This window comes from Haliotis rubra, unplaced genomic scaffold (genome assembly GCF_003918875.1).
Source record: "Haliotis rubra isolate DU_JTF1 unplaced genomic scaffold, ASM391887v1 Scf51, whole genome shotgun sequence".
Taxonomy (NCBI): Eukaryota; Metazoa; Mollusca; class Gastropoda; order Lepetellida; family Haliotidae; genus Haliotis; species Haliotis rubra.
Window position 1 is genome coordinate 958,339 of NW_025767202.1, and position 288,358 is coordinate 1,246,696.

At 39.8% G+C, this 288,358-nt stretch overlaps 5 protein-coding genes and 1 non-coding gene across 9 annotated transcripts in view; 2 read left to right on the plus strand and 4 right to left on the minus strand.

The window, feature by feature from the left end:
- LOC124292209 (cytochrome b5-like) overlaps nucleotides 1-8,606 on the minus strand; it is an 11,546-nt gene extending 2,940 nt beyond the window's left edge. The window contains exons 1-4 of one of the 2 annotated variants that reach the window (XM_046729261.1): nucleotides 8,394-8,598; nucleotides 6,015-6,051; nucleotides 4,846-4,937; nucleotides 3,617-3,643 (exon numbers count right to left, since the gene is read on the minus strand). In XM_046729261.1, coding sequence (XP_046585217.1) covers nucleotides 3,617-3,643; nucleotides 4,846-4,937; nucleotides 6,015-6,051; nucleotides 8,394-8,510 — 273 coding nt within the window. In that variant the 5' untranslated portion in view covers nucleotides 8,511-8,598. Of the gene's footprint in view, nucleotides 1-3,616; nucleotides 3,644-4,845; nucleotides 4,938-6,014; nucleotides 6,052-8,393 lie in introns of both variants that reach the window. The other variant, XM_046729262.1, reaches the window with a different exon arrangement.
- Nucleotides 8,607-23,688: 15,082 nt separating this feature from the next.
- On the plus strand, nucleotides 23,689-57,626 carry LOC124292185 (tyrosine aminotransferase-like). The gene is made up of 12 exons (XM_046729237.1): nucleotides 23,689-23,736; nucleotides 26,518-26,632; nucleotides 34,993-35,097; nucleotides 37,127-37,194; nucleotides 39,223-39,381; nucleotides 43,234-43,425; nucleotides 44,447-44,529; nucleotides 45,269-45,335; nucleotides 47,458-47,586; nucleotides 48,228-48,311; nucleotides 48,566-48,664; nucleotides 49,655-57,626. Exons 1-12 carry the CDS (start codon nucleotides 23,689-23,691, stop codon nucleotides 49,793-49,795), a joined length of 1,290 nt encoding a protein of 429 aa, XP_046585193.1. The 3' UTR covers nucleotides 49,796-57,626.
- Nucleotides 57,627-61,185: 3,559 nt separating this feature from the next.
- Nucleotides 61,186-205,669, minus strand: LOC124292176 (glycine receptor subunit alpha-4-like). Of its 3 annotated transcripts, XM_046729227.1 has the most exons (13): nucleotides 204,814-205,669; nucleotides 153,780-153,879; nucleotides 90,242-90,309; nucleotides 89,036-89,103; nucleotides 84,743-84,865; nucleotides 84,240-84,263; nucleotides 82,897-82,953; nucleotides 79,359-79,585; nucleotides 75,230-75,312; nucleotides 74,010-74,159; nucleotides 72,092-72,492; nucleotides 70,751-70,769; nucleotides 61,186-66,391 (listed from the first exon to the last, which is right to left on the minus strand). In XM_046729227.1, exons 1-13 carry the CDS (start codon nucleotides 204,830-204,832, stop codon nucleotides 66,201-66,203), a joined length of 1,530 nt encoding a protein of 509 aa, XP_046585183.1. In that variant the 5' UTR covers nucleotides 204,833-205,669; the 3' UTR covers nucleotides 61,186-66,200. The 3 variants fall into 3 exon arrangements, with proteins under 3 accessions (XP_046585183.1, XP_046585184.1, XP_046585185.1); XM_046729228.1 differs by lacking the exons at nucleotides 84,240-84,263; nucleotides 84,743-84,865; nucleotides 204,814-205,669 and adding an exon at nucleotides 168,822-168,948; XM_046729229.1 differs by lacking the exons at nucleotides 82,897-82,953; nucleotides 84,240-84,263; nucleotides 84,743-84,865; nucleotides 204,814-205,669 and adding an exon at nucleotides 168,822-168,947.
- Nucleotides 205,670-249,037: 43,368 nt separating this feature from the next.
- Nucleotides 249,038-275,504, minus strand: LOC124292186 (ankyrin repeat domain-containing protein SOWAHC-like). Its single transcript, XM_046729238.1, has 18 exons — nucleotides 275,364-275,504; nucleotides 272,304-272,365; nucleotides 270,143-270,415; nucleotides 269,662-269,730; nucleotides 268,926-268,985; nucleotides 268,717-268,818; nucleotides 268,249-268,260; nucleotides 267,852-267,854; nucleotides 267,336-267,338; nucleotides 266,453-266,542; nucleotides 265,214-265,216; nucleotides 264,924-264,926; nucleotides 263,416-263,488; nucleotides 262,985-263,065; nucleotides 254,073-254,108; nucleotides 251,945-252,180; nucleotides 251,694-251,794; nucleotides 249,038-250,313 (listed from the first exon to the last, which is right to left on the minus strand). The coding sequence occupies exons 1-18, from the start codon at nucleotides 275,485-275,487 to the stop codon at nucleotides 250,232-250,234; spliced, it is 1,413 nt and encodes a 470-aa protein (XP_046585194.1). The 5' UTR covers nucleotides 275,488-275,504; the 3' UTR covers nucleotides 249,038-250,231.
- Nucleotides 275,505-280,699: 5,195 nt separating this feature from the next.
- On the minus strand, nucleotides 280,700-284,751 carry LOC124292231 (bifunctional coenzyme A synthase-like). Its single transcript, XM_046729284.1, has 2 exons — nucleotides 284,657-284,751; nucleotides 280,700-284,279 (listed from the first exon to the last, which is right to left on the minus strand). Exon 2 carries the CDS (start codon nucleotides 284,269-284,271, stop codon nucleotides 282,658-282,660), a length of 1,614 nt encoding a protein of 537 aa, XP_046585240.1. The 5' UTR covers nucleotides 284,272-284,279; nucleotides 284,657-284,751; the 3' UTR covers nucleotides 280,700-282,657.
- Nucleotides 284,752-285,264: 513 nt separating this feature from the next.
- Trnal-cag lies at nucleotides 285,265-285,348 on the plus strand. Its single transcript has one exon. It is a non-coding gene; the product is annotated as a tRNA-Leu (tRNA).
- The last annotated feature ends 3,010 nt before the right edge of the window (nucleotides 285,349-288,358 follow it).

Sequence of the window (288,358 nt, forward strand, 5' to 3'; positions counted from 1 at the left end):
TTAGCCCGTCCACAGGGACTCACAAAAAGTCCAAATACTTTTTGTAAAAATTCCAATCAAGTGACAATAAGTTATCACTGAGTTTGCTACTAGCCGGGTTATGGTATTATTTGCTATTTAATTACTGTAACAATGGGATGATCATGATACAAAATACAATAAATAGTATTAATAATAATATTTAACTTAAGTGTCTGGGACCCCCATTTTGTTGTCCATAACCCCTGAAAATTAAGAGTGAGTCCCAGGGACCCTCAAAAACAGAACTCAAGGTAAATCCCTGGTGAAAGTTTGAGAAACGCCTCTACAGGTTGCTTCAAGTGAAGTTTCTATTCAGCAAAAGACATGCCTTCTAAATTCCTGGTACGATAACATAGTATTTAGGCAAGCACATCTGATTTCTGCAACACTGCGGACTAAGCTCTGACAAAACATATGTAAGTCATGCCATTAAATACATGGAAAAACAGTCACACTGACCATCTAGGTCCAAAACAATATTTGCATTGTGTGTGTACTGTAAACGTAGTATATTTCGCGCAGGTTTTATTTTCGCGATTTTCGCGCAAAACATTTTAGCGCGAAAATTTATACACCGCGAATAAACCATAACACATGAAGACAGAAATCTACGGGAATCTTAAAATGACGACTGATAGTAGCATAAACAATCATACTTACTAGTAACTGTCGCTGTAATGGATTTCCCAAAACATAATTAAATAATGAGCCAAATCCCATCCCCGAATTAGCGAAAACAGCAATGTGTGTTGTGGCCGCCATGGAAATTGGTCACATGACAGATGGTTTGATACAAAACAGATTACCATGAAACGTCTCGGAAAGAAATAATACAGCAGTATTTTATTTATTCATTTAGATACAAACGTATCATCATGAAGCGAATAGTCACTTAACACTCAATCATCTCATTCACAACAACCCGGCTTGTTTGAAATCACAAAAAGCTTCATATACAGTATAAGTTAATTCGTCAGATCGTCAGAATTCGGAACATAAGACTGATGTGTTTTTCATCTCTTCCGGGAGTAAACGGGTTACTGTGTACTAGTATATCGCACAGATAGGGATTTCCTGTGAGTAAGCAATAAACACCGCCTGACAGGTTAAGCCACTCTGTTTGTTTTCACTGCTATTAGTGGCGGCCAAAGAGACAACTGGCAGTTCCGGCAATTACTGATTGCGCGAATAATTGACCGCGCGAAGTAGTCTAAACTGTCAATTCCGCGAAAATTGCACCACGCGAAAATAAGTACGTTTACAGTATTTAAATTAGTACAAATCAAACTCTCCGCATGAAGTGAAAAACCCCAAAACTCTGACTGGTTCGAGAACCTACACATGTTCCTTCTGGAAAGGTTGGTTTAAGCAACTTGGAGTGACCTGTGGAGGTGTCCTCCAGATGTATGGCATCAGAATAGAAGAACTGATGTTAATTAGACAGGTTATGCGTATCAGCTCTAGTGAGCAAATGGAAAACATGTGATATTTTGGTAAAGATGGAAAGATGAGCAAATCATGCCAGTAGTAAACAGGGAGTCTGACGGATATAATCCTTGGTTACCGTGGTAACATGAAAGTTTGTTGTTCCTCGTGGTCCTCCATCTAATTCTTTAACACAGAAACTAGCATTGGGAATTGGTTAAAATCTCATAATCAATGATTGGTCCATTACAACCAATCAATCATCAAAATTAATTGGTAAGCATCATTTATCAAATGTTCCTGTTATCTTTGATAATGCACACACACAAATAACGAAAAAACATGTAGTTCTTTGGGGTTGTATTTTGCAAATTGCACATATTAAAGGATGACTAGTATGTTAGGAACATAAATTTCCTGAGTCTTTAAGATAAATTCAATCATGACTTGGAATGAGTGAGTTTAGTTTTTCGCTGGACTCAGCAATATTCCAGCTATATGGCGACGGTCTGTTAATAATCGAGTCTGGACCAGACAATCCAGTGCTCAACAGCATGAGCATCGATCTGCACAATTGGGAACCGATGACATGTGTCAACCAAGTCAGCGAGCCTGATCACCCGATCCCGTGAGTCGAAAAGTTAGTAAAAAATATTGTTCATGCAAACAAGTGTTCCAAAATTGTTTGTGTTCGAATATTAGAAAACATGTTCGATTGGTCGTCTAGTCACTGCGATCAATCTCTGATTATTTGAATAAATCGGACCACCACTAACCAAAACCATCGGCAGAACATTTTTAATCTAATGTCAGTGGAATAAGAGGCACATTAACAGAAAGGAAAAAAAAAATACATACTTGTAAAGGTTGAACAATGTGTGCAGGTGGTTAAGGTACATGAATCTACAGTGTCTCAGCATCCCATCAGAGTACCATGCTAAAGTAATCAGCCCAGTATCAGAGCAATCAATTCAACCTTGTTGTACTGCCTGTACATGTAAAGTAGCCTCTACTCAATGCTCTGTGAACACACACTTCACTCAGTACATTCAGAGACAGTATCTACGACATTTGGCCGAAAAATACTCTGAGGCTGTTATAGATATGCCAAATTAGATATGAAATTACCAAGATGACACAAGCACTATAGGACCTTGAGGCTTTGGGTTGTGTCTTGAACTTGTTAAATGATTATATATAGTGATGAATTTTTAAAATGATATCAATATAATAATTATTGAATTGATATTAATGTTCCAAACACATCATCTAAGTCGATCCACTCTGTACTTGCTTGCGCGCCCATTTCCAACTATTATATCAGTCGATGCGTATTCACATCTGGTAAATCCTGACACATAACGCTGTCAGCCTAAGCTACCAGCCCACATCATCCAACAAATATCACTCATTCACAGGCAAAGCAATGAGTCATTCTGATGAGGTGCAAATAGTGTTTGAAGAAGTGTTAAACATCGGACAAGAACAAATCGTGCCAATGTCTAGCAGAGAATTAGTACTCATTTCATAACTGTTGACTACGTGCTAACACTGAAACAATCATAGCATAACATTTATGTTAGCATGCTGCAAGACTATGGCATGATGCACAAGAAATATGACTGATTTCACAAGAACACTCTGAAGGTCTAACAGTCACTTGATTCCCTTGCAGGGATTACATAGGATATACTTTAGAAGGGGCCCTCAGTGGGTTCCTCTGCCTTTGACTTCTAACCGGATCCCCACAAGGAGTCTGCCTAACAACGAAGTTGCTGGTGGGAAGAGTATGGGAGGGTGTGCCCTGCCATTGGTGGGGGTTTCCCCCATGAAAGTTTTGCAGTTTTGTGTGCAATTTGGTGGCATTTGAGTTCCTTCCAACCTGATTTGACAGGATATTTCATGTGCTGCTTGTCACATTATTTAGTGCAGCTTTTAGAAGGCAAAGGAAAGTGCCAGTGAAACCAATGAAAGTGAAGTCTTCCTGAATGCAATAGTCAGGAACTCACTGTACCAGACAACAGAACAGATAACTGAAACTCCTTCCAATGTTAACAAACAAACATGGCTGATGAATGAGAGACATAGACACTTATGAAACCAGGAATACAACAGAAAATAACTTCCCACTTGGGAAACAATAGAAACCCTACACTCATTTGTCACTCACCTTAATATTTCTGTCACTCTTATCATCCTGCAAAGCAGAAGAAATATGCTATCATGAAATGAAATTTGTTAAGGGTATTTTCTTTATAGTCTTCAGTTCAGAGCAATTGGTGGTAATTTGAATTGAATATGTTTCCTGTAAAACAAGTGTTCAAACCATGCTTGCATCATTTGTCTCTCTCATCACTGACCATAGGAACTTGTTAGAAACTTCAGAAATATTAATTCAGAGTGAACATGTGTTATATGAAGGAAAGTGAAGGAGTGTTGGTGTGACCCATGTTTTAATAGTAAGTTAAGCAGTAAGTATATAGTAGTAAGCAGGTAAGTATATGCTCCAGTACCCCATGTCCTCATTGTTATGGTGGTGGAATTGGGTTTAACGTCGTGCTTGAGAATATTTCGCTCATATGATGACGTGCATTCGTGTGTATGTGCGGCTGCTTGTACTAGCCCAGACTTAAACTGGTTTTATAGTGCTAGCCCACTGAGATACCATGCCGTAGTGAAGCATGAATACCCCACTCAGACACATTATACTGACTCCGAGCCGACCAGTCCTTGTTGTACCCATTAATGCCGAGCGCCAGGCAGGGACCAACAAGTACCATATTTTAAGGTCTTTTGGTATGACGCGGTCGGGGATCGAACCCGCAACCTTCCGCACTCCGGGCGGACGCTCTAACCACTACACCACGGAGGCGGTATCATTGTTAATATGTTATGGACTGCCAGAAGGGGTCAATGTGTGGATTTCTAGATTCTAGCTCTGATATTGCTGGAATATTGCATAAAGCAGCGTAAACCCATGCTGACTAAATTCTGAACAGTGAAAATGCCTATAATGCAAGAAGGAAATTCAACAATGTCTTTTTCAAAGTAAAAAAACATTATTTTATACTTCTCCTGACCCACACTAATTACTTTCATGGATAAGAAAGCACAAGGAAAAATATCTTTCTGATGAAATTGATACAAAGGAGACTGCAACTACATTTCTTACAACATTTGAATACAAAATCGGTGGCCATAACCAAATGCTACTGCTAGAATGAAAAAAAAATGTTTATGCTGCAAATCCCAATGTTTGATAATATCAGCAGCATCCATTGTATCATTTGAGATTCCTAATTGCTTGAAAGCAAGTCTTAAAATCCATCAAGATAAAGCAGATAGGTGTTAGCTTTGCTTTAGATATAGTTATAAATTTCCATCTTATACACTACCCACCTCATGCAGGTTCCCAATCAAATAATCCTTCATCAACTCTCGGGCATCTGTAGAATGTCCTACATCTTCAAATGATTCGGTGGCATCATCACCTGTAGGAAAACAAGGATGCTATCAAAATACAAACAGGCTGATACTACATTTCTCGGTAACGTTAAGGTGGAAAGTGTGTCAAAATGTGAAAATACAAATTCATCTCATGAAAACAAAATTCAAAATAAATTCCACATTCAAATCATATTTCCGGACAATTTCAACAATGATTAAGTAGGTAACAAATTCAGGAACATGAGGAAGAGGCTGGAGTCAATCAAGTCAAGTATTTGAGCATGTGGATTGATAAACCTTACAACTTTATTTATGTTCCACAATCATGTGCAACAGTTAATTTTGATCACAGTCGATTGTGATGTCATGTTCATAATTCTGAAAGTATTTCTAGATTTTTTAATGAGAGGTATATCATAAATAATCGCAACAAATAATTATCATTGATAATTCTTGAATCCAAAAGCTTTGACAGGTTGCTTGGAGTTGGGCTACCTTGTAAAGCTACAGTTTCCACTCCCTTGCCATGTCATCAACAAATGTCACATACATACAGCCAGCTGTTTACTTCTTTCATATTGTGAAATGAACATCTGTAAGATTAATTGAATTTACCCCCACTTGTTGAGAATTGACACTTGATTAGAATCACACTTTGTAACATTCAGGGTGGTGGGTAGCCTAATGGGTAAAGAGTTCGCCCGTCACGCCGAAGACCTGGGTTCGATTCCCCCCATGGGTACAATGTTTGAAGCCCATTTCCATTGTACCCTGCCGTGATATTGCTGCGATATTGCTAAAAGGGGCGTAAAACTAAACTCACTCACACTGTAACATTCAGTGAAATTAATTAAATCTCAGAATGATATTTAAACTGCTCATTTTGTTATTGTATTAATAACAATGAAGAATGACAATTAAGATTTTTTATTGACTTCACAATTGTCACCCATAAGTGACCTGAATAATTTAGAGTTTGGTAAAAGTAGCACAACTCCTGTGTGTGACATGTGGCAACGGAGCCAGCATGTTAATGAACATTATGAGTTTATTATTATGCATGACAGGTCTGCTACAGATAGAGTTAGTAGAGTAAAACAGCACAATGCTGTGTGGACTACCTGCTTGCTCCAACAAAACCTCCTCTCCTCCAGGGTGCTGAAACATAACATATCGTCTTCTTAAATATGCAGTCTCGTTTAAATATGCAGTCCTTTCATCTGATCAAATTAGGAAAGTGACAGAATGAGTTTTCTAATTACTCAAACTCAAAAAGGGTTAACACCGGGTATACCAAATGAGTAACTAAATCTGACAAATCTTAGTACATCTGATGAAATCTTTGTACATCTGATGAAATGGGATACACATTTAAGGGGAAGACACTTGGTAGGGAAGTTCTGTTATACAATCTAGGCTATCTATTAGCAATTCTAGAACATTCTTTGGTTCATTTCTCAAATATTAAAGTAAGAGCTTTGCCTAAATATTTTTCAAAGTCTGGAATGGAACGCCAGTTTGAAACTAGTGCAGAGGTACAGATAAGCTGCGTATCTGCGTAAATTACGCAAACATTTATGTGAAAACTCAATTCCTTTCAAGTCTATTGCGTATAAGTCAGTGTTCACGAATAGCGTCTGACCCTCTGACAAAAGATTTGCCAACGGTCCGATAGAAGTCTACAACCCACCAGCCCCAGTGTCTGACTGTATATTTCACAATGACTTTGACTGAAGTTGTTATATGGGACATGTGACACTTGTTGGCTATTTATAAATCTTATGTTTCTTAATAATTTCAATGCCAATTATAAGAAATGTTAAATCTGAAATGTGTGTTAATTTTATTCTAAGGGTCCTGTGAATTTTCAGTGGGTCAGACAGACATCTGAAACTTACAGGACCCAATGTCCTGTTACTTTGAAACACCCTTCGTGAACACTGATAAGTACGCTTGAATTTTTGTAAATACTCAATAAATTTGATCTAACATGAGTACACACAAAGATGTCAACTCTTAGCTTGCGTACTGTAACATTCAGCAAACCTAGTAGAATTTGAAGTAAGTAAGCAGACCCATGCGCTACATATGGAGGTTACTGAGGAAAGATACAATAACTGACTCAGAGGTATATTGAGAGGTTCTATTTCAGCACATGAACTTGGCAACTTGCAGTCTTTCTTATCTTTTCTCGTATTACAGATCAAATATAAATAGCACACACGTTAACCAACATTTAAACTATATTCTATTTTCACAAATAATGGAAAATGGTAAAATACCCAATTGAGTTTGAGTGAGGTGAGTACAATTCATTTGGTTACTCAAATGAAAATTAGCATACCCAATTGAGATGAACACAAGCGAGTACATAACTCAATGACCAAAATGACCCATCTGTAGCTCTGCTAGTGCCACAGTGCTCTAAAAAGCTGCTTTCGTAGTGGCTGATGGACACATTTTGTTTGTCATCTTATTGGTGGGTCAAAGTTTATGAGAAGGCATTCTGATATGACTGGTGATGGGATCTTTGTTTTATAGTAGTGACAATTGAGATCTTTCGATAAGACTGTCAAACATTGTGAAAGTGTTCACTCAACTTCATACTTCACTGAGTGTGCTTTGTACTCCAGAAACAGTCTGCTCTAAAAACGTAAACTTACCTATACAAAATGTGTCCGAAAATTTGATAAAATAACCTTAGTATATTGCCACAATATGCTATACTAGTACTACACTCATTCACTGTGGAGAGATACCATGTTTATCAAATTCACAATGTAAAGGGTGTTATCACATGGTCGTTTAAAAATTTTTGGGATATGGGCGGAAGTGTTACCCAAACGGATTTGTTGGGACATATAAACAAGACAAATGAACTGGTGAATGTGTAGAACTGGTGAATGTGTAGAACAGGTGACTCGCAAATGTCAAACACAAACATTTCTCATACAATTTCATTTACTTTCTTGTGACATTTACCTGTCACCAATGTCACTAATTCTACTGATAGCAGTGCTGTGTTTTTGATGTTTCAAGCCTTTGGCAGAAAAGGACTTGAAAAGTCAGCTTAAGACAGCTACTGTACCATTGTGTACGATCAATTCAATGCTGAAATTCTCCCTATTGACACAGTACATTCACAGATCCCCTTAGTTTATCCTGTACAGAAGTTAGTTATTTGAGTCACGTATACCTGTTTATCTTGACATGCTTCAAGTCACGTGCCCAGGTGGACTGCACACAAGCTATAGCCCTACCACCTTCGCTACGATCATTTAGTTGAAAATACCAAGATAGCAATGCATCAATTATCGGCATACCAGAAAATACAATATTTCGTTTCTAACATTACACATGACAAGAGTACTACACATTTCGAAAAGAAACAACCAGTATGAAACTAGTCAACGACTGAATGCCATGAGATGACTCTGCATTTCAGGATTTGTCAAACCAAACTTGTTCCAAGAGCCGGTTGCATGCAATCTGTATCTTACCTCTTCCAAAAATTTGGTCACATCATACACTTGATTGTGAATAATAAGCCACGACGACTTTGAATCTTTGTGCTGTTTTACTTCGGACAGACGGTAAGTTTTGAGTTTCTCCGTCATGATTCTTGACCTAGTGCAACCGGAGGAAGTTGGATCCACAAAATGGCGGTAGTGGTGGTTTCTGGGAAGACGGAGTTGAAAGCTTCAGTTTCCTTCTCCTTGTGAAAATTTATACGTAGTATACGTTACAATTAGTTTTAACATGAATGACGCTATACAATAAATTTTGCATTGCTTGTATGCGACGTATAATTATCCAATCCAATCACATACGCGTATGCGCACCTGCCCACAAATACAACCAATCAAATTACTGCTGCCTTATAGCGGTCAAGGTGACCTATTGCACGCTGTAAACACGCAGCCACCATCTACTTGGGGAAACTTTCAAGTGAATTGTATCAACAGGTAAGACGTGTTCCTCAGTTTCGGGTGATCGTAGATGGTGTTTGCTGCCCTGTCTGTTTCAAATGGATAGGAACGAAATGAAACCTTGTCAATCCAGCTTTGTTATGCTTTATGTAAAAACAATTCATGTTCACCTAAGCACGAACTGCATAAGTACTGTCAGAGATACGATCAATACAATATTCAGAAATTCAGATAAAGTCAACAATTTCACGTGGCTCTGTCTTCTGAAGTTTTATGTTTACATAATGTTGATTGTTTTGTTATAAGAGTTAATCAGGTGTCACAAGCGTAGGTGTGCTTCAGACAGCAGGCATGAGCAGTGTCAGTTGTACCATTGAAAGAGCACTCGTATGTCAATGATTTTCGGTTGCCAAATATAAACAGTATTAGGCCCAGTGATGCAAAACCAGCAGGTCTGTAAAATCACGGACTACTTAGTAATTACACGTTTGGTTACATATGGTTGTGCATTGAAGAACAGTTTGAAAGGCCCCAGTCTTATAGTAATCTGGTGTGGTATTTAAGTCCATTGAGAGGTGGAGGTGAAATGAAATTAATTTGATTTAACATGGAATTCGTTTCTTTCAAATGCTTAGCTTAGTTGCTCTCCTTCTGAGACCTTTATGCAGAGGGCCTTGAGTGGATGGCACTACGTTGTATGCATAGTCTTTGTAAAACTATGTATAGTTTTAGGACATTCTGTTTTAAGGGACCGTTCATAATTCATGGCTAGGGGGTGGTGATGATGTTAATGGGGAGTCACCCATTTTGTTCTGGGGAGGTAGGGGGGTCAGAAATGTTGTACACATGTACTTGTACTTGGTGGTGGTGGTGTGTGTGTAGGGGGGAGGGGGTGGTGGTGTCAGCAATTGTGTACATATAAACATTAAAAACTTATGCTTAAAAATTACGGGGGAGTAATAGACCGATCCAGTCCCCGTTGATAAGCCCCGCCCACTTCGTTTTTTACGTTAGGGGGGACAACCACTGAGTAATCACAATGGCGTCACCGCCGGCGAAATGTACGTGATTGCGAATGTTGTTGATGAATTCTGCTTGTTGTACTTTGGTATCCGTCGTTTGTGAATGATATTTAAAAAGGAAAGTTATACATATTTTATTTTCAATATATTTTAGTTGACAGGATGTATAATTGGCGAGTGAAAATGAGTTAAATCTACATGCCCGATGAAAAATCGTCTCAGCCAGCTGCTGAGATTGGGAAGCGTAATTTCTACCAAATAATCTATCCGGCAATTCAGGTTCGTCTAAGATATTAGTAGGGGAAAGGTAACTGAATTATGTTGTTTGTTGTTTTTTCTCAAAAATTCCCATCGTAATATTATAAAAACCGTGAACACAACCACATGATCAAGTTGTAGATCGTTTGGGTATCTATAAATAGATTGTCAAAACTGCGCGCGCCGCATTTATTTATTTATCCGTTTGTGAAAACATTGGTTTCTACCTTTTAAGGAACAAAGCAGGAAAACAGTATACCATCTACTACTTCATGGAAAACGTTACTGGACTTGTTAACAGTATGTTTCCATGGATGTATCTGGACATACCCAGAAGCAAATATTCAGCTGCTAATCTGCAGCTATTCTCAGTAAAATTTCTCTCTTCAAAGTCTATACACCATCCTAAAATGACACTGAATATAAGAAAATCCATTTTTTTTATAATCCTTTCCAATTTATTTTTCTATGTGTACTTTGTTGTGGAATCCTCATCTACAAGCTTCCACTAAACTGGACTTGGAAAAAAACGCATTGCTAATTTCTTCTCTAATCTCTCCTCAGTAAATCCTTCTTTTACGTTTCCCATCTCCCTCCCACTGCGTCTGTAGTTAGGCCGAAGTTAGTTTAACAGATATTTCACACTTTCACATATTAACTACCTAAATTGTAGGTATAAATGTGAAAAAACATTTTTTTTCTATTTCTGACAGTACTTTAGGATTGAAATAGAATGTTACACAACATACAAATATACTGCTTTTTCTTCAGATATATTTAACTGCTAACTACTAATGTAAATAAGAGGCAAAGAATGTATTCAACGTTTAAAGCATTTTGTCACTAAAATTACATATTGACATTTTTTCTTCTTAAACAATGATAATCTTTGTTTCATTAGATCTGATACCATCTGATCTTAGATCTGAGTCGGTCGCCTTTCCAACAGTATCTTTTTTCACAAAAACTAAAAATAGCACTACATCTAGCCTGCCATCAACATTCTACATTTGTTACTAAAATTCCTACATAAATCTGATATGTCCCTCCTCTTCCACCTTCACTTTGATATCGTTACCATATCAAATACAGTCATCCCTCACAATGTAAACTGCGGAGTTAAACCGCGGGGTAAAATTCCATAAAAGGTTGCCTAGGATCGAAAATAGCAATCAACAAATCCGGCTGTTGAGCTCTGGTTAATCATGTTGTAAATCCAGTGAAATTTTTTGCAGATGTTTATCATACTTATCCATGTTTTTTTCAGATGTTTCAAACATTCAGGGTTTTCTCAATAATAATCAGACGAACAGCGAAACATCGTAATGAGTTATAAAAGACAACATCAGCCGAATACTTACAATGTTTGCTGTGATGCAACACACCGCGTTATTGCGCGGGTAAACACTGCCATCCGAGAACGTATAATGTCAGAAAACACATTTTATTTGATTAAATTCAATCCCATTTTCATTGATTAAAACTGTTAACAGTAACAACGGAGAAACCGCGAGTGAAATGGCATTGCCTCGTTCCATACAACTTCCGATTACCACATTCGTGAGGGTCAGCTTTTCGCGCCTACCGCGATAGTACCAATTTCACATTTTTCTCAGCAATCATGAACAGATTACAGCCTCGTCATCCATGGAACCCAAGACCCGCGTTATTGACTCATTGAAGTCATATTTGACAATTAATTGCCAACATTTTGGGTTTACAATCAAAGTGGCACGTATAGGTCTGTCTCCTATTCTCGCGATAAACATGTTTTCTGCCGAAATCCCCGATGCGCGACACTTACCGGTTGTTTACATCACTGACTGGTAACTAGGAAATGGCCCAAGTCTGTGAGTGATCAAAATCTTGCAGTGTCACGAATATTGGGGAGTTTATACCAACTTGGACATATCATTACTTTTTCCCGCCCTTTCTGGCAGGATTGCTCTTACATACACTCAATAACGTTAATTCCTGGTTATAAAACATGAAGCAAAATCAATTTTGTAGTTACAAGAATTGTCCGTGTTTATAACACTTGCAAAATCCTAAACTGCTATTTGTTGTCATCTATTGGTAATGATTTTGCACATGTGGGAAAGTGTGTAAGTTCATGCAAATTCTCACTAGGGATTAGGGTCATTCACGTTGTACATGCTTCTGCATAAAAATCATCATCCCCCTTGCCGTAAAAAAAGGACAGTCCCTAATGAGGACCTATATATGCTGCATATACGACAACAGTGTGGGGGCGGTGGGGTAGCCTAATGGTTAAAGCGTTGGCTCGTCACGCCGAAGACCCGGGTTCGGATCCCCACATGGGCACAATGTGTGTGAAGCCCATTTCTGGTGTCCCCCGCCGTGATGTTGCTGGAATATTGCTGAAAGCGGCGTAAAACCATACTCAGTCAGTCAGTCACAACAGTGTGTTAAACTGAGAGTCTCTGAGATTCATCTGGGTTTGGATATTTTCAAGGATATTATGTGTGTGAGGCGAGATGAAATTGGCTTGAATTGGCGTTTAGGATTATTGCACTTATAAAGTGGCTTTCTTGCAGTGTCTTGTGGGAAACTGCTTAGGTGGACCCAGACTAATACCAGGGTATGAAACTCCCATAGCTGTCAGCCAGACCTTAGGGCTGGTTAGATGTAAACCTTGCCAGCCCTGACCAAAACTTACCTGCCCACGAAATATCTTCATATGTCTATATTTTAACCCGACCTTCAGGCAGGTGAATTTAAGAATCTAGCAGTCCGTGTTGAAAATAACCCGTCCCGGGCGGTTGGGCAGGCAGGTGTATCGAACGCTGATAATACCCATTTTATTGTTCAAGCCCATACCATTTTGCATCTTAACATGAAAACCCCACTCAAACACATTTGTTTAGTCTGAGAGGACAAGTTCATGTTTTATCCCCTATATTCTGAGCAACAGGCAGGGTTAGAAGAAGTACCATATTCTAATGTCTATCACTAACAGCATCGGATGGTCAGGTTCACTGACTTGGTTGACACATGTCATCATATCCCAATTGCATAGATAGATGCTCATCCTGTTGATCACTGGATTGTCTGGTCCAGACTCCATTATTCATTAGACTAGGGGTCTCTCAGCAGTCAGTCAGGGGCGTAGCTACCATTATAAAAAAAAAAAGCCCGGGCTTACACATGATTGTTGCTAAGAAGGTTGGGCAAGCCCTCAATACTATCTAAATATACAGCTTTGCAACTTATCGGGCTTACGCGAAAAATTTGGCTTGCTACGCGCCTGTTAGTGCCAGGAACATTTAAGTCTACCAGGTAATCTGGAGTGAGTGAGGGGGAGAGTGGGTTTATGCTGCTTTAATCTATATTCCAGCAATGTCGCAGTGGGGGATGCCAGAAATGTTCTTCACACATGGTACCCATGTGGGGAATTGAACCCAGGCTTCAGTGTAGTGATGGGACTCTTTTCCCACTATTCTACCCCACCACCCTTCCAGCTAATCAGAGGCTATATCTTTGCATGCATTAGTTTTAGTCTAGTGAGTGAGTGAGAGTGGTTTTATGTTGCTTTCAGCAATATTCCAGCAATATCACGACGGGGAACACCAGAAATGGGCTTCACCCATGGGCAGAATCAAACCCAGGTCTTTGGCGTGACGAGTGAACGCTTTATCCACTAGGCTACCCCTCTGCCCCTGTAGTCTAATGTCATGTTGTAGATGTGTTTGAACCAAGTCCACTCTGCATGTGGAGATGAGTGAGTGTGGTTTTGAGCCTCTACTAGGTACATTCTAACAAGAATGGGTTCCACACAGTCTAGATCCCTGTTGGAAACAAAACCTGCGTTTCGAGGGCAACGAGGGAATAATTTAACCCATAGGCTAAACTATGACCACTTTCCAGTGAAACAAGTTTAATGAGATCCATCCTTCGGACTGGTGACTAGTGTCACAGACTGTTTCTGTTGTAAATGTTTGGGTCCAGGATTGAACATAGTGCCTCCATGTTGGCAATATGTCATGCATCCCGAGGACTGCACGATATTACCGGTGTGCCGGTATATCGCAATATTTTTTCTGAGAACTGGCATATTGGGTAAGGAATATATAGGAATTTTTTTTGATTATCTTTATGGTTTAAATTAAAACATACATGTACACAGACTTTCATTCACAACAAATGTTTTCCTTCATTATTCAAGGACGAAATGGTATACTGTCATACTATAAATTGTATACAAAAGAAAATAGAATCCCTGACTAAGCACTCTAATTTTGAGATTGTTGTTATAAGAACCATAACATATATATTTAGGGACTTAAAATATAGAAAAAAGGATCAACATGTACAATTAGTGTCACCTGTTGTCAAACACTTATGTTTCCAATGCATCACAATACGTATTGCAACATGGGTACCTGAATCGCAATATGTTGCAATACAATTTATCTGCCAATACGCAGCCATAAATGCGTCCCTTGATCTCCCAGAACTTGACTGATGTAATATCACATGTTGATTTGAAGCCACAATATTAAGTATCAAAAATGTATGGTTACATTTTCGTTAAAAGTATTAATGTATTTATCATTAAGATCATTAAACATACAAGTAACTTCAAATGGGACCCCACATGGGCACAATGTGTTAAGCCCATTTCTGGTGTCCCCCGCCGTGATATTGCTGGAATATTGCTAAAAGCGGCGTAAAACTAAACTCAGTCAGTCAGTCAAATGGGATTAAGAACCTTCAGTAACCCATGCTTGTCATAAGGGGTAACTAACGGGATCGGGTGGTCAGACTTGCTGACTTGGTTGACACATGTCATCACATCCCAACTGCGTAGATTGATGCTCATGCTGATTCCCTTCATCACTGGATTGTCTGGTCCAGACACGATTATTTACAGACCGCCGCCATTTAGCTGGAATATTGCTGAGTGCGGCGTAAGAATAAACTCACTCACTCTGACAACAAAGCGATTCTGAAACTAATTAACGGGAAGCATGAAGTGACTTTCACCACTCCAAACAGAGCATATAATCAACATCTATGTTACATTGTACAAATCATTCATTGTCCGTCACCAGCTGCAGTGTTTTGAACATATGCAGTGATTATACAAGTGTCTCATTTTCACTACAGTTCAAACAGAACCTTATGAACCTTCATTTGTATGGTACCCAACATAATGTCAGTTATAATTTGACGATGTTGTGTTGTCAAATTTGACCTTAATAATATGCGTGTGCCTCAGGGAGCTGAGAGTGGAAAATGAATGCATCCTGATCGACTGACCGAGGGAACAATATCAATAATGGAAAAGCGCATGTCAGTGCACTTTCTTGGAAATTACATGAAAGTACGGATTTTCAACTGTACAGTGGAAACGACCTGGAACAGTGTTTTCAGCCTCTCCGAACAAGTCACCCAAACGCACCACTGTTCCCGTTACTGATATAGGACATCTCTGGAGGCTCATGCAGAACATGAGCAGGAATCCATTGTGTGAGATAGGATAAGAATTATAAATGTACAATTTAGAGTTCGACTTTTCAAATTTTTAAACTAATCTATCTCACGTACAGCATCCTTGGTTCCATTGTGGGCCACAGATTATCCTTGACTGTAGGGAGACGAAAACTCTGAGATGATAAGTTCAAGAGAAGGCTAGCCTAGACCTATCATCCTCTGAACACTGGTCAAAGGTGCACTTGTGATGGGTTGCTTCATCAAACCTTTAGCGTTACACAGCACAAACTCCTGGCTGTGGGCGGACCTCTGAGTTATGTGATTCATCCATCAAAGGATAAATGAGTGGGCTAAGATACAGGAGCCCTGCTTCTGCCCGACAGGCCCTAGAATCCAAACACCTCTTGGTCTTCACTTCCAGATGGCAAGTGTTTTTAAGACTGTCCCCCATGATCACATTATTCAGATGAAAGGTGGAACAGCTTGGTAAGCATTGCATTTAATGTTCCGTCCCAAGCCAATGCAGTTGATCCTTGCTCATCCTTCCTAAGTTTAGTCAATGATAGACTACGAACATGGGAGACGAACGCTTCCATCTCAGCTGAGAATTTGGAATTCATACTCCACAGCCATGATTACTCAATAGAGGAAGTGACAACCAAAGGTCTTTGGATTCAAGGGCCCGTTGAGGTGAACCAGGACTACTGTCTCTTAGTTAGCTCTATCACTGGTCGTTTGATGAATGATACGGCAAGACATCACATGACTCCGTAATGAGAAGTCTATATGTCAGCCTCTCCTTGAGAAGTTCTCATAGTTGTCGTCTCCCTATGGTCAAGTGTAATCTGCTGCCCAGCACCCACCTGTGGGATAAGTGCCCTACTTGAGATAGGATAAATTTAAATATTTGAAAATTTCAACTCTAAATGTTATATTTGTAACACGTATACTATCTGACTTGATGGATTTGCATCCAACCAACCAACCAGATTACCCAGGTTTTGGGTAGTTCTGGCTTCAAGACAAGAGAATGACTACAGCGGACTATCACATGATCAACCAGGAACAGGTCCTATGTTCTGCCTGAGCTTCCAGAAATGTCCTAAACCAGTAACTGGAGCAGGGGTGTGTTTGGGTGAGCTGTTCAGAGACTGAAATGTTTGTTCCAGTCCTTTTCCACTCCACAGGCGAAAGAACAAGAGAAAGTCCTATAAGTATTTTTGATACCCTGATTACAATTCGTAGTTGAAATTTACGAATTGCAATGATACCGCCAATCATTGAGTTACGTTTACTGTTTACCAACCCAGCCGCATGCTCATTCACTCATTCATTGTTTGAGCATACTTTTGGGAGGGGCGGTATTCCATCTGGAGGTTGTTGCTGACTGTAGAAGTGAACTTAGAGAAGTTGTAGCTGATAACTCGATAATGATGGATGATCATCTGATGCTGATTTTCTTCTTGTTACAAATGTAATACCAGTGCACTTTCATCATTGCACTGACCCGTACATTCTCTTCCCTCAGAGGTTACTTGTCATTTCTTCCTATGAACCTCTGTTCTAATACGGTCATATTTCCCGTTTCTCGTAAAATCCCCTAGCAGCAAAAAATCGCAACACAAATTATCTCCCTTCTTTCTGTCCAGTCAGAACACGTGTTACATCAACTTGACTAATACACGCAAATGTTGGGTCACAAATATCCCTCCTCTGCCAGGAACTTGTGTTGATGTGACACACAAGACATTTAATGGCTAGCTTGTCCGTTGTCAACGAGGGCGATGGAGACACCATTGATCCGCCATTACATGACTGAGTTCTGTCTAGAAGAAACGTTTTCGCAATGCGCAAGGAAAGAGGTTCTACTTTTCCCGAAGCATATGGAAATAACCGAGGCCTTGCAAATGATCACTTTTGAAACAACATCGCTGATTGCACTACTAACTCTGATTGCAACCAATCACGAATCCTGAGCACTCGCACCATGAAAGGGCCGTATTAGAACAGAGGTTCGTAGAGTAACCTCTGTGGGAAGAGAATGTCACCCGTGAAGATCCGGGTTACAACTGGTCTTCAGCAACCAATACTTGTCATACACGACTACTAACGGGATCGGGGGGGTCCAGCTCTCTGACTTGGTTGACACATGTCATCATATCCCAGTTGCGTAGACTGATGGCCATGCTGTTGATCACTGGATTGTCTAGTCCAGACTCCATTATTTACAGACTCCCTCCATATATCTAGCATGTTGCTGAGTGCGGCAGTAAGCAACAGACTAATCATCATATCTTGTTTATGGCTTAGTATTAACTTGCTGATTCATCAGTCTTCACATATCTCTGTGACTGCAGTTCGAGTTCTAGTTTCTGGCCGCTTATCTTGAACCATGGTAACAGGTTTCAACAGGTGGGTAAAGGGATTGTTTTGAATAAACAGTGTGATGTTTTCATCTTTTCATTAAAAATATCAATCGTTCAATGTGATGAAGCACCTGTCACCCACTGACAAAGGCCTTGTTTGCATGAATCTTTAATATGAATTTAAATTGACATGAAGATTGAAGTGATGTATTTCAGTGTTGAACTAGATGCATTTATGATGAGAAAATATGTACAGCAGATGTCAGTTCCATAGATATTGACAATTACTTTTCACAGTGAAAGCCACAGTTGGTATTCTGTGTGTTCAATCAACAGAAACATGTCAGTCATGATAAAACTCGTGTATACGCACCTGAGCAGTATATATGGCTTCTGGAGATCTGTCTTGATCTGAACACGGACCATCAAGCTGACAACTCGTCAAGTCGTAAGTGAAGGAGATTGTATTTATATAACCTTGGCAGACTGAGGACATGGAGTATGTATATTTTTCCAATCACTGACTCAAATTCATTTCGTTATTTTAGTGGGCATGTTTTAGCTAAATCACTGGTGAGCGTTGAGCTCAGGTCACAATCAGTTGAAGTTAAGCAACGTTGAGCGTGGAAAGTCCTTGGATGGGTGACCTTATTTGGCAGCTTGACTCCTGAGAGTGTCTTGGACTTTAGTCCTATCCCACAACGAAGCACACGTGATACATGTGGTCTCACCTTAGGCAAGTGAGTTTGTTCAACATTGCCTCTGTTCACCCAGCAGAAAATGGGTACCCGGTGGGGTAGGCCATGTGTCTGTTAACCTTCTAGCTCCTCACAGGCAACTTGGGTTATCCAGGGTAGTAATTGTGATTTCAAAACTGGTGCTTTGAGCAACCGCAACAGATGGAAACCACGTAACAATTATTGTTATTAAACATGTGCACAGCTGATTGCTATTTCCGGCTCTGTGTATGAGACAAATATACATAGTAATCTTAATCCCTGCATAAAAGACAATGCCTAGTAGAAACAAATTAAAACTGAAAGGTATGTATAATCTTGTCAAGTGATGTTTAATTGCAAATCTGAGATCAAATTTGAGTCATTTACTCCTACCGTTCACGCAAAGCGATACAATGTCGTTTTCTTACTGCCAGAAAGACATTTGACAAAAGTGTAACCTGCATATAAACCAACACTTTCAAAAGACTGATTGGTTTGGTCCTCCAAATTTGGCTTATCTACATAAGTTACTTCATGTGCAATACATGGTATATGGACTTGTTGTTTGTCAACAATAAATCAACACTATCAATATGATCAACATTCAGTTGACATATATATTGTAGGAAATGGGCTTGACCTGCATAGGTGGACAATGGTTCCATGTCTCAGATATCAAGATAAATTAAAACAATGGAATTGACATTTCGAAATTCTGGCTACTGTGGTTATTTTCATTAATGCCAATGTAACGTTACAGCTCTGTGGAGTACACATGTATAAGTCAGCAAATTCGGTTATTTACAATTTCCCAAAAATATTTAAAGGTCACATAAACCCTAGGGGGTAAAAATACATAAATCACTAACTGGCATCGTTATAAATGCAACCCCGTCATTAAAACTACTCATTTCGACCTTTAATTGACTTAAATTGACCTTTTTGACAACAGTGCACAATTCTCACCCGCGAACGAAATTTCAACCAATCAGAGCGGCGCGACTCTGTGACGTCATATGAGGAATAGCTTTGAGGGCCGATGCAGAATTCATCTACATTTTAGGGGGTAAATTATCTTGTTTACAGGCTTGTATAAACCTGAAATCGTGACAATTGTTGTGGAAAATGAAAGCTATATGTTCTCACAATCTACTGGCATTTAATTTTGTCTCCTGCTTTGCCTAGTTTCGAGTTACAACTTGTTTTCATAGGCGCTTCTGTCACAATTGATTGGTGTCGTTAGGCCCTATTTGTATAATGACTGATCCAAATTGATCCCATTTCTGTGTTTTTACCTCGATATTTAATCATGTCATGTAAAAATCTGTTTGTATTCTCAAAACAGTGTCGGCCCATAAGTTTTCACATGCAATACAGCAATTAATACTCCCTTGTTGTAACCCGTGTTAGGTGGTATAAACCTACACATGTTATTTGTCATCATTCACTTGATGGTCAGTTAATGAATTTATAACAGGTATAATTAGTGGTAACACACTTAGATTACCGACAAAGGTTCCCATTTGGCATTTCTTGTGTCTGGAGTAAATATTCAACATTATGAACATCGATCAAAGGATTAACCGATAACTGCGCTGATTGATTAATTACTTTTATCTTACACAGCGGAATTGTCAAAGGTAGTGTTTATGTATGTAGATTTACTAATCTATACTGAATACACTCTGCCGTGTCGGTGTGTCTGCGTAAAAACAGCGTCCTTCTTTCAAAGGATTAACCCGGCAATACATTGATTGATTGCCCATTATTGGCTAACTAAATTACTGTTTTTAATGAAAGGCGGACATTATGCAATTAGTTGCCAGGTGTGCTATCTTGGGTGACCAATGAGACTATACACCAATACCTGAAAAGATTTATCACTTTTAGGTATATTAAACTGTTAAAAGACACATCATTTGGAACAGTTTTGTGGATATTGATGGATACATTCCTCAAACAAGGTAATGGCCTGATATTGTTCCTATAACTTTAATCTGTTTTAATTTTAATATTTGCATTTTGTTTTTAATCATTTTGTCGTAGCATTCAACAGAATCATTGTTTTAGCCCGTGAAGTGTAATGAGACAGACAACATACACTAGGGGGTGTGTGTGCGAATTATGATTCACATTGGCAAACTATAAAATGTCTAGATATTACAGTTCTGTTATAAATTCACTATAAGTATCAGCAGATCGTCAGCTTTTATTTAGTTTCAAAATGCATAAAAGTATGATAATAAACTAATTAGGATTATAAGACCAAATATAAAGGCGCACATTGACTAGTATCTACATACTGGTGAGTGGACATTAACCATGTGAATGTAGCAAGAAATTTATCGGCGCAGTATTGTGACTTGACCCCCACCTCGGCTTCCGTGGAAGAAATCGTTATGTTATAAGTTGTGTCATGCAAAATCCTTTTGGTTATGATTCCAATACATATTTAACTTCTGAGTAGAAAGTAGTTTTGATTTTCTAACAGTGAAAACAAACTATAATCTCATTAATTCTAACAGACTTTCACGATTTTTCAAAATGGTAGCCCTGTCGGGAACATCCGCCAGTCTGTGGATAAATGCTATTTAGGTTTGTTTTCACCGAGGTTACAAAATCAAAACTACTTTCTACTGGTAGTAAAATATGTATTTTATTGATGGCCAATAGGATTTTGCATGACATAGCATATAACATAACAATTTCTCTCCTGGCAGCGCGAGGTGGGTGTCAATATAATACTACTTACAATATTATTGTTGCCGACCACAACCTCACTTCCGAGGAAGAAATCGTTATGTTACAAGTTGTGTTATGGAAAATCTTTATGGTCATCAATCATATACATATTTTACTATAACTAGTAAGTAGTTTTGATTCTTTAACTTCCGTGAAGCGATCTGAACACAAGTAAGATATCGTTTCAGGCTTCCTGGCGCTAAAGCCGCACTCACAAACATAACCCATTTAGCACGAACTGCGGGATCCTGTGGAAATCTGTGCATGGTGACACCATCACCCGACCCCTAGGAGCAATTGGCGACAAAGCAGCGATTAGGCGGCATGTCGTCGTTCATGTCGAGAAATCATCAAAATGATGAGCGTGCTACACACTTTCTATACAACTAACTGAAAATCGTTCCTCATATGGCGTCACTGCAGTGCTCTGGCGACAGAGTTACGTAACCTGTCTGTGGTTTTAAGTTGGTGAGAGGAAGCAGGCGACTTTTTGGCCACTTTTAATCGCTCGGTATTAATTAACCACAAGTTTTAAAGAATAAATTTGGTGTTCCGCATAAGACTAACCACAAATCTTTCATATGTAATGGTTAAAGAGTAACAAAAACAGAGTTTAGTGGTTCTTTAAAAAGAATAGAAGCCAGACTTTAATGTGTTAGTTAGTTTACTCTGTTATGTTTGTACTGCAGTTTAAGTGAGTGAGTGAGTGAGTGAGTTTGATTTTACGCCGCTTTTAGCAATATTCCAGCAATATCACGGCGGGGGACACCAGAAATGGGCTTCACACATTGTACCCATGTGGGGAATCGAACCCGGGCCTTCGGGGTGATGAGCGAACGCTTTACCCACTAGGCTACCCCACCGCCCCTACTGCAGTTTAAGACCCCCATAATTCCACTGTGTATATGTTTTACTTGGGAAGATACAAGAAAATGAAGTATTATACAGTATTTTTAGGCAAATTGATTTTGTTTAATTATCTTGCCTGAACTTTCATCTCCAGACCAGTAAAAGACAAATTCATCTGAACAACTGATTCTTCTGGCACTTTTTTCTTCAAACGTTAAATATATATCAAATTAATAAATAAAGCTTAATTTGTTATAGCTTTTTGCATTTCCAATTTCGGCTCATGATATTCAACTCTCAGAACAATAAATCAAACTAAATTCTTTCGGAATGTACTCAGTCTTCAAACCAATGTCACACATTGGTAAAAGGGATCTTCACTCAGCAACAGCATCATTTCATCTTTTGGAAATATATTTCATTATTAACTAAGCAGATAGTGCCAACAGCTATGGTAGTTTTCACACCTGTGAATGTGGTAAGAGAGTATGACATTGTGTAGGATCATAAATTTCTGATGTCAACAACCTGGGTGACCTTGAACTTATTATCTAAAGGTCACCATGACATAGCTGGAATTGTGCTGACTTCGGTGGAAAACATGTTAGTTCACTCATTACATGTTATGAACAGATATTCAGTCCATACACAGGATAGGACTGGTCATCAACAATCAGTTGAGCACAGCTCCTAACTGCCTCTCCTTCGTCTGACACCCAAACATCTCATATCTGACTAATCCTCTAGAACATGTGAGAATTTATCAGCTGGGAACAATTTTCTCTTGAAAGTACCTGGTTGAGACTACCTAGTTGAGAAATCTTCAGCACCCAGTGCTACAGTTGAGCAGGATCAGGTAATTTGACTGAACATGTAACCATGGTAACTAATTGTTGGCCAGGTGCTAAGGAATGTTCACCCCTTTTTCACTTTTGGTATAATATGACAGGCAATATAATGTATAACAACCTGTTTATTATACATGTACAATGTTTCAGAAGGTGTTAATCATATATTCAACTTACTATTATCTGTAAGTACTGTCTTTCCACACTGTTCTATGCAGTATCATTATTATATAGAAGTTCTTCCTGATGGACAGAATGATCAGGGAGCTCACTTGTGTCTTTAACAGTGCAGGAATGTCCCCCATCCAGTAGCAGAGTTGCTGAAGGTCTCCATGTCCTTAGTTAGTTGTTGTCAAAGCATTGCCCGTTGTATTTTATTTTGTTATTGAGCAATAGTTTTCTTTTTTCAATTTTTTTAAACAAATAATCCAGTGGTCAAGATCATGAGCATTGATCTGTGCAACTGGGATGCAATGACATATGTCAACCAATCAGCAGGTGTGATGACCAATCTTGTGAGTCACCTCTTATGACAAGCATGGGCTGCTGAAACCCAATTTCGACCCGGATATTCGCAGAACAAAACGGATATATTCCAAGTTACTATGTCGCCCAAAGTGAATGCCTTTGCTATAATTGTTAAACCTGTTCAAGTCAGAATATGGCTGAAAAACTGCTGATGAGACTTAAAAGTTTCACTCACTGACTTGAGGTAATCCAGTGTGGTTTCAGGGTCTTGGTCTTTGTCAAGGATGATAAAATCTAGTCGTTTGTGTTCATTTTTTAGGTGATCCAGGATGGTTCTCAGGATCTCGCTAATATTACACGGGTGATGGATGGCAAAGTGCTAAGGCTCTGCGTTTCTATTAATTTGACGTGTAATACTGTCCTGTAAAACTGTCCTGTAATACTGTGCTGTAATACTGGCCTGTAATACTGTCCTGTAATACTGGCCTGTAATACTGGCCTGTAAAACGGTCCTGTAATACTGTCCTGTAATACTGTCCTGTAATAATGTCCTGTAATGCTGTCCTGTAAAACTGTCCTGTAATACTGTCCTGTAATACTGGCCTGTAATACTGGCCTGTAAAACGGTCCTGTAATACTGTCCTGTAATACTGTCCTGTAATAATGTCCTGTAATGCTGTCCTGTAAAGCTGTCCTGTAATACTGTCCTGTAAAACTGTCTGGAAGTGGAGTCAGTAGTCCTCCAGCACCTTAGCCAAACTTGGACCGATCCACCAGGTAAAGCTGTCCCAGTCTGTGTAGATTAAGCTGAAGGTTGGCGTGAAGGTTGTCCTGGCTGTCTAGGTAGTTATTCAAGGCCAAATGGCGAGTCAGAAACAGGTCCTCAAGCTCTCCTGAAACAAATCCATAAATATTTTGTGGGTCTGTCTGACTACTACAAATGTCACACTGTAAATAACCTATCAGATCAGTTTGCGTTTTTGTCATAACAAGTACCTGAGCGTATAGAAATCTGACACGCGACTTACAAAAACCTGACTGAGTTGAGCTTAGTTAGAGTTGTTCAAACAGGAGAGATTGAAGGCAGTCAGACACTATCATCATAATCACATTTCCAGTCTGTATTAGATCAGTCAGTAGTATAACCTTCTGTGCTACTAGGGGTGGGTATTGCAGAGAATTTTCATATTGCGATATATTGCGATGCGGAAGAATATATTGCGATATGTATTGCAATATATTGCAAGAATTATTTTTTTAGCAAAAACTATTTATAATCGAGTTAAAGCTTGATTATAAAGCAAAAACACAACAAAATCACTATGATTGATTAACCTTTAATAAAAACTTTTAATCATGACAAAATAAAAATGTAAGTAACATTTGGCACTAATGAAACAGGGAAAAGAACAATTAAAAAAACTGATATATCCGAAGATTTCCGAGTGTTATGAAGTTTTCCGAATGCATGTCAAAATACCGGTTTTCGATCAGCGTATCGCAATACATATCGTTTTCATGTCTTAACCGGTAAATACCGGTAAACCGGTTATATTGAGCAGCCCTATGTGCTACAGTGTTTAATCCTTCTAGATCACTATGTGAAACCCTTCTCCACTTCAGTTTTCCCATTTCAGATAGCTATTTGAAATCCACCTCAACTTCAGTTTTCCCCTTCTAGACCACTGTGTGAAACCCTTCTCCACTTCAATTCCCCCTTCTAGATCGCTATGTGAAATCCTTCTCTTCTTCAGTTTTCCTCTTTTAAACTGCTTCGTGAAATCCTTTTCCAGTTCACTTTTCCCCTTCTAGGCTGTGACGTGTAAACCTTCTCCACTTAAGTTTTCCCTTTGTAGACTGATATATTTCCATTCAACTTAAAGGTCACATGCAACCAAAATCAAACATAATTAAAACACAATTATCACTTCTTCATGACATATAATATGCATTGCTGATTGATTGCTGTATGAAAAAACAAATAAACAAAATTATAAGCGTATAATCGCAAATCAAAAGTGCAATATTTTGTACTTAGGTTTACCTCCCTCGAAGCGAAGCAGCGGGATACCGAACCCAGTCAGAGCGGGTGGGTGTGCACTCAAGTGTAACGGCTGGTTCATTAGCAGATGCCGCCTTCGACGGCTCATTGTGTGTGTATATATAGAGATGTTGGGTTTTGTAAATACATGCTCATTTTTTGTGTATAACATTTTGCAATCAACAGACATCATAACATGTCATGTGTTCAAGTATCACACCTGCCTGTCTGTGTAATTACATAATGTGACAGAGACCGAACTTCGGGCCATAAATCAATGAGTTTTGTTTATGGTGTATAGCCTGATTGGTGTTAAGTTCAAATTGCATGTGGTCAGTGATCGCGGTTGTGTATTGAATATTGTCATTAGCAGACAGGCAGGCAGACACATAGGTGTCAATAAAACAAGACATTGAGTTTTGTCTGTGACAACGACATATCTATATCACAGTTAGAAATTGTGTCAGCTAAATAATGACATTGCTTTTAAGTATCGAACTGAGAAAGTGACTTGGTAAGAAGAAGCGTGTGGTGAAATAGACAAATGAAATTATATAAACAGTTTATTTACTGTCATAACATATAAAAGCTTCGCCTGTGAGATATCAACAAAACATTATGAAAATAGCTCACACCAAAGCCTTCACCGAGTATTCACCAGACAGCCAGCTTCCAAGTTCGCGAACCTATTTCACTGCGCCGCGTGCTATGGCGCAGCCCAGCTGTTGAAACCCGTATTCCCCAAGAAAAGTCTGGGGAAAATTAGTGAAAGCGTTTGAACTCTCGATTTACGCGCGTTTTTTTCATCGCGTTATTTTCAACTTTATAAGTTGAATTTGCATTTTGACGATTTGTTTCGGTAAGTCCATACCGAAAGGTATCAGAATCTACAAAGTTGTGTTTTACGTTGCATGTGACCTTTAAGTTGAACATCCCCACCTCCACGATTGCAGAGAAAACCTTCAACCCCATCAGAAACATCGTGGACAGCATGAAGCTGACACCCAACCCAGAGAAGGAGATGATAGCCCTGTCAATTGGTAGGACAGTAGAAAAGTGAAAACAATTAGGAGATAAACATCATGTGTTGGCCAATTTCCGGGTGTTATTGAGTATTTGAAGCACGGGAATATTTCATTTGAAACCTCCGGCTATATCATTTGAAACCTCCGGCTGATGCCGTCGGTTGCAAATGAATTCCTGTGCTTCAAATACTCTATAACACCCGGAAATTGGCCAACACATGATGTTTATCGACATTGTAAACACAAAAGTAAACCAAAAGTTCCACACACATTTTAGTGTCAGCACTCATTGACATCAAGAACAGCAGTGAAATCTCATAAGCCGGCCGTTTCAGCTGTCTCCCATGGTAGCATCTGGAACTGCTCACTTGTGATGTCTTTCGGACTGCTGCTGACGACGTAACAATACAATGGTGTGTGCAGTGTTTGTACGCATTAATACGCAGCGAATGGTTTTGCAATTTCTGGGAATCGAATACCATTCGATCATGTTTTTGAACTGATGAGATTAAAGACTTTTGGTTTACAATTGGTAACAACATCAGTAGGCCATCATTGAGACACTGCTACAACTTGTGTCCTAAATAGCCCTGCATCTAAAATTGTCCTTAGCAAATGTAGAGTTCTAGAAAATGAATTGCCATTTGTAAAAGGACAACAGATATATATTGGAATTATTAGTTAAAAGTTAACATTGCCGCTCAGGCCCATTGTAACCTATATTTAAGAAATACAGTTCACTCTCGAGTGCTTTAACGTTATAATAGTTCAGGGCGAAAGTGTGCTTTATTACACTATACATGGTGGTAGAGTGAACTGTATTTCTTTTCTAAGATGCCAAATTTAATACTTTCTAAGGATAATTATGATTAATTTAAGGCAGAAAACAAACGACAGTGTCGGTGACCTAAATTAAGAATCCTCACACAGGGCTAACTGGCGCGCTGTTCTATTGATGTGTCTTCCCCCTACGTTAAAACGAACGTTACCAGAAAAAACCCAAATAATAACAGTTTGTTGACGGTTTACGTTCGGATTAAATATCTTCTCTGAATTATTTTAATTACATCTGTCATTAGCGTAAACCATATGGGGCAATATGAACGTCGCATTTCTACTACCAACGTAAGTTTCGATCAGTACATCCAGATGAAGCTGAGTAGTCAAGCGACATTCCACGATTGCATTGTGGGAATGTAAACATTGCGAACGTGACCGTGTCGCTGAAAACTTGTGAGTCGAATTGACACATTTTAATTGTCGTAAAACATAAACGTAATGTTACCACCAGTGATGATAGCTGCGTGAAGCAACTGCAAACCAAGAAACGGGATGCAACGGAGTAGTTTACTGTAGGAGGCTGTACGAGGCAATGACAACTGACATGCATCATGACGTCGCTTACATTGTGACGTAATGTAAAATAGTTTGATTATGAAGGGGCACACTAGAATGGATAACGTCATTCAATTGTTACGTCATCAAAAAACTATACCTTTATTGTTTGATAATGTATTTTTTTTTTATTGTTCTAACCTCTAGGCATCTTAGAAATCATAATAAGCATTTCAGTTCACAGATGTAAAGTGCTCCTAATGTCTCTTATTTTTATCATCTGCCTTGACATGCTTGCAAATTACAACAAATACAATATTTTTCATAGCATTCAACATGTTTGAAATAGCAGTAGTAAATGAGGCACATAACATCAGAATCATAATTCATATGAGTTTATGGGACATGGTGCCATTGCATGAAGGAAACATGAGCTGCTGGGTTTAGAGCAACATGGAATATCAATAATGAAACTGGAGCCAATGTTTATAAACATGTTGGCAATCATCGACATGATCATAACCAAACTTCCAATCTGCTCAAGCTGTTTCAGCGTTCCAATCTAGCACATGGGAGACAGCTAGCTATATTTTGCATTCTACCATGGCTACGTGAAATGCTCGATTTTGACTGGTCAATCAATAAAATTAGACGCTATCAATTTTGGGTTGAAAATTCATCTGATTTCATGACCGCTTCACTGCGCACATATACAACACTGCCGCATCAGCTTGACCACCAACATGGCTAATATCAACACGACAGATGTGATGGAAATGCTGATAAAACATTTATTAAAACTCGAAAAATAAATTATTATATGATTTTTCCTCCACAATTATTAGGGAACCTCACTATCATATAACCTTCAATAATAAAAATATTCAATTACAATACACAGCCCCAAACATAAACAAACAATCTCTAACATATAAATCAGAAAGCCTTGTAAATTTCATCCCTATCTATACAAAATGTGCAGCAAATCCTTACTAAACATTTACCTACCTGGTAAATGGTATATTTGTTTCCGTTTAGAATCATAAGAATGGGAAATTTGCAAGATAACGGTCAGGCGAAACACAAAATTTATGCCACTCAAATTCCATCATGTCCCGTTGCATCGTTAAAAAAATTCATGTCAAAAATTGAACCACTAGAATTCTGCTCTCCCCACAAGGCTGTCACTGGTGGTGATCTATGTTCGTACACTTTGAAAAAAGGTTTGGCCACAATCCAGTCCCAAATGATGAAAACAATGTTCCAAGGAATCCCAAGTTAGTCGCATGTAAACAAAGCAGCACTGTCACTCTTTTCGTCGCATGCCAGAGTGGAGGCACCTACTGCCTTAGATGTAAATGAAATCATGATCCACACTCGCTGGTCATACAAATCTTTGAATAGTTACAGGTCGTAGGTCGATCAGAAAAGGATCTATTCTTTGATTCTGCAGGGTTCAGATTCGACAGTCAGTCAAGTATTTTCCACTTTCACTCAAGATGTAAACACTGGCTGTCCGACATTTCAAACTGTTGCATAACTGTCAACAACTACAGACTGCACTTCCAAGAAAAATAAGTAGGTCAGACGATTCCATTATGGTGTGGCCAGGGGGTTAGAGTAACACGGCACGCAAAACAATAGGCTGGTTTCGGTCGTGTGGAGTTGGTATTATATAAACCAAGCTTTTGGGTATTACATTATTGCATTTAATAAACAGTAGTTAGTTTTCTTTGGACAGAATATGATATATGTTGCAATGTTTAAAAAAATACGAATGGCACCTTCCACTCCCTTCACAGACGAGTTCAATTCGCCTCTCGCACCATGCCCGGATTTCGCAGTGTCTTCCGTGGAAGGAAAGAGTTTGATTTTAAATTGGTTATGGTAGAATAGAGATAAACGTATTGTGTTGGAAAATTAGATGAATGTTAGGCAGAATGTCAGGCAGAATTTCATTTGGAACCGAACGCATAGTGTGAGGTTTCAAAGGATTAATTTAGAGACTATCAATTCTGCCTAACACTCATCTAATTTTCCAACACAATATGTTTATCTCCTAAGTCAGCAGACCAACATTCGCACAAAGCTAGATATTATAAAGAATAGCTTCGTAGCAAAACAAATTCTGTTTTTCGTCTCGAACCAAGTCAGCAGACCAACAATCGCTCAAAGCTAGATATTATGATGATTAACTTCGTAGCAAAACAAATTCTGTTTTTCCTCTCTAACCTATTCTATTTAATTACCTCTTTCAAGCATATGAAAATCTGAACAGGATTACTATTGGTTGACCATGATAATTTAGAATGCTACTATAGATTTACAATGTAGAACACTAGAAGTTGGTGCAGGGTTAGACTTGCTCCAAGGCTGTACTAAATGCTGGGTTCGTGGATGTATACTAATTCTATTCTTTAGAGAGGCAAGTCTAGATAAGTGGACAGTACATCTAAGGACCCCAGTCTGTTGTTTATTACTTTTTAGAAATTATCATTTAAACTATTAATGTTAATCTTCGAGACTTGTGCAAGTCTAGTGCAGGGTTAGAGTTACATATGGTATGGCACACATCGGCAGAGTGTTTTAGGTTCCTGGACAACAGTCGTCTGACATGGCCTACTTAATAAACTGAATAAACAAGCAGCATGCTGGAGGACCGGTTCATCTTTCACCCCTGCCATAGTTGGTGTATATGTCATCAGGCTTAATATAAGAAGACAAACCAACAAGCACTAAGCAATCTGTGTGAGAAATAGTGCCTGCAGCATGAGCAAGGATAGCAGTTTCAAGGCTGTTTTAATTACCTGTTGTACATCAAACTAGGCAGGGCTAAACATACAACAGAAGCAGAGGTACAGAAGCTCACCTTTAACACATATAAAATTGAGTTGTTCATGTCTGTCAAATGTGTCTATCAGATATCTGTAAGTGACTCTTTGACTGATAGTGTCTAATGTTGCATGAGACCCACCTGTGTTTGTTTGACTGTCAGTGTGTGTTTGCAGGAGGAGCCCGTGTTTTTTGTGTGACTCCTAGTGTCTGATGTTGCAGGAGACCTCTGTGTGACTCCTAGTGTCTGATGTTGCAGGGAGACCCACCTGTGTTTGTTTGACTGTCAGTGTGTGATTTGCAGGATGATCCTGTGTTGTTTTGTGTGACTCCTAGTGTCTGATGTTGCAGGAGACCCCTCTGTCTGTGTGACTCCTAGTGTCTAATGTTGCAGGAGACCCACCTGTGTTTGTTTGACCAGTGTGTGTTTGCAGGATGAGCCTGTGTTTTTGTGTGACTCCTAGTGTCTGATGTTGCATGAGACCCACCTGTGTGTTTGTTTGACTGTCAGTGTGTGTTTGCAGGAGGAGCCTGTGTTTTTGTGTGACTCCCTAGTGTCTGATGTTGCATGAGACCCCTCTGTGTGACTCCTAGTGTCTAATGTTGCATGAGACCCACCTGTGTTTGTTTGACTGTCAGTGTGTGATTTGCAGGATGAGCCTGTGTTTTTTGTGTGACTCCTAGTGTCTGATGTTGCATGAGACCCCGTGTGTTTGTGTGACTCCTAGTGTCTAATGTTGCAGGAGACCCACCTGTGTTTGTTTGACTGTCAGTGTCTGATGTTGCAGGATGAGCCTGTGTTTTGTGTGACTCCTAGTGTCTGATGTTGCAGGAGACCCCTGTGTTTGTGTGACTCCTAGTGTCTGATGTTGCAGGAGACCTCTGTGTGACTCCTAGTGTCTGATGTTGCAGGAGACCCTCTGTTTGTGTGACTCCTAGTGTCTGATGTTGCAGGAGACCTCTGTGTGACTCCTAGTGTCTGATGTTGCAGGAGACCTCTGTGTGTTTTTTGTGACTCCTAGTGTCTGATGTTGTAGGGAGACACCTCTGTTTGTGTGACTCCTAGTGTCTGATGTTGCATGAGACCCCTCTGTTTGTGTGACTCCTAGTGTCTGATATGTTGCATGAGACTCACCTGTGTTTGTGTGACTCCTAGTGTCTGATGTTACGCAGGAGATCCCTGTGTTTGTGTGACTCCTAGTGTCTAATGTTGCATGAGACCCTCTGTGTGACTCCCTAGTGTCTAATGTTGCATGAGACCCACCTGTGTTTGTTTGACTGTCAGTGTGTGTTTGCAGGATGAGCCTGTGTTTTTGTGTGACTCCTAGTGTCTGATGTTGCAGGAGACCCCTCTGTTTGTGTGACTCTAGTGTCTGATGTTACGGGAGATCCCTGTGTTTGTGTGACTCCTAGTGTCTAATGTTGCATGAGACCCCTCTGTGTGACTCCTAGTGTCTAATGTTGCATGAGACCCACCTGTGTTTGTTTGACTGTCAGTGTGTGTTTGCAGGATGAGCCTGTGTTTTTGTGTGACTCCTAGTGTCTGATGTTGCAGGAGACCCCTCTGTTTGTGTGACTCCTAGTGTCTAATGTTGCAGGAGACCCCTCTGTTTGTGTGACTCCTAGTGTCTAATGTTGCATGAGACTCACCTGTGTTTGTGTGACTCCTAGTGTCTGATGTTACGGGGAGATCCCTGTGTTTGTGTGACTCCTAGTGTCTGATGTTGCAGGAGATCCCTGTGTTTGTGTGACTCCTAGTGTCTGATGTTGCAGGAGACCTCTGTATATTTTGTGACTCCTAGTGTCTGATGTTGCAGGAGACCTCTGTATTTTGTTTACTCCTAGTGTCTGATGTTGCAGGAGACCTCTGTGTGACTCCTAGTGTCTAATGTTGCATATGAGACCCACCTGTGTTTGTTTGACTGTCAGTGTGTGTTTGCAGGATGAGCCTGTGTTGTTTTTGTGTGACTCCTAGTGTCTGATGTTGCAGCAGAGACCCCTCTGTTTTGTGTGACTCCTAGTGTCTAATGTTGCATGAGAGACCCACCTGTGTTTGTTTGACTGTCAGTGTGTGTTTGCAGGGGATGAGCCTGTGTTTTTGTGTCCACTCCTAGTGTCTGATGTTGCATAGGAGACCCTCTGTTTGTGTGACTCCTAGTGTCTGATGTTGCAGGAGACCTCTGTGTGACTCCTAGTGTCTGATGTTGCAGGAGACCCTCTGTTTTGTGTGACTCCTAGTGTCTGATGTTGCAGGAGACCTCTGTGTGACTCCTAGTGTCTGATGTTGCAGGAGACCTCTGTGTTTTTGTGACTCCTAGTGTCTGATGTTGTAGGAGACACCTCTGTTTGTGTGACTCCTAGTGTCTGATGTTGCAGGAGACCCCTCTGTTTGTGTGACTCCTAGTGTCTAATGTTGCATGAGACCCCTCTGTTTGTGTGACTCCTAGTGTCTGATGTTACGGGAGATCCCTGTGTTTGTGTGACTCCTAGTGTCTAATGTTGCATGAGACCCCTCTGTGTGACTCCTAGTGTCTAATGTTGCATGAGACCCACCTGTGTTTGTTTGACTGCAATTATGGTGTGTGTGTTTTGCAGGAGGAGCCTGTGTTTTTGTGTGACTCCTGAGTGTCTGATGTTGCAGGAGACTCCCTCTGTTTGTGTGACTCCTAGTGTCTAATGTTGCATGAGACCCACCTGTGTTTGTTTGACTGTCAGTGTGTGTTTGCAGGGAGGAGCCTGTGTTTTTGTGTGACTCCTAGTGTCTGATGTTGCAGGAGACCCCTCTGTTTGTGTGACTCCTAGTGTCTAATGTTGCATGAGACTCACTGTGTTTGTGTGACTCCTAGTGTCTGATGTTGGGAGATCCCTGTGTTTGTGTGACTCCTAGTGTCTGATGTTGCAGGAGACCCCTGTGTTTGTGTGACTCCTAGTGTCTGATGTTGCAGGAGATCCCTGTGTTTGTGTGACTCCTAGTGTCTGATGTTGCAGGAGACCTCTGTGTGACTCCTAGTGTCTGATGTTGCAGGAGACCTCTGTATATTTGTGACTCCTAGTGTCTAATGTTGCATGAGACTCACCTGTGTTTGTGTGACTCCTAGTGTCTGATGTTACAGGGGAGACCCCTGTGTTTGTGTGACTCCTAGTGTCTGATGTTGCAGGAGACCCCTGTGTTTGTGTGACTCCTAGTGTCTGATGTTGCAGGAGACCTCTGTGTGACTCCTAGTGTCTGATGTTGCAGGAGACCCCTGTGTTTGTGTGACTCCTAGTGTCTGATGTTGCAGGAGACCTCTGTGTGACTCCTAGTGTCTGATGTTGCAGGAGACCTCTGTGTTTTGTGACTCCTAGTGTCTGATGTTGTAGGAGACACCTCTGTTTCAATGTGACTCCCTAGTGTCTGATGTTGCAGGAGACCCTCTGTTTGTGTGACTCCTAGTGTCTAATGTTGCATGAGACCCCTCTGTTTGTGTGACTCCTAGTGTCTGATGTTAGGAGATCCCTGTGTTTGTGTGACTCCTAGTGTCTAATGTTGCATAGAGACCCCTCTGTGTGACTCATAGTGTCTAATGTTGCATGAGACCCACCTGTGTTTGTTTGACTGTCAGTGTGTGTTTGCAGGAGGAGCCCGTGTTTTTTGTGTGACTCCTAGTGTCTGATGTTGCAGGAGACCTCTGTGTGACTCCTAGTGTCTGATGTTGCAGGAGACCCCTGTGTTTGTGTGACTCCTAGTGTCTGATGTTAAGGGGAGATCCCTGTGTTTGTGTGACTCCTAGTGTCTGATGTTGCAGGAGACCCCTGTGTTTGTGTGACTCCTAGTGTCTGATGTTGCAGGAGACCCCTGTGTTTCTGTGTGACTCCTAGTGTCTGATGTTGCAGGAGACCCCTGTGTTTGTGTGACTCCTAGTGTCTGATGTTGCAGGAGACCCCTGTGTTTGTGTGACTCCTAGTGTCTGATGTTGCAGGAGACCTCTGTGTGACTCCTAGTGTCTGATGTTGCAGGAGACCTCTGTATATTTTGTGACTCCTAGTGTCTGATGTTGCAGGAGACCTCTGTATTTTGTTTACTCCTAGTGTCTGATGTTGCAGGAGACCTCTGTGTGACTCCTAGTGTCTGATGTTGCAGGAGACACCTCTGTTTGTGTGACTCCTAGTGTCTGATGTTGTAGGAGACACCTCTGTGTTTGTGTGACTCCTAGTGTCTGATGTTGCAGGAGACCCAACTGTGTTCGGCAACCTCCCAGACCCTGAGGTGGCAGAGGAAGCTGTGATTCAGGCAGTAAAGGGACGGAAGTCGAATGGTTATGGTCCATCTGTAGGTGAGACAAAACTCATGTTTCTTTCAGGCACAGAAGAGATGTTCCTCCCTTACAGACATTTTGCCGTATATTTATGTATGGTGTATAGGTTCTCAGATCCCATTTTGGAATACATACATTCATTAAGAATTACCAAGCTGTGTGTCCATGACTTACATCATTACCTTATAGTACAGATGATACCTCTCTGTACAAAATCATCAATGTACTATTACTATGATCAGATGTGTGTCCTCTTGTCTTCGGGGAGGTCGGGTAGCCTAGTTTTTAAAGCATTTGCTTGTCACGCTGAACACCCGGGTTTGATTCCCCACATGGGCACAGTGTGTGAAGCCCATTTCAGGTGTCCCCCACCATGATATTGCTGGAATATTGCCAAAAAACGTTGTAAAACTAAACTCACTCACTCGTCTATCGCGATATTATTACACCTCCATTCCAGTTGTGTCAGGTGAACCATTAGCTAAATCCATCTCAAGACAGCATGACTGGACTTTGACCACCCAGTCTGAATTGGGCCAATCAGGGGTCATGTTTCTGAAACTATTTGACTTCTTTTCCTTAGTTCACAAATTTTGATCTCAGGAAAAGAAGTCTGTCACAGTAATCTGCTGTGCCCTAAATAATACACTTGTATAGGTAAAGTTGCCATGGCAGTCAGGTTCAACACAATGTGTAACATATCTACAACAAATATCTAGTAATGTCATGTTTGTGTATTCAGAGCTTCTTGATTATTGCATCTTGACGTGATGCACCTAAAATGTTTTCCTGTCAGATGCAGTGTGCGAAATAGTTTCCAAACGTTGCTAGCCAGTGAAAATTTACTGGCCAGGCGGGCCAGTGACTGTGGAGAGTTGCTGGCCCGACTGAAATTTTTACTAGCCATGGGTGAGCGGGCCAGTCCCTATTTTGCACACTGGTTGGACATCTTTTGAAGTGTCCTTAAATCTGCATGCAGAGGGGCATCATCAGGGAAATAGGTCCAAGTTTTGTGGGATTACATGTCTGTCTTGCTTTAATTCTTTTTTCAACATGGTCTGCAAAGGATAAAAATTAACTAACCATGATTTGTTACAGGGGAGTTTAATTAAATGACAATTTTAGGCCTGATCACGACATGTTACACCACACTTTAGCTTGATACAATGAACCTTTCAACCTTTCAACATGAAAAAGCAAATGAATTGCTGCCCCAGTTTATTTCAACCCCCCACTACTCACACTTACTGTCACCCCTCATCCCTACACCCGCACCCCTGACACCTCTCACACCCTACACTGTCACCCCTACACTGTCACCCTGCACCCGCACCCCTGTCACCGGCTCATCCCTACACACCCTCACCCCTGTCAATCCTCACCCCTTCATCCCTCCTCCCTACACCCTCACCCTATCCCTCACCCCTTCACCCCTCATTTCTACATCCTCACCCCTGTCAATCCTCACCCCTGTCAACCCTCCTCCTCACCTACACCCTCACCCCCTCACCCTCACCCCTTCACCCCATCTTCCCTACACCCTCACCCCTGTCACCCCTCATTTCTACATCCTCACCCCTGTCAACCCTCACCCCTGTCACACCTCACCCCTGTCAACCCTCGTCCCTACACCCTCAGCCCTTCATGCCTCCTCCCTACACCCTCACTCCTGTCTCCCCTCATTTCTACATCCTCACCCCTCACCCCTGTCAACCCTCCTCCCTACACCCCTCACCCCTACATCCTCACCCCACCACACCCCTCCTCCCTACACCCCTCCTCACTGCACCCTCTCCCAACTACACCCTCAGCCTTCATCCCTTCACCCTTACCCCACCTCCTCCTACACCCTTACCCCTTCACCCTCCTCCCTACACCCTCACCCCTTCACCCCTCCTCCCTACACCCCTCACCCCTTCATCCCTACACCCCTCACCCCTACACCCCTCACCCCTGTCACCCCTCATCCTACTCCCTCACACACACACACATACACACACACACACACACCTCATCCCTGAAATAGTAATGAGATTTTGTGTTGCAGGTTGCAAGATGGCGAGGGAAGCTGTAGCTAAACACATCTCCACTCCATCGTCCCCAGTAACAGCACAGGTGAGCGATATCTCTTTCACACATCTACTGGAATGTATATTCCCATTACTGTACTAGAACTGAATTAAAAATGGGATTTATTTTGACAGAGACATTTTGTTTTTGATCAGATGCAATATGTGTCACGTTTCCATGTTTCCTATATAAACATTATTTTTTTGTGCAAATAGAAACCATTATATTTGTAATATACTTGGTTTATACACAAGAAAATGAAACATGATATATTTTTATAATCAAAAATTTAATATATTTTCAGCATATTGTCTTTTGGCCTAATTAAAAGTAGCCAGTGTGTCACCTTTGGTGTGATAAGTAGCCAGTAATTTAACTTAACAGTGATAAGCAGCCAGTAATATAACTTACTAGTGATAAGTAGCCAGTAATATAACTTACTAGTGATAAGTAGCCAGTAATATAACTTACTAGTGATAAGTAGCCAGTAATATAACTTACCAGTGATAATTAGCCAGTAATATAACTTACTAGTGATAAGCAGCCAGTAATATAACTTACCAGTGATAAGTAGCCAGTATTATAACTTACCAGTGATAAGTAGCCAGTAATATAACTTACTAGTGATAAGCAGCCAGTAATATAACTTACCAGTGATAAGTAGCCAGTATTATAACTTACCAGTGATAGAAGTAGCCAGTAATATAACTTACTAGTGATGATAAGTAGCCAGTAATATAACTTACTGGTGATAAGTAAGCCAGTAATATAACTTACCAGTGATAAGTAGCCAGTAATATAACTTACTAGTGATAAGTAGCCAGTAATATAACTTACTAGTGATAAGTAGCCAGTAATATAACTTACTAGTGATAAGTAGCCAGTAATATAACTTACTAGTGATAAGTAGCCAGTAATATAACTTACTAGTGATAAGGCAGCCAGTAATATAACTACTAGTGATAAGTAGCCAGTAACATAACTTACCAGTGATAAGTAGCCAGTAATATAACTTACTAGTGATAAGTAGCCAGTAATATAACTTACTAGTGATAAGTAGCCAGTAATATAACTTACTAGTGATAAGTAGCCAGTAATATAACTTACTGAGTGATAAGAACTGGTAATGTAATATAACTTACTAGTGATAAGCAGCCAGTAATATAACTACTAGTGATAGAAGTAGCCAGTAATATAACTTACCAGTGATAAGTAGCTAGTAATATAACTTACTAGTGATGGCAGCCAGTAATATAACTTACCAGTGATAAGTAGCCAGTAATATAACTTACTAGTGATAAGTAGCCAGTAATATAACTTTACTAGTGATAAGTAGCCAGTAACATAACTTACCAGTGATAAGTTGCCAGTAATATTACTTGCTAATGATAAGTAGCCAGTATGCCAAAGTTTGAAGAGGAGCAGCCACCAGTGGTACCTTAGGGTTGCCTCTAATGTGAGCCTGTAAGCCAATTTAGGAGTGCCTCTAATTTGAGTAGTGCCTTGTAAGTCAATTTAAGAGTGCCTCTAATTTGAGGAGTGGCCTGTAAGTCAACTTAGGAGTGCCTCTAATGATGAGGAGTAGATTGTAAGTCTAATTTAGGAGTGCCTCTAATTTGAGGAGAGGTCTGTAAGTGAATTTAGGAGTGCCTCTAATGTGAGGAGTGTCTTGTAAGCCAACTTAGGAGTGCCTCTAATTTGAGGAGAGGCCTGTAAGTCAATTTAGGAGGGCCTCTAATGTGAGGAGCGGCCTGTAAGTCCATTTAGGAGTGAAAAGTAACCCTCTGTAACAAGTGAATAATAATGCAGTTACGAATAAGTTAGCAATGAACAGTTGACATTAAGGTAACTTACGATTAAGGTAACGTATGATTATGGCAACTTACGAATATTTTATTTTTGGAGGGACTGAAGCCAAAAGGCTCTCTTGCAGGTGAAAAGTTGCAAGTGTTTTGAACAGCGTATAAGTGCTGTGTTGTGCCTAAGATGTTTTGCCTCTGCTGATATCACATGAATTGTTTCATGGAGACATGGGACCAGTTCAAGGTTGTTTATATTTGGATGTTGTTCCAGGATATCATTCTGTGCAGCGGCTGCTCCAGTGCCCTTGACCTTTGCATCACAGGTTTGGCCAACCCTGGTCAGAACATCCTCATCCCAAGGCCAGGATTCTCCATCTACAAGACGCTGGCCGAGTCCCTTGGGATCACCATCCACATGTACGACCTGATTGTGAGTACTTCAATATCTCAACATGAAAGAGTTGCCGGCTTTCCTAATAAATTGTCAGAGTTACTTGATCAAGCTCATAAGTTATGTCCCTTAGTAGTGTCGGGATCTGGTTCCTATTTTACAAAGATTCAAAGTACTGAATATTTGTAGTGTTATGTTTGCCATGTGAAACAGGCCCATAACTGATTATGATTTGATCAATCCCCTTATAACCCCTATATACTACTGTATTACATTGAAATACATATCGGTGTGGTTGTCTTGTTTATCCCTCAAAGGTTAACGTAAATATGTGAATCTCTCCATCTAAGGTTCAGAGACTTCTTAGTTATTTGTCTTACTCATGTTCATAGTAGTCATATACAAGTAGTCATATCAAGTGTTTCCTTCTTCCTCTGATCCTGGGATGATCTTCCTCTGATCCTGGGATGTTCTGTCTCTGGTCCTTGGGTGTTCTGTCACTGATCCTGGGATGCTCTGTCACTCATCCTGGGATGTTCTGTCACTGATACCTGGGATGTTCTGTCTTTGATACCTGGGATGTTCCTGGGATGTTCTGTCACTGATACCTGGGATGTTCCCGGGATGTTCCTGGGATGTTCTGTCTCTGATACCTGGGATGTTCCTGGTATGTTCTGTCACTGCTTTAAACCTGGGATGTTCTGTCACTGCTACCTGGGATGTTCTGTCACTGATACCTGGGATGTTCCTGGGATGTTCTGTCACTGATCCTGGGATGGTGTTTCTCTGGTCCTGGGATGTTCCTGGTATGTTCTGTCTCTGATACCTGGGATGTTCCTGGTATGTTCTGTCACTGATACCTGGGATGTTCTGTCACTGATACCTGGGATGTTCTGTCTCTGATACCTGGGATGTTCCTGGTATGTTCTGTCACTGATACCTGGGATGTTCTGTCTCTGATACCTGGGATGTTCCTGGGATGTTCTGTCACTGATCCTGGGATGTTCTGTCTCTGATCCTGGAATGGTGTTTCTCTGATCCTGGGATGTTCCTGGTATGTTCTGTCACTGATACCTGGGATGTTCTGTCTCTGATACCTGGGATGTTCCTGGTATGTTCTGTCACTGATACCTGGGATGTTCTGTCACTGATACCTGGGATGTTCTGTCTCTGATACCTGGGATGTTCCTGGTATGTTCTGTCACTGATACCTGGGATGTTCTGTCACTGATACCTGGGATGTTCTGTCTCTGATCCTGGGATGTTCTGTCTCTGATCCTGGGATGTCCTTTTCTCTGATACCTGGGATGGTCTTTCTCTGATTGTTGGATGTTTAGTCTCTGATCCTGGGATGTTCTGTCTCTGATACCTGGGATGGCCTTTCTCTGATACCTGGGATGTTCTGTCGCTGATACCTGGGATGTTCTGTCTCTGATCCTGGGATGTTCTGTCTCTGATCCTGATCCTGGGATGTCTCTGACCTGGGATGTCTCTGATACCTGGGATGGCCTTTCTCTGATTGTTGGATGTTTAGTCTCTGATCCTGGGATGTTCTGTCTCTGATACCTGGGATGGCCTTTCTCTGATTGTTGATAGTCCTGATCCTGGATGTTCTGTCTCTGATACTGGGATGGCCTTACCTGATACCTGGGATGTTCTGTCTCTGATCCTGGGATGTTCTGTCTCTGATCCTGGGATGGCCTTTCTCTGATTGTTGGATGTTTAGTCTCTGACCCTGGGATGGCCTTTCTCTGATACCTGGGATGGTCTTTCTCTGATTGTTGGATGTTTAGTCTCTGATCCTGGGATGGCCTTTCTCTGATACCTGGGATGGTCTTTCTCTGATTGTTGGATGTTTAGTCTCTGATCCTGGGATGTTCTGTCTCTGATACCTGGGATGGTCTTTCTCTGATTGTTGGATGTTTAGTCTCTGATCCTGGGATGGTCTTTCTCTGATACCTGGAATGGTCTTTTTCTGATTGTTGGATGTTTAGTCTCTGACCCTGGGATGGCCTTTCTCTGATACCTGGGATAGTCTTTCTCTGATTGTTGGATGTTTAGTCTCTGATCCTGGTATGGCCTTTCTCTGATACCTGGGATGGTCTTTCTCTGATTGTTGGATGTTTAGTCTCTGATCCTGGGATGTTCTGTCTCTGATCCTGGAATGGTCTTTCTCTGATTGTTGGATGTTTAGTCTCTGATCCTGGGATGGCCTTTCTCTGATACCTGGGATGTTCTGTCACTGATACCTGGGGTGTTCTGTCTCTGATCCTGGGATGTTCTGTCTCTGATCCTGGAATGGCCTTTCTCTGATTGTTGGATGTTTAGTCTCTGACCCTGGGATGGCCTTTCTCTGATACCTGGGATGGTCTTTCTCTGATTGTTGGATGTTTAGTCTCTGATCCTGGGATGTTCTGTCTCTGATCCTGGGATGGCCTTTCTCTGATACCTGGGATGGTCTTTCTCTGATTGTTGGATGTTTAGTCTCTGACCCTGGGATGGCCTTTCTCTGATACCTGGGATGGTCTTTCTCTGATTGTTGGATGTTTAGTCTCTGATCCTGGGATGTTCTGTCTCTGATACCTGGGATGGCCTTTCTCTGATACCTGGGATGTTCTGTCGCTGATACCTGGGATGTTCTGTCTCTGATCCTGGGATGTTCTGTCTCTGATCCTGGGATGGCCTTTCTCTGATTGTTGGATGTTTAGTCTCTGACCCTGGGATGGCCTTTCTCTGATACCTGGGATGGTCTTTCTCTGATTGTTGGATGTTTAGTCTCTGATCCTGGGATGGCCTTTCTCTGATACCTGGGATGGTCTTTCTCTGATTGTTGGATGTTTAGTCTCTGATCCTGGGATGTTCTTTCTCTGATACCTGGGATGGTCTTTCTCTGATTGTTGGATGTTTAGTCTCTGATCCTGGGATGGTCTTTCTCTGATACCTGGGATGGTCTTTTTCTGATTGTTGGATGTTTAGTCTCTGACCCTGGGATGGCCTTTCTCTGATACCTGGGATAGTCTTTCTCTGATTGTTGGATGTTTAGTCTCTGATCCTGGGATGGCCTTTCTCTGATACCTGGGATGGTCTTTCTCTGATTGTTGGATGTTTAGTCTCTGATCCTGGGATGTTCTGTCTCTGATCCTGGAATGGTCTTTCTCTGATTGTTGGATGTTTAGTCTCTGATCCTGGGATGGTCTTTCTCTGATACCTGGGATGTTCTGTCACTGATACCATCTTCTTGTCTCTGATCCTGGTTCTCTGATCCTGGAATGGCCTTTCTCTTGATTGTCCTTATCTTCCTGGGATGGCCCTCTCTAATACCTGCCATATTTCCGGTTGTTGGAAATCCCTAGCGGCAAAAGATCGCTAACCTGCAATTATCTCCCTTCTTTCTATCAATCAGAACCGTGTTACATCGACTTAGATTCAATTTGACTAACATTGTTGGAAGCAAATGCGGGGCCACAAATGGCCCCCATCTGATATTGTGTTGATGGTCTTACACACAAGGCGTTTAATGGCTAGCTTGTCCGTTGTCAGCTTGATGGAGGCGCCATTGTCGCCATTACATGACTGAGTTCTGTCTAGAAGAAGCGTTTAGCATGATACCTGGGAAGGTTCTAGTTTTCCGAATTGTTCACGGAAATTAGTCGAGGATCCTGGGATGATCACTTTTTGAAATACCTGGGCTGGATTGCACAACTAAATCGATGCTTGTCTCCAATCCACGGGATGGCCTTGAACGCTCTGACACCAAGGGTGTTCTATTAGAACAGAGGTTATGTAGGAAGATATGATCTTCTTAACCTGGGACATTTCTTTCCAATATTGACTGGGTCTAAGCATGGACATTACATGATAATTATCTGTGAGGTATCTGTCTCTTCACAGCCAGAGAAGTCCTGGGAGGCTGACTTGGACCACTTGGAGCAGCTGATTGACGTCAACACCGCCGCCATCATCGTCACCAACCCCTCCAACCCCTGCGGCTCTGTGTACAGTCAGTGCCACCTGGAGGACATCCTAGCTCTGGCTGACAAGTACAAGCTGCCAATCATCGCAGATGAAATATATGAGCATTTTGTGAGTAAAGGTCTGAAAGGTTCAAGATCAAATTTCTTTGTTGGTGCTGTATGTTTAAGGATAATTATAAAGCATGTGTTCTTAGATGCTAAATACACACAATCTCATTCACTGACAGGCATTGTTTAGGACAGATGCTCAAATAGATTCCCGTCAAACCAAAGACCTACAGCTCTGCACAGATATGTGCTGCACTCTTAAATGACTTGACTTCCAGAGCCACTGGATATATAAAATATTGCAACACACAAGTAGAAGATAGATGACTGGTACAAGCTCACTTTGACCTCCTGTTCAAGTGTACAAAATTACACACATAATAATGGAACCCAATATTATCAGAGAACACACAGAAATTTTGTGAAATTGACATCCCCGAAAATCATTTTTTAACTCTTATTCAACATCACTGTTATCAGGCTGAAGGAGAAAGATTAGTGCAGAAAAAGCATTTGGTGAAAAATTACCTGTGGGATAAATAATAATTCTGAAATGATTTTTCCCTCATTTCAGAGCTGTAAACTTCATACAGATATTAAATTATGGATATTATAAAAAAACAATCTTAGTCTCTGTAAACTGGTTCAGCACCAAACCACAGTCAATAGGATTGATAAGATAAGGTTACACACCAAGTCAGGCTCAGCTACAAAGGTGACACTGTTCCCACAACTACATGTTCTGATAACACTTGGGGCGGTGGGGTAGCCTAATGGTTAAAGCGTTGGCTCGTCACGCCGAAGACCCGGGTTCGATTCCCCACATGGGTACAATGTGTGAAGCCCATTTCTGGTGTCCCCCGCCGTGATGTTGCTGGAATATTGCTAAAAGCGGCGTAAAACCAAACTCAGTCAGTCAGTCAGTCTGATAACACTTAAACAACAACAAAATACTCATTTGAAATGTCCGAAAATTCAGTTATCTGCACTATTTTCTGTTTCCTATGGACCAGGAATTTTTCATGCAAACATGAAACTAAGAATTACACTAGGCTGTGTTCAAATATTTCCTGTGTTCACAGGTGTTCCCGGGCCTGAAGTATCACCCTATTGCCTCCCTCACAAAGGACGTCCCTGTCCTCTCCTGTGGAGGATTGACTAAGAGGTGAGGATTATCAGTGTACTGCTGCTTCCCTTATGGGAAACATAAGGCTCCCTATTCATGGGCTTAGTCAGATGTGTTCAGAGTTGTCCCCCTTGCCCCAGTTGGATAACGTGAACTGTAGAAATCTAGACTTGCCACATTTTCTAGGAAAGATATCCGCCCGTAACCCCGTGTTTTTTTAAATCATTATATGACTAAGAATATATTCGCTTATGTTTTTTTTATAAACAGCCTATACCTAACCCTAAACCCTAACCCTAACCCTAAACCCTTGAAATAATCCTAAGGAATAGAATACATTTCAAGCGGGGGTTACGGGCGGAACTCTTACCATTTTATAGACTTGCATAGGCTTTCATGGATATATTTGCTTCAGGGTCTATGCTAGACTTGCATAGGCTTTCATTGATATATTTGCTTCAGGGTCTATGCTAGACTTGCATAGGCTTTCATGGATATATTTGTTCAGGGTCTATGCTAGACTTGCATGGGCTTTCATGGATATATTTGCTTCAGGGTCTGTATGACAAACTATGACATCAGTTAGGTAATACGTAACATCTGTTAACATTTTTGTATATGAGTCACTTGGGACTCAAACCACTGAAGCTTCCATCCCCCATGGAGCTCTGTCTCTTCATTCAGGGTACAGGGAGGATGTTGACCTAAGGCAAGGGGCCTGTGCCTGAGGGTTTGGGACCAGTTGACAGCAGTGTTACATGACTGTGTATACTTACAGGTATCTGGTGCCAGGCTGGAGACTGGGATGGATTGTCATCAACGACAGACACGATGCACTCACTCAAGTAAGTTGGTACCAATCTCCTGACTGAGGTTTTTAGAATGTTTTATTTCATTCTATAACAGGGGCACTGGGGTAGCCTAATGGTTAAAGCGTTGGCTCGTAACGCCGAAGACCCGGGTTCGAATCCCCACATGGGTACAATGTGTGAAGCCAATTTCTGGTGTCCCCCGCCGTGATGTTGCTGGAATATTGCTAAAAGAGGCGTAAAACCAAACTCAGTCAGTCATTCTATAACAGAAGATCCAGATTAGAATTGGTCTTCAACAACCCATATTGGTCACAAGAGGCAGCTAACATTATCAGGGTTCAGACTCGTTGCCATATAGCTGGAATATTGCTGAGTGCGGCATTAAACAACAAACAAACAAAAATTGAAACAGTTATTTCCCTACTATTGCTACTTGTAATGGGATGTTTGTCGATAGGGTGTGTCAGTACAGAGTTATCTCCCTTCCACTGCTTCTGATGGTAGTTTGCTAGTTAAAGATCACATATACTCTAGGGGGGTACAAATACATAAATCACTAATTGGCATCGTTATAAATGAAACCCCGTCATTAAAACTACTCATTTTGATCTTAAATTAACTTAAATCGACCCTTTTGACAACAGTGCACAATTCTCACCCACGAATGAAATTTCAACCAATCAGAGCGGCGTGTCTCTGTGATGTCATATGAGGAATAGATATGAGGGCCGATGCAGAATTCATGTACATTTCAGGGGGTAAATTATCTTGTTTACAGGTTTGTATAAACCTGAAATCGTGACAACTGTTGTGAAAAATGAAAGCTATATGTTCTCACAATCTACTGTCATTTAATTTTGTCTCCTGCTTTGCCTAGTTTCCGAGTTACAACTTATTTTCATAGACGATTCTGTCAAAAACGCTTGGTGTCGCTTGGCCTTATTTGTTCGAGCCAGACGCTAGTGATAGTGAAAACGATGATCAGCCTCGCTCATCACGGTTACGGTTAATTTCTTGAACCTAAACAGTGCGACATTAAGAAGGGTGGATGCCCATCAGATGCAGTTATTTGAAAAGTAGTTCTTGTCTGATTGTAATAAAGTATCAAAGCAGTGTGGGCTTTTTCAGGTTTTCTAATGCCTGGATGGTATAATGACTGATCCAAATTGATCCAATTTCTGTGTTTTTATTTTATCTCGATATTTAATCATGTCATGTAAAAATATGACGTCTATTAGGTATGATATTAAAAAGTGACATTTGATTTATTTGAATATGTAAACTAAACAACCCTACTTTGCCACTGCTAGAAAAATCTGAAAATGTACTTAGGTAAATAGGTACATACAGTTTTAGCACACAGCAAATGCTTATGTGTATGTCTTATGCAACAATGAAGTTCTGTTTGTATTCTCGAAACAGTGTCGGCCCATAAGTTTTCACATGCAATTAGAGTTGCAGCAATTAATACTCCCTTGTTGTAACCCATGTGTAACCCACAGATGAATTGCAAATTTTATCATTGTACAAAATTGCCACATAAATATAAATAGTACACAGGTTTATCATTTACTAATACCCAACAGCTTTCTTATATTTGAAAATTTTCCGGACTCCACCAAATAAGTTGTTTAAGAAACTATCATGATTGAAAACGCAAAAGTTGTTATCTGTCGCTGCGGGGTGAAACCGCAGAAACGGAACAGCCAGTCATGTCATCAAAATCTATTCCGGGAGACCTGTCGGTTCCTCGTCTGTCGTAATGTCATAGTCACGACTTAAAGGGATGACAAGTGGTGCCACAGTTGCCTGTTGTAAGCCATTCCGAGACCAGTAACCTTGTTCAATGACGTTAGCTACCTTGTTGACACAGTTTTGCCACATTTAGTCGTGATTTTGTTAGGGATTCCTTGTGGTTGGTGAGGTCTGGGTTGATGCTGGTGGTGTTTCTTGTGGTAGGTGAGGTCTGGGTTGACGCTGGTGTTGTTCCTTGTGGTAGGAGAGGTTTGTGTTGATGCTGGTGTTGTTTGTGGTAGGTGAGGTCTCTGTTGAGCCGGTGTTGTTTCTTGTGGTAGGTGAGGTCTCTGTTGATGCATATATTGTTTCTTGTGGTAGGTGATGTCTGCGTTGATGCTGATGTTGTTGTTTGTGGTAGGTGAGGTCTGGGTTGGTCCGCCTGTCCCAAAGGATCCTTGGACCAAACTCTCTCATCCAGGCAGCTGTCCCAGACATACTGGAAAAGACACCTGCTTCATTTTATCTGGAAACCCTCAACTACATTAAGGTAAGATTACAGTAGTTGCAGAAAGAAAGATTGTTAAAGATTAAACCTATTTTCTGCCACAATTCTTTAGTGTTTTACAGAAATCTTTTCATTCACACATTTATATATTACCATCAAATATAGGTTTGTCATGAGGAGAGGAAAGTAATAGCTCCCTCATAGTGAGTTGTCTTGAGTATGACTACTTATACAAACTGTATTTATACAATTGATGATATGATGTTGGTCCTTATTCAATAAAGCATAGCAATATTGGAATCCTGATTTTACCCTGAAATGTTGCCATCTTTGGGCATTCAAGAGAAGAATACCTTTAGTATATGATACCTGTCCTGAGAGTGTAAGATGAAGGAGAGCCCAGTTGTCTGTGGTGCTGCAGATCACACACACACACACTCATTCACCCACACATGCATGCTTACTCACGCACACAGGCACACACACAGGCACACACACACACACACACACACACACACACACACACACACACACACACACACACACTCAGTCACCCACCCACACATGCATGCTTACTCATGCATGTGTGCGTGCGCAGGCATGAATGCACACAGGCAGACACACACACAGGCAGACACACACACAGGCATGCTCACTCACTCACTCATTCTATGTCTGTACAGAGGAACGCAGAGCTGTTCTATGAGCGTCTGTCTGCCGTCCCCGGACTGGTTCCAGTCATGCCGCAGGGTGCAATGTATATGATGGTAATGTATTAACCACTCACTGCAGACAGTCCTGCCTTGATGACATTCAGATGGTGATACAGTACAAATACATCCTTGTAAATATTACCATAGATATTACCTTAACTTTAAAGTCAATAGCTAAAAATGTCAGCTGTTTGTTTAAATAGAACCCTCAGTTTTTTCACGGAATTACTGCATGACGTCGGTATTGGTTTACCTTGGCAGTTGGTTGATGTGGAGCGCATGACAATGATTTTCTGCCTCCATTACAGGTCGGGTACGACAAGGACTTGTTCCCCGAGTTCAAGACAGATATTGACTTTACACAGAGTCTGGTGACGGAGCAGAGTGTGTTCTGTTTGCCTTCTACTGTAAGTGACGTACAAAGGAAATTATTGTCTTTGTATTAATCCATTTAAGAAATATTTGATTTGATGGCAAAGATGTGATTCACTCCCTCTGAAATGATGCCTAAAAATAGTTTTGATATCCTTGACAAAAGTGTATTGATGTGGAGTGAGTGAGTAAATGAGTATGGTTTTACGCTGCTTTAAGCAATATTCCAGCAATATCATGGCGGTCGAACCAAGGTGTTTGGCATGATGAGCGGACATTTAAACCACTAGGCTACCCCTTCACCCCATGTTGAGGAGGAAGGGATTATGATGAAAACTAATAATGTTAAGGTGTACACTCCGTTTGGCTCAAAAGCGGACCGATGAATTGCAATCTAACTCGAAAACTAATAAACATAACATACTCAATAAAACGCTGATGATAATCAAAACATCATACCAACTCTGTGAGGTTTTTGCAGAATTTTTGTCCTAAAAATTAAAAAGTTGTTTAACAATCTATCATTAAAATATTGACACAGTTCACTGTTTGTTACGAGGGAGGAGTGCAGAGAAAGGGACAGCCAGGTGTTCGAGAAGCACGTTCACAGACAAAGTTATTTATTCATTAACATGTGCTGTGCCGTCTCGATCCGTTCTCGAACACCTGGCTGCCCCTTTCTCTGCACTCCCCCCTCGTAACAAATAGTGAACTGTGTCAATATTTTAATGATAGATTGTTAAACAACTTTTTTAATTTTAGGACAAAAATTCTGCAAAAACCTCACAGAGTTGGTATGATGTTTTGATTATGATCAGCGTTCCATTGAGTATTTTCTGTTTATTAGTTTTCGAGTTAGATTGCAATTCATCGGTCCGCTTTTGAGCCAAACAGACTATAAGTCAAAACCCCTTGTTCTTCAGTGCAATACAACGTAGAATGTAGACCTGAATATAGTATGTTGACTTAAATGGCTGTTAGGTTGATAGTGGAAGCATGAAGCTTTGTATCCTTTCTCCTTACAGTGTTTCCAGTACGCAAACTTCTTCCGCATTGTGTTGACCGTGCCAACCGAGAAGGTGACCGAGGCTTGTGACCGGATCCAAGAGTTCTGCAACAACCACTACACCGCTGTTGCCAACGGCGTCAACGGCCACCAGCATTGATCATGTGCCTTTCAAGCATAGATCAGCAGTGTTCAAGTATAGATCAGCACTGTTCAAACAAAGATCAACAATGTTCAAGCATGGATCAGGATTGTTTAAGGCATGATCAAACATATTAGAGAATGATCAACCACTGTTGAAGCATTATTTACAGGGGTGAGAATTTTCCGCAGAATTGCACGAATTTGATAGCGCTGGGGTCATTCTTGTGAATCGTCTAAATCCGAAAGGAAAGGCTCCCCGGCTCATTTTCCTCTTTTTTCACTCATAAACATGCTCATCCCTGTATTCAAGAATTAAGCATGAATCCAGCAGAGCTTGATGATAGATTTAGCTGTGTTTGTGTTGGATCATACACTAAGCTTTTTGATCATACACTAAGCTGTGTTGGATCATACACTAAGCTGTGTTGGATCATACACTAAGCTGTGTTGGATCATACACTAAGCTGTTTGATCATACATTAAGGTGTTTGATCATACACTAAGCTGTGTTGGATCATACACTAAGCTGTGTTGGATCATACACTAAGCTGTGTTTGATCATACACTAAGCTGTGTTGGATCATACACTAAGCTGTGTTGGATCATACATTAAGCTGTGTTGGATCATACACTAAGCTGTGTTGGATCATACACTAAGCTGTGTTGGATCATACACTAAGCTGTTTGATCATACATTAAGCTGTGTTTGATCATACATTAAGCTGTGTTTGATCATACATTAGGCTGTTTTGGATCATACACTAAGCTGTGTTTGATCATACGTTAAGCTGTGTTTGATTATAGAATATACAGCAGTTGAGTATGGGTTTGGCTGTGTTGGTGCATAAGTTAAGAAATGTATGTGCACAGACTGAACTGTTTGTTCATGGAACAGGCCATGTTTGAGCATTGATGAAGCAACATTTGACTCTTGACCAAACCAGATACAGTTCAGCCAATAGAAAGTAGTGGGGATGCTTGTAGACAAGGTTGTAGATAAATTAATACAGGACATTTATGAGTGGAATCTCTGTGTCTTGGGACTGCACAGTTGATCAGAGTTTTTGCTGACGACAATCCTTTCATTGGACTTTCTTATTAATCAATACAATTTATGTTAACATTCTTCAGTATGTCTTGGAAAACATTCTGTATTTTGCAAAAACATGAGACCAATTAAAAACCCTGAAATGCACTTATTTGTAAACAAAATGTATATGTCATAATCATGATTTCTCTTAACTTACTTTAGAAACAAATAGATGCATATTTTTTAGAAAATGGAACATTTCCAAACAGTCATTTTCTCACAGAAGTTTTTTTGGCTGTAGATTATTTGAATTATCACTGTGGACATGTACGTCAACAGACTGGTTCAGATGTGGTCTTATATTTTTTATAATCCTTACTGGAATTTATAAAAGTATCACCATTTCAGGAGTTTTGACTACAGCAAATCTGGAAAACATATATACATTACTGATATCAAAATTATTTTGTGCATGATATATATTTTTTATATTCCTGTTTGTTTACTTTGCCTATATTCAAGTGCCTTTGATATTTTGATATATATAAGTATCTACTATTGTGTGATCTTAACTGATAATACAGGAGCCTTAATGATGATGCAGCCATCCTAAGAATGCAGCTGTGGACGATGCAGCTGTGGTCGATGTATAAATATATGAGAAATATAAAACAAAACATGTACTTTTTTCTTTCCGAATTTACTCATCAACATGGCTGACGCATGTCATCATATCCCTAGTCCTTAGATGAAATCACTGGATTGTCTGGTCCAGATTAGATTATTTCCAGCGCTGAAAGTTAGCTGGAATGTTGCTTTATTCAGCAATAAACAAACTGAGGTAATCCCTGTAGTATTATGATGAGTTTGCTGATATATTTTAAGTGATATTTAAGTTTTTGTTGATCCGTATTGTTTTGTATCTATAGTGTGAAATAGATGGGCGAATTATGCAGATTTATGCGCACAAGAAATTGCATTTTCTTGCCTGGCACAAAGTGAGGTTGAATTCTCAGTGTGACACCAATATGATTATTTTCAAAATGTCATGGTTTTAGACCTGTACATTTGAGTTGTTGTTTTTGTTAATAGGGCCAGCCCAATTTTATTTTTCGTTTTACAGATTTTTGTCCTCAGAAAACCTAAAGGCAGGAGGGAAAAAAATAAAATCACCAGTCAAAGCAAAAAACCCACATGAGTTTTTCAAAGGCATCGTTTTTCAACTTCACACTCGCTGAGGTGCTTGAAGTACTGATTTCTAACACAAATATTGTTAAATTATTCAGTTTAAAGTCTCTGAGAACAGATACCGGTGTTTTAGTTTCCAACAAACTGCCTTGCGTTGGCGAAGTATCGCTCCCCCGAAAACCTTAACATTAGGATTTTATTTTTCGAGTGGGGGAAATATATTTATATATGTTTTCTTATTCTTGAACAAATACGACCGGCGGATCCATAAAACAAGAAATAATATTGGTCTGGCCTAATGATATTTTATTGAAGCGTTAAGTTTGCCTGTTTCAGAATTCTTGCACAAAAATTTTGTTGTTTTAAAATGTATTGTTTTAACATAAAATGGAGTATTATTTGAACCTTTTATGATCGTTCATCAGAGACTGTGACAATGTCTGCAGGAGGCAAGACATGTCAAACAATTGTTTTCAGACGATCAGCAGTTTTGTCAAACAATCAGTATTTTTGTCACGCAATTAGTTGTTAAGACAAACTGTGTTACAGCTGCAAGTCAACCATGTGGTGTGATGTTTCACATGACTGCCTGATATTTCACATGACTGCCTGATATGTACATTTTGCTCTGAAGGAGTAATGCTTCTTAGAAAAAAACAGTTCACATTGTGATGGAATTAACTTGTTATTTTTTGGATCACAAATCCACAGTCTATATTCAACATTTATGTAACATTCAATTCAAATTAATACTTATCCGTTTTGCTGACTTCACTTAAAGATTTTAGTATATTATTATCAGGTTTAGGAAAAATCAACACTAGTATTGTTGTTGACGTCTTGTATGTTATCTCATTGATAGTAATTAGTGATTCAAGATAATATTACAATGAATCCTTGGGATTCAGATCCATGATAACAATGATCTTATTATGAGTTCCAATTGACTATAGAGTGTATCAGTATTAGATCAGGTGTTGGTATATTCTGCTGGGATTAACTGGGTAGTCCGAAACAATGTTTTGGAGTTTGTTTTACTGCATATGATGGTTTTGCTCTTAGAGATTAAAATTTGGATCTTTGAAATATAACTTTGTAATTGTGCTGTGCTTGTACATATAAAATCTTGTTCCCATCGCTATATGGCGGAAATAATGTTGATGCAATGTTAGACATTGATTCAGTCATTAGTTGTAAACGATTGTGATATGTGTATCTTCTCAGACAGTGTATGAAAATACAGGGTTACAATCAGCAGCAGCATGTTTTACGTGATATCTTAACTTGGTAAGATTCCATGTAACCTCTGAACTGTGTAAGATATTTCCCAATGTCTAGACCTTTGAAGATAGTATGTAATGTCTGGACTTTGTAAAATCTGAAATTTGAAGTATCATAAGTAATGTGTGAGCTTTATGAGATTTTACATAATATCTGAACTTTATGATAATGCGTAATGTCTAAACTTTATATGAATTTAGTATATTTTCTGTTCTCTGTTCAGCTGGCAAGAATATGGCCTCATTCTATTGATATTGAATAACCCAAGAGATTGTTGTCATGTTAGTACCAATACACCTCAGTTAAACTAGACAGACCTTGATGAATCCTTTTGTAAAATGGTTTATGTACCAGTAACATATTTCTGCATTTACTGAACTATTTTTGATACGTTTATGTAAAATACCAAACAAAATATTTGAATAATTGTTAATTATCTTGTAATATTGTACATCCATTTCAAAGATTCTTGCGACAACCCTTCGAAGCATGTTATTTGTAGATATTATATGACATTGTTTGACCAGCTTGGTATGTAACTGTAAACTCTATATGATGATGATGATGATGATGATGATGATGATGATGATGTTGTTATATAGATAGAGATGCATTCCAAGTCAACATATCAGAACTATTTAGACCGTTCCAGTCTATTTTGTTAAACATGATGCTGCAATGATATTGTGATAGAATCTGGAGGCATTGCAATTAAATATTTTATTTTTTAGTTCTAAAGCTGACGATGTGATTTTGAATAAATGGCCTAAGAACGTGATAACAAATGAATGTTTATATTTTAACCAAAGTGACAATCCAATTTAACTCTTATCAATGATCAGATTAATTTTCTTGTACAATTATGATGTGATTGTGTTCTGTTTGTGTAGATACTGTGTAGAGCTGACCATTGTTAGGTTTTGTTTTGATCGGAGGCACAGGTGGCCTAATTGTCTAACATGCCACGTATTGTCCCCCTTTACAGTGTCAGGATCTGCTGATGATAATGGGTTTGAATCCTAGCATCATGCTAGTGCTAGTATCTGCATCAAGTCTGTACAGTGCGATCTGTACATAAGGTGTCAGGATGTATACTCCCCAGGGTGTTGAGAACATAAATCAGTGATCCATAAACCGAGGTAATTATGTTGTGGTTTAGGGTATGGATTTAGCACATTATACCTATGTACATTATAATCCACATTATTATCAGTGTGATAGTGGTAATGTCACTTTATTATGGTGGAGGTGAGCTCAGTTGGTTTACATGCTGCTTATGCAGGGTAACATTGTATACCGGTATTGTTGTTGAATCCTTTCCTTTTCAAAAGTCCATGAATAAAATATGTCATGCAGAAAAAAATAATAAAACCAGAAGAATACAGTTAATGTAAATATGAACATATGCTGAACTCATTGATGGGCACGTAGAAGTAGAAAAACAGTCGAACTTTGTACAGTAAAATTGTGATACAAAATGTAAATAAGTCTTTTAGAATGTGGAAGGCCATGAAAGCAAAATATTTTTTTTGACTTGCAATAAGACAATCAAGATTTAGATTTGTTTTTTTCGCAAAAAAAACCCCCAGCTTTTATGCATGTTTATATATTTACGATGAGTCTCAACGTGTAGATAGATGGTTACTGCGCACATACCGGTGACATGACATATATATATATATATCTGTTGACACGTTTTACCATTTCAACTTGTTATTTATCAGTAGTAAGTGTTTTACTATCAGTAGTAAATAGCGTGTGTTGACCAAGTCGTATTGTTGTGCAATGAATCAACTGGTCCCGGTGCGTGAAGTGTTATGTATGATCTGCCTGTTGTATTGACATACAATGTGATGGTAAGGAAAGACAATCTCTGAAACATGACTTGGTCTTGCAAGTTGAAAGAAATTGATATAGAATATCATTTAGATATTTAAATGGTAAAGGCTCATGACAATCTCTGACAACATGACTTGGTCTTGCAAGTTGAAAGAAATTGATATAGAATATCATTTAGATATTTAAATGGTAAAGGCTCATGACAATATGTGACAACATGACTTGGTCTTGCAAGTTGAAAGAAATTGAAAGAAATTGATATAGAATATCATTTAGATATTTAAATGGTAAAGGCTCATGACAATCTCTGACAACATGACTTGGTCTTGCAAGTTGAAAGAAATTGATATAGAATATCATTTAGATATTTAAATGGTAAAGGCTCATGACAGTCTCTGACAACATGACTTGGTGTTCTATTAGAAAGAGAAAAACATATCATTGTAATGTCATGGTTGAAGACAATCTCTGAAAACATGTCTTACTTTCTAAAAACATGACTTTGTATTACAGGATGAAAATAGGAAAACGTATTATTGTAATGATAATGGTTGATAGCAATCTCTCATAACAATACCAGACAGATGTGGGTATTTTTATCCTTTTGAATGTCAGTAAGAGTCATCTTTTCGCTCATACAGTTGTAAAGTATAAGGGTATGTGTGTGTATATATGTATCTCTCAACACAAGTGTCTTAAGGTCGTTCTTATCAAGCAAGGCAGCTGATGTGAGTGTGCAGATATATTGTGATATCCCAGATTGTAACAACTATGTAAATAGATCGTCCAATGAATACTGGTGAAACATTGTCACATTGTTTTCTCTGTATATCCTGACTTTTGCTTCTAAAATATATTGAGAAATATCAATGATAAACACACTTTTATTATTGAAGGACAAACAGTGATATTAAACACTGGTAAAGTATTTTTTATAGATCTGTGGTATCTTATAGATTTCAAATATTGCATGTTACACTATATTTGTTAAGGATGCTGTAATGTTAAAACCTTTGTGCCTTACAACTGATAAATTACAAACACAGGCTTGTATACATCGCTACTCAACTTTTGCTTGCTGTTTCATTCTATTTACATGTACACATTGTCAGTGAATAGTCTGGTGAATCCTGAAAATATGGGGAACAGGTATTAAACGTTGGATGGTATATATTAGAAAGGTGATAAAACTGTTTTCCTTTTTAATTTTTTAATTTTAAGTTTTAACTATCTGTTGATAGAAACCATGGCTTATTATGACCATTGTGGTGCTCAGCATCTTGGTGATGCTTGTTCCTGTAGAGATACATCTATATTAAAGTATAGTCCGTGGCCAATTGAACAGCGATGCGTTCAAATGAATATTTGGCCTTAAAATGTGCCTTAATCATTCCACCATAGTTCCTGAGTGTTGGTTACCTTGGTATTAATCAAAATGGCTTTGGAAGCATATACTGTATTCAAGAAAACTGCTTTTACTGACAATAGTATTAATTTGCAAATGTGATGATGCTAACCAAACTGCAAACGTATGATATATCCAAGAAATCTCCCATGTACATTTATTTTTGCTGTTTAAATAGCATTGGTTATTCTATGAAGATATGTTTTTGTGTGTGCGTGTCCAATCTAACCTATATATATGTATGTTGTGCTGGGTGAAAATACTTGACATTTGAAACTGTTTTATGTATTGAGGTTCTGGGAAGCTCTTGTGTTGTTGGTTACATATCTAGTTATGTAGTGTAGATCAGCGTGTTAACATTGGGATGGACTGTTTTGACCTATGTTTTATACAGATATACATATATATATTTTATGTAAATGTGAAGTTTGTCAAAATAAGATATGATTGCTGTGCGGTTGATGCTTAAGACCTCGTAATACTTACATGTGCATTGTGACGATGTCTCTACCATGGAATCTATGAGTGCTTACTTTCTGTTCATGAATCAGTCGTTTAAGAGAAAAAATAATGGTAATTTACAGAATTCAAAACAGGGATGTTAGTTTGTTATTTACAGACTGCAGCCATACAGCTGGAGTATTGGGGCGTTAAACAACAGACAGAGAGCGCATGAAACAATATGATGAGGATAAACAAGGGAAGGGGTTGTCATCCAATGGCGGTAACAAGCCAGCTCGCGTGTCTTGTGTTATTCTTTGGACTCATACAGCACAGGTCTCTTTGCCGTCTTATAAACTTTCTCACTCACCTGATATAACTGAAATACTGTTAGGTGTAGAACTCACTCACTCACTCACTCTACCCAGAGTCCTCTATGTCAGGGATGTCAAGCAGGGACCCACAAGGACCATATGGCAGCTATTCCACAGAAGTGCTCATTTCAGTATTGTTCAATATTATTTTGACAAACTTCATTTTGTTTGCTTTAAATCAGTGACGATAGCACAAATATATACATTCATAATGACTGTCAATCTGTGTTTGTGTAGACAACCTTTTGTTGTTGTGTGATTTATTTTTAATAAACTTATTTTAACAACATGCCCTGTTTTATGTTATGTGTAAATCAACCATGAAATGAAAACACTCAATCGTGACAACTCAGGCAATTAAATAACAGAAAAATCTTCATATTTGGGTTTGTAGATATATATCAGAAACATTCAGGCAAAATATGTTAAGTCCAACAATGAACAGAGGCGTCATCACATGTATTCCAAAAGCTAAGAAAAATAGACAGTTGTTAAAAAACTGGCGCCCAGTTTCCCTACTGAATTCTATGTATAAAATACTCAGCGCATGTATAAAATACTCAGCACATGTATAAAATACCCAGCACATGTATAGCCAATAGAATTAAAACAACATTGAATACTCTTATTCATGAAACTCAGACAGGTTTTATACCTGGAAGGTGTATCAGTGAGAACATTAGATTATTATACGACATTATGTTTGAAGCTAAATTACAAGGTAAGAAAGGGCTCTTGTTACTTATTGACTTTGAAAAAAGCTTTTGACACTGTGGCTAAAGAATTTATAATTTTAACAATTGGAAAGTTTGGCTTTGGACCCAATATGGAAAAATGGATCAAAATATTAATCAATAATGCTACATCATGTTTGACAATGAAAGGGGCTGTAGACAAGGGGACCCAGTCTCTCCCTATATATTCCTCTTAGTGGCTGAAATTTTAGGAATAATGATCCGTAACAACACTGCAATAAAAGGAATTACATTGAATAACACTGAACATAAAATTGGACAGTATGCAGATGATACTGAATTATTTCTTGATGGGCATGAAGAAAGTTTAAGGGCAGCAATTGACACTCTCAATCGTTCTACAAAATGTCTGGTTTGAGAATAAATATACATAAAACTAAAGCAGTGTGGATAGGTTCAATGGCAGGTAATAGCATGATTTTATGCGAGGATCTTAAGCTTGATTGGCATAATGGGGATTTTGATATTCTAGGAATAAGGCTTAATCCTAATTTAAATAACCTTTGGGTAATTAATACAAGAAAAAGACTAGAAATTATTAATAGAACTCTGGGGAATTGGAGGAAAAGAAGTTGACATTAATAGGGGAAATATCTGTTATTAAAACTTTAGCGCGCTTTCATCATTGGTGCATATATTCACTTCACTCCCAAATCCTCCAAAGGAATTCATTGACAAATTAAACAATATATACTGTAAGCCATTAAAAACGCAATTGGTATTTGTTGTCCTGAAACTTACAAAAGTTCTATTGAAGATATTTTCCTGCGATACAGTGGCTGTAGGGATAAAGGGTTTTATTCTGGCCCATTTCGAGTTCGAGTCCCGGAGCATTCCCCTCACATGAACTTTGATACTTAAAACTGAACCTTTGATATTTCTCGTAAACACAACCACATTCATTAAACACGTTGTGCACATGCATTACCTGCACCCAGGCCCTGTAAAAGCACAAGGAATTGTGGAACTCAATCACTTTGAGAAAATGCCACACTTGACACAAGACGAAAGGAATCAGGTTATCGGTATGGTCAGCCAAGGTGTTTCAGATGTGATGATTGCCAGGCACTTTAATGTGCATCCATCCACTGTAAGTCGACTCAGACAACGTTTTCGGGCTACCGGAAGTGTTGCTGATCATCCGCGACCTGGTGCACCACCTGTGATAACAGCTCGACAAAACCGCAATATCCGAGTTTCACACTTGCGAAATCGGTTCAAAACAGCTGATGATTAGGCAAGGAGGACAATTGGGGCAAGTCAACGTCATTTCAGCGCCCAAAAGGTGCAAGGACGCCGTGCTGCCTTCAACATCCGGTGTCGTCACCCGTACCGTGGTCCAACCTTATTGCATCGCCACAGACTTGCCAGACAGCGATGGGCAGCAAATGGGGCCAATCTTGGCAACAGGACATGGCCAGATGTCATTTTTTCAGATGAATCCAGGTTTAAATTCTCCTTTGCAGATGGACGTCAACAGATTTATCCACGTAAAGGAGAAAGACTTGCGCCAAACTGTGTCCTTGAACATGATCGTTTTGGAGGGGGTAGTGTCATGATCAGACCACAGACCATCAGAGGCTGCAGACCATCCAACAGCTGTTCCTGAGAAATGTGTGTCTTTCAATGCACCAAAGACTGCGAGCGTAAAAATATTGAGTGATATTTTCAAGACAGAAAAGTTTATTGCCAGTAAGAATCAAAACATATTACAATTTGACAGAAAATGGTCATCTCTACTGCACACATTCCCGCTTAATGAAGATTCCAATATGTGTTACGCCAACCCATATGAATTTCTGTTTTATTGTGTACAAGTGCTGTTGCATCATGTACTTTGGATATTTGTATCTACTGATTTTGAATGAATAAAAAAAAATTAAAAAATTAAAATTAAAATTAAATAACAACCTCTGATTCTGACAGTTCATCTGATCACAGGATCGTGCTGCCATCACCTCCAGAAACAAGATGTCCATTTGGAACATCCAGGTGACGTACATCTACATTAATTCATGTGGTTAAAGTTTTCGCTCGTCTTGCTGAAGACCAGGGTTCAATTCCCCACATGGGTACAATGTGTGAAGCCTATTTCTTGTGTCCCCCGCTGTGATATTGCTGGAATATTGCTAAAGACTGCTTGTTTCAAGAGGAGCAGACTCGCGATGGTTGGCGATTAACATGGTCAGGTCACAATGTTGGGAGACTTGGTTGATTGGTGTCGTTTAACCCGGGATGCATGGGTTATTGATGATAATATAATTCACCTGGTTGTCTTGTCCAGATTCATTTATTTCCAGGCCTCCGTCGTATAGCTGCATTATTCCTTATTAACAGACCCCTGAAGATCCGGGTTAGAATCGATCTTCATTAACCCATGCTTGTCGCAAGGGGCAACTAACGGGATCGGGTGGTCCGTCACACTGACTAAGTTGACACATGTCTTCGGTTCCCAATTGCGTATGTCGATGCTCATGCTGTTGATCATTGGATTGTCTGATCCAGACTCGATTACATGTATTTACAGACCGCCGATATGTATAGCTGGAATATTGCCGAGTGCGGCGTAAAACTAAACTCACTCACTCCTATTAACAACAAAGCTGTTGTTGTGTTTTGCTTATTACTCCCACTTATCACCTGATGGTTCCAATGTAACCTTTGTTTGTTGTTTAACGCCGAACTCAGCAATATTCCAGCTATTTGACGGCGGTCTGAAAATACTCGAGTCTGGACCAGACAATCCAGTGATGGACATCATGAGCATCGATCTACGCGTTTGGGATACGATGACATACATCAATCAAGTCAGCGAGCCTGACCACCCGATCCCTTTAGTCGACTCTTACGGCAAGCGTGGGTTCCTGAAGACCAGTTCTAACCCGGATCTTCACAGGGGGAGACAAGCGTAGGTTCCTGAAGATCAGTTCTAACCCGGATCTTCACAGGGGGAGACAAGCGTGGGTTCCTGAAGACCAATTCTAACCCGGATCTTCACAGGGGGAGACAAGCATAGGTTCCTGAAGATCAGTTCTAACCCGGATCTTCACGGGTATCCAATGTGACGGCCTAGCCAAATAATAACAGCGAGGCTTTAAGGATGCAGGTTTTTTTAATCAGTTAAAAGCACAATTCACTTGCAAAACATACAAAAATAAAACATATTTTCACTCAGACAGGAGACTTCGGCTCCAGTCCGGACTGGAATGGTGAGTTTACTGTACAGCAGGATTAAGTGACACGTGCTGATTGCAGTACACGGAAAAAGCGGCGTAGTGGTGATGGTTGGACACACGACTTCAGCTAAACTGGTTTTTATTTAGCATAAATTGAAAATTAAACCATGCAGAGAAATTGTCAAGTTCCATTTAGCGACAAACAATTTGGTCAAGATTTTGACAGGACGTTTTTGAGTATATTCATATTCGTGCGGCGATGTCACGCAAAGCAAGTTAAAGAAAACGTGATGTTTTTCATATGGTTATATTAATTTTGTTATAATATGACAGATGAACTTTGTAATCTGAAAAAAAACGGGTGTTCGTAGATTTACATTATAAGTTACATTATTTTCCCTTCGTGGTGAAAAAATTCCATCTCGTATGTCCGGTCATTGATATTGAAGCATTCTATATAGGCGCGGAAGACAATGCATTCATTAACCAGAGACATATTCAGAAACAAATTATCAAAAACAGATTTTATTAATTTTGGTTAAGTGTTATGACGTTTTTCCGTTTCTTACTCCAAAGGCCGGCCATTTTACAAGTGACTCGGGAATAATAAACTATATGATAGATTTCTTGCTGACATGACAATATTGCATTATTAACCAATTAGGTGTTGGTACCAGAGTGTCTTTCGTGTCATTGCCAATTATGCTTTATTATCAATTAATTACAGATAATAGAAAGCAACAATGTAAACACCTCTTATGATTGTAGACGGGAGCTTGAGGGGATGCGTTCTAGTCGATATTTGATTTGATGACCGGTCGGATGACGAGAGTACAATCTTACCCACCACTTAACAGGTTGGTCAGGGGAGAAAGAACGTTCACACATAGGCGTTTGTTTAACACCGAACTCTTGGCTCATGTTCTGTGTGTCTTGTTGGGTCAGATAGAGGGTTGTAATCTATACAAAGAGTTGTCACGTCACCGTCATGGACAAGTTGGCCATCTGTTACCCTGGGCAACGCAAATATGATGTCGAAAGACTAAAAAGCAGCCTGCCTGTGTTTGGAATTTCACAAAGGCCACAGAAAATATAATACTATGTTAAGACCAATTATGATAAAAATTTCATTACAAAAGAGTTTATAAATTGATGAAATATGTCTTAATAAATATCTTTTAAAATGTTAACAAATTTGTGTTAAAATCATCAACCCGAGGTACATTAATGAACTATGAACTTTAAACGTATTACAAGTATAAATGTACAACGACAAGGTGTGGACATTCTTCAAATCGTAAAACACCGGAACAAGAAAAGTCAAAGATAACATTACCATAAAATTACAGAAATTCAAATAACAGACAATATTTTATGTTCAACTTGAAATTTAGACTAGAATGAACCCTATAATGATCCCGAAACAGACATATAATTGACTTATAGACATGTGAGGCCTCTTTGCTGTGCTATGTTTAACGGGTAACAAAACGCACTGGTCGAGGTTTGGGGTAAGGTGTGGGAATTTGTGAGTGTCACAACACTTAATTATGCATACTTCAGCAATGTCACGGAGAGAACACCATGACCTTGTGTGAGTGAGTGTCACACTTCAGCAATGTCATGGCCGGGTACACCTTGTGTGAGTGAGTGTCACATCACTTCAGCAATGTTTCAGCAATGTCACAGTGGAGAACACCGTGTGTGAGTGTCACACTTCAGCAATGTCACAGCGGAATACACCATGTGTAAGTGTCACAATACTTCAGCAAAGCTTCAGCAATGTCATGGTAGAGTACACCGTGTGTGAGAGCACTTTGTTCAATATCACACAGTGACAGGGTAGTGTTAAAGGGAAATTGATGTTTGCTAAAAACCACGATAATGATTTCTGGCTAACAGACCTAACATGATAATCGCGGTGACGCTGGGCTACAAACACATTATCAGCTGATCCTGTCAAAGCAAAGGGAAGCCACTATTCGTGACTTTCTATTAGGGCGCCTTAAACGACTGCAAAGTACACAGCAACGGTGAAGCATATCTATGTTGTTGTTCAACTTTTCGGCAGTAAAAATCAAAATGCATAGAAGCATTTTCACACAAACTTTACACATAGATATACAATATTCAGTTAAAATCACATTTATAGAATCTGTACGTAGGCACTTTGAAATATATACAATATTAAAATCACAAGATAACAACGCATTTCATACTTCAGAAAACATCCATCAGAAACAACAATCATGACTGGACATCGTTGTTGAGAAGTTACAAAGAAGTTTCGTCAGGAACATGGAATGTGTATATAATTATCAAGACCCGCGCGGGCTTCACGAGGGAAATATACCTGTAACATACTCGCTCTACTACACGGGAACGTTAAGTTATCTTATCAACCGTGAACGGCAAACTTCGCGCAATACGACGGAGTCTGTAATCGAGCCTGGACCAGACAATCCAGTGATTAACAACGTGCGCATCGACCTACGTAAGTAGGATGCGATGGCGAACCTCCCCGTTCTCACAGAAGTGTTCAGTGAGTCTTCGTATGCATGTTTATCACCTCCTGCCATCATCTTCCAGAGACTTTCATCTCCCGTGTATTCTTATACTTGTTCTTGTATGATGATGCAAACAGTCAACCTTCACATGTCTCCCATATACACCAAGTGGATTCCGGGTAGGTAGCGGCGTGGTAGAGTGCATGCCATCGTAGCCCCTGGAGATGGGGTGGTTCCCACATCGATCACTGGATTGTCTCACCCAGACTCGTGTATTGACAGGCCGGTGTCGGTGAGATGTGTTTGGCGTTACACTCCAACCAAACAAGCACTGTCAGGCAACAGAGGTTATCACAATACGCGGTGTACTGGCTCCACTGGCCACATCGCCATCGCTGGACATCTCTGAAGTCTCATAAAACGTCTGTAACTGCAGACTCCGGGCGTCTAGCAGACAACCTAACACCGATGGAGTACCGCTCCATCTCACGGGCCATTGCTAGAGCCACTCACCTCTTTGATGTTTCATTTTCTGCAACGGTTGAACTCAGAGGTATTAGGTCTGTCATTGTTATCAGCGTTCAAAACAATCTTCTTTACAGTTCAGAAGCATCAATTGCCCTATTCAGCGTCGTGTTACCGACAGTAAAGGGGATGTTGACAGGACCGTGGAAGGTAGCATGTTATCAATGCTGTATGAAAACTGAGAAACGATACTTGTGCAGGTACCGTATAAACCGATAATTTAGACTGTGTCTGCTACATATACCTTTGGGAAATCAAGAAAGGACATACAATACTATACAGGGCTTTGTGAGCATGGTGTGGTGAAACAATGCTCATACTGTGTCTTCCCCCCAACTACGCAGTAACCTGGAGGAAATCTCGACGTCGCCGACCTAGGTGTGACCAAGAAGTAATTAACCTGTTAGTAACCAGGCAGTAACCCAGCAGTGATCGGGCTGTAACCAGGCAGTAACTAGGCATTAACAGTGAAGCTACGCACACAGTCCTGATACGTAAAGAGGGGCTCTGCTCCAATGCCTGGTACCCATCTTCAGTCTGAATGTGAATGAGTGCTTAAAGCAGAGCTGGGAAATTGTCTCTGTCTCTGGGTAACATTGTCAAATATTATACAATTGACAGCCAAGTGAAGCCTGAACGGCTTGAATTAAACTTGCTAGGGCTGCCAGTTGTCAGTGTCTTGTTCCCCTTAAGACCTCACGATCCGTCATTGAGCGTTGTCGATAACAACCTGTTAAAACCTCAAATACCGTCTACACGTGAGGAATATATATGGTTCTCCACAGCTTAAACAAGTAAAAGTAATAGATTAATTGATTAATCGAGTTTATAATGAAGGAAGCTATTGAAAGGCAGCCAAAGACTGGAAGACGTAAAACAACACGTGACCTCAATACGTCACAACGGACATCCCTTTCTGTAAACGACGCCAGCGTCATCACAACCACAACGTATACAACCTCATGACGCTAAATATAGCAAGACAATGCACGCCTCGTCTGGGAATTAATAAACGTAAGTAATTATCGCTCAGTGACTACAATAAAGTAATTATCGCTCAGTGACTACAATAAAGTAATTATCGCTCAGTGACGACATTAAAGCGCAACGATGTCTCCCTTGCTTCATGCTACTTCACCATACTATTTACAGGGACTCAAGGAGTCCACGAATCAAGACAGTCATTAAGACACAGTAGTGTTATGATGATAGTACGACAGTCAAACGTTATAAAAACCGTTCACATTGTTCACAAGCATCCTCGCAATGGCAGCCATGAGCTACATTACACACAGCGGAACAGATGGGTGTGGTTGTGTCCTTGACAGCATCTTGTGTTCCTTGTACCTTCCCGACCAAGCCCCATGAACTTCCCTTCCTAACACCTTCATCTTCAATGGTTGACAGTGTACTCCTACAACATGTAGCCAGTTCACATGGGGCCCAGTAGAACATGCCACACTGCACGGATTCGGGTATTATATACACGGTTCGAATTCCTTGTTCACTGTCAACTGGGGCGTTATGCCGGGGTCTCTGCTATCAGCCCTTAGCCATGCAACTTTTGGCTTGATCGTGGAAGCACAGAATACTCCGTTGTCTCCTGATCGCCGTGTGAGGCAAAAATACTGCTTCGTAAAATCTCAGTTTAAATCCAACACTCACAGATTTCCGACACTTGTCAAATAAGGCTACGGGAGTACCAACAGGTTTTTGTCTGTCACAGATAACTGATCCCGTATCACTTTGTGTTTGATTGGGACGCTGGAAAACACCCGTGGAAATATAAGACCACTCGTACAACTCAAAACTAATCACATGGCGTGGTTCGGGTTCACGGAAACAGGCGAAGTCTAGTCCCGTGGTCACGGTCTGTCGACGTCGCTACGTTACAACTCCCCTACGTCGCAACGTGACAACTCGCCTGCGTCGCCATCGGAATCACAGGCAGTATACACACCAGTAGACAACATTGAAGATTAAAAACATTATCGGGAACATTACTCTCGAGATCTTGTCCGCCATTCGTGCACGTTGACGCTTTAACCTGTCTTGTAAGTACACGATCCGCCTGTTTGAGCTGAAGGATATCTGGAAAGAGAATATGCAGTGTTATAGACGTCATCTACGACGTTATAAACGTCATTTACAGCTACATTTAGATATTAAGCGTTATTTACAGTGTTAAACGTCATTATAATAAAAACGCCATTAACAGTTATAAACGCCATTTACAGTGTTATATAAGTGTTATAAACCTTATTCACAGTGTTGTGCGGTTATAAACCTCATTCAGTGTTAAAAGTGCTATAAATGCGATTTACATTGTTATTAGTGTCTATTACGTCATTTACATCTACATTTAGATTTTAAACGTCATATTCTATGTTAAACGTCATTTTCAATTAAAACCGCCGTTTACAGTGTTCTTAGTAAATATTGTCGACGTTATTTACAGCTGAAAAATGTCATTTACAGCCTAATCTGCATCGCTTACTGTTACAAACGTCATTTGCATTGATCATAGCATCATTTGCATGTATAACGATCATTTGAAGAGGAACACTTTCTTATGGATAGACAACTTACTTATTGCAACAGATGCGACGTTACGGTGTAGACCCTAACACTGTTATCACGCAAATGACCATTTCATAGCCTAAAAAAGTGTTCTTCATCATCATATCAGCTGTTAAATGCCATTGAAATAAGTAATCATCATTTGCAATTATTAACGTCATTTACAGTTATAACCGTCATTTATACCCTCTTTCGATTTAATGCAAAATGTGATGATGGTGATGATGATGATTGATGATGATGATGATGATGATGATGATGATGATGATGATTGTGATGATGGTGATTTGGAGAATTAATTGCGCTTTCCGACATAATGAGAATTTCACACGCGGGTAATGAAAGAGATTTTTATGCTCTGTTATAACATAGAGTTTTTTTACGACTGCTCAAACTTCACATCGAATTACTCGTGAATGGAAGTTACTTTGTTAGGTTGATAATTCTTTCAATATAGCAATTTGAAGCTGCTTTCATGTTTTTACTGTAGGATACAAAAGCGTTGGAAACAATTGTAACAGGCCAAATGAGGGGGCACGTCATGTTGTGGTGTAATTAATGTTGCGGAAACCTCGAGCAAAAATAATATCACTTTCTCACATTGACAAACAGCAATATCCGTTTGATCTTCAGTGACTATAGTTGTTCAGAGCAAATCCATTGTTCTCGTTTAGAAACCGCAATACAATGTGACAGCATTGTGACAGGAACGCCAAAGGACAGTTATACAATCAGCTGATAGCATTAACTGTAGAAACAAGGACACCCGATACACACATTTTCTGTGTTCTTCCCCAGAGCAGTGGCCACGTGACCTTCGTCAAGGTCGAACAATGAAACACTGTATTGACAACACGAAATACTTAAAGGTCCTGGATTTAATTAATTTTCCAAAAGAGCTTTCTGCTACAAACATGCGCATGTCCTTTTAGGTACAGGGGAAGTTGATGAGTAAAGAATGTTTTCAAATAGTTGTAGTACCAACCACACCGTCGAGACCAAATATAAATGTTAACTTGAAAATAATAGCATCAACACATGTTTACTCCCCATTTTGAATCATTAGGTATTGTACTATCTAACCAACAGAATTGTAGGTTTGAGTACAGCTCCTGGCACATACAGGAGCCACACAGGCGAGTGCCGTATTATTAAGTTTCTGCATTAGAGAGGTAATGTCCAGTAGTTGATCCCCGGAAGGCCGCGTGTTCGTATTAACAGGGTTTATTAGTACGTGATGGCACAATGTGGGTAAGAGAATCTGCATTGTGAGGTCAGTTCTCTGAAACAAACATACGAGTTGTAGTTTTCAGGATCTGGAGAAACTGTGACTGGGCACAGTCTATCGATCAGACCCTTACAGAAGCATAGAAGCATTCATTATAAAGGTTCCAATATTACATTGTACTACAGACATTCAGCCTATGAGGCAGTAAGCACGAATTTTCGAACACGAAAGTTAGTCAGTTTTCTATACCTCCTGAAGCCGCTACTGTTGTATAGGTATACAATCCAAACTAATGTTAAAGCCTGATATGGCATGTCAGTGAAGTAAATCTCGTTTTCATGATCATCTGTCTGAATGTTAGGGCCGATCATTTCAGACTACTGTGTCCGTTCCTAATCTCTTCGACAAAAGACATTCGTGTAGCCACTCGGTACTTGTTATATAGTGATCGGTTTAACTGCATGTGTATCAATATGTTTATATGATATCTGCTTTGGTGGGGTGTTGTGTGCTTATATTTTTAAGGTTAACTTTTTTCAGAAACGTTCAGAAGATGAAAGGATCGGACCAGAACACTACAGACACGAGAGCTAAACGGGACTCGATCAGTGCAATACCAAGTCACATTTCTGCATTCCAAATTACACCACTACAAAACAACGCCACACAACGACCGTTACGGCCAATGCACCAACACGACACACAACGTGCTCATCTACAGTCAGGTTTAACGTTACAACTACAGCAACAGAAAACATCAACAGGACAACCACCACCTCATTCCAGAACGGGAACACATCGGACTGAATGCCGTCTACATTCCATCGCGTGCATCTGCCAGAGTGACAATGACGTTAAGATTCCACCAATTACCACCAATTGCACTGATCTGGAAAAGGTGCTTCTTTCATAATCTTATGGCTTTTTCTATCAACAATCTGTTTTAAAGTGGTGATTTGGCCCCAATGTTACATAACACTAGACCTAATTCATCACCCTTGTACCTTGGAACATGATGTTCCGGACATTTACCTAACACAACACACGTGCTTCACGACATCCCGCGTAGCAGGATATGAGACAGGTATTTGTGTTATGTTAACACAAGCTGACAGTCCGGAATGTGATGTGTCATCAGCCAAAAGCAGCATATCTTTGGTGCACCACACTGTACTTCCGTCTTAACCTTCAGTACGCGAGACCCACGTTTAGGGTTGGCTCCCTTAGATGCCCGGATCAGGCCGAAGTTTGAATTCCATAGACTTGGGTTTCACCAACGTTGTAAACATCACTTTGGGCTTTCTTCCCAAATGAAGCTGACACGTTTATTGTACCAAACACTGCTCAAAGCGGCGTTAAATACCACTATATAGATATTATTGGATGCTCCGAGGGCATGAGTGTTTGTAGTTCCAGTCATATTATTTCGGTTGTTGGTTTCACTCTGAGCGACAATGTAACGGTATGTTTGATATGTACATAACGTAAACAATAGACGATGTTTCCCTCAGAATCTATGCTGGAGTCTACCATGATTGAGTATTGACACATCCATCCCTTTTGAACCTAAACTGGAAACTCTTTATCAACTTGTTTTGACACATTGTTTTCTGTTGTATTGACAACACCATGTAAACATCTGATATTCTAAGATGACATAAATGCCAAAAAGCAGATTATTTCTACACATGTTTTGGAAAGTAAGCATAAGTAATAAACAGAGTCATTTACAAACTCTTGTATCCATGGCGACAGTAGGAGAACGAGTCAGACCTGATTCCACTTGGAATGCTAATTCAACAGTATGTTCGTAAGAGGTATAATATGACCTATTACCGTTATATGGAAGGACACACAACTTGCTGACGGTATTGGACTTTTTCACTTGAATAACGGAGTTATAAGGAATATTGACGCTGCTTTGTACGGTATACCATTAAAACCACGGCGTGTCAACCTGGTGTGTAAGTAAAACCCAAAGTGATGGAGGATCAAAACGTTTACCATTTTGATGAAGTCCAAAAGCACGGAAATGGTGCGGACAAACCTAATAACATGATCGGGGCAAACCGGGATTAAAACTCACCATCATAGGATTCTGGCGCACCCAAGGGAGGTAATTACGTCGCCACCCGTGCCTCGTTTACCACTTAAATTCGTGGGCACGGGCATGTTGCTGAGGATCAAAGAACCCTATCTGGATTCGAACATCAACCATCGGATCCTGACGCAGCTAAGGCACGTAACTCGCTGTTCAACCTGAGACTAAGAGTCACCGATGTCTCCATCCCATGATGAGAAAGGTCCGGATGTGCGAATAGTGTTATTATCAAAGTGTGTTAACATTATAGCATCACGGGTCATGCATTTTATTTCCGGGTTCAGTATAATTCAGTCTCTAAGTCACACGGGTTATCATTCTGAATTCGGGATGCTATTCGTGCAATTGATCAACATATCTGATGAAACATGTAACTAGTAACACAATACAGTGGGTGTCTGCACAGTGGGTGCGGTACGCACACATACACAAGACGGAAGACTGGTGCGTCTTTCTGGCGGAAGGACGAGGACAATATGTAAAGCAGTGTACCTTGTTTTTGCAGCTTCGTAGCTGCAATAAAACGAAATATATACCTTACCAAACTCCTCGGTAGGGAACTTTAAAGTGAAGAAATTAAATTATGAACTTTGAAATGTCATGCCGCATTGCACAACAATCAGACACAGCTGCGTCAAACTGACGCAAATTTGAAAATATATAACGCTATGGTACGAAAGCCTTTGTGCAACATTATGCATTTAAATCGAACTTTTGCGTATTTTTCTCTATATTTCAATAATTTACATTTTCTCGAAATTTCAATTATTTTATCATTATTTAAGTGATTCCATAGTTATTTCAAGAAACGATTGGAAATTTGATATACCGAGAAAAAATCCGACATTGCGAGAAAAGAATGAAAACTTCGGTATATATTTTTGAATATTTAGAATAACAGTGAAAAATCTGAATAATGAGAACATAGGACAAAAAACTTGAAACTTCGGTATATTAGTTTTTAAATATTCGAAATAACACGAAAAAGCAGGAAATTTTGAAACAATTGAAATTATAAGAATTCATTTGTACATTTCAATCTTTTTTTCAAATGTTCTAACTAATGGGAAAATACTCGAAAGCATACTGCCAAAAATATACCTTGCACTATAAGGCTGTCGTACAATGGCATTAAGACATATATTCCCACTGAAAACAGAAACAGTCGATACCTGTTGATGGGAGGAATGGCATGGCTGCAAGGGTTTCATCACTTCCCTGAGATATCTCCAGATTATGATACGTATTTGTAGCCTCAATTCATTTGGATAATATACTTTATAATTACACTATTTACGTACCGTCGTTATCATACTGGAATGTATAATTTTGCCCCGCTCACCCACTTCCACGAAAACATTATAAATAGAAAAAACACACGCATGAAACAACAAATCAGATACGAGTAAAAAAGTCTGTATATACACTGATGTCAAAGGTGAAGCGTAACGAGACAGGGTCAGAGGTCGTGCAGATGCGCAGAGTTCATGTACACTATTGCATTCAGAACCGACTCCACACATTCCGAAACATGCCGATAGATTTCGGAAAGATGCGAGAATTGACGAATGTCATAATATAGTAGCATCAAAGAAAATACAATGTAGACGACAGACTACACGTCTGGTCAACGGCATGCCCCAAATCTATAGACAACATGACGTCTAATTTAGGAACTACGGTAGTTTAGTATGTTAAACAGGTGCGTTACGAGTAACGGGGAGCTACGTTTGCTTCGTCGAAGGCGTCGAGGGTTTTTCTTGAGCACGTTTCAAAGTTGACGTAGAATGGAACAGTCCATTTTTAGTCTCACTGAACGTAAAGCCGGCTTTTGTCAGCCAAATGTTAAGATCGCAGGCGGTAAAATGTTGTTCGTACTTACCTCTTTATTTTTGAATTTCGGATCTTCTTTGACGTTGCCGTTACTCTCGTTCCCCTCCATCACCGACATACGACGCCGTCGCTCCACCCGGTTTTGAACGTTGACGTAGGCGAACTCCAGCAGCGCAGCAAACACGAAGCCGAGACACATGGCCATCCAGACGTCGATGGCCTTTACGTAGGATACCCGGGGCAGGGAGTTGCGGGCGCCAGTGCTTTGTGTCGTCATGGTCAACACCGTCAGTAGGCCCAGGGACACACGCGCGGGGATAGCGTCGATGTCGATCCAGAACGACACCCACGACAACATGACGATGAGGACTGACGGCAGGTACACCTGTGCTATGTAATACCCAAACAGCCGCGTCAGATGGAATTCCGCCGTGATGCACGAGAAGTTACCTGCATGGAGACAATACGACTTTTGTGAAAGACGGTCACATGTCTAGCCGATCTGATTGTGTTTGTTTACTACGCCCGTAGTAATGTAGTATCAGACACTTATCCCTTTGGTAAAACTCACGGGTCTCGTACTGACAATCTTACAAACATATTCATGGAAATTCGGTTTCGAACCCACGATCATGGTTTGATCAAAACAAAAGGAGGCGACTCTGGCGAACCAACTACGACTCTTTGAACTCCCGTACTTTAAGCATGAGCTGGATGTGACTTACCACTAATCATGCTGGATGTGACTTACCACTAATCATGCTGGATGTGACTTACCACTAATCATGCTGGATGTGACTTACCACTAATCATGCTGGTTGTGACTTACCACTAATCATGCTGGATGTGACTTACCACTAATCATGCTGGATGTGACTTACCACTAATCATGCTGGATGTGACTTACCACTAATCATGCTGGATGTGACTTACCACTAATCATGCTGGATGTGACTTACCACTAATCATGCTGGTTGTGACTTACCACTAATCATGCTGGATGTGACTTACCACTAATCATGCTGGATGTGACTTACCACTAATCATGCTGGATGTGACTTACCACTAATCATGCTGGATGTGACTTACCACTAATCATGCTGGTTGTGACTTACCACTTATCATGCTGGATGTGACTTACCACTAATCATGCTGGATGTGACTTACCACTAATCATGCTGGATGTGACTTACCACTAATCATGCTGGATGTGACTTACCACTAATCAGGTTGGATGTGACTTACCACTAATCATGCTGGATGTGACTTACCACTAATCATGCTGGATGTGACTTACCACTAATCATGCTGGATGTGACTAACCACTAATCATGCTGGTTGTGACTTACCACTAATCATTCTGTATGTGACTTACCACTAATCATGCTGGATGTGACTTACCACTAATCATGCTCGATGTGACTTACCACTAATCATGCTGGATGTGACTTACCACTAATCATGCTGAATGCACTTACCACTAATCATGCTGGATGTGACTTACCACTAATCATGCTGGTTGTGACTTACCACTAATCATGCTGGATGTGACTTACCACTAACCATGCTGGATGTGACTTACCACTAATCATGCTGTATGTGACTTACCACTAATCATGATGTGACTTACCACTAATCATGCTGGATGTGACTTACCACTAATCATGCTGGATGTGACTTACCACTAATCATGCTGTATGTGACTTACCACTAATCATGCTGGATGTGACTTACCACTAATCATGCTGAATGTGACTTACCACTAATCATGCTGGATGTGACTTACCACTAATCATGCTGGTTGTGACTTACCACTAATCATGCTGGTTGTGACTTACCACTAATCATGCTGGATGTGACTTACCACTAATCATGCTGGATGTGACTTACCACTAATCATGCTGGATGCACTTACCACTAATCATGCTGGATGTGACTTACCACTAATCATGCTGGATGTGACTTACCACTAATCATGCTGGTTGCCACAGTCTTGAACTCGCATTCGCCAGCTTTTTTTCTGTACTCGACCTCAAACCTGGGCAGCGTCATCCCCTCCCGCATGATCACCGGCGTGGAGTGCCACTTGAACACCACGTTGTCGGCCGTGTAGCTGTCTGCAACACCACACACGTTATCTCTAGGTAAACGGTTGCGTGAAGACTTTCTTAAGTATATGTTCAATGACAACCTAATGCTATTCTTAACTCATTCGAGACATCTTTGAGCAAGAACTGCTCAAAAACACTTGTGACTAGTGACCAACCCAGCCATCGCGGCTTCATAGCTTTCAGTTTTCGGGAGCCGTGCCAGTTTACTCTCATCAGAGGAGTATGCAAAGTCCGTGGTCTGGACTACCAGTTGTCCGACATCCATTTTTTGTTGAAGTCGCGGTGGCTGAGTTGGATAGGAGGCTGACTTTGTGTGCTGGCGATGAGGTGCCTGACTCTGAAGATGTGGGTTCCAATCCCGGAACAAAAACTACTAGAATCTGTACTTTACTGAGAAAGTGTAATCCCAAATATAACATTTGATACATTTGACCTTACATTTTAACATTTTTAAATTTACGTTTTGATGACATATGTATTCTTTCTGTCGTCCAATTTCTAGCATAAGTGTACGCTTTCTTGCCCGGCATTTATTATTGTGTATGCAGCATTCCAAACTCTGCCTCGGAAATATTGTAAGATAGGTGTTTTCAAGCAATATACATGGACGTTAAAGAATTGAAACACACTGACAGATGACCAAAGTGGTACGTCAAACCCTGGTATTGGTGGTTTGCATGGCAACTACAGGCAGGGACTGAAAACCCACCATTATCCTCGACACAACCCAGCCTGCCTCTAATACCTCCCTGACTGACATGTGTACTCCCCAACACTCGCACAGTAACAGAGTAATGGCCAGGATGATTGGGGACGTCTGGATGTGAAGAGTGTACTTACTGCCACAGTATACTTACAGTGAGTGAGTTTAGTTTTACGCCGCACTCAGCAATATTCTAGCTATATGACGGCGGTCTGTAAATAATCGAGTCTGGACAAGACAATCCAGTGATCAACAGCATCAATCTACGCAACTGGGATACAATGACATGTGTCAACCAAGTCAGTCGCCTCTTACAAGCATGGGTTACTGAAGATCAGTTCTAACCCGGGTCTTCTCGAATCAGTGTACTTACAACTGCTGATGTTGACGGAACACTCCTGCTCGTCGTGTGGGTATTTGTGGAGATACATATCACAGCTCAGGGTCATGGAGATCCTGAAACAAGCACCACGGTGGCGTTACAGTAAACTACGGCTATAACGAACTCAGCGGGACACTACATTTAGTTCGTTATAACGGTAGTTCGTTATACGCATTTCGACTAAAACATACAGCAAGTGGTAGTGAGTCAGAAAACCCAGTTCGATATATCCGTCAGTTCGTTATAACGGTAGTTCGTTATACGCATTTCGACTAAAACATACAGCAAGTGGTAGTGAGTCAGAAAACCCAGTTCGATATATCCGTCAGTTCGTTATAACGGTAGTTCGTTATACGCATTTCGACTAAAACATACAGCAAGTGGTAATGAGTCAGGAAACCCAGTTCGATATATCCGTCAGTTCGTTATAAGCGTGTTCATTATAAAGATAGTTTACTGTGTCATCCTTGAAATGGAAATACAGCACCGCCGGGTGGGTTTTAGCTGGGTTTCAGCTCAATTTTAGTTGGGTTGCGGTTGGGTGTTAGTAGCGGTGAGGCTGGGTTTAGCTTTAGCTGGGTTGAAGCTGGGTAAACTAAAGCGCCATAAAGAGCCGTAATCGCGGTTTCCAATTCTTGGTTCGACTGAGTAATGATCATTGTTTTGTCTGCACAAAATGACAGACGACGTATCGCGCGTCTCGCGGCGGCGCACCCAAACTGGTCTGCAAAACAGCTTGCTGTGAAGGCGTCAAGTCAAGGAAACCCTAAGTATCAGAATGGACAATCAGAAGATCTTTAAAGCAAACTGGATATGTCAAGCGAGTGCCGAAGAAAGTTCCATTGATGACAACAGCACATATGGAGAAAAGGCTCGAGTGGTGCAGGGAAATGCAGGATACAGACTTTTCAAATGTGATTTTTTACGGAAGAATCAAAGTTTCAGTTTTATAGGATCACAAGAAAGAGGTGGTCAAGAGGTGGACGTAGCTGCAAAATGGTTCCGAAGTTCTCACCCAGTGTCATGGTTTGGGGTGGTATAGGCAAACTCGGGGTAACGCCGCTGCTAACTATTACAGGAAGGATGGATTCACGCAAGTACTGTCAACTTATACAAGAAGGCATAGTGGAATCCCATATAGGACAGAGTGGAATACCTTTCAAACTTTTACAGGACAATGCACCTGTACACAAGTCAAGACACACCTGTAACTGGTTTGAAACGAGTCACGTGACCTTACAGAAATTTCCAACGGCATCACCAGACCTGAACCCAATTGAAAATGTGTGGCAGATTATGAAGGTCAAATTAGAAAAGTTGGAACCGAAGAGTGTCGTTGAGTGGTCTAATCTCAGTCAAATATGGGTGGGCCTACCCCAGGACTACAGAGACAAATTGATTGACATCATGGGACGCCGTATTAAGCAGTGCATCGAGAGAAACGGTGGACTAACAGACTATTGACTTGCATAAATGTAAACTTCAGTATCCAGAGTGGATGTATGAAAAATATAACTGAATTTATTAGTAAATAAATTTTGAAACTACGTCTGTGAAAAGTCGCATTTTTTCTGCTCGTTACTGTATATACTTCATGGCCATACTGGGTGGTTATACGTCAGTGGCCATAGGAGTTCGCTCGTCACGCCGGTGGGGTATCCACGGGTGGTTAAGGAGTTCGCCGAAGGCCGTGATATTGGAATATTGCTACAAGCGGCGAAACCACCCACTCACATGGTACACTACATTCATATGGTCATAAGCCCATTTCTGATGTCCCCACGCATAGATGAGTATTGCTGAATATTGTCAGTATAACGCGGTCGTAGTTCATGGTCATACTCACTCGGACCTCTTGGCCACACTACATTTATATGGTCATGAGCATGCAGGTGGATGGGATGGACTGTCATATCAATTATACGTCATAGATGTAGATCATATTTTGATAACATAGATCAGATCATACCACGTGGTCATACATAACGTGGTCATAGTTCATAACATCATACTACATGGTCGGACCTCGTGGTCATATATATACTAACATGGTAACATAACATAACATTACATAACACATTACGTGAGCATGCATGTAGATAAGGATGGACTGTAGCACTATATTACTATCCATAATATAATATAATATAATATAATATACTGACTGTAATAAATAATATAATATAATGTAATATAATATAATATAATAATATAATATAATATAATATAATATAATATAATATAATATAATATAATATAATATAATATAATATAATATAATCATACTAGGTGGTCATACTTCATGGTCAATCTACGTAGTCATACTTTGTCGTCATACTTTATGGTCACTTAACGTAGTCATACTCCGAAAACAAAAAACATTCTAGTAAACGGACATAATGCGTGCTATAATGCGGCAGTGGACTGGGTAACATTTCCGACATGACATGAAACTGTCAAACTGACAACAACATATACTGTAGAAGTGAGCACTACCGGAATAGCACATAGCCAACGCTATAACAATACAAGACTACCAGACAATGAAGACCTGAAGACTATGAAGTCTGTACAAGCACGAAGCCCGACCAATGCCGTTTTAGACAAGCTCCAGGGATAAAGCTGTGCACAAAATACATTATTCTCTCTCAGTTCTATCACTCATGACAGATATATGTTCCCGGGAACATGAGTGTCAACACCCGGAAGTGCATCATATGTTCCAGAAGCTGATTTATGCATCCTCAGCCGGGAACACATCAACTAGCAGGCGGGCAGTTCACACATTAACACAATAGAAACTTGAAATATCTGCCCGCTAATCCGAAATGACAATATACTGCAAACAACCCATTTGTCATGAAGGTAACGGGATTAGTTTCTTGCATTTCACATTGTAGTCTCTGAAGCGATATCGAGTAATGCGTTATCACGTCTCTTATGACCGAGTGTTGTGTCGGGAATAAATATATTATGGTGAATGGTGACATGATAGACAGCAAATATGAATCTAATCTTTATCTTTCAAGACGGAACACACACGCCAGATGATAAATAGGTATATTCATTATACATGTATACAGATACCATCACGGCAAATATATATGACTGACAGTTTTAGAGGTTAAAGCGCTAGCTCGTCGGGTCGAGTGCATAAGTTCGACTCTCTGATTGAGAAATTGTAAGGCCCAATTCTGGCAACACGTTAAATAACAGTAAAACAGCGCAAACCCATTCTCAGTATCTCATTCACTACTTGTCGATCTGTCGGATACGATCAATAATGCCAGAATCTGTTCTTATGTATGTCATCATAACGTCAGCGATATCATTCTTCATGATCTGGTGTTTGATAACTGCATCCATTCTCATAATCATGGCATGAACAGCTGTCGCTGGCCTTTCCACAGATTTTCTACAGATATTACCAAACATTTTAGAGACTTTCTACAAACATTTTGAAGTACATACGTTATTCCCAATCAGCATATGACTAATTCTTACAACAGATTATAATTTCCCAGTCCTATAATTCAGACATTTCTAATTGATTTCCATTTGTGTTTGCAAACTGTACATTTATTTTGTAAACAGTTGAAGAGTCTGAGACAATAAGAGTAGGATCACACCAGCTCCCACGTTTCACAGAGTTTATATCAGACACACGCTCGTGTCATTCTCTCTATCCGTTGTTCAATGTACGTGACATTTAATCCGAAAATGGAAAACTCTGTCATCAAAGACTGCCTTCCACAAGAGAAATTGCTTGGTTGAGATAAACTGAAAATAGAGTGACTTATACAGTAAGCTCTCCGGTGTTTTCAGGTGAACAATTTCCTTGCCTTTGCATGTATTTGTGACGTGTGACAAAGGTACCGAAAGATTCCCTCACTTTTTCTCAAATACTTGGCATCATACTATTTGGTAGTAATTCGTGAAGAAATGTTCGTGATACAGTGGGAAATAGTTCGCGAAACAGGTAATCCTGCCCTGTGGAGAAAGGGTTCGCGAAACGTGAGCTTATCCAGCATTACCACTGGCACCTATCACAAACACATGCATGGGCAAGTCAATCCTGCATGAGGTACAAGTCAGCTAGACGACCAACAACACATCCTACCTGATACTTGACTGCACAGTTCCGTTGGGATACAAATGTAGCAGTTTGTTGGACACTGTGACGTCATGCATGATGGCCTGCTTCTCGTTGACGAAGTACAGGTCGGGCGTCCACACTCTCTCCATCAGCTTGGTGTCCACTTCTATCCGCGACAGGTTTGCGTTGTCCGACCACATCAGTCTGTGGTCGTTCCACTTCTGGCGTAAGTAAATGCTCATGGAATACTCCTGGAATTCAAAACAGGGTTTAGACCAGTGAAGCCGGGTTGCATTTGGGGCAGACTCTCCCCAAGGAGTAGATAATTCAATCCTTCGTTGACTGGCTGTTAATCCCCGTTTTGTGCAAGTAGATCTAGTTAAATTTGCATGATATATTATGAGTGTTTTGATGATTATGATTAATATGTTTATTACTGGTGCGAATTGATAGTTGATGTGTTCAGAGTGATGTGGTAGTAGAGTCATCTGTTGGCGTTATAATGAGGTGAGTTTTTCAATTTATTGTCAATTAACCCCTTAACAATATGTAGGCAATGTACTCAGATCTGTACAGTACAAACCGTCACAGCACAGCGTTTAGTTTTCAGGGAATGGTGCAGGTCGGACATGTCAAGTTACCGTTGCCACCCACAAGCAAGGATGTCGACCACAGCAGATGAAAATCGCCACGAATCTTGGATTCGAACCCCACAACCTCCGCATGCTGGAATTGTATTTGAGTTCACTAACGGTGTCCGACTTATTCTTACTACAGAGTCGCTACGTCAGTAGGACACAGTCCTTGTCATAGTCGCCTTAGACGCGTCAGAGTTTCATCCCTGTCGTGTCATGATGTGGACACCAACTTCACCCCTTCTAAAAGGGGTGAAAATATACATACAACATACTACCTTTTGAACACTATTTTAAGATACAGGGAGACAGCTGGTTTCGAACTGCCTTTGGGGTACACAAACCTGTACAAGCCGCCAGTACATGCTGTATAGTGGAGCCACCACTCAAAGCCTTCAGCAACACAAACACTCGGTAATTGTGTAGGACAACGTTAATGAAGAAACAGGCTGAACACTTGCTACCAGAATAATCGATGGAAATGATGTAAGTGTTGGCAGTAAAGTTTATATTTTCTATTTGTTGATAAACGCCGCAGGACTATTGACGGTCTTATGACGATGGACGGTATGACGATCGAGTCCGGACCAGACAACCAATCAGGGGACTGACTTAATGAGCATCGATCTATGTATCGATAACATGCATCCAAGTCACTGAACGTTACCACCGGATCCCGTTAGTCGCCTCTTCCGACAAGCATGGATTGCTGATAGCCAGTTACATCCTGGGTCATCACGGAGCGTTATCAGTAATCACTGTTTGTTGTACATAAACATATACCGGGGGCATTTTGCTGATGTATTTCTTTGTTGCTTGACGTCGTTTTTGATGGTATTCGACGTACAGTAAGCTACGTTTACAATGAATTCAAGGGACCACTAGTTTTAGTAGGTAACCATAGTTCTTCATATGCATTTCGACCAAACTTTACAGCAAGTGGTATAAAACAGTTCGTTATATCCATCTGTTCCTTACACGCGTATTCGTTACAAACGTAGTTTACTCAGTTTCAGACAATACAGTGATAGCTGCTATGATGAGTGAGTGAGTGACCTTTTAGTTTTACACCGCTTTTAGCAATATTCCAGGAACATCATGGCAGGGGACACCAGACATGGGCGTCACACATTGTGGGGAATCGAACCCGAGTCTTCGGCGTGACGAGCGAACGCTATAACTACAAGACTACCCCACTGCCCCTACTATGATGAACTCTAAGGATACCATAAGCCGTGATCAGCAAGGTCCCTTGGTCTGACCACCCGATCCGTTAAGTCCACTGTTACGACCCAGATAGGTTGTTGGGGACCAATTCCAATCCGTACTCCGCCTGGAATGTCGTAATATAAAGTTACTTACGTTCTAATGAGAGGAAAGACTATCTCAGTCAGTGTCATGGGAGAAGTTTACCAGGATTTAGTTCTGTAGGTCAACAACCATATACAACACGTCCTAACACACGGTGTCCTGCCTGATGTGTGTCTCCCCAAGGGATACAGATCACAGAATCTTTAGACATATCATATCTGATTTAATGATAGATTTTACCATCAATAAACGATACTATCACACTGATATGATATTGCTCTGTTGTATGTGTTCGGTGAACCAATGTGTCTGCGTCCTTTGAGGGGAGATGAATGTTCTGCATCTTCTAGATAAATAATTGATGACCCTATTGATCGCACTACCTGTGGATGAAAGGGACTTTGCATTGTGATACGGATATCCACAGGTAGATACATACATTCAGGTCTGGGAGATGAAACAGTAATACTTCGTGTGGGCTTCCTAAAGATAATCGGTTGACAGTAACCTAACAGGTCAATGTGGATCGGATGGCCAGGATGGTAGACTTACTTGACTGCGTGACAGCGTCGCAAGACGATGCAGACCGGTGCTCATATCAACAACCGGCATTTCTGGTCAAGACACCATATTGGTAATTTTATTGTTAATACACTGGGAATTTTACTGACTATGCATTTAACAGCTAATACTCACTCACTTAGTACAACATCTTCATTGTTTAAATAAACTAGTAGTTTGAAGTCATTGTGCCGAGGCCAGTGTAGAAGATGGGCCCTTTTGAATACAATGTATCAGAGGTATAGATTGTAGATGAGGTAGCTGACGTAATTTATTTAAAGTAATGTACGTGTAATACCTAGATGGAATATCGGCAAGATGAATATTTACCATGGAAAGTTAAATGTTCATAAGATCAAATGTTTGCCATGTGTGTGTGTGTGTGTTTTGTGCGTGCGTGTGTGTCTGCGTGTGCACGTGTCAGATCTACGATGCTCTCCTCTGCAAGTTGTTGTTTTTGTTATGGTCAGAGCAAAATATGACGCAAACGGATGTTTATGAGGGTCCCTAACGCTTGACCGTTCAGAACACGTGCAGATCCTTCGCACAAGTTTCTGTCATCGAACTTTTGACAAGTTTATTTTCATTTTCCCATGATACACAAACCGTATTCCTATAATACGAGAATGGCATGTAAGATTATCCTTACCAAATGTGGAGTAGTATAAGCATGTCGATGAACACGTATCGTAGTCGTTGCACCCTTATTTCCAAATTGGGCCATTTAAACAACAGAAGCTTTTTTAGACTTTGATATACTCCAACATACATATTGCATGAAATAAACTTAAATTTATCACTCACAGTTGTTTTTGTTTACGTTTTAAATCATTTTTTTAATAAAGCAGAAAACATGCACGTTAGTTCTAGAAATACCCATATTCATTTTGGGATATGATCGAGCCGTCAGACAAATCTCATGAACATTTTACAAATTTGTATGAATTGATAATGAAACACAGGAACTGTCACACACTGATCAACTGAAACAGGAGGAAACAAAAGAAACGAAACACATCTTTGGGTTCAGTGAAGCTTACAAAAATGTATCATACCATAGTTGATGGAGCAAAGCCGTATTTTGACCTGCGTTTAGCTATCGCCGCAGTGTCCTTGAAATAAACGGAGAATCCAACATGAAGAACAAGCACATGCTGAAAGTAGGGTCGTCATGGCAACATGAGCACTCTTAGCATGACGTTGGAGAAGAAATAGTTCTAATTTATAGACAAATCTCACCTACTAACATTACAAGCCGTTTAAATAACAATAAAGGTTCTTTTGCGCCACTACAATATATATTAAAATTATCGTATTTTAAAACATTCTATAGGAGTTTTACGTACATTAAATAATTAACTGTAATTGTGATGTAAAGTTTGTTCGGATACAGAATCCGTGACTCTCTTAACACGAACCACCTTTGTACGACATATTGAGCAGACAACAGTAGAGAAGATGTGTCCGGCGAGCATCAACAAGAGTTTGCTATAGTAAGTGTTAGACAAATAGAGGTTAGAGAAACAGCTACGTGCATGCATACACATGCAGAAGGACACCGTGCTGCTAGAAGCCAGTAGAAAGACGGGGAGGCAGGCATACCTTATGTATCATTCGAGGACACGGAAGTAGATTACTTTGGCAAGATACTAATCATTAACACTGTCTTCAAAAAACACCTGCGTTGTTGTGGTAATTAATGAATGGATGTCATAAGTTATGCATTATGTAAGTATGGCACAGTCCTCTGGGTTTTATACCTGGGGAACATGTAAATATGTGAAAAGTAGCATGAACTATTTATTTATCTTACATATGAATTTTATATAGTTTTCAGTCCAATTAATTCTAATCGTGACGTGAGATACAGAATAATCTGTGTGTCCAACCCATGACGTAAAGGAAACTGATAACAATATATCGGTGAGTTCACGTGTATATTTAATTTATACATCTTTTTTCACGAATATAATGTAGTCCCGTATTTTGGAAAAGTCGTAGGGACGCCCTGACTCGGCATCGGGCACTCTGCTTGATAAATTCTTTGAATTTCTTACAATAGCATGTTAGCTTTTATTCGAAGGCATGGGGTTCCTGTAACACGTTATATTTGGGATTTCACTTTCTCAGCAGGATTCCTGTAACACGTTATATTTGGGATTTCACTTTCTCAATAGGATTCCTCTCCTTTATTTGGATGTAAAGAATGAAAAGACGAAAATCGGCAAGTTTTATAGGATAAACAGAACAGAACATACCTTCCTCAAAAACAGAGGGATGGTACTATTAAATTAAATATAAGCAAAATATATCTCTGCACAAGAACAATAATTAATCAATCCATCCAATCAGGATAGCTTTAGCACAGTAGGTACAGCGACTAGCTAGGGAGCCTCACCTGTTCCCGCTCACCAGGCAAAATCTGTTTGTGTCAAGTTTAGGATGAGACAGATGAAGTACATTGAATACGTTACTGAATTAATTAATTAAATATATTAAATTATTATAATAATATAATTAAACTACACCGTATTTCGGGAGGTCTATGACAGTAATTTCTTCATTGATACGTCGTTTAAGTACTTGAGAGTTTACTAATTACGGTTTCAGAACAATATCCGGTTAGAACCTAATCGATCGCTCAGGTTTAGCATCTTAGGATCCAATATGAAGGATATATTTCGAACGTCATGTGTATACGTTTAAGAATATTCCAACAAAGGTATTCACATTTCATATTCTACTAAAAATATGATTATCATTAACATGACGCCGATATTTTGTTTCATTTTATGGACGTTATCTGCCAAATAATGTCCAAAATAAAAATAGATAAAAGCTACAAAGCGGGTTCCAGATAGGAGTTACAGTTACGTTTACCACACATGTCAATATACTTACCATTGTTTTATATTTGCTAACTCTACTTTTAGGAGAAGATCGGGCTCGATATGAGCCAACCCATTCTTTCTGGCCTGCCGTAACTGCTTGTTGCGTGCGCTTACACGGCTTCCCATCCCTTCCCTGCGGCAAACAAGATGTTGGGAAGCTGTACTACACAGGGAGGTTCCGCTACAGGTTGTGTCGGGTTCAAAGGGGTTAATCTCTATGCGTTTTTTTATTGATGTTATTAAGCATAGTAAGGCATATGGCAAGCATAGATACACATTAATAGGTTTGCAAGAAAATTAGACAAAAGTTAATTGACACAGTAGTAAGCGTGATGTTACTGAAACATCTACATTGTACACGACAGCGACATCACAACACGTCACGAAACGGCACACACATTTGGATTGTTACTCCTGTGGTACTACACAAAACATCTAAACTAAAAGCCATAATACCCAATTTTTTTATACATGTTCTCCTGTTGCTTTCTATCTGGGTATATTATGAGAAAAGATATTCATATTGTTAAGTTATTGCGTCACAACCATTTTAAAATGGAAACATATTTTCAGCAGACACTGGCGAGTGTTGATGCCAATATTGTATTAAAGAGCCAAGATCAAACGAGTGTTCCCAGCTGTGCTTCCTGGAATATGGTTTCTAAAACGTGTATACAATGCCCCTCCCCTTTCCCCTCTCACTGTTTTTTCAATAAAATATACCTCCCTACTTTTGAGACATATGTACCAGAGAAGCATTGTCTTCAGTGTTTTCTTTATAGTACTAAATATGTATGCATTCCGTATGTTTGTGGTGTCAATTAAACGTCAGGTATTGACCCCTTCATTTTACGAAAGACCCACATTTTCCTCACCGAGTCGATAACGTTGAATATAAAATGCGTGTTTGGTCAGATTAAAGAAGGTGTCTAATTCACTTTATTCTAAGCCTGCCAGTCATTGGTTGTACACGTTAGTCGATCTCAATCATTCTCACAGCAAGCATTTAAAACAGGCCTGATGGTGTTGCGGTTTTTGTCTTGGTTAATGTAACATCAGTAGGACGTGGGAGATAGTTGACAGTTATCTGTATATGACTCACACACTATGGTGAACCCCTCCACAGACATATACTCAGACGAATAAGTACAAAAACACCTATATATAACATGGCCGGATCCAGGAATTTTTGGGGGTTCAGGGGTTTCGAGCTCCCCCCCCCCCCCTATTGGCTCCACCAACGCAAAAAACATTCTTGAATTTGGTCTTAAGTCATTTTCAAAAGGGGATTCGAACCCTCTGACCACACTCCTCCTCTGGATCCGCCAATGTACAACATATAGGGTACTACTTAAGATCAACCGTCAACTCATTCTCCAGAAGACCTATTTTGTGTCATACTTTGTTGGCATGCTGTCTAACGCGGCACTCAGCAACATTCCAGCTTAACCGCCGGCAAACGAACCTATATATCCTTGTCTGAAGGCGGCTAAAACTGGTCACTAGAATTTGGTATCATGTCGGGTATCATAGCCATGTAAGTTACGTTTACTACCTTCAGTTTAGTACCGCTTTGATAAACGTTTGTAATTTTCAAGTTTATAGTTTCCTCTGTATGGCATTCTATACGACTACAAAACTGAGTCTAGACAGGACCAGACAATCCAGTGACTGGCTTCATAAGCATTGATCTACGCATTATGGTATATGATATCGACCAAGTCAGCGAGCAGTGTGTTAGTCGCCTCTTACGACAAGCCGGAGTTGTTGACCCTGATAACTGAATGTTTCTGGTGTATTGTGGATGTACTTTCATGTCACGTGACACATGTACCTTGTACATTATTGACATATACACTAAGACACAGTTTGAGAAGAACGATGACACGGTGTATATAAAACAATACACATTATTTCTTAAGCTTTCCTAAGCTGACGAGCAAAAGAAAGTACACAGGTGTAATTGTTGTTGCAATCCAAAATATACGTTCTAATTTATAAAATTATTGAAAAACATTGATTGTATAGAACGCAACCATCATGTTTCATTTGCCAAAATGCAACCAAAAACATTTGTACGTGTTTTGCACGAATCTTTGCAAAATTGTGATTATTGTCCCATGCACCAGCACTTTTCTGACAGAGAGTATAAAACCTGTTTGTCGTGAAGACTGAACAATCACTTGACAGAAATCTCACGAGGAAATTCCAAGATTGACGTCGGCGCAACGAGAACGGGCCAAATGAATGACACAAATAGGTGCCTTCAACAGCGATATTGCAAGGACATTGGGTTGCACAATACAAACCATAATTCGGCTTTTTAGCCGTTTCAGTACGACAGGCCAGACATGTGATCGACCCAGAAGTGGACGTTCCAGAGTCACAACACCCACAAAGGATCGCTATCTGTGGGTTATTCACCTACGCAACTGGATGTTGAAGTCGACGTCATCAGCAGCCACATCATTGGGTCATCGCGTAAGCCGATTCACAGTGACAAGACGACTTCGTCCTGCTGGCATGTATGGGCCTACCGACCACTGCGTGGAATGGCCTTGACCTTCCAGCATCGTAGGAACCGTCTGCAGTGGTCATCACTACATCGCTGTTTATTGTTACAATGTCATTTTGCTGATAAAACACGTGTATTGCAGTGTGCTTCAACATACATTTTCCATTTCATCAAAAGGTTTTGTTATTTTTATCTTATTGGAAGAAACACAACCTGTGTACTTTCTTTTGCACATCAGTTTATTTAAATATCTCCGCAATGTGTTTTACACTATTGTGATGGACATGTACACCATTAACGCTTTAAGTTAAACAACAACGGAACACTTGAGGATATGGTCAGCAGATGTGATGTGAGAACGTGTCAAGATTTAACGCAAATTAACAACTATGCGAAACAATACTGTAACTAACATCGTGATTTTATCTACAAACTTAATTCAGAATTAAAGTAGAAGATGTCATACGTACATGGTGTTGCTTCTATGGGCTGTGGCTGCTCCTAGCTCTAGTAGCGCAAAGGTGAATAATGTAGCACTATACGTGTCTAAAGGTACAAGCTTCTTGCTATTCAAGGCATTTGGCACTATGTGTAGAGTAGCTCTCATGCGTCTAATACATGCAACTTTGAGTGACAGATATTCTACAATAAACACTAGGTAAGATAACAAGACATGCACTGTTACTGCCTTTAGTTCCAGTAATTCCAAGACTGGGAAACATTGGAACAATACGAGACGCTTACATTGTAGAACCCGAGTACAAAAATCGAAATGCATAATGCACAAAACTCATCACTGATGACTTTGACACCATGATAGCTACTACCTGAACACCCCGCCACCAGGTGTCGTACGCCCTGGGATGAGATACTTTTCATCGCCAAAACAATGGTTTCACTTTTGGCACTGACATCACTTCACCTGACCACACGACAGGAGCTTTGAGATTGAGAGCTGGCATTGTCTCCCAGATGCTCAATATGCTACAATCTCTTACTACCATACAAGATACACATTAAAGTGAATAATGGCGCTAAGTGATCTTCACATCCGTACTACTGTCAAACTGTGGACGAAGGAAGTCTTAACGAACAAGATGCAGAGCCAAACATGCATACATCGATCACGTCAACATGCCCTGTTAAACCGCTGCTATGACAACTCTATCTTGGTTATATCAAGCCAGCAAACATAGGTCTTCATCCATCTTTAATGACATCTAAACACGGGCTTCTTATAACTTACATGCATTAAACAATGACCATTGACCAAACTAAATTCACACTAGTATCTCTTCTATATGACAACTACATGTGAGCAACAAAAAGGAACCAACATATTTATACATACATACACGACGCAAAGGCAGGACCCTTGATTCCACTTAAGATAGATAGAACCAGAGACGCAGTCCAACTGTAAGCAATAAAGACTTGTCTTGTCTGCCTGCTGCCTGAAGCCGCACTTGCCATTCCAACGATCCAGGTTAGACTTTCCAAGTCCGACGTGTGGTCTAATATCCATGACTGCTCTTGTCACTGACAATTTGTAATTGAATAGTTTACCTTATCAAACAATCAGATCTAGTTCTAGAGTCAAGTGTAAAGTGGATAGATACCCTTCTCTTCCAGCGACCCTTTCTGTTTCCATGTTGACAATGAAGTTGGCACACTGTTTCAAAAGTTCACCACATCACCATGACAACACAATCTAGCTACGTCACCAACCTGCACCATCACCATGGCAACATAAGCACAATAAGCACATATATCACACATTTCACTCACCATTGCTGATTCGTCCACGGAATCTATACTGAGCACAAACAGTTGAACCATCACCTTTGTCGGGAAGTCTGTAACAAATGAACTAATGTTGAAGCATCACTTGTGAAATCTGGAATACGTATTAATAAATTCCCAAATCATTCTCTATCTAATCTTAAGTCAGCCTACTCTGATTAAAACGAAAGCCTAATGGCTTGTAGCATAAATGCATTTTTAAACCACAAAGTCTCAATATATTCTAATCTTTCCACATTTACCATATATATTTTATGGTTTGAACTTGATGAATCAACCCATAACCAAGTATATATACTGGTATATATATATACACACTGTATGCAGATACTCAGCATTCACCTGACGAAGGAGCAAAAGGTAGCTCCGAAACGTCGTGACATAGAATATGAGAGGTTGCTTTCCATAAAAGTGTCATGAATCAAAAATGTCTCGACGTTTTAAACATTATTTTGTATTTTTTCGAAATTTCGAGTCTTTCTTATTGTTTCGATTATATTTTTTTGTAATTAGGAATGCCTTCTAGTTATTTCAAACGTCTTTAAATAAACTCGAAATATAAGTTGTTCTCTCGTTGTTCCGATTATTCTAGCGATGTTTCAAACACTTTCTCAAGTTTATTTCAAATACTTGCAAAAACGATTATTTCTCGTTTCTTCGATTGTTTATCTTAAATTTCACGTTTCTTTCCAAGACGTCCAGTTTCAAGAAAAGGATGTAACGAGAAAAACCTTTGACTGAAGTTTGGAGGAAATAATTGCAACATCAAGAAAATAATCACAGAAACGAAAGCAAATCGACATTAGAATTTAAGAAATAAACGTCAAATTACGAGAAAATAATCGAGATTACGAAAATATAATCGAAGTACCAAGAACACTATTAAGAAAAAAAGGTCCCAAAATGTATACGATCAAGTTTATTTCGACTTAAAAAATAGAATGTATACTACCAAAATGGCACCTTTAGACTTTCGCAAGATGTTGCCTTTTTTCTTCTCATTTCAAATCAGCTTTCAAAAAAGCATGTTTTAATCAACAAAACGTTGGTGCTATTGTTGTGATCTGCTTTCCTCGAACGTCTGGATACAAAGGACTCTTGAAAGGAGCTGTTTTATGTTCTGTTTGTGGTTGTCTCGACAAGGTTGGAATACGTGTACATTTCATGGGTTTTGAATATCCAAATACTCACTGTCATTGAAGTTGGGTGCAATTTTTGGATCATAGGTATCATTCAGGATATCCTTGAGTACCGCCTGCCTGAAAAACAATGCAACACAATTTGAAAAAAGAACACACGTGTAACGTCATTAACATTACAGCCATGGCCGCAATAGCCTTGACCTTGCGTGAAATGTCAAATCTGCTGCAACCTTGAAGGTAATGTCATTGCAACCTTGTGGGGAAGCTACGATTGCAACATTGAGGGAAACAAATCAAATCTAGTGTAACACTGTGGGAAAGGTTGACTCTGCAGCAGAAAATGATCGAAATTACTCCCTGATTGGTCTGCCAAACATCGTAACAAGAGAAAACATCTCAATTTTAAAATGACATTTGAAGATACAATACATCACTGGATCAGCTACAGCTACTGTCAGTTCCTGTATTACAACACATTGCCAGGGCTATTTGATGAGACATTATCAGAAGCTGGTATATATAGCCTCCACTTTCCCTGTCAACATGTCCGGAAAACGCGACTGCGGGTGTTACAGTGTGCAGACGTGTTTCTATCTGTCTGGCAGATTCGTACAATGTTTCACTTAAACACCAGCAAAGATTAATTAGAAACATGATACATATACATGTCCATAGCTTGACATATCCAGGATATTGCCGCTCCTCTAAGACACTCAATCATACCCAAGGCATTAAGGGTAGTCATCAGCACTGGAGATCAAATTCATACATAAGATCATCGTACATTCTGTACAACTAAATTGAAACGTAAGACATTCATCACCAAACATATAATATAGCATATAATATAACATGAAATTTAATGTTAGGGTATACTTGTTTAATACGATACAGGATACCGCTTACAATGGCAGTCCACATCTGACGAGAATCTGACGCTGTGGTTATTGTGACATACATGAAGTCAATGTCATATGAAAAGACGCCTTAGAATCAGCATCTCTACATACAGGGAACGGAAGATACGTTTTAATGGCATGATGTTGTTGCTGATGGCGGGGCTTAGCTGATTCCGTGCACTGCGATATATGCGTTGTGGTATATTAGATAACAAATTGATATATAATGTACGTGAGTCAACGTGTAGGTAATTCACCATATATACACGACAGCGTAACAATAATTGTCTCTTGGATTGGCAAACTAGTGGCTGATGGCAAGAGAAACAATCTACCAAATGTCACACGCTCTATTTATCGGTCGTTAATGTATCATATATAATTATTAATTTAAACTAATCAAATATGCTTACAGCATGATAGATCTACATGTTAAACCCGGCCAAAGGATCGGTGGGCGCCCGTTTTCCTTTCTCAACTCCTTGGGGAGTATACAACTCAAGCAGCCTGTAAAGCTCCAGAGGATAACTGCTAGTTACATAGACGCATTTTTCGAAAACGGATGCCTGTTTAAGGACCCCACATGTGCTACATTTGTTTGAATATGGAGAAAGATATCACACCTGTCCACTTCATCTTCCGGAAACAACATGCGTTATCCCTACACGATTATTAGATATTCAGACACCGATGTTGCTTAAACTTCGAAGGCTTGATGCATATTTGACAGTTTTAGATCTTAGACTTGTCATTAACGCGTTAAACCGTGAGAGCATGGGGATTAATGGTTGTCAAAACAAAGGATCCGGAAGGGTCATTAAGAAATAATGGCGATTTTGTCATTCAGACAGATCATGTCTTCTTGGAATTACTTCCTGAAATTAGTTATTATTTCTCCTTTCAGTCTTGCAATGACATTTCCTTTCAACAGAGCCCGACATCATCATCCATCAGTTGAACCGTTAGATGGAAGAAGATTCCGATCGATGAAATGAACTGAAACCTATCGTGGTACTGACGCTTTTCCTATAAAACCAAAATATTATCCCATAAAGACAGATGCAATTTGGAAAGCGAGCGCATCAAATCTATTTCTAACAGATGTTTCCACTTTACGGTAGTTGGTAGAGTGTGTTCAAAGCAAAGGAAATCCTGTCGTATGTGGGTCCCACTTACGAGTTCGATGAAACTGACCAATGAGGTGAAATGAACCTCACGTGAGTTTATGTAGAACAGAATCTATGCACACATTGATTTTGTCCTGAATGTACGGATATATGTCACAGCAAGCATCTGTCATTAATGGAATCCTATTATAAAGCGAACACCCTCGACGACAGTTTCAAAGAGGAATCTTGCTCAAACGTTGCTGTCAGGGTTCACACATTCAAGACCTTAGTAGAGCGTCCCACGTTGTATGGACGTCATGGTGAAGACAGTTCAGTTTATAGCATCACTGACCAAAATAATGTCCATGCCCCTTCGTAACTTTTGACTTGTACAACGTTTTCCTGTGTTTTGTCGGTGAACTGCCTTACCTCTGCATGTGTTTTTGATGGGATAGACCTGGTATCATCACAATTTCATAGTGATTCATAAACATGTGATATGCGTTTATCGTGAAATGGGCTTTGCATTTAGCGCAGATTTCCTCTGATCTTTGGAAGGGTCTTCTAGATCTTATTTGAACTTATCATCAGTTACATATTTCGAGTAACCGATCTCTGTGCTTTGTTCCTATACCTGATTAATACATGCCATTAATACACACTGAAATGCCACCTATGTTCGAATGAATATCAACTTTCTCCTATGCTCTTACAGTAATGAGTAATATGATGCTTCGCTTAAGGTCAGGCATCTGAGATGTCGGAGATAGCGGTGGTTGTGGCCTGTGTCTATAGGGTGACACTGGTGATCCTGTAGTCGAAGGGCATACCTGTGCAGGGTTGCCTCCCTTGGGCCGATCAGGAACCTAATAGTATGATTGATTGTGGGTTCGAATCCAACAGAACGATACCGAAGTCATGGGTTTCACCAAAGTGGTTATTGTCTGAGACTGTAATACTTCTCTCCGCAACTCGCTGACTCGCTAAGAAGACAGGATTAGACAAACATGCTTCATGTCAACCGGCCATCTGCAGGTTAGCACGATGTAAATACCATCGGTGTGGCCTTTCGCATGCCGAAACGTGCATCTCATGTTCAATTTCATAAATGTCATACCGGGGAACAAAAGGATACCTGACACGGCAACATTTAGCTGCAGCTCGTTAAACATTCGCCAAGAACCTATGTGGACACTGTGGAACAATGATGAATGGCGTCCTGGAATGATGTGGGTGAAACTGGATGCCATTTTGTATAGTTAATTTTGCCGAAGTCCACGGAATGGATACACTTCTTACACCAGTGGAAGGGGAATGTGCAGAAACACATATCTCAGTGTAACGTTGTTTAAGTGTTTTGAGCCGTGGTCCTCGACTTCCGTAATCTGATAACAACATCTAGTAGAGCACAGATGAAGTTTAGGCATAGTTTGTTGTCTAATTATGTATCAAAACAGAACTAACAACACGTCTGGAGACTTTAATAATAATCTTCCATCATCAAGCAGAGAAAGGTTTCAACCTGGACTCAACGTTGATATCAATACTTGAATCAACCTGAAAGGGTTTTTGTACCATTTGTCGCTGTTGTACATCTATTCCTACAGCAGTGACTTCATGCTGGATGCTCTCAGACCAAGAGGTTGTATCATGTTTTTCTAGACGCCTTCAGAAATACAACTCGGCTCTGATTGCACCTGGCACACATATTTCCAATCTTTCTGCAAGAAACTGATAAGGCCAAAGTCCTGTAGTACACAGTCAATGGTGTGTTAGACTTCAAACACTTTCTAATGTTCATAGTTTCTGTACCTGCCATTTGTTTACAGAATTAACTGACTTTGGATTGTTGTAGAAACCGTTATTTTCCCCTTAAACATTGTACACAGTACAGACACATTAAGCGTGATATACATCTTCCTTATAACCAGTTGTACAAATTCTACAAAGTCTATGTCCCCTATACCTGTTGGCCGTCTCTGGGACGTGACTACTGTTTGTTTGATATCGGGTTTCACAGTGTTATACATATCTATGCAAAGACTCTTCTGTGGGAGGAAGCTGTGCCCAGATCCCCGAGTGTATAATGACCTAGATCTCCTACAACATTACACTTCAATAGAAGTGACGGATCTGTGTAACTTATGTACAACGTGCGTGTGTATATGACATATCTAAACATCATACTCTATGACATTACACCCCAATACAAGTGACGGATCTGTGCAACTAATGTCCAACGTGGGTGTGTATATGACATATCTAAACATCATGCACAGTATACAGACACCTCACTGACAGGTGACTTGGTGAAATCTCAATGTTAGTGGCTGGCTGGTCATGGGAGTTTCAGCGGAGGTGTCAGTGTTTTATCAAAACTTTAATATACAGTCTAACACCGTTATGTTGACGTTAAATGAACCTGAATGAATGAAGTAATTTTTCGAGTTTCGGAAAACTTGAGGTTCGAAACCACCTGAAAAAATACATAAAGAAGAAATACGCACCCAGCCGGCATTGCAAGGCTCTCCTTCAAGTATTGGTGTGTGCTTTGTCATCTCGCGTTCCTTGCTTTAAGGGACAAAATCTGTGGCAAAATGGTGTTCTGTTGCTACAAATGAGTTTCTCGTAAATCGACTGTTACATCATGTGTTTAACATCGTTATTGTATTGCAACCTCAGTGTAACCAGACACATGCAATCGTGTTTCCAGAATACAGATTGATACGATGTCCTGAAGTTAAGTGGTAACGGAATATTCGTGTACTATTGACAGCCATCAAACCGAGCCACTGGACTGCCCCGTGAACTCATGTCTGTTTACATGACGAACAGTGGTGTATAGATTCATTCTTTGAAATTACATCATGAAACTACAACTACTTGCTGCTGCTACTACTACTACTACTACTACTACTACTACTACTACTACTACTACTACTACTATTACTACTACTACTACTACTATTACTACTACTACTACTACTATTACTACTACTACTACTATTACTACTACTACTACTATTACTACTACTACTTCTACTATTACTACTACTACTACTACTACTAAATGTGCTTTATTCTTTCTTCTGGTGTTGTATCATGCCAGGCAAAAGATGCCATCACTCTTCCCTAAATTATTTATATTTGTGAATTATAATTTCATAAAAGTGGGGGCTCTTCATGGCAGAATTCCATTGTGCACTTGTTCTTTGGACTTGTTATTTGTCAGATGTTCCTTAAGGCTCGTCATGAAAACAAGGCATTCCGAAGTTGCACTACATGAGCCATGGATGTTGGACACAATCTAAATGTTAATATTGATTTTGTTGATGGTTCAGCTTTGCTGGAAATGAGTGTCAACTAAGCGAAATGCCACATCAAATCAACGCCACTCTGGTTTGTCAAGGGAAGGATCCCTGAACGACCACTGCACCAAGTTTATGTGCAGTGCGTTGACACGAACAGCAACGCAACAGTTTGTGTTGCCTGGAGCACAGCCCTCGTGACACTCTGGGTAATGCAGAAGGCTGTAGTGATGGGGAGGCTTCACATTCGCGGTCTGTACTGCGTGTTGAGATGGAGATTGCCCTAAGCTCTTACCCTTTTGCTGTTTTTTTTCAATATTTTAATCTTCATAGTAGTAAAGATATTATATATAAGCCTACATAAATTCAAAGGTTAACATTTGTCCAAAACATAATGTGTACGTTCGGTGTGTACTGATATCACACCATCCTGTCGCGAGTAGTATGTTTTATAACCCCCCATGTGGGAGGTAATAGCTTAAAGCAATTGCTTTCAGTATGTTTTAACTGGAGAATCTCGCTTCGTAAGCCCATGGCAGGATTATGAGCACTTGACCATCCCCGGAAAACAAGAAACCTCTTGAAAAACCAGAACGGTCACAACCTGCGCATGTGTGAGACTGTTGAACAATTAGTGTCAGTCTCACGAGAGTTTAAACATAGAGACGATCACGAGCTGAAAAATGAGTTACGTCAAATTGCCCTATTAGCGATTGCGTAAAATGTCACTTTTGAAATGTCATTGGGCGAAATTCCGTCCATGTTTCTTGACTGCCAAGTCTCATAGTTTTCTTGTGTTAGCTGAACTGGCGGGCGAAAGAAAGTATACTTCATGCGTGATGGTGGTTCACAATAGACAAACTGGAAGTGGTTATCCGGCCATGATGTATTTCATACGGGTATCACACACACATCAAATCGGATGACAACAGGTCATTCTACTAAAGTTTGATGACGTTTGTCATTTGTTCATCAAATACAGTTTTACGTGTGTATTTACGTTTGTCCAGCGGTGGAGTAGAAGATGAGGAGGACGATGCTGTTTTGTCGACATATTCAGACCGAACTGTACATGGCTATACCACTGACGTAAGGATAATGCTCAATCATAGGATCGTACAGGCTGTTTCTTGTCTCTGTCCAACTTCCTTTCCTGGCACTTGTACACGTTGCATAATGATAAAATACTTTTATAAAACATTTTGGAGGTATTTGGCACTGAAGACTAAACACACAATCTAACAGAAATTTCACCAAAATATAGCATGATTCCTAAACATTCTACACAGACTAAATCATTATGTACAGGATCAGTTTGTACAAGAGTTAGTCATGACCACAGGATGTCATCTTATGAAGCATATCAGTATTACAAATGTCGTATATGCCATGTCATGTCAATATAGCTTATAAGGCGTCATGACACGCAACCATGCTACATACCATGTCATGTCACCAATTCATCTAGAGATGGTTTCCTCACAACTGTTTTTTACAGGGACCTCACACGACGTCTGTCTCTAGTTATACTGTTGCTACGTCAGTGTCAGCTGCACAGATGTCTCATTCCTTCGAGACAGCGTCTCCTCGTGTGTTCCCAGCAATATCGCTTCACAATATATATTTTCTAATCTGTTATCTTCACAACAATCTACCAATACTATCTGTCAAAGTTTCAACTGAAATTTCGTACTATGACGTAATGTATGTGACCAACTGAATGTATATTCGTTACTCGTGAGTTAGCGAAAATCGTTTAAAGTCGTTATCAACAATATTCCTGATGTAAATATCGAGTCTGGAGCTGTCAAACATCAAGAAGCATGAGCTAAATGCACGCGATCGACATTAATACACATGTCTCTCAGTCTGGCCACTTTGGATTGCTTCTACACCTTCCAACTTGGAATCAGATGTACCCGAACAGCTTGTTCTCAAGCAATGAGGTCAGAGGAGGTCAAATTTGTAACTGCTATACTGGCACTGCTTCATGCGTGTAAATACAAGCCGCTTCATTGATGATTTTTCAAAAGAAAGCTAAAGGTTGTCTGTACGATTCCGACTAGATAATATGCATGTGTGTATAAATCACTATCAAGCAGTGTCGACACCGGGTGTTCATGTATTAACTGGTATTATCGGATGATATTCTACTACCTACAGATGTGATGTGTATCTGTAATGAATTGCAGTGTTGCTATGTTTCCTCTGAATGTAGGGGTCCACAAGAGCTACTTGTACCCACTTCATGATTAGCTTAATTGGTACCGAAACCTAATTTTCTTCAAAGTAGCATTCAGCTTCGGTTTTCATCTCAACATGTGTGAAGATAATTCTTTGAAATGACGTCACTCATCTTTGTTATATCAACAATCCAGTCCTGATTCGTTTTCAAGTTTGTTGTATTTTACTCATATAGCAAAACAATTAGACATAGTTTATTAAAAATACAAGATCTTTGTTAATGGCGAGTTTGAGTTATCCACTAATATTTTGCTTATTATGCCCAATCGGTGCAAACGTTCGCGTATCCTGTCCCGCCAGGTTCATTCGTAATAAACATATGGCTCACACGGGTAAATATGGGTTACATCAATATACAACGGGTTTCATTTTTGTCACTGATGGACATGTCCACTATATCGCGCTAGGATTGGTTTTGGTTGGTTTTTGTTTTACGCCGCACTCATCAATATTCCAGCTATATGGAAGCGGTCTGTAAATAATCGAGTCTGGACCAGACAATCCAGTGATCAACAGCATGAGCATGGATCTACGCAATTGGGATACGATGACATGTGTTGCCCAAGTCACCGAGCCTGACCGCCCGATCCCATTAGTCGCCTCTCACGACAAGCGTGGGTTACTGAAGATCAATTCTAACCCGGATTTTCACGGGTCGCGTTTGGAAGATGTAGATACCTCGGTAGACCTTTCCACTACTCAGAAATATGAGTGTCACGTTCTTTGTAGTTTGGTCTACTGAAAATACTTTTTAATGTCATTCTGATCACCAAAGATCAAACAGAAGTCTTCAGGTGATCTGCGGTTCCATTGATTTCATCTGTGTAGATCAATACAGCCTGCACCAGTAATAGACATAAAACATGAAAGGGACACATTGAAAGATTACCCAGTGTCTAAAGTATGTTTTCTGTCATGGTTGATTGTGAAAATGGCACATCGTCTGGGTCACATTATTTCAACAATGGTTGATTGTAGACGGGCTAACGAATTGACCAACACGTCGACTTGTGAGGAGCGGTTCTCACGATGCAGTCTCTCCAGTAAACTATGTGTTACAAAGGGAAATAAATGGGACTGAAGTGTCGCATGCTAGACGGATACTTCACGTTAGGTAAGGACATTAGACACGGGCAGTGATGACGGTGTGGAGACTACAGAGTTGAGCCTACAGCCATTGTTACTTAACGTAATGATTCACCGTCTAGGGAAATGTCCTCCGCATCTGGCCCCGTTAACCTATTAGTTAATGTTTTGTTAAAAACCGACACTTCCGACACTTCCCTCGAGTGCCCCATTTTCCTCTTAACTGATACCGATGAAGCATGGGAGCAGTTTCACCACTTCGTTCACCCGGACAACTACATCAGAAAACACAAGTACTCAAGCAGTCGACTCAAGGGCATTTAGCAACGCTTTTTGTGCGAGCAAATGAAAGACCAGGGAGCTGTGACCGACACGGGGAAGCAGAAGCATCATTTGGGAACCTATTCTCATCCCCACGTCAGGGGGACGACGAACGCTATACAGTCTTTTGTTCCTAATCAGCATGATTGGATTCTATAATCGCTTTTGGGGAAAAAACGCACATCCTTTTATTGTTGTCATTTTAACCAATTTTCAAAATCACTATGGACTATTAAGTAATAGTACTACATGCATTGATGAATTATATAAATACGCTATAAATCTAATAAATTGTATATATGTAATAACCGATAATGGCATGACGTTACAGATGATCCGCACAGACACAGACACAGACACATACATGTCAGTCTTTCTCTATATTGGTAGTAGCCCGGTGATGCTTTCGGTAGCCTTGAAGTTAAAACATTCGTCCGTTGTGCAGAAGGTCCAGGTACGATGACACACACGGGTACAATGTGTAAAGACCATGATGTTGCCCGCCATGAAGTTACTATAGAGTATTGCTGAATCCCAACTCACTCGCTTGTAATCTAGATCATACCTTTTGTTGCTACAACAGAAACTTGTCGACTGAAACCGTTTAAGTTTTGTGCATAATTACAATTCGATAATGAAAAGTAATGACTAATTATTACTATCCATGTTATTCTGGATTTGTGGAGGATAGGAACCAGTTTATAGAACAAGACAGTCTGTCAAGTCCATGGGCTGGGTGAGCGAATATTGTTGTATGCCGTTTTGGTACATGCCTTTTTGTAAAGCTGCAGTACGCTTCCTGCCCAATTGGATGTTTGTAACCGGCCGATGTGACCAATGAGGCAAGAACGTACATAACATCAAATATAAGTCACAGAAACTGTTCCTTCACCACTCGAATTCTGTGCTACAATGCAGTCCAGTTTCTATCTTGTGACTGTATCATAGGTATGGACGTTTATCAGTCCTATTGGTTTGAGACACACACCTGTGAGGCAATGGAAGGTTGTTGCAGTGCGAATAGAACGATGATGGTGGATACAAAAATATCATCTTGTTTTGATGGATCGGCACAGATGGTTTGAATATAACAGATCATAGACAGGTAATTGCATGTCTTCTGTTTCAATGCTGTAGCGTAACCTGTCACGCACACGACCACAGAAAGGATACACAAAAACAGATCAGAGAACGCTGAAAACCTTAATCTGTCTTCCAGATAAAAATGCCAGTCATCAAAGCTTTATATGTGTGCGTTTTAGACATGTTTCGTAATTTGGAAAATACGGCAACATTTAATGCACTTTCAAAGCAAATGCTTCCAACTATATCCCCCTAGCCTGATATCTTGATAGCTCCCCTTTACTGTTGAATGTTTGATCTGTGATGGGAGCACGCTACCTTGTTATCGCCCAGCATCCTCTGTCGTGACTTCAGTGTCTCCAGCAACAATATCTTGGAGTCAGAAGCGTGTGTGCGATTTATGAGTTATTGCCACTAAAGAAATATGTCTCCAGGGCGGAGAACACAATGAAAGATACTTGACCAACAGCGGGAACCGAGTTCAGGGGACACAGATTGTGGGACTTTCGTGCACGCAACATTTAGCGGTTTTCCAAGAGAAGAAGGTTTATCAAAACGTGTTGCGTTACATGGCTTTATTGAACAGCTGAAATGCAAAGTCAATGTCCACATGTGTTGGACGCATTACACGTATTTAAGTTTGTAACAAAGGGATTGGACAGATAGACGACCAAAGTCGACATTGACCATCACAGACACCGACATACAGACATACTCCGACATGAACCCACTAAGCAGTGTAGACTTGTGATAACTAGCTGGACCAATATGGGCAACGGGGAGAAGAGCAGATAACTCCAAGGATCTCCAAAAACCAGAATAGACCAGTAAATGTCAACACGTGTCAACACAAACTGACACAGACCAGTTCAGACTAACGGTTTCAGTAACAAAACAAATCATAATATGATTTTCTCAGTGTAGGATATTTCACTTTTAAAACAGGAATTTGCGAAGAAATATCATAGTTATTTAACGCGAACTTGCACATACCACTTCAAACTGGTAGAGACAATCACAGACAAGCATGGGCGAAGACCTTTTGTTGGTTGATGACAACAAAACCCAGCAGGTCCAGAGATCAAATGATCATAGTGATATACAAATCTAATCTGGGTTTTTAGACATATACCCTGGTTGGCCACAAAACGTTGGTGCAGACTCCCCAGAGAACAGCGCCTATGCAACATGCCCAATGAAATACTGTAAAACCTGGTACCAATATCGTCACTTGACAGCGATAGCAGAATAACAAATTTATATTGACTGTCATTTATTCATATGTGTTAGTGACTGTAAATTGAACTTTTTTCGTTGTCCGTTAAATGTACTACATATTTGTAAATTTTGACACGGAAACTCCAATCAATTTTGTCTGGTATTTCTCAAGTACAGAATTGAACTATCGAGCAAAATATAGTACAACTAATATCGCAACTATTCCATAATGGTTCATAAAAGAATGCCTGTGATATAGTAGAAATCGTATCATGGACGGCTTTGTTATGATTATGAAAAGGTTCTGTCGCTTCTTTATAGCCCATCTCTGAAATTATATTGTTTCATAAAAATACGTATAAAGAGAGATATTCCGCTGTGTCCAGCAAATGTACCACCGAAGATTAACTATAATCCTTAATACTATCGAGGAAAGACTTTCTCGATATTCATAAGTATTTGAAACAAGCGGAATTAATGCCATGTTGAATCTCAAAAACTCAAAGGATTTGCTTACATTTTTACAATCTCAGAAACAAACCGAGTTCGGTCTGTCAAAACGTTTGATTTTTCAACGTTGTATACCACTATCCCACATGACAACTTAAGAGGAAAAAAAATTCATTGCTTGGTCCATGGGACATTTCTAAATATTCGTGGTAAACACAGATATACTTACATATCTATCTTCCAAAGGTTCAGGACATATTTTCAAAAATGAATGCAAATCTCATGTGAAATATTGGACTTTCTGATTGATAACATCTTTGTGAAATTTGGGGTAAAACATTTCTCCAAGAAGTAGGCATCCCTATGGGAACCAATCGTGCTCCCCTCCTTCCTTCTTTATGCATATGAATCAGACTTTTAAGTTGAGTTGGCAAAATCAAAACTCATTTCAAGGTAATTTTGGCCAAGTATAGTCAAAATTGTACAATCTAATCTGCATTTAGCAGAGATTTCTTATGGATGTGGAAAGGGTTTTGTCGCTTCTATTTAAAAAGTCCTAACAAATGAAAAACGTCGTCAAAGATTTCCATCGCCTTTCTAATGCAATGCAACCTCTTGCATCGGTCGGTTGATAGTTATGATCAATATAGGGTCACGGTTTGATCGTGCAGCAGGCAAATACATGCCAGGCCGGGCAACTACCTCAACATACCATTCTATAAAAACAAACAAAAATGTATGGAGTTAGGTCTCAAAGTGTGGGATTTTTCCTATCGGGTAATTAGCACGGCACGTATTGATGACGTGTGTCATAGAAGAGGGAAGGTTGCCTTCAGTCGCATCCACAATATCGTAATATAGACAAACAAACAATAGAATAGAATAGAAGTGACGACGAAGATCACAAAAAACAGTTTTTATAAGAGTACACAGTAAAAACCTAACTTGGAATCTGCATCTTATCATACAGTTTATCACAGAACACATGTACAATCTTGTACCTATAACATATAACGACCGACAATGTGTATTGAGTTTTCTCTAACGCCAGGCATATGTTATGTATCATATTGGTCTTAGTAATTTTATTTTATGTACATGTTTTCTTTCTTGCCTTCATACAACACGTGTCATATTCTCTTGTATTGTAAAAAGATAATCGAGAATAAATTCGGCTATTCCTGCCGTTTAATATCCTGTGCACTCAACACTCTAAGCATCGCCTTATCTGAGGTCTGGCATAAAAGCAATTATAAAGAATAAAAACAGAGTACTCCAACATCGACCATGCAACATCGTATGGATCATAGTTCATTTGACACTTTTAGGGACACAAGTCCTTTTGAAAACTCGCAATGTGGCAAGAATATTAACATTACACTTGGCGACAGTGAGCTTCATGGATTACACGATAACGTTGAGGGTTATATTTTTTCAACCAAACCTTTCAAAACTTCAGTTCCGCAGCCTTTCAGATAACTAGATGCAATTCTTGTTGCAAATCCTGTTTCGCTTTTTGGTATTTAATGCTGACCCTTTTTTCGATACGTTTATGTCCTAAGTGATTATAGCTGAAGCGACATGGTGGCTTGGAGTAATGTTCTGGAAAACTGAACAGGTACAGGATAATATCATGGGGACGGAGCCATTTAATGCTGAGCCATGACAGTGAGACTGTGATCTGAGAATGCACTATATGTATATTTGTCTGCCTGTTCCGGCGTCAAACTGCTGACAAGGTGGTTGGTTTATTCCAATAGATATACACAAATTGTATATGCGCTTAAACGGCCTTGGTGAGACCTTGCCATGTTTTGACTTAAAGAGTGCGATAGAGATCGATGTATTCAGTTAATGTGTGCTTGCTGCCTTGTGAATACCAACTTGTAAGGCAAATATGGTGATAGTATGTTGGCATTTAACACAACATTCGTTTTGAAAAGTCCTGTATCAATTCTTCTCAACCTGCATATAACGTGTTCAGAAACACACAGATGAATATTGTGTTTTCACAAACCTCTGATTCCTGTAATGAACTTTATTTCCACAAGGAAAATGAAGTAAAAGCGACAAAAAGCATCATATAATTTATTGTGTAAAAACAAATAGCGTAGGCGATGAAACTAATAAACAGGGAAGATTAAGTAGTAAAAACAAGCTCTTCAGGTGCTTTGAAAGAGTGTATAGCTTGTTTAATTCTTCATAGGCCAATGGTATGTAGTATCGGATCAATATCAAAGTTATTTCTCAAAACCCACCCACGGTGGTACAAGAGAATAAAAGTATACATATATTGCATAAACAGGGAAGATTAAGTAGTAAAAACAAGATCTCATAGTGCTTTGATAGAGTCTATAGTTTAATTTATTCTTCATAATCAAAGAGTAAGTAGTATCCAATCAGTCAATCAATCAATCAAAGTTATTTCTGACATATTCTGTCCTTACGGGATAGACCACGCCATCTTCAGTTTTCTACTGGAAAATTGTGATTACTTGTTCAAAAGCGGGAGAAATAATGATTTTGGGAGAAGTAAGTATTGTTCGAAAGACGGGTTTCTTTAATTAGATTAAAGTTAATTCCTTTAGAGCTATTGATAACCGAACTTCGCCAGGATTGATAGAAATGATCTCTTAATGTGATTTCTACTTGTGATGGAACCCATTTAAGGGAATAACTATATGGATTTCTGAACACATCACTCAGTCCGCATCCGTTGAGTATATCCTCCACATTTTTAAGCCAAACATTTTCTTTACCATTTTTTATTTTATCATACATTAAGTAATCTAGGATTGTTTTCCATATCTTACTTTCGTTAGTCATTAATGTATTATGTCAGAACATGATTGTTCTCTTCCCTATTAATGCTCATTGATCCTCTCCCTAGCTCGACATATATAATGAGATTTGTGCTGTAGAGTTCCTGAAACCAGTTGATAGTTATGGAAATTTAAGATGGATGTTTTCAATATTTCGATATTTTCATAGCCCCAGATTTCACATCCATACAATAAAAGGGGGTCAATCATGACATCACATGCTTTTAAAAGGGTGTCTAAGGGTAAATGATTATTGTTTGCACTACGAAGAAGACAAAACATAGCTTTAGATGCATTATGAATTTCTATTTCTATGAACGGATATGTCAAGGTATGTATGGAAATCTTGAAAAGAAATTTCTTGATCACCTAATACAAAACATGTTTTATACTTATTAACGGGTCCTCCTCCGAATATCACAACCTTGGTTTTTGAAATATTAACCTCAAGCTTCCAAAGCTTACAGTATTCGTTATATGCATCTGAGGATTTTTGCACAAAGCGGGGGTCATAACCAAATAGAACAGTGTCGTCTGCATACATCAAAACTAGGACCTGTTTTATTAAAAACATTTCATCATAAATATACTCAATTTGAGCTCCCAGTTGAGACTCAAGGTCATTCATCAATAATCGGATAGGAGAGGTGATAGGTTTTCACCTTGTCGTACGCCCGAGTAACAAGGGACATATTCTGATTGTGTATTGTTGACAGTGATGCGGGATTTAATGTTTTTTATACATGTTTTCGATAACATTAAGACATTTACCCTTAATGCCATAACCTTGTAATTAATGTCACATTCCAATTCGCCAAACATTATCAAAGTAATCTCTGTTGATCAAAGGTTTCTGGCGGCGTTTGTTGTCCTTAGTCCCTATTGGCCTCTTCCAATTATGTGCCACTTGTTATTCAATTACATGCTGTTGTTAATGTTAATCTGCAGTTCATCATAACATACCATGTTAATCTGCTGTTCGTCAAAACATGCCATGCATATATACTTCTCGCCATTTGATTATAGTCACTTTCAGCTTGATGCCCGTTGTAAAAATCTACATCAAAATGTCGCTCTATACAATATACAAGAATTTGTCATCAATAAAATTGTATGCTTCATTTGTGACTCACCAACTTCAAAAATGCCGATCAAATAATTTGTGCCGACGTTACGATCCCGATCTTACCATTAGCATAGCTTTTAGAATCACGATCGAATTTGAATGTGTCCTCCACAAAATGTCCCTCTGACGCCTTCAATGTAACTTTGATGGAAGTAACAATTTTTAAGCAAGGATGGTATAATATTGTTTGAAATCGTCTTAGAAAGGACAAGCTCGGTTTGATCTAAAAGTCATGGCATATTGTTCAACATAGAGACGACGTTGTGTTTAGAATGCTGCAGCCATCTGTGGTTCTACAGTATTTGAATCTTTCCGTGTAGATATAATAATGAAAACACGGAGGTGGGTTCACTGTAAATCTCTGCTATAAGCAGAGTCGATTGTACGATTCCCATTATATGATGACCATGAAATACAATAAAGTAAAGGTGAGCGAAAACTTCCGATCGGGTGGCTCTCGCCTCTAAACCACCAATGGACAATAATCAGTTGTTCACCTGAAATGGCGCTAGAACAAATGGCTCAAGCCATGCGTCGGGCATCAAGTTGGTTAGTGATGAAAAGATAATGAAAATGTTCTTAATATGTCTACCATAAAATGGTTTTATCGGCATAACGTGGGGTTAAGTTTTTATCGCTTCTTCTCTACCCATGGCATCCCCAACACAAAATATATCGATAAATATCCATGACTGAACCTTGGGTTGCTTTGGTCGAAGTATCATCCATGTAGATCAATGCAGTCTGCACCAGTTTAGAGATATTTCACTTAAAGGACTGACTCCATTTGCAACAGAACAAAAAAGGATCGTATTGTAAGATTAGAAAGTGTCCAAGGAATGTTGGTCAGTCATGGATTAATTATAGAAATGGCACATCGTCTGGGTCAACGACGGTTGATAATAGGGAGTTCAACGAGTTGAGCAACACATCGTCTTGTGAGGAGCAGTTCTCACGATGCACTTTCTCAAGTAAACTATGTGTTACTGAGAGGTATGAATAGGACTGAAGTGTCGCATGCTAGACAAGCTCTTCACTTCATTTAACGACATTCGGCAAAGACAGTGATGACGTTGTTGTTACTAAAGTGGCAAGACTGATTCAAATATAAGCTCTTTTTCCATGATCGTAAGTATTTTGCGCTTAAGGTGTCCATTTTCTATCTGGTGACTATACCATATGTATTGCCGTTCATTGATCCTGTTGGTTTGGAATATATACCTGTACCACAAAGAAGGTTGCCAAAGTGTGAACAGAAGGATGGTAGATGGTATAATGTTGAGGTTGCGAGGTGGATTGAAAATAGTGTCTCCCATGGATGCATCGGCACAGATGGTTTGAAGTTAACAGATCATAGACAGTTCATTGCAGGTCCTCTGTTTCAATGTATTGTAGTTGAATGTAACTGTCACACATGCCCACAGACAGGATACAAGAAAATAGACCACAGAACGTTGAAAACCTGTCATAAGTCTCATCAAAGCTTTATATGAATGTTTTTAATGTGATATGGGGGTTTTTATATCACGCGGGGTAATTTAGAAAATACTGCAACATTAAATGTACTTTCAAAGCAAATGCCCCAAGCCGTATTCCCACAGGATGATATATATAGATGGCTGTCCTTTAATGTTGGATGTTTCATCTGTGATGGGAGCACGCTACCTTGTTATCGCCCAGCATCCTCTGTCGTGACTTCAGTGTCTCCAGCAACAATATCTTGGAGTCAGAAGCGTGTGTGCGATTTATGAGTTATTGCCACTAAATAAATATGTCTCCAGGGTGGAGAACACAATGAAAGATACTTGACCAACAGTGGGAATCCAGTTCATGCAGATTTTGGGACTTTCGTGCACGTAACTTTTAGCTGCGTCTCAAGAGAAGGTTTATCCAAAACATCGCTTCATAGCTTAACTGTGCTTAAATACCACATATTTTGCATGTCAGTGTCCCCATGTGGAGCACGAATTGATAATTAGTTTGGTTGGTTACAGAGGTGTTGGGCAAAGAGACATGTGCATCATGGAATATCACAGACAAAACACATAAACACACCAGCTGACACCATTGAAGGCCAGCAATAGTCTAAGTAAATCAGAACACGAAAACATAGTCCAATACAGACCAACAGCACATATCAGCAGTGACCGGAACAGACCATCTCAGACCAAAACAAACCAGCTCACACCAATACAGACCAACATAGGTCAGCACACACCAGCAGTGACCGGAACAGACCGGTTTAGACCAATACAGACCAGCTCAGACTGACATTTACAAGGTAGACCAACACAGACAATGAATTTCTCACCGTGGGAATTTTCACACTTTACACAATTATCTGAAGAAAGAATATTATAATAGTTACGCAACGCAGACTAGCACAGACAGGAATAAACCACGATACGGAAAGGCTATTAGTTGGTTGATGAACACAAGACATAGCTGGTCCAGTGATCAAATAATTTCAGGCTGGTATACAAACCTAATCTTGGACAGACCTACGCCCATCCTCTGGTGGGCGGCTACATAATGATGCAGTCTCCCCAAAGAACCGCGCCTGTGCAACGTGCATAATGCAATACTCCAAAGGTTAATACCAATATCATCTCGCGATAGACACAGAGCTCAAAATTCATATTGATTGCTTTCTGCTATGTCAGATTCTTTTCTGAAATCCCAATCCATTTATCGCGTTCCATTGTTTTGCTTTTGGATTATTTATCTGTAGTGTCCTGACTCAAGATTGAATGCAATATCCTCTTCTACATACTTAACGAACAACATTTTCACAGTTAAACTTGAGTTACCCGTGTGTGGTTATACTTCAGAAAGGATATCGTGCAGTTGAAAATTGGATTTGACAAACTTCATAAAAAACCCTACAAAGTTGCTAAGAGCTGGCGAAATACTGCGAAGATAAGGCCTAAACAGCAATGATACCTGAATGATATTAATCAAGCAACAATTTTTTGTTTGTTTTACTTTGTACCCATGACGCATGGATGGATACTTTCTTTGGACATAGTGGCATACTCCAAACATATGTGACACATTCTGAATCCATGCACATGAACATGAGTGGACAGTATCACGAAATGATGTCATTCATTATATTACTTCCATTTTTGCACTATTAGAAATAAGGACAATTTATAATGCAATTAGGAATAACCGTCCGGGCCTTATAATTACAAGTGGCGAACCTCGGCTACATTAGTTTTAGTAAATGGAGTTTTATTCGGGCAGTCGTCTGTATCTGACGTTCATCATCTAATCAGACTGGACATCTCTTGTTTCTCACGTTTGTCAAACAAGACGTGCGTGTTGTCACGTGAACACCTTGTGTCATCAGTATTTGATAACGATTCATAAACACATGCTTATAGCATAGTCTCCTATTTTGGTCAGATTGCTGAGGCTTATTAAAAAGGGTTTTCCGTTTTTATGTATAAGGTCTTGGAACAATAAATGGTTTGTTTAGAAAAAACAACAAAAATGTTTCAAAATGTGTCCAAAGACGTTCCCTTAACTTACTGATGCAACACAATCTCTTGCCACACAAGTCGGTCTGTTCATAATTATGTTCCAAACTCCTGGCCATGAACATGCTTCTTCACTTGGTGGAGCAAGCCACACACATACACATTACAAAATAAATGCCAGGCCAGACAAGAATCTCAAGATACCAAAACTATAAAACAAACGAAGGGTAGAGAATTCGGTCTCAAGGTATGTGGTGTTTACCTTCCAGGAAACTTACCGGTATGAATGCCTCAACATATGATAGAAGGGCATGTGTTTTTAGAAGTGTTTAATTGCATTGCATTCATGTACCTATAGAACACATAAATCGACAAAAACACTTGCCACAATAACATAAACTCTTGATGTGTACTATTCCCAAAAGGTCATAAGCACGTGTTTACGAATCCCTATCAAATGCCGATGACACCCGGTGTTGGCAAAAAGGTGAGTGCATCCAGCCCGACCAATCTAGTCTCTAGAATTAACTAAGAGGGACATGGCCATTTACATAATCTTGTGACACCACTGTGAAACGCATAGTCCATTGTACAAATCCGAATACTTCATGAGCAATTGTCTATATATAATCAAATAGTCATGACACAAGGTGTTAGGGAAAAGGTCAGCGTATCATGCGTCACAGACACATTCACGGGCACCTCAAGTGGTAAAGTGTTACCTGAACTTGTCTTTTAATTCAATTACCATAAAGACATTTTCTTTAAAAAACGTTTACTAAACTAACTTCAGTAACATCACGTTAACCGCATGTCTGTATGCATCGCGATGCATTCTGGGTGTCAATACCTGTCTATATTAACTATATCGTCATCCACACCATAGTCTCCACCCACTGCAGACAATGTGTATTGATATTTCATTTACAATAAGATTTCGCAATGTCTCCCTCAGCGCTTAATAATTTGTTTATGTGCATGTAGTTAATGAGTGCCGTCATACAACAGGTGTCGTATTCACTTGTATTTGACAAAACAATCGAATATAACCCGTTGTTTTATATAATGTGCAATCAATAATCTGAACATCCCTTGTGTTTAATGTGTAATGTAACACATGGCTACCAAAGGGCCACTCTGAATGAAAGCAAACTTTTCCCTGCAGCAGTATATGGATCATAGCTAGGCAAATTCATTTGACACTTTTAGGGAACCAAGTCCTTTTTTCAAAAACCCGCATGTGGTCAAAATTTCAATATTAAGCTTTTAAAATGGCAACAGCGAGCTTCGTGGATTACAAAAAAACGTTGTCGAGATTAGGTTTTCAATGCAACCTTTTAAAAATTCAGTCCCGCAAACTCTCGGATAACTAGATGCAAATCTTGTTTCCAATCCTGTTTGGCTTGTTGTTATAAAGCTGCTTCCTAATCAGATACCTTACGTCCTCAGTAACTATAGCTGAAGCGACACGATAGCTTTGTGTAAAGTCGTGGAAGACTGAACCAGCAGAGGAGAATGTCACAGAAACGAAGGCATTTTCTGCTGCAGAGGTATTCGTGATGTGAGTGCGTAGAGCCATGGCAGTGCCACTTTTGGGCAACAGCTTTTCTCTTGGATGTACCGGAGTGTAGCCAACGTATCACTATGAATTGATATACTTGTCAGCAGCCATGAACTGGGACACACTGGGACACATTGATGCACATATCTGTCTGTTAACACGAAATGTGTCTGACTTAGTCAAAACATTTTACAATTATATTTGCGGTTACCCGGTAATAATGAGACCTTACAATGCTTTGACGTGTAAAAGTGCCCACAATCGATTTTATTCCATTTAATTTTGTTTGCTGTCATTTGAATGCATTTCCTACTACAAGTTGTTATTAAAAATATAAATATGCATACCATTTACGTGTTAAGAACCACACAGGCGAATTTAGTGTTTCACAAAGTTCGGGTTCTTGCATGGAAAGGCGAAGGGAAACGAGAGACAAAAAGCATCAACATATTCATAAGAAATCTCTACTAATCCCGACTGTATCATCAGAATAACCCTCACTATCCTTCGTACTAGAAAATTCGAACCTTTAATGAGACCTTGCATGTTGTAACCATGATAGTTAATTTGAGGATCTTCGTGGAAGCAACATGCTCGAAATACGAAAGGCTGGAGCTGCTGGATGTATTGTTTTGACATTAAGAGAAGGTTGTGTTTTGGAAAGATGAAGACATTTCAGTTGCAATGCAGCCTCTAAAAAAGGATAACGGTGAAACGTTTTCTTTGGTCTTTTTAGCTCTTAACGTCCGTTGAGTAAACCAGTAAGGGAATAGCCTATTTGACCATTATAGATCGATATCAGAAGATCCATATACCTGGAGCTCAAGTCAACCATACGGCCACATTCCATTGTTAGAAATTTGCCAACACAAGCGATTCGCTTGCATAGGAACAGATGAGGAACAATGGGGGAACAATTGGTGCCCATGGGTATACCTACGTCTTGCCCAAATGCCATCCTACCAAATTTGGCACAGATGATATCAATAAGGAAGTTCAGAATTTCACATATTGGTTTCTATCATGCATTCCTCAGAGTTACGGGAAGGTTAGTCCACATGTTACTGACATATTACCGATACTGCAGGATCCGCTCATCTTCTCGCAAACAACTGATATCGTCATTATTTAACAAGCTTTTGCTACTCCATTAACATGAGATTTCATTAACTTCTGTCTGTCGCAACATCCTGTTTGTTACCATGACTTTAAAACCTTATTCACAATGAACCCAATGTGGCCATGATAAGATTGAAGATTTCAATTCATAATCGTTACATCGTAGACGGAGAATACGCCCACTTACTGACTAAACTGTACGCAAAAGTACTTATTACAAGTGACATGAGTTGAGTGTTTACTCGTTTCCAAAGCCATGTAGAGCAGTGCTGGGATTAACCTTTCCATAATGGTACACGAAAAACAAGTAGGGGTAAGATTACTGTCGACATATTGTCTGTGTTATTTGTAAGTGTCACCCCTACTAAAGACGAACGAGAACTTAATCGATATTCCAGCTATAAACAAGGTTTCAGGTCTGATATCAAGTGACAAGAGGCTCCAGTACAACCAGTCGTATCCGAATCTGTAATGGGTGTGTACTATGCGAGTATCTATAATGATTGCGGTTAATGTCAGTGAAGGTTTAATAAATACTGTACACCTGGCACATGGACATAAAGACATTATGAAGTCTGGCACTGGTATTTGTTGGCAGGAAACATATAACATCATTATGTAAGTATTTACAATGTTAACCTTTGTCTCAATACCTTGTTCCTTTCCTTGTGAAACCGATATCAGAAATAACACTGAATGTCCTTTTTCATAATAGTTTTAATTTAATTAGTTTAATTTCTATTTCCATATTTCTGTTAAATTTCGACACGGATTACATAAATAATATCGATGAATTAAACAATGAATTATTTTTGTTCATAAATCCTATTATTATTAGGATTATTTCAACTTTGATTTTGTCGTCAACGTTGATAAATGACACATGGCAATGAAAGTTGACTGACGTCACTGAATCACTCAATAACATCTGTGGTGATCTGTAATGCAGATAAATGCATTAACATGGATACTTTAAGAGATGCAGATAATGAAATGCATCATAGTAGTCAATCCATATAGAGACGTAACATCCAATCTGATGTCTTAGCCCCTGGTGTCATCACCGATCTTCAGTCATCCATTCATATCATTATCACCGCCATTTTAACTTTTACACCTAAAGAAATTGGTTTCGACGAATAATCGAGAATTAGGTTACTCCTGGATTTGACATGTTATATTTTCAGAAACCAGAAACCCATGATAAACAGGTCACATAGCTCAGGTTGGTAATAAGGATAATATCGCTATCTCGAGGTCTCGTTATATGTGAAAAAATTCGTATTATACCAATCACTTCAACAGACGACCGCCCATTCAATTTGCATCGTTGCATGAAGACTTTCGGTAATCGTTAATCAGTGAGACTAATAATATCTTCTACATGATCGAACACATGTATTATGGCCAGCGTACCGGATACGCTGGCTTCACCCAATCATTTCGGTCAGTGAGCAAGGTAGTGCAAGGTCTTGGACACTATTTATTTAAATAACATTAGCTTTATCATTATGTCCGCATTTTCAAAACGAGCTGGGTCAACATGAAATACCAACTGTTGTGCTCGAAGTTGTATATCGTGGACATGAAATTCTCGATCGGTGAGTGCACGGATGTAGCCAGGCAACCTGGTGTCCTACAGTGTTACTTTATAGCGTTTACAGCGTAATGGTGTCGAGCTTTATGCTGTTTCATGGGAGTCTGAAACAGGCTTGTGTCAACACTTCACGAGGACGTCATAATGAACATGGCTACAAATCCCCATGGGTCAAAGTGTTATTACAATACACACTTGACCAGAGCAATATCCGTTGTTTCATTAACATAAAATCAATTGCATTAGATCGTGAAGTGGTCATATCTGTTGGTGGATATTCATGAATGTCACCATATTTCGTCATGTATTGCTTTCTCATGGAACAAAGGGGCGGATCTGGGGAAACCTCTTCATGAAGTACATTGACTAAATATCGATTCTTTCAACACGAAACAACTCGTGTTACACGTTGACTGTAAGCAATAAAAAACAAACAGAACACGATAGACATGTGTATGAATACATGACATGTCAGCAGTTATTTGTAAACAGCCGGGCAAAACAAGTATACACCGTTGACTTGAAAATGGGATTTGGGCAAATAATTACAAATATTTCAGGGACGATAGGATATATCAATCTTTGAAACATTGCAAACGTAAGTTCTTAAACTCAGCTACGATACCTGTATAAACTCTACTACCATCGTTTTGTTTGTTTGTTTGTTGTGTAACGCCGCACTCTGTATTCCAGCTAAACTGACGAGCAAAAGAAAGTACACAGGTGTAATTGTTGTTGCAATCCCAAATATGCGTTCTAATTTATAAATCTATTGAAAAACATTGATTGTATAGAATGCAACCATCATGTTTCATTTGCCAAAATGCAACCAAAAACATTTGTACGTGTTTTGCACGAATTTTTGCAAAATTGTGATTATTGTCCCATGCACCAGCACTTTTCTGACAGAGAGTATAAAACCTGTTTGTCGTGAAGATTGAATAATCACTTGACAGAAATCTCACGACGAAATGCCAAGATTGACGTCGGCGCAACGAGAATGACGGCGAATGACACAAATGGGTGCTTTCAACAGCGATATTACAAGGACATTGGGTTGCACAAGACAAACCATAATTCGGCTGTTTAACCGTTTCAGTACGACAGGCCAGACATGTGATCGACCCAGAAGTGGACGTTCCAGAGTCACAACACCCCAAGAGGATCGCTATCTGTGGGTAATTCACCTACGCAACTGGATGTTGACGGTGACGTCATCAGCAGCCACATCATTGGGTCATCGCGTAAGCCGATTCACAGTGACAAAACGACTAAAGAAATATGTCTCCAGGGTAGAGAACACAATGAAAGATACTTGACCAACAGTGGGAATCCAGTTCATGCATATAGTGGGATTTTCGTGCACGTAACTTTTAGCTGCGTCTCAAGAGAAGGTTTATCCAAAACATCGCTTCATAGCTTAACTCTGCTTAAATGCCACAGATTTTGCATGTCAGTGTCCCCATGTGTAAGACGAATTGATAATTACTTGAGTTTGTTACAGAGGTGTTGGGCAAAGAGACATATGCATCATGGAACATCACAGACAAAACACATAAACACACACCAGCTGACACCATTGAAGGCCAGCAATAGTCCAAGTAGATCAGAACACGAAAACATAGTCCAATACAGACCAACAGCACATATCAGCAGTGACCGGAACAGACCACCTCAGACCAAAACAAACCAGCTCACACCAATACAGACCAACATAGGTCAGCACACACCAGCAGTGACCGGAACAGACCAGTTCAGACCAATACAGACCAGCTCAGACTGACATTTACAAGGTAGACCTCACAGACAATGAATTTCTCAAACCTGGGGATTTTCACGCTTTATACAATTATCTGAAGAAAGAATATTATAATAGTTACGCAACGCAGACTAGCACAGACAGGAATAAACCACGATACGGAAAGGCTATTAGTTGGTTGATGAACACAAGACATAGCTGGTTCAGTGATCAAATAATTTCAGGATGGTATACAAATCTAAACTTGGACAGACCTACGCCTATCCTGTGGTGGGCGGCTACATAATGATGCAGTCTGCCCCAAGAACCGCGCCTGTGCAATGTGCATAATGCAATACTCCAAAGGTTAATAGCAATATCACCTTGCGATATAGAGACAGAACTCAAAATTCATATCGATTGCTTTCTGCTATGTCAGATTCTTTTCTGAAATCCCAAGCCATTTATCGCGTTCCATTGTTTTGCTTTTGGATTATATATCTGTAGTGTCCTGACTCAAAATTGAATGCAATATCCCCTTCTACATAACTAACGAACAACATTTTGACAGTTAAACTTGAGTTACCCGTGCGTGTTTATACTTCAGAAAGGATATCGTGCAGTTGAAAATTGGATTTGACAAACTTAATAACAAACAACTACAAAGTTGCTAAGAGATGGCGAAATACTGCGAACATAAGGTCTAAACCAGCAACGATACTCGAATGGTATTAATCAAGCAGCCACTTATTGTTTGCTTTATCTTGTGCCTATGATGCATGGATGCATGCTTTCTTTGGACATGGAGTCATACTCCAAACATATGAGACCTATTTCGACGGGAAGATCAGCACATTCTGAATACATGCACATGAACATGCATTAGTTTTCTCTGACTGGACAACATTACAAAATGAAGTCATTCATTATTTATTTCCATTATTGCGGTATCAGAAACAAACATTTTATAATGCAATTAGGAATAACCGTCCAGTCCTTACAAGTGGCGAACCTCGGCTACATTAGTTTTAGTAAATGGAGTTTTAATCGGGCAGTCGTCTGTATCTGACTTTCATCATCTAATGAGACTGGACATCTCTTGTTTCTCACGTTTGTCAAACAAGACGTGCGTGTTGTCACGTGAACACCTGGTGTCATCAGTATTTGATAACGTTTCATAAACACATGCTTATAGCATAGTCGGTATCCTATTGTGGTCAGATTGGTGAGGCTTATTGAAAAGGGTTTTTCGTTTTTATGTATAAGATCTTGGAACAAAAAATGGTTTGTTTAGAAAAAACAACAAAAATGTTTCAAAATGTGTCCAAAGATGTTCCTTAACTTACTGATGCAACACAATCTCTTGCCACACACGTCGGTCTGTTCATGATTATGCTCCAAACGCCTGACCATGAACATGCTTCTTCACTTGGTGGAGCAAGCCACACACATACACATTACAAAATAAATGCCAGGCCAGACAAGAATCTCAAGATTCCAAAACTATAAAAACAAACGAAGGGTAGAGAATTCGTTCTCAAAGTATGTGGTGTTTACCTTCCAGGAAACCTACCGGTATGAATGCCTCAACATATGATAGAAGGGCATGTGTTTTTAGAAGTGTTTAATTGCATTGCATTCATGTACCTATAAAACACATAAATCGACAAAAACACTTGCCACAATAACATAAACTCTTGATGTGTACTATTCCCAAAAGGTCATAAGCACGTGTTTACGAATCCCTATCAAATGCCGATGACACCCGGTGTTGGCAAAAAGGTGAGTGCATCCAGCCCGACCAATCTAGTCTCTAGAATTAACTAAAAGGGACATGGCCATTTACATACTCTTATGACACCACTGTGAAACGCATAGTCCATTGTACAAATCCGAATACTTCATGCATTCTGGGTGTCAATACGTGTCTATATTAACTATATCGTCATCAACATCACAGTCTCCACCCACTGCAGACAATATGTATTGATATTTCATTTACAATAAGATTTTGCAATGTCTCCCTCAGCGCTTAATAATTTGTTTATGTGCATGTAGTTAATGAGTGCCGTCATACAACAGGTGTCGTATTCACTTGTATTTGACAAAACAATCGAATATAACCCGTTGTTTTATATCATGTGCAATCAATAGTCTGAACATCCCTTTGTGGTTGGTGTGTAATGTAACACATGGCTACCAAAGGGCCACTCTGAATAAAAGCAAACGATTCCCTGCAGCAGTATATGGATCAGAGCTAGGCAAATTCATTTGACACTTTTGGGGAACCAAGTCCTTTTTTCAAAAACCCGCATGTTGTCAAACTTTCAATATTAAGCTTTTAAAATCTTCGTGGATTACAAAAAAACGATGTCGAGTTTAGGTTTTCAATGCAACCTTTTAAAAATTCAGTCCCGCAAACTCTCGGATAACTAGATGCAAATCTTGTTGCCAATCCTGTTTGGCTTGTTATAAAGCTGCTTCCTAATCAGATACCTTTACGTCCTAAGTAAAGCGAGAGCTTTGTGTAATGTCGTGGGAGACTGAACCAACAGGGGAGAATATCACGGAAATGAAGGCATTTTCTGCTGCAGAGGTATTCGTGATGTGAGTGCGTAGAGCCATGGCAGTGCCACTGTGGTCAGAGGCATGCGATATAACAGCTTTTCTCTTGGATGTACCGGAGTGTAGCCAACGTATCACTATGAATTGATATACTTGTCAGCAGCCATGCACTAGAACACATTGATACACATATCTGTCTGTTACAATGAAATGTGGCTGACTTATTCAAAAGATCTATACGATTTTATTTGCGGTTACCCGGTAATAATGAGATCATACCGTGTTTTGACTTGTAAAAGTGCCAAGAAAATCGATTTTATTCCATTTAAGTTGGTTTGCTGTCATTTGAAAGCATTTCCTACTACAGGTTGTTACTATAAATATAGATATGCATGCCATTTATGTGTTAAGAACCACACAGGCGAATTTAGTGTTTCACAAAGTTCGGGTTTTTGCATGGAAAGACATAGGGAAACGAGCCACAAAAAGCATCAACATATTCATGAGAAATCTCTACTGATCCCAACCATATCATCAGAATAACCCTCACTATCCAGTGTGGAAATATTCTTCGTACCAGAAATTCGAACCTTACTGAGACCTTGAATGGTGTCACCATGATAGTTAATTTGAGAACCGGGAAATCTTCGTGGAAGTAACATGTTCGAAATACGAAAGGCTGGAGCTGCTCGACGTATTGTTTTGACATTAAGAGAAGGTTGTGTTTTGAAAAGATGAAGACATTTCAGTTGCAATGCAGCCTCTGAAAAATGATAACGGTGAAACGTTTTCTTTGGTCTCTTTAGCTCTTAACGTCCGTTGAGTAAACCAGTAAGGGAATAGCCTATTTGACCATTATAGATCGATATCAGAAGGTCCATATACCTGGAGCTCAAGTCAACCATACGGCCACATTCCATTGTTAGAAATTTGCCAACACAAGCGATTTGCTTGCATGGGAACAGATGAGGAACAACGGGAGAACAATTGGTGCCCATGGGTATACCTACGTCTTGCCCAAATGCCATCCTACCAAATTTGGCACAGATGATATCAATAAGGAAGTTCAGCATTTCACATATTGGTTTCTATCATGCATTCCTCAGAGTTACGGGAAGGTTAGTCCACATGTTACTGACATATTACCGATACTGCAGGATCCGCTCATCTTCTCGCAAACAACTGATATCGTCATTATTTAACAAGCTTTTGCTACTCCATTAACATGAGATTTCATTAACTTCTGTCTGTCGCAACATCCTGTTTGTTACCATGACTTTAAAACCTTATTCACAATGAACCCAATGTGGCCATGATAAGATTGAAGATTTCAATTCATAATCGTTACATCGTAGATGGAGAATACGCCCATTTACTGACTAAACTGTACGCAAAAGTACTTATTACAAGTGACATGAGTTGAGTGTTTACTCGTTTCCAAAGCCATGTAGAGCAGTGCTGGGATTAACCTTTCCACAATGGTACACGAAAAACAAGAACGGGTAAGATTACTGTCGACATATTGTCTGTGTTATTTGTAAGTGTCACCCTACTAAAGACGAACGAGAACTTAATTGAATTTCCAGCTATAAACAAGGTTTCTGGGCTGATATCAAGTGACAAGAGGCTCCAGTACAACCACTCGTATCCGAATCTGTAATGGGTATGTAAAATGCAGTATCTTTAATGATTGCGGTTAATGTCAGTGAAGGTTTAATAAATACTGTACACCTGACACATGGACATAACGACATTATGAAGTCTGGCACTGGTATTTGTTGGCAGGAAACATATAACATCATTATGTAAGTATTTACAATGTTAACCTTTGTCTCCATACCTTGTTCCTTTCCTTGTGAAACCGATATCAGCAATAACACTGAATGTCCTTTTGCATAATAGTTATAATTTAATTAGTTTAATTTCTATTTCCATATTTCTGTTAAATTTCGACACGGATTACATAAATAATAACGATGAATTAAACAATAAATTATTTTTGTTCATAAATCCTATATTATTAGGATTTTGATTTTGTCGTAAACGTCGATAAATGATACATGGCAATTAAATTTGACTTAAGTCACAGAATCACTCAATAACATCTGTGGTGATCTGTCATGCAGATAAATGCATTAACATGGAGACTTTAAGAGATGCAGATAATGAAATGCATCATAGTAGTCAATCCATTTAGAGACCTAACATCGAATCTGATGTCTTAGCCCCTGGTGTCATCACCGATCTTCAGTCATCCATTCATATCATTATCACCGCCATTTTAACTTTTACACCTAAAGAATCGAGAATTAGGTTACTCCTGGATTTGACATGTTATATTTTCAGAAACCAGAAACCCATGATAAACAGGTCACATAGCTCAGGTTGGTAATAAGGATAATATCGCTATCTCGAGGTCTCGTTATATGTGAAGAAATTCGTATTATACCAATCACTTCAACAGACGACAGCCCATTCAATTTGCATCGTTGCATGAAGACTTTCGGTAATCGTTAATCAGTGAGACTAATAATGTTTTCTACATGATCGAACACATGTATTATGGCCAGCGTACCGGATACGCTGGCTTCACCCAATCATTTCGATCAGTGAGCAAGGTAGTGCAAGGCCTTGGACACTATTTATTTAAATAACATTAGCTTTACCATTATGTCCGTATTTTCAAAACGAGCTGGGTCAACATGAAACACCAACTGTTGTGCTCGAAGTTGTATATCGTGGACATGAAATTCTCTATCGGTGAGTGCACAGATGTAGCCAGGCACCTTGGTGTCCAACAGTGTTACTTTATAGCGTTTACAGCGTAATGGTGTCGAGCTTTATGCTGTTTCATGGGAGTCTGAAACAGGCTTGTGTCAACACTTCACGAGGACGTCATAATGAACATGGCTACAAATCCCCATGGGTCAAAGTGTTATTACAATACACACTTGACCAGAGCAATATCCGTTGTTTTATTAACATAAAATCAATTGCATTAGATCGTGAAGTGGTCATATCTGTTGGTGGATATTCATGAATGTCACCATATTTCGTCATGTATTGCTTTTCGTGGGACAAAGGGGCGGATCTGGGGAAACCTCTTCATGAAGTACATGGACAAAATATCGATTCCTTCAACACAAAACAACTCGTGTTACACGTTGACTGTAAACAATCAAAACAAACAGAACACGATAGACATGTGTATGAATACGTGACATGTCAGCAGTTATTTGTAAACAGCCGGGCAAAACAAGTATACACCGTTGACTTGAAAATGGGATTTGGTCAAATAATTACAAATATTTCAGGGACGATAGGTTATATCAATCTTTGAAACATTGCAAACGTAAGTTCTTAAACACAGCTACGATACCTGTATAAACTCTTCTACCATCGTTTTCTTGGTTTGTTTGTTTGTTGTTTAACGCCGCACTCTGTTCCAGTTATAATAATCAAGCCTGGGCCAGACAATCCAGTGATCAACAGCATGAGCATCGGTGAACGCAATTGGGATACAATGACATGTGTCAACCAAATGTCAGCGAGCCTGACAACCCGATCCCGTTAGTCGCCTCTTACGACAGGCATGGGTTGCTGAAGATCAGTTCTAACCCGGATCTTCACTGCTTCCCATTACGATTACTTGTGCATTTCATTTTAGTTACCATCCTGACTATATATTAGCAGCATCTTAGTCGGAATACGATGACAAGCAATCAACCAAGTGACCGAGCTTGACCACTCCATCCTACTTCGCTGCCCCTTAGGACAAGCAATCGGAACATATTCTCTCCTGGTCACCCCTGGGATCATCAGTGACTATCAATCCTGTATCTATAGAAGAGGAAGCGCAACATGGATTTATCGGAGGTCGTGCCTTCACGCTCCGACGCAAGGCTATGGAGTTTTAATGAATGTCCTTCACACCTGTTTGCCAGGTAGATGTTTGCAGGGATAAATGTCAAGCACTCGAAGCATAACGACAGTATCTTACGGTCGAGGTTAAAATATTCGCTTCAAACAATGGACCAAATGTGATTATGTTTCCTGTACCAAGCGACAGGTTGTGAAACTACAGCGGACCCTACTCTACTCTGCAGACTGCGTCAGATTGTGGGGAGACAAAACGGTCCTCATTAGTCTTGATCATCGAGTTATCTCGATATTTAGTGTTTTGGGGTCTTTTGCAGTGCGAGGTCAGAGTGTGTTGATATGTAGTCATTTACATTCATAATTCAACGTGCAATGCGTTAAAACCAATGCATTTCATTTGTGACATAAAGTTGTAGCATCCAACTTTGAATACATCCATACAGATATATAATTAACTCCCTGTTCCTCCATACAGATATAAATATCTTTGGATATGGTAAGTATTATACATCAAAACCTAAACTATGACAGGAAATGCATTCCCGCAGAATAAGTAACGGCAATCAACATCGAGATAAAATGTCAAGTAAAACCTTTGTCCTTGATTCAGCACAGCTTCCAACATTAATGTATTTCATATAACTTACTTCAATACACCTCTCTAACGAACACACTTAACGATCTGGGGCTACTAAAGGTAACTTATCTGCTAAGAATGATCGATGTTTAAGAAACCAGAGACATATGTCTAGCAAGCTTCGTGGTCTGACATTGATCAGCTGTTTGGATAATCCCCTCCAACATTGGTCAAGTTCCAAAGGGACATACACACAACACTGTCAGTCATGAAATACTGTTATATGAGGCTTGTATTGAACTGCATATCGTGGTTCTGAATACATGTAACTGACTCTTGGAGAAAATGGTTCATTGATTTAAAGATGTATTTTCCATTATGGGGTATCACAAACCTGAATATTAGGTTTAATATATTCATGTGACCGAATTAAATATAATGTTTCAAACTGTTATTTTTAATGCGACATGATTACTGTACTGAACCGTTTTCGTGGTCTGGTGGATTCAGCGTTTGGCCGGGGAACGGAATATCGGTTCGATCCCTGGCCGCGACAAATGGAAAGATGTTCAATGGTTGTACATCTGACTCTCTCTGGCGCTCGACACTGGGAGGATAAAACAAGGCCTGTAGGGGTCGTGATTAGTATATCTGGCGTCCGAGGGAGGAATTCAAGATAACCTGCGGCAGGGTACATATAAGTTTCTATAATCTTGAACCCGACGGTAACCCTATTTCATTACCTATCCAAGATTTATGCACTAATTTGGCAATGCTTTCTTATATACTCATGCCAATAATGGTTGTCGCCCCCTCCCCACCCCAACCCCACACACCCACCACCTCACACCCCACCCCACACCCCTCTCCAATTGAAAAATTGAAGGGGGTGACAACCATTATTGGCAAGAGTACATTTTGGAAAGGGCTTTGTCACATCGATTTGCAAGATGTGTGATCTACCAGCACATCTTCTGTACAGGAACATCTTAGTCTCCACTGGCACTTCAACTGAGCTTCACTTAAAGACACACATTGACAACAATTCTATATGATGGACATATGATATCACTTGACCTTTATGCTGCTGTGATGATGTATCAGTAAAGGTAGAGCACTGAGTTTTAGGTCTGTTTGCATGGAACAGAACAAGCATTAATGCTGTTAAAACACGTGTATATAGGAAACATGTCAAAAGATAACATCTGCTGCACGATACACCCTGGTTCCTGGGTGTATCAACACTGAGCTGTTTGGTATGCTGATGTAACACACGGCAATACAGACTCTGCTATATCAAGCTGTAAATATGTGACCTAGTCTGGTGATTGTGTCAGTTGTAGAGTGTTACCAGGTGCATATTTGATACGATTAGTCTCGGGAGGATTTACTAATTAACTTCCTGTTCTGACGTTTAGACAACTTAAAATGCTGCAAGGATACAGTGCCACTCTATCTACGCTCAACCACCACACAGACCTACACCCAACTCCCGCCCAGCTGTGTTGTATACATATTTCGCCACTCGGAAAGAAGAGTTTTTCCCCGCGATATTTAGGAAGTTTAAAAGGCATATTGCATCTCACAATCTACCAACACAAAACAAATCACACCTACTGTCTGGGTAGATCTAATCCGTCTTCATTGTCTCTATTGCTTTGCATATTCTACAGAGGTTAGTTTTTTTCAGTCATCCATTCCACACTCCTCAGTGCTGATGGTGTGATGGTGTGATAATATTTCCAGAACTCATTCCTCTTGGGATGGAATGATTAATTCTACAGTCTAACGTAGTGTTCAGACGATGTACGAACACTTTTAGAACAAATCTACAATGCATGCATGCATGTATCTAAAACTGAATGGCGTTCTGGATCCGCTGCAGCAGCACCTGTGAATACTGGTCTTCCGGGCAAAGATGGAGAGAATGACAAAACACTCCCTTGCAGTGACATATGACGGTGGAGAAGATGATTGCAGCAACTGTGTCGAAGATGTTTTGCTGTGCCAAATATCTCCCTGACTTACCCACCTCTACATGTGTTACAAATGTGTTACAGAGATTTACAGTATAGTCTTTCCGTGAAGTTACTATGGAGTGTCGGGTATTCTCGATGAACCCTGATATTTTCGTGTTTTGTATGAAAGAATACAATTGAATACTGCCGAGTAGGCACTTGAGAACACTGTTGTACAGTGTAGGTATTGAAACCCAATGTTAATCATGTGTAGGCACTGGTGAACACTGTTGTACAGTGTAGGTATTGAAACCCAATGTTGCTCATGTGTAGGCACTGGAGAACACTGTTGTACAGTGTAGGCATTGAAACCCAATGTTAATCATGTGTAGGCACTGGTGAACACTGTTGTACAGTGTAGGCATTGAAACCCAATGTTAGTCATGTGTAGGCACTGGTGAACACTGCTGTACAGTGTAGGCATTGAAACCCAATGTTGGTCATGTGTCGGCACCGGTGAACACTGTTGTACAGTGTAGGCATTGAAACCCAATGTTGGTCATGTGTAGGCACTGGAGAACACTGTTGTACAATGAAGGCATTGAAACCCAATGTTGGTCATGTGTAGGCACTGGTGAACACTGTTGTACAGTGTAGGCATTGAAACCCAATGTTGGTCATGTGTAGGCACTGGTGAACACTGTTGTACAGTGTAGGCATTGAAACCCAATGTTGGTCATGTGTAGGCACTGGAGAACACTGTTGTACAGTGTAGGCATTGAAACCCAATGTAAATCATGTGTAGGCACTGGAGAACCCTGTTTTTCTCGTGTGTCTATTGGGAACACCGTTGTTCTTGTGTAGGCATGGACGAGCACTGCTGTTCATCAGTAGGCAATTACAACTACTATTGTGCATGGGTAGGCATTGAGATCCACTGTTGTTCTGGTGCAGACACGGAAGGTCACTGTAGTTTTGGTGTAGGCATGGGCGTATGACAGAACACTGTTTTTCACGTACATGCATGGGAGAGCAGTTGTTCGTGTGTAGGTATGAATGAATATTGTTATTCCTGGGTAAGAACAGATAAGCTATGACGGGTTACTTAGTGTGTTCCAACTCTCCACATTCCATGTTCATGCTGTCACAGTTCTGTTGCACTTTGAGTAAACCAAAACAGAGGGACAATGTCATTACTGAGGAGCTCCTGACAAGAACTGGAAACATGGTAACATTTCAGCAGTTATACAGTGAATCCTGGAGCAGTGGTAACCAAGTCTGGAAGTACCACAGAACTGTGCAGACCTGCTTCCTGAAAGGGAGATCTCATAATCGTGTGTTCGAGACACAAATTTACCCTGCTTTTGGTTTACAATGTGTAAGCACTATTCCCGTGCCCATGTACTTGTGGTTTGACCTGCATGTTATTTGGAATTTCTCTAAGCTGTTACTAAATAGAATATCACATTACAGACAATGCACATTCATCACTGAAAGCAGCGATCCCTGAAGTTGATCATACATATATACATTCAGGGAATTCCTGGTTCGATAGCCCAGCATCACGACTCTTTCTCTTTGAAAACCTTGCCCTGGTACGTACATTCAAACTTAAGTGTGTACGAAAACTTGCATGTACACAAGGATGCAGTTAGCCTCTGATGTTTCACATGGAACGTGTTTTCACTGTATATTAATCTGACACATCTTGCGTGTTAAATAATCTGTTCACTTAGCTTTCCGCACAACATGACGCAATGCTGTAAACCTATATATTTGTCTTCTGTGAAATACACACCTAAAGCTTTTAAGGTGTCATTCCATAATGAAAGGCAATAACCCGCAGCATGAACACACCATGTTGCCTTTCTAAAATCTCCTCAAACGTCAAAAGAGCTTTCAGGAAAATAATGTTGTAATGCTATTTAGAAGTGTGGAATTCAGCTGCGGTAATGTTCATGACAGGTAGAAGGATATAAAACCGGCTATATTTTCACTCTGAATAACATTCACTGTTGACAAAGAGAGAACTAATTGATATTTATTGCCAGTGTGTTTTAATTCGGAGTCACTCTCAACAGTTTCTCGAACAGCTGGTGTCTCATCTTGAGAGGAGGTCTCTGTGGATTTGTTGGGTTTTTAATATTGCTGGGTTTGTTATTCAAGGACAATGGCTTCTACGGCTACAACATGTTTTGTTCATGTTTGATCGATATCTTGAATTTAAAATGTATTTTTTTGTGGTTGGAATTCTTTAATATGAAACCTTGACTGTGTTGAATATTCCATCACAAGGGATAACTATTTCAAATCACAAACTTTGAAGGATCTTTTTAATAATATTAATATTTATTAAAGTTCTCATTTAATTATTGCATTTTTAAAGGAATTAGATTTGTTAACTGATTTGTAAATAGATAAATATTTTATGATTGGAAGTTTAAATAAATAACTCAGATTGTTAGTGGCTGTACCCTCAAGGGGGGTTAAAGTATTGTAAAATTATTGTCCTCCTGAGAGGGTACGTAAGTCCCAAAACTCTCAAAGTAAATTTCAAACTAACCAGGATTTAAAGCGTAAAATGTTTGTGATTTTAATTATAGCTAAATTTGACTACAATCGCCGGCTGCTGAAGGGATGATGTAAATCCAACTAGGGTCCATGTAGGTAGCAAAGGTACTGTAAGTCCCCATGGTCCCTAGTATGGTGATCTAACTTCAGTTGTTGGCGATCTATAGCCTGTTTTTTATATTGTATTGTCCAAATACTGCTATTAGTTTTAACTTTCCACGCTAGTTTTAATTCTAATTGTGATATTCTAGTTGTTTTACTGTCCTTCGTCGACATGTTTTTATGACATAAATGTTCCTTTTTAAATGTCAATTATGTTCTCGTCACGATATGGCTGCAATATTGCCGATGTGACGTTAAATAATAACTCACTCACTCATTTAATATGAAACAAAAGTGCTAAGGAATACCCAGTCTCGTCTATCCTTAGAGGGATTCCATTTTGTATTTTTCGAAAAAAAGCTGTGAAATGTTTATGAGTGGGTCCGTGAAAACCAGTGATAAGATCAGGTGTTCACGAAACGGGTAAACATGTCCTGAAGATAAGCATGCACACTTGTATTTAGAGAAAGTACATCTTCGGCTGAACATAAACAAGACTATAATCCATGGGGATGATTCTTTCAGATAACAGTTCAGCTAAAATCATTATACGAAATCTTCAGAGGATGTTCTCTCGGTAGTACAACTTATCTGAAGTGATAACTGGACAAAGGTAGGTTGGAGGATCTTCTGGAGTCGTATATCCTCGGTATATAAAGGGAGTGCAAGCTTGCATCTCACCCCACATTACATCAAGTTATAACAAGAAGACAAAGTCATCAATATCCCCCCGCAATGGCAAAATACTCTTCATGATTATGTCTACGAGTTATGATTATGTCAAATATTTAGGTGTGTATATAGAAAAGTGGAAGGAGAGTATTGAAAGATTTTTAAAGTTCTGCTCCGGAAAAGAGCACTACCACTAATTTCATTCTAAGTCGAACTTGTTGCCATGGAAACGCCAAAAATGTTTTATTCAGAATTCCAAAACTACCAAATGGCACCAGTACTCCACCAGAACTATCTATGTGCCAAGTTTGGTGAAGAAATATTGAACGGTTTTAGAGTTCTGCTCCGGAAAAGACAAATGTGCACGGAAGGACGGACGGACGGACGCACGCACGGACGGAGTCCATTTTAATACCCCCGCAATACGCGTTGCGGGGGGATAATTAGACCAGCAGTTGTGTGGAGATCATTCGTGCCCTGGATACTCAGCCAATTTTGGAAACTTGACCAATGTTGTGGTGGGGTGAATATTACGTGATCACTGTCCCGATTGCTAAAATCACTACCTTTTGAGTAGAGAGAGACAGACAGACAGACAGAGGGAAGGAGGGAGAGGGAGGGTGTAATGGGAACTTATATGGTTGCATAAATTAAACATCCATCACCAGCAATATCCCACACCGATAATACAGGCAATTTTCAGTCCATGCACATCACGCCATCATGTGCTATCTCACCATTGAGTTAATGAATCTATCACTGGCAGAGGCAGACAGGGCCGGCACATTGGACATGGTCAAGTCAATTGATTGTAGATCTATCTAAAGACGAAATTGGAATTACTACGATTGTACTTGGACATGAACGCGCACTATGAACGCGCCTGCCATCGACATATCGTGATGGCAAATGAATGGTCTCTCTGTGTATGTCTGGGTCAGTTTGTCTGACTTCATTTGTCTGTGTTTATGTATGACCATCTGGTTCTGTGTTTGTGTGTCCGTCTTTCTGTCAGTGTGTGTTTGTGTGTCCGTCTGTTTTCGCACCTGTATGTCTGTCTGATCAGCGGAAACAGTCGATCAGTGCTACAGGTATCATAAAGCATCAGAAAAAAAATACTGACAAAGGTCCGTGATTAATATGAAGCTATATGGCACTGACGTTTCAATTTTATGAGTCTCAAGGACTCTTTACCACAGTTTCCTACTTCAAGGTAGTTTAGTTACAGGGCACACAAGAAGCATTGCTTGGGGCTTGTGTGTGTTCAAGATACTCGACATGTGCAACAGACTTTATTGCATCCCACAGTCGTGCTGTGGACCTTATGTCAACACTTCATCGTCACGCAAATACCAATGAATCCCCCAGATCAATCAGCCTCCCACTGAACTCCATATCAAATAGTAAAGAAGGTTTGTTAATGGTCGATTTGTAGCATTGAGTGACCTTAGGCTTGTAAGCTAGCCCTTAATATCATGTCGATACAGGACACCGACATAGGCATGCAGATGAAATATATTTGTATTATGTCCCTTGTTTCCAATGGCCCACGACTGTTACGAAAATTGAAAACATTCGACTGAGATAATTGAACTGCAGAACATTTTGCTACACGTATTGTGTGTGTGTTGGGAGCTACAGACACAGCATTCCAAGCTTAACATTTCGCGAACACCTGGTGTCATCACGGATTTTCACTGACCCATTCATATGTTGTTCACTGTTTTGAGTTTTACGCATAACGGGATCTGTCTTGGCATATAGTCGTGACTGGTTAATATCTGGCTTTGACGTTTTGTATTATATTTGACATTAGATAATTACGTGACGTAAATACTCACGTATAAACATAATATCTTAAGAGAAGTACGTTTTTTCGTGCCTGGTGATGATTTATTGGAACAACTAGCTGACATGAATCATTTGACGTATGTTCCAATATACAGTAAACACAGACCGACGTGACACGCTGATGATAACATACAAGAGTGGAGTATAATATATCAATTTACATCGTATCTGTATAAAAGGTAAATCCAACGCAGAATCACCATATTTTGTCTCAATGTGTCTGCCAGACAATGGAAACAACTTTAACGTATTAAAACTGGAATAATTCACCATCCATTCATTTGAAGAACATTCAGTTTTGACATGACCAACAAAGGTATAAAACAGTCGTTATATACTTCAGGTTTAAACCATATATATGTATATATCCCACATTAAACGCTTCAATCGCGATTCGAAACAACATATCAAGTTTAGATCGCTGACTTTGTGTGCTGGGGATTCGGCGCCTCAGTCTAAGAGTGCGGTTAGGATTTTGGAGTCAACATCTCCAAACTACACGAATCTGCAATGTATAAAAGTGTAATTCCCAATACAACATACGTTACGCTTGAGGTGCAGAAAACACATTGTGGTTACCTTTCATAGCCTTTCACCAGCAATTGAGTATAATGTAACAAGAAGACACAAGCACCCCTTACATATCTTCAAAATTAGTGCCACCGATCCTTTGAAAGATTAAACTTTAAAACGTCCACGTACTGATGATGAAATGGGGGATCTCAGGAGTTTCCCGGACAACTATACCAACTTGGTTAACAGAATGAATAGAAGATCAACCAGATTTTTCAGATATTCATTATTTAAATGCTACTAGTACCATGATACAAGGATGGATGAGATATTCAGGTGGTCAGGACAAAATGCCACTTTTGAAAAGTTTTAGGACCGAATATTTGTCAAGTAAGGAATTTATGAATAATGAAATGACAAAAAATCAGTCTATGGCACGTTCCCATCCAAGAACGTCTGAAGCAAGACTTGAACATTGTCAGATAATGGCCCATGATAGACATATATATACGTTACTACCTATGGCTAACGTCTGTACACACAATGTATTACTTTGGAGACAAATTTCCAAATTTGACGCATCTGTGACAAAATTTCGTTTCGTCTATTAGTGTAATCCGCCACATTCCTATTTGCTGAACCTTGAACACACATTGTGGACACAGGAACCACTCGGCAAGCTGGATGTTCACTACGTCCGCTACAATAGCAAAACCTGCCTTTTATACAAATCTCTTTGATTTTTCTGCATTAGGTAATTATGCAGAAGGGATTAGCATTTAAACACACAGTACGTGGTATTTCAATATACTTTGGCTGGTAATGTATTATATTATGGGAGTCAAAATACAAGGAAGTAATTTCGGCCAGTAAATAACATGGAGAATGTGGAGTTTCATTTAGTAGCATGTGTATATGATTCAACAATGGACACGATGAGCGTCCGACGTTCACTCAGTACTGCCCAGTATCAAATGTCAAAATTTCCATGCAATACATATTCCATACATTTCAATAGCTCATTAAACTCAATCAGTTTTGGAGAATACTTGTGTTGCACAATAAGCCATGTTTCAATGTGGTTCAGAGGCGGCTGGGTAGCCTAATGGTTAAAGTGTTCGCTCGTCACGCCGAAGACCCGAGTTCGATTCCCCACATGGATACAATGTGTGAAGCCTATTTCTGGTGTCCCCCGCTGTGATATTGCTGGAATATTGCTAAAAGCGGCGTAAAACCATACTCACTCACTCAATGTGGTTTATCTGCTGTGGCTCATTGTTCCTTTCACGGGAGGTAATATTCCTCTCCGTGTTTGGTATAGACATAAACTATCTTGCATGTCACTGTACCCCGCCGACTGCGTGGATCTTAACCCACAGTGTTGATTTCTGGATTAGTTGATTCACATTCGAGCGGCGTAAAACAACAAACAAACACAGAACTGAATTTCAGAATGACTCTTGTATCTGGACCAGCACTGGCAGACCGCTGACGTAGAAGCACACACTGTCTGTAACCTGGTGTCTTTAAGACAGGTAATTGATAAATTCGTAAAAATGCATTCAATTCTCCTTGCTACTCTTGGACAGTGTCTACCAATTCAGGGGACGATGTGCTGGCGGTGGCGCCACCTACAACAAGGAGTGGTTACGGAAGGCGCCATCTGGTGGGAGATTTGGCGTCCCCCTGTTCCTGTAAATTCCTCTATTTCATCTGAACCCAAATTGACTTAATGCCAATGCCGTGATCGCGATGCAGTGCTGCGTACCACAGTTCGCCAGGGGGTTGTTAATGCGTCATGGAAACGGATATGGAATAACAGTTTGACTTTGAGTTGATTAAGTGATATAAATGTTTTCTTTGGGATTGATGAAGTATTTTTTTCTGTTGAAATCGTGCCAAAACATAAACACTTCCTGGAACGGCCTGGAGAACGTATATCCACAGAATTATAAACTGTTTCTTTCACAATTCTAAAATCCCAGTATTTTTTATATGTTTATTTAAAGATCAAATGTTTCTGCTGGAGTCAAATAATATAGGAGCGAATTTCTAGGGCCATCCTACTTCCCAGCAAAAAGCCTTGGTTAAACGCTATAATTGTTCCCAAATTCCTACGATTTATTTGTTGTAAATAATTGTTTGCAATGACTACATCGTCAATCAAAGATTAAATGTCAGTACGTAAGCATGAATAATATTCATCTACATACCCGAAACAATCAGTTTGGATTAAATATATAATGTCACAATTTGCAAATACTATTTCTTCATTTGTGTGTTTCGTTATGGCCAGGGATACCTGTTCAAGTCGTCCGAGGCGCACTATTCACTAAGGAAACTTCTGTGCATTCTCCCAGCTGTTCTGTCTGGGTTCGTCAGCGCCATGATCCCTGCTGGTGGGTAAACAAACACCTAACACAGACATTACTTCACCTCCCTCAGTAATCTCACACGCCCTGGTAAAACTAAAATACTGTTCAAAACCGTGTTAAACCCAAGTTTATTGATTCTCGAACATTACCCATGCCGCTTGCTTGGCTGTATCAAACGCCAAAAAAAAACGCGCAGTCTGTGAATTACATAGTATATTTAACTACTAGAGTGACCCAACACAGACGGTCATATAGATGTACTATATGCGCATATCTGTGCGTCTATATCACAGAATCCTCAGCAACAGATTGCCACCGGTAGTGTGCGCTGTCGGGCATCGTGACTGTGAACAAATCACATGCAAATGAAATCAAAATAATAGAAGAAGTTGAAATCGGTGTGCCAAATTCCCATTTTTAATAATTGTAAAAACGTAGTCAACTTTCCGTTAATGTCGAGTATTTGTCCTTCAGCTCCAGTTTAGGCTTCTAGCAGGCTATTTTTTGCTGCTCAAGAGGGAAAGACATCGTGTGCTTAAATTGAACACAAAATAGTGTGGAAAATGTTTTCTTAGATATAAAGCATTCAAAACGTAATATGGTAGACAGTTCCAAATTCGACGCATCAGTAATATAAATGGTGTCAGAGTTAATTCCCTTTTTTGACTGTACCATATGTTTCTGTTTCCGTTTTTAGAAAAAGAACCACTTGTCTTGCCTTTGCATGTGTTTGTGACTGGGCGCCATCAGATGAGCAGGATACGTTCACCGTTCGCGAACACCTGGTATCAAGACTACTTGACAGTGATTCATTACACATGTTTATGATCGTCTCTACATATAGCAGATGATCCTACAGATTAGGGCTTTGTCGACTTAAATTATGCTTAAAAACCCAAGTTATGAGCATCTGTTTCCCGATGAATACTGGCATCTCTCTACAGAGCTGTAAGTTCCGTACAACACTGCACTGCATATATACATGCACATATGTCAGCTCACTGCACACATACAAGCAGCTGCATGAATGCATTGCATCGTTCAGTGCAACCCACACAAACATTGATGCGAGTTGAAGATATTTTTGTGTTTACTCCCTAAATATTTAGACATTGACGGATTCAGAATATATGGTGAATATTGATTACCGATGCAGACATTCTCCACTGAAGGCACAGTAGGCCATTATATACTGCTTATCGCGACTGGGTATACGTTAATATTAAATAATGTAAATAATGTCTAAACCATATGTTCATTGTCAGGGATTTTCAAAGTCGTTTTATCTCTTCCATCTGTTTTCATGGAACACCCGGTGGTATTGTGATAACAGCGACTCTTTCTAGATAGCATTTGCACTGTCAGTTCCTTGATTGTCCATCCCGCTTTGAGGTCTCATTGGCATCGCCTTTAAATATACAAGACTCTTGGTAATACAATCACAAAGCACCATCAATGCTTGTATTTATCCAAACTGGATCACATCAGCCCAATGATGTATGGCCTTGTCCAATAATGACACACTTTGGGATGTTGTTTACTGATTTAATAGCAGTGGTGATGTCTGTCACATTGAATTCCAGGCACATCGGTCTTGATTAGCGACACTGATGCATCTCAGTGGCAGTCGAGGTGGTAATAATGGACTTCCACGACAGGTTGTGATTAAATGTTCCTCGAAGACGAATGGTAGTTGATACAATACTATATTAAGGCAACAGACAAAACTGGAATGTTGTCTTACTGTCGCGTTAAATGTACCTTAACATAATTAACGCAACATAGGAACCATAGGGAAATCGTTATACAAACAATGCAATTTGTTGTTGCAAAGAAAGCTTTCCAAATGCTAAAAGGTTCTGTTAACCCTTCAGAAGGTGGTGTAAACATTCTGGCTAGCACTCCCACATATAAACACAAACACTCACTGATGCACATTGTGGGGCCAGTACGACCGATAGGACAAGTTTATCACCTTAACGAACACTGTGACATGACATTTTATCAGTGATCCATTCAAGCTATTTTTGTTTCATTACGACCAATAGAGACTGTTGTTGATATTCGAGACTGGTTAATCTCTGGCGTTGACGTTTATGGTTTTATTTCGGGCCAGGCAAAACATGTCGATAGAGACATGTAAGGAAGATGAATACCAAGGTGTTGAAAATCCATAATATAGTCTGTTATTTCCACATGCCTCGTATCCATTGTGGGATTTCGGCACAAGTACCGTTCATCGGGCTGAAATGGGATCGGATGACCACGCCCCCTGTTTTGATTGTCTGCAATGCCTTTCCATGACATTATTTGAGTATATCAAATAAGCTATACGTTCACACCGACTGACCGATGTTAATTGAATTAACCTGTATGTGCTGGCAGGATGAACACTTTTCATCACAACAAATATAATCATATATACTGTGTGGAATTCATTCTAACCGTATATTGATTGCACCTTCGACTACCGACAACAGAATGCAATCAACCAGTCATGCCCAGGTCATTGTAGACCGTTATTAAGGGCACAGGACAGTTAATTGTACATTGTTGCTGCTGCAGCTTACGTCACACAAACAGAGCTTCTTGATCAGCTGACAGTAGAAACATCTTTCTGTTGGGTACAAATAGAATAAATATTCTAACTGTTAGGGATATTTTATTTCTTTTAAATATGTTTGCGCTTTCTCAACATCTACTCTCTGGATATAGTTATCAGTGACCTATCGTTCCCGTCTTTATGGAAGTTTTTTGTCTAGTTTAAATATATTTAATTACGATCACATTACAATCACATTAATGTAACAAATTCCTATAATGTCCCTGTTCTTAACTGATATCAGGCAACAGACAGTAGAACACTGTCGACTTTAAGAGCGCAACGTATACAGTCTACGCAGAACTCATACATATACGTTGTATTTCAAAAACTATACAATACTGATACAATACTGATACATCACGACACGGAGTCAATGAAATCTCGTATAAATGTTTTAACTGATGTCAAGCTAAACTAATCAAATGTTCAGAAGGTTCCTACTGTCACATCAGAAACTTAATTTAACTCAAATAAGTATGTAAATGAAACACAACCTTCAATCAACACAACAACACAATCGATATTTATTCAAGTTTCTAAAAGCGGAATCGATTGTAAGATTCCGACTGTCAGATAGTGATGAAACCAGGTCTTCGCAAACGTGAGCGTCATAAAGTGAGATACGTCATAAAGTGGCACACGTCATAAAGTGGCACACGTCATAAAATGGCATACGTCATAAAGTGGCATACGTCATAAAGTGACATACGTCATAAACACACACAAAGGTAAATAATAACCCGGAAATATATGATATGAAGTCAGAATAGTGAATTGCATGTGTCAACTCTTCTGTCACCGAAAAGACAACTTTGGATATGACCTCCACATGTGTACCAGAAAATGTTTGTTGACAAGTACCAAGTCCATTTACATTTGAAACACATGACCCAAGTGACGAGATTCACGACGAAACATGCAATATACTCTCAATAAATCCTTAGAAGGAAATTCTAGAATATAGTTTTCTCATTACTGAGGAACACCTGACAAGAACTGGAAACATGGTAACATTTCAGCAGTTATACAGTGAATCCTGGAGCAGTGGTTGCCCAGCCTGGAAGTGACACAGAACTGTGCAGACCTGCTTCCTGGAAGGGAGATCTCATAATCGTGTGTTCGAGACACAAATTTACCCTGCTTTTGATTTACAATTTGTAAGCACTATTCCCGTGACCATGTTCTTGTGGTTTGACCTGCATGTTATTTGGAATTCCTCTAAGCTGTTACTAAATAGAATATCACATTACAGACAATGCACATTCATCACTGAAAACAGCGATCCCTGAAGTTGATCATACATATGTACATTCAGGGACCCCCTGGTTCGATAGCCCAGCATCACGACTCTTTCTCTTTGAAAACCTTGCCCTGGCACGTACATTCAAACTTAAGTGTGTACGACAACTCGCATGTACACAAGGATGCAGTTAGCCTCTGATGTTTCACATGGAACGTGTTTTCACTGTATATTAATCTGACACATCTTGCGTGTTAAATAATCTGTTCACTTATCTTTCCGCACAACATGACGCAATGCTGTAAACCTATATATTTGTCTCCTGTGAAATACACACCTAAAGCTTTTAAGGTGTCATTCCATAATGAAAGGCAATAACCCGCAGCATGAACTCACCATGTTGCCCTTCTAAACTCTCATCAAACGTCAAAAGAGCTTTCAGGAAAATAATGATGTAATGCTATTTAGAAGTGTGGCATTCAGCTGCGGTAATGTTCATGACAGGTAGAAGGATATAAAACCGGCTATATTTTCACTCTGAATAACATTCACTGTTGACAAAGAGAGAACTAATTGATATTTATTGCCAGTGTGTTTTAATTCGGAGTCACTCTCAACAGTTTCTCGAACAGCTGGTGTCTCATCTTGAGAGGAGGTCTCTGTGGATTTGTTGGGTTTTTAATATTGCGGGGTTTGTTATTCAAGGACAATGGCTTCTACGGCTACAACATGTTTTGTTCATGTTTGATCGATATCTTGAATTTAAAATGTATTTTTTTGTGGTTTGAATTCTTTAATATGAAACCTTGACTGTGTTGAATATTACATCACAAGGGATAACTATTTCAAATCACGAACTTTGAAGGATCTTTTTAATAATATTAATATTTATTAAAGTTCTCATTTAATTATTGCATTTTTAAAGGAATTAGATTTGTAAACTGATTTGTAAATAGATAAATATTTTATGATTGGAAGTTTAAATAAATAACTCAGATTGTTAGAGGCTGTACCCTCAAGGGGGGTTAAAGTATTGTAAAAATATTGTCCTCCTGAGAGGGTACGTAAGTCCCAAAACTCTCAAAGTAAATTTCAAACTTACCAGGATTTTAAGCGTAGAATGTTTGTGATTTTAATTATAGCTAGATTTGACTACAATCGCCGGCTGTTGAAGGGATGATGTAAATCCAACTAGGGTCCATGCAGGTAGCAAAGGTACTGTAAGTCCCCATGGTCCCTAGTATGGTGATCTGTCTTCTGTTGTTGGCGATCTATAGCCTGTTTTTATATTGTATTGTCCAAATAGTGCTATTAGTTTTAACTTTCCACGCTAGTTTTAATTCTAATTGTGAGATTTAGTTGTTTTACTGTCCTTCGTCGACATGTTTTTATGATACAAATGTTACTTTTTAAATGTCAATTATGTTCTCGTCATGATATGGCTGCAATATTGCCGATGTGACTTTAAATAATAACTCACTCACTCATTTAATATGAAACGAAAGTGCTAAGGAATGCCCAGTCTCGTATATCCTTAGAGAGATTCCATTAGAGCAACGTTGGTCGCGGACAGTCCTCGGATGGGTGACCGTGTTTGGCAGCTTGACTCCTGAAAGTTTCTAGGACTTCAGTCCTGCCCCACAACGAAGCGCATGTGACGCATGTGGTCTCACCTTAGGCAAGTGAGTTTGTTCAAAATTGTCTCTGTCTACCCAGCAGTAAAATTGGGTACCTGGTATGATTCGATGGTAGTCTGAATTTGAACCTTGAGCGCCTGACAGGCGACCGGTTGTATTCTCCACATGGAGTGTTCTGTACTCGTTGACCAGGGGTAATATGTCAGCGCTTTGAGCATGCAATGTGCATGGATAAACGCTCAATATAAATGGACTTTTATTATTATTATTATTTTGTATTTTTCGAAAAATAGCTGTGAAATGTTTATGAGTGGGTCCGTGAAAAACCAGTGATAAGATCAGGTGTTCACGAAAAGGGTAAACATGTCATGAAGATAAGCATGCACACTTGTATTTAGAGAAAGGACATCTTCGGCTGAGCATAAACAAAACTATAATCCATGGGATGATTCTTTCAGATAACAGTTCAGCTAAAATCATTTTACGAAATCTTCAGAGGATGTTTTCTCGGTAGTACAACTTATCTGAAGTGATAACTGGACAAAGGTAGGTTGGGGGATCTTCTGGAGTCGTACTTTCTCGGTATACAAAGGGAGTGGAAGCTTGCATCTCATCCCTCATTACATCAAGTTATCATTAGACCAGCAGTTGTGTGGAGATCATTCCTACCCTGGATACTCAGCCTATTTTGGAAACTTGACCATTGTAGTGGTGGGGTGAATAATACCTGATCACTGTCCCGATTGCTAAAATCACTACCTTTTGAGTAGAGAGAGACAGACAGACAGACAGAGGGAAGGAGGGAGAGGGGAGGGTGTAATGGGAAGTTATATGGTTGCATATATTTAACATCCATCACCAGCAATATCCCACACCTATAATACAGGCAATTTTCAGTCCATGCACATCACGCCATCATGTGCTATGTCACCATTGAGTTAATGAATCTATCACTGGCAGAGGCAGACAGGGCCGGCACATTGGACATGGTCAAGTCAATTGATTGTAGATCTATCTAAAGACGAAATTGGAATTACTACGATTGCACTTGGACATGAACGCGCACTATGAACGCGCCTGCCATCGACATATCGTGATGGCAAATGAATGGTCTCTCTGTGTGTGTCTGGGTCTGTCTGTCTGACTGCATTTGTCTGTTGTGTGTGTTTTGTCTGTGTTTATGTATGACCATCTGGTTCTGTGTTTGTGTGTCCGTCTTTCTGTCAGTATGTGTTTGTGTGTCCGTCTGTTTTCGCACCTGTATGTCTGTCTGATCAGCGGACACAGTCGATCAGTGCTACAGGTATCATAAAGCATCAGAAGAAACAACTGACAAAGGTCCGTGATTAATATGAAGCTATATGGCACTGACGTTTCACTTTTATGAGTCTCAAGGACACTTAACAACAGTTGCCTACTTCAAGGTAGTTTAGTTACAGGGCACACAAGAAGCATTGCTTGGGACTTGTGTGTGTTCAAGATAGTCGACATGTGCAACAGACTTTATTGCATCCCACAGTCGTGCTGTGGACCTTATGTCAACACTTCATCGTCACGCAAATACCAATGAATCCCCCAGATCAATCAGCCTCCCACTGAACTCCATATCAAACAGTAAAGATGGTTTGTTAATGGTCGATTTATAGCATTGGGTGACCTTAGGCTTGTAAGTTAGCCCTTAATATCATGTCGATACAGGACACCGACAGTCATGCAGATGAACTATATTTGTGTTATATCCCTTGTTTCCAATGGCCCACGACTGTTAAGAAAATTGAAAACATTCGACAGAGATAACTGAATTGCAGAACATTTTGCTACACGTATTGTGTGTGTGTTGGGAGCTACAGACACAGCATGCCAAGCTTAATATTTCGCGAACACCTGGTGTAGTCACGGATTTTCACTGACCCATTCATATGTAGTTCACTGTTTTGAGTTTTACGCATAACGGGAGCTGTCTTGGCATATAGTCGTGACTGGTTAATATCTGGCTTTGACGTTTTGTATTATATTTGACATTAGATAATTACGTGACGTAAATACTCACGTATAAACATAATATCTTGAGAGAAGTACGTTTTTTCGTGTCTGATGATGATTTATTGGGACAACTAGCTGACATGAATCATTTGACGTATGTTCCAATATACAGTAAACACAGACCGACGTGACACGCTGATGATAACATACAAGAGTGGAGTATAATATATCAATTTACATCGTATCTGTATATAAGGTAAATTCAACGCAGAATCACCATATTTTGTCTCAATGTGTCCGCCAGACAATGGATACAACTTTAACGTATTACCACTGGAATAATTCACCATCCATTCATTTGAAGAACATTCAGTTTTGACATGACCAACAAAGGTGTAAAACAGTCGTTATATACTTCAGGTTAAAACCATACAAATGTATCCCACATTAAACGCTTCAATCGCGATTCGAAACAACATATCAAATTTAGATCGCTGACTTTGTATGCTGAGGGTTCGGCGCCTCAGTCTAAGAGTGCAGGTTCGGATCTCGGAGTCAACATCACCAAACTACACGAATCTGCAATGTATAAAAGTGTAATTCCCAATACAACATACGCTACGCTTGAGGTGCAGAAAACACATTGTGGTTACCTTTCATAGCCTTTCACCAGCAATTGAGTATAATGTAACAAGAAGACAGAAGCACCCCTTACATATCTTCAAAATTAGTGCCACCTATCCTTTGAAAGATAAAACTTTAAACCGTTCACGTACTGATGATGAAATAGGGGATCTCAGGAGTTTCCCGGACTAATAGAATAGAATAGATCAACCAGATTGTTCAGATATTCATTATTTAAATGATACTAGTACAATGATCCAAGGATGGATGGGATATTCAAGTGGTCAGGACAAAATGCCATTTTTGAAAAGTTTTAGGACCGAATATTTGTAAGTAAGGAATTTATGAATAATGAAATTACAAAAGATCAGTCTATGGCACGTTCCCATCCAAGAACGTCCTGAAGCAAGACTTGAACAATGTCAGATAATGGCCCATGACAGACATATATACGTTACTACCCTTGACTAACGTCTGGACACACAGTGTATTACTTTGGAGATAAATTTCCAAATCTGACACATCTGTGACAAAATTTCGTTTCGTCTATTAGTGTAATCCGCCATATTCCTATTTGCTGAACCTTGAACACTCTGACACATTGTGGACACAGGAACCACTCGGCAAACTGGATGTTCACTACGTCCGCTACAATAGCAAAACCTGCCTTTTATACAAATCTCTTCGATTTTACTGCATTAGGTATGCAGAAGGGATTAGCATTTAAGCACACAGTACGTGGTATTTCAATATACTTTGGCTGGTAAAGTATTACATTATTGGCGTCAAAATACAAGGAAGTAATTTTAGCCAGTAAATAACATGGAGAATGTGGAGTTTCATTTAGTAGCATGTGTATATGATTAAACAATGGACACTATGAGCGTCCGACGTTCACTCAGTACTGCCCAGTATCAAATGTCACAATTTCCATGCAATACATATTCCATACATTACAATAGCTCTTTAAACTCAATCAGTTTTGGAGAATACTTGTGTTGCACAATAAGCCATGTTTCAATGTGGTTCAGGGGCGGCTGGGTAGCCTAATGGTTAAAGTGTTCGCTCGTCACGCCGAAGACCCGAGTTCGATTCCCCACATGGGTACAATATGTGAACCCTATTTCTGGTGTTCCCCGCTGTGATATTGCTGGAATATTGCTAAAAGCGGCGTAAAACCATACTCACTCACCCAATGTGGTTTATCTGCTGTGGCTCATTGTTCCTTTCACGGGAGGTAATATTCCTCTCCGTGTTTGGTATAGACATAAACTATCTTGCATGTCACTGTACCCCGCCGACTGCGTGGATCTTAACCCACAGTGTTATTTTCTTGATTCGTTGATTCACATTCGAGCGGCGTAAAACAACAAACAAACACAGAATTGGACACCTGAATTTCAGAATGACTCTTGTATCTGGACCAGCACTGGCAGACCGCTGACGTAGAAGCACACACTGTCTGTAACCTGGTGTCATTAAGACAGGTAATTGATAAATTCGTAAAAATACATTCAATTCTCCTTGCTACTCTTGGACAGTGTCTACCAACTCAGGGGACAATGTGCTGGCGGTGGCGCCACCTACAACAAGGAGTGGTTACGGAAGGCGCCATCTTGTGGGGGATTTGGCGTCCCCCTGTTCCTGTAAATTCCTCTATTTCATCTGAACCCAAATTGACTTAATGCCAATGCCGTGATCGCGATGCAGTGCTGCGTACCACAGTTCGCCAGGGGGTTGTTAATGCGTCATGGAAACGGATATGGAATAACAGTTTGACTTTGAGTTGATTAAGTGATATAAATGTTTTCTTTGGGATTGATGAAGTATTTTTTTCTGTTGAAATCGTGCCAAAACATAAACACTTCCTGGAACGGCCTGGAGAACGTATATTCACAGAATTATAAACTGTTTCTTTCACAATTCTAAAATCCAATTATCTTATATATATATATGTAAATTTAAAGATCAAATGTTTCCGTTTGAGTCAAATAATAAAGGAATCGAATTTCTAGGGCCATCCTACTTCCCAGCAAAAAGTCTTGGCAAAAAGCTATAATTGTTCCCAAATTCCTACTTCCTACGATTTATTTGTTGTAAATAATTGTTTGCAATGACTGCTTCGTCAATCAAAGATTAAATGGCATTACGTAAGCATGAATAATATTCATTTACATAAAAGAAAACAATCAGTTTGGATTAAAAATATAATGTCACAATTTTTCTAATAATATTTCTTCATTTGTGTGTTTTGATTCGTTATGACAAGGGATATCTGTTCAAATCGTCCGAGGCGCACTATTCACTAAGGAAACTTCTGTGCATTCTCCCAGCTGTTCTGTCTGGGTTCGTCAGCACCATATCCCTGCTGGTGGGTAAACAAACACCTAACACTGACGTAACTTCACCTCCCTCAGTAATTTCACACGCCCTGGTAAAACTAAAATACTGTTCAAAACAGTGTTAAACCCAAGTTTATTGATTCTCGAACATTACCCATGTCGTATTCCTTGGCTGTATCAAACGCCACAAAACGCGCAGTCTGTGAATTACATAGTATATTTAACTACAAGAGTGACCTAACACAGACGGTCATGTAGATGTATAATATATGCGCATATCTGTGCTTCTATATCACAGATTCCTCAGCAACAGATTGCCACCGGTATGTGCGATGTAGGGCATCGTGACTGTGAACAAATCACATGCAAATGAAATCAAAATAATAGAAGAAGTTGAAATCGGTGTGCTAAATTCCCTTTTTTAATAATTGTATAAACGTAGTCAACTTTCCGTTAATGTCGAGTATTTGTCCTTCAGCTCCAGTTTAGGCTTCTAGCAGGCTATGTTTGCTGCCCAAGAGGGAAAGACATCGTGTGCTTAAATTGAACACAAAATAGTGTGGAAAATGTTTTCTTAGATATAAAGCATTCAAACCGTAATATGGTAAACAATTCCAAATTCGACGCATCTGTAATATAAATGGTGTCAGAGTCAATTTCGATTTTTGACGGTACCATATGTTTCTGTTTCCGTTTTTAGAAAAAGAACCACTTGTCTTGCCTTTGCATGTGTTTGTGAATGGGCGCCATCAGGTGAGCAGGATACGTTCACCGTTCGCGAACACCTGGTATCAAGACTACTTGACAGTGATTCATTACACATGTTTATGATCGTCTCTGCATATAGCAGATGTTCCTACAGATTATAGCTTTGTCGACTTAAATTATGCTTAAAAACCCAAGTTATGAGCATCTGTTTCCCGATGAATACTGGCATCTCTCTACAGAGCTGTAAGTTCCGTACAACACTGCACTGCATATATACATGCACATATGTCAGCTCACTGCACACATACAAGCAGCTGCATGAATGCATTGCATCGTTCAGTGCAACCCACACAAACATTGATGCGAGTTGAAGATATTTTTGTGTTTACTCTCTAAATAATTAGACATTGGCGGATTCAGAATAAATTGTGAATATTGATTACCGATGCAGACATTCTCCACTGAAGGCACAGTAGGCCATTATATACTGCTTATCGCGACTGGGTATACGTTAATATTAAATAATGTAAATAATGTCTAAACCATATGTTCATTGTCAGGGATTTTCAAAGTCGTTTTATCTCTTCCATCTGTTTTCATGGAACACCCGGTGGTATTGTGATAACAGCGACTCTTTCTAGATAGCATTTGCACTGTCAGTTCCTTGATTGTCCATCCCGCTTTGAGGTCTCATTGGCATCGCCTTTAAATATACAAGACTCTTGGTAATACAATCACAAAGCACCATCAACGCTTGTATTTATCCAAACTGGATCACATCAGCCCAATGATGTATGGCCTTGTCCAATAATGACACACTTTGGGATGTTGTTTACTGATTTAATAGCAGTGGTGATGTCTGTCACATTGAATTCCAGGCACATCGGTCTTGATTAGCGACACTGATGCATCTCAGTGGCAGTCGAGGTGGTAATAATGGACTTCCACGACAGGTTGTGATTAAATGTTCCTCGAAGACGAATGGTAGTTGATACAATACTATATTAAGGCAACAGACAAAACTGGAATGTTGTCTTACTGTCGCGTTAAATGTACCCTAACATAATTAACGCAACATAGGGACCATAGGGAAATCGTTATACAAACAATGCAATTTGTTGTTGCAAAGAAAGCTTTCCAAATGCTAAAAGGTTCTGTTAACCCTTCAGAAGGTGGTGTAAACATTCTGGCTAGCACTCCCACATATAAACCACAAACACTTACTGATGCACATTGTGGGGCCAGTACGACCGATAGGACAGGTTTACCACCTTAACGAACACTGTGACATGACATTTTATCAGTGATCCATTCAAGCTATTTTTGTTTCATTACGACCAATAGAGACTGTTGTTGATATTCGAGACTGGTTAATCTCTGGCGTTGACGTTTATGGTTTTATTTCGGGCCAGGCAAAACATGTCGATAGAGACATGTAAGGAAGATGAATACCAAGGTGTTGAAAATCCATAATATAGTCTGTTATTTCCACATGCCTCGTATCCATTGTGGGATTTCGGCACAAGTACCGTTCATCGGGCTGAAATGGGATCGGATGACCACGCCCCCTGTTTTGATTGTCTGCAATGACTTTCCATGACATTATTTGAGTATATCAAATAAGCTATACGTTCACACCGACTGACTGATGTTAATTGAATTAACATGTATGTGCTGGCAGGATGAACACTTTTCATTACAACAAATATAACCATATATACTGTGTGGGAATTCATTCTAACCGTATATTGATTGCACCTTCGACTAACGACAACAGAATGCAATCAACCAGTCATGCCCAGGTCATTGTAGACCGTTATTAAGTGCACATGACAGTTAAGTGTACATTGTTGCTGCTGCAGCTGACGTCACACAAACAGAGCTTCTTGATCAGCTGACAGTAGAAACATCTTTCTGTTGGGTACAAATAGAATAAATATTCTAACTGTTGGAGTTACTTTATTTCTGTTAAATATGTTTGCGCTTTCTCAACATCTACTCTGTGGATATAGTTATCAGTGTCTTATCGTTCCCGTCTTCATGGAAGTTTTTTGTCTAGTTTAAATATATTTAATTACGATCACATTACAATCGCATTAATGTAACAAATTCCTATAATGTCCCTGTTCTCAACTGATATCAGGCAACAGACAGTAGAACAATGTCGACTTTAAGAGCGCAACTTATACAGTCTACGCAGGACTCATACATATACGTTGTATTTCAGACACTATACAATACTGATACAATACTGATACATCACGACACGGAGTCAATGAAATCACCTATAAATGTTTTAACTGATGTCAAACTAAAATATTAAAATGTTCAGAAGGTTCCTACTGCAACATCAGAAACTTAATTTAAATCAAATAAGTATGTAAATGAAACACAACCTTCAATCAACACAACAACACAATCGATATTTATTCAAATTTCTAAAAGCGGAGTCGATTGTACGATTCCGACTCTCAGATAGTGATGAAACCAGGCCCCGATTTCTCGAAACAAACTTAAGTTTTTTACTCAAATTTCAAACTGAGTTTGACTATTTGAAACAGCTGAATTTTAACTCAGCTGCATTTTTAAAATACAAAAAGCCCAAAAGACTTCAGTATTCTATTCACCTAACTTAAATTATCTACTATGTTTGAATTAAATATCGATTTCAGCTCATTCTGGGGAATGCGTTTTCTCAAATTTGAGTAAAAACTGTAACTTAAGTCAAAACTCAGACTGAAGTTTGTTTCGAGAAATCGGGGCCTGGTCTTCGCGAACGTGAGCGTCATACGTCATAAAGTGGCACGCGTCATAAAATGGCATACGTCATAAAGTGGCACGCGTCATAAAGTGACATACGTCATAAACACACACAAAGGCAAATAATAAACCCGGAAATATATGATATGAAGTCAGAATAGTGAATTGCATGCGTCAACTCTTCTGTCACCGAAAAGACAACTTTGGGGATATGTCCTCCACATGTGTACCAGAAAATGTTTGTTGACAAGTACCAAGTCCATTTGCATTTGAAACCACATGACCCAAGCGATGAGATTCACGACGAAACATGCAACACACTCTCAATAAATCCTTAGAAGGAAATTCTAGAATATAGTTTTCAACACGCATTTTTACCTTTTAAACCACAATGCAAGTTTCCAAATGTTTGTTGAAAGCTGTGTTGAGGTGTTGAAAGTACCCTAAAACAACTACACTAATCATACTTTAAAATGCGCTTACGAAAAAACCAGGCCTACTAAGAAACCCAAAGAAACCCCTGTGCGTTTTTCATACAGGCGGTATGTGTCCAATTACAACATTGCGGCTTGAGGTAATACGGCAACATGTTCGCGTTGCATGGAGAGATCGCTTTGTTGATCTGAGTTATACACACATATCTTTTAGATACAGAGACAGTTGACTAGCAATGTATTCCTGATTTTGAACGTTAGCTACCTCAAACGGCATCCCAGCAAGCTAAATATTACGTTCCACGACGCAACTGGCAGTTAAACCAAATTGATCTGCAATCTGCCTGCCGTAGGCGCTTGAAGAAAAATACATGAGAGTGTTTTCCTTTTTGGATTCTGGGTTGTTCGTAAGAGGGGAACTAAACTTTATCTGGAGGTGAGCTCGGTGATTTGTATTATAGCACGTCTTCGTAACCCGACGGTGTGGGCTATTGCTCATATCAATCACTGGTTTGTTTGATCCAAGCTGTGGCTGAGTGTGGCGTTTAACAGCAAAAAACAAACCTATGTGTGGTATTTACTGACAACTCACAGCTTAATGAAGTACATGTGATATGGTGGACCCATTGATAATAACTACAGATACCCTGCCAAGATAGAGATTGCAAAGATATGTAACGTATGTAATTACATAATTATGTCTTGATGAAGTGCCAGACCTTTAACTCTGTGGGGGTATGACATTTATCCTCACTGTTACACTTGACACAGTCACGTCGTTCATCATCATTAGATCCAGCGTTATTGACACTCCTAGTTGAGATATTAATTAAGCCTCCATTCAACGCCGCCACATGCTTGTGTGAATGGAACACTGCTACAGCCTTTAAGTGGTTCTGTGTCATGGGTGCGCTGAAAGTCATTAGCGTGTTATATCTATCACAGCAAGGCTTACCCAACCCTGGCGGTAAGCAGTACATGCTACTTGACACTGGAGGTATGTCTTGTGTTTTTTTGTACCATTACTCGGTAAGAAGAAACACTATTTTTACAGGTTTGAGGAACATCTACTGCGCTGGATACTGTTGCACTGAATTATGGGGAATGTTATATTTTGTTCTTTAGTCAGCTTCCAGCCTCACAACTGAGATGTTCCAAATTTCATCCCACACTATAAACATGTGTTTAGAATGTAAATATACACAAAGCATGTTTTGATCTAAACATGTTTGGGAATGTGTTTAGATGCTAGAAGGAATAAACATATGGTGTGATATATCTAAACGCGTTTAGAGTCTATAACATCAAATATACACACCTCGCAGCTTAAACATTCCTTAAACACACCATACCCATAATTTAAATATGACTGAGTACTAAAACATGATGATAGTTTCAGATTTTAACAGATTTAAATATTTACGAATCTAAACTTGTTTAGAGCTTCAACATGATTAGACTTAATGTTAAGATTTTGTGTGTGGATTCCTCGGAATATGTTTAGGACAAATTGATCTCATTGTTTATTATCTCTATACCCTGAAAATAACGTGCATATAAACATATACAGTCTTTAAGTCACAAAAGGATAACATAATTATGTTGCAGTAATATGTTCACATCAAGACCCAAGGCCAAGACCACAAGGACTTACAACGAACTTTTGACAATATTGACACCACCAAAGGTATAAAGAACCCAAACAAGTGAAAAAAGGAAAGGTGACATCTGTAACGACATCAGTCTCCGTAGTCCAGATGGTGGCGTGGAGGAACTTCACATCAAAGGATTGCTTTTTCGAATCGTCTTTCCGTTGGGTTGTGTTTAAAGATGTCTTGCTGCTATATGACCAACAGTATGTCCACCACAGAGGGAACGGTAGCCGACATTGAAGTATGCCAAAGTATTGCAACTGACCCACGTACCCATACCCTTATTGCCTGCCACAACACACGATGAAAGTTCCCGTTTTAAAATAATAATTGCAAATGGTTTTCAAAGTCGGGGGTGGAAATTGGTATTCCAATATATGTTTAGATCGTGAAGCGTAAAAAGTCTGGGACAGAGTTTGTGTTGTGCATCTAAACAAATGTTTACAGTTCACTTCTACCCCAACGTGGGTTTTAAAAGGTTTGGTTGGCTCTGGCGCCATTTTAACAAAGGCTTCATGATTAACACCTTGCTTGGAGACAATGCTTGAACTTGTGTAGACGTGAAGATCCATGTTGGTCGGTATTGAATGTACTTGTGACGGTGCCTCGTTCTACACAGCGATCGTAATGCTAAGACGATCGCCAAGCCTCTACTACAGCACAGACTTCCGACCACCATGTAACACAGTAAATGTTATTAATGGAAGCCCTCGTAGCTGGGATAATCCCAGGACAGAATAATGGAAGAGCGTGACACACAAAAACCGATTGTACGTATAATGAAAGATATACTAGCTGTTAATGTGCGCCGTAGATTGAAGCATCAGATCCTGAACTGTCTTATGTAGTAGAGGACGACCACTCTCGCTTAATCCATAATTACTGCATACAAACAATGGCGCAATCACTGGAGGAGAAGTCATGTGACAGATCGTCCTATAGTCATTTATTCAACTAACATAAATCAATTACGAGGATCCTTTGTTTGATCGGCATTCAAGACGTTGGTGAGACTTGTAGCTTGAACAAGATGTTAGACTCTACACCGAAACATCGCTCTATGCAATAAATAAGACGTTGTTATCTATAACGTTGTATGTTTTATAACGAAGATCCTTCATGGGGAATATCTAATAAACATGTTATTAATTATATTTAATTGTTTTGCTTTTATTTATGTTAGTGGAATCCAAGCGTCGCTCAAATACACTGGGTTTATGTCTTCCCAGTCACAACCTTCTTGAGTGACACATGTACATCCACAGCGTAACAATGGTATTTGAGTCCTAGGAGATGACAAGAGTACCTCGATGGAATCTTTCCCCCACTAAACAATTGATGTTGTTCACATGAGCGGGTTTCATATGACACTGAGGTAGTGGAGCACGTGACTGATGATCTCAAGTAACGGGGCTTGTGGACAGTTAATTTGATTGGTCAGAATGACTCGGGCCCTAAGGGAGCTGTCTGTAGTGATGCTGAGCAAATTAGGAAGATAGGGACAGTCCAGGGAGAAATCATTATCACTGATAACAGCTTTCCTCGGGGAGGTAATATATTGCCTTTCTGAAGAGACAAAACGATTCTCTCTGCTTACATGAGCTGATGCTACGTGTTGAATCTGTATGGAGAATAACGTGTATGCACATTTTATTGGAATAGATCTAATCTGATACGGGGTGATATAATATATTGTTTAAAAGTGGTTTTACTAGTTGTATATGTAAAGGAACTGTCGGTACGTCAGAAAGAAACAAGAAGTTGTTAGATGGTGATGTATTTGATACTGGTAGAAAATATTACAGAACAGATACACAGCCGGATTCAATACAATATATGGTATACTTAAACTACCGGGGGCGGCGGGGTAGCCTGGTGGTTAAAGCGTTCGCTCGTCACGCTGAAGACCCGGGTTCGATTCCCACATGGGTACAATGTGCGAACCCCATTTCTGGTGTCCCTCGCCGTGATATTGCTTGAATATTGCTCAAAGCGGCGTAAAACTAAATTCACTCACTCTCCTAAACAACGGTAAAGTGATATTGTAAGAATTAAGCACCGTTCCTATGTGTTATGGTGCATATATTATAATTGCATTCTATTTCAACAAACAGTTCCAGACAATAAATAGATACCTAATATAATCGACCTTTAGACAATCACTACTTACAAAGAACCATATTGGCAAAGTTGGACATTTATTGAAGTAAACGGTCACAAAGAAAGTACCTCATAACTGATCAATTCTCATAATTTCTAAAGCGTTTTAATAATAGATCACTGCGCCACACCGACAACGTATTGGAGGAGGAGGATTAACGGTATTTTGTAGAAGCTATCATAAGCCAACCTCTAAAAGGTTTGACATTCAGATACGCTGTTCCTCTGGGTTTAACTTAAGTGGCCTCATGGTCACGTAAATACTGAAAGCCAATAAACACAAATTCAGTCACGGCCGTTCGACAACTGCAAGACCGTATCAATATTTGATATCAGTCAAACACGAAATCAAACGATTGTGGTTGAATGACATCTGAGCACATCTTGATGAGATTTGGATGCAAGATGTTTCATCACGTAGTGGAAGTATGTCACCACGTACATACACGACGTTAAATGTTGTAACAGCGGTGTGTAAACCGTCCACGGAATCCCCCATCGTTGTAATGGTATTCACATTTGTGATGAAGTGTTGACAGGGGAGATCAAAGATGGTTCAAAAACTGGTAATCATACCGACGTTTTACTCGTCGGGTAAATTCAACAATATAACCAACAGTATGGTGTACTGGTCACTGTCACACGTCCGCTGATTGGATGAAGTACGTGCGTTCACATCCCTAAATGAGATAAATATAACTGATGATTAGTACAATGTAATTAGTCTCCCTGATCGAAGACAACACTTGGACGTAAACTAACAGTCAAGTCCCTTCGCGATCGGTTTAACACCAACAGTGAATATGATCAAGGGAACTGTCTGAAATGCAATGTAAATATCAGGTTGTGGATTATATATTGATTATATGGTTATTTCACGTGATACTGGTACTTAGCTGAGGAAGACATTTAGTGTAGAATCTAAAATGTAAAACCATTATTGTCTGTCAACCTACACCAACATTCTATTATAGGAAGGAAGACAGGGAATTCTAACGTTATGAATTAGATTTGCAGTTTTATCACAAGAATGAAGACGCCACAAGCATTTCCACGATATTCAGACGTCTTCCTAAGAGCCTTTCAATGGAACATTACGAAACCGTAAATAAGGGCGCAAAAACATTTCCATAATAATATGAAACCTCTGCTCAAACCCAGTACACTGTACAATCCCGACTATGGCATGTGTGAATGAATTACTATCATGTCGCGATAGTGCCACAGACACACGCACAGGCAAGTCAATTGTTCACCTTTGAAGACAGGGTAACGCATGGTACAAGTCACACTAACGGATTGTATCGGACAGTTTTTGTCATTAATGCGTGAAATGTGAAATCATCCACACAAAGTCTACTATAAAACTGTTAACGTTCCTTGTTTGTTGTGTCAACAGACAACTAAAGATACAATATTTAAACCAGTCACAATACAATAAATCGTATGTTGATATTGTGGACGGGACTAAACTACCACTGCTTCTGATGTATTGTGTCCTCTGTCAACAACAGCACGGTCTGGACATGTGTATGCACTATAGAACCCTTCCCAGGGTGCATCGTTATTGGTCGTTGTCAAATCATGCAGGCAGTTAGGATAATGGATGGCTTAAGTCTGGCAATAATCCCTGTCTCTAAAGACTTATCTGTGACAACAAAGTTGAGATCTCATCGAAATGTGGACATTGTACTCTGTTAATTGTAACGTGTAGCAATGTTTGGACACCTGATCCCCTATCATTGAGGATGCGTGCATGTTTGAATACATATTTATATAAAGCAAATCATGTATTATAAATATTGATTCTACGAGGTAATGTGTATGTGTTGATATTATATTGATGTTGACGTGACATTTCCTCATATCAATATTGATTACACGCTTTGAATGCAGTAATGTATTCCATTATTATCCTAAAGAGACTCGGGAAACAGATTTATAGAGTGTGAAATACACAAATCAACTTGTAAACATGGAAATATAAAGGTAGAAATCCTCTTTACATCCACTGCCCTTCACCTTTAAGCCCTCAAAATGAGAGACCAGAACCATTTCATTTACAACAGCTTCTCTTCTCCTTGACCTTAACCTTGAATGTATGTTAATGTTGTTAATTAAACGTTTTTATCATGTTGGGTCAGTTGTCTGACCTCGGGTGGCCTTGGCCTTTCTAACATAATCAGTCAACAACTAGGGCTGGCAATATATCTCTATCTGCTAGCGAGTTATCTTCACTTTCAGCGCAATAGAGTGAGGGAGGGAGTTTGACTTTACTCCGCTTTTAGCAATATTCCAGCAAGTGGGCCTCACATATCTTATCCATGTTGGGATTCGAACCCGGGTCTTCGGCGTGACGGGCGAACGCTTTAACCACCAGGCTACCCCACCGCCCCTCAGGGTAATAGAAGGTATGTAAGGCATGATAAGGCGTCAAGCGATCATCCCCAATTCTTGTTGCGTGGTTATACGAGCATACATGTTAAGGAGAATGGTATTACACTGTTAATGTTAATGCGATTTTCACAGGCATGGAGACACACACGAGCTCATGTTGTCTATATCACGAGCTGATGGCGAAACACCGATCTGTGAAATACAGAAGATCTATATCCATCTATACAATACATCTAATTATACCACAACGTACATGATATGAACTGTGGATATATTTTTTTTCAAACTCCAGCTAGTTCTTTTTCAACCAGGTTTCAGTAAAACAGATTAGAATCAGTCTCAGGTTTTGTAACATAAGCTGTTTAGGGAACCTGATACATCATCCCGGAAGGCAGACAGTTGATGAAGATGAGATGAAGATGAAACCTTCCATGTAACTGAGTACTTTGACATTTTGAAGGCTAGCCTGTTTCATGCCCGTGCATACACAGTCTTATAGAGGCCCTCAGGATCAACAGCAACACCAACACCACACCGTAAATATCATCGACGATACACTTCTCAGCGGCGTAGTTGAAGGACATGGAACTAGTTTCCCTTTAACGTTATCACAGTTTTATATTTCTACGTGGAAGTGTATAAACTTAATAATTTTTCAGAGTGTATACAGAAGACGCGTCCATATGGGCGGATGCACGTTTCAATGTTACGATAATTATCTGAGTTTCTTTGCTGATAGAACGATACAGTGAGTCATTGGATCCTGGGCTGTAAAACAAACCATGTTATGACATTTATAAAAGATGTTGTTCCTACCTGGCTTGACCAAAGGACATCCGGGGAATTGAGGAGAAGAGGGTCAAGTTGACCAACACTGGCATGATGGGGCCCGCCATGAATCCACGCCCCGATGTCACTGAAATACACAGACAGGGACTAAATATATCATAGTAAGAACACTTCCTGGTGTCCCTGGAACACACAGACAAGGACAATAGATACCATTGTAAAGACACTTCCTGGTGTCCCTGGAACACACAGACAAGGACTATAGATACCATTGTAAAGACACTTCCTGGTGTCCATGGAACACACAGACAAGGACTATAGATAGCATTGTAAAGACACTTCCTGGTGTCCGTGGAACACACAGACAAGGACTATAGATACCATTGTAAAGACACTTCCTGGTGTCCCTGGAACACACAGACAAGGACTATAGATACCATTGTAAAGACACTTCCTGGTGTCCCTGGAACACACAGACAAGGACTATAGATACCATTGTAAAGACACTTCCTGGTGTCCCTGGAACACACAGACAAGGACTATAGATATCATAGTAAAGGCACTTCCTGGTGTCCCTGGAACACACAGACAAGGACTATAGATACCATTGTAAAGACACTTCCTGGTGTCCCTGGAACACACAGACAAGGACTATAGATACCATTGTAAAGACACTTCCTGGTGTCCCTGGATCTCACAGACAAGGACAATAGATACCATTGTAAAGACACTTCCTGGTGTCCCTGGAACACACAGACAAGGACTATAGATACCATTGTAAAGACACGTCAAGGTGTCCCTGGAACACACAGACAAGGACTATAGATACCATTGTAAAGACACTTCCTGGTGTCCCTGGAACACACAAACAAGGACTATAGATACCACTGTAAAGGCACTTCCTGGTGTCCCTGGAACACACAAACAAGGACTATAGATGCCATTGTAAAGACACTTCCGGGTGTCCCTGGAACACACAAACAAGGACTATAGATACCATTGTAAAGACACTTCCTGGTGTCCCTGGAACACACAGACAAGGACTATAGATATCATTGTAAAGACACTTCCTGGTGTCCCTGGAACACACAGACAAGGACTATAGATACCATTGTAAAGACACTTCCTGGTGTCCCTGGAACACACAAACAAGGACTATAGATACCACTGTAAAGGCACTTCCTGGTGTCCCTGGAACACACAAACAAGGACTATAGATGCCATTGTAAAGACACTTCCGGGTGTCCCTGGAACACACAAACAAGGACTATAGATACCATTGTAAAGACACTTCCTGGTGTCCCTGGAACACACAGACAAGGACTATAGATATCATTGTAAAGACACTTCCGGATGTCCCTGGAACACACGAACAAGGACTATAGATACCATTGTAAAGACACTTCCTGGTGTCCCTGGAACACACAGACAAGGACTATAGATACCATTGTAAAGACACTTCCTGGTGTCCCTGGAACACACAAACAAGGACTATAGATACCATTGTAAAGACACTTCCTGGTGTCCCTGGAACACACAGACAAGGACTATAGATACCATTGTAAAGACACTTCCTGGTGTCCCTGGAACACACAGACAAGGACTATAGATACCATTGTAAAGACACTTCCTGGTGTCCCTGGAACACACAGACAAGGACTATAGATATCATTGTAAAGACACTTCCGGATGTCCCTGGAACACACGAACAAGGACTATAGATACCATTGTAAAGACACTTCCTGTTTCCCTGGAACACACAGACAAGAACCATAGATACCATTGTAAAGCCACTTCCTGGTTTTACTGTGGCATTAGTGATGAAGATACCATTGGACAATCCAAATGCCACATACATACAGACAGTAACGTCCGCCTGGGAATACATTGTTGGTTGCATGGAGCGGCAAAATGCATAACGTGATTGGGGAGACTATGTAAATAACGGGGCATCGTAACCAGGTGCCATGCTTCGGACTATCAATCACTGGATTTCTGGTCAAGACTCGGGTTTTTTAGACCAGCGTCATATAGTTGGAGTACTGTGTTACAACACTTACGTACACCTACGTAAAGACCCATCATGGAGACACTTCCGGGTACGTTCTACATATTCACATTTAAATGTCTCTCAAACACATAGCTTTCTCGTCGATCAACGACGTCCATGTTGCACACTCAAAATATGCTAAACCCGTTATGGTCACAATTCGAAATTACGTCCTATTTCTGAACTAAACAACACGTTAATATTCAATCAAAAACACTCATCTTGGTATGAATATCATTTATATGCAAAAAGAAATATTTGAAAAAGACATGTGTGAGAAAAAGATTGTTCTTTTGTGTCTATCAGCTTTATGCATATAGTCTGTTCGAATGTTCCCAGATAATGGCATATGGTGCTGTTCTTGCCGCAGTGTGGTTTTGTGCGGTATATAACCAGAGGATGGGGAAGGGGGAGTTGGAAACGGCAAGTTGGGGTCAGGATTATGCCTTCTAGGCACCGTTCTCCTTTTAGATGGCGGTGGGGGTAGCCTAATGGTTAAAACTTCAGTTCGTCATGCTGAAAACACGGGTTCGATTCCCTAGATGGGTTCAAATTGTGAAGCCTGTTTCTGGTGTCCTCCGCCGTGATACTGCTAAAAGGGGCGTAAAACCATACTCACTCACTCACTCACTCACTCTCCTCTGAGCTGCAATATGTCCCCTGATACGTGTGTAGTTCTACTGGACAAAGGGAAAGTGACAACCAAGAAAATGATTGACAGACCGAGAAGCATATGACATTTCAACAATGAAATTTGTCAAATGTGGAATTTGACAATCCATGAGGCAAATGTGACAAAACACATTCACAGCATAGATGCTATAGACGAGCCTCTGAGCATGAAACAAACAGATGTGGCTGTATGTTTTGGTGGCGGTATGCATTACCAGAATCGCAAAGCTGGGAAACAAAACAATCAAGAGTGTTCTAAATACCACACATTTGCCTCTAGGAAAAAACAGTATTAGACATTCTTAACAACTTTTGCATCAGTGAGTGGGTGTGATGTTGCTCAGAGCACTTACACTTTACGATGTATGTGTTGAAAAACATCTACAATAACAAATTGCTAAATAGAAATTAAAGAACACCCAATTTTATAAAAAAATATATTGTCATGACAGATTGGTTATAAAATATGAAAGAAGGATCATGACAGTTATAACTGCTGTCACACGAAAGAATTGGCTCACGACAGACACATTAGCTTATCATGAAGAATGGAGTGTTCCTGAATTTCCTATAAATAGTATAGCATGTATACAACCACTATATACAACCACTATATACAACCACTATATACAACAATTCTGCAATGTGTTGTCGACAGCAAAGTGAGCCGGATCGAAATGTTCTCTTTCTAGATAGACCAGGAAAATAAACAGTTCTTGTTTTCACGATACGCCGTGAAAATATTTTCGTGTTTTTTCCACAATGTTTCCGCCATGTTAGATTGTGAGAATACAAGCAAACGCTGTGGGGCACACGTGATCACGTGAAAACCATCTGGCTCAGTTGATAGCTCTTTACAATTCGAGATCGCCAAGCCGCGAAATCCAATGTCATCCCTACAAGTGGGTCATTATATACGCCGAATGTATAGAAATCGATAAAAAGTAATTTCAGATGTCTTATTGACAAGCATCAGATCCACTCGCCATCTGAAATTCCATATGTACATAATCTTATATGATGCAAATTTAATTTGATGATAACATGGATTTTCTCGCCATGCCAGGAAATGCATAGTTCTCGGTTAGTAAGACTTTGGATTCTGTTGGGTTGGAATAAACTATCGAGTATAATGAAGCCTCCCGATTGAACCAGACTGATAGGTCGATTTATTTGACACCAAAATCAATATTGAAAATCGGTGCACCCATTCCGGGGTTTTATACGAACACTCAACGTTGGTTTAAAAACATCTGCTATCAATGGATATATATTTATATTGATCATTTGATACTAAGACTTCAATTCTTATTGGTAAATATATTGATACTCATATTGATATTTCACAAAAAAGTAAAATTTTCTTTTGCATAATAGTTTGGTATTTTTAAATTCTTTTTTATTGTTCCCATCAATGCAAATTTCGAATTTATATGCGAGTATACATTGCTTATACATCAAATATATGTATATATTGCACATCATTTTGTATAATAGTTGGTCGCAATGACACATACCCCTTCTAGTGGCATATGCAAGTTTACTCAAAGTTACGGTAACATGGATGTCACGTGTGAATGGTAACGGCTGCGGCGACGGCTGCGGTAACGTTGCGGTAACTCTACAGTTCGTCAGACTTGTAACGGCGGTAAGAACTGACATATTACCGTGCAGCGTTCCTGTTGTGAAACAGGAGTATATATACAACTGCTATCGCGTACACACGTACAGCTGCACTGACATCACTTAAAGTATCTTCCTGCATCCCGTCGACAGGCACACATGGTACAGAGACGTTTGACATTTGAAGAAATTTGTAGTTGTTGGTTACATATTTCATATATACTTATATGCATACATATATATAGGTGGCAGAGGTTCAATGGAATTAAACAGTTAAAATGTTTGCGTACATATGTTTTAAACCATTTGAGAGAGATGTCATTTAACTATTCGAAAGTGTCAACACAGTTCCATCAATGACTACCAGACGTATTTGTGACATCATTCCCCCTATCTACACATTGTCCATTTGTTCATCAGTATCAACCGTGTACATGTCCCACCACTTCAACCTGCATCAGTATCATCAGAATCTACATGCAACATGTTACCGGACCCAGCTTACCTGTCGTACTTGACAAATATCACCTGGCACACCTGTCTTGGTGGTTGAGTATAAACAACAATATTCCAAAACAGATTATGGAGAACAACGACCACGGACTGCTAAAACAGCAATGTTTTGTTCAGTAAAACAATAAACTCGCAACCAGACTCCAGCTGTTTAGTGTTTTGCATCAACTGGTCGATTTTCCGATGAATTGAACACAAATGGAGCGCCTTTATTCCGAGGATGTGAGAATCATTTGCAGTAGTTGTGTTTATAATCCTTCAATTGAGTTAACCGGTAATAAAAACGTGAAATGAATAAACCACTGTTTTCTCGGGCTGGTTCCACGTCATCAACAGACACAACTGGTTATGCCACCGCCTCAACAGAACAGACACTGAGTTATCCACTGCATGCACAGGCCGCTGTTACAAGTGGGATATTCTCAGAATCGTCTGTCAACAGTCAAGTCTTACACCACGTTATCTAACAGACCCAAGTGAATTAATATCACTGCATCAACGGACACAAGTCTTACACCACGTTCTCTACAGACACATGTGAATCAATATCGCTGCATCCACGGACACAAGTCTTACACCACGTCTTGAACAGGGAAATATGATATCAAGTCTTCAGCAGACACACGTGAGATCTACCTCTGCATCCACTGATACTAGAGTGACCAGAGTACTCGGTTTCCACAGAGTTCGGAGCCAAGTGCAGACAGACAACAGATCGTTTCACACTGGCGCGGCGTGTGAACCACGAGAACTATATACACACGTGGTTGCAGAAGAAAGTGTCAACAATTCACACGTAATAGCCCCAGAAGCGGCTGAATCTGCACCAGCAAGCCAGCTGATTGGCAGTGAGATGAAAATGCCGGTATTCCCATTCTCGACAGTCCGAGGAATTGGAACGTTAGGCGCAGGGTAACCACAGCTGACAGCCAGCGCTCACAGAACGCAGTAAACCTGGCGTGAAGTTGTCAGTGCCGTTCTGTCTTCCGATCTCATAACGGTATTCCAGTAATACACCCCAGAGACCATACACTGTATATGATACACAGTCTCTGTGCTAACACTGCAGGAGCAGTGAGGTAGCCTAGTGGTTTAAGCGTTCGCTCGTCACGCTGAGGATGAAGGTTCGATTCCCCACTTGGGTACCATGTGTGAAGCCCATTTTTGGTGTCCCCAGCCGTGATATTGCTGGAATATTGCTAAAAGCGGCGTAAAACCACTCACTTACTCACTTGCTAACGTTGCACATGCCTTCGGAGAGGTGTACATTTGTTGGTTTTAATACAATATCAATTAATCAATAACATTTGCAAGCAGATTGTTAACAAATTCACAATGTTCGATCTAAAGTTTGGTTGTCGATTCTGTCAAATAATAAATTGGCGCCTTAGATTGGGATGCAGTGACTTAAACAGTGATAAGTATAATCGCTTCATTTCTGATAATGCTTCTAGTTCCTGCTCACAGGATTGTGAGGATGTATTCCACTATATTTTCATGTGTCCTAAATATAATACCATTCGATACGAATCTTATTTCTATGTAAAAGGTTTCTCCCTGCGGGATGTGCTAAATGGTAATAACTCAGTATCACATCAGACGAATATGGATATTCTACGGTCAGTCCATCAATTCATTAGTACATCAAAACGATTTGATTCATAAAAGATTTTGTAGTTTTTATTATTTTCCTATTTGTATCAACTGGCCACGAAATAAAACCAAGATAAATTGTTGATATCCAAGATTGTTATTATTCAGAGTTAACTTGTTATAACTATTATAAACATGTACAACATTACACATAAATGTAAACCTTCACATGTATTATGGAGCGGCATTAATATAAGCCAATTAGGCTTATTTGCCAATACTTTTCTTTCTTCTTGAATGGAATAAAATATGTTTAAACCACAAATTAACATGGATAAGAATCGGGAACATCTACAAAAAATATTAAAACCAACTCTCTGACTACTACCTGTCATGGTATCCAGCGTCCAGACAAATGCCAAGTGTAGCTGATGGACGTTCTAGCTCCAAGATAAGGTACGTATCACGTCTTGTCAGACTCATAAACATAGACTTAAACGGCGCTCGCAATCACCGCATCCTCCAACCGTCGGCGATGTTGTCTGACCACAGTCATCTCGTAGTCGCTGTCGTATGTTTAACACAACAGCTTACCTATCACTGTTGATTACACGACACCAAACACATCCTCAACGGCCTCTGTATCCCTCGATAAGCGGCTTAAATGTGGGATAATGTATTCAAATAGCTCCACAAATATGTTGTATATACAGGCACGCATCTCGGTAAAAACCTTATAGGGGTTTATCTCATATATGTGGTTTGATCTGTTATTTTCAGTTAAATGTTTTTGCGTGCCTTGGACCAGTGAGATTAAAGTCAGTTGGAGATCTGTTCCATTTAACACAGACGTTTATATTAATTTTATTCCACAACGCTTACATCAGACACACGACATCATTATTGAGTCGTTCATCTCACGCTGAGTTGATGGTGCTGTTTCACGGAATGCATCAATTAGACGGGTGATTGCCCTTCGCGGCATGTTGCAAACATGGCGGACAGGGTAGTGGGATCCTTTCCCTCGCATTTCCATAATTATTTTCTTCTACTTAACAGATAATTTGTGAATAGCTGACCCGGGTCATGCTTTTAAAAGCTTTATTATTTTCTCTGTTATGTGTAAATATTGACTTAATCCAGCGCTGCGGAGCATGTACAGCGGGTATGGTAAACCGTTTTGTCATGACGACCGCGAATGTGCTCAGTTTGAACCATGCCATCAAGAAGGATATATATTGATTACTGCTTAAACCTGCGTCAAACTGCAATCATAGACGTTAGTCAGTAATCAGCTAAACTGATTACTCGCTGACATTATCGTTATAACGCGTCTGAAAAACCACAGGAATACAATTGATTTCAATATCTCATTTTCGCCACATCATGTCATAGCGTTTGGTTGAGAAGAGAAATCATAGAAAATACCGGGTCCACTGACAGCTTTACGGCAAAACAATCAAATACGTGAACAATTAATTTCTATAAATTGTAATTACTCGCTGAAGTATTGTTGAAGTGCGTGTGGAAGTGACACGTGTGCTGTTGATGAACTAGTTTCGCCTGTAAAGATTTTTCCCTTCTTGTGCGAGATGACAGGATAACGGCACAAAACGTGTCAACGCGTGTGCCATGAAGGCGACTTAATGTGGCGAGAGTTCAAGGAGAATGGCGTACTTCTTGTCACCGTGTTGTGTTCAACGCTACCTCAGCCCTGACCTTGACCTCATTGAACCAGTTTGGATTTCCAAAACACTTTGTTTTATTTTCCCCTGGGGATATTAGTAAATGATTCATAGTGAAAATAATCTGAAGCTCCTCACTTTCTGTATTCGTTTTTCATGAGAAGATCTTTATTGATTTGTGTAGCGTAAGCCTGCTAACTGAGATTTGGGCCATATTTGGAACCATAATGATCTGGGATCTTTTTACACTGATACCGGTTTTGAAATTCAAATATGTTATTATCTCTAAGGTCACGTTCCTGACCCATGCTTATTAAAGTTTGCATCGGTTATTAATAGGCGTCATCTACGTGAGATAGGTTTATTCATTGTTTACACAAACATTTCATGATCATATTTCTATTTCGTCAATCTTTTTTCGGAATAATTTTTAATAAGTTTTCACGTTATTGTTGAAGGGTATCATACCCGTGTTCATGTTGTTAGATAAGGAAAAACGCCTATCTTTGTATTTTTCTTTCGAACTGTGTTTCAAGCAGTTGTCAGTGGGCCCATAGATGGTGCGTTCGCTTGTAATGACTCAAGTGCGGGTTCTATTCCAAGTATAAGGAATTCTGCAATGTCTGTTCTTGGGTTTTCAATTGATTTAATGATTCCAAGGGAGAAGTACAGTTTAGTAACCAAATTAAGTTGAGTTGAGTTGGGCTTTACGTCACATCGGCATTTTCCCAGCCATATAGTGACGAGATCAAGTCTGCATTCATGAACATTTCAAGTACAAAGTCCAAATGAGTTTTATTTAAAAAAAAAAGCACAAAGACGTTCCATTATTACATATATATGTCACCTTCCATGTTGAGGCGACTCAGTACAACAGTTACAAGATGCAGCTGTTGCTCGTATTTATATCCATATAAATAAACAAGTGACCAAGACTGGACAAGATGAAGAACGAAAGTTAAAAAAGTTTATATTTTGAAGTAATGCCGCTATATCAGAAATGTTAAACGTTTCTGGAAATGTTTCTTATCGCTTCTCTGTTTTACATTAAAATTTCCATTATTTCATGTTTCTGTAACTGAACTAATCTGAAACACGCGCCGCCCAAATCACTGCATCAAGGCCACCAAACCGTCGTAGTATACGACTCTACTGACGACAAGTTACAAAGACTCTAAATGAGCTGTCCGTCTCTTCCCCTAAAACATATTAACTTATTATTTTCAACGCCATCCAGGGTTTGCCAAGACCCTCGGGATCACAGTATACAAGTAACTTGAGCAAAAAAAACCACCGCCTTCATTACTCCACCAGCAGGGTGCACGTGGCCGAGGCTTTGCCAATTACAAAATGCTAACTGCCTGTGTCACAGAGTGGAAATTATATAAAAAATCTCTGCGATTTTCTCAGCATGACGAAACGCTTTATCTAGTTCAGAAACTAGATTACATATGGAACCACGAGACAAACACAGTTTATGAGTTGGAGTGAAAGTGGGAAACAAAATGAATATAAGATTATTGTGGTAACGTTTCGCACATCTGAAGCTGCATTATCATCATAGGCGGAGTTAGATTGAATATGAATAACAAAATATACTCATGCCAATAATGGTTGTCACCCCTCCCCACCCCAACCCCACACACACCTCACACCCCACACCCTCCCCACCCCAACCCCACACCCCACACCCCACCTCACACCCACACCCCACACCTCACACCCCCACCCCACACCCCACACCCACACACCCACACACACACCCACACCCCCACACCTCACACCCCACCCCACACCCCACTCCAATTAAAACCCTCTGAAAAAATGGGGGTGACAACCATTATTGGCATGAGTGTATGTATGTGAAGGAACACTTAACCTACCTTTCACTGATCACAGAGTGCTCAGTCAGCTTAGCCGAAAGCGCTCGTAAAATCTTCAACTTCTCTCATTTTGTTCTTTCAGTCTCTCTGTCACAAACAAACACACACACACCAGGGGCGGATACAGCTTTTTAAGAAAAAAGGGTGTGGGGGGTGCACAAATTTGAGAAAGAGGGGGTGCACACTTCATATTCACGAGAGTTTCTATGGTCATTTAATAAACCTTCAGGACAAAAGTGGGGGTGCGCACCCCTGTACCCCCCTCTGGATCCGCCTATGCACACACACACACACACACACACACGTAGATCAATGCTCATGATGTTGATCACTGGATTGTCTGGTTCAGACTTAATTATTTACATACCGTTAAAACAACAAACAAACGAAAGCATGAACATTCGTAAACAATTTCCAAACGACCAATTCAATCTATGGGACAGCAGTTTCGAACCAAAAACCCTTGACCATAATGTACGTGTTGCCATGTCAGATCCTCACATGGTCATTTCTGGATATGACGCGGTGACCTGACCCATGATTACGTAACTATGCGCCGGGGACACACGTCTCCGTCTCCACTCCCGTGTCGTCGTACCTCACCCTCCCACTTCAATAACTCATGGTGAGTGTCTACAGAGTGGGCTGGGGGACGCCTCCCATGGGGACAGCTGGTGCTTCAGGCCAAACCTGTCGGCTTCACACTGAATATTCATGACGGCAGCACACCCACTTGGCGCAAACAGTACACATTGCTTATACTGAAACTGACAATACAGTTCTGTGTTTATACTTATCAGATACCGAGTAAAGAAATAATACTGAATGTTCATAAGTGACTCGTGCATTATGGAGTCGTCTATCGTATCATAACAAAACTCACTTGGGGTGCATTTATCCCATTCAGGCGAATTGACGCATTGTAAACACGAAACGATAGGTTGAAGGCTTACGCTATGCTCTTGCTCCGCTCTGAGAGATATAGTGATGTTTTAACACAATAGTAATATTTAAAAATGTCAAAAAAGAAAATGGAACTTGCAAACTATGTGATCTTAACCAAATAGAAGATGAATATCATTTTCTTTTAATTTGCCCTGCTTATAATTCCATCAGAAAGTTGTATATTAAGAAATATTATTGTGCCCATCCAAACCTTCATAAATTCTCAGCATTGTTGAATAACAAAACCCATACTATACTTCAAAACTTGTCCATGTTTGTTTACTATGCCATGTTGTTTAGGACAGAATATATCTCAGAACACAATGTAACCTAAAGTTGATTATTTTCCCTTCTTCATGTATATTATCCGTGCGTGTAAATATTGATTTATAAATGCATTGTACTACAGGCCTGTGGCCTTTCAGTACCGGAAATAAATATATATATAATAGTAATATTTAATCTGTATCCCGGCGGTCGAGTCTGGACCAGGCAAACCATTATTGATCATGGCTTGGGAACACGCAGTTGACACAATCAGTCAGTTCACCGAACCTGATCCCCGTGCCGACTCTGGCGACTGGCAGGGCAAAAGGTAAGTTGGATTGCTTGTCACGCCTGGAGGTCCAGGTTCTATCCCCTATGTATGTATAAGACGTGTGAAGCCAGCCCCTATCGTGATATTCCTGAAAGCCGCGTAAAACTGATATTGACTCCCATCATCCCCATATGATCCTGCTTTAAATTTGAACACATCAACCAACGCCAGAGGGTGTAAAAGTCAAATAGCGAAAGTTTAATAAATCAATCACTTGAAATCAGATTGCCTGGTTTGTTGTTTTACGCCGCACTCAGCAATTTTCTAGCTGTAAATAATCGAGTCTGGACCAGACAAGCCAGTGACCAACAACATGAGCATCGTTCTACGCAATTGGGATACGATGACATGTGTCAACCAAGTCAGCGAGCCTCACCACCCGATCCCGTTAGTCGTCTCTTACGACAAGCACGGGTTACTGAAGATCAGTTCTAACCCGGATCTTCACGGGAGTCATGACCAGCTCTATCTTTAAAACCCGACACTCACCCACGGTTTATTAGGAACGTAAGCGGCAGGGATTGTTGGGATGTAGCACCTCTGCGAGCCTTCAAGCGACTAATTCTTGCGTTTATTTGTAAACTCCCTGGGGAGTTGAGAATGAAATATCATGCACTAACTGAACCATTTATGTCAATAGTGAAATGCCATGCCCTCATACAATTCAGCAGCATGGAAATAGAGCCGTGTTCATGGGCAATCATCACCATTATCCTCAGATGTAGTAAATTGTTTCATAATCAGTAGTAGAAGGCAAGGAATGATTACTCACAGTTGCAGTGGTAGTAGTAATTGTAGCAGCAGTAGTAGTAGTAGCGTTAGTAGTAGTAGTAGTAGTAGTAGTGGCAGTAGTAGTGGTAGTAGTATTAGTATAAAGTCGTTGTTGTAGTAGTAGTAGTAGTAGTAGTAGAAGTAGTAGTAGTAGTAATGGCAGAAGAAATACTAGTAGTAGTCGTAGAAGTAGTAACAGCAGCAGCAGCAGTAGAAGTAGTGGTGGAGATAGTAGCAATATTGAAGCAATATTGATCGCTTCACAATTGTTCGAATCGTTCATAAAATCCCGTATTGCCGTTCTATCCTCAAACCAAGTATACCAGCGAGAAGTCCCTCGGCGAATATCGATTTAGGATGTGACTGTGTGACTTGTGTGAGCAGTTTGACCTACCGATGTCTTGTACTTGTATCCAGATATAGTACTGATTTGATTCTGTAGACCATCGAACTAACTTACACATTTCATGGGGAAAACACCAAAGTTATCAAATTACTAATTTTCCATATCCGACATTCTGAATCAATCATAGAATGTAAACTTGTTTATGATCAGTCAAACGATTTCATTCATATCTGTCTAAATCGATCTTTCGCTAGAACATTTATCCCTGAGGGTGAGCGTTATGTAATGTAAGTAAATGTAAACTTGAGCTAACACATCAAGCGGAGATTGTAGTCCTTGACTCTAAATTAACGACTTTCATAAACAAACCTAATTTAAAGATTGTAGATGATATTGACAAGCTGAAATTGTATATGATATTACTATAATCATTCTGCAGTCTCGCGTCAGTAGTGACGAGATATACGTGGCCATAGTTGTAGTTGCAGTAGTGAAGTGAGTGAGTTTGGTTTAACGCCGCTTTTAGCAATATTTCAGCAATATCACGACAGGGGGCACCAGAAATGTGCTCCACACATTGTACCCATGTGGGGAATCGAACCCGGGTCTTTGGCGTGACGAACGAACGCTTTAACCACTGGGCTACCCCACCTCCCCGAGGTCAAATTAGTAGTAGTAGTAGTAGTAGTAGTAGTAGTAGTAGTAGTAGTAATAGTAGAAGACGAAGAAGTACTAGTAGTAGCAGTAGTAGTAGCAGCAGCTGTAGTTATATCTAGTGTTGGCAGTAGTAGCAGTAGTTGTAGCAGCAGCGGTGATGGCGGCAGTCTCAGTAGTGTTGTTTCTAATGGAGCTTGCGGTGGCGGCATTGATACGGAAGAATCATATCGACTGTAACAGTAAACTGGGAGTATATATGTTTACAGTACCACCGTGCTTCCATATACATATTGTATTTCTAATCTTTCCCCTTCCTTCAGATACACCTCTCCTATTCCATCCACCTCATTGTTAATAAAGATATAACATGACATGACAGCGGGTATTCAAATGCTGGGGCAGTTTATAACACAACTATCTGTCACTGACTCTTATTGAGTCGTCATTCCGCGGCTCTGTTATTGAGCTCTAGTGATACACTACCCCAGTTGGCTAAATGTTAGTGTGACAAGCCCTTCGTGGTACATCCATTTAGCGTGACATTTGTCTGGAGGAAGAGGGGATGAAATTGACAGATCGGCAAAATATGTAAAGTGAGTGAGTGAAATATGTTTTACTCCGCTTTTCACAGCAAGTAGTGACAACGACATTAGAATCTAGGACGAAAAGTCGCGCTTCACAGAATAAAGAAGTTGTATATCCATAAAAATATTATCATCATTCTTCATCACCTCAACTTCTTAAATGCCCATCAAAGAAGTCAGGTGGTGTTCGCTTATGGCAGGAGAAAAGTCTCAAATGACGAGACTTACAAACATGTATCACTTTATCTGGTGAAAGGTCCGGGCAAATGTGTTACTCCTGTTGCTTCAACGAGATGAAATTAGGATTTTACTCCATGACAATGAAACCCTGTCTGGTTAACATCCGTAATCTGCAAGCTTTCAGTTGATGTATTTCGTCACAGTTGTCACATAAATGGTGCTTCTGAACTTTCTGACGAAACGAACTGATTTGAATATTGTTCTCCAGCTGTCAGTATAGTCACCCTCGCACCACATGTTGTCCAGTGATCAATAAAACTACACAGCTGAATACATACATACAACTTGTCCCAAGTACCATAATCTAAGGTATCTAATGTAACAGATATGATCTCAGGCCGGTAGTACATAGTGTCAGCTTACTGGGATACCATGCTTCAGTTTAACAGGATTATATCAACTATACTGACTCTCGTCCGACCAGTCGTTCATGACGCGCGCCAGGCAGGTTAACACCAAGTACCATCCTTTAACGTCTTTTGGTATGACGTAACCTGGGATCGAACCACGACCTTCCGCTGACCGGGCAGATACTTCATTGACTACAAGGGGGAGGTAGTCTATGACGTTGAAGACGTGCGAGACTTTAGTCACATTTTGTAACAAATACTGACGGTTTGTGGTACTTTGTACACGAAATATGACGGTAGAACAGCTCGCTGAAAAGTGCTAAGTTGTGACAACCTTCCTGCACAAGATCGCAACAGGTAACTACAAGAAGAGTGTAACACCACAAACCAGAGAATACCAAGTGGGAAGAATAATGTCAATAGCAAATAAGACCTTTTTCACGGAAAGATCAATATCACCGTATCAGCATCAAAAAAAGCATATACAGTTGCTGTAAATTTCGTATTTTCAACGAAAGTGTGATATATTTCTAGAACATAGAAGTCACATAATACTCACTGTTCGTGTAGCTGAAGCCCATGACAACACAGTTTAAACATCCGTTGCCATACAGCGAATGGTTCGTGTCAGAAACAAAAGCGCTATAACAGCTTCCCCGGCACTCCAATAGGACGTTGTTGGTGTCGTGCGTCGCAGGTGTTGGCTGCTGATGTTGCGCCGGTGATGCAACAAATCAAGGTGATCAATGTCGGCGACCATCAGGGTGGTGATCAATAGTCAGTGACAACAGCTTATTCAACTATTCATTTTAGTATTGCGTTTGATTTATTTATTGCCCCATTGAATACCCTGATAGTCATTGAATATGGTTTTACGCCGCTGTTAGCTATGTTCCTGCAACTGAACACGTAGTCGAATAAATCGGGTCAAGGGACAATAACATCAAATCGAGTTCTATATTTCACTATGAGTATGCTACCCTGTCAACTAATTTGAATTTGTTTTACGAATCAGTACAGGAATGATTTAAAGAAAAGTCACAAAACCACGCATACAACCATAACAAGTATCTGCCGAAAGCAAAGCCCACTGTTTAACCCCGACTGTCTCATGCATATATGTTTATGAATTCTTTCACATGCTGAAGATATGATGTGTTAACGAACAGATGGGCGTGTTTTGCCGGACCGGTGGCAACCGTCACAAACACGCGCAAAGGCAAGTAAATTATTCACCCGAAGAAAGTGCGGAACATGTGGTTCAATAGTCTAGACGCTGAAACAAATATATCCACGAAAGCCCATGCAAGTCTAGAATATGTGGCAAGTCTAGATTTGAATAGTCTGAAAATGAAGAAAGTCTCTGGGCTCCTTATCATTATATTTTGTGATTATTTTTTATGAACAGTATTTTTCTGTACTAGATGTTAGTCTAATGGTGTACGTACAACCAGGTAACGGCATCAAACATTGTTTTTGTAACTGATGTGTCAAAGTTGGAAATGTCCTTCACAAGTTTATCGTAAAAGTTTTTGAAGTTTTACTGATTCCCTTTTGCATGAAAATAAAAAATATGTGTGCGAAAATATAAATATAGCGTGCGTTGTTAATACTGTCGGCACACTATACGACATCAACGGACTGACGTGTTGTTAAATGCAGGTAATACGGTATTGGACTCTCAATATACTCTCACTGTTGTTGTCACGAGGGTTGGTCTTAGGTTATCAATCGTCAATCACTCCAAGCAGACTGATGAGGTGATGCTTGGCATTGGAGACACCGTCATCACTTGATGATAGGGACAGGGCAAGAACTGGCTGAGACAGAAACTAGAGTCTAGATGTCAGGAAATCGGTTTGGGAATGTTTTCGATCTCACAACCAATACGGTAATAGGGGCAATTTTGCAGGAACATTCACACATTACGACTGACGCGACGTAACCATGGCAATACAAATTAAAACGAGTGCGCATGTTTGATTTGAAACGAAGATCTATAAGATTCGATAATGGTCCCCAACCTGATCCTCTCCGACCTCCGAGTGTGGGAAGCTGCGTCACTATCCCACCATAAACACGGCATCATGGATTCATCTCAATATTGACTCTCACACGTTTAACATTGCCCTCGGCTTTAAGTATAACACGCCAACGACAGGCAATAATCAGAAACGATTATCCACGACAGATTCCATTGGGATTCATCTCAATATTGAAACGTTTAAGGGAAAAAGCGCAAAAAAAGGAAAAACATGATAAAAATATTTCGATGGATGATGGAAAATTAGTGATGACACCAGATGTTTGCGTAAAGGGTGAGTGAGTTTCGTTTTACGCCACACTCAGCAATATTCCAGCTATATGGGGGCGGTCTGTAAATAATCGAGTCCGGACCAGACAATCAAATGATCAACAGCATGAGCATCGATCTGCGCAATTGGGATACGATGACATGTGTCAACCAAGTCAGCGAGCCTGACCACCCGATCCTGTTAGCCGCCTCTTACGACAAACCTGGGTTACTGAAGATCAGTTCTAACACGGATCTTCACGGGTATGAATATAGGGTAAACATGTCCTGCTCAATCAGCAGCATCTGCTGCCCGCAGAATTGATATTTTATTAAGTCTGTCAAAAAACATGTGAACATCTGGTGACCGCATCAATCTTAATTTTTGTCCCGGTCAAACTCGTTTTTATGTTATAGTACATCCCCCCGTGATGGTGCACACAGAAGATAAGTCGAGTTTGACAACGTAGTTCGGATGTCGCCGTTGCTGCAACAATTAGCGCGTGGGATTCCGGTCGTTACATTAATTAAAGTCAGCTCAAAGGCACAGGACTCCAAGCGACAAAAAATTGTCCATAATCGTGAAGAATTTCCACTGAAACAATGCTGCACAGCTCAAAGAAAACACTCGTAGAGTTCGATCTTCAAACAGTTGTCTTGGGGAGAATTACAAACACCTCCTTACATTCACTTTGTATGTTCACACATCACAGTTAATTCTCCACACAGACACTTTGGCGGAAAAGGAGCTCTGTAGCTAACCTTGTAAATCTGTAATATTCTCAAAATATTATTGTTTCAAAGAAATGAGAGTTTGATATTTACGCCGCTTTTAGCAATATTTCAGCAATATAACGGCGGGGAACATCAGAAATGGGCTTAACGTATTGTACCCATGTGGGGAATCGAAGCCGGGTATTCGCATGACGAGCGAACAGTTAACCATTAGGCTACTCCTTCCAGGAAATGTCGTACAAACGTTAAAATGTGTAGGAAGACCGTGTAACATGTTGTTTTGGCACAAAATCGCATTAGGACCACATACACTTAATTACACATTAGTTTTAGTCATGAAAGAATAATTGGCTGAGGACAGGACCAAAATATTGTTATTTTTCTCGGTTGCCCCAGTCCAGGTGTGATTATTAAAACTAATAGTTCCAAGCTATAAGTACGCACATAAAATAAACTTTGCGTGGTAGACATGGTGTTAATTTGTTAGGTCTTTATTACACATGGTCATATAAAACTGGACATATATTTTCAATATGGCTGCCTGAAGACGGCCATGTTTAAAATCCATTGATCGAGAAGCAGTTGGATGAGTAAATAATTAACGAACATTTATTACCCGTGGATTAAAGTGTGAATCGTATAGTAGTGAAATATGTCTTGAAGTTTACCAAGAGAGAACCATAAACTCTAACCATTATGATTACCGTCAAAACTCTTTGTTATTGATCCGTGTAGCGCATGAGGTATTAACCAGCCAAAGTATGACAGCCTAAATCTACCACTTTCTGATGAACATTCATCTCCCGATTACCGATTGTCGATTTAAAAGCCCAGCTGTTCCATTCCGGCGACTATTTCACGCCAAGATAATGTAGGTTACACATGGCTTCAACGTGATTTGATGGTGTCACTAGATGTCGCTTGTGGTCGTATCGGTAAATCAGATACATGGTACAATGTGAAGCCTTACATCTGGCTATTCACGACCATAATCCGAGGTGAAAGTGGCGGAAATAGATAAATTGATGTATATTCCGTATAAGTTCATTGTAAACGAAATTGTTTCCCTGTGAAGTTAAGCATTGTTTCTTACAACAACAGATTACATGGCGCGTTAAATTGACGTAAATGGACATTCGTGTACCAGACATGCCAAATGTCCATTAGTTTGATTACCGGTAACAAAGACATCATGATGGCGTTTGTCATCGTGTCAAGAAGCCATCATATACGAGTCAGCCAGAAAGCACCATCTGGTACAGTTCCCCCGACCCTCAGTCACAGTTATTCATGCACCAGTCCATAAAGACCTTTATATATTCTTACACGCACGGGGACATAGCGGCACTTGGGTGGCCCTGTGGGGAAAGTGTTCGCTCGTCGCGCCGAACGTCCGTGTTCAGTCTCCCGTACACATTGCATGAAACCCATTTTGGGGTGTCACCGGTGTGATACTACTGGAATATTATAGCAAAAAGCATACAACACATTTCATTCACTACTGTCCAATATGCTGACCCGTGAAGGTCCGGGTTAGAATGAATCTTCAGTAGCCCATGCTTGTCGTAAGAGGTGACTAACGGGATCGAGTGGTCAGGCTCGCTGACTTGGTTGACCCATGTCATCGGTTCCCAATTGCGCAGATCGATGCTCATGTTGTTGATTACTGGATTGTCTGGTCCAGACTCGATTATTTACAGACCGCCGCCATATAGCTCACTCACTCACTCACTGTCCAATATACTGATTGACTTAAACGATTTCTATCCCTCTATTATCATTAAGAAGCTTTACTACTCTTCAGTGCAGCACCCTTGCATGTATTGTTTCTGGTGGAATTGTGGATTAATATTTAAAGTAATAACGAACAAGAGGTGCCGAGTTGATGTATACGAGGGGTCACAGATAAGTTCGGAGTCTCTAATTAAACGACATTAACACTTATACACTTTTGCCGAATATTTTGGAGTGAATTTATTCCAGTTTTGCAGATGTTCTTCTCTTAGTGTTTTCATTTTCTATCGCTCCATCGTTTGTGACGGATTTGGGGATTCGAGTGTTTCATACATGGTCGAACACAGCAAGATTTTCCCGAGATATGTTGTGAACGGTGGATTATGTTTCAGATGTCAGACTCTTTGGAACGGAGGCATCTGATACTTTCTTCAGTGCCAAAGTATATTGTAGGGAAATGCCGCATATTTGATATTCGGTGTTCAGGCGATGATTGTGACGTCCAAAGACGAAACACAGACTGGTTTGCTGAGTTGTCAACACGTAGCGATGGGACATCTCTTCGCATACAAATCGAAATAGCTCAGTGTTTGAAAATTCACCAACTTCATGATGTTACTGGTAGAAAATTGCTTAAAGGTCACAAAAATACATGATGAAATACATTTCACAAGCCTCACACATAAGCAAATCACACAGGACCATTGTGTCAGGTATGGAATACTGTAGCGCCGGATTTGACAAAAAATTTGCAATCTCGCTCTTTTGGCATATTGTCTCGCTTCCAAAAGTCGATATCACCAGAATGTCCCTAACAGTTTTCCATAGTCAGCTCCAGAAGTGCCACAGTTCTCTTGCTGGCTTCAAAAGCCATGAAATCTTGAAACTGACAGGCCATCGAAGTGACGAGTCCCGTGGGCCATCAAATACTGGCTTTTCTGTAGCCAAAAAAACCGTCTGTCATAGTCTTCAGTGGTTGACATTGAGGCTCTTCGGCATCATCCCCAGGAAATCTACAGGTTCTTGCTGAACCGCACCATAGATCGGGGATGTCATCTAGCGTCCGGTAGCCTGTCAGAAGCACGGTCAAGTACAACATTGACAGCCACGGACCACAGGGGTCAAGGTCAAGTCAAATTAGCTCAGAAGTCTTTGACATGGACATAATTCTATAACTTCCTGCGAGGTGCACAACAATTTTTTTAACAGTTAAGCAAAGGCTTCTATGCGGGGTTAATAATTCACCAATCAACCCTTGTTTATAGACAATCCTATCAATAAACATGGGCTGGGGGGGATTCAAGATTGAAGTGTCTGACTACGGAAGTTTAAGTGAATATTAAGCGCCTGCGGTAAACTGCGACAACGTTGAGAGGAAATGGAACGCAATATTTGTAATGATTATTCCGCAATTATTAATCCATCAAACATTGTAATCGATCGCCACACAATATATACATATACTTGATGATAAAATTGTACCTGCTTTCATGGCATAGGATTGGCCAATCAACTCTGTTTCGTTTATGGTCCAATACAGCGCACAAATAGACCACGCCCACTACCGGAATATCATTCCTGATTGGCTGATAATAGATTGGGTGGGCTTGTGTTGCATTTCGAGTGTTAATGATCAGTCTTCAACTGCAGGCCCACGATAGTGAAGTCAATCCTCAAATTCAATTTATTTTACCCATCAGATGTAATTATCAAGTGGTGACTGTAACTTTTACAAAGAGTTCATCGTCCAAAATAAGATACATCCCTTAAACAAAACCCATCATAGACCCAAAACACACTCAAGTAACACTACACACACACACACACACACACACACACACACACACACACACACACACACACACACACACACACACACACGCACACACACACGCACACACACACGCACACACACACACACGCACATATACACACAAATAATCAACAACAAAACAAACTATATATCTCTCTCTTCATAATATGACTGCCACACTATCGGTAGGTACTTTGACCTGTGTTTTTGTACATCACTGTATTATAATCCAGAGTCCGTGCCAGATCTCCGAACAGTTGCTACAGGAATATCTACACATGTCAAGTGCCCTACAACCGAGAAGGAAAACACCTACCTCTGAAAAACATGCTGATTGTTCGGGATGACAATGGCCGCGGTCCCAGTTGTCACATCAAATCAATATTTCCTGAGACGCCTTCTACAGATGCGTTTTTCTTGACAGTGTGTTGTTCCTGACGGTCATTTAGCACAACTCCCTGTCTGCTCCGAACCTTCACTTCACAACAGTTTGTCGTCGCGTGTTGTGTACATCCACAAAGCTGTTACTGTTTATATGTGTGCAGTCATCCCGACGTGCTCATGCTGTCTGTTGCACGAGATGTCCTCTAGCAGATGCTGCAAGGTGTGAACGCCAACATAGTGTATCACGTTCAGCAAGTACATTTTAAACATGACCTCAATCCAGGGAAAGTCTATATAGATGCATATTTAGTAATGGTATGTACGACAAGTTTTCAATGAGGTCATGTCAGTACTTGAAGTATCACAGTGTCTGACATATACCTAAAGTATATGCCGAATAGTAGGCCGACACGATGATAAACCATAGTTATGAATTGACAATAGTCCGATTAATCTCGAATACGAGTTGTATCAAAGTTCATGGTTACTCCTATTAAACTTTCTACCACGAAATATGTTTAATCCGAAGTCTTAATTATAGATGTTCACTTGTTCACAATAAATCTTCAACAACCGTTATCTCGAAGAATCACTTGTGTCGAGATCCATTAACAGCTATGCGCTTCAAACAGGACGCTGGGCAGCTGACGCTTGTAAAACAAACATAATTTTAGCATCCTCCGTTGTCAATACGATTTGCCATGGCTCTCTGACTTGTTCTTACAGCATTGAAAGTATAAGACTTTCAAAGATCATACGGTGCCCCTGTATATCATGACCAGTTCCAGCAGCTGATAATTGGGTCAGCCAGTTCCAGGAACCACATGAACCACACCCTTCTCGTCTAAATACCTTGAGGCGTTCAAGACATTCAACTCGACCCCGATCAAAAGAAGATCTCGGGACTGTAGAATCTCTGCCCTGTATATAATATTATCACTGCATTATCACGTGGCCCTCGCCATAACTCGCCGTGACGTGCACTTCCAGCACCTTACGTACCAGCCTCCAAGAACATAATCTCTCAAAAACAAGGAAGAAACGTTATCCCCACAGCCTCGAATTTCAGGTGACGTGCCACAAGCGTCAGTGCTGGTATCAGTACCCCATTACCATCTCCGTTTGAAGTACACACACTTATTACATATAATGACAGATAGGCTGTAGGGACCGATAGTTATCTATCGGAAATAGCATATTCGTGTCATATTGTTCAGATTGAGGAGATGTACAAGTGGGCACTTTCAAATTTATAAAACACTATCGTCAAATTACAGGAACTATTCACTTTATACTTGACGAATTATTGATTCAGAGAACACGATGTGGTCGGTAGCTGGTGAAGCGTGGCTTGTGCTGTGAGAAGGTGTGAATGAATGAACATGGTTCCTGGAGGTCAGCTTGACCTGGCAAACATTGGCAGGGTTTTCGGTGTATTTTATGTGAAATATAAGACGACGTTATCATGCTGCGTATCCAGGCATGTTTCAGTAGAATGTTGAGGTTATAGGTTTTCATGTTGTCACAGTTTTATTTAATATTAAAATGTTGTAAGTATAATTTATTCCAACACCAATGTTGTTATCCCGATTCACATGTAACACAGGAGTGAGTGAGTGAGTTTAGTTTTACGTCGCACTCAGCAATATTCCAGTTATTTGGCGGCGGTCTGGAACAGATCAGTAATCAACATCATGAGCATCGATCTACGCAATTGGGAACCGATGACATATGTCAACCAAGTCAGCGAGCCCGACCACCCGATCCCGTTAGTAGCCTCTTACGACAACCATGGGCTACTGAAGACCAATTCTAACCCGGATCAGCACGGGTGTGTAACACAGTAAATCGATTACATCTGGATTATGTCATAACACAGTTCTGTATTAATTCAGTTTTGATAGAAAACGCATCTTATGTCATTCGAGATTTGATTATAATCGCATGTGGTTTAAAAACCGGGACAATAGTGACGAGAGCGTTCCGAACTCCCTTTGAAGATTTTTTTCTTGTTTATATATAATTGAAATGGCTAAAGGTGCAAGAATCAATCACCAGAAGGAGAGTTAATTATATCCGACAAAAATGGTCATTTTCAGATAACCATATCTTTGTACGACCACGTGTTGTCGCTCATTGAAGGTATCAATTTATGCAATTTTCAACTCGTTTTTACATTTTACGTCCGCAGGAGTTATTATCTTTGTTGGATGATAATGGAGAATGATTATGATCTAGCGTTGACGTCTGATATTCCAGTAAAAAAGTGCTTTGGTGAATGCTTAACATCGGAACTGACAATTTTGCCAGAAGAATATTGACTACAGAAGGCTGACATCAAACAATATCTTCAGTGCTTCAACGCGGCCTAAGCTAAGTGCTGTTATTAAACATTTGGCAGCGAACATATTCAGGAACGAATATTCTTGTTTGTTTGAGTTGCGTAAAGACGCACTCAGCAATATTCCAGCTATATGGCGGCGGTCGGTAAATTATCGAGTCTGGACCTGACAATCCAGTGATCAACAGTATGAGCATCGATCTACGCAAATGGGATACAATATCATGTCTCAACCACGTCAGCGAGCCTGACCATCCGATCCCGTTAGTCACCTCTTACGACAAGCATGAGTTGCTGAAAACCAATTCTAAGCCGGATCCTCACGGGTCACAGATTGTAGGTACATGGAAGTCGTTGGTGTCTCTGTCTCAGTGGTAGAAGCTGTGGCGATATACACGAAGTGTATGTCACAGTTGTATGGCGTGTCCCTCGTCTTATTGAAAGCGTTCAGTTAATAAAATATAATACTGAACGTCTCTCCGACACAAAATTAGCCCTGATGTGTGCTCTGCTCATCCTCATGTCGTCGAACAGCTGATGTACATTAAGCCAGATGTCTGATCCTGTCACAACAAGACGAGTGACTCTGACACCTATACATAGTGTGACATGGAGTGACAGGGTGTGACAGGACTCAGTACATATCACCCGGAAGTTTGAATCGAAACAAACAAATCTAGTGAGTGAGTGAGTGAGTTAAAATTTAACGTCACATCGGCAATATTTCAGCCATATCGTGACGAGAGCAAATCTAGATCAAGACATACGATCATACTTCCGAAACATAAAGACAGGAAATCCCAGTAGTACTCCGTGCTTGGACTGGAGTGATGTTTTCTGTCCAGAAGCCAAATGAGGATCACTTGATACAATTTCTACAGGTGACATCGGCACCTTATCTTGTCGCGATCGTTGTCTGGTGCAAGAATAATTGCAATTGTCAAAACAACATAATCACATACACGTAACACGTCAGAGATTTAGAGACTAGGTCAAACAGAATCATGCTTCTGTTATTGGGGTCTATATCTGTAATGTCTTTATTGGGATGCCGCTTAAAAGAGGTATTTCACAAATATTCATGTATAACCATTGGCAGACGCTTTCGAATGGAATAATTTGTAACATAATCATGATAATATATATTGAGGATTATTCAGGTTTCATGAATGTACAGCCTTCATGTTCCGACAGTACAAGACATGCTGTAATGGCGCGTGGTGCTATAGCCAGGACAAGTAATGGGATCCATTCAAAGCCATGATTGGTTTCCAGACAAACACAACAACTACATCATCAACTGTAATGAAATCGTGGGTGTATTGTGTAGCGGCAATACAAACAGCTTTCATTCATAAAACACCAGAATGAATGTTCGGGGTCAGGCTTCAATAGGCGAGACACGTGAGACTGTGCTTGTATACGTTAAGGAACTTCCGAAAGCAGTGTTTGTCATTACACCTATTTTTATCATTAACCGTAATTATGGAATCCTAGAAAGGACATTGTCGCGTCGTCGCCTTCACAAAAACAAGCAAAAACTGACAAAATAAACCGAAGTGCGACCATCCGTCAGTGCGACAACGCGACATTCTGGCCAGTTGTCGTATTGTCACTATGTCGCACTGTAGCGCATTGAATAACATTTATTTAGTCATCCAAAGAGTGACATAGCTACAATTTTCAAGGCCAAAATATGTGGCATTGTCGCCCGGTCTAAGATGAGTAAAACAAACCATTAAAATGGGCAAGAATGCGACAAATGGCCAAAATGCCGTGTCGTGGCTTTGTCACACTTTGGTCAATTTCGCCAGTTTTTCCTTGCTTTTGAGGGCGACAACGCGACAATGTCCCTTCTAGGATTCCATACGTTAAGGAAAGTGCAGACAATGATTCTGCTTATGGAAAAGTTTTGTAGCTTATTTTTCCATATGATGAATGCATAACTGAAACTGTAAAACTTCATCTTTTACCTGATAGACTCAACCAAACCAGCGGAATATGTGGTGTGCGGTCCGTGTTTGTAAACAGGCTTCACATCAACGACCATAAATATTGAACCACTGCCTTCTACTGAGACAAGGGGGCCGTAGCATATTAAAGAGACAGGCACGCAATACATATATTGTTTAGAGTTGATCTTTTCGAATAACCACGCAAAACATACATTGGTAACAGTTTATCTGCTCTGGTGGTCACTCAAACATAGGCCATCCACACCTACATAGATTGTGTCCATTCGGTTTTCAGATAGCAGTTCCATGCGTATTATCATCTCTCAGAATCATGTTTTCAGTAGACATTACCGCTACGTTCCACTATATTGTTTCAGTAATCCATAAACGGTCCACGATAACATCCATGTAGCCAACATATCCTGCTGTGGTCGACATACTAATTCATTTGTATAGCAATTGACAAACAACAAATTAAGTCAATACCACGTCCTTACTTAAACAGAAAGCTGAAAGTCCCAACATGCAACCGGCTGGAATGATGAAAAGATGGAGATGTAATGAAGTTATTTGAGAATTACATAATCTATTGTCTATTTTGAGGTCGATATTGTACTCTCTTGATAATCTCGCCTGTTGGTATGCATTGTCAGGTTTATCGTGCATAGGCGTTTATCTCTTGAAAGCAAATATATACGTTGGGGAATTTAACATCGTAACTATTTAGAAAATACTCCCATTATAATGCCAGTATTTGCTCAGCTCATTTGCTCTGTTCAATGAGCACCCTACTCATAAGCGTGGGTAGAGCTACAGGACATGGCTAGCTCCTTCGTGTAGAGTTGTGCCGTAATCGCTGTACATTCTACGTCATACACTATTACATAGCACGTCAATTCAATTGCATTCTAAAGGTATGGCTGGGCTATCCTGTTTCGAATCCCCAAATGCTATAAAGAGCAAAACGGCTTATATTTTATAGCTAGACTATGTCAACATAATACATTGGGACACTTTCCGATGGATGGTACACAAATCTCAAATCCGCTTTTAACAAACTGTGAAATTCCATCCTTGTAATAAAAACAGTATTAAACCTATAAAAGCGCAAATTGCCGAACATAATCTGTCTGTGAATATGCAACAGCATTTATTGGTAAACACATTCCAATGAATATTTAATCGCCGTATAATAATGGTTATCCAATTCAGTACCAGTTGGAATCTAGTATTTGAAATGGTTCTGGCTCTGGATGCCTGGGAGATAGAAACAGTAGTTGTTCTCTGGGGAGCAGTATGTCACTGTCAATGGTTTTACCAGGAATGTTAGCATCTATTGATGACGGTAGGAATGAGACACAAGAATATCTCTAGCAGTGTGGATTGCTTCGGATAAACACCACTCCCTACTTTGGGGATAATGGTTATATCAATGTTTTCGTGTCGTTTAATTCAATTTGACACCCATTCTAGGAACATGTTTCCATGGGCAAAACCATACCTGTCAATAAACTGTAAACGAATCCTTTTATGTGGAATATGATAGCTACGTCAGATGATTAAACAGGTCTTTGTGTAATCATTTGATTAAAACATATCATAGCAGCGTGCACGTCTCAATTACCACAGCCAAGCAATCGGGAGCGCGCTCAGTGGCTCGTGGGATGATCATTGTAATGCGTGTAGGCACAGACTTAATTTCAGTTTGGAAAAACAAATGACAAAATACATATTCCGCCAGGTTCTGTAGGTATATAATGCCTGGTCAGTTATTTGACATGTTACTTTGCTCAAATTGTTAATTTTGTTGCTTCGTTATTGTGTATAATTCTAATTGAAATAAATTTTGACTGCATTTGAGGTCGGTTTCGCCAGATGTGCAACACGATTTTTCTGGATGTGTACAAATAAACGTTCAGGACACCTTCGCTAATAACAGTTAATCATTGTTTCAGTTCATACGTTTTGTTGGACATTGGGTTCTAATGCTTGATGTAATTAAGGAGCTGTTCCAAACATTGTTTTCAATATATTTTACAAACATTTAATGAGGAGCTATTTCTGTTCGCGTCAAGTGTGTTCGCTTGATGTATATTCACTTGAAACATTTTGGCTTCTGTGTGTTCAGTGTTTGTCAAGTGACATTGGGATGACGTGTCGACAAAGTGTGGGCAACCTTCAAGAGTTCAGAATCACCGACAGGCGGACGACACCATGACAATTGTCGAATTAAACCTTGAGATTGACCCTTTTTCAGAATTTCATCATCCGCTGACAATAGTTATAAAGCCCATAACTCATGCGACCACATGTATGCTTCGATATAGGGCAGGACTGATGTCCTAGAAACCCTCAGAAGTCAAGCTGCCAAACACGGTCACCCATCCAAGGACTCTCCGTGATCAACGTTGCTTAACTTCACCTGATCTGTGACCTGGACTCCATGCACAGGGCCACACGCCGCCACACGCCACCACACGCCACCACAAATGTTGTATACACAATCAACAGGGTGTCGTTGTACAAAGCGCTCTTAGCGCTAAGGTGACCGTAACTCCCATACCTCAACACAGACTTTAGGTAGTCCCAGCGCTAAGGTTGTTTTGTACAACGGGACCCTGGACGCACGTTCTCATGCGACGTTGGTGACGGGTACGACGGACAACGTCACCTCCCCGCAAGCACCAGGTGATGTGGTGACAAGAGCAATTGTTCCACGAGAGAACATGAACCCGTTAAATGTCTATCGGAGTGGCTTGGTCAATGCAAACTGAAAAGATGAAACAGAATGGGATTAAACTCATTCTGTCCAGCAAGCTTTCATCCAAAGTCTGGCTGCCCTATATACAACGTCTGTAGATGTTCCTACACACAAGCCTTCAGATACCATTACCATTTACGTGAAGAGACGCTACAAAACCAATCACTACATTAAGTGTTTGATCAAAGAACGTGGTAGGTGAAATATCTAATAATGACATATATGTAAAGCCGATATGTTCACTGAGTATTATATGAGGGTTTACAAACCATGTGTTTCGTCAGCTGGTATTTCCGACATCTTTTTATGTTTTTAATCAGCGTGGTCAAGTAATTTGATTCACTTCGCGCGGTAAGACCCTTTTTGGAACAATATTGATCTTGATTATCGATCAGACGTTCTTGACTGGGCTCCTTTCTTTTTCAAAGCAAGTGATATGAGAGGTGGGATCAATAGGAGAGAGAGACTTGGTGACAATAACCACTGGTAGCGCTCAGATAGATCCGCACAATTAACAATTTCGCAAGAGTTGAAACTGGACTTGAATGTTAACCCACTTGCCTCGTGAAGATTTGTGTACGTAACTGAAAATTACAACAACAAAAATATTGTTAGATTGCATTATGTGTGTGTAGTCAGACATCACCCTTTTCTGGACAACTTGAAAATAGTAATCTGTGGATAGATAGGGAGTGTAAAATACAATGAATCAAAGCAAACTCGGGTAAAGAATTACAACCTAACCACATCATGTGAATTGTGCCGTTAAATGCAAATACTGATATTCAAAGATAGGTAGTTGTGTGTAATACAAATTTAATGTACCTTTCTTCATTTTTAAAAGTTTAAATCTAATGTTATGAACCAAAACTATAATCAAGAATAAGCACCCTTTGACTTACCAAGCGTGGACATTGTTTGAATATAGTATTACTAACGTACGTTAATTAATCTAGTAACCCACAATCGAGGCACGGAGGAACCGCCCTATCCGTCTTATAGTTGATTCTCGGCATAAAGTTTTTCAGAGTTACAAAACCATATCGAAACAACTGTATAACAAGGTAGATCACTTCATCTTCCTATAAGTCCTCTTAACACATATTTTCACATTCTTAAAAAATTATATGGACTAACGCAATCTCCTTAATGACTATGTTATTCTTTGTTGCCCAGCAACCAGCAACACTCCTGACTTATGATAACAGCTTGTAAATAATCTAGTCTGGACCAGACAATCCAGTGATCTGTAATGCAAGCGATGATCTCCCGTCGTCGAGGTAAGGCTACGGGTAGATATAATGTATTTCTTTATGGCTAACTAGGATGGTACACTGATATTGCAGGATAGTTCTTTCCAGCAATATTAATCGAAATTGTGACTTTATGTACATTGGTCGTTAGCACAAATACATAAAACCTTGAATGAGTGAGTGAGTGAGTGAGTGAGTACACCTTTACACATTAATAGGATACTTTCCGGTATTATAATCTTTCTACGTACATCTTGTTAGCCTCGATATTACACGGTCATAGAAAGTGTTAATTCATAAAATATTTCCTCAGATCACAGTTTCCATGGATACCATATCATCAAAACTCAAATCGGGAGAGACTAATGCGAAATATAGTCAATTTATTCCCTAGAAAATAATTAGATTGGTTTTTCAAAGCCATTTTTTTTTTAAGTGTAATTTTAGTTTGACAGGTATTTATTACACAGTGTTTTGCGCTCTCAATCATGGCTGTAGCTCATGTCATTTAAGCGGGGTTGAAAAAAAACCGCCATTTCTTTTAGCGTCTTATTTGAATTTGTAAATTCGATCACTCTCGATCTCGTTGAGGGCGATGTGACTGTTTCTAGTTTAGTGCTCCGGCAAAAACCGTGCTGAATGAACGCGGGAATATGTCACAAACACAGCACATCTAGTTATACATACATCAGATTAGTGATGAATTGCTTCTGATAAGCATGTATCATAATCACAATCAACCAGTCTTGTGGAGTTCTAGTATAAACGCAATTACATTATGGGTCATATGCTAATATAAGGATACAAATGTTGATAAATTACGTATTTGAAATTTTCTTACAGTTTTCAGAATATTCATCACTGAAAGTATGGAAGCGTATCAGTGCCACATTACGAGATATTCAGCATCTGCGTAGATTATACTCACATGTATAAAGAAGACATGCTCACTTACTTTTATCTACATAGAAGATACTTCTGTCTACGAACAAGATACATTTATCTTCATACACGATTCTTTCAACTTTACGTTACGTGAGACAATATGGTTACATTATCAGTCGATAATAATTATTCAATAGTACATAATACGTAGCTGAAAGCTTTCTGTACGAAGATAATATTTAAATTTATGTGCATGAAAGTATCATATACGTTATACGTAGAAGTAAAATACGTAGTTGATAAAAACGTTTTAGACTGTGGCACTCATGATCTTCCATTGGCATGAAAATTACATCCCATTTTGCTGCGTTTGGGTTGGTTAACTGCATATGAAGCCACAGGTCTAATATTACATCTTAAGTTACCAATGATCCCACTGGCCAGTGGTCAGCTGCGTCAACGTCATTAACAACACTTATTCAGCAACGTTACAGAAGACGCCAGTGACGACCGGAACTACGTTCTGCATACACGAGCCTGAGGCCAAGTACAGAACAATACCTGAGTGGTCAAAGTTGTACATCACCATTGTCGCATGTTACAGGCATATGCAGCATGTTACTGGCATATGCAGCACGAGCCTGAGCATATACAGCATGTTACTGGCATATACAGCAATATACAGCATGTTACTGGCATATACAGCATGTTACTGGCAAAGCATGTTTGGCATATCATGTTACTGGCATATGCAGCATGTTACTGGCATATGCAGCATGTTACAGGCATATGCAGCATGTTACAGGCATATGCAGCATGTAACAGACATATGCAGCATGTTACAGGCATATGCAGCATGTTACTGGCATATGCAGCATGTTACTGGCATATGCAGCATGTTACAGGCATATGAGGGCATGTTACTGGCATATACAGCATGTTACAGGCATATACAGCATGTTACTGGCATATACAGCATGTTACTGGCATATGCAGCATGTTACAGGCATATGAGGGCATGTTACTGGCATATACAGCATGTTACTGGCATATACAGCATGTTACTGGCATATGAGGCATGTTACTGGCATATGCAGCATGTTACAGGCATATGCAGCATGTTACTGGCATATGCGGCATGTTACTGGCATATGGGCATGTTACTGGCATATACAGCATGTTACTGGCATATACAGCATGTTACTGGCATATACAGCATGTTACTGGCATATACAGCATGTTACTGGCATATACAGCATGTTACTGGCATATACAGCATGTTACAGGCATATACAACATGTTACTGGCATATACAGCATGTTACAGGCATATGCAGCATGTTACAGGCATATGAGGCATGTTACTGGCATATACAGCATGTTACTGGCATATGCAGCATGTTACTGGCATATGCAGCATGTTACTGGCATATGCAGCATGTTACTGGCATATGCAGCATGTTACTGGCATATACAGCATGTTACTGGCATATGCAGCATGTTACTGGCATATGCAGCATGTTACAGGCATGTTACAGGCATATGCAGCATGTTACTGGCATATACAGCATGTTACAGGCATACCATTGGTATCTGTGATAATGTCATTACATGCATGCATTATGGGCAACTGCCGTAACTATAATAATGAGCAATGCGCCTGATCAGCATCATCAAATGACCTGATTCAGGTCTACTGTGTAGAGAACAATATCGTATCGCTTATTGTGCACTAATAGACCTGACACTGATTCAAATCATACTAGAATATTTACGACGAGAAAATTCGACACCTTCTATACCTCCATGGAGATTACATGTTGTTTATAACTGCAAAAGGATCCATTCAGATGAGGCATGGAAGTTTACACAACAATAACAATCGTTATAGCCGATTCCAAAGCGAAAACTTTCATAAAACGTATAGAAAGTGTAATACCACATTTATGAGTTTGTTTTGACACTGCAATGAAAAACGAAATGCATTGTTAAAAACATCTGAATTGATATTTTATGAACATGCAATAACAAAGGACCAATTCCATACCAACACCACTCAGGTTCCTGGAGCGAGACCTGAAAAGAACAAACAACACGGTCTCCCTTGGGAACAGTTAATATGTTTTTTCATGTTTTATATGATATCGTTTAGAGGCCTTTTTCACATTCAGTTTCAACCTGTGATTGAAATTAATCATTTTATTGTGTAATATGATAGCTACAGGTGTATAACTTCCTGCAGTGTGATGGAGCACAGAGCGTGAGGCACCTATGTGCACTCTTTAATGGTCTGACATCATGTGCGTGTTAGTTTGACTGAGTCAGTTTACCGCACTGCCATATCTGAACATATACTTGCCTATGGTGTACTGCAGGATGCTTAACAACCAATGGTAGCACATGGGTACATGTAAAAATGACACGCTGTCAAATATGAGCAGGATACGCTCGCCGTTTCTGAGAAACCTGGTATAAAATCCTTTATATAACATATCTGTGAGTATATAACGGGTTTTGTTAGCCCATTTATTCCTAACAATGAAGAACGGGCATTTTAGACGACTTGCAGACGTGTAGATCGATATAGACAGAGAGAAACTTCATATATGCCTAAATCGAACGTGTGATCATAGATTTTTTATGTAAAAAGCGCAATGAAGCGTAAAAAACATTACGTAAACATAAATGATCTCTTGTAGATAACTAAACAGTTTGAGTCACTGTCGTCAACGACTTATATAGATATATCAATCTGGATGCCGACTTCATTTCCGGTAATACAGTTCGACAGCTGCATGGTAAGGCCAGGTTTTACCTCCAGTCTCCTTGTCTCCACGAATACATGGCAGTCAGGTTCCACCATACACATCAAAGCGCTCTCACTTTTCTCCCCAGGGTTCGATATCTGTGTCAATGTTGGCTCTGTTAGATGTGCAGCTCTTTGAGACAGAGGCTGTATTGCAAATAAATCGCTCATTCTTGTGATGTGACTCTCATGAAATCAATCACAGAAGTCCTTAAGCACTCGGAAATAATCTGGGATTGATTTCTGCCGTCTTGTTCAAAGTAACCTTGGATTTTCAAAATATTCGTCATTTGTTTGGGATTATTTCTACGTCTTTTAGAATTTTATTAATCACATCTGGTAGAAAAGTCGTTTTCTTACATGCAACCTTTGCTTTAATCTTTTTACATATTTTTTATTTATATTTTTTTATGTAATATGTGTTTTCCGACGAAACAAAACAGGAAGTTTATTCAAACGTTTGTGATATATTGTGATCAGTCGAGAGGGAAACAGGATGATACTATACTTGAGCAATAACGTACCCAATAAACGTCAGATTTCTTATATAATTATAATATAATCGGAACTACACAATGGATTTCAGTAGAAATTTCAAAACAATAGTCTTGTTACTTTTATTTGCATAAAATGCCGGTTGAGATCGATGCCGGTTGTATGGGTAAGATGTTTACTGGTTGCATTCAATGTAATATATTTTTTCTAGCAATTGCAACCTTTCTTACTGTTCCTGTCATACAATCGTGCTTATGCTTGTCATGAGATAACCGTTGCTGTGCATTTCCTTAATATCGTCGTACGAGGCAAGGACATAATTACAGGGAGAGTTGCTAGAGACACAGCTATATCTGAGATGATGTCGACTCATCTACGTTGGGAAACATTCCCAACCTGACCACACTTCACCAATCTCAAGTGATGTCTTGAGAAATATAAAATATTGCCAGATAAATGGCCTATGTTTGAGAATGCTGTAATTGATTACAGTTAAATGTTTCTTGTCAGATTACCACTGCCACAACAATTGCTGGAATACGAATTGCCGTGTATCAAAGGATTTGTGATCAAACGCGAACACACGTGTCGATTCTAGAATATAAAAACTGTTCGCTTTGATGTGTTAGCTGTGGAAGCGAACTAATGCCTGCTTGTGGAAGTGTAGATACATAAGATGGCGTTTCCTTACTTTATAGAAACATTATATCGATGATTACTTAAAGATGTATTACCAGTGAGTTTCATCCTATAATAATGACTGACGCATCTAACGGATCCACGCATGGACCGAAGTTTCCAAGATGTGTTTTCAGATATAAAAGATATCATATGTTTTGTTATGGATACAACAAACTGGAGAACAGCATGAGACAAGGAACACCTCTGTGCCTTGCTCCCTCCTAATTGCCAGTATCTGTCACAAGGGACCTTATATATATAACTGAGGCATCCGTTACAATTAATGATCGACATTTTACTTCCTCATTTGAATATGAGCAAACAGAGTCAATTTGATTTCCTTACCTAAACAGAAAGCAGGACATCCCCACAGAACCACCATTCTGCTGCTGGAGTGACACGCTCTGTCCATAAATCTGATGATATTTACATGGTAGATTCTCTATACATGATATTGACACGGTACGTTGTCGAGCAACATCTCTCAAGTTGGTATACATTGTCATATAAATGTTGCATGAGTTTCATCTTTTGAATACATATAGATACTTCAGAGAATTAAACAACGCAAAACCGTGAGTAGGATATCTGTAGGGACAGCCCAAACAGGCAGTTTTTCTATCTTATGCTATATCATGCGTACCGTATGTCCTCTAATAAATTCCTGGGTTAAAGCCTCAGTTTAAGACATAAGCGCCGGGCCTCTAATAAGTGTCAGGTCTCTAATAAGCGCCAGGTACGTTTGTTTTTTTTCATAAACTGCATTCTTCCTTGATCCACAAATAGATTTATTAATGAATGGTCCCTTTAGTCACTAACTTTGACGTAACTCTCACTAACAACTAACTACACCCAGTAAGCGCCATGAGCGCTGGGCCTCTATTAAGTCCGTTAAGCCCGGGTGCTTATTAAAAGAAATACGGTATATCATGTTTGACCTAGAGCTTGGACAGGTTAGGACCGGATAGGACCGGATTAGTCCGGTATACGGTATTGTAATTTGTCATTTAGCTTGTACAGGCTGCAGCGCACTATGGGATGTATCCTCGGATACCTAAAAGGCCAAATGTGTAAAAGTAATCAATTCAGATAATTTAACTACAATTACATGTGAATGTGAAAATGTAAAACATTAGCTTTCTAACTGTAAACGCCACAAGAGTCCTGTAAAATTGTAACTGAATCAGTTTAATGGCATGTCACAGCCATGTAATCATAGCAAGTTTATGATGGATGACACAACTAAAACTATTTTTCGTTCCGCAATCACAATAATTTCATGAAATGAAACAACCTGAAACCCACAAAACCGTAAATTACAAAAATGCGTCTGTTATGATAGAACAACAGTCGTAAAAGTTCTCTGGGCAGTAATGGTTGACCAACTCCATACTGGAATTGTTCTGTCAATGAATGTCTGGATAGAACAAACGGTACGAGATCCCTTGGGAGCGGTTATCTCAATCAGGTTCCTTAATGACCTTTGACATTGGCATCTACTGATATCTTCTTGTCTTTGACAAGGAAGTGGTTCAGAAAACACCATTCCTTACTTTGGTGACAACCGGTGAATTTGTTCCCATTTTGTTTACACAATGTAAACTCTTTACGGGCTCGGGGCGGTGGAGTAGCCTAGTGGGTCAAGCATTCGCTCCTCACACCGAGGGCCCGGGTTTGATTCAGCACATGAATACAATGTGTTATTAAGCCCATTTCTTGTGTCCCCGGCCGTGATATTGTTTGAATATTGCTAAAAGCGGTGTAAAGCCACACTTAGTCAGGCAGTCCTTTCTAGTCTCTGTTCATTTTGAAACCCTATATGTCGTACAATTGAATTAATAGAGGTGCTCCTGTCATGTCCATATCATATGTTTTGTTATGGATACAACAAACTATAGTAAAATGTTCCGACTATTCACAAAGTCCTCCAGTTGTATGGGAAACCCTGTGTATAACTCTGTATAACCAGAAGATCAGTACATATCACCCCAAACCTGAAACATCTCCACTGGCTCAAAGTTGAGGACAGAATCCAGTTGAAAGTGCTGACTCTGACATTCCGTGCTATCCACCGCGATGCTCCTCCGTACATCTCTGAACTCATCCAAGAGTACAAACCTGAGAGAACTCTACGTTCCTGTAACCAGTGTCTTTTGAAGCTTCCGTCAGCTCGTACATCATTTGGCGAGAGCAGTTTCGAAATCTCAGCCCCCCAGATATGGAACTCCATCCCACTTGACATAAGAAGTACCCCTGAGTTTGAATCATTCAAATCACTACTGAAAACACATTTGTTTAAAGTCTGCTGCTGTTAGACTGTGTATTCCAAGGACAGTTCATTGCTCACAAGCGCTTTTGGGCAGTTGATTATACTGGAAACAAGCGCTATACAAGTGTATATTTATTATTATTATTATTATTATTATAGTGAATTTACTGATATAAAGGACTGATTTTGGATCCACGTGGACACAAATTCAGTAAATAATGACGTGTAGATCAAACTAGAAAACCACAAAGTGTCACTGTTCTCGGGGCAATTAGCAGTGCTCGTCTCAATTTGCAGGAAATCAACATAATCAGCGACATTAGTGACAAAACATGCTGGTCAACATTGTGATGACTGTCGGAGATGCTTATTGAACCAGTAGACTTACTTATCCATTCTGTTGTATAGACGTGAAGAAAGATTTAATATTTGCAGAGATGGTTTTGTTATATTTACGGTCAATGTCGTATCATTCTAATTTCAATTCAGTAAGGTAGACATATTGTCTAGTCATATTTAGGTATGGATATAACAGATTCATTTTCCTGGTTCAATTGTAGATAATTATATCCAAAGGTTACAGACCCCAGCATATTTTGTTTAATTGTCATTGACAAAAACCCAGAGTATAACGTACTCAAGATTTATGACACCATATAACAAACGATTTTACTGTTACACATTTTCTTCTGGCTCAGAACTTACCAAGTTACCCTTGGATCGTAGAATGTTAGCGTCGTGATTCTTTGTTCACTGATTCTAAATTTGATCACAATAATTAAATATAGGTAAGATGAAAAGAAAATATTCGAAGATTATCACTTTACAAGCGATACTTTAAACGTCTGAAACCATTGTGCTAAGTTAAGAGACAATGGCGTTGATAGAGGCTTGGTACTGACAACGATTCTGAAGAGTTATGCCAAGATCATGTGAACAAACTGGTGCTACATGTATTTCACTTTTTTTCACAGCGCGTTTTTTTTCGTATGTAGAAAATGCGAAAAATATTACTGAGGCACGCGAAATGATAACGTTTGGGTATACTTCGTACGAAGTTTTCCTTCAGTTTACCATGCAGGATAGTGCTGATGAAGGGGAAAATTGAAATAGTTTGACATAATTGATTTTCGTTCCTTTTTAAGATTGCAAACGTTCGAGCAAGTCCCCTATGGGAGTCTTCAAGGTGTCAGTTCCACTTCGTGTTAGATCGTGATCAAAGATGAACAAAGAAATGCTCTGACATAATTGAACATGGTTCCGTTCCGAGATTGCAATCGTTTTTTGAGAATCTCACTGATTAATACATGCACGTTTCTCACGTATTCCGCAGATCCCTGATAATTTGCTGACTTTTCCAGCGATGTACAAACATCGCCACAACGCAATTACGTCTGTGTGAGTCTCAAAGCGTATCAATCACCATCGTAGAACAAAACGATATGAAAAGGAAAAGATAGAGCATAAGACCACAGTAAGCAGGCTTTGAGGTGAGGCGAAATTGGGTTTTACGTCGTGCTTGAGAATATTTCGCTCATATGACGACGTGCAAGCGTGTGTATGTGTATGTGCGGCTGCTTGTACTAGCCCAGACTTAAGCTGGTTTTATAGTGCTAGCCAACTGAGATACCATGCCGCAGTGAAGCATGAACACCCCACTCAGACTCATTATACTGACTCCGAGCCGACCAGTCCTTTTGTTGCACCCATTAATGCCGAGCGCCAGGCAGGGACCAACAAGTACCATATTTTAACGTCTTTTGGTATGACGCGGTCGGGGATGGAACCCGCGACCTTCCGCTCTCTGGGCGGACGCTCTAACCACTACACCACGGAGGCGGTCAAGCAGGCTTTGAAGGCAGAATGCACAATAGTATAGAACCAGTAATGAAGAGTGACAACATATGACAGTATGATGGGACGGAACACTGATCGATGGTGAGTTAAGCGTTGTTTTATGATGATTACAGTCATATAAGGACATATCAGCACAGTGTGAAATAAATACATCTTTGAAGTTTCCAACTTCGGTAAAACCCATGAGCAGGTCTATGAATCGAATCTTTTTTTATGACCATTAAACCTAATACAAAAGTCAAGACAAATGGTCCTGCCCAGAATGATCACAATGGTGATTCTGGGATTCGAACCCATGATCACCCAACCACAAAGGTTTGCACGGCGTATTGCACTGCTGATATCATACGGACTACCCGTGTCCCAACTACAGAATAGACAGACAACATGTTAGCAGCATAAACCATCTCGGATAGCAGAGGGACAGCTTGATAATATTGAAAAAGCTTTGTAGTAACATAGAACATGAAGATAGCATCGAACACAGGAGCTTCGTAAAGCAAATGTAGATAGAGGAGTATGTGAGTGTACTGTAACGCATAGAACATATTGACACGGCACACAAGAGGGGGCTGACAGAGAAATGACCTTGTTGTATATATAAAGAGGCCAAACTTGATCGTTGTAGAAGTTTCTATATCGAACAGTTTGTAGAAACCCGGTAGGACCTATACAAGAGCGATAAGATGGCAATTTAAAGCATTTTCCACCTAGCCGGACTGGATGCTAATATTTCAACACCAGTCTGGATTCAGAAACTGTGAAAGGCTCCTTTCAAATCAATCAGTAACAATCAAAGTGACAGTATTCTAAACATTTTTGCGTTCACAAATTTCATGACTCATTGTATTGCGTTCTTGATTTTATATCTAAAACTCTGCATTTTAAATATTATGTAGTGAATCTTAACTGATTTCGCGTGTTATATACTGAGATTACCGATATACCGGTCCCTGGGTTAACCTCAGTGTATCTGTTTAAGAATCATCTCGTGGAACTGGAGAACAGCATGAGACAAGGAACACCTCTGTGCCTTGCTCCCTCCTAATTGCCAGTATCTGTCACAAGGGACCTTATATATATAACTGAGGCATCCGTTACAATTAATGATCGACATTTTACTTCCTCATTTGAATATGAGCAAACAGAGTCAATTTGATTTCCTTACCTAAACAGAAAGCAGGACATCCCCACAGAACCACCATTCTGCTGCTGGAGTGACACGCTCTGTCCATAAATCTGATGATATTTACATGGTAGATTCTCTATACATGATATTGACACGGTACGTTGTCGAGCAACATCTCTCAAGTTGGTATACATTGTCATATAAATGTTGCATGAGTTTCATCTTTTGAATACATATAGATACTTCAGAGAATTAAACAACGCAAAACCGTGAGTAGGATATCTGTAGGGACAGCCCAAACAGGCAGTTTTTCTATCTTATGCTATATCATGCGTACCGTATGTCCTCTAATAAATTCCTGGGTTAAAGCCTCAGTTTAAGACATAAGCGCCGGGCCTCTAATAAGTGTCAGGTCTCTAATAAGCGCCAGGTACGTTTGTTTTTTTTCATAAACTGCATTCTTCCTTGATCCACAAATAGATTTATTAATGAATGGTCCCTTTAGTCACTAACTTTGACGTAACTCTCACTAACAACTAACTACACCCAGTAAGCGCCATGAGCGCTGGGCCTCTATTAAGTCCGTTAAGCCCGGGTGCTAAATTAAAAGAAATACGGTATATCATGTTTGACCTAGAGCTTGGACAGGTTAGGACCGGATAGGACCGGATTAGTCCGGTATACGGTATTGTAATTTGTCATTTAGCTTGTACAGGCTGCAGCGCACTATGGGATGTAACCTCGGATACCTAAAAGGCCAAATGTGTAAAAGTAATCAATTCAGATAATTTAACTACAATTACATGTGAATGTGAAAATGTAAAACATTAGCTTTCTAACTGTAAACGCCACAAGAGCCCTGTAAAATTGTAACTGAATCAGTTTAATGGCATGTCACAGCCATGTAATCAAAGCAAGTTTATGATGGATGACAAAACTAAAACTATTTTTCGTTCCGCAATCACAATAATTTCATGAAATAAAACAACCTGAAACCCACAAAACCGTAAATTACAAAAATGCGTCTGTTATGATAGAACAACAGTCGTAAAGTTCTCTGTGCAGTAATGGTTGACCAACTCCATACTGGAATTGTTCTGTCAATGAATGTCTGGATAGAACAAACGGTACGAGATCCCTTGGGAGCGGTTATCTCAATCAGGTTCCTTAATGACCTTTGACATTGGCATCTACTGATATCTTCTTGTCTTTGACAAGGAAGTGGTTCAGAAAACACCATTCCTTACTTTGGTGACAACCGGTGAATTTGTTCCCATTTTGTTTACACAATGTAAACTCTTTACGGGCTCGGGGCGGTGGAGTAGCCTAGTGGGTCAAGCATTCGCTCCTCACACCGAGGGCCCGGGTTTGATTCAGCACATGAATACAATGTGTGAAGACCATTTCTTGAGTCCCCCCGGCCGTGGTATTGTTGGAATATTGCTAAAAGCGGTGTAAAACCATACTTAGTCAGGCAGTCCTTTCTAGTCTCTGTTCCTTGTGAAACCCTATATGTCGTACAATTGAATTAATAGAGGTGCTCCCTGTCATAATTATGATAATATTTCTAATTATACTTATGTTTATCGACCCTTAGCATTACATAGGCTGCATGTCTCCCAGACACGTGCCAGCTCTAGTTCCTGATTTTCCACGAATAACCTCAATACACACTACACAGCTTCTACGTTTTAGACAACATTTGTTAACTGGTATCTGGTTCCTGTGTTTCTCTGTGACGGTTTCTGTTATGTTCTTTCCAAATGTTCTAGAAAACCTTGAACACTGGTATGTTAACTGTATGCCACAATTCTTCCTGGGGCAGTGGTTAGGGTAGCCCTAGTGGTTAAACATTTCACTCATAGGGACAATGTGTTAAACCCATTTCTTGTATCACCCACCCTGATATTGCTGGAATATTATATCAGAGACAAGAGTCTCATAACGGTCCCAATATTAGGGAACATGAATTAGCGACATGACTCACCTCGACCCATTCGTTCAGGCTTGTGGGGAGACATAACCCTGGCTAAAGATACAAACTGACCACTGGTAGCCTCCCCAAACATGGAATTAGGGAAGCCGGATAAGGGCCAGGAAGGTCAGTTATGTTAATTAATAGAATTATAAAGACTTTGAACCGGCAGTGCTGGGCACTTCGGTCTGAAGCTGAGAGTAGAGAGCCACCACCAGAATAAATCGTTGTGGACCCACAGACAGACTTAAACGTTACGTAAATATGTACATGTTGGCATCCTCGAAGGAGCATACTGAGCGCAAAACCAGATCTACGTCCATTCATCACAAGTAGGTGACCTCCTGGCACTGACTCCTTACAAGGGCATTGACCATGGAACAATACAAAACAGTCGTTTAATATTACAGCATTTCATTTTTCAAACTACTTTTCCATTATTTGTTTAAAAAAAATACACATCTTCGTGACCTTACATAGCACACTCCGACATCACTCTCAGCTCGTGTCTGGTAAAGTGGGTTTGATGAAGACCCAATTTTCTTAAGGGATCTTTTTTCCAATTTCGTAAATGATATCCCACTCGATCTGGTCGTAAAGGATCAATAACGCGTCAGTTTCTGGTGTAATACAATCCCCCAACGGAAACAATAGTGAATTTGGGCGCCTTGGAGACGGAAATTATTCGATTTATGTCAACTCAAATACGACGACATTCTGGAGCTTCACTGCAAACAGTCACGACTTTTTTAATTCCACAATTTGCAGGAATCTCTAGAACTGTTTACACATATTACATGTCGCATAATGAACAACCGATTGTTTCAGACAGGTCAATGCCATGATTACAACCATAGATCTAAATAAAGAATGTTTGTAGTCTAAAAGGTCGTTCCTATAGTGAGATATATGCAAATATTCCAGTTGGTACAGTCAACTCAAAGTGCCTCATTGCAATTGTCTCGTAGTTTCCAAGGTTTCAGCAGCGAACAAAGCAAACATTGTGACCACCAGGTATACATTGTCAACAACCGTTAGGAACTAAGGATGTAGTCTACCTGTAGTCTACCTGTGTTAAACGCTGTTATCTCATTAACTGACGGGAGGCGGTGTCCTTGATCCACCCAGTTCCAAGACGAGTAGACCTTGCTCGCTCTCTCCGTCCCCCATCTGTCTGACATTTGGATCACAAAGGTCAATCAGCGTACATGAAACACACGTACGAAGACCTTGCCCCCTTCGTCCCCCCCCCTATTAGTTGGACATTTGGATCGCAAAGGTCACTTAACGTCGCCTGACATGACTGACGGCTTGAACAATAATCATGGATACTTATATTCCAGATGAAATAAAATCAAACCTGCTTTATAATTAAAATAAAATCTGAAAACATACGCCTGCTTATTTTATTTTTCTGTATCGGGACAGGTAATCAGTGTGTAATTCATGTTATGGGTACAATGCATAAAGGTCATTCATCGTGTTCCCCGTCGTGACATTTCTATTTCTGTAATGTTCACTCGCTAACTCTACTGCTATGTAGACACGTTGCTTTATGTGTAGTGTCAGTCGTCATGTCACGCTGTCTTAAAATTTTTTTCTCAGATTCTTCACCTTTATCATGGACGCTAGTCTGTCATACAGACCTGGAAACAAATATACCCAGTAAAGTCCATGCAAGTCTATAATATGTTGCAAGTCTAGATTTAAATAGTTTCAGGAAAATGAACCTGAAGAAACACTATGGGCTCCTTTTTATTCATTTTTTTTAAATATAATTTAGGAACTGTTTCCTTTATCAAGTATGTTTCGGAGACAAGATGTTGGTCTTCATGGAAACCAATAAACAATATCGCATGATCTACTGGGCTACTGGCTATCGATTACTTCAATGTATTCAATTTTACCAACAAAGTGTCTCCACATGACAATTTTCAACATATTCAAATATAAGACATCAATTTCACGCAAATGGATTTCACTGTTTGTTACAGAAACGCGAGTGTGAATTAACATACGCAACTGCATCAATTTCACGCCCATCAACAACACTGGGGATCCCGTTATGTCGCATCTGGCAGATACATTAACAGTTTTCAGTTGGGATCAGATGTGCCCATTCCATATCGATTTTAGCTCATCAAAATAGTATTACAATGAATTAACATAATACGAATGAGTTGTGATTTTATTGCCACGCTCTTTGATCAAAGCATGTCACAGTCGTCATCCATAAACAGCTAATTGAACAATTGCTAGTTCATGTATGTGTCGTATATTTCAAATGTCGACTGTGATATACGTGTCACCTCGATGCCATGGTAATGTCACAGGACAATGTGAGCAATTTAACTTGAACGTATGCCACAGATGTGTCCTAGAAACTGCAATACATGTGTTTATTTGTTAATCGTTCCGTCTTTTGTTGCTTCTGCTCATTATCCAACTGTATTTATAAAGCGAAGAAATGATGTCTAACTTTGAGCTACATTGTCATTTCAGTACATAAATTCATATACAGAACAAAAAGGGTCACATACAACTTTGGCGATATCTTTTGTATTGAAGGCCGAGCAAATAATCATATATTCCTAAATATATCCCAGTTCCCTATGTTTTTATTTAGCATACTTGTTTATTGGAGATGTATATATACTATTTTGGCCGGATACCATTTAGTCGAATTTCTAATTTCAGAGTTGTAAAATGCTGTCCACGAATGAGTATTGTGATCTTAGCTATTAACGCAAGGGGGTGTTGTGACTCTCTTTATTTACATTTTACTATTATAATTCACCATGATTTTATTATTCTAAGGCTGTAGGTGAGTGAGTTAGGTTCAGCGCCGTATTGCAGTTATATCCCGACGTGTCAGTTTAATGAAGGAGGAAAGGCCAATGTGACACAGGTGTCAAACGTTTACAGCTACAGTTTAATATTCTAGTTACATAGTTATCGTGTTTTAGTGAGTGAGTTTGGTTTTACGCCGCTTTTAGCAATATTCCAGCAATATCAGGGCGGGGAACACCAGAAATGGGCTTCACACATTGTGCCCATGTCCGGGGAATCGAACCCGGGCCTTCGGTGTGACGAGCGAACGCTTCAACCACTAGACTACTCGTATTGTGTTTTACATTTCATTGGAATTTCTGGTGTCAGTGAGTGACGAAACGTTTCTAAAGCCACCGATCACTTGTATACCAGCTATTCAAACACGGACCAGATAAGCCCTAGGTTGATATTACGAGCAATTCCCTAAGCCTCCTGGTACGCTGATCAACATTCAACCACCGAGCTGTCAGTCCTAACTACGTCAGTTGTCGCAAAGGAAAAGCCCCACCGTGCAGGCTCATTACTTTCATTCGGGATGATGATGGAGGTTTGGAGGGTGAGTTCAGTAAGTACAACACCACTACGAACATTATTTCATTCATATGAAGGGTGTCAGTGTAATATGTGAGGAAAAAACCCGGAAGTGATGCTGTACGTTTACCACTTTGCTGAAACCAAAGAGCGCGGGTATTGTAAGACCTGACAGAATAATCGGGGAGAAACGGGATTCGAACCCACATTTACAAGTTACCTACTCGGATATTGGACAGACGCACAATGGAATATATTCATGGAGGATTAGGAATTCGAATAATCTATTATTTAAACAATACCGACACCACTGAATAAGTGACCACTGTGTAATGAAAAAACATTCAGCTGAATATATTCTATATTATTCCCAACTAGTGGGATTGGGCGGTCGGGCTTGTTAGCGTGGTGGATGTATGTCGAATCCCAGGTGATCGATGTTCGTGTCAATCACTGGACTGTTTGGTCCAGACTCGAATATAGACACACCGCTCCACATAGCTTCAATATTGCTGAGGTGTGTGTGTGTGTGTGCCTAACTACATCTGCTACTACTACTACTACTAGACTACTACTACTACTACTACTACTACTACTACTAATTTGAGAGAGAGAGAGAGAGAGCCTAATGGTTTAAGTGTGTTCGCTCGTCACGCCAAAGACCTGGGTTCGATTCCCACATGGATAAAATGTGTGAAGCCCATTTCTGGCGCCCCCGCCGTGAAATTGCTGGACTATTGCTAAAAAAGGCGTAAAATCAAACTCACTCACTCATTCAATATAGCTGAGTGCAGCGTTCCACAGCAAACAGTACCGTTATCATTATTCCTGACATTTGAAGAGTGTTTCAAGGAACACGAGGTTCGTACCAGAAGTGTGTCGGAATCCTCGGCCGACACTTTAATAACATCTCGGATAGTGGAATGCTAATGATTCAGACTGCTCCTCTGGGAGGACAAACTCTGATACTTGACAAATCACATCATGTTAATAACGCTAGCGCCGAGGCAAAAAGATTGCTGATCGACATTCCCAATAGGCGTGGACATGATTTACCGTCATCGTCGTGGACGGATCGTGTTCAGTGTTTCATAATGAACAGCGTTCGTGTGTGTCTCATACAGCAGCCATACATGCGGCCAGAGAACACTTCCCTGACTTCCTCCATGCTGCCGCTTGATAAGGCACACAATATAATCTGCCACACAAATTGAGATAAATTTAACTATCGGAATGAAAATAATATCGTCGAATGTATTAATGCCTCCACACGTATGATAATCTAGAGGGCAATATATTCTGAAAGAAAGATTTTATACTGTGCACTTTCAGTATTCAGTGTTGAGCCAACATATTGCCCAATATAATTGTCACTGTTATAATTCTCCAACCTTTTCTTTTGAGGTTTCGAACCTGAGATATAACTGTTGGTCGTATTTTCAAAACTTTCATGGCACAGATCATTTAGAAAGCCTTCTGAATTTCGGCAGTGATATGGGGTATGGCCACCTTAGAGTTTGTATATTGAAACATTGTTAGTAATCGCAATATGAAAAAGGATCAATACATTATTATAAAATCAATAAAAATATCACTTCACACGTAAATAAGAGCGACAGTAGCCTTGCTATAATTATATGAAATGTCTGATCTGTTTCGTAAAGACTTATGGAGATATGTTTCGTGATACATTGGAGAGTCGGTGTATAACCAAAGGTCAAGGTTAACCGTGCCGGTATAAGTGTCCATATCCACATAGGTAACGTCACGTTCTATGCAGGTACCGTTCATTAAACATGAGAGCAAAATAGTTTACAGTAATCAGTCACTTTGAGGACAATTATTGTGGAAGCCTTACTCCAGGGAAGGAGGCATTGTACAGGCAGATGGGTGTCATTCCGGTTATTAGATCCGGATAATTAACGAGCCCAGATAGGCCGGTAGTGCATGTCTTCATGGACACGAGTAGGATCATGATTTTTGTAATATGTCAATTTATTTACATCTTAGGCAAGGTGAAAAGAAATGATTCTACCAGTCTGGTAACTGATGCCGGTTTCCTAATGCTAGAACACTGAGATACCAGTTTATCTTGGACAGCCAACTCAGTGACATTATACTGACACCGAGCCGGTCATTCGTTGTTTAATGGCGACCGCTATGCAGGAAACCTACAATTAACTCTTTTAACGTGATGTGGTATGACTTGGCCCGTCATTGAACCACCAACCCTACACTCTCAGAACAGAGGCTCTGTCCACGGATGCGTGATCGATGGTGGGTTGAGGGACATATGTGACACCCATTGTTAAAACTAATGTTATGTTATCCTTAAATTTCATAAGGTTAAGGAACCAACAGATTCCCATCATAGTTTCTTGGCATTGCAGTAATCTTGTGTGCATTAGTCACACTTGCTACATATACATCATAGCCTTGGAAATATTTGTTTTAGGCTCAGACTATGTGGAGCTGTAAAACATGGCGAATAAGTTTGCAACTCGGATCGAAAAAGAATGATCTTCCAATAACAGACAGTCACCTCATCCCACCACGAACACTACACAGATAACTGTGACCTAACACCTATGTTGTTAAGGAATCCAAGAATACCCACATTTTGGTAACGTCTGTAACGGGACATCGACGATTAACCGTTATAGCTTAAAGTGGTATTCCACTTCCCGTTGGCATGTGCTCGCAGTACTAGGGGAATGGATTCAGCAGGCGAGGATCCCTTTAATGTCAAATGGATATGTTATCCAAACAAGCTAAATATGACCGGCATGCATCAGCTGTCTTGAATTCAACCTAACGGTACCACGGGTTGGTCAATATTTGTACAGTGCGCTTCCAGGAATGTAAACGATTCCATATATACCAGAAGTCTTTCACTAGAATCGCCCTACTGTGACCAGTATTCAGATAGTATTTCAGTGATGAGGACGGTAAAGTTTCAGTAAAGTCCTATCTTGTTGATTTATGAAAGCCTTGTCGGACCATAAATCACGCTAGCTGGGGTTTCATTAGTCTGTCTCGCAGACCCTGAACTATGTGATTTCCCTTCCACCTAGCCCTTTCGCCAATGTTTAAGCCCTAAATGAAGCAAGTCTAAATTTCCTCAGATTCACTAGGGTTCCCTTCCAATTAAAAGGAATTATTTGTTTCTACCAATATTATATATATTCAGAGCCTAAGCGTTAGTCTAAGCCCTCATCGATAGGAGATGCATATAGTTACGGAAATGGCGTCATCACTTAGTGGTTGCAGTTTTGGTCGCGCTGGAGATTCTATCAAATTAAATTCTTCCTTAAAATTAAATTGCAGTCTTTCTGAAACCAAACGTGCTTGATTGTTCGCAATGGGAACTGTTTTAGCGTGGGAAACATCAGTGATAATTATTGCTAATTGCGATTAATTGGCTTCGTGTTGAACGGGGGGCAACCACCACGAGGGTTCTATCCTGAAATTAACCTTTCTCAGCTAACAGTGCACAGATTGGGTTTTCCGTGTCTCCAATAGACTTGAGTTACTGAGTGGGAAGAAAGGGGTTTTCCTACAACACTAATGCTTTATCATGTAGGCATGGATGTAGAAGGAAGTCCTAGAATAGCTGAAGACATACTTGGGTTCTCGGGATCGCGAATAGTGTGAAGGAGAGCAACATCTCCACACCCAGGTGGGCTGGGATGTAAAGAGCAGCTGGGCTCAATATACCATCTGTAAGCATCCTTGTGGAAGCTTAACACAGCATCAAACACTGCCGTGTGTTAATACAGCGTATGCTTATTAATTATGGTGATTCATATAATGTCTTGTTTCAGGATGTGTCTGTGTGCGGTAGACAAATGTCATAGAACATAGGATGGAGTAGTAAAACAGCAACAAGTCATCACATGTAGTTTACAAGGCCACGGCAACTTAACAAACTGCCTGATAAAAGAAAGTGCATGTACACGTGTATTCGATGGTGGCAGAAATGAGATGAACAAGAAACGAATACTCCATAGTCATATATTTCATACAGGTAACATTGCCATGAGCTGGCAGTGTTTCTCCGACTGTTTTTAACCTAGTAACACTTTGTAAACTTTGTATCTGATTGGTTACATCAAGTTTTCCAAAGAGTAATTTCATTCTGCCTATTAATGGTTCTTGGTGAGGGATTTATGTTGATAAGGATCTCATGGCATCCCCGTGTCATATGTAGACGTGAGTTGCCTCTTCCTTCAACCAACTGGAACCTATCAAACATTGTTTCCTCGATCTATGAATGTGCCGATTATGGTTTATATCTACCATACATAAAAAAGCAGGCATGACAACAGACATATTTCAAGCCTATGACCTTTAGGCGAGGACTTTTACTATTTTGACTTGCAAATAACGTCATCCAATCTCGTTGTCATTTAACTTGGCTTATAAATATTATTATTTCACATATTCAGTGGCTGACCAACACAGCCAGCATATCTGTGCATGTGCAGCATTAAACTGGGTTGGTGCAACGTACTTCATGTAGCATTAACATGGAACATGGAGTGTGATTGTGACGTGCTTAGAAGAAACGTATGCGTCATTTAGATCATCGTCATCGTCGTCGTTGTTGATGTAGCCATCATCACATCAATTCCTTCTTCACATCAACATTGTTATTATAATCATCCTCACATCATCATCATCACAACATGGTCGTTCACGTCGTCATCAGCACAGGGGCGTGTTACGCTTCAAAACAGCGTTAGCAAGACATATGGGTATATTGACTATATGAAAGGATATAGTACTAGGGTAGGATCTATATACCTCTATGTCTTTCTCACGCTGTTTCTAAGCGTGACACGCCCCTTTGGTCATCAGCATCAATTCCTGCTTCACATTAGCGTCATAACTGTCATTACATTCTCATCATCATCACCATCATCATCTTCATCATCATCATTAAAATCACGCGTGTTATTGCTATGTTTTGTGCCTTTGTCACTAATGTGTCATTCAACTACAAACATACAGAACTCCAGTGTATTACAAATCATTAGGACACCGCCTGAAGGCAAGGTTACACAACAGCTGTTGAATGGCCCTAATCGATAATCAATCACTCAATATTTCCCCAGTAATGAACACTTGTCAATTTCACCTGGTCCAGGAAACATCAACCTAGCACAGCTGTCTCAGTACCTAACACCTGGCCAACCGTGGTTCCGTCAACACAGAATACATGTTGTACATTTAACTACTGTCTCATGTTGTTGATTGTAAGTATTGTGTCAATGAGTCAATGTAAGTCATTATCCTGAAAATGTATCTGCACAAGTACGTGCACGTGTTCTCTATCCGCACGCACGAGAATGGCAGTGAGTTTTGATCGAGACAGATGTAATGATATAGATACAACGGCTAACACCTCTGATATTTCACCCACAGTTTGAAAATCTCAGCCCACACCGCGGTCAACGACTATTTGTAGCAACACTTTGACATTAAAAGACAGAAGAATGTCTTCCAGTGAAACTCAACCACAAAACCTAACATTGTTGGTAGTTCGTTTCGTAACTCACTGATTGGAAAACACAGCTGTTCATATAAAACTATAAGCTTTGCCTTTATACGATATAAACAAACATCTATAGTACTGGTACACCAACTGATATACACACAGCATTGTGACCGCCACTTAGTCATCCGTGTCGATGGCGTTGGCACATCGCTTCAACAGCTGATGTAACAGACAAGTGTCACTCTGTGTACAGTTTAAGTATCACAAAGTAAGGCATCCCAGCAAACACACCACGTTTAGATGTTATGATGGGAAGTACTTACCTTTCTTGAACAGCCACATGGTTTATGGGCGTATGTCCACTTTGATTACGTTTCCTGGGATATGGAGGGTTGGGTTCCGTGATGCAGTCACGGTCGCTCCATCACTGTACGTGGTAACCAACTGGTGTGTACAGTACTAGGCGCTGTAGCTCTACCGTAGTCTCTCTACAGGGAGTGGAGACGTTATGTCGTTGCACTTGGTTACCGACCGCTGTTTGTTGTGTGGGGCGGTGAAGCACTACCGTAGTCTCTCTCCATAGAGAGAACCAACTTAATATTGCTGCACGTGATCTCAGACGACTGTTAATTGCATGAGGCGGTATGGCAATTCGTAGTCCATTTGCAGAGTGTGGCATAGACTAAGGCTTTGTCTCTGAATATATATAATTTGATAGTAACAAATAAGCCCATTTAAATTGAAATGGAACCCCGGTGTGATTGGAAATTAAGAAGAATTCTAGACTTTCTTCGTTTAGGACTTAAGCATTGCAAGGTGAGCTGGACAGTAGGGACAATAATGTGGTTCAAGGACTGAGAGACAGACTAAGAGTGTCAATGGTGCAGCGGAGCACGTGGTTGCGTACTGCTTTTGACTGTATGATGTAATGGAGTACTAACGCAGTCTCTCCATAAAGAGTGGCACTGTTTCAGATCCCCGTGTATATAGTAGAAGATCTAAATGTCATTAATTAGAATAATGAGAGTGCTGCACTGTCCATAATTTATAGCCCGATTCGGAGTGAGGTAAAGGTTAATAGATGTCCTTGTTGAACCTAAGATGAGAGTCACAGCACCACCTGTATCTGTACAACACAGGGTCTCGAAGAGACACTATAGAGCGTTGTATGTAATTATGTCTTCAAAGATGTTTGTTTGTTTGTGTTTTCTGTTGTTGTTTAAAATTCAATATTCCAGTTATATGGCGGTGGTCAGTAAATAATCGAGCCTGGACAAGACAACCAAGTGATCAACAGCATGAGCATCGATCTACGCAAATGGGATATGATGACGTTGTCAACCAAGTCAGCGAGGTTCGCCACCCGATCCCGTTAGTCGCCTCTTACGACAAGCAAGGATTCTGAAGAACGATTCTAACCCGGATTTTCTCGGGTAGCCACACAGATAAAAATGGCATTAGACCACAAATAACGTTATATTGTCTAACAAAACTATATTCACAACCATTGTTTGATTTGGATATAAGAATTAATGGTATTTTGTTCATAGTTTATGCACCAATATCAATTTGGAATAAATATATTTCTCGTGGCGGCTATTTAAGTTTGTTCAAGTTTGAGTATTTATGTTTTAGTACAAGCTCCTTTATCTCTTATCGATTTCGTTTGGTAACATTAATTTGGAAGTAACAAACCTTATGAATATACTCATAATTATATTTCCGTATAACTAAAATATTTCACATTTTATCGATCTACAAAACAGTTTTGCTCTAAAACACCTCTTGTCCAAACGTTAAAAGGTTTATAGCTGAACAAAATGTGATATTGATCAGTCAATTCGATACGTTTAGCGTTTGCCATTCGCAGTGGCCTGGGGCTACCGTTGCCCAGCCAGTGTGACCTACGACGGTCATAGGGAACAGTTACATCATACAGGAAGTGACAGGTAGTGCTTCAGCAAGATTGGCTGCAGTGTTCGGGTAAAAACCTTACGAGCAAATTTAACGCTTTCTCCCTAACTTCGCTATACAGTTTCATTTGATTAAGCCAGCTGATGGAAGGGATCGGCCGTGATGAGATTCCCAAACAGAAACCACTTCAAGTTAATTCGACAAGGAAGTGATTTTTTGTCTTGTAACTGATGAGAAATTTCTAAATATATCTTTATGGACGAAATGGGTTATTTTGTAAAAGCCTGGTAAGTTAAGAGGTTGCTATGATCAATGACAAACTGTTGCACCTCCTCCCACGCTTGATAACGCTCTGGCGCAAGGATAGACTGGCTTCACTTTAATGAAAAGTAATGGATTTTTTTTACTATTTGTTGAAATAATTGGATGCCGATGCTGGGAATTTTATTAATGGCTGCTTGTATGATATTTATTTGTTCAACATGTCGGTGCAAGAAGATCAACTTCTGGGTTATGTACTGTTACATCTATATACTGGATCCACGTCATGCACTGTGATTATGATCAAGTAAATACGGTATCTGGTCTGGCACCTGTTTCATCCATGAAGCATTTCAGATGCATCCATAGCTTTAGAGCTTTTGAATCTGATAAAAAGTAATTAAACAGTCCCTTTTTGTCGCTGTGTAATGTTCATAGATTCCTTTTATCTATTTTTTGGGTGGGAAATACAATAGTGTTGTCAGCGTTATCAATTTTCAAGTGAAATATATTGACATGTTGCTTGTCGTGAAAACATCTAAATTAAAGAAAAAAATACATATTACTTTTCATAATAAAATACATCTATCTCATTTGACCTGCATGTCATGATGACGTCACAGTGCTTCGCTTGGCGTCATAGGATCTTGTTCACATTTCGAGTCACCATGCCAAACCCACTGACAGTGGTAAGACAGGTCTGATGTTGGCGCACATCCATAGTTCAATGAAATTGTCTGTATTTGTGAGGTTAACGCGTTCCATGGACCCTGTACAGACAGAGATTAATACATGAGAATAGGTGTCTTATTGTTTAATCGAGACGAGAGTCAGAACAAATATATTCTATCGAACGCATGTCCGAATGATTCTTAGTTTCAAGCGTAGTTCGTTCTGGCATATCGTGTATCACATTGGCTAATATAGATACATGTAGTTGAATGTAATCAAGGTCATTACAGTGTACACAGAAGAAGTAATTACATGGTAGTATATACTTAAATGCCTTTTACTGTTGATAGTGTTAGCTGTGAATGATTGAATGTCAAGTAATTCCATGAGAGGGCCAATCAGCACTTAACAGCCTTTAATGACACATGGATGAAGACAGCCTTTAATAACACATGGATGAAGACAGCCTTCAGCTGTTTGTTTGCTGTTTAACGCCGCCTTCAGCAATATGGCGGCAGTCAGTTAATAATCGAATCTGTACCAGACAATATGGTGATCAACAGCATAAGCATCGATCTACGGATTAGGATTCGATGAGCTGATGAAGTAGCAATCACTCACTCCTAATCCACGGCAACTAGCAGGGTAATACGTGTGAACAGAAACAATATTTCTTCAACTTGTTGAGAGCATTTCATATTATTTGTTCGAACAATCGATAACACGATGTTGATGCTAAACTGTATGGAAAATATACGCATGAAGACTGCATTTGACGAAGACACTACATACTCCTTATACCCCGTACAAACACTGTATACATTTTACTCAACAACAAACAACGCTGATGCCTGTATCAATGACATCACCAATGAATAACATCTCGTGTTTGTTTCTACTTTACCCACGAGGGCTGTAACGATACATCGAACTATCGATAGGTTGCAATTATTGAGTCTCCGATGGCAATTAATCGATGGTAGAAACGAAAAACTATGGATGCATCGATAGAATGTGTGAGTATCGATAGTTTAGTAATTGACTTCCGTTGATAAATGCGCAGCGCAAATACAGGATGTTTGGGTGCACACTTGCAGCTTCATTTTAACTGTTTACTTGATCTGGGTTTCAAGTTTCTTGGCACTTATTCAAAGAGACTGAAACTACTTCAACTTGTTTCTTTTTCATATAAACTATACATTTATAGTATCGCAATAGTTGTTTCCCCCTCAATAGTCACCCCTATTACCCACCATCAAACATTGGTGTATACCCACTTTTGTCCGTCAGTATACTTCGAATTATCTTGTCAGCCATTGGACAAATCCATGCAGCGATAGCATTGCGAATCGGGCAAATAATAGTATATAAGCAACCATCATGTCTTGGTGTTGATCTATACAAGGCGATACAGCCTGATGATAAGTATTTATATGATCAACAATAATTTATCTGTGACTGATGAAATTCAGGTGAATTTAAATATTTACGACTATCCAATATTCATACATAACGAGTAGGCGAGCTATAGAACATGCTGATCCATACAGACATTATTCATGAAGCTCACGTCATCAGGAAGCTGGGAAACTTCTCTTTAGACATTTCGTTTCTCATTCAGATTTATCCAATAGGTCTGACATTGTGACACATAGAATATTACTGGAATGTAAATAGAATTTCTCAATGAGCAACAGTGGTCGCGCTTCCTGTTCACGCCGGATTGAAAAATATTCCATCAGCCGTAGGTTTACAAATAAAGTCCATTGATAATTCTTTAGAATCTATCAGAATCAATATTTTTGCAGTTCATTTGTATTTGTGTTGGCATAAACACAACCCACGAATCGCCATTTAATGTTTACCTGTATATCCGGGGGTTGACTTATTACATTGACCGATGTTGTATGGCGGTTGTATTTCCAGTCAACTGATTAGGGTGTGATAAAAAACAGAGACTTGGCAACAGTCTACAACACCAGCCAATACACGGTTATCTCATGGATGAAGTCATCTGTAACAACAACTACCTTTATCTATAATAATTATCAATATTTAATATTTAATCTTTATCAATGATGTAGCTGAACGTAACTTAACTCTGCTTAACTCTGCAACACGTGTTGTGGTGATTGTCAAGGGACATATCATATTGTGAGGTATAGACATCTACGACATATCATATAGGGAGGTATAGGCCTTCATGACATATCGATATAGGGAGGTATAGGCATTTACGACATATAGGAAGGTATAGGCATTTACGACATATAGGAAGGTAAAGGCATTTACGACATATCGAAATAAGAAGGTATTGGCATTTATGACACATTGATATAGGGAGGTATAGGCATTTATGACACATTGATATAGAAAGGTATAGGCATTTATGACACATTGATATAGAAAGGTATAGGCATTTACGACATATCGATATAGACAGGCACTGGCATTTATGACACATTGATATAGGGAGGTATATACATTTATGACACATTGATATAGAAAGGTATATGCATGTATGACACATTGATATAGGGAGGCATAGGCATTTACGACACATAGTTAAAGGGAGGTATATATAGGTTATTACGCGAGTGTGTTTTGGAATGGTTAATATCCTGCATTAGGAATACACATTGTATTTAGCGAGCCTTGGCGAGCTTAATAGTGTTTATTCCTAATACTGGATATTTACCATCCCAAAACGGTGTGATATACAATGTCATTCCCCCCTTATAATTAAAAAAATGCGATTTCAAATGCCACAAATCATGAAACTGTCTATGACGTCACAAATATGTGCGTAGTAATTAATACGTTACGTCACAAGACTTGTGACACAATTTTCTACTGATCACTCAACTGACTCCGTTAGGTCATCTAGTTCCCAGTAAGGTGTTATGTTGAAGCACGTATTGTTGTCAGCAAATCTGAGCTTACGTTTGAAAAATAACAACAAACTCGTGTGGAACTTCAGAAACCTTAAATTAACCTTTTGAACAACAAATACACTTTAATGTTCGCGTGACATTCTGCACCTGGATTCCTGCGCCGTCCTCTCGCTAACACTGACAGTCGGTCGGGGAACTGGTGTTGGTATCTTTGTAAGCCTATGAATTTCTGTCTTCGCTTCGAAGTCCACTCCTTGTATTATAGCCAGGCATGCGTTTTCTTGGATCAAAGCACTGACAGTACCGTAACCACGGCCGTCAATCCGGACACGATCGCCGACACGTGTGTTTGGTTTTTTTACACTGTGAAAGTAGTCCCTAAAATTTGCATATAACTCTCTAATTTGCATGGATATCCGTATATGACCCCAACAGATACCGAAAAATATCCGAGGACTTTATCCTGCCGAGAACGCTATCCATTGTATGATAAGAGCTTTTACGAATATGGGGAGGTATAAGCATTTACGACTCATCGATAAAGGGAGGCACAGGCATTTACGACATCGATAAAGAAAGTATTGGTATTCCAACATATCGATATAGGGAAGTATTGGTATTTCCGACATATCGACATAGGGAAGTATTGGTATTTCCGACAAATCGATATAGGGAAGTATTGGTATTTCCGACATATCGATATAGGGATAAGTATAGGCATTTACGACATATATGAAGGTAATAGGCATTTAAGACACATTGATAAAGGGATATAAGACAACTAGAAATTATTGAGAATTTAAAGATTGTAATTTTTTATATTTTTTTCACTCATTACCCACGTATTAATGTGAATATTAGCAGAACATAACTCCAGATTCAAAGACAGGTGAACAGTTAGTATTTTGTCAAGTAGTCACCATGGGCAGCAATGCAGGCTTCAATGCGGCGGGGCATACTACTGATCAAAGAAGTTAGAAAGTCGTAGTCCATGCTGTCCCAATATCGGACCACCTCTTCTTTCATTTCAGCAATATTTGTCAGATTTTTCTTATTGACACTTTCCTTCATAAGTCCCCAAACATTTTATATTGGATTTAGGTCAGGGCTATAGCTTGGCCAATCTTATAATGTCATATTTTGGGTCCGAAACCAGGCCTGTGAATGCTTTGAACGATGTTTTGGGTCGTTGTCCTGATGGAAAATCGAAATATTTCCATAGAAACTGTGAGCAGATTGAAGTAAATGTCCCTCGAGAATAGCTGTGTACCGCTCACTGTTCAAATACACAGAGGGGCGTTGCCCCTAACACAGATATGCCACCCCACACGTTAAAATTTCGGACTGTACTTTGGGCGCAGATACAAAGGTTTTTCAGTTTGTTTGGTCCAGAACACTATCCACTGTATGATAAGAGCTTTTACGGATATAGGGAGGTATAAGCATTTTCGACTCATCGATAAAGGGAAGCACAGGCATTTACGACATCGATAAAGAAAGTATTGGCATTTCCGACATATCGATATAGGGAAGTATAGGCATTTATGAGACTTTGATAAAGGGAGATATGGGCATTTACGACATACTGATAAAGACAGCATTGGCATTAATGACATATCGATATATTTATGACATATCGATAGAGGGAGGTATAGACATTTGCGACATCGATAAGTAAATATAGGCATTTACGATTTATCGATATAGGGATATATAGGCATTTACGACATGTCTATAAAGGAAGGTATGGGCCTTTATAATATACAACATACTGACAAAGGGAGGTAAAGGCCTTTACAGCATATCTGTAAAGGAAAGTATAGGCATTTACGACATATCGTTAAAAGAAGATATAGGCCTTTACGACATGCCGATAAAGGGACTAAACAGCAAATAGGGAGTTAAAAGTGCTGGTTTGTTTAATTGTTACTAATAAACAAGCTAATATATGATCTGCTCCGAATCTGAATATCAACGAGAACATATTATACAGTATATAAGTTGGTCGATTTGGTTAAAGCCAATATGAACAGTGTCCCAGTTACATAAGACAGCAAGGCAGCACGGCGAGGAAGGAAGGCCTGGAGTGATACCGTGTGAGGCATCGCCCAGTTTGGTGAAGCCAGCATGCACGGTGTTGCGGTATCAGATAAATTATGACGTCACACAATCACAGGATCCTGTTACGCCTAATGGAGCTAACTGTATACTGCAAATTTGAGAGCTTTAACGAATGGACTACCCGCAGCTCTACAAAGAAGATCGATTGTATTACCTTCACACAAATCAGTATAGTATTGTGTATTATATCAGACAATCATATGTGATTAGAAGCTGCTGTCATCCTCACACTGTTCGTAAAGGAGACCAATTCAAGCAGCAGTGCTAAGTGTAATCAATACAAACACCAAGGTGCATTAGGCGATTATTGTTTGACATTGATCGTTGCGTTCAGTGTACATCAGATTACAAGGCAACATGCCTTAGGTGATATCGGAATTCTTTTGTGCCAGGACTATCAATTGGTGCAGCATATGTTGCGAATGAAGACTGTACCGAACCCAACAGATTCCACAGGGTTTCTGTGTATTGTTTAGGCGTGCGGCACTGGGGCTCACCATTGTTAGAAAGGAACCCTCCTGATCACTCAGTAACTACCTCACTCACTCACTCATCCAGTTACTCACTCTCTCACTTAATTAATCTAAAAGGGTACATTTCTCCTTCCCCGAGGACACTCTTTGGCCCCTCGAAACTTGACACATCAGCCTGAAACATCAATGAAGATAACAGCTCCAGTCTAACCATGGGAATTGCTTGACATCAGGTATTGCGGAAGGTGAATTCCAACATATTACCATCAACGATCAACAATACGCTGAACTTTCTTCCAATCCGTTAATGATAATCGATGTGTTTCGAATTTCAGTAAACAACTTTCACTGCAGCACCAATTTCCTAGACTTCCGGGACCAACTCGCCTGTACAAATACATGTAACTCTACACTGACTAACGCCTCAATCCCTCAGACACAATTTACAATTAAGTCCTTAAATATTTATGACTCGGGTTTTTGATAACTCGACAAAGCGTTAAAACGTCATCAGAAAAAGTTGAAGTGCTTACATTCTAGACGCATTCACAGATGGCCATGGCAAGCAGGAGAGAGCTTAAGGACGCTGTCCCTCCTTGAAAGCCTTAGGCAGTACGCATGACATGACGTAAATGTTAAACACTGTATAACGTTCACGAACATGCACTGTATACATTGCTTAGATCGCCCATGGGGGACACAGGTGGCTCATTCGTCAGAAGAGCCACGATAAGACCTGTAGCAATCTCCAGCTTGCTAGCAAAATAAAGGAGAAAGGTTTATCGGGGGTGTAGCAAGATGTGTTTGGTAGCGTTAGAAAACTTAGAATCTCTCGTTTTCCAAAACCAATGTTCCAGAGTACACGACTGCTAGATATAAAGATATATCTTCACTATGTATAGCGATTTTATCATTTTTTAGAATGTCTGTGATGATCCAAGCACTGCTTTACCGAACCATGTAAAACAGTAACACAATAAGGTCAAGGTCAAAGGTGAAGGTCACTACAATCTGATTGGTTACTATTATTGCTTGAAATTCTCTGTTTTATCTCGTATCTATCGGAAATACAACACCACGTACTTGGTACCATAAGACACCTCAAAGACTGTTTTCTGGCATAATACATTTTATAAGTTAGGACCAATGTGTTCAGGGCTTTTCATGGTTAATATGCATTTGTGGTTGCATCACAGAAATGAATTATATCATGTCATAAGGTTAAATGTTGCTTCCCAAGTTTACAGGTGTTCATGTTATCTTGCACTCTGGATGATAAACGCAAGTGAATATACACCTTCAGTTCAAAGGTCAAGGTTACATTCATCAATTTTGTGGCACACCTGGTCTAAATTTAATATTTTTTACTTGTTGACATGTCAACAGAAGTAAAGGACCAGCTTTCAGGTTCAGAACTCAGAGTCACTGCTTTGTGAAACCAAATGAGCTGTGCAGAGCTGCGCCCCTGTGTAGTCCCATTACCATGACATTTTGTGTCACCAACGTGGTGGACGTCACCTTCTGCATTGCCCCGGACTGTCCTCCTCGTGAGGTTGGCGCGCTGTGATATCAAATACTGTTCAAAGCGGTGTTTATCCAACTAATACCGCCACTAATCTGAACACAAATATCAAACAGGGGCGGTGAGGAAGTCTAGTGGTTAACGCGCTCGTTCGTCAAGCCGAAAAACTGGTTCGATTCCCAGTGTGTGTACAATGTGTGAAGCCCATTTTTGGTGTCCCCGCCGTGATATTGCTGGAATTAAAGCGGCGTAAAACTAAACTCACTCACATCAGAGATATAACGCCAGAAAACAACCAGTCTCGTCTATCCACCAGAACATATTCACATGACAGTAGACGTACAGCAGCAGTTGAAACTACATCAATGAATGAGTGGGTGAGAGAGAGAGTTTAGTTTTACGCCGCACTCTGCAATGTTCCAGCTATATGGCAGCTGTCTGTAAATAATCGAGTTTGGACCAGACAACCCAGTGATCAACAGCATGAGCATCAATCTGCGCAATTGGGAACCGATGTCATGTGTCAACCAAGCCAGCGAGCCTGACCACCCGATCCTGTTAGTCGCCTCTTACGACAAGCATGGGTTACTGAAGATTCATTCCAACCCGGACCTTCACGGGTCACATCAATGAATAAAAAAATATAGTCATGAACTCATTTCTTGCCAAAATGTAATCATTTCCTGCCCCCAGGTGGAATCTGAAACTCTTTTTGGATGAAGACAATCCCACTGCGTGGGACTGCTGATTTCAAGTTAGCAAACTGCAAATATGCCCCCCTTTACAATAGTTATGTATTCTATTGAACTATGTGTACAAACAAAGCAACGTATCAAAAGAAAAATATGAATTTTGTATTGGGTACTTAGATATCCAAGGTCTGTACTTGATGTGTTAGATCAAGATAGAAAATATGTAGCAATATTCATGCGAATTTGATAGGCTATGGATGTTGAGAGAAAATCTACATAACCAAGTTTTAACAAATACCGAACTGTGTAACAATTCGATTCAACACAAAGAGCTTCACAGAAATACATACAAAGGGTAGACATGATACAAAGGGTACATACTGATTGGTTTTGGTCTCCTAAGTGCACTTATTAGCCCCAGATGACCAGCAACCTTTTGGGCGACAGACCAGAACTTATAAAATATATATTCATTTGATAGGTTGGTTGATAAAGCCAATGTGTCACTAGCTCTCGGCTTCAGTGCTATCTGTCATTGTCTGATTTGATAATCCAGCATAACGTGGGCAGTACGAAGTAGAATTGGATGCAGGCGAATCATTACCGTCGATTATCTTGTGTATTCTACTGCTAATCTATTATGATCAATACCTGGAAACAAATACGTAAGCGACCGGCTTCGTCACTGCTACCTCTAAAATAAGTATTATCTAACATGCCCAGTAAACAAAAAATATAATCTTGCGTTAACATAATGCTTTCCGTCGGAATGTGAAGCAACGTGGAACATCGTCAAGATGCTTGTTAACTGATGACCACTTGCTCTGGCGAGAGAACTATACACTGTACATTTGGCACAAATATTAGAAACGTCATCAGTACGTTACTTGGATGAAAACAGTCGCCGAAACACTGCAGTGTTATGGTCTAAAACACAACTTGAATAAAACTACAAAACTGAATAACAAATTCTTGTCTGTTTCCGTTTAACCAGACTGCATGAGTGAATGTAATTTGCTTGGAAGGCTGTGTTTCAGCCTTTCGAATCAGGCTCAACATGAATATCGGAAATCAAAAACTGGATCAGCAGTTCACAAACATCAGATGGGTGTTATTTTGTCCGATATGGTTTTGAACTCGACGTTAGCACATCACAGCGAGACACTCCAGGGAGTGCACGAGATAGTAGACGTTTACACGTTGTATTGCTTCACATCGTGTGTTGCTTCACGTTGTATTGCTTCACATGGCGTGTTGCTTTACGTCGCTTTGCTTCACATCGTGTTGCTTCACGTTGTATTGCTTCACATCGTGTGTTGTTTAACGTTGTATTTCTTCACATCGTGTGTTGCTTTACGTTTTAATGCTTTAAATCGTGTGTTGCTTGATGTTATAAAGCTTCACATCGTGTGTTGCTTTACGTACTCTTGTTTCACAGAGTGCTTTGCTTCGGACAGCGTATTTTCCTCTGTAGTATGGAGTGAGCAGCGGAGCGTATATAATATACGTTAGGTTCGATGCCGACTGAAATACATAACATAACATCCATGTAACCGCACCATGCTACAGAGACAATTATTGAATATAAAGTTAATTTTCCAATAATTGATAGTGTCGTGCGGAGAATGAACGTATAGAGAAGGTTCATGGACAGGTCAATAAAATGCCCTTAATGTGCAACTAATTGCATGATGCCAAGAAACACGCACCGTTTTCCAACATGAACTGCTGAAACGTAACAAAATGCATCCAAGCTCTTGCAGTTGAAATGTAAAAAAGATGCAGCCACGATTAAATTGCGTTTTCCAGACATCGCCAGGCAAACCAAGGACAAGACTGCATCCGCCTTAGCTGTGTTTTGTGGCGGCTTTGTTGAAATGACGTTAAACAAGATTACTATCCTCTTTTTGTGAGAGCTGTATTTGTGTAATCGCTCGAGTGTCTCACTAGCGTGACAGTAACAAGACATCAACATCCATCATCCAACGTAAATCAAGCAATTTGCATCTCTTTGACTATTTTCTCAAACACGTTTACGCGACAGCAGAGAGCACATATCCCTGGAGAGCATCTACGTGTTTTGAGAGGCGTTTTTATACTGGCAATTCTGTACTAGTTAAAACAAAGTTTTAGATATTTATGTTAAATTGGACGATTGTATTTATTGAAAGTCTAAAAACCAAAACTTCATCTCATCAGCATCAGTTGCACCTGTTAGTGGGGAATAAACATTCCCTCAAGCCTTCTAATCATGTTGGAATGACTCGACTGATTCTGTGTTGGCAATCTTCGTATAATCACGGCGGTCTGCCCAATATGTGACGAAGCTTGAAACTGATAAACCAACGGCCAAGATGTAAAATGCTACGCTACGCTCGTTTCGTATTTAAAGAAAACCAAAACTTAACACCTTAGTTTGCAAATTTTGAAAAAGGTAGAGAAAACTTGACTTGCGTTGAATATTCATTGCTTAAAATTCAACGGTGTCCTGTAGATTACAGGTAGTTTCTAGATAAATATATAGAATGGTCATATTTCATTAACCTAAAATTGTTTGACGTTGTACATCATCGTACCCTCGTTGAATCAGCGTTGATCACTGGATTGTGTCCTACAGTGTATATTATTTACAGACCGCAATTAAATATCGGGAAGAGCTGTAGAGCGGTGTTATATTGTTTCTTCAAGTGCACATACCCATCTTAGCTGACCTGCCTATCCTCTCCGACTTTGATTTTTTTGATAAAAGAACCAAATTGTTCAGCCTGATGCCAATTTTCTCGAGACGGTGTAGATAATTTAAGAATCCGAAAGAACATTGATTACATGTTATGCAAATAATGTAACTGGTGAATTATTGGTTTACAAACATATATTTTCCAGACTGAGAATTGTACCTTTTCAAGGCTACTGCTGTGAGACTGCGGTTGATGATGACACCAGCGGGATGGCTGAATTTGATTGCATACTGCCAGGAAGAGAGAAGGGCTGAAGGTGGAATAGGAAGTTCTGAATCACAACCATTTGCAGAATTCAGTTAGGAGGGAAATCTAACAACATTAACTGGATTCTTTTTATCTGAAAAAATATGCATTCCCAGTAAACAGACATTACCGTGCAGTAGTCCGAAACACTAACCTGGCCTGGACAGGTTCCAGTATAATTACATACAGCGATCTGACACATAATGAAAACTAAATATGAGCTTTGAATATGTATGAGTATCAAAGGGGAACGACAAAGATGTATATCAGTGATTCCTGTTCCAGAACACGACGGTCGTGCTACCTAAGACCTGACAAAATACCTCAATCTCGTTTACAAGGTTATAGCAGTTTATGTTTGTTGTTAATTCGTGGCTTGGTTGCTGAATAATGTTCTACACGGAATTTCCACTCCAAAAAGTGGCGTCAACTGGTGATTGCGCCACTGTCATTCTCAGTTAAATGATGTGTGACTCGACACCAGCAGGTTAGCAAAGGTATTACACAACAAACACAGGGGTCTGTTAGCCATACCCAGTTTATGTTGTAGCTGTTCTCTTAGTTATCTTGCTCATAATCAACATGAGCGAATGAGTGAGTTTGTGAGTAAGTAAGGGAGTTGAGTGAGTGAGTTGAGTGTACAGTGTCGCAGCTATCTCATGACCAGTCAGCATGTGTGTGGCAATCGGATGTGATGTAGGTCTCAGACCCCGACATATTGGTGGACCCACACAATGTATAGGTGTGCTGACAAACCAAGAACAAAATCAGGGCATCAGGTGTTTGAACCCCAAATCACAGGTGTCTGTCCTGCCCAAAGGAAGCAACTCTACACAGCACACTTCCTCTGATGACTGGGCTACCCACAAATAACACCAGAAGACCTTAGTTTTTGTTGTTGGTTGTTGGTTGCACTCAGAACAGGTGAACAGTTAGTATTTTGTCAAGTCACCATTGGCAGCAATGCAGGCGTCAATACGGCGGGGCATACTACTGATCGAAGAAGTTAGAAAGTCGTGGTCCATGCTGTCCCAATATCGGACCACCTCTTCTTTCATTTCAGCAATATTTGTCAGATTTTTCTTATTGACACTTTCCTTCATAAGTCCCCAAACATTTTCTATTGGATTTAGGTCAGGGCTATAGCTTGGCCAATCTAATAATGTCATACTTTAGGTCCGAAACCAGGCCTGTGAATGCTTTGAACGATGTTTTGGGTCGTTGTCCTGCTGGAAAATCCAACAATTCCCATAGAACACGTCAGCAGATGGAAGTAAATGTCCCTCGAGAATATCTGTGTACTACTCACTATTGATATTCCCTTCAAATACACAGAGGGGCGTTGCCCCTAACACAGATATGCCACCCCACACGTTACATTTCTGACTGTACTTTGGGCGCTGATACAAAGGTATTTCAGTTTGTTTGGTCCAGAATTTCAGTGTATTAGGAAACAGCCACACAGAACTTTCATCTGAGAAAATCACATTGTCCCAGCTAAAATTTCTATGCTGTAAGCACCAGTTCAACCTTCGCTCCTTTTGTTCAGGTTTCATGATCGGTGATGGAATTCCTCGACTTTTCTGCCAACCCATTGCATGCAGCTCAGTTCTAATTGTCTCCTCACAGACAGCCACAGTTCCTCTATCAATCATATCCTGCCTTAGGTTTTCTAAACTCCTTCGTTCGTTTTTAGAAACAAGAATACCAAGCCGCCTCCTGTCACCCACAGTCAATTTTCTGGGCCTACCTGCGCCTCCCTGGTGCTCAATGCCATATCCATTTGCAATATTTTTCAAAACACGATAAACAGTGGACAAAAGGGATGCCTGTTCTACTTGAAATCACTTTAGCTGATCTGATGTCCTTGTTACAATACTCTAAATTCAACTTCCTCTTCTCTAAATCATCCATACTGAGGATCACTGAAAATCTCGTCTGCTAGCAAGTAAACAAAGGGGAATAACTCTTCACAAACTAATGAAAAGGATTAACGGAGTTGTCTCTCTTGAATGAAACCAAGCACTTGATAGCTGGTCAAGGTTGTTTATACTAGAAATCCAATTTCTGGTCAAACTATATATGACAGAAAGTCAGCACGGCGAGGAAGGAAGGCCTGGAGTGATACCGTGTGAGGCATCGCCCAGTTTGGTGAAGCCAGCATGCACGGTGTTGCGGTATCAGATGAATTATGACGTCACACAATCACAGAATCCTGTTACGCCTAATGGAGCTAACTGTACACTGCAAATTTGAGAGCATTAACGAATGGACTATCCGCAGCTCTACAAAGAAGATCGATTATACCTACCTTCACCCAAATCAGTGTAGTATTGTGTATTATATCAGACAATCATATGTGATTAGAAGCTGCTGTCATCCTCACACTGTTCGTAAAGGAGACCAATTCAAGCAGCAGTGCTAAGTGTAATCAATACAAACACCAAGGTGCATTAGGCGATTATTGTTTGACATTGATCTTTGTGTTCAGTGTAGATCAGATTACAAGGCAACAGGCCTTAGGTGATATCGGAATTCTTTTGTGCTAGGACTATCAATTGGTGCAGCATATGTTGCGAATCAAGAGTGTACTGAACCCAACAGATTCCACAGGGTTTCGGTGTATTGTTTCGACGTGCGGCACTGGGGCTCACTATTGTTAGAAAGGAACCATTCTGATCACTCAGTAACTAACTCACTCACTTAATTAATCTAAAAGGGTACATTTCTCCTTCCCCGAGGACACTCTTTGGCCCCTCGAAACTTGACACATCAGTCTGAAACATCAATGAAGATAACAGCTGCAGTGTAACCATGGGAATTGCTTGACATCAGGTATTGCGGAAGGTGAATTCCAACATATTACCATCAACGATCAACAATACTCTGAACTTTCTTCCAATCCATTAATAGTAATCGATGTGTTTCGAATTTCAACAAACAACTTTCATTGCAGCACCAATTTCCTAGACTTCCGGGACCAACTCGCCTGTACAAATACATGTAACTCTACACTGACTAACGCATCAATCCCTCAGACACAATTTACAATTATATCCTTAAATATTTATGACTCGGGTTTTTTGATAACTCGACAAAGCATTAAAACGTCATCAGAAAAAGTTGAAGTGATTACATTCACAGATGGCCATGGCAAGCAGGAGAGAGCTTAAGGACGCTGTCCCTCCTTGAAAGCGTTAGGCAGTACGCATGACATGACGTAAATGTTAAACACTGTATTACGTTCACGAACATGCACTGTATACATTGGTTAGATCGCCCATGGGGGACACAGGTGGCTCATTCGTCAGAAGAGCCATAATTAGACCTGTAGCAATCTCCAGCTTGCTAGCAAAATAAAGGAGAAAGGTTTATCGGGGGGGTGTAGCAAGATGTGTTTGGTAGCATTAGAAAACTTAGAATCTCTCGTTTTCCAAAACCAATGTTCCAGAGTACACGACTGCTAGATATAAAGATATATCTTCACTAGGGATAGCGATTTTATCATTTTTTAGAATGCGTGTGATGATCCAAGCACGGCTCTACCGAACCATGTAAAACAGTAACACAATAAGGTCAAGGTCAAAGGTCAAGGTCACTACAATCTGATTGGTTACTATTCTTGCTTGAAATTCTATGTTTTATCTCTTATCTATCGTAACAACTAAGTACAACACCACGTACTTGGTACCATAAGACACCTCAAAGACTGTTTTCTTGCAGAATACGTATTATAAGTTAGGACCAATGTGTTAAGGCCCTTTTCATGGTTAATATGCATTTGTGGTTGCATCACAGAAATGCATTATATCATGTCATAAGGTTAAATGTTGCTTCCCAAGTTTACAGGTGTTCATGTTATCTTGCACTCTGGGATGATAAACGAAAGTGAATATAAACCTTCAGTTCAAAGGTCAAGGTTACATTCATCAATTTTGTGGCACACGTGGTCTAAATTTAATATTTTCTTACTTGTTGACATGTCAACAGAAGTAAAGGACCAGCTATCAGGTTCAGAGCTCAGGGTCACTGCTTTGTGAAACCAAATGAGCTGTGCAGAGCTGCGCCCCTGTGTAGTCCCATTACCATGACGTTTTGTGTCACCAACGTGGTGGACGTCACCTTCTGCATCGCCCCGGACTGTCCTCCTCGTGAGGTTGGCACGCTGTGATATCAAATCCTGTTCAAAGCGGTGTTTATCCAACTAATACCGCCACTAATCTGAACACAAATATCAAACAGGGGCGGCGAGGAAGCCTAGTGGTTAACGCGCTCGTTCGTCACGCCGAAACACTGGTTCGATTCCCAGTGTGTGTACAATGTGTGAAGCCCATTTTTCGTGTCCCCGCCGTGATATTGCTGGAATTAAAGCGGCGTAAAACTAAACTCACTCACATCAGAGATATAACGCCAGAAAACAACCAGTCTCGTCTATCCACCAAAACATATTCACATGACCGTAAACGTACAGCAGCAGTTAAAACTACATCAATGAATGAGTGAGTGAGAGAGTGAGTTTAGTTTTACGCCGCACTCAGCAATGTTCCAGCTATATGGCGGCAGTCTGTAAATAATCGCGTCTGGACCAGACAACCCACTGATCAACAGCGTGAGCATCAATCTGCGCAATTGGGAACCGATGTCATGTGTCAACCAAGTCAGCGAGCCTGACTACCCGATCCTGTAAGGCGCCTCTTACGACAAGCATGGGTTACTGAAGATTCATTCTAACCCGGACCTTCACGGGTCACATCAATGAATGAAAAAATATAGTCATGAACTCATTTCTTGCCAAAATGTAATCATTTCCTGCCCCCAGGTGGAATCTGAAACTCTATTTGGATGAAGACAATCCCACTGCGTGGGACTGCTGATTTCAAGTTAGCAAACTGCAAATATGCCCCCCTTTACAATAGTTATATATTCTATTCTACCATGACTTCAGTAAACACTGGATTGTGATTGGTTAATTAAAGTCAGTCAGAGGTATATAATCACGTTATACAGGTCTCTGTTTTCCGTGCGCAATCATACATGGTTTACGGTAATGCACTATTTTTGTCTGCCCACTAACATGGCGGACACCAAACAACCTACCGATGCATCGATAAATGACGGCGATTTTACTGTCGGAAATTACACATATGTCTTTAAAGATGGATTTAGCGATGATGGGCACGACTCACTACTTGCGTAAATCACAGCAATAGGTGTTTATACATACAAAAGTACTTCGAAAGCATGTAAACAAATATTCAGTCGAACAAGATCAAAACATCGTCTGCTTTCCGAATAAAAATTCAGCAAAAACAAATATGTTTACGTTGATTCTAGGTTATGTCAGAATAGATCCAGCAATAGACTGCTACAAAATTTCCGTGTTAAATTTATTATCAGCTTTCGTCAACGATATCGCCACTGATCTTGATCCGGTAATGGAGGATGCATTAACTTCGAACGCCGAAGAAATTTTAATGCCTTCCGTCCACATAAATAAACAGTTGGGTTATCAATTCAAACAAAATGATATTTTGAAATTTGTACTATTTCAAATTTAGCGGTAGTAAAACAATTAAATCTACAGAATCTGCAAACCGTTCTGTTTAGCCCAACATATTTTTTTTCTAAATGTATAATATCGTTGAAAAAGTTATTTAGCTTAGTCATAATCCCTTTATCCATTACACTGCTTGATCTAAAGTAGTCTATTAAAGTATAATTAATTACCTTACCGTGTTTATGCCAGAGGTACACCCTCGTGTCCTGATCCATCCTTTCGGAAATATCACCACAAATCTGGCTCTTTGTCAACAGACTCGCGAACATGCCAGCGAATCCGATTCAATTTGAATTCACTACACTTTGAAGCCACAAGGTCACAAAACACTTTCCAAAATGTAGAAAATAATATCCGTAGAATCGAATTTGAGCACAAAGTACACACATGAGTGTGTAAGAGTCACCACAGCTGTCGCACGCAGACGTAGAGGTGCGTGAAATCGTCAAGTTGACAGGGCGCAAAATTCAACAGTATCTAAATTCGGTACAACACGGACTTCTCGTTACAGCAAAAGCGCCCCTACTCTTAAATTTTGTACCAGTACCAGTAATTAGACATCAAAGACTATCTCAGTCATACAATCAGGTTAACCTTGCGCAAACTGTTAGAGGCTCTCCTGTCGACTTCGAGAAAAGGTCAAGGCCATGAGGTTGCTGCCACTATTCTGGTGGGGAAAGGGTCTACGGTGGAATTTTCAAATGTGAACCAAGCTTTTTAAACTTATTTGATATATGTTTTCCAACTTATCAGTTAATGATTGGTGATTGATGCATTGAAAAAAACAAAACGTGATTTGTTATTACTGAATCTGGAGTTTGTTAGTCATTGACGGTTTGCCACAAAACACCCCGTTTCGGGCGATACCACTTGAGATTGGAATGCGAGGCCGATTCACGTATTGACTCGTAACCAAAGAAAGAGCTCCACCTGAAATTGTTCATAAAATTGTCATGGTAGAATGGAGATAAACCTACTGTGTGGGAAAATCAGAGGTATATAACGAAATTATAATAGCTCTAAATTGTTCATTTAAAACCTCACGCTACGCGTTCGGTTTTAAATGAAATTTAGAGCTATTATAATTTCGTTATATACCTCTGATTTTCCCACACAGTAGGTTTATCTCCTAATTGAACTATGTGTACAAACAAAGCAACGTATCAAAAGAAAAATATGAATTTTGTATTGGGTACTTAGATATTCAAGGTCTGTACTTGATGTGTTAGATCAAGATAGAAAATATGTATCAATATTCATGCGAATTTGATAGGCTATGGATGTTGAGAGAAAATCTATATAACCAAGTTTTAACAAATACCGAACTGTGTAACAATTCGATTCAACACAAAGAGCTTCACAGAAATACATACAAAGGGTAGACATGATACAAAGGGTACATACTGATTGGTGTTGGTCTCCTAAGTGCACTTATTAGCCCCAAATGACCAGCAACCTTTTGGGCGACAGACCAGAACTTATAAAATATATATTCATTGGATAGGTTGGTTGATAAAGTCAATGTGTCACTAGCTCTCGGCTTCAGTGCTATCTGTCATTGTCTGATTTGATAATCCAGCATAACGTGGGCAGTACGAAGTAGAATTGGATGCAGGCGAATCATTACCGTCGATTATCTTGTGTATTCTACAGCTAATCTATTATGATCAATACCTGGAAACAAATACGTAAGCGACCGGCTTCGTCACTGCTACCTCCTAAATAAATAATATCTAACATGCCCAGTAAACAAAAAATATAATCTTGCGTTAACATAATGCTTTCCGTCGGAATGTGAAGCAACGTGGAACATCGTCAAGATGCTTGTTAACTGATGACCACTTGCTCTGGCGAGAGAACTATACACTGTACATTTGGCACAAATATTAGAAACGTCATCAGTACGTTACTTGGATGAAAACAGTCGCCGAAACACTGCAGTGTTATGGTCTAAAACACAACTTGAATAAAACTACAAAACTGAATAACAAATTCTTGTCTGTTTCCGTTTAACCAGACTGCATGAGTGAATGTAATTTGCTTGGAAGGCTGTGTTTCAGCCTTTCGCATCAGGCTCAACATGAAGTATGGGAAATCAAAAACTGGATCAGCAGTTCACAAACATCAGATGGGTGTTATTTTGTCCGATATGGTTTTGAACTCGACTAAGCACATCACAGCGAGACACTCCAGAGAGTGCACGAGATAGTAGACGTTTACACGTTGTATTGCTTCACATCGTGTGTTGCTTCGCGTTGTATGGCTTCACATGGCGTGTTGCTTTACGTTGTATTGCTTCACATGGCATGTCGCTTTACGTTGTATTGCTTCACATCGTGTGTTGCTTTACGTTGTATTGCTTCACATCGTGTGTTGCTTTACATTGTATTGCTTCACATGGCATGTCGCTTTACGTTGTATTGCTTCACATCGTGTGTTGCTTCACGTTGTATTGCTTCACTTCGCGTGTTGCTTTACATTGTATTGCTTCACATGGCGTGTTGCTTCACGTTGTATTGCTTCACATCGTGTGTTGCTTCACGTTGTATTGCTTCACTTCGCGTGTTGCTTTACGATGTATTGCTTCACATCGTGTGTTGCTTCACGTTGTATTGCTTCACATCGTGTGTTGCTTCACGTTATATTGCTTCACTTCGCGTGTTGCTTTATATTGTATTGCTTCACATGGCGCGTTGCTTCACGTTGCATTGCTTCACATCGTGTGTTGCTTTACGTTCTAATGCTTCACATCGTGTGTTGCTTTACGTTGTATTGCTTCACATGGCATGTCGCTTTACGTTGTATTGCTTCACATCGTGTGTTGCTTTACGTTGTATTGCTTCAAATCGTGTGTTGCTTTACGTTGTATTGCTTCACATCGTGTGTTGCTTCACGTTGTATTGCTTCACATCGTGTGTTGCTTCACGTTGTATTGCTTCACATCGTGTGTTGCTTTACGTTCTAATGCTTCACATCGTGCGTTGTTTAACGTTGTATTTCTTCACATCGTGTGTTGCTTTACGTTTTAATGCTTTAAATCGTGTGTTGCTTGACGTTATAAAGCTTCCCATCGTGTGTTGCTTCACGTACTCTGGTTTCACAGACAGCGTATTTTCCTCTGTAGTATGGAGTGAGCAGCGGAGCGTCTATAATATACGTTAGATTCGATGCCAACTGCAATACATAACATAACATCCATGTGACCGCACCATGCTACAGAGACAATTATTGAATATAAAGTTAATTTTCCAGTAATTGATAGTGTCGTGCGGAGAATGAACGTATCAAGAAGGTTCATGGAAAGGTCAATAAAATGCCCTTAATGTGCAACTAATTGCATGATGCCAAGAAACACGCACCGTTTTCCAACATGAACTGCTGAAACGTAACAAAATGCATCCAAGCTCTTGCAGTTGAAATGTAAAAAAGATGCAGCCGCGATTAAAAGGCGTTTTCCAGACATCGCCAGGCAAACCAAGGACAAGATTGCATCCGCCTTAGCTGTGTTTTGTGGCGGCTTTGTTGAAATGACGTTAAACAAGATTACTATCCTCTTTTTCTGAGAGCTGTAGTTGTGTAATCGCTCGAGTGTCTCACTAGCGTGACAGTAACAAGACATCAACATCCATCATCCAACGTAAATCAAGCAATTTGCATCTCTTTGACTGGACCCGTGTTTGTGACTATTTTCTCAAACACGTTTACGCGACAGCAGAGAGCACATATTTCCCTGGAGAGGATCTACGTGTTTTGAGAGGCGTTTTTATACTGGCAATTCAGTACTAGTTAAAACAAAGTTTCAGATATTTATGTTAAATTGGACGATTGTATTTATTGAAAGTCTAAAAACAAAAACTTCATCTCATCAGCATCAGTTGCACCTGTTAGTGGGGAATAAACATTCCCTCAAGCCTTCTAATCATGTTGGAATGACTCGACTGATTCTGTGTTGGCAATCTTCGTATAATCACGGCGGTCTGCCAAATATGTGACGAAGCTTGAAACTGATAAACCAACGGCCAAGATGTAAAATGCTACGCTACGCTCGTCTCATATTTAAAGAAAACCAAAACTTAACACCTTAGATTGCAAATTTTGAAAAAGGTAGAGAAAACTTGACTTGCGTTGAACATTCATGGCTTAAAATTCAACGGTGTCCTGTAGATTACAGGTAGTTTCTAGATAAATATATAGAATGGTCATATTTCATTAACCTAAAATTGTTTGAGGTTGTACGTCATCGTACCCTCGTTGAATCAGCGTTGATCACTGGATTGTGTCCTACAGTGTATATTATTTACAGACCGCAATTAAATATCGGGAAGAGCTGTAGAGCGGTGTTATATTGTTTAATATTTATATTTGTGCACATACCCATCTTAGCTGACCTGCCTATCCTCTCCGACTTTGATTTTTTTTAATAAAAGAACCAAATGGTTCAGCCTGATGCCGATTATCTCGAGACGGTGTAGATAATTTAAGAATCCGAAAGAACATTGATTACATGTTATGCAAATAATGTAACTGGTGAATTATTGGTTTACAAACATATATTTTCCAGACTGAGAATTGTACCTGTGTTCAAGGCTACTGCTGTGAGACTGCGGTTGATGATGACACCAGTGGGATGGCTGAATTTGATTGCATACTGCCAGGAAGAGAGAAGGGCTGAAGGTGGAATAGGAAGTTCTGAATCACAACCATTTGCAGAATTCAGTTAGGAGGAAAATCTAACAACATTAACCGAATTCTTTTTATCTGAAAAAATATGCAATCCCAGTAAACAGACATTACCGTGCAGTAGTCCGAAACACTACCCTGGCCTGGACAGGTTCAAGTATAATTACATACAGCGATCTGACACATAATGAAAACAAAATATGAGCTTTGAATATGTATGAGTATCAAAGGGAACGACAAAGATGTATATCAGTGATTCCTGTTCCAGAACACTACGGTCGTTCTACCTAAGACCTGACAAAATACCTCAATCTCATTTACAAGGTTATAGCAGTTTATGTTTGTTGTTAATTCGTGGCTTGGTTTCTGAATAATGTTCTACACGGAATTTCCACTCCAAAAAGTCACAAACTAAACCAAAAACGACTTCTATCACGGATATTGGTGGCGTCAACTGGTGATTGCTCCACTGTCATTCTCAGTTAAATGATGTGTGAGTCGACACCAGCAAGTTAGCAAAGGTATTACACAACAAACACAGGGGTCTGTTAGCCATACCCAGTATATGATGTAGCTGTTCTCTTAGTTATGTTGCTCATAATCAACATGAGCGAATGAGTGAGTTTGTCAGTGAGTGAGTGAGTGAGTGAGTTGGGAGTGAGTGAGTGGGTGAGTGAGTTGAGTGTACAGTGTCGCAGCTCAGCTCATGACCAGTCAGCATGTGTGTGGTATTCGGATGTGATGTAGGTCTCCGACCCCGACATATTGGTGGACCCCACACAATGTAGAGGTGTGCTGAGAAACCAAGAACAAAATCAGGACATCAGGTGTTTGAACCCCAAATCACAGGTGTCTGTCCTGCCCAAAGGACGGACTGACTGAGTTTGGTTTTACGCCGCTTTTAGCAATATTCCAGCAACATCAGGGCGAGGGACACCAGAAATGGGCTTCACACATTGCACCCATGTGGGGATTCGAACCCGGGTCTTGGGCGTGACGAGCCAACGCTTTAACCACTAGGCTACCCCACTGCCCCCTGCCCAAAGGAAGCAACTCTACACAGCACACTTCCTCTGATGACTGGGCTACCCACAAATAACACCAGAAGAACTTAGTTTTTGTTTTTTGTTGTTGGTTGCACTCAGAAATATTCCAGCTATATGGCGGCGGTCTGTAAATAATCGAGTCTAGACCAGACAATCCAGTGATCAACAGCATGAAGATCTCTCTTCGCAATTGGGATGCGTTGACATGTCAACTAAGTCAGGGAATCTTGCCACCCGATCCCGTTAGTCGTCTCTTACAACAAGCATGGGTTACTTAAGACCAATTCTACCCCAGATCTTCACGGGTCTTAGTTTGTGTAAGTCAGACAACAAATAATCACAAAACTATGTCACTGCTCAATATAAGCTTTATTTTATAAAGACAATTTTTGAATTACTTGAATCACAGATTTCTTTGCAATGGAAAAATGTAGTTTTACCATAAAACACATTTGATTTAGACAAATTAATCAAGCTACTCTGAGATCCAAATAATGCCAAGACCTGTCTAAACACTGTAAACAGTATCAGCAAGTTTCAGCAGTATTCAGGTTAACACGCCACAATATATTCTACATAACATACCATAACTGTTATATAGTGATTATCAAATGTAAACAATTGCCAAAACATAATAATAGGATTATTACACATAAATATGTAATCATGGAGAACCCCGTTATAAATAGTCATCAATATGCTACAGCAAAGCTGATCTATTGAACGCATTTGTATATGATTTACATATGTATATATATATACAAGTAACTTTTCCATATATGTACAGTAAATTTGTCTAACAAACAAAAGGTTCAATGACTACAAAAAGAACCTCACAATCTCATAATAAAGTAAAGCAAACTTATTATTTCATCCATACAATATGTATACATTCCGCAGTAGCTGAGTTACAATGTTATGTGACTAAACTCAATCTTTGTATTTCCTATGTTACTTACAGCTATTAACTTTATTTACATTTTATCTTAACACAACTTAATATTCCTAAGGTTTGCACTGAATTGAGTCAAGTATATAGTACTAGGCTTTATTCCATCTATATAAGTTACTTTGTCTTCGGTACAAACCACTCTCAAGTTCTCATCAGTAAGCATGTTCCACTGGTGAGGTTCACCAGGCTGTACTAATGAAATACCGTGAATAAAAATCTTCCTCATTCAGCTAATCTCACATGACTAATATTTCACCTATGTCACTCCTATCACTGTGCTACCTCTGGTGGTTAAGCCTAACAAACGCCCACATAGTCTGTCAAATATGGAAATCACAGGCAGCTTTATGGTGCTAATCTGGTCAAAAACATGAAGGGCAGGATGAAAGATAAGAACACATACGAGTATGTCAATGGCAGTATATTACATATAAGATCAGTCTTGCAATGTGTTGCAGTAAAAACTGGTAGACAAAGTATAGCCCTACAAACCAGCAGGCAAAACATACTGATACAAGTCTATGTTTGATATTGCAGTTGCTTGGTACTTCTTGTATTGCATCTAGATGAAAGTCGTCTTGGCAGAATGTGTCGTCAGTGAAGGGTCAGACTCTGACCTTGACCCAAGACTCTTCTCGGAGGGACTGCAAGAGTCAGGGAAAATTACATGAATTGAAGCTAAAGAATGAGTGTGAGTGAGTATAGTTTTATGCCACTGTCAGCAACATTAATGTCTTGCACACAAAATGTTGCTGTACAGCAGTAAACATGGGGAACAAACACTCCAACCACAGAGCTACCCGAGCACTCATTCAAGTTCCGGAATCTGCATCTCCTTGGCTACATGAAGGATGGCACTTGCCCTGGGTCTTCAGGTGTTTGAACCCCAAATCACAGGTGTCTGTCCTGCCCAAAGGAAGCAACTCTACACAGCACACTTCCTCTGATGACTGGGCTACCCACAAATAACACCAGAAGACCTTAGTTTTTGTTGTTGGTTGTTGGTTGCACTCAGAACAGGTGAACAGTTAGTATTTTGTCAAGTCACCATTGGCAGCAATGCAGGCGTCAATACGGCGGGGCATACTACTGATCGAAGAAGTTAGAAAGTCGTGGTCCATGCTGTCCCAATATCGGACCACCTCTTCTTTCATTTCAGCAATATTTGTCAGATTTTTCTTATTGACACTTTGCTTCATAAGTCCCCAAACATTTTCTATTGGATTTAGGTCAGGGCTATAGCTTGGCCAATCTAATAATGTCATACTTTAGGTCCGAAACCAGGCCTGTGAATGCTTTGAACGATGTTTTGGGTCGTTGTCCTACTGGAAAATCCAACAATTCCCATAGAACACGTCAGCAGATGGAAGTAAATGTCCCTCGAGAATATCTGTGTACTACTCACTATTGATATTCCCTTCAAAATACACAGAGGGGCGTTGCCCCTAACACAGATATGCCACCCCACACGTTACATTTCTGACTGTACTTTGGGCGCTGATACAAAGGTATTTCAGTTTGTTTGGTCCAGAATTTCAGTGTATTAGGAAACAGACACACAGAACTTTCATCTGAGAAAATCACATTGTCCCAGCTAAAATTTCTATGCTGTAAGCACCAGTTCAACCTTCGCTCCTTTTGTTCAGGTTTCATGATCGGTGATGGAATTCCTCGACTTTTCTGCCAACCCATTGCATGCAGCTCAGTTCTAATTGTCTCCTCACAGACAGCCACAGTTCCTCTATCAATCATATCCTGCCTTAGGTTTTCTAAACTCCTTCGTTCGTTTTTTAGAAACAAGAATACCAAGCCGCCTCCTGTCACCCACAGTCAATTTTCTGGGCCTACCTGCGCCTCCCTGGTGCTCAATGCCATATCCATTTGCAATATTTTTCAAAACACGATAAACAGTGGACAAAAGGGATGCCTGTTCTACTTGAAATCACTTTAGCTGATCTGATGTCCTTGTTACAATACTCTAAATTCAACTTCCTCTTCTCTAAATCATCCATACTGAGGATCACTGAAAATCTCGTCTGCTAGCAAGTAAACAAAGGGGAATAACTCTTCACAAACTAATGAAAAGGATTAACGGAGTTGTCTCTCTTGAATGAAACCAAGCACTTGATAGCTGGTCAAGGTTGTTTATACTAGAAATCCAATTTCTGGTCAAACTATATATGACAGAAAGTCAGCACGGCGAGGAAGGAAGGCCTGGAGTGATACCGTGTGAGGCATCGCCCAGTTTGGTGAAGCCAGCATGCACGGTGTTGCGGTATCAGATGAATTATGACGTCACACAATCACAGAATCCTGTTACGCCTAATGGAGCTAACTGTACACTGCAAATTTGAGAGCATTAACGAATGGACTATCCGCAGCTCTACAAAGAAGATCGATTATACCTACCTTCACCCAAATCAGTGTAGTATTGTGTATTATATCAGACAATCATATGTGATTAGAAGCTGCTGTCATCCTCACACTGTTCGTAAAGGAGACCAATTCAAGCAGCAGTGCTAAGTGTAATCAATAAAAACACCAAGGTGCATTAGGCGATTATTGTTTGACATTGATCGTTGTGTTCAGTATAGATCAGATTACAAGGCAACATGCCTTAGGTGATATCGGAATTCTTTTGTGCCAGGACTATCAATTGGTGCAGCATATCTTGCGAATCAAGAGTGTACTGAACCCAACAGATTCCACAGGGTTTCGGTGTATTGTTTAGACGTGCGGCACTGGGGCTCACCATTGTTAGAAAGGAACCATTCTGATCACTCAGTAACTAACTCACTCACTCACTCATCCAGTTACTCACTCTCTCACTTAATTAATCTAAAAGGGTACATATCTCCTTCCCCGAGGACACTCTTTGGCCCCTCGAAACTTGACACATCAGCCTGAAACATCAATGAAGATAACAGCTCCAGTCTAACCATGGGAATTGCTTGACATCAGGTATTGCGGAAGGTGAATTCCAACATATTACCATCAACGATCAACAATACGCTGAACTTTCTTCCTATCCATTAATGATAATCGATGTGTTTCGAATTTCAGTAAACAACTTTCACTGCAGCACCAATTTCCTAGACTTCCGGGACCAACTCGCCTGTACAAATACGTGTAACTCTACACTGACTAACGCCTCAATCCCTCAGACACAATTTACAATTAAGTCCTTAAATATTTATGACTCGGGTTTTTTGATAACTCGACAAAGCGTTAAAACGTCATCAGAAAAAGTTGAAGTGCTTACATTCTAGACGCATTCACAGATGGCCATGGCAAGCAGGTGAGAGCTTAAGGACGCTGTCCCTCCTTGAAAGCCTTAGGCAGTACGCATGACATGACGTAAATGTTAAACACTGTATTACGTTCACGAACATGCACTGTATAAATTGGTTAGATCGCCCATGGGGGACAAAGGTGGCTCATTCGTCAGAAGAGCCACGATTAGACCTGTAGCAATCTCAAGCTTGCTAGCAAAATACAGGAAAAAAGGTTTATCGGAGGTGTAGCAAGATGTGTTTGGTAGCGTTAGAAAACTTAGAATCTCTCGTTTTCCAAAACCAATGTTCCAGAGTACACGCCTGCTAGATATAAAGGAATATATCTTTACTATGGATGGCGATTTTATCATTTTTTAGAATGCGTGTGATGATCCAAGCACTGCTCTACCGAACCATGTAAAACAGTAACACAATAAGGTCAAGGTCAAAGGTGAAGGTCACTACAATCTGATTGGTTACTATTATTGCTTGAAATTCTATGTTTTATCTCTTATCTGTCGTAACAACTAAGTATGTTATAGGTACAACACCACGTACTTGGTACCATAAGACACCTCAAAGACTTTTCTGGCATAATACGTTTTATAAGTTAGGATCAATGTGTTCAGGGCTTTCCATGGTTAATATGCATTTTGTGGTTGCATCACAGAAATGAATTATATCATGTCATAAGGTTAAATGTTGCTTCCCAAGTTTACATGTACTCACTGGCTTCTTCAGCTTACTGCTTAGCCAATCATGGCAATAATGTTGTTTCCTTTGTCTATTATGTTGTTTCATTATACAGTATATATATGCAGCTCCTACACTTCATGTATCACTCTTGCTTGACAACGGTACAAGAATCTGTATCGAAACGTCGCACTCACGAAATAAAGAAGTTGTTATCCATAAAACTTGTTCTATATTGTACGTCTCAACTTCTAAAATGCCACTCAAACAATGTATTCATGTTATCTTGCACTCTGGATGATAAACGCAAGTGAATAAACACCTTCAGTTCAAAGGTCAAGGTTACATTCATCAATTTTGGGGCACACCTGGTCTAAATTTAATATTGTTTTACTTGTTGACATGTCAACACAAGTAAAGGACCAGCTTTCAGGTTCAGAACTCAGAGTCACTGCTTTGTGAAACCAAATGAGCTGTGCAGAGCTGCGCCCGTGTGTAGTCCCATTACCATGACGTTTTGTGTCACCAACGTGGTGGACGTCACCTTCTGCATTGCCCCGGACTGTCCTCCTCATGAGGTTGGCGCGCCGTGATATCAATTACTGGTCAAAGCGGTGTTTATCCAACTAATACCGCCACTAATCTGAACACAAATATCAAACAGGGGCGGTGAGGAAGTCTAGTGGTTAACGCGCTCGTTCGTCACGCCGAAAAACTGGTTCGATTCCCAGTGTGTGTACAATGTGTGAAGCCCATTTTTAGTGTCCCGCCGTGATAGTGCTGGAATAAAAGCGGCGTAAAACTAAACTCACTCACATCAGAGATATAACGTCAGAAAACAATCAGTCTCGTCTATCCACCAAAACATATTCACATGGCAGTAGACGTACAGCAGCAGTTGAATCTACATCAATGAATGAGTGAGTGAGAGAGAGAGTTTAGTTTTACGCCGCACTAAGCAATGTTCCAGCTATATGGCAGCGGTCTGTAAATAATCGAGTCTGGACCAGACAACCCAGTGATCAACAGCATGAGCATCAATCTGCGCAATTGGGAACCGATGTCATGTGTCAACCAAGCCAGCGAGCCTGACCACCCGATCCTGTTAGTCGCCTCTTACGACAAGCATGGGTTACTGAAGATTCATTCTAACCCGGACCTTCACGGGTCACATCAGTGAATGAAAAAATATAGTCATGACCTCATTTCTTGCCAAAATGTAATCATTTCCTGCCCCCAGGTGGAATCTGAAACTCTATTTGGATGAAGACAATCCCACTGCGTGGGACTGCTGATTTCAAGTTAGCAAACTGCAAATATGCCCCCCTTTACAATAGTTATATATTCTATTGAACTATGTGTACAAACAAAGCAACGTATTAAAAGAAAAACATGAATTTTGTATTGGGTACTTAGATATCCAAGGTCTGTACTTGATGTGTTAGATCAAGATAGAAAATATGTATCAATATTCATGCGAATTTGATAGGCTATGGATGTTGAGAGAAAATCTATATAACCAAGTTTTAACAAATACCGAACTGTGTAACAATTCGATTCAACACAAAGAGCTTCACAGAAATACATACAAAGGGTAGACATGATACAAAGGGTACACACTGATTGGTGTTGGTCTCCTAAGTGCACTTATTACCCCCAGATGACCAGCAACCTTTTGGGCGACAGACCAGAACTTATAAAATATATATTCATTGGATAGGTTGGTTGATAAAGCCAATGTGTCACTAGCTCTCGGCGTCAGTGCTATCTGTCATTGTCTGATTTGATAATCCAGCATAACGTGGGCAATACGAAGTAGAATTGGATGCAGGCGAATCATTACCGTCGATTATCTTGTGTATTCTACAGCTAATCTATTATGATCAATACCTGGAAACAAATACGTAAGCGACCGGCTTCGTCACTGCTACCTCTAAAATAAGTATTATCTAATATGCCCAGTAAACAAAAAATATAATCTTGCGTTAACATAACGCTTTCCGTCGGAATGTGAAGCAACGTGGAACATCGTCAAGATGCTTGTTAACTGATGACCACTTGCTCTGGCGAGAGAACTATACACTGTACATTTGGCACAAATATTAGAAATGTCATCAGTACGTTACTTTGGCTGAAAACAGTCGCCGAAACACTGCAGTGTTATCATCATCATCATCATATATACATTTGTATAGCGCCGATATCCAGCTCCGCTCAGCTGCTCAAAGGCGCTTTGTTTTTCCCTCGTTCACTGGATGTCAATCTCAACGGCACATCGTATTGTCAATCTCAACTCCCTGGGGAGCATACAAACTCTTGCAGCCACTAGGCGCACCGAGTTATTGTGGCATTCTCATCCTTACGAGGTACCCATTCACAGCTGGGTGCACTGGGACACATAGTCACAGTACTTTGTCCAAAACACAACTTGAATAAAACTACAAAACTGAATAACAAATTCTTGTCTGTTTCCGTTTAACCAGACTGCATGAGTGAATGTAATTTGTAATGAAGTATGGGAAATCAAAAACTGGATCAGCAGTTCACAAACATCAGATGGGTGTTATTTTGTCCGATATGGTTTTGAACTCGACGTTAGCACATCACAGCGAGACACTCCAGGGAGTGCACGAGATAGTAGACGTTTACACGTTGTATTGCTTCACATCGTGTGTTGCTTCGCGTTGTATTGCTTCACATCGTGTGTTGCTTTATGTCGCTTTGCTTCACTTCGCGTGTTGCTTTACGTTTTATTGCTTCACATGGCGTGTCGCTTTACGTTGTATTGCTTCACATCGTGTGTTGCTTTACGTTGCTTTGCTTCACATCGTGTGTTGCTTTACGTTGCATTGCTTCACATGGCGTGTTGCTTCACGTTGTATTGCTTCACATCGTGTGTTGCTTTATATTGTATTGCTTCACTTCGCGTGTTGCTTTACATTGTATTGCTTCACATCGTGTGTTGCTTCACGTTGTATTGCTTCACATCGCGTGTTGCTTTACATTGTATTGCTTCACATGGTGTGTTGCTTCACATTGTATTGCTTCACATCGCGTGTTGCTTCACGTTGTATTGCTTCACATCGCGTGTTGCTTTACATTGTATTGCTTCACATGGCGTGTTGCTTCACGTTGCATTGCTTCACATCGTGAGTTGCTTTACGTTCTAATGCTTCACATCGTTTGTTGCTTTACGTTGTATTGCTTCATATCGTGTGTTGTTTACGTTGTATTGCTTCACATTGCGTGTTGCTTCACGTTGCATTGCTTCACATCATGTGTTGCTTTACGTTGTATTGCTTCACATCGTGTGTTGCTTCACGTTGTATTGCTTCACTTCGCGTGTTGCTTAATGTCGCTTTGCTTCACATCGCGTTTTGCTTTACGTTGCTTTGCTTCACATCGTGTGTTGCTTCACTTTGTATTGCTTCACATCGTGTGTTGCTTCACGTTGTATTGCTTCACATCGTGTGTTGCTTCACGTTGTATTGCTTCACATCGTGTGTTGCTTTACGTTCTAATGCTTCACATCGTGCGTTGTTTAACGTTATAAAGCTTCACATCGTGTGTTGCTTCACGTACTCTTGTTTCACAGAGTGCTTTGCTTCGGACAGCGTATTTTCATCTGTAGTATGGAGTGAGCAGCGGAGCGTCTATAATATACGTTAGATTCGATGCCAACTGAAATACATAACATAACATCCATGTGACCGCACCATGCTACTGAGACAATTATTGAATATAAAGTTAATTTTCCAATAATTGATAGTGTCGTGCGGAGAATGAACGTATCAAGAAGGTTCATGGAAAGGTCAATAAAATGCCCTTAATGTGCAACTAATTGCATGATGCAAAGAAACACGCACCGTTTTCCAACATGAACTGCTGAAACGTAACAAAAAGCATCCAAGCTCTTGCAGTTGAAATGTAAAAAAGATGCAGCCGCGATTAAATGGCGTTTTCCAGACATCGCCAGGCAAACCAAGGACAAGATTGCATCCGCCTTAGCTGTGTTTTGTGGCGGCTTTGTTGAAATGACGTTAAACAAGATTACCATCCTCTTTTTGTGAGAGCTGTAGTTGTGTAATCGCTCGAGTGTCTCACTAGCGTGACAGTAACAAGACATCAACATCCATCATCCAACGTAAATCAAGCAATTTGCATCTCTTTGACTGGACCCGTGTTTGTGACTATTTTCTCAAACACGTTTACGCGACAGCAGAGAGCACATATCCCTGGAGAGGATCTACGTGTTTTGAGAGGCGTTTTTATACTCGCAATTCTGTACTAGTTAAAACAAAGTTTTAGATATTTATGTTAAATTGGACGATTGTATTTATTGAAAGTCTAAAAACAAAAACTTCATCTCATCAGCATCAGTTGCACCTGTTAGTGGGGAATACACATTCCCTCATGCCTTCTAATCATGTTGGAATGACTCGACTGATTCTGTGTTGGCAATCTTCGTATAATCACGGCGGTCTGCCCAATATGTGACGAAGCTTGAAACTGATGTAAAATGCTATGCTACGCTCGTCTCATATTTAAAGAAAACCAAAACTTAACACCTTAGTTTGCAAATTTTGAAAAAGGTAGAGAAAACTTGAACATTCATGGCTTAAATTTCAACGGTGTCCTGTAGATTACAGGTAGTTTCTAGATAAATATATAGAATGGTCATATTTCATTAACCTAAAATTGTTTGAGGTTGTACGTCATCGTACCCTCGTTGAATCAGCGTTGATCACTGGATTGTGTCCAACAGTGTATATTATTTACAGACCGCAATTAAATATAGGGAAGAGCTGTAGAGCGGTGTTATATTGTTTAATATTTATATTTGTGCACATACCCATCTTAGCTGACCTGCCTATCCTCTCCGACTTTGATTTTTTTTAATAAAAGAACCAAATTGTTCAGCCTGATGCCAATTTTCTCGAGACGGTGTAGATAATTTAAGAATCCGAAAGAACATTGATTACATGTTATGCAAATAATGTAACTGGTGAATTATTGGTTTACAAACATATATTTTCCAGACTGAGAATTGTACCTGTGTTCAAGGCTACTACTGTGAGACTGCGGTTGATGACGACACCAGCAGGATGGCTGAATTTGATTGCATACTGCCAGGAAGAGAGAAGGGCTGAAGGTGGAATAGGAAGTTCTGAATCACAACCATTTGCAGAATTCAGTTATGAAATACTAACAACATGAACTGGATTCTTTTTATCTGAACAAATATGTAATCCCAGTAAACAGACATTACCGTGCAGTAGTCCGAAACACTACCCTGGCCTGGACAGGTTCAAGTATAATTACATACAGCGATCTGACGCATAATGAAAACAAAATATGAGCTTTGAATATGTATGAGTATCAAAGGGAACAACAAAGATGTATATCAGTGATTCCTCTTCCAGAACACGACGGTCGTTCTACCGAAGACCTGACAAAATACCTCAATCTCGTTTACAAGGTTATAGCAGTTTATGTTTGTTGTTAATTCGTGGCTTGGTTGCTGAATAATGATCTACACTGAATTTCCACTCCAAAAAGTCACAAACTAAACCAAAAACGACTTCTATCACGGATACTGGTGGCGTCAACTGGTGATTGCTCCACTGTCATTCTCAGTTAAATGATATGTGAGTCGACACCAGCAGGTTAGCAAAGGTATTACACAACAAACACAGGGGTCTGTTAGCCATACCCAGTAGATGTTGTAGCTGTTCTCTTTGTTATCTTGCTCATAATCAACATGAGCGAATGAGTGAGTTTGTAAGTGAGTGAGTGAGTGAGTCGAGTATACAGTATCGCAGCTATCTCATGACCAGTCAGCATGTGTGTGGCAATCGGATGTGATGTAGGTCTCAGACCCCGACATATTGGTGGACCCCACACAATGTAGAGGTGTGCTGACAAACCAAGAACAAAATCAGGACATCAGGTGTTTGAACCCCAAATCACAGGTGTCTGTCCTGCCCAAAGGAAGCAACTCTACACAGCACACTTCCTCTGATGACTGGGCTACCCACAAATAACACCAGAAGACCTTAGTTTTTGTTTTTTGTTGTTGGTTGCACTCAGAACAGGTGAACAGTTAGTATTTTGTCAAGTCACCATTGGCAGCAATGCAGGCTTCAATGCGGCGGGGCATACTACTGATCGAAGAAGTTAGAAAGTCGTGGTCCATGCTGTCCCAATATCGGACCACCTCTTCTTTCATTTCAGCAATATTTGTCAGATTTTTCTTATTGACACTTTGCTTCATAAGTCCCCAAACATTTTCTATTGGATTTAGGTCAGGGCTATAGCTTGGCCAATCTAATAATGTCATACTTTAGGTCCGAAACCAGGCCTGTGAATGCTTTGAACGATGTTTTGGGTCGTTGTCCTGCTGGAAAATCCAACAATTCCCATAGAACACGTCAGCAGATGGAAGTAAATGTCCCTCGAGAATATCTGTGTACCACTCACTATTGATATTCCCTTCAAATACACAGAGGGGCGTTGCCCCTAACACAGATATGCCACTCAACACGTTACATTTCTGACTGTACTTTGGGCGCTGATACAAAGGTATTTCAGTTTGTTTGGTCCAGAATTTCAGTGTATTAGGAAACAGCCACACAGAACTTTCATCTGAGAAAATCACATTGTCCCAGCTAAAATTTCTATGCTGTAAGCACCAGTTCAACCTTCGCTCCTTTTGTTCAGGTTTCATGATCGGTGATGGAATTCCTCGACTTTTCTGCCAACCCATTGCATGCAGCTCAGTTCTAATTGTCTCCTCACAGACAGCCACAGTTCCTCTATCAATCATATCCAGCCTTAAGTTTTCTCAACTCCTTCGTTTGTTTTTAGAAACAAGAATACCAAGCCGCCTCCTGTCACCGACAGTCAATTTTCTTGGCCTACCTGCGCCTCCCTGGTGCTCAATGCCATATCCATTTGCAATATTTTTCAAAACACGATAAACAGTGGACAAAAGGGATGCCTGTTCTACTTGAAATCACTTTAGCTGATCTGATGTCCTTGTTACAATACTCTAAAATCAACTTCCTCTTCTCTAAATCATCCATACTGAGGATAACTGAAAATGTCGTCTGCTAGCAAGTAAACAAAGGGGTATAACTCTTCACAAACTAATGAAAAGGATTAACGGAGTTGTCTCTCTTGAATGAAACCAAGCACTTGATAGCTGGTCAAGGTTGTTTATACTAGAAATCCAATTTCTGGTCATACTATATATGACAGAAAGTCAGCACGGCGAGGGAGGAAGGCCTGGAGTGATACAGTGTGAGGCATTGCCCAGTTTGGTGGAGCCAGCATGCACGGTGTTGCGGTATCAGATGAATTATGACGTCACACAATCACAGGATTCTGTTACGCCTAATGGAGCTAACTGTACACTGCAAATTTGAGAGCATTAACGAATGGACTATCCGCAGCTCTACAAAGAAGATCGATTATATTTACCTTCACCCAAATCAGTGTAGTATTGTGTATTATATCAGACAAACATATGTGATTAGAAGCTGCTGTCATCCTCACACTGTTCGTAAAGGAGACCAATTCAAGCAGCAGTGCTAAGTGTAATCAATACAAACACCAAGGTGCATTAGGCGATTATTGTTTGACATTGATCTTTGTGTTCAGTGTAGATCAGATTACAAGGCAACATGCCTTAGGTGACATCGGAATTCTTTTGTGCCAGGACTATCAATTGGTGCAGCATATGTTGCGAATCAAGAGTGTACTGAACCCAACAGATTCCACAGGGTTTCTGTGTATTGTTTAGACGTGCGGCACTGGAGCTCATTATTGTTAGAAAGGAACCAATCTGATCACTCAGTAACTAACTCACTCACTCACTCATCCAGTTACTCACTCTCTCACTTAATTAATCTAAAAGGGTACATTTCTCCTTCCCCGAGGACACTCTTTGGCCCCTCGAAACTTGACACATCAGCCTGAAACATCAATGAAGATAACAGCTCCAGTCTAACCATGGGAATTGCTTGACATCAGGTATTGCGGAAGGTGAATTCCAACATATTACCATCAACGATCAACAATACGCTGAACTTTCTTCCAATCCATTAATGATAATCGATGCGTTTCGAATTTCAGTAAACAACTTTCACTGCAGCACCAATTTCCTAGACTTCCGGGACCAACTCGCCTGTACAAATACATGTAACTCTACACTGACTAACGCCTCAATCCCTCAGACACAATTTACTATTATATCCTTAAATATTTATGACTCGGGTTTTTGATAACTCGACAAAGCGTTAAAACGTCATCAGAAAAAGTTGAAGTGCTTACATTCTAGGCGCATTCACAGATGGCCATGGCAAGCAGGAGAGAGCTTAAGGACGATGTCCCTCCTTGGAAGCCTTAGGCAGTACGCATGACATGACGTAAATGTTAAACACTGTATTACGTTCACGAACATGCACTGTATACATTGGTTAGACTGTCTGACTGACTGAGTTTGGTTTTTACGCCGCTTTTAGCAATATTCCAGCAACATCACGGCGGGGGACACCAGAAATGGGCTTCACACATTGTACCCATGTGGGGATTCGAACCCGGGTCTTCGGCGTGACGAGCCAACGCTTTGACCACTAGGCTACCCCACCGCCCCACATTGGTTAGATCGCCCATGGGGGACACAGGTGGCTCATTCGTCTGAAGAGCCACAATTAAACCTGTAGAAATCTCAAGCTTGCTAGCAAAAGAAGGAGAAAGGTTTATCGGGGGTGTAGCAAGATGTGTTTGGTAGCGTTAGAAAACTTAGAATCTCTCGTTTTCCAAAACCAATGTTCCAGAGTACACGACTGCTAGATATAAAGGAATATATCTTCACTATGTATAGCGATTTTATCATTTTTTAAAATGCGTGTGATGATCCAAGCACTGCTCTACGGAACCATGTAAAACAGTAACACAATAAGGTCAAGGTCAAAGGTGAAGGTCACTACAATCTGATTGGTTACTACTCTTGCTTGAAATTCTATGTTTTATCTCTTATCTATCGTAACAACTAAGTACAACACCACGTACTTGGTACCATAAGACACCTCAAAGACTGTTTTCTGGCGTAATACGTATTATAAGTTAGGACCAATGTGTTAAGGCCCTTTTCATGGTTAATATGCATTTGTGGTTGCATCACAGAAATGCATTATATCGTTGACATGTCAACACAAGTAAGGGACCAGCTATTAGGTTCAGAGCTCAGGGTCACTGCTTGTTGAAACCAAATGAGCTGTGCAGAGCTGCGCCCCTGTGTAGTCCCATCACCATGACGTTTTGTGTCACCAACGTGGTGGACGTCACCTTCTGCATCGCCCCGGACTGTCCTCCTCGTGAGGTTGGCGCGCCGTGATATCAAATACTGTTCAAAACGGTGTTTATCCAACTAATACCGCCACTAATCTGAACACAAATATCAAACAGGGGACTAGTGGTTAACGCGCTCGTTCGTCACGCCGAAAAACTGGTTCGATTCCTAGTGTGTGTACAATGTGTGAAACCCCATTTTTAGTGTCCCTGCCGTGATATTGCTGGAATAAAAGCGGCGTAAAACTAAACTCACTCACATCAGAGATATAACGCCAGAAAACAACCAGTCTCGTCTATCCACCAAAACATATCCACATGGCAGTAAACCTGCAGCAGTTGAAACTACATCAATGAATGAGTGAGTGAGAGAGAGAGTTTAGTTTTACGCCGCACTAAGCTATGTTCCAGCTATATGGCAGCGGTCTGTAAATAATCGAGTCTGGACCAGACAACCAAGTGATCAACAGAGTGAGCATCAATCTGCGCAATTGGGAACCGATGACATGTGTCAACCAAGCCAGCGAGCCTGACCACCCGATCCCGTTAGGCGCCTCTTACGACAAGCATGGGTTACTGAAGATTCATTCTAACCCGGACCTTCACGGGTCACATCAATGAATGAAAAATATAGTCATGAACTCATTTCTTGCCAAAATGTAATCATTTCCTCCACCCAGGTGGAATCTGAAACTCAATTTGGATGAAGACAATCCCACTGCGTGGGACTCCTGATTTCAAGTTAGCAAACTGCAAATACGATCCCCTTTACAATAGTTATATATTCTATTGAACTATGTGTACAAACAAAGCAACGTATCAAAAGAAAAATATGAATTTTGTATTGGGTACTTAGATATTCAAGGTCTGTACTTGATGTGTTAGATCAAGATAGAAAATATGTATCAATATTCATGCGAATTTGATAGGCTATGGATGTTGAGAGAAAATCTATATAACCAAGTTTTAACAAATACCGAACTGTGTAACAATTCGATTCAACACAAAGAGCTTCACAGAAATACATACAAAGGGTAGACATGATACAAAGGGTACACACTGATTGGTGTTGGTCTCCTAAGTGCACTTATTACCCCCAGATGACCAGCAACCTTTTGGGCGACAGTAATATATATTACTTGGATAGATTGGTTGATAAAGCCAATGTGTCACTAGCTCTCGGCGTCAGTGCTATCTGCCATTGTCTGATCTGATAATCCAGCATAACGTGGGCAGTACGAAGTAGAATTGGATGCAGGCGAATCATTACCGTCGATTATCTTGTGTATTCTACAGCTAATCTATTATGATCAATACCTGGAAACAAATACGTAAGCGACCGGCTTCGTCACTGCTACCTCTAAAATAAGTAATATCTAATATGCCCAGTAAACAAAAAAATATAATCTTGCGTTAACATTATGCTTTCCGTCGGAATGTGAAGCAACGTGGAACATCGTCAAGATGCTTGTTAACTGATGACCACTTGTTCTGGCGAGAGAACTATACACTGTACATTTGGCACAAATATTAGAAACGTCATCAGTACGTTACTTTGGCTGAAAACAGTCGCCGAAACACTGCAGTGTTATGGTCTAAAACGGAACTTGAATAAAACTACAAAACTGAATAAACAAATTCTAGTTTGTTTCCGTTTAACCAGACTCAAACATGAATCTGTAATTTGCTTGGAAGGCTGTGTTTCAGCCTTTCGAATCAGGCTCAACATGAAGTATGGGAAATCAAAAACTGGATCAGCAGTTCACAAACATCAGATGGGTGTTATGTTGTCCGATATGGTTTTGAACTGGACTAAGCACATCACAGCGAGACACTCCAGAGAGTGCACGAGATAGTAGACGTTTACACGTTGTATTGCTTCACATCGTGTGTTGCTTCGCGTTGTATTGCTTCACATCGTGTGTTGCTTTACGTTGTATTGCTTCACATGGCGTGTCGCTTTACGTTGTATTGCTTCACATCGTGTGTTGCTTTACGTTGCTTTGCTTCACATCGTGTGTTGCTTTACGTTGTATTGCTTCACATGGCGTGTTGCTTTACGTTGTATTGCATCACATCGTGTGTTGCTTTACGTTGTATTGCTTCACTTCGCGTGTTGCTTTACATTGTATTGCTTCACATGGCGTGTTGCTTCTCGTTGTATTGCTTCACATCGTGTGTTGCTTTACGTTCTAATGCTTCACATCGTTTGTTGCTTTACGTTGTATTGCTTCATATCGTGTGTTGTTTACGTTGTATTGCTTCACATTGCGTGTTGCTTCACGTTGCATTGCTTCACATCGTGTGTTGCTTTACGTTGTATTGCTTCACATCGTGTGTTGCTTCACGTTGTATTGCTTCACTTCGCGTGTTGCTTAATGTCGCTTTGCTTCACATCGCGTTTTGCTTAACGTCGCTTTGCTTCACATCGTGTGTTGCTTTACGTTGCTTTGCTTCACATCGTGTGTTGCTTCACTTTGTATTGCTTCACATCGTGTGTTGCTTCACGTTGTAGTGCTTCACATCGTGTGTTGCTTTACGTTCTAATGCTTCACATCGTGCGTTGTTTAACGTTGTATTTCTTCACATCGTGTGTTGCTTTACGTTTTAATGCTTTAAATCGTGTTGCTTGACGTTATAAAGCTTCACATCGTGTGTTGCTTCACGTACTCTTGTTTCACAGAGTGCTTTGCTTCGGACAGCGTATTTTCATCTGTAGTATGGAGTGAGCAGCGGAGCGTATATAATATACGTTAGATTCGATGCCAACTGCAATACATAACATAACATCCATGTGACCGCACCATGCTACTGAGACAATTATTGAATATAAAGTTAATTTTCCAATAATTGATAGCGTCGTGCGGAGAATGAACGTATCAAGAAGGTTCATGGAAAGGTCAATAAAATGCCCTTAATGTGCAACTAATTGCATGATGCCAAGAAACACGCACCGTTTTCCAACATGAACTGCTGAAACGTAACAAAATGCATCCAAGCTCTTGCAGTTGAAATGTAAAAAAGATGCAGCCGCGATTAAATGTTTTCCAGACATCGCCAGGCAAACCAAGGACAAGACTGCATCCGCCTTAGCTGTGTTTTGTGGCGGCTTTGTTGAAATGACGTTAAACAAGATTACTATCCTCTTTTTGTGAGAGCTGTAGTTGTGTAATCGCTCGAGTGTCTCACTAGCGTGACAGTAACAAGACATCAACATCCATCATCCAACGTAAATCAAGCAATTTGCATCTCTTTGACTGGACCCGTGTTTGTGACTATTTTCTCAAACACGTTTACGCGACAGCAGAGAGCACATATCCCTGGAGAGGATCTACGTGTTTTGAGAGGCGTTTTTATACTCGCAATTCTGTACTAGTTAAAACAAAGTTTTAGATATTTATGTTAAATTGGACGATTGTATTTATTGAAAGTCTCAAAACAAAAACTTCATCTCATCAGCATCAGTTGCACCTGTTAGTGGGGAATACACATTCCCTCATGCCTTCTAATCATGTTGGAATGACTCGACTGATTCTGTGTTGGCAATCTTCGTATAATCACGGCGGTCTGCCCAATATGTGACGAAGCTTGAAACTGATAAGCCAACGGCCAAGATGTAAAATGCTATGCTACGCTCGTCTCATATTTAAAGAAAAACAAAACTTAACACCTTAGTTTGCAAATTTTGAAAAAGGTAGAGAAAACTTGACTTGCGTTGAACATTCATTGCTTAAAATTCAACGGTGTCCTGTAGATTACAGGTAGTTTCTAGATAAATATATAGAATGGTCATATTTCATTAACCTAAAATTGTTTGAGGTTGTACGTCATCGTACCCTCGTTGAATCAGCGTTGATCACTGGATTGTGTCCAACAGTGTATATTATTTACAGACCGCAATTAAATATAGGGAAGAGCTGTAGAGCGGTGTTATATTGTTTAATATTTATATTTGTGCACATACCCATCTTAGCTGACCTGCCTATCCTCTCCGACTTTGATTTTTTTAAATAAAAGAACCAAATTGTTCAGCCTGATGCCAATTTTCTCGAGACGGTGTAGATAATTTAAGAATCCGAAAGAACATTGATTACATGTTATGCAAATAATGTAACTGGTGAATTATTGGTTTACAAACATATATTTTCCAGACTGAGAATTGTACAACGTGTGTTCAAGGCTACTGCTGTGAGACTGCGGTTGATGACGACACCAGCAGGATGGCTGAATTTGATTGCATACTGCCAGGAAGAGAGAAGGGCTGAAGGTGGAATAGGAAGTTCTGAATCACAACCATTTGCAGAATTCAGTTAGGAAAATCTAACATTAACTGGATTCTTTTTATCTGAACAAATATGTAATCCCAGTAAACAGACATTACCGTGCAGTAGTCCGAAACACTACCCTGGCCTGGACAGGTTCAAGTATAATTACATATAGCGATCTGACACATAATGAAAACTCAATATGAGCTTTGAATATGTATGAGTATCAAAGGGAACAACGAAGATGTATATCAGTGATTCCTCTTCCAGAACACGACGGTCGTTCTACCTAAGACCTGACAAAATACCTCAATCTCGTTTACAAGGTTATAGCAGTTTATGTTTGTTGTTAATCCGTTGCTTGGTTGCTGAATAATGTTCTACACTGAATTTCCACTAAAAAAAGTCACAAACTGAACCAACGACTTCTATCACGGATATTGGTGGCGTCAACTGGTGATTGCTCCACTGTCATTCTCAGTTAAATGATGGGAGTCGACACCAGCAGGTTAGCAAAGGTATTACACAACAAACACAGGGCTCTGTTAGCCATACCCAGTAGATGTTGTACCTGCTCTCTTAGTTATCTTGCTCATAATCAACATGAGCGAATGAGTGAGTTTGTCAGTGAGTGAGTGAGTGAGTCGAGTATACAGTATCGCAGCTATCTCATGACCAGTCAGCATGTGTGTGGCAATCGGATGTGATGTAGGTCTCCGACCCCGACATATTGGTGGACCCCACACAATGTATAGGTGTGCTGACAAACCAAGAACAAAATCAGGACATCAGGTGTTTGAACCCCAAATCACAGGTGTCTGTCCTGCCCAAAGGAAGCAACTCTACACAGCACACTTCCTCTGATGACTGGGCTACCCACAAATAACACCAGAAGACCTTAGTTTTTGTTGTTGGTTGTTGGTTGCACTCAGCAATATTCCAGCTATATGGCGGTGGTCTGTAAATAATCGAGTCTAGACCAGACAATCCAGTGATCAACAGCATGAAGATCTCTCTTCGCAATTGGGATGCGTTGACACGTGTCAACTTAGTCAGGGAATCTTGCCACCCGATCCCGTTAGTCGCCTCTTACAACAAGCATGGGTTACTTAAGACCAATTCTACTCCAGATCTTCACAGGTCTTAGTTTTTGTAAATCTATTAAACAACTAATAATCACAAAACTATGTCACTGCTCAAAATAAGCTTTATTTTATACAGACAATTTTTGAATTACTTGAATCACAGATTTCTTTGCAATGGAAAAATGTAGTTTTACCATAAAACACATTTGATTTAGACAAATTAATCAAGCTACTCTGAGATCCAAATAATGCCAAGACCTGTCTAAACACTGTAAAAAGTATCAGCAAGTTTCAGCAGTATTCAGGTTAACATGCCACAATATATTCTACATAACATACCATAACTGTTATATAGTGATTATCAAATGTAAACAATTACCAAAACATAATAATAGGATTATTACACATAAATATGTAATCATGGAGAACCCCGTTATAAATAGTCATCAATATGCTACAGCAAAGCTGATCTATTGAACGCATTTGTATATGATTTACATATGTATATATATATATATACAAGTAACTTTTCCATATATGTACAGTAAATTGTCTAACAAACAAAAGGTTCAATGACTACAAAAAGAACCTCACAATCTCATAATAAAGTAAAGCAAACTTATTATTTCATCCATACAATATGTAAACATTCCGCAGTAGCTGAGTGCAATGTTATGTGACTAAACTCAATCCATGTATTTCCTTACATGTATGTTACTTACAGCTATTAACTTTATTTCCATTTTATCTTAACACAACTTAATATTCCTAAGGTTTGCACTGAATTGAGCTAAGTATATACTACTAGGCTTTATTCCATCTATATAAGTTACTTTGTCTTCGGTACAAACCACTCTCAAGTTCTCATCAGTAAGCATGTTCCACTGGTGAGGTTCACCAGGCTGTATTAATGAAATACCATGAATAAAAATCTTCCTCATTCAGCTAATCTCAGATGAATAATATTTCTCCTATGCCACTCCTATTTCTCCTATATCACTGTGCTACCTCTGGTGGTTAAGCCTAACAAATGTCCACATAGTCTGTCAAATATGGAAATCACAGGCAGCTTTATGGTGCTAATCTGGTCAAAAACATGAAGGGCAGGATGAAAGATAAGAACCCATACGAGTATGTCACTGGCAGTATATTACATCAGTATATTACATATAAGATCAGTCTTGCAATGTGTTGCAGTAAAAACTGGTAGACAAAGTATAGCCCTACAAACCAGCAGGCAAAACATACTGATACAAGTCTATGTTGGATATTGCAGTTGCTTGGTACTTCTTGTATTGCATCTAGATGAAAGTCGTCTTGGCAGAATGTGTCGTCAGTGAAGGGTCAGACTCTGACCTTGACCCAAGACTTTTCTCGGAGGGACTGCAAGAATCAGGGAAAATTACATGAATTGACTGACTGATTGAGTTTGGTTTTACGCCGCTTTTAGCAATATTCCAGCAACATCACGGCGGGGGACACCAGAAATGGGCTTCACACATTTTACCCATGTGGGGATTCGAACCCGGACGAGCCAACGCTTTAACCACTAGGCTACCCCACCGCCCTTACATGAATTTAAGCTAAAGAATGAGTGTGAGGGAGTCTAGTTTTATGCTACTGTTAGCAACATTATTGTTTTGCACACAAAATGTTGCTGTACAGCAGTAAACATGGGGAACGAACACTTCGACCACAGGGCTACCCCAGCACTTATTCAAGTTCCGGAATCTGCATCTCCTTGTCTACATGAAGGATGGCACTTGCCCTGGGTCTTCCTCCATCCGGTTGCATCCACTGGGTGCTCAAGTCAACAATAAACTTTGGAGAGACAATCCTACTTGAAGGCATTTCAAACATAAACAGGTATTTCCTATTTCTGCCCACCTGGGGGTGTCAGACTTAGAAAATCAATTTTGTTTGCTTTCTTTGAAAGACCATTATTTTCAGTAGAGCGGTGGTGGCATTATCCAGACAGCAGGAGACAGATACCTGTTACGTGCAACAGTTTTATAAACAGCCGACATAAACAACAGGCATAACATCTATGCAGTGTTGTTCTTCCACTTCACTACCATGGAACAGATCACCTATGTGAGGTAACTCACACTAAATAAATAATAATAATAAGTCATCTTCTATAGCGCACATTTCCAAACACCAAGTGATTGCTCACGGCGCTTAATCAGAATCTTATTCTTATTACCCTGGATAACCCAAGCTGCCGGTTAGGCGCTAGAAGGTTATAGTCACATGACTTTATCCAACCGGGTACCCATTTTCTGCTGGGTGAACATACCTGATATCTTTGGTGACGTAGAGTTCAAAAGGGTGACTGTACACATCAATGACCTTCAGACCCTTTTGCATCAGGATGAGTTTGTTTTCAAATGACAAAATATCTAAAATTATGAATTTAGCATGGAGCACTTGGTTTATGCCAGTTGTACAATAAGGTTAAGCTAGGACCTGTTGGAAACCAAACATTCTCCATATCAAGGGTGGTGTACGATACAGGAAGAGATTCACCTCTGTTTTCTATAGCCTGTGACAATACGCAAGCACAGCAATAATTCCACAGAGTGCATTTTCAACAAACGTAAATGGAATTAAATAGAACAACTCTATTTCACTTCGTCAAACAATGTGACATGTAAACACAAACATTGTTTGGATGTTTCTGCTTCAAGGACAACTGTGACAACAACAGTTTCCACAGCATCCATGACTGCTTCTGGAGTTGCAGCGTCTTCAACAACTCACCTCTCCATGGACAAATTATCTCCACTACCAGACGCTGGCATCTTTTTCCTGCGAGTTGGTGCTGAGGGGGGAGGCATCATGTCACGATCCTGTTTGGAGAACTAGAAGCAAATGGGGGATAAATCAAACTGTGGAAAAATACCCAGTGTTGAGCTACTTCAAGAACAGAGTCAAGATTCAAGACAACACTGCTGTCGCCTGAGAGTTTACTAGAATACAGCTGGTAATTGAAGATGTAGCTGCGAACATACCGATCCCTTCCTGGACGAGGATGGGGAGGAGGTTGTGCTGCTGGGTGGGGTGGAATCGGGCGTGGACTTCTCCTCCCCTCTCAGGTTTTCGGACGACCCATCCCAGCTGGACCGAAACGTCTGCGTGCGGACGATGCTGGAAGTAGCTTGTAGAAGGGACGAGATAGCTCTGGTACGGTGACTCTTCCTGAATGACATCGTCCTCATGAACGAATCGTCCAGAGAACGTCCTGAACCTGAGAAGGAAATAATGCATATGTTCATTCACCACCCTGAACTATCTTGATAAATGCCTGTGCCTTGTGCGTCTACTTACCTCACTGCGGACACACTATATGCAGTTTCTCATTTGGTTTCCTTTATCCTAGCTGGGTGATCAGCTGGGTATGACATAACCTTGATCTTTTGGCTATTTATTAACAGATTCTGTTTCAGAGTTATGAATACAAAAATATTGACTTAAATAGAGACATAATTGGATTAACTTTTTGATATTGTTTCAAGGCATCAACTCATTGAAGTAATAAGATGTAATATCATATTTAATGTAGTCTTACTTTTTTAAACAAACTGTTTCACAAATGATATGAAGGAATTTATAATTTTGGGATGTATTTGAACTGAGCTCTCACCGGCGTGTCCTAGCGGAGTTAACACACTAGATGACCACGACGAGCCTGAGTACATACACAGATGACTCTCTCATACAGAACAGATAATTCAAGCACAACCTAATCTGTGTTGTTTACTTCATCAATACAGGAAATTGACACATGTTGATTTCAGCAATAGACACAATACCCCTTCCCTCAACACCATCCTCCGGTGTTGACACAGCGTCAGATAGACATACAACATGGGATGCCCTGGATCGATGCCTGTTTACTTACAGCTCAGCTTCACCTATTGTCTGTCATTGCTAATGGATGTGTTACAATGCCGGAGTTGATCGACATGCTCCTGGGCTTGTGTTTATACAACTGACACTTGATCTATCAAATTAAGAGTATCCTCAGGGTCTTCTCAAGTCATATTTGAATCTAGCGACCTCTAAAACTTTAACTTTTAATATTACGGTTATGATGAGGCCTTCAGATTTTGCTCAGTTTCCAACAGTACGGTTAAAGGCTAACAGAACATATAGAAGTGTAGTGAAGGATGTATCTAAACCTGTATTAACTTGGCAGATGAAAAATGATAGCACGGTTTTGTATATAAGCAAGAGAAACAAATGACTGGTTGATTAAATAAACACATACAAAAGCAGTATTCTACAGGTCTACAAGACATGATCAGACATGAGGCCAAACAAAAAGTACATGCATTTCAGGTTTCATCAACCAACTAGCACCGGTTGTCACTTTGGCTTTTTCAGATTTATAATTCTTTTAAAAATGTTCAACATCAGAGATTAAAAAATTGGAATGGATGTACTTACCCAGCAAAAATAATATTGAGAAACATCAAATTGGCAGATGTTTTGTGACATTCAAAGGCTATAACTGTTTTAAGTTTCATTACTGATATACTACTCAAAAGTAGACAAGGAACACCAGTTATTTTGTATACAACCAGAAGTATCTGTGTATGAGGGTACTACAACCTTCAATTTCTAGATGTTCTTTAACTTGTTTCGAGCAGTATACAAACTGTTATTGCAATATACTATATAGATCCTTTACACCTGCGCATAGCTTATATAAAACACCTTCAAGTAAAGCTGTCCTTTGTGTGGATATGTAGTGAATAAATCTACAATAAGTAGAAAAAGCAACAGAAACACTACAAATAGGACTAGTCAATGTTAACATAAACAGAACAAGCACAAGGATATGCTTTAAGATATGCAACCAGCACAAAGTGATCTCAGCAGTAAGACATCACAACTCCCGTACCTTCATACAGACTTGTGTTAGTCTTAATACTAAGGCATCTTTGTGCAGATGTGCCTTGGAGTACACGTGAAGTTGGCAGGGCTCTGTGCGTGGGACGACACAAGGTATTCAGTACTCTGGTTACAAAGCAGTCTGCCTCATATAACTTTCATTTAACAGCATATATATTAACACTGAAAGCAGTTATGTGGCCTTGGTAAAATCAGCTACAGACTATGCTACAAGTTACATACCCAGATTGGAATGTAGTGTTCGGCTTAGAAGTAATTCTGTAAATTGAAAAAAGATCACTTTAAAAATGAAAGGAAAAGAAATAATCTCTGGAATATGAAAACAATTTCTGAAAAAGAACATAAAAAGACTGTGTCTCAATGTGCTAAATAAATACATTATGATTGATAAATTATTAAACTGCTATCACACAAGTAACATGATCACACTTATGATTATTGACAAATGAAATTTAAATATTGTAAATTTTTTGATAATTATCTTGAAATGGTAGTGATTAAACAACATCATGACAACACTAGACAACAATATCATTGTCACATTTACAATATAACAATCCACAACACTAGTTGAAATAATCACACGTCCCTACACCAGGGAAACCAACTCAGGTGGTGACATGCATGTTCATAGAGACATGCAAGGCAGGTCCGTAAAACATGGCAAACTGAACATCGTGGTGGAGATCACCATCTTTACCATCACCTACTGTTTATCAACTCAAATCATGGGTCCAAAGTGAAATCAAAGTGTTGTAATAACTCACACATCAATACAAAGAAACAAATAAGAGGGGAATTTGAGTTTACATGCTTCATGTAAAAATGAAAAATATAGAATTTGTGTTCTTCTGTAAGTGGCAAAAATAATAACACATTAAGAACATTTACATGCCCAACTATTTGTGTGCACACTGAGCCGTGCTTGTCAGGTGTATCTAGATGTGGTTCGTCAGTGTCTGTGTGGACCAGTACCGTGTGTTGTGATTCTACTGTGATGGGTTATAAAGGACATGAACAAATCACTTCCTGCTCAAAACCGGCTCAAATGTCATTCTTTGGTCAAGGTCATCTGCATGAAACTATCAGACAAGAAATCTGTAATCCGTGACACAAAGTATGAAATATGTGATCCTCGATACCATGATGCACAAGCAGCCCTTCCCTTCTCTCCACGAGGAAGCAACCATAAGCACTGCAGCTTTCACTAACACAGCTTACTGTCTCTCTTTAATCTGATAACACCACACACTGACTTTATATTGAAGGTCTGGGTTCGAATCTCCACATGGGTACAATGTGTATAGTATAACTTAATTACTTGAGGCATAGAATATTGCTAATAGTGACATAAAACTCAAAGACAACATTCAAATGTTCTGAATACTGAATAACAACATGTTATGTTATTGAATACACAAAGTTATAGCAGAGTTTCATGATAGGAAAACATTTTTTGTTTTCACTCAATTTAGTAACAAATGCCCTAAAATATGACAAACATGATCGACAATAGTTGAGGTTCATTGGTTATTAATATTGATAATATTATTTTCTCATTCTGTTACAATCATTTCATGCCTAATATACCAATGCAGGCTGTTCTCATTCAAATGTCAGTCAGGATTAGTTGCAGCAGTGCATGGTAATGAGGTTATGTTGATGATGATGATGATGATGAGAGTATAAATGATGCATCTTAAGAAGTTTAGTACACAGACTTGTGTGACAGGTGCCCCCTTCAATCAACTATGTACCCGTGTTGTTATAACCCAAGGGACAGCTGTCAGTGTGATGTACATGTCAATCTATTTCACCACAACAGAAGATACAAGCATGGTGAACTCAATACACCTGGCTGGGGATTTCATGCACATGTCCCATTACATGTCAAAGTGGGAAATAAGTTTCATCAACTTACCATCACATCAAACGTAATATTTCACTCTGCTGAAAGGGTCTTTTTCAAGAAAAATACATAACTGAGAGCTTCCATCATTACTCTCACACACAATGTTTGATGCCCTGGCAATGTTAATCACCACACCTGGCACATTACAGTACTAGGATATAACGGTACTTATAACACAGCAATGCTGTAGCTGTATAATTAGTATACAAGCAAAGGTCATGTAATACAACAAAACACACATACTATGAAGAACCTGAGACCAATATCTGGTAATATAGATCTGTTAATGTTTAATAAACTCTGTAAAACGTAGAAAATATTCAAACTTCAACTTTTAATTATTGCTTACTAACACTTTAAACAACTGGTTTGAATCTCAAACTTGATATTTGTTATGATTAGCCTGTTTAGCATTTAAAGCATAGACTTACACATGAAAAACAAATAGATAGTGATTCAGTTATTCCTACAAAGATGTTTATCATATAGTGTGCAAAATAACTCTGCAAGCTGAATGGAAACTAGCCCTCTACGATAGCCATACCAAATAACATTTATAATAACAAATGTGAAATAATCACTTATAAAAAGAGTTAAATTTAAATTCAAAATCTTACAAAAATATTTTGGATGCTTGTCTTTCTGAAATAACAACTCTTTCAAGAATTAAAATTATAGCATTTCTCACATTGGTTAATCGGTGAGGTTGGAATCAACAGAGAGAAATAAACTGGGGACAGGTAGAATACTGTGAGATGAAGTCAGGTATAACGCTCACAGTGCCACATCAACATAATCTCTGTCAGCCTTTTGTGACGAGGCACATCTTATCACAAACAGGACTGTATATGCAAATAAATGAATGAAAAAAATCTAAGTAAAATTTGTTAATTCAACATTTACCGAAAAAATCCACACATGTTACTTATTACTTAAGGAGATGACATTACAGAGGGATGGTCAGCCATCAATGGTCAATTGTCTGAAATCAGGGTGACTTAAATCATAGAAAGACCAGATTAAGACGAATAGGGTAAAAGTAAGCATAAGAATTTTAAATCTGGAGATACAATTCTGAAAACGTTATGTCCACTTCATCCATTTAAACCTGACTATTTTGAAAATACAAGTGAAACCTTGAGGTCCACTGTACAGCGAGAAACCTGGTAGATCACAGACTCTGGGAACTGAGAGCTGGGTGCTGAATTAGGGAGATATCTGATGGCGTCAGAGATTATATTGCCTGACAAAGTGAGGACAGTGGAATCAGAGTTGAAGAACGGAGTAGTACCTTCAATGAAAAGGTATGTAAAAGTTGCATGGGCAGCTGTTGGATGTAGAACAGAAACAATATGCAGTATATCATGTACTACCGGTAACTAACCTTACCGCCACCAATAGAGCTTTGTTACCGGGGGCCAAATTAACATGGTTCTGCTGACTTGCTTCATGATGAATATGACCGAACAATATCAATTTTTTAACATTAAAAGATAACATTCATGAACGGGTCTGCTGACTTACTTTGTAATAAAACTACCTGAATATATTGATTTTCTAAAAGTATAGTAAATAGACAAAACATATGAGATCATTTGAGAGAATGAAAACAGTCAGGATATAGAATTATGTAAAAAGAGCAATATGTTACAAATATTATTATGAAGTTCTAGCAGAGTAATCTCCATTTATCTATTCCATCTTGGCAGTGCACGTCACAGCTTCTGATGCTATCCTGACACTACCAGCAGCAGGACCACGCCGAGGGCTGGCAGGATGATTCCATGTCATAACAAAATTGCGAGATTCTGACAAGCCATGGGAACTGTCAAAATTGATAAAGAGGAAGTGGCACATCCCCATACATGTACATCACAACCACGTTCCATCTTGTCTCCCGGGATCTTCTGTTCCCCTGGTTAACCAGTCCAAAGGTTACTGATACATGGACGGAACTGAGAGGGCTAACAAGGTTTCAGATTGATTCATTTTCTGGGACATTGACAACAATATTTTCCGAACTGTTCTTTTGAGTTTTTAAAAACATTTCATAGAGATAAGAAAAATGTCCAGTCAAATGTGCATTAAATATTAAAACTCTCCTAACAACAACTGTGTGTCAAAACCACTGAGAAAATTAGCTGCTCCTGAAAAACTTTGGAATTTAATTCCCAAAATATTGACTTTTAATGGTCTAGTTTTACAATTAAAGATTATGTTACCATGGTTACAATGATAAGAAAGCCTCAACATTACTGGTAAGAATTCTATGTGTTGGACGTAATCAAAGTTCCCTATATCACATGTGTACAACTTGAGCGTGAGTCTGGGCCTACATAGCGTACACTCCATTATCTCCAAGTTCAGGGCCAATCTTGGAGATAAATGAGGCCCAAGAACACAAGATACATGTAAGCATGTAAGACTGCAGGTGGACTAAACTTGAGATGAACATATACCAGCTGGAGATAACTAGATCCCTCCATGTCTACCAATATCTATCCAATATGTTGTAAAGATGTGTTACCATAGCAACTAGTTCATGTCATTATCTCTAATAAACAGATGACATTCTGTTGCTAATGGTAAAGGCCAGGGGTGGAAATAACTTTAACATTGCTAGTGCACTCCGGTACAGTGGCACATGTAAAATCACTTGCCCTGATAATTTTTCCACTATACGGGCCGTTTTTGTGTTGATTTTGTAAATAAACAACATTATTAAGATTGGAATGTCAATTGGACACCGGTACAGCGTGATATACAAATTTGCTTGCCCGACAGAAAAAAACACTGGACTCGGACGTCGGGCAATGGGTTATTTCCACCCCTGAAGGCCAATGTTAAAATAGAATCTGTTACATAAACTCACTGAAACCGTTTTCAAAACTACAACTCCTGCAAGACGAAAATGAAGGATTAACACAGATTGGAGATTCTTTATTCTGTCAAGTGCAAAAAATGATACAAGTAATAGATATTATGAATGAATGTAAGCAACACAAGACTGGGTGGAGAACAGTCTATGCATGAGGAAATAAAGAATGCTGCATAGCACGAGAAACATGATTCATGTTGGATTATTACATAGGTAAGCTGATGGGCAAGCAGATCTCAGTGAAACTCTCTCTAAACATAGTACTGATAACAAGGGCCCACCAAAGAACAAACACCTAGCAACCCAGTAATTAAGCACAGTCATCGCTGCTCCTCCCCCCCAGATTCAAGCATTCTGACAAAAGGATTTTAACAAAGATTCCAGACTGTAGTTGTAGCAACCATCTTTGAAATGGTCTTGTATTCATTACTTTCATTCAAAAGAAATTGATAGTAAGTCTCATTGTGAAAAATTGACCCCCAAGAATGAGAATTACCTACGGCTAGCCAAATCAAATTTAATAAGTATAGAAGATTTGCTGAATTTGACAATTTGAAACTCATTAATGAATGGTGATCCAAATATTCTTTTCAACATCAAGCAAATAAAAAGCAATAGAAGATATATGAATGGGAATACACTTTCTCAGTCAACATCTATGACATGTTACATTTGACCAATTTCTAAATGGCATTGTACATGCAAAGATTGACATTATATATATCCACTTCTGATTTAACATGTAAAACTACTAGAGGGTACTGAGTCTATTGACATATATAATATAGTATGTTCTTTGGAACTTAGTGTTATCACAGATAGGTTCCTATAAATATGACCAGGAAGCTTGTTGCCAGCACTGCTTGTTTAGAGAGTCCACTACACATGTTACTGGACAGATACAGAGAGAGGTCCGTGTGGCACTGTAATCCTCAGTAAGTGTGGCAGAGGTCCAGAACGGCACCATGCCAATGTCACGACCATGCTGACATTGTCTTGTATGAGAGGAAACTTACAAGTATACTATACGTAACTCGCCGGTGCCTGAACACGCTGAAGATGAAACCTTGGTATATCATCATTGTCATACTGTTGTAACAGACATACAGATCACCACTACATACAGATCAACCACATACATATCAAAAGCACATACACGGATCTATAGCGTACACATAACCTCATTCAGATCAAATGTTGGCCTTAAACTAGGTGGGCTGTCTTCATCAGATAGGCTGGGACTGCCTAACTCATGACTGATACTTTGTTTAATATAGGATACAACACTAGTGATTTTCAGATGTACAGTTTAGTGTTCATGGCAATGAATCACATCTTGAGCTAACAGTTTGAAATCTATTTGAACCAGCTTATAAAAAATATTACTATGATTGTGTTACAAGTAAGATTGTTATACCGGTAGTTATTTAAATATGTTTTACATCCCACTTGAGGACATGATTAGCACTGCATTCCAAGCTTAGATGGGCACTAACTTTGGGAAGCTATGGCCAAGTTGTCAAAGCACTGAAAAATGTTGACTGATTCTTCAAGTTAAAATGCAGGCCATCAGTGATGGAACAATTTTAACTTCTAGAGCCTCATCAGGTTTTGATAACTTATAATAACTGTTCACACCTATCACAACTTAAGTCAATCTTACTAGGACAGTGCACAATATGGACAAAAAGATTGTGTCCCAATGACTCCCATATAAAGACCTATTAATATCTAGATCTTCCTCTCAAGCTTTTATTTCCAAACTGAAAGGGATTGTTTTCTCGTCTGATTTAAGATGCAAAAGTTATATATGAATGCTGTTTTCAACCATGACAGTTTGCTGTTAAAAGTTATTCTAGTATATTCTGCCTATACCTCTATCCATCACAATGGGAGCCACTCACTTGGAAACAGGAATCTTTCATACTCAACACATTACTTAAATAGCATTTCATTCAACAACCAACAAATCTGTAAAATGTAAAATGCAAAGCAGAATACCTGCAAAACAATCCCATAATATACTACAACCTACACAAAACATATCTGAAAAAACAGAAATATCACAGCAAAGAAACCCTTAGTAACCTCAGATTCATGACTTCCAAATTATAACGAAAATCTCATTACATTCCAAGCTTTTAATGCTAACATAAAACTTGATCCCAAGCATGTGGAATGAATAAATATATGTACAGTTCATTCAGTAGAGAGTTTCTGAGAAAACACATTCATCATTTTATAAACCATACTCATGAGGCATATGAAATGCAGAAAGATATACACACTATACTAATAGCTTTAGAACTGATAAGCAATATGTACACCTGGCATGGCACACAGAGTTGTCTCCCCTTACATGCAATTGCCGGGGGAAAAACCCACATCAGCTCTGCATTCAGTAGAGAACATGGATATTTATAAAAATAATGTAATGGAAAAACATAGATATGTAGTCATCTGCAAGGCACAATAAGCGTCCTGTTTGGAAAAGAAATACAAGTGACTTAGACATTACCAGTCTGATTACATTACTATTGATGTACTGAGTGCATTACTGATTGCTTCAGTTGAAACAATAGTCACATGAATTAGGAATTACATTGTTCTTATTTGGGAAACGTTTACTGACATTTTCTGTCTTGTGGCAAATATGACCTCTAATTAAGACAAAATTCTGAAAATCTAAGTGAAGTGGTCTGCCTGTCCAAAAAACTTCAAACTAAAGACACCCCTCTCAACCACACCATACAACCATACAACCAGAGCATGACCCTCCCAGTCAGAGAGGAATAACCCACACAACGAGAGAGGAATAAATCCAGCATCCAAAGAGGAGACCCCACTCCACTGGAGAGTAACAACAATGCATATAGATTGGAGCATCCCATGTAAACAGACAGGAGTGCCCCACTCAACTGAATGTAGAGCTGATGATGGGGCTTCTGGGATTGTGAATGCCTTGTACATAACACTATATGTCATAGTGATACATCAGTGTTTATTGAAATTACAAAAATATAAATGTTGATATGCAAGGACATTATGTATACAGTCCAACATATTTTAGAAAAATATCAGCTAATGTTATCAATCAATTTTGGAACATGCTTCATCCAGCTAAATAAAGCACACATCAGATCATGATATGGGATTACTGATGAAATCTGCAGATTCCACTGTCGATATGAAATGTTCCTCAAACATCTGTTGCATGATGTACTACATGTAATCTCCTTGTTACGACAGGAATGTGGACATAATGTTTATAAACATTCTCAGACATTCTTGTTCGATGTAAGTTATCACATGTAATGTCAATAATAAATATCATAAGTAAGTATGTTTGGTACAATGATTTGGCTTATCATGATATGGACACTTCCTTGTTATAATTTCATAGATTCCTCCCATATTGGTAGAGTGCTATGTATTGGACAGTTTCTTCACAGTCATCCAACCAAAGGCTGCTTCGATTTGTTTACTACATTAACCTCTATGCCATTAACAGTTATGTGAGTATGTAACAATGTACAATTCTATTATTTTATCACATTCATAGTGATATGTTTCAATGGGCTTTTGTCCTCAAATTTTACGTGTGTGAGATGAGATAATATGTCCAATATTCTCTAACTAAACATACACCTGATGGTCTCAAGTTATTTGTCTTTTTTTCGACCAGGAACTGCCACTGGAACTTAGTGTAAGGAGTCAGAAACAAACTTACTGCTAATTTATTATCATGACGATGTCAAACATAAACCTGGTACATAATCATTGATCATTAAATATCCATGGATATTACTTTCAAAAGTATGATTGCAAATGATATGGATTTGGTAGCAACCGATTGTCAAATCTGATAAACATAGTTTCATTGTTATCATATACCACTCAAAAGTAGCTTAAGAACATGTGCATGACATATTATAAACCAGTATCAGATCAAAATATGACAGATCAACTTTGGTAATTTGAAAGAAATGGGTCATGGCACGATAAATATACCGTAGTAAAATGCACGAAACAAGCATTGTTCTTTTGAGTAGTGTATGTAAAAGACAGTTATTATCTACATCTTAGTGAGCCTAAATATTATCCTCAGCTTTCATCATAAAGGCAATGTAACCATGACACCTTGTTTTCTAGAAATGTGTCCTTTGGTACCATGGTTACTGGAGAGTTGAATCCTGCTGATCTAAGCTGAGGATTGGTTGGGCATATCACTGAGGGACAGATGCAGTATGGAACGCCGTGATTGACTGCCCTGGGGGAGAGTTGGGAGACTGATTGTTATTGTTTGTGAATCATAGGGTCCTGAATACGAGGATATTCGCTTACGTTGTGCTTTGGTAGAGGCTGAGTTCTTCAGGTACTGCTTAGCTTTCTTGCCACTGAAGTCTCTCACATTGGCATCAGCTCCTGGAACAAGATGCGACACACTGAATATGTGGGACTTAACAATAATTTGAGCATGGTCCAAGTAATAAATACTCACTATCTGTTTCTGTTTCACAGAAAATCTAGAACAGATATAGATACTTTAAAGCTCATATAATTCTTTCTTCCCTCCCTTCCCCTATCTGTGGGTGAATGGGTGAGTGAGGGAGGGATGGAGGGAGGGAGGTAACAAACCTTTAGAATTACTGTAACTGAACCTTTATAGGGATATGTGGGATTAAAAAGAAAATTCATGGGCTTACATTATAGATAGTACCCAGAGATGCAGACAGACAGACAGACAGACACACAGATATTTTATTTGCACTTACGATATGTCTGCACAAGAAGAGATATGATGTCTTCATGGCCATGTATGGCTGCCATGTGGAGAGGTGTGTAGCCCTGCAGACAACAAAACACAGCACATGGTACTCAGGTCCCACAGGATGCCAGGAGAAGGAGGGTCTAACATCACCTTCAAGATTGTACTGATGTGTGTGAGTGGGAATGGTTGCTGGTACTAGTCCAGACTGAAGCTGGTTTACAGCACACTAAGACACCATGACAATCTAACATTAATTAGGGCCGCAACAATTCACCCAGACCTTGATTCGACTTTCGATATTGGACCCTTGATTCAATCAATTTCCATTAGATTCTTCATACAAGTAAAAACATCAGATTTCATTTAACTCTCAGAGTCGGCTTTTTTAGCCTGAAATCCATTGTCAACTTGGCGATATCTTCTAACAATTCTTATTAGATTATTATCCTGGCGTCAATCAATCACGTTTCGCCTTATTTCAGCGCTCGAAACTGCTTGAGCTGGAGTCAAATTTACATTCTGTTTGTGTGGAAATAATTTAAATAGGTATTCAAAATTGAATTGAAATAGTGATAACAGTTATCGAAAATTGAAACTAAGGTGTCAGTTTCGATTCTTGATGAATCAAACCGAATCATTGCAGACCTAACATGGATACTCTACTCAGACACTGTGTACCAACTCTGAACCAACTACTTCCTGTGTTATCCCATGCTAAGCACCAGGCAGGGAAACAACAAGTGTCATGATTTGGTGTGATGTGGCCAGGGATCAAACCACCAACCCCCCACTCAGTGGGCAAACACTCTATCCACTACACCATGAAGGAATAAAGCATTGTCTTTCTTTGACTTAACAACACAGGATATAACATATCTACATTTTTATGAGCATATACATTAGTTGATAATCAGCGGCAGGGGTGGAAATAACTTTAAAATTGTTCGTGAACTCCGGTACAGTGGCACATGTAAAATCACTTGCCCTGATAATTTTTCCTCTATATTGGCCGATTTTCTTGTTGATTTTTTAAATAAACAACATAATTAATATTGGAAAGTAAACTGGACACTGGTACAGTGTGATATACAAATTTGCTTGCCCGACAGAAAAAAACACTGGACTGGGGCGTCGGGCAATGAATTATTTCCACCCCTGAGCTGTAATCGGCTGTTTCATATTCTGTAGTAGGCCATCCAAAAAGATTCAGGTACTGGGGACATGTTCTGTCAACCAAATACTGCCATGACCTTAAAGATGTCATGATATTTCCATCAGAGACTAACAAGACTAGGGAGACCAACTGAATAATTCCATAATCAGAGTATTATGTCTATTTCATATACTTATCCTGCAAAATGACGTAAATTCCTTGAACTGGTCTCAAATTTAAATGATACCTTTGACAGTATGGTTATCAAACTTGTACACGGCTACAAAAGTTTCTCGAAAAACATGCTGCTATATGACCCAACTGGGGACATTTTGTTGAGTAACATTGTCTGTACTTACCCCCTAGATGATCCAGTATGGAAAAGAGAGAAAGACATATCCATGAATTGGACAATTTTCACATAATGAAATTACTCAGTGAAATTACTGAATCAGCCATCAATTATCATGATTACTAGAATGTATTTATCAAAATCCATCAAGATCAGAACTATGAGATTTGATTTACTGTCTACATGGTCTACAAATCATGTTACAAGTTACAAACGTTTGTAAATAAGAATGCTGATAGGGATGAATCTGTTTAACAATGTTTGTTAAATGAAATGTCAGTCAAACTTCCTACTTACGTGCTGTAGATTCAAACAGAGGCAGGCAGCATCAGCAAAGAAAAGAAATTCTTGCATTAACTTCAACATAGCGGCTTTCCTCCATGCACAACTTCCACAACCCCATATTATACAGAAGATAGTTAAGTTTCATCCACTTACATCATGCATAACAAGAAGTAATAGCTTTATGCACAGTTTCTGGTTTAATCCACTTGTATCATCAGATTTATTAGGATCTATTTTTATAACTGTCATGAATTATTAATTTAGTATCAATATTCATAAATAGGTTTCATACAGTATCTCCATTAAAATCCTATCGATACATGAATATTGGGATGACAGCCCAAGTTCAACATCCTGGTACCCAAGGCTAAATAAGTGGCACTACCGCTAGACTAACAACTAGTCTCTGAAATGAACATATTTTACAGAAAAAAAGTTCACAGTAAAAAAAAATAATAATAATGAAAAGGAGCCTTGAGACTTTTTTCAAGCTGCGGAAATCTAGACTTGCCACATATTCTAGACTTCCGCTTTGTTTGATATATTTGCTTCAGTGTCTGTATGACAGACTACGCTACCGCCACTATAAGTCCAGGGTAAAGAAGGGTAGCTACCACACAATCATTGGCCTCAGAATGGCTTTGTGGAACTGGACATTCTGAACTAAGCAACAGTAACCATGGTAATCACGGTAGTGTAATAAAGTCATGCCTGACTACCCACTGTTATCTAACTTCCTGGATGAGGGTTACTTGTCCTTGCGGCAAAATATACTATTCAAAAGAAATGAAATAACACCAGAATCTTTTTATTACTGTCATGGCAAGACAGATTAACTGCGGTAATATGAAAGAATCTGGTGTAACTTCACTTCTTTTGAGCAGAACATGTCTCCCTTTCACACACGGTGCAAGGCATACACAAATCTTGTTAATCAATCATCTATCACAGTTTTAATTACAGTTGCAGAAAGTTAGATGTAGTACACAATGTTTTGAAAAATCACAAAAAATATCAATAGAAAAAATGCAAAAATTTGGTACAAAAACATATAAGTGGAGTTACATTACGTATCAGCTGTTTTCGACAGTGGATTTCACCTATGTACCTATTTAGCAAGTACACAAATGTGTTATTTTGTGACAGTTTTTTACAAAAAAAATTCTGGCACACTCATTCATGGGTCGAACAAACCAAACGTCATGAATTTATACTGACCCTATGACATACCAAACAAAAAGAGAGGCTTACCGTCCTGGAGTTGATGCTGACCCCAGGCTTTGATGCCACGAGCTTGACGACATCTGCCTTCCCATGTTTACAAGCCCAATGCAGAGCTGTCTGTAGGCAGATAAGATGAGTTCACGTAACGATATCACCCAAGATACAGAGCCACTAAATCAGGTTGTCACTTATGACTAACAGGTTACTGACAACCCACAAATCCCACAGAGAAAAAACCTTGTAACCTATTACCTTATCTGTGAGTGAGTGAGTGAGTTTAGTTTTAGGCCGCACTCAGCAATATTCCAGCTATATGGTGGCGGTCTGTAAATAATCGAGTCTGGACCAGACAATCCAGTGATCAACAGCATGAGCATCGATCAACACAATTGGGATACGGTGTGTCAACCAAGTCAGCGAGCCTGACCACCTGATCTTGTTAGTTGCCTCTTACAAGCATGGGTTACTGAAGATCAATTCCAACCAAGAACATTATCTGTGAGGTGAGTTGAAATTGGGTTTTACGTCGTGCTTGAGAATATTTCGCTCATATGACGACGTGCATGCGTGTGTATGTATGTGCAGCTGCTTGTACTAGCCCAGACTTAAGCTGGTTTTATAGTGCTAGCCCACTGAGATACCATGCCGCAGTGAAGCATGAATACCCCACTCAGACACATTATACTGACTCCGAGCCGACCAGTCCTTGTTGTACCCATTAAAGCCGAGCGTCAGGCAGGAACCAACAAGTACCATATTTTAGCGTCTCTTGGTATGACGCGGTCGGGGATCGAACCCGCGACCTTCCGCTCTCTGGGCGGACGCTCTAACCACTACACCACGGAGGCGGTCTCATTATCTGTAGTCTCTATGTGAATTAGACGAGATGTACATTTTACTTGCTACTTACATACTGAGGATCCAGGAGATGCCGCGGCAGGTGAAACAATCAAAACAACACATTAGACCTCTACATACAACAGACATACATCTACAAGCAGTCGTTCTCTGTTTATTATACATTACTATCATTGAAAACGTTATACATTTTACTGAGAAAAATATTTTATCACATATGGCCGAACATGTTAACACATTTAGACAGCTGTCATGAATCAGTTCTCTTTAACTTTCTCTACATAGATTCAGTTGAGTTGGCTGGTTTGTTGTTCAATGCCACACTCAGCAGTATTTCAGCTGTATGGTGGCGGTCTGTAAATAACTGAGTCTGGACCAGATGATCCAGTGATCAACATCATGAGTATCTAATCTGCGTAATTGGGATATGATAACATGTGTCAACCAAGTCAGCGAGGCTGACCACCCGATTCCGTTAGTCGCCACTTCCGACAAGCACGGGTTACTGAAGATCTATTCTAACCTGAATCTTCACGGATCAAATTAAAGTGAGAGAGTGAATACTTACACCCTGGAGAGGTTGAGAGTATATGTGGAAGGAAGAAAACATTGATATAGTTGCATCAACATTCATATCTCACACATTTCAAACATTAGAAAAGCAGTGATGAAAACAGTGAGTAGACATTACTATCAGTTACCATTATGCCTTGTGAAAAGTTCAAAACCATGAATCATGCAGCTCAAATCAGATGAACACATTACCAATTACTGGGATAACATTAACCAAAATATATACAAGCCTGAATACTGATAACACATAGCAATTCTTGTAGCCCTTTGCATACATTTAACATGACAAGTTGGTATTGGCAAGAGTCAAGTGCTGTTTTGTTTCTCTTATCCATGGTAGTAATTTGGTTTCAGTTTTGTTCATGTTCACAAGCGATGTGGTTTGTACTCACATTTGTGAAATTCTGAAACATAAATGAAGAAATGACATAGAAACATTAAAGATGACATAGCGTTAGGGAAAATACTAGTACCGGTACTTATATTCAAAGGGAGATAACTCTCAATACCAAAGGTAGCTGCTGTCAGAGAGTTGGGGTAATTTCTAATGTTGATATGCAACTGGTATGTAATGGTGAGAGATTGTAAGCTCGGGACCTGTAGCTAGTAAATCTGGTTAGGTGGTGAGAAGGTTAATGGATGGCAGCTGGAGTGTGGATGCTCAAATAATGATGATGACGGGATCTTGATGATATCAGTGATATAAATAATTGTTCCTGCTATCAGGAAAACCCATTAAAACATTTCTCACAGACATCAGAATTTGTCAATTTGTACATTTTACAGTTATTTGGTCAGAAGGTAAAACGATGACATTCCTCTGTTGCCATGGTTACAGAGAAAGTGGCACTCGCACCAACCTTGAGTTTGGCCAGTTGGGGGTTCTTGCTGAGGAGTCGGTTCATGTCGTGGTACTCTGAGTGGCAGCATGTCAACATCCACTCTCTCTCTTCGGGTTCCAGCTGAAAAAGGAGGAAGTACACAATGACAGAGGGAGGGAGTGGAGCACATACTGCAGAACTACAGTTCCAGCTCCCAATTACCACCAAGGTGTGTGTGAGCTACTCACCGTGACAAATGATGTGCCAGACTGGGAGTCGTCATCATCTCCTCCAGATCCACGGCTTCCCTGAAGATAATACACACAGTAAGTTCAGAGCTGTTTGTTTGATTGTTTATTTGTTTATTTAATTGTTTATTTGTTTGTTTAATGACACACTGTACACTGTGGGACATTACAGCTACGTGACAACAACTGAAAATAGGTCTTGACCAGACAATCCTGTGGCAAATTTTGTGAAGTTCCAATGCCACACTATCAGCCAAGTCACTAAGACTGACCACCTGAATCATTGGTCAACCTGCGTAAGTTGCTGGGGACCGACTCTATCCCCGAATCCACACAGATCAGTTCATCACTGAACACCAGCATGCACCTCACTCATAATGTTTGACACAAATTATCAGATGTCTAAAGACAGATGTAAATATACACTGTCACCAAAATACCGAACAATCTCAGTATTTTTCCAACAATAACAACGGACTTCCATCATCTGACACTTCTACAAAGACATTTCCTTGACTCAACAAGATGTGAATACTAATAGATACAGCTTGAACATCATAGTCCTTCCAGAAGGTGTAGTCAACATATACAATATCTAACCCTCATAAATGAGGGCTTGCCATCTAATCACATGGTCAAGGTCTTACAGATTTTGATTCTTTCTTCTTGGAAGGCTGGTTGACCAAGAGGTCACTCTCAGACTGCATGCGGTTCAGATGCTTGGCCCCTCCTTGACACTCAACACAGACATGTTCTGGTCTTCCTCAGTGGACGCCTGGGAGGACTTGCCGGAACCTTGAGATTCCTGAAAACATTCAATGAAAACCATGCTGTTTACTCATAGCTTTAGTGTGTGAGTATGGTTTTATGCCAAACTTTTAGCCATATTCCAATATCAACTTCAAGCAATATAAAGCATCACACAATGTAACCACACAGGGAATCGAAGCCAGGTCTTCAGCATGAAGAGCATACGCTTTAACCCCATGGCTACCCACATCACCCAATAGTACATAACGGACGTAATGAATACAATTTGCTAAATCTATAGAGAAAGTACTTTTGATTAGTTGTTCATGATGAAGCTAGTATCATGGCTTAACATCCCAAAATAAGTTTGATTCAGTCAACATTAGTGAGTGGAGCTTTCCAGGATGTATTTTACTATAATGTAAAGATATCTGCCCCTGCATACATGACTATGGTAGACGACTGACCGTGGAGGCAATGGATGTTGTAGACATGGCCAGGCTGCTGATGCTGATGCTGTCTGCCGAATGGATGGAACCCTTCATCTGGGAATCCAGGCTCCCTTCACTCCTCCCCTTAGATATGGACACCCCATCAGCCTCATCCTGTCCTGGGGGATAGGGCGGAGGCTTGCTGGGGGGCTCTGACTGTGCCCGCTGGACTTCACCCACAGACTTGACGGCAGCTACTGGCCCTGCTTCTGGCCGGAACTTCTTCTTGAGGACGAGAACTTTCTCCCCCTGTATCAACAACAGTATTATAGTAACACAATGACACATGCTGTCTATTGTTGTGCTGGGCCATCCATATCATGCTGTGTGTTCCTCCATGCTTCAGAATGGTAAGGAGGAGCGGAGATCTTACTTTTTTTCATTCAAAAACCTGTATGAGCAATGTCAAAATGAGAACTTGTATGTTTCTGGTCCAAAACTTGAAATCCAGACTTAAAGAGTTCAAAATGCCAGAGATTTATCCAAGGGGAATAAAACAAAGAAATACAAATTGGTACCCCTTTGAAATCAGCTAAAGATCAACTCTGTAAGTATCTATTTAATCAGAGTGTACCAGTGGTTACCTTCGAGGCTGAGTTTTCATTCTAGTGTTATGAGAGTGTGTATTTTTATGATTTGTAATAACATTGATTAAGTGATAATTATTATGGGCCACAATGCTTTATGTTTTGAGTGTGGGTTTTGGCTTGCATCTCGCATCATATATGTATAATGGCAATACTATTTTTAGCGGTACGCCTTTTTGATAGAGCTTCAGAGTTGCCTCCCTTGGCAATCTTATTTACAGCTTTCATCATGTCGTTTGTTCGACGGATTTCGTGAAAGTTCTGAGTGGATAATGATACAGCCTAGCTTTGGTAGAATGCTCGAGAACTGTGTGATAGCTATGTAAAGGCTGGTTGTTGCTTTGTGCGACGGACTTTATTACATGACTGGATTTGTATACATCTTTCTGCCATCATCATCGTCTGATCAACATTCAAGACTGTGCTGCTCATCTGTAGTCAACTGTTGTCATTGTAAACAACCTTCAATCAGAATATCTGCTCACACTGTAAATGTCAAGACTCTGGTGAGTTGATATCTTATATTTGTGACCCAATATTTTAGATTTGTGATTCAATTGCATTGTACTAGATATCTGTATTGTCATTCATTGTAGCTTGCTCAATATATTATTGAACATTTTAGACTTGTCTGTGTTCTAGTTTGCTGGTTCAAAGGGGACTCTTAAACCTTTTGTCACAGCAATTTATTAACCGTAACACTAGTTACTGGTACACAATTAAGTGGTACCCTTTAAAGTCCTTTTGGTGAGGACAATTGTGTCTAGCAGAGATGCAACTGGGCAAGTATAAGTGCTAGTCCTTTGCAACACTGACAAATATTGGTCCAAAATCACTAAATGACCAAACTGATATAATTCTAATTGTTTTTCAGAAAACATGTTTGACTCAGACCAGTGGACCAGCACTACTAATGAATACGATACGCTAATTTGATGTTGACACTTGTTATAAATACTTGATTAGGGAAATGATATACCTGATACAGGACCCACAGAAGAAACACCACCAAGTACAGACAGTCTTACCCGGCTGCTATATTTCTGGTCTTTGAATGGCATTTAGAAGTGATACACATAAGGAAGAGAGTTTTATGGATGTCAACTTCTTTATTATGAGGAACACAATGTTTCGAAAGTATATCCTTACTCCTTCTTCAAGTGAAAATGAAAATCAGGCTACATTTCTGTCTGAATAAACATTCATCTTGTCCCTATAGCAATCTACCTCTTACATAACCTGTTGTTGTACGGGAATTCCTGTATGTCAGAAATTACATGCATACACCATGTGCTTGATCAGATTTGGACATAGAAGTAAAGATCATAAACGCTGCAAATTACTGCAGTCAATCAAGTAAAAAAAAGGAAGTAAAAAGTACATTGCAGTTCAAGAAATGTGAGAGTCAAATGTGTTGAAGGTTTGACATTTCAGGGTCCCCAGATTCAAACAGTATAAAAGCAAACCTCAAGTAACCCAGGACCTTCTTCATTTAAAACACAGCATATACCATGAACATGTAATGGAATAAACAGTAAATATGTACTTACATCTTCAACTTTTATTGTTGCCAGCTCATTGACATAGTCCTTAAACTTCTCCCTGTTGTGAGCTGAAACAAACAAACACATGTTGTTATGGGGCAGTGTATATAACACCAATCAACATGCATTAACACTGTAAATATGATGGATAAATACTAGGGCTGTAACGATGCATTGAACTATCGATGGATTGCAATTGTTGAGTCTCTGATAGAAATTAATCGATGGTAGAAACAAAAAACTATCGATGCATCAATAGTATGTGTGACTATCAATAGTTTCAGTATGTAACTTCCGTTGATAAAAGCGCAGCAAAAAATACAGGAAATACAAGACTGGTTCACTTTGATTTAGAGCTATCCCCCCCTGTTACCTCTTAAACAAACATCATCTGGGTTTCAATGTTTTTGTCAGTTATTTAAAGAGACTAAACCTACTTCAGCTTTATTTTATTTCATATAATCTTTACTTTATCGTTATCGCAATATTTGTTTCCCCCTCAATAGTCACCGCTAATAAATACATCCTGGAATCACATGAATTATCTTCCCATTAAAGCACTAACTTATCTTCTTGCTCCTTCATACATGAAACAGACATATATCATTATCTTAAAGTCACAAGCTGTACAAGATCAACATCTTGATAATGCTGCTAACTTCAGTATATATTTTCTCAATAATAATTTTCAACATAAGATTATGATAAGTTCAGCTGTTTTAATCATTGCTAAACATGTGAAGCATCAATGAAGAGAGAATAGCTCACCAGGATCAGCAGTGAACAGTTTGTAGAACAGGGATGCACACTGAACAAAAGTATATTATTGATAATTAAATATATTCTGCATAAATACTCAAGACCAAACTCAAACACTACCTTTAGCATCTTGTTATGGGACAGTGTTCGTCAATGTCAAAGTGTTGTAACTGTTTTATATTGTTTCTGTTGAAATTCAGTTAAGGGCAGTGGTGTGCTGGTTAATACTGTAACATAGGGTTATAACTGACATAAAGGGTCTAACTAATTTAACTCGTTATAACCATGATAACTGAAATATACAGCAAGTGGCCAGGTCCAAGAAAGTTCTTTTATCCGTCCGGTTCATTATAAGTATGATATACATAGCTTACGGTACATCACATTGGGACATGAGGCTGGTCTGGAAGATTCTTGTGCAGCCTGAATATTCAAGAATGGTCTCGTCCTGCATGTTACAGAATGTTCCATTTGTTTCCATGTTTTAAGGTGAGGTGAGGTGAAATTGGGTATAACGTTGTGCTTGAGAATATTTCGCTCATATGACGACATGCATGCATGTGTATGTGCGGCTGCTTGTACTAGCCCAGGCATAAACTGGTTTTATAGTGCTAGCCCACTGAGATACCATGCCGCAGTGAAGCATGAATACCCCACTCAGACACATTATACTGACTCCGAGACGACCAGGCCTTGTTGTACCCATTAATGCCGAGCACCAGGCAGGGATCAACAAGTACCACATTTTAACGTCTTTTGGTATTACGGGTCGGGGATCGAACACGCGCCCTTTCCGCTCTCCGGCCGGGCGCTCTAACCACTACACCACGGAGACGGTCCATGTTTTAAGGTTTACACTGAAATAGTTCTGATATGTGTCTGACCCTAACTGAAAGGACTCAATGAGTCAAAGCCTGTTTATCCGGACATTTTGGTTACACTCGGAAATCGTCCAGATAGCGAGGCGTCAGGTTAACTGGATCAAACAAGAAAAACTTGCCATTATGCTGGCAATATACCTGTACAGAAATGTGATGAGACGCTATATACAGTACAATTACAATGTAGTTAATCCTAATTAACATGTGTTTTCGTTACTGATGAGATGTTCTCACACCTGTCAAATCCTAATTAACAACTGAAGTGACACACATCCCTAGAGTTTTGATGGGTAATTAATCAATTCATATCAAATGGCTGCCGAGAGATTAACAATGAATACACTTAGTCTTACGGTAAAAAATACATAACACATACACATGCGCACAGATATTTCCGTCCGGATCACTTATTAATGGAAATCTATAGGAATGGTTTGAAAATTCTCCGTCGGGGTCCAGATGCGTTGGGTCCCGGCTAAGCAAGTACAATTACTGAAGGTAAGTTTTGTTTCACCCAAAAATCGTCCGGAAGGCAGGGTTTCTGGATATACGGGGTCCCAGTAAACAGGGTTCGACTGTATACTAGTAAACACATGTCAGCTCCCTAAGGATTGTAAACAATGTTAAAGGGATGTTTGATACTAAAGGCTAGCTTATTACAGCAGGAGCGCTATAGCCCTAGCACTATAGCCATAAGCTGTTTGTGATATTTTCAACTGACATTAATAGTAACTCGATCTGTTGTTATTCCTCACACCCCAGGATTTTATGTAATGTGCATCCAGTATGCACAAATGTAGAGAATGGACACAGAAAAAATTCATTGCGTCCAGACAGACGAACAATAAAATTCCTTGTACCCACAACACATTTATGACTTTATACAGTGTTTGGTTCTTTCTTTCTGAGCAGTTATATGCATCATTTCATACATCAGTCAACACGATCAATGAATCATTCCAGGCTCTCAAGAAATTATCAAAAAGGTACAGTTCTGTAAACTGTTACATCACCATCACAGGACCCTCGTTTTTGCCCACAAAGACCCTTATAACTAATAATTAATGGTCCCCGGGATCTCATATATGTGAGTCGAGGTAAAACCCTGCACCATGAACATGATGAAATAAATCTAAATTACTAAATATGACAGTGAAAAGTGCAACTGAACAGTCATAACACTATTCGTAATACAAGCGATAACAGTGTAACGTAATATCAGACAGAGCTCGAATAACAAAGTGCGGCAAAGTGCACCTCAATATTGCAGTGACGATGAACGACGTATGAAGTATCTAGGTCCAAAATGATTAATTATGTTCGTGGAGGGATGATCTTCGTAAAAACAACAAGATTTTCACTGGTCAGGATTGATGTTGTGTTGAAACATACTTTATGTTGTTTTTTGTTTTTTAAAAGCAGTTACCTTTGTGCGATTGATCGTTGAGAAATGCTTTAAAGTGGGTTACCAGCTGATGATTTTTCACTCTACCACCATTATTAATCATAAAATCCTTCACGGAAGCCAAAGTAAATTCTCTGGCCGCCATTTTCTGTCTACCGGAAGTTTACAAATCTGGGGAGCAGTCTGTGATTCTCGTATGAAGGGACCGATCATTTATTCATTTGAACCCACAGGTTGGAGCGTTGAAAAAAAACCGCTGTGAATTCACATCCAAGCGAAACGCTGTTTTGTGGATATGTCAGTTTGGTCTGCCTTTAGTCAGCTTCAGCTACATAAAGATATATATATATATTCCTTTTTCTCCCCCTCCTTTATTTCAACAACTCTCCGTGTATTTGACATGCTGATCATCGACAGTGTAAAGACACGTATTGAGAAGGAGGGTGACTGACAAATTTTGTTTTAAAGTCATAATTATTCAAACGAGCAGGGTACCAACCGAGCTGTTGTCAGTTTATCTCAGTGGGAATGTATGTAGTTTCCAAGAAATTACATACCAGTATTTAATATATAGTTCTAGCATGCAAGTTTATGAGACCCAGTCCATCTACGAGCAAATTAAAGTAATAGCTGACAAGGCATATTTATTTAACATTTTTACCGAAAATGGAAACTACTTTTAATATAGAATCTACATGTAAATGAGATTAGACAAAAAACAGAATCGCATTGTCATATCTTAATGATAATATTTTATATGCATATATCTAGGATGGTTGATTATGTGTAGTGGGCAGGGTAGAACTTATTGTAAAATAACACAAATTCCCAGATAGCATTCAGACGTTGGCCCAACGTTGACAATGGTTTTGCCAACATTGCCAACGTTAACGTTGGGCCAACGTCCGAATGCTATCTGGGTTAGGGTTTTTCGACGTGTCAATAATGTGTACGAATTTTAACGGAGGCACTATCCTGCCAATACCGTACAACACATACAGCTTTATTCAAGAAACTACTAGTATACAAAAAAAACCCAGCACGAACTGAAGAAGGTGCAGTGTTCTTAACGAGGACGTACTCACCCATTTTAGATTGAATGAACTGAGATTTTCCCGAAATGGAAAAAGACACACAAATCCTTCTCCGCTCTAATCCCGTGTAGGCTCCATAGTGTGTGACAGCACGAAACCTGAATCCGGAAACAACTGCTTCATGTCTAATGGTCACACTTTGTCGTTTCCTCAAATGTAATAATTATTATTAGTTGTTAACACAGATATGAATACACATGTCAGTAAATCTTAGAATATTTTTAATAGTGGAAGTTCTAGCCAGCTTCTAGCAATAACAGTAGTTTATAGTTCTAAATCTTGTACCACTACTACTACTGCTACTACAACTACTATTACTACTACTACTACTGCTGCTACTACTACTACTACTACAACTACTACTACTATTACTACTACTACTACTACTACTACTACTGCTGCTACTACTACTACTACTACTACTGCTGCTGCTACTACTACTACTACTGCTACTGCTACTGCTACTACAACTACAACTACTACTACTACTACTACTACTACTACTACTACTACTACTACAACTACTACTACTGCTACAACTACTACTACTACTACTACTACTACTACTAGTTGTTGTAGTAGTAGTAGTATGGAAAAAAACGGTTACTAGGCCAATAAAGTTTACCAGTTATGTTTACGAAATACAAACAGTCAGCAGTGATTGAATACTGACATAAATCTGATATTCTATATTAATATATCAATATGGATAAAATATGCAGGGAATTCTTCTATTTTTAAACCGCCATATAGCTGGAATATTGCCGAGTGCGGCGTAAAACAAAACTAAACTTACTCTATTTTTAAACTTTATAAAGACACCTCTGGGTTTGCAGTTTGTTGTTCAATATGAAATTAACACTTTTACTTACCACTTTGACGAGTAGATAATTCTTCCAAGCTGGAAGTGGAACCCAGCGGTGTTACTTAACACCAGGAAGGGTTCAGCCCACTCTCTTCAAACACATCCTGCTTCAACTGATTCATGCGTACTGGGCAGACCCCCTCCAGCTCGTCGAGTACTGTGTCATTATGCACAGGCGATTGTATAGACACCACACATACAAACGTGTTATGCCAAGTCTAAAGAGTTGCTCGACAAAAAGCACCATGGTCAAGACTGACGATAAGTTTCCGACTATATTTAATTTTGAAAAAAACAAATACAACCTTTTAAAGTGAAAAGGAGACCCCGCGAGTTGGGACAACCTAAACCCGACGACATCTAGATTTGCTTCGTCTAGGGATTTACCACTACAGAAAGAGCTGGGCGGAAGGGAAAATAATGCGGTACATGGACTGGGAGACAGACTACATGGTCACAGCCAACGCACATTGCTTATCTAAATCCCTTTCAATTGGACTTGTCCATTCACATTCTCTATGTAAGCGCTAGAGAGTGCATCAAACGCTATCTCTGTGTTAGTGGGAGTCAACAACGGATCGATTGAGACAGACCGTGTAGACTGATTTTGCAGACAAATAAGGTGTTAGCAAGACGTGAATGAGCATGGTCAAATTTTCTGGGACTGTCACCTCGCCCGAGCCAAGTCTCCTTTTAATGTGTTGCATGTGCGTTTTATTTGACGCCGCACTCCATACGAATACAGGCACATATGATGGCGGTCTGTAAATAACAGGGTCTAGTTCTAACCGACAATCCCGAGACTGAAATCAAGAGCATCGGTCTCCAAGGTGACATGCAATAAACAAAATCTCCCACTTCGACCCCCCACCACCCCCTTTTGAAAATGACTTAAGACCACATTGAAGATTCGTTTGCGTTGGCGAAGCAAAGGTGGGGTTCAGGGGGTTCGAACCCCTGAAACAACTCCACCCCCACCCCCCTTTGAAAATTCCTGGATCCGCCCATGCTAGTATTCACCACACGTAGGTTGTTGGGCACTCTGGTTTCACTAGACAGTCTCCATGGGTCAGTGTACTGTTGATCATTAAACTGAAAACATCTGAAAACCCGACCCTATGGAGTATCAGACCACATGCCCTTTATCTAAACTTGTACTCGCACGTTTTTTTAGGCAAATCAATAAATTGTTAAAACAGTCGTACATGGGTCTGAATTGAAGAAAAAGTGTATGTGGCTTCTGGAACACCCATGGGGGATCTTCATGGAGACTATACAGACTCAACCTCAATGGCAGCACCTATAAATGTGATTAAACTCATAATGTAGATGCCGCGCCCCACAGCGAACTTATTACAGGGTGTAGACATAGATTCCAGGCTGTTTTCGTATGATTTTGTGCGTTCATAGATCAAAATGTAGGATGTGAGTTGAAAAAGAAGAGTAATTAAACATTTAACCTGAGATTTAAAGACACATTAATTCCAAAATTGTCACATTTCAGTATCTCTCTCTATTTCTTAGCAGTTACTTTCATTTATATAAAGTTATACATCATTCGCACATTTTGATAAGTCACTTACATTTTCTGTAAATTTAGGTGCCGCTTTATGATTTTGATATTGAGTTTCCTCTTAAACCAAAAGATGTTCCAGCTGTTTGTGTTTATTGTACATGTAGTGAATCCGAGGATGAAATCTATGTATTGTTTGTATACCTTCACATGGTACGGTATATGGTCTCTGGGCTAAGACTGACTGACTGAGTTTAGTTTTACGCCGCTTTTAGCAATATTCCAGCAATATCACGGCGGGGGACACCAGAAATGGGCTTAACACATTTTTCCCATGTGGGGAATCGGACCGGGGTCTTCGGCGTGACGAGCCAACGCTTTAACCACTAGGCTACCCCACCGCCCCCTGGGCTAAGACATAACTGGAACATTTAACATTGATTTAATTCGTGACGGTGTTTAGTTCCTTGACTCCGCTCTTATGGAAGTTTATGATCTACAAGGTTGTTGTTATATATTTTACAGTAGATAGTTCAACTTCAGGGACGTAGGAACGGTTTTCAGAGCCGTGTGTGTGTGTGTGTGTGTGTGTGTGTGTGTGTGTGTGTGTGTGTGTAATTATGAAAAGTATTGAAAATCAAAAAGTGTAGTTATATAGTTATAGTAAGGTAGATATGGTAGATACTAGTATGTTGATTCGTCTTGAAAAAAGTGTGTGTGTGGGGGGGGGGGGGGGGTAAGCCCCCCCTGTTCCTACGCCCCTGAACCTAATGACCACCTACTTGGTGAAATGACAGGGCGTCTGAGGCGTCAGGTTCACGACATCTATAAAAAGTGCAACACGCACATGTAACTACAATCGCTTTGCTAAAGTTAAACACAATCCTGAACGCGAACGTACATCCCGTATCACTAGAATATGTATGAGAAAGGTGTGGGTGAGTTTGACATTTTGGAAATATTTCGGTCATATTTTACGGTGTGCAATTTCAGTATTGGAAGGACGGAGGCCGTAGAAACTACCATTTTGGGAAATCCAAATGCATCCATCGATACGCTGCCGATAGTTCAAGAATATTCAAGTGAGGAATTCATCAATAAAAGCAGTGATCCACATCTAGCGTCACTACGCAAGTGTCACACAATGTCACAATTCAATGTGTCTGTGTTGTTAGAGAGAAACGTACTTTGTTGAGATGTGTCGTTTGGATAATGTGCCAAGTGCAGTACACTTATCCACCTTCTGTTGTGGTTCGCCAGCTCCCTGAGAGTATTATACTCTGTCACTAGACTAGTTGGCGATTCATACTGCCCGTCAAGTGTGTTTACGTTTCCTAGCATATCCCTAGAAAAATATAGTGGTGGTGCGTGGTCCTGTGCACAGAGCTCAGGTCACAAATCAGGTGAAGTTAAGCAACCTTGGGCGTCCCTTGGATTGGTGACCGTGTTTGGCAGCTTGACTCCTGAGAGTGTCTAGGACTTCAGTCCTGTCCAACAACGAAGCACATGCGATACATATGGTCTCACCTTAGGCAAGTGAGGTTGTTCAAACTTGCCTGTTCACCCAGCAGAAAATGGGTACCCGGTGGGATAAGTCATGTGACTATTAACCTTCCAGCACCTCACAGGCAGCTTGCGTTATCTCGGGTAATAAGTTTCAGATTGTAGCGCTGTGTCCCTCCATGGTGCAGAATTCAGCGAATTACAAATGCCCTTATTATTATCATTATAAAAAAATCATAAATATTTATATGCAAACTACAAATGTCTTCGCTTAGTGTTGTCATCTCTCATCGAAACAGTACAAGGCAACTGATGATGTTCCAAATGTATGAAGATACGATTAGTTATCAGCAGAGATGGCTTTTATTAATTATGGATCAACAATGTCCAGGAAATGTCTTATTCATAACCTCAGTATTTGTGTGGAATGGTTCAAGTTAGAGGTATCAATAGGATTCTTCAATGTCATGTTAGAATGTGACTGACAACTCAGATCAAACGATCAAAATCTGGTACTTTCCCAATTCATGATACGATGAAGGCATTCCCAGTTTTGGTGACACCCATAAGCACAGGTATATATAATGCCTAGAGACACTGGATGAACCCACAATTCAGCCTATGATCCCGGGTTTTAGGGGAGCACAAGGGATGCAATTCTGTCGGCAACTTGAGGTGCCTAAGACGACTGGGAACTAGGACATCCATGTCCCTTACAATATATGAGGAAGAAAGGAACATCAGACAGAATATTTCATGTGACCCACCATCCACACTCTGGATTATGTTTTAATAATCTGTTGTAAGACATACACGCCAAGTTTTACATACATGTCAAGCAAGATGAATAACTGCTTGACACCAGGACTGCAAACCTTTTACTTGGTTTGTCTCCCTTAGTTCACTCTCATACATGTATGCAGTATCCAGATATCTTCATCAATAAAATATCTGTAACAATTAGCAGGAACAACAAACATCCTTCAATGATAATTTTAAAAGTCAAACAGTAACTAACAGAATATTCCACTTTCAACAAAAATCTTGTTTTCCAGCCATCTTGCATTCATGATCTGGTGGGCATTACACCTCCATTCAAATATAACATGTATAATAAACACTCTGGACCCAATCGCCAAAATCTCTCATAGCACAGGATCTCTTATTCATTAGCCTGAAATAATAAAATGCCTCTTGTGAATGCAAGCACAGCTAAGACCTGAATGGAAGATATGTTTTCAGGAGTGTTGGAAGGAGAAGACCCTCAGCTCCAAGACGACTCCTAAAAGTGGCGCCAAGTACCAGAGCTGATGAACCTAGCCTGTGACCTAAAGTAACGTGTCAACATGGGGTGAGCAAACAAATAACAGTTTATTACACTTAGGGCACTTCTCTGATTAAATACTTTACCCTATTCCCTTCTCATATACACACTCAAACCTCAAAATGCAGTCTCTTAAAAACAACAAAAAACATGCAACCCATTAACACTTAAAAGAGAAAGACTCTTGGAAACATACTGGCAGTGATGTATTCCATTACATCAGTTTACACCTGGGCTATTGAGGTGTAACAATACAGTGACACTGTGATACTATATATATATATCCCAATTACATGGGTGAAATACGGTTCACATGCCTATACAGTATTTATTTGATAAGCTCACATTATCTCCCATGTTGCCGGTGAATCAATATGATCATGACCCTGAATCATTTGTTTACAAATTTTCGATGACAAAAGATTGGATATTGTGAAGGAGAACCATGATATCTTGGGGCCACTGTGCAGATCTTGTTATCTGTGCCAACCAGGAATTACTACAGAATCTCCATAAACTAGTTCTTGAACAGTTTCTGCTATTTTCACAGTTCAATATAATTTGTAATGAATCGTATGCATCGTGATACAATATTATTATGCCGTATAGTTACACCATTACTGGGCTACCACAGTTAAGAAGTGCTTCCAGGTCAGAAATAGAAACATCTGATTAACAGTGATTAAAAGTAAATGAAATTTGAAAGATTATGTAAAACTTTTAAAATCTGATCAGTTAATAACACCCCTTATGATGACGCAGTGTCTTCAAAGGTCCATATATAAACTATGGTGCAATCAACGACAGCAAAGCAATAAAAGCAAGCCCACTGCGCTAATATTTTTATATAGCTTCTGGGTTATCACTGTCGTCACAAGTTTCACTCTTAGAATTGTCTGTTTTGATTGTAAACCAGAAACTGTGTCTCTATATAACTTGGTAAACATGTAAAATATTCTGGATTTCAATTTCGTAATTGGCTTGTAAAACTATTTCAATCATGTCTGTGTAATCTCCTAAAGCTTGGCTCCTTTGTTGATTCTTTCTTGTAGCAGCTTCCATGCCTTCTCACACTGTCTCTGTGTTTGGTCATACTCCCACAGTGTGCACAAGGTTACATTAGCATGTGCAAGTCGCTCCTGATTAGTCAGCTGTGCATCCAATCTCTTCACTGCTTCTTCTTCTGACAAGCTGTTCCGCTCCATCAAACGCTTGGTCGCCTCTGCACGTGGTACAAATGTTGACCACACTTCATGGACACTACTGTCCCATCCTGCCTCCAGCAACACTGCAGCATCCAAAATAACAACCTCCTTACCACTCTTCTCAAACTTGCTAATTTCTGCCTCAGCCAGCTTCATAATTTCTGGCCAAACAATTTTGTTCAGTTCATCAAGTTTACTCCGATCTGAAAACACTATGCCACCCAGCTTCTTCCGATTGATCTCACCATCTGAACCGACAATACCTTCCCCAAATGTCTGCTTGATTTTATCATAGGCAGGTGTCCCCGGTTTATAAGCTTCATGTCCAAGTTTATCACAGTCCACAACTCCTGCACCTAATCCTTCAAGTCTTCTACAGATGGAGGACTTCCCACTGGCTGTACCCCCAGTCAAACCAATCCTGTATGGTGATTTAGGCAAGTTGGAGTTGACAACAGGTTTCAGTAGAGTCCCAAGAAGACGTTTCCTAAGCGAAGAAGAGCTGATTTTATCATCTTCATCAGGGGTGTGGGTGTTGTCAGCCACCAGATCAATCACTACCTGTCCAAGTCTGTTCATCCCTCGCTTCTCTCGCTCTGTATTGACTATAGCACCACCCTTCTGGGTCTCATCACTCAAAACAATGCACTGAAAGTCAGGTTCTGTAATGGTTGGTCCATAGACATCATAAATGGTCACAGCATCTGGCACAATTGTCGGTTTTACGTCCTTTATGAATTCCTCAACTGCTGCAGTTCGGACAGACAGGGGTTCCATAAGCTCTCCAACAACTTTCTTGTCATTCATCTTACCATCAGAGATGCCGATGGTAAGCTTCTTGTTTGCAAAAATGCATCCTTCACTCAGCAGAATCTTGTGACCAACGTGCAGTCTGTCAAATGTTCCCCCCAATACAACATTCTTATATGTTGTAAGAACAGGATCCTCATCTGAGAGACCAGAACTGGAAGTAGGACTAGTTTGGGGGTCAAGTATATGGCAGTCGACATCTGCATCTGTCAAAAATAACGACTTGACTTGTTCCAAAAGGAATCCTCTGTCTTTAGATAACTCATTTGATGTTGGATTGTTGTCGAGGATTACTAAGCTGTATCCCTTGTGTAAAGCATATGTTGCTAGCTTCACATCCTGGTTAGTGATATGACTCAGCAAGACCCGGATGTCTAATTGGCGGCAGACGGTGGCACCAACAGAATAGATGTCCCTTACAACTTTCCTCACCTCCGAAGTAACAGGGACTGGAGAAATAAGGAACTTGGTGCCAGAGTTGGTTGTTTTGAATGGTTGGAGATGAACATAGAGTGTATCGGACACAACTTGGGACACACGCTGGAGTAGTGAAGGGATCTGTCCTCGCAGGACTGTGAGAGGCTGTGTCAGGATAAGCAGACCAGTGGCAACCATGCTTGGGTCTGGAAAAAAGGGATAAAGCTTACAGATATTGACTGACATTTGGTTTGGAGAGGTGAAATGGGGTTTACCTTGACATTAAAAAATATTGCATATATAGAAGTGTATGCGAAGGGTTTGCGTGTATGCATGAGTGAGTTGCCATTTGCACTGCTTTTGGTTGACCAATTTATATGGCCTGATATAGTGTGTATTGTGTTATCGTAACCATTTTGCTTGTTGTTAAACTCCGCTCTCAGTCTCAGCAATAATATTCCCGTTGCCTCTAACCAGCTGACGTCTTCTATGATGTTTGAAATGTTTGTCATCTTATGAGACACTGTTATCAACTAATTTGGGTGAGTATCCCAAAGGAGACAGACTAAGAAATAATACACACCTTTTCAACTGAAGCCAAAGAATCCTTTTCGGCAGGTATAAACAAGACGATACAAAGGTCACATGATGAAGCGGAAATGACTCTTAAAATCCGGAAGGTTTTAACCTGTATACTTGTGTATATAACTTATTCACAATGGCAATGAGTGAAGGGTGGTGGATGTGAGATCATACACGATACAAGTATCTTGTAACATACAAATATACAGAATACGGCTATCTGTTGTCAGCTGTTTCGTTTTGATTCATAGAAATATACATGGATGAGTCCGGGTGTAATTTAACTGGTACCCGAGATGAGATGCGCAATCCCCTTTCATGAAAGTGACTGGGCTCTGTTCAAGTGCACATGTTCAGCTACGCTCTGTACAGCGCGTGTTGCGCCGCTCAGGGTTAATGTACTAAGCAATACCGTAGGTAACGCTGTCCGGAGTGTAACGATCAATAAAATGGTAATAATGTTTAGTTTGTGCCGATAATAACCCTGCCTTGGGAAATCGACCACAATACTATTTCACTTTAGAAATATGTATTCTAAAATAATAACGTCGCTATGCCAATAATTTTTCTTTAACATTGAAATAATAAAATTCTCTTCCACGTTAGTATGTCAGGATGGCCGAGCGGTCTAAGGCGCTGCGTTCAGGTCGCAGTCTGGTTCTCCAGGCGTGGGTTCGAATCCCACTTCTGACACAATCTTTTTTCTTTTCATTTAATACGTTTGACAACCTCAAACTTCAGCTCGGTATTCAAAACACTTTCGGAATTAATCCTGACAGAAATATATACCATTGCAATCTTGTGAGTGGGTATTACATATATAGACAGCGGATCCACGATTTGAGAAAAAGTGAGTGCACAACATTTCACCGTCTGCCGTGCCCGGGTTCCCAGTGTGATGAGCTGACATTTTAACTTCATGACCACCCCGCCACCGAATTAGGTGAACAGACTGGTGTATCCATACTGGCACCGCGTCATATGGTGTTCCTTGCTTTATTAAAATATCTACAAATCCACCCTTACATCACCCCGACAACCGCTCAGATGAATAGGAATTATATTTGCTGTAATATATTGCGAGGTTGATCACGTTGATGCTTATTTTGGCTGACTGACTGACTGAGTTTGGTTTTACGCCGCTTTTAGCAATATTCCAGCAACAACACGGCGGGGGGACACCAGAAATGGGCTTCACACATTGTGCCCATGTGGGGATTCGAACCCGGGTCTTCGGCGTGTCGAGCCAACGCTTTAACCACTAGGCTACCCCACCGCCCCTGTTTATTTTGAATTTTGCAACCGATCATGATCCGGGTTCGGTTCACCTATACCAGTTCAGGCCCACGATTAATTATAACATGTCAGCCGATCTCAGCATCTGTCTGATGTTGAAAAGTTATGTCACGTTTTAGTCAACCCTTTATTTATCTTTATTAGTGCCAAAACATGCAAGGGTATTTTACATGCTCGAAGTACATGTATATATTTATACAAATGATTTTAAACTCTATTATCTTTTTATGCTATTTTATCTTTTAAACTACCTCATAGTCTCTCATAACTCCAGTTGGAGTGGCTGTTATATTTTATCAATACAGTGGAAACTGTCTAAACCGGCACCCATCGGGACTGAAGAAATAATCCGATTTATATATTTATATATATGCAATAATGTATGTGAGTCCCCAATATGTACATATGAAGGTGAGAATTAAATAAAGTATATTCTATCTGTCTGCAATATGTACATATGTGAGAATTAAATAAAATATTCTGTCTGTCTGCTTGTCTGTAAGAAAATTTAAGCCGTGAAGGGTCAGGTACTTTTAATGTAACATAATATTTTCACTTGTGTTGGTTTGTTGGTTGTTGGTTGTTGGTTTGTATTTGCATATTCCAGCTATAAGGCAGCGGTCTGTAAATAATCGAGTCTGGACCAGATAATCCAGTGATCAGCAGCATGAACATCGATCTTCGCAATTGGGATACGATGACATGTGTCAACCAAGTCACGTATTTGTAACGTACCATCTGAGATTAGTGGGACTATGGAATATGTGCACTACATATGTATATATGGTTTAATATACTATAATTAACTCAGTAACAAAACGTTATAATATCAGTGAACGTCTTGGTGAGGGTTGGAGAAGAAAATTCAAGTTCAAGTTCAACGTCATCTTTTGTCAGAAACAATCACGTTAGATGAACATTTACAATTTATATTTTGATAAAAAAATATCAGCTTCTCCCACAATCTGAATACACATTAATGATAATGCCCTGAGCGATTTTCATTATTTCAAAATATTTTCTATTAGCTTGCTACATTCTTCAACAGTGTCTTCATATTGTCTTACATTACGATATTGTCACCCATAAATGTGGAGTATTCGCATTCCCTTCATAACTTTAGCGTACAGTGACGCGACTGGTCACGTATCACTGACTCCCCTCAGTATATGGGAGTCTGAACGTGAATACCAAGTAACGCTTTGATGGTGATGAAAGGGAGATGACTCTGAATACCGGAACGCTATACATTTTGGGGAGCTTCTGACAGTTTCCTGCATGATGAACTGAAATCAGGCCCAGAATGGTTTTTCCATTCAAGACTCTGTGTATATAAACCTATACTTAATAGTACGGATATCTAAGGTATATTCTAAATTTTGGTCACTGACAATTGTGAGTGCGTTACACTCGAGGCCATAACCGATATGATAATTATCTTTAGTGCTACGTCGTATTTTCATTTCATTCCTATATTTTTATATGTTGTAGTCTGTGTGATATATACACAAAATGTATTTTTTTCGGACAGGTGCAGATGTAAATTTCATCCATGCAAATAAAATTAGAATGGAGAATCTGTGTGAGACGATATATCGATGGTATTTCTCTTTCACACCCGGCTCATATGTTTCCTACATAAATAGCCCGTTCAATTCTCACATCTCTTATGAGCTCTATCAATCTATACCTTTCTAACCAAACTTTATTTTACATCTCATATTTATCTTGTAATATTGTTCTATTCTTTTATCGAAAGAACGTTTTGTGCATCATGCAAAGGATCACACGTAGTTTGAAATTAACAAACAAATAAGTAAGTATAAAGTAAGTAAGTAAGTAAATAATATTTCTTTACATGCATATTACATTAGATATGACTTTACCTAATTATTTGAGCTTTCGGGACTTACATGAAGGCCCCAGACTGGAATGCCACCATTCGTAACATTCGAAAACGTTTAAATCGGCCTGTACCGGATTGATACGCGTGGGCTCGAATGGTATGTCATGTTAAACTAAAATATGAGATGAAAAACAGATGCAGAATGTATAGAGGACACAGTGGATTTCCCATCATGCGTTGCCAGAGGTTAGCGTGGAACCCTGACTAGTGCCATTGACGTCACTGATAGCAGTATTTATCTTGTGTCGTTGGTGGGTACAGTCTTTGATAAAGTTGCTTTGTCTTAGTGTATCAAGGATTATGAGGTTATGACCCTTGTCTTGCTCTCACAATACCTGTATTTTGTTCTAAGTGGCGAACGTATATAGGATCAGCATGACTCCAAGCTGCCATGACAACATCCTGATAAAACTCAACGACCATTCAAAACTCATCAAGGCCATGTGATACCCTCGCTCACTCCTTCGCTTAGACTAACAACTAGTCTCTGAAATGAACCTA

Coding starts and splice junctions, on each gene's coding strand:
- LOC124292176 (XM_046729227.1), bottom strand. Junction 90,310..153,779: donor ATGTCCTTTGGTCAAGCCAG/GTAGGAACAACA, acceptor ATTGTTTTTCAG/GCAGGCGGTACTCAAGGATA. Junction 72,493..74,009: donor GGCAACCAGCATGATTAGTG/GTAAGTCACATC, acceptor GTCTCCATGCAG/GTAACTTCTCGTGCATCACG.
- LOC124292231 (XM_046729284.1), bottom strand. CDS start 284,271: ATGGTTGCCACTGGTCTGCTTATCCTGACACAGCCTCTCACAGTCCTG.
- LOC124292185 (XM_046729237.1), top strand. CDS start 23,689: ATGTCGCCCAAAGTGAATGCCTTTGCTATAATTGTTAAACCTGTTCAA. Junction 43,426..44,446: donor ATGAAATATATGAGCATTTT/GTGAGTAAAGGT, acceptor CTGTGTTCACAG/GTGTTCCCGGGCCTGAAGTA. Junction 44,530..45,268: donor TGTGGAGGATTGACTAAGAG/GTGAGGATTATC, acceptor GTATACTTACAG/GTATCTGGTGCCAGGCTGGA.
- LOC124292186 (XM_046729238.1), bottom strand. CDS start 275,487: ATGGCGGCCAGAGAATTTACTTTGGCTTCCGTGAAGGATTTTATGATT. Junction 269,731..270,142: donor CAACATCCATTGCCTCCACG/GTCAGTCGTCTA, acceptor GAATGTTTTCAG/GAATCTCAAGGTTCCGGCAA. Junction 254,109..262,984: donor AGCCTCTACCAAAGCACAAC/GTAAGCGAATAT, acceptor TTCAATTTACAG/AATTACTTCTAAGCCGAACA.